Source organism: Pogona vitticeps, chromosome 2, assembly GCF_051106095.1.
Source record: "Pogona vitticeps strain Pit_001003342236 chromosome 2, PviZW2.1, whole genome shotgun sequence".
In the NCBI taxonomy this organism is placed as follows: Eukaryota; Metazoa; Chordata; class Lepidosauria; order Squamata; family Agamidae; genus Pogona; species Pogona vitticeps.
Window position 1 is genome coordinate 27,417,635 of NC_135784.1, and position 282,886 is coordinate 27,700,520.

A 282,886-nucleotide genomic window follows, 5' to 3' on the forward strand; every position below is an offset into this window, starting at 1 on the left:
AATGATGGACTATGATAATTTATGCAAAATTAACCACTCTGTTCCCTAGCTCTGGAAGGAAAATGGGATATATAAATACATATAGGCATATTTCTCATTTCCAGAGCTTGGAAGTTTCTTATTGCAGTAGTCCCCAACTTTTTTGGAACCGCAGACCGTTTGGGAGGTGGGCTCCATGCGCGGGGGCACCCCCACACTCGCGAATGGGTGTGTTGCACAAGTGTGCAAGTGTGTTACCCCCTGCGCATACACATGAATGCAACACACTCTCCCATGAGCACGACATGCCAAGTGGGCGTCCGTGCAGGGTGTGTGTGTGAAGATCTGTCTCCACAGCCCAGTCCTGGGTAGCCCACGGACCGGCACCGGGCCGCAGACTGGGGGTTGGGGACCCCTTTCTAACTGGACTACGAAATCCTACAACCAGCACAGTACTGGCCATGTTAGGTTGGGCGATTCTGGGAAAAATACTCTGAAATTCTTTGTTACAACAAGTTTTGCTTATTTATACGTTGACACAGGATTTACAGGCCATCCATAAGCAGATATTTGTCAGAGAGGTAATATGTTACTCGTTTTGAGATTTACATTTTTTTTTCAAAGCCGGTCTCACCTGCACATTTCCCATGTTAAACTATGCTCCATTTTCTACACTACGGGGAAAGGCTTGGTCCATTCATAATACATCTCATCCACATGGGTTCTCTCATGACTGATGAGAGCAGACGTCGAAGGAAAACAGTCCCCACACATTAAACAGGTATAAGGCTTATCCTCCGTGCAGGTCCTCTGGTGTCTTGCAAGGTCTGTACCGCGAATGAAGCACTTCTGGCATTTCAAGCATCTGTGGGTTCTCTCTGTTGGGTGAATCCTCTTGTGTTTGGCTAAAGGCAAGGCATCTGCAAAACACTTCCCACACAGCAAACATTTGTAGGGTTTCTCTCCCGTGTGGACTCTCTGATGTCTCATAAAATGCGATTTATCCGCAAAACGTTTCCCACACTCCAAGCAGTCGTAGGTCCGATCTCCCGTGTGAACCCTCCGATGTTTGGAAAATGATGAAGGTTCAGAAAAAGTCTTCCCACACGCCAAGCATTTGTAGGGTCTCTCTCCTGTGTGGACGCGCATGTGTTTAGCCAACGTTGAGGAATCCCCATAACACTTCCCGCATTCCAAGCATTGATACGGTTTCTCCCCAGTGTGGACTCTCTCGTGTATAGCAAAAGCTGAGGAATCCGCAAAACATTTCCCACAATGGAAACATTTATACGGTTTCTCTCCCGAGTGGACTCTCTCATGCCGTGTGACATGTGCTTTTGCTGCAAAGCATTTCCCACACTTCAAGCATTGGTAGGGTTTCTCTCTGGTGTGGACTCTCTGGTGTCTCACAAAGTTGGACCTGTTCGCAAGACACTTCCCACACTCCAGGCACTTAAAAGGTTTCTTTTCTGCATGGACCTTTCGGTGTCTCAGAAAAGGTAGTTTCCGAGGGAAACACTTCCCACACTCCAAGCATTTATAAATGGTCTCTGATGTATGAACTCTCTGGTGTCTTGCAAAGGTTGAGGGATCTGCAAAACATTTCTCACACACCAAGCATTTGTAGGGTCTTTCTCCTGTGTGAACCCTCCTGTGTATTGCAAAGGATGTGGCGTAAGCGAAACATTTCCCACACTCCAAGCATCTATAGGGTTTCTCTCCTGTGTGGACCCTCTGGTGCTTCATGAAGATGGAAGGCTGAGCAAAGCTCTTTCCACAATCCAAACATTTGTAGAGTTTTAGTCCTGTGTGGGTTTTCTGGTGGTCTCGGAGAGACGATTGCTGACGAAAGTGTTTCCCACAGTCCAAGCATTTATGGCGCTTCTGTCCTGTATGGATAGACTGATGGTCCATGAGAGATGACTTCTGACTGAAACATCTCCCACACTCATAGCACTTATATGGGAGCGTCCCAGTGTGGAATCTCAGATGAACCATCAGATGTGATTTCCAAGCAAAACACTTCCCGCATTCCAAGCATTTACAGGGTTTCTCCCCTGTGTGGATCCTCCTATGGCTCATGAGATTGGATTTAGTCGTGCAACGCTTCCCACACTCTAAACACTTGTATGGCTTCTCTCCTGTGTGAACTCTCTGGTGGATCACAAATTTAGACTGCTGAGCAAAGCATTTCCCACATTCCAAGCATCTATAGGACTTCTTTTCTGCATGGACTCTCTGGTGGTTCATGAGATGAGATTTTTGAGTAAACCATCGTTCACACTGCAAGCACTGAAACGGCTCCTCTCTGGTGCAGACTGCCTGGCAGTTGGGAGGACTTGGTCTTTTTGCAAGATGCCCCTCTGAGATTATGATTAAGTGTTGTTTCCTGCATCCATCTTTGGGAGAAAAAAGCAAACAGAGGAGAAGAAAAAGATACTTCAGAGAATGACAAAGAAAACAAACCCAGGAAGGAGCCTCAAAGGGAAAACCAAGTTGTTAAGACTTTGGCAATAGATTATGTATGTATGTATGTATGTATGTATGTATGTATGTATGTATGTATGTATGTATGTATGTATGTATGTATGTATGTATGTATGTATGTACGTACGTACGTACAGTGATGCCTCGCATAGCGAGGTTAATCCGTTCCGGGTTAACCTTCGCTATGTGAAAACTTTGCTAAGCGGAAAGTAAAAAGCCATTGGAACGCATTAAACATCATTTAATGCGTTCCAAATTGGCTGAAAACTCACCGTTTAGCGAAGTTTCCTGGGTCCGGCAGCCATTTTTGCGCCCTCGGTAAGTGAGGGGAGGGCGCGAAAATGCTGCGCGCGGCCATTTCGGGCGTCCAACGGCCATTTTGGAGCCGCCGAACAGCTGATTTTCGGGCGTCACAAAGCGAAGATCAGTAAGCGAAACGCTTACCGATCTTCGCTATGCGAGTTTCACCCATTGGGGCCGACCCTATGCCTCCGCATTAGCGATCCCAGAAAAGGGATTGCTATGCGGATTCGTCGTTATACGGTGCGCTCGTTAAGTGAGGCACCACTGTATGTATGTATGTATGTATGTATGTATGTATGTATGTATGTATGTATGTATGTATGTATGTATGTATGTATGTATGCATGCATGTATGTATGTATGCATGCATGCATGCACGCACGTATATATTTCATTAGCTTTATAAATCACCCCATTAGTGCAATGCACTATTCTGGGAGGTTCACAAGTAAAATAACAAAGCAATAACACGTGTGAGACTATAAAAACATAAAACCATCAGAACAGCAATGATACGAAGGCACTTTATAAGAGTGAAAGCGGAGATGCAGCATCAGGCAGAGTTGTTATGGAAGGCGTTCTAGAAGAACAGTATTTTAAGCTGCCTTCTGAAGGTTAGCAGGGAGGGGGCCAGGCACAGCTCCACAGGCAGCTGCTTACACAGAGTCGGTGCCACTGCAAAAAAGGCCCGGCTCCTTGCAGAAGACCTCTGGGCCTCCCATGGAGTGCCGACACAGAGGAGCATAGCCAGGAAGGCTCTGGTGGATTTGGGGCAGAGGACATTGTGGAGAGACACTCCGACAAGTAGCGTGGTCCCAAACCATGAACGGCTTTGTACATGAGCATCAAAACCAGGAACCTAATCCAGGACAAAACAGGTAACCAATGAAGCTGAGCCAAAACTTGGGAGTGACGTGATCAAATCTGCTCACACCAGCCACCAGTCTGGCTGCTGCATTCTGGACCCACTGTAAGTACTGAGACTTTCTATCAACATCTGCCTCTCTCATTTCCACAGCTTTGAGAAGTTACTTATTTGGAATACAATTCCCAGAATCCCACAGCCAGGACAAGCACTGACCCTGTTGGCTGAGAAATTCTAGGAATAATGGCTATGCTCATCTCATTCCCTTCCCCTGCCCCCGAACTCACTGCAAAATGTAAACGCAACCTTCTTATGAGCTAAGTGTTTTACTGTGATGATGACTTGAAAGACACAACTCTGCAGCCAAGGTTGCATTCTGGAGGAGAGGAGAGAGTTATGGATGTTGGAAGGCAGTGAAATTTCTAAATCATAGTGAAAGAAATTGGTGAACATATGGAACGGAAGCAAGCCATGGTTTTGTTAATAGCAAAGGGCTGGCAGGGGAAAGAAAATATGATGCTCTATCAGGAGAATCTATCTGTGAAGATTCTCAGTCATCCAGGTGAGGTTATCTGGAAGCTGAGTCATGGCAACTGGACTTCTCATTAGGTTGAAAGATTTCATGACTCATCCAAGTAGCTTCAGACTGAAGCAGCTATTTGGATGAGTCACAAAATGTTTCAACCTAGTAAGAAGTCCAGTTGCCATGACTCAGCTTCCAGATACAGTGGTACCTCGACTTACAAATTTAATCCATATTGGAATTAAGTTCATACATTGAAAAGTTCATACGTCGAGGCAAACTTTTCCACTAGAATGCATTGAAAACCATTTAATCCATATCTGCTGTTTTCCGTTTGTTGAGGTCGAGGCGCTGTTCATAGGTAGAGGCACTAGTTCCCATAGGAACTAATGCAAAGCCGGTTAATCCGTATCTACCACTAGGGGGTTAATTTTTTTATTTTTTTCCTCTTTTGACCTAAGGTGAACTTAGGTCAAAAAAAGGGCAGGAAAGTTTTTTTTCCTTTTTTTCGGTTCGTAAGTCGAGGCCCCGTTCACAAGTCGAAGCAACTTTTTGTGACCGGAGCCGTTCATAACTCTTTCGTTCACAAGTAGGGATGTTCTTAAGTCGAGGTTCCACTGTATCTCAGGAGAAATAAGATCTGACAGGTAACAATGGATCACCAAGATGGAGATGATTATTTTCAAATAAGCAAAATGAAAGTGATGCAGGGGAAAAACAGCCAAGGAACACGGCTTTAAATGGGTAAATGAGAACAGAGAAAAATAAAGAAAAATTCAAAGACAACAGAGCTGAGGTTGAAAGACAGAAAATGAAAGTGAAAAAGAGTCGAGGAGGGGGGGGAGTACAATTACAAGGTCCCTTACATGGGGCAGCAGGCATGAACTTTAGCCACCTTTAGAATTCTTATTGAGAAAGGAGATAAACATCTTGGAATGAACAAATATTAAATGAAGATCAGCAGGCCAGGCCAATGCTTTGCATAAAATAAGATGCTGCCGCATAACACACTCCAGAATCCTTTGTAGTAGTCAGGTGCTGGATGATTAGCATGTATAGATGTTTCAAAATAGGAGTCTATGCGAAACGGATTCCCTCAAAGGTCCAAAAATCACTAAGCTCAGGTGGATCCACACAAACAAGGCTAAGAAATGTAAAATCTGCAGGACAGCCCTTCCTTCTGGCATTTGAAGGAAGTGACAGAACCCTAAGAAGGGAGGCCTCATTTCAGGAGAACCGGGATCAGAATTTCAAGAAATCAGCCCCATCCTCACCTGCGCTGGAGTGCTCCCTTTCATCCAAGACCTCAGAATTTGGTACCCAGGGTTCCTCCCCTTGTTCCATCCGGGAGAGAAACTGAGGCTTGAGGACAGGAATTCCTTGGCCAGGGAAAAAAAGAAAAGAAAATGTGGAATTTTAAGATGTTGTTGTTACCATGGTCTGCCTCACAACTTGTTTTGGTTTGGGAAGCCGAAGGCAACTCCCCACTCCATCACAGACAGCTTGCTGGGAGTCACCTCCCTGCTCCATGAAAAGGGCAGTCTTGCTACCATTCGATTCTAGAGGGAGAGCCTCTCAATAAACTACCCTTCCCATGGAGCAGTGAGGTGACTAATAACAAGTGGATGGAAGTAATCAAGATCTTCAGTGAATGGATATTAATTTGTTGTTTTGTCGTTAAGTCGTGTCTGACTTTTTGTGACCTCGTGGACCAGAGCACGCCAGGCCCTCCTGTCTTCCGCTGCCTCCCGGAGTTCGGTCAAATTCATGTTGGTCGCTTCGATGACACTGTCCAGCCATTTCATCCTCTGTCGTCCCCTTCTCCTCTTGCCTTCACTTTTTCCCAACATCAGTGTCTTTTTGAGGGAGTCTTCTCTTCTTATGAGATGGCCAAAGTACTGGAGCCTCAGCTTCAGGACCTGTCCTTCCAGTGAGCACTCAGGGTTCATTTCCTTCAGAATGGATAGGTTTGTTCTCTTTGCCAGTCCAGGGGGCTCTCAAGAGCCTCCTCCAGCACCACAATTCAAAAGCATCAGATATAATATTATATCTGCAGATATAATAATGATGAGTTCTTACTGAGAAGCAGCAATAGTCAGAATATTATCAATATTTCCAGGCTATTAGGAAATGAGAAACTGGTCAGCATCCTATGGATTTATTTATTTATTTGATTTATACCCCGCCCATCTGGCCTATAAGACCACTCTAGGCAGCTATATGTATGTAATGCTTACATACATAAGCATTATATAGATAAGCATTATGTTACATACTACCAAGACATACGTAAATCACGTACGTCTTGGTAGTAAACTGCTATTGCTAATGAGACACTGGTTGTACTTCTGGGCCCATCCTCGGTTGTGCGGTTGGGTACACAACAAGGAATACAGCCAGCACCTCACTCACAAGCATCCATTTGCTAAGACTTACACAGTTTCCTGTACTCAAGCTTAAGCTGGCTGCAGAATTCTGGCCACTGATGCCCCTTACCCAAGGAGACCACATTGCCATAATTCTCCACCATGACCTCCCGGTACAAGGCCCTTTGCTCTGGGTCCAGCAGAGTCCACTGGTTCTCCGTGAAATAGACGGCCACATCTTCAAAAGTCACAAGGTCCTGCAAGAAAAGAGAGATCTTATCGGAAGCTCCACAGGGGTAGGAACTGTTTCTAAAGCTCAGTCGTAGCTGGAGAACATTAAACTGTCCGATCAGAGGAAAAGACACTTTTTTTTTTTTACAATTTCTAGCTGAAAGAAAGGAGGAGAGTGGCGCTTTTTGTTTTCTGGCTGTTTCCAGCTCCTTGCTTTCCCTCTCTTCACATCAATGATCCCTCCCCATCTGCTTCCAGAGGCTCTCCTTACCTGTCCTGGCTCTACTGCAGCCCCTTGCCTTCCCCTGAAAGGAAAATACAATTGCAGTAGTGACTTGGATGCCATTCTTCCCAGTCTGGAATCAAGGATAAAAGCAAAGGGTGAGTATTTCTGAATACATACAGGTTTTCAATATTACACCCTCAAAACACAAGGTACTGAAAACAGGACTCCATACAAAGGGAAGAAGAGGCTAACCTCTCCACAGTCTTGGCAATTAGGAATAAGAAACCTGCCTTATGGCAAGTGGGAACCTTGTTTTGTGTATCTTCCATACATAGCATGTGACCTATTTGATGTTGCAAATGGCAGTGACTTGCCGAGAAAACCAGAACTGCCACAACCTTTCTCCCCAATAATGGTAGCTTCCTACTCAAAGAGCATCTTCCCTCTGGGGAAGGACCTAAAGGAGACATTCCCCCCCCCCCACAACTCGACATGGAATTGGGTGTTCTTCCTTTGCCTATATTGGTACACCCTGCAAATTATCTGGTTTCCATTAGTCTTCCCCAGTTTGGTGCTCCCCAACTCTCATCATGCCCTGGACAGCATGGCTCTGAAGGCTGGGGACGATGGGAGTTTTAGTCCCACACACCAGACGGAAATCAGGATGCGGAAGGCTGCTTTAAAAGCCACCCTGGTGATGCAGTGGAAATTTTTAAAAAGCAGGCTATACTTAGTGGGTTAATCTATTTATTTATTTATTTTATTTAATGTATATGCCGCCCACACTACCCAAAGGTCTCTGGACGAGTATGCCCCATGTTCAAATAATGATATCACACCCAGACATGTTATCATCACAGTATAGTCTGTGGCTCAATGTATTAAAAAGGGAGAAAGGGTATAGAGGACGGACATTTAATGGCTGCTCATATTAGGGCTCCTTTTCTTAACATTAGTAATAATGAGTCTTTTTTTTCCCTACAAAGACAAATCAGGTTTTAAAAAAACTCTTCCCAACTTCTTGGCATTTCAAACATTCATACCGGGTTTTTCTTCTACCTTTTCTCCTCCTTCTTTGACTCCCTTCTCCAAAATATATATTAAAAAGGAGGCATAGAGCGGGAGGGCAGCCTTAAGCAAACGCATGAAAAGCCAAATTCTAGGAAATCCCCCCCCTTTTTAAATTCCAGAGAACATTGTTGACCCTGCACTTACCTGCATGTGCCAATGGCGGAGGGGGTTTAACAGCTGCCCCAGGAAGCAGCTTCTTTCTCCACCAAGTCCCGAACTAGCCACCGCTGCCTCTGGACTGCTGCACTAAAGCTACGCCCACGATCTTTTTTTTTTTGGTTCAGCCAATCACGCAGCTCCGTGGCGGCCCGTCTTCCCCATTTCAGCCAATCAAACTTGGGGATGGTCCAGACCAGGTACAGAAAGCCCCAAGGGTTGTTGGGAAATGTAGTTCCGTCCTTTCCCAGCTTTCTCCCTAGGCGTCTTGCTTTACGAGGTTTTATATGAGACGCGAGGTCGTTTCTTCTGATGACCCCCCCCCCTCTCTCTCTCTGGACAGCCGACTGGTTGCATTAAAAGGAGGGGGGGGTTTGGAAAGGACCATTTTGATCCATCGCAGGGGGGACGCGACGTTTCCCGGAATTATGGTACATAGAGAAGGTTAGGAAAAGATGGACTTTGTAGATGAGGGGCAGGTAAAGGGCGCAGGACCGAATGAAGGTGAATTGCAATGGCGGTGGCGCCTTCCTTATTTGGACTCGCTTATCTGTAGATCCCTTCATCTGCGAGGGATCGATCCCAGGTCCCCTCGCCAGCAGATCCTGGAAAACTACGATTATAGCGAATTCTGCTTTAATAGGGAACACTACACATAGATAGCATAGTCTCTGCCTCCCGCCAGTGGCCAGCAATGGTAATCACATGGTGGAATTCATCTCTCTAAGCAAACATTATACAGTACTACTGTACACAGCATAGTTTCTGGCTCTCTCTCGTGGCCAATTCTGGGAACTTCGTCTTTAGAAATATATATTTCTAGGATTTTTCTTTTAACGGAGACTGGCGAAACGTCAGGAAGAACAACCTTCAGAACTCGGACAAAGAACCCAAAAAAACCCACAACAACCATCGTTCTCGTGTACTATTTATCAGTCCCAATATCACCATGTTTGCCTTTCAGGTTTTACTTCCATTTGCCTCTACGCATCTCTGCAAGAGTGGATTTTCAACACTTCAGATCGAAACAATGGCAAGAAAGAGACTGAAGTTTGAGAATGACACGAGGTTGGCTTGAGGTTGGCTTTGATAAATACTCATCCACAAATTTTGCACCTAGTTGCCCACATGCAAGTACAGCCATCACATTACCCATTAGCTTAGAATGCTAGTCTGAAAAAATCTATTTTAATGTTTTCTTTACTTCACTAAAAATGCTTTTTATGTAACTGTGTCGCGGTGTGTGTGTGTGCTGGTGGTGTTTATTATAAAAGGGGACCACAACTTCAAAAAAAGGTTGGAAAACACTGGATTGTACTTACTGATGCACATAAATTTTTGTTTTGGACTACAACTCCTTGGATTTTGTAGGTAGGCTTGTCAGTGCCTGTGCTGACTGGGTTGTCATGGGGGTTCTGATCCAAAAACACAAATCTGCACATCATTAATAGATATACTGTACATTGATCAGCCGTAACATTAAAACTACCTGCCTAATATCATGTACAAGGTCCCCCCCCCTTGTGGTGCCAGAACACCATCCAATGCACTCCGATGCATGAACTTGCACTGGAAGTGTCACAAATAGACTACTGTAATGCTTTTTACATGGGCTTCCCTTGGGGCTGATGCGGAAGCTGCAGTAGGTCCAGAATATGGAGGGATTCCAAATGAGAGACTGGGTCTCAGGATGTAAAAAAAGACGTGATAAACTTTGTTGTTTAAAAAGCTCAGCATGTTTTGGCGAACGGCCTTCTTCGGGAACTTAACATCGAAATAGAAATATATTATTAGTCTCTAAACAGCAAGATTTCTTGCCCTTACTTTAGTCCTGCCCCGACTGTCTTGCTGTCCTTGACTTAGCTTCCAGGTGTGTATGAATGCATACCACTCTTCTGGGGGATTTGTTCTTGTGATTACCAGTCGGAGCTGACAAACTTTTACAACTGTGATATGTACCAAAAATGTTGCTATCAATCCATATGGGAAGATCATGTTGTGTGCCTCTTATACTATATTATTGGCAGTTCTCCCTTGCTTGCTGTTTATAGACTAATTTATTTCTATTTTTATGTCAAGCTCCTGAAGAAGGCCACTTGCTGAAATGGATCGACCTTTTTTTAACAAGGATAATGTTTATCACGTCTTTTTTTTTTAACATCCTGAGACCCAGTCACTCCATTGGAATTCTGCCACTGGTAGAGATATCAATTCCCTGTTTTCTGCTTTATCCAGAATATGCTGGCCAGGTTAGTGGGTACAGTTGGTAGACACCAACATGGGTAGAGTTGGTAGATACCAATGTATCTCCTCAACTGTGGCCGCATTGCACTGGTTGCCTGTTTGCTTCCACACTGACTTCAAGGTGATGGTTCTAACATATGAAGTCCTAAACAGTTTGGGACCTCGGTACCTTCCGGCAAGAACTGCCCATCCTACTCATTCATCCCAGGCGGGATGTCTAAGAGAGACCCAAAGAGACAAGACTAGGACTCGGAACTTCTCAGTGGTTACACCTAGACTCTGGAATCAACTACTTCCAGACGTCTGCCTTGCCCCCTCACTGATAACTTTTAAGAAATCATTAACAACCCACTTGTTTAGCCAGGCATTTCTATCAATGGAAACACACGGAAAAGTTCAGCCACTGAATCTATCGTGCAGTCCTTTAAAACATCTAATGGTTAATTATGTAATAGTTTAATTATAGCTTTTATTTTATGATGTTTCTATGTTGATTTTATTTTACCTGTAGTCTTGCCTTATTGTTTGATTATGTTGTGAACCACCCACAGTAGCCTTGGCTAGACGGGTGGTATATAAATAAAAGAAAATGAAATAAAAATTAGAACAAAATATTCCACCAAAGGTGCAACTTCTTTTCACTGTCACAGTTTATCAGTGTTACAGCAGTTATGCCTCTCCTACCATTTAGTGATAAGGTAAAGGTAAAGGTTCCCCTTGACAATTTTTGTCCAGTCGTGTTCGACTCTAGGGGGCGGTGCTCATCCCCGTTTCCAAGTCATAGAGCCAGCGTTTTGTCCGAAGACAATATTCCGTGGTCACATGGCCAGTGCGACTTAGACACGGAACGCTGTTACCTTCCCACCGAGGTGGTCCCTATTTATCTACTTGCATTTGCATGCTTTCGAACCGCTAGGTTGGCGGGAGCTGGGACAAGCGACGGGCGCTCACTCCGTCACGTGGATTTGATCTTACGACTGCTTGGTCTTCTGACCCTGCAGCATAGGCTTCTGCGGTTTAGCCCGCAGCGCCACCACGTCCCCCCCATTTAGTGATAACAGTTTGAAATAGTGGAGGATTCCACTTGACATCTTCATATCATGATCACTCAATTTATCTGCTGATCAGGAGCAAACTCATCAGTTCCTTGATTCTGCGCCTACGCCCACCTACATAAGCTACTCTTCGGCATGTTGAACCCCAGGGATTTAGCCTAGTCAGTTTAAAATTATGTCCATAAGACAGTGTGGGGTTTTCCAGCTGAGGTTTTTGTTCCACCCTTCCTCTGAATCATCCACAGACTTCTACAGGAAATTCAAGTGACAGCTTTTCCATCTGTAACTCTCCTAGGCTCTTCCATTCCTTATCCTATCTTCAGAAAGCATGTTTAAGAAAGAAAAAAAACTCAATAGCTGCATGATGCCTTTTGGATATGATTGACTGATTGATTAAGGGTGTTCTGCTATTAAAGATCTGCAGTAATAAAACCACCACACCCTCCTTTTCAATTGTCCAACTGAAAGTACAAAATGTGTAACAGCAAACCTCCACTTTCCATCAGTTTATTGGCTTCTGTTAATATCTGTGTCTTGTAAAAACATTTACACTTAACACTCCACGTCTATGGATTTGTCCCTTGTAGTAGTATTATTTCTAAAAAGAAGGGAGTGAGGGGGGAGCACCATGGGTCATCTGTCTGAAACAGAGTGCATTGCTGTTATTATGTGCCATCAAGTCATGTCTGACCTAGGGTGATCCTATAAATTAATGACTTTGAGAAGATCCTACAATTAACAGCATTGCTTGGGTTTTGAAACCTCAAGGCTGTGACTTCCTTTATTAAGCTAGTCCATCGATATGTTAGCATCTTAAAAAGCAGAGACATCACCTTGCCAACAAAAGTCCGCATAGCCAAAGCTATGGTTTTCCCTGTAGTGATATACGGAAGTGAGTGCTGGACCATAAAGAAGCTGAGGCTCCAATACTGTGGCCATCTCATGAGAAGAGAAGACTCCCTGGAAAAGACCCTGATATTGGGAAAGTGTGAAGGCAAGAGGAGAAGGGGACGACAGAGGATGAGATGGTTGGACAGTGTCACCGAAGCGACCAACATGAATTTGACCCAACTCTGGGAGGCAGTGGAAGACAGGAGAGCCTGGCGTGCTCTGGTCCATGGGGTCACGAAGAGCCGGACATGACTAAACGACTAAACAACAACAACATCCATATGTTTAATGGGTCTCTTTTCCTACTGAGTTCAACTTTTTTTAAATTACTGCTGTATTTTATTACTCCACGAGGTTGATATAACACTATCTCAGACTTAGAGATTCTGTGAGGTGTAATTCCTGTTTTTCACTCCTGTAAGTTAAGCAGTTGCAAACAGAAGAGCCAAACAGAGCCAGTTTATAAATAAAATTGGTTTGAGGTATTTATTGGAATAGGCTATGATTCCAGAAATGTTGGAAATATAGAAGTGCATTGATAAAAGGTATAAATTAAACCTGGTAGAGTGGGATGTGGGGGGGGGAAGATGTATAGAAACAAGCAAGCTGATGCAAGGTGACCAAAACAATAGTCATATACAAGACATTGTAATGTGAGACGATACACAGAATAAGAGTGATACAGTGGGGTCTTGACTTGAGAACTTAATCCGTATTGGAAGGCGGTTCTCAAGTCAAAAAGTTCGCAGGTCGAATCTGCATTTCCCATAGGAATGCATTGAAAACCATTTGATCTGTGTCTGCTCTTTTCCGTCCTTAGAAACTAATGGGAAGCTGCTATTCCGCCTTCGACCCCTAGAGGGGGATATTTTGTTTCTTTTTTTCTTAGGTCAAGAAAGGTTCAGGGAAGGCAGGGAAAATACAGTCCAGGCAGTACCAGGCAGTCCGAAGACTGTCTCCCAATCCACTCTCTAAACGCTGAGAGGAGTGAGGAAGCAGACAGGCACCCTTTTCACTGGCCAACAGTTAACTGAAAGTTCACATTTTGCACTTTCCCTGCCTCCCACGTGGGCTTTTTCAGTTTTTTTAGTTCGTAACTCAAATCTAAGTACGTAAGTCAAGTCAATATTTTCCTATAAGAGCGGTTTGTAAGTCAAAATGTTCGTAACTCAGGCCGTTCGTAAGTCAAGACCCCACTGTAGAAACTTGAGCAGGAATAATTTAAAAACCAACAATGAATGGCTATCTTGGCTTCCCCTAATACTTCTCTCAGCCCATCTAGTTCAACATTCAGAAATCTGCAGCTGTCAACCCAACATAAAAATTACAGTCCTCTGGCAAACATGGGGGGGGGGGGAATGTAAAAATATCCCATAACAGTTGGAATAAGGTCAAATACAGCCCAGACAGACAATGCATACCAATTGTAAAATACCAAAGAAAACACAGTGCTCTGAACGAAAAACTGTAGAAAAGACTTGTAAAGAGATCATTATGTATGTTCCACCAGGCAGGAGGATCCTGGGGCCTGCCAGGTCCAGCATGCGTAGGGGGAGAACAGTTGACACATTGCACAGAAGTTGCTTGTCATAAATCTGAGGTGACGAACCATTTGTCTCTCTTCCAGGCACCTCTCATGCATATGATCCCTGGTGCTTGTGTTTCCCACAGACAGGAGGAAAGGATGAATTATTTAGCTTAGTACAATTTACCGTGTTTTTCTATGTATAAGACGCCCCCTCCCCACTTTTCTAATCCAAAATTAAGAAATCTAAGTGGGGCTTAGCCAGTGTAGGGGGAAAGGGATCAAAGCGCTGCAGGATCGCTTTGATCCCTGCTTTCCCCTCCACTTGTTTTTGTTCTCTCTTCAGCTTACTTCCATGTATAATACGACCCTCAATTTTTAATCTAAAGATTTTAGACAAAAGTATAGTCTTATACAGGGAAAATACGGTAAATGTTGTATTAAAGAAGAGGCCCATGGTTCCCAGACTGCGGGAAGGATGCACTCTTGTTTTTCCCCCAACTGTTTTATAGCTAAGCACCGTATTTTTTCCACGTATCAGATACTTTTTCCTAAAATATTTAAGAGTAAAAATTGAGGGTCGTCTTATACACGGAAATAAGGTGGGGAAGGGATCAAAGGGCTGCAGGATCGCAGCCCTTTGATCATGCAGCCCTTTCATGGCTGCTTTACCTGAAGTAGGAACGAAGTAGACGACCCCCACTTTTCTTATTTGGGGTTGGAAAGTGGGGGTCATCTTATACATTGGGTCGCCTTATACATAGAAAAATATGGTATGTAAGAAAAGCCCAACTGGATCAGACTGACGCCATGGCTAGTCCAGCATGCTGCTGTCACTGCAGCCAACCAAGTACCTGTGGAAAGTCCACGAGGAGGACATGAGGGCTCTCTACCTCCTGAACTCCCCAACTGTTCTCATTTGTTGGAAGGCAGAGCTGTCTACACCATCCAACATGCCCTCAGCACTCTCCATGAGCTTTGCTGCTGCTTCAAATGTGATGGAAGGTTCAGTCTCATTGTCACTGGGAAGTAAGATTCAGCTGCTGGTCTCGTCATCTCATCCTTTGTTTCAGGCAGAAGCATGCCTTGGGCAGAGCCTGCTGGAAGCAGCACACACTCTCCAAAAAAAGAAAGAAAGAAAGAAAGAAAGAAAGAAAGAAAGAAAGAAAGAAAGAAAGAAAGAAAGAAAGAAAGAAAGAAAGAAAGAAAGAAAGAAAGAAGGTATTTTTGCCAACCACCAGCCATCCCTCTCATAGTTCAGTCCCAAGAGTCCTGTTCTTTTGTCCATATCCCAACGTCATTAAGGTTCCTGCACGGGAAAGTATTTCTATATTGTATCTCCTGGTGCCAACAGGCATTTCCTCAGTATGCCTGGGTCCAACTATGACCAGATTAATCAGTTTGAGTAAATTGTGAGATTATGTAACCAAGATCCTCATGTTTCTCTTGTTTTGTTCCAGGACAACAAGCTGGTAAAAATGTTCACCCACCATCCAGTAGAACAGCTGCCTTTCTGAGAAAGTATTCATCTTACACACCTAGCTTGTGGTTCCTCTTCAGTGGCTGTGCCTAGTGTACAACATGCTCTTTCTTATCCCACAAAATCAGCAGAGTCTATATTCAAAGATAATGAAAGAAGAGGCTTTTTGTAACAGGCGGTACATGTCTCTTTATATTCCAAGGGCTGCCACCCTGTTCTGTCGTAAGATGTTGCCACAGTAGTTTCTCTGCAGGTTGACTTTTGTTGAAGAAGAGAGCATTGACATGACAACACTGACAATCCTAGCATGTAGGCAGTGCATCAAGAATGGTGCATTAAGCAAACTGGGGAAGCCGTCCCCCGCTTTGGATACACATTTGAAGCCAATAAGCATAAATGTCTGAAGCTTGAACAAAGTAACCAGTACAGAAAAACACTTCTCTCCATGATTTGTTCAATCACTTTGTGATTTTTTTTCCTGACATGTTCCAAATATTCTCAAGCGTCCTACTCTAAAGCAATTCTGTTGTTTTGGAGACGGGTCCCTTGTCCATCAATGCCTTCGCTGGAAGCCATTCATAAAAAGTTTAGTCCTAACTGGCTCTTGAATCGGATGCAGAGTGTTGATTCTTCATTAAAAGATTCCCTTAGAAACGCTGGGCTGTGAGTCTGTTGCGTATCAACTTCGGATGAAAAAAACAAAAACAAAGAATCAGTTTTCAAAATTACTCAGGAGGTGGTATTACTCTCAGGAAACTAATTCAGGTGACAGCAGAAAGCCAGGGAAAAATGTTGAGATGCTCCCCTAACAGTGGAAAACCTATCATAGCTTGTGTCATAGAGAGAGGCTATGTCAGCTCATTCTATGCGAGGAAATTTCCATGTGGGAGCATGTTCACAAATACGAATCTCAGGAGCAGCCTGAACTTTTATCACTAGAGCAGCACAAGATATAGGATGGAGCATGCATTTCCTAAGCAAGTTATCTTTTCAAATAAGGAAGAAAGTTAGAACTGAATACCTACTTCCTGGTGACAAATCTTCTTCAGCAAGTGTTTTTAAATCCTCACAAATAAAAAGCCTCTGAGAAATAGTTCGGTTACTTAAAGCTTCTTTTTAAAATCACTCATATTAATAAGCATTCCCAAAAATGTGAACATGCACCACAAAATGTTTGATTAAAGCTCCATATTTTTAATCAGGAGAAGAAAAGATCTGTGTAGAAGGTAAAATGCAAAGTTGCATAGACATGCTGTGTGAAAGCCTTACTTTTTATTTTAGCTGCAAAAGATATTTGTTGGGAGAATTTTATATATTTATTTATTTAGTCTTGTTTATAAACCACTTCTCCCCATAAGAGGACTCAAGGTGGCTCATAAAGTTAAAACAAGTAAAATTCATTCATTCATTAGGCATCCTTCAGTCTTGAAAGACTAATTAAAACACAATAAATAGCATATTAAGAAACAAACTATCACCAAAATTAAAATATTTGAAGTAATTAAAAGCATTAACTTTACAAACAGAAACTGAAAAGCTAATAAAAAACCAGCATCCAGGGACTCAATTTAAAAGTTACATATTAAAGTTAAAAGCCTGCCTGAAAAGGTGGGTCTTCAGCTATTGGCAATGTGTGTATACAGTATACATCTGTGGAAGTTAGCAACAGTTACATGCCTCACTTCCCAGCCAAACAAACGCTGTCTGATGCTGGATAAAGGAGAATGTATTAGATTACTAGCAACCCTTTATCTATAGAGATGGGGAAAGACAGATCTCTCAGGTTGATTCAACCACAATCTCCATTTTGGAACATTAACTCCCATCTTGACCCTGTAACATCTGGCTAAGACGATTTTTGGACCTCCCATTTTTCCAGCAGTTCAATGGTTCTCAATCCCGGGTCCCCAAATGTTCTGGGACTAAAGCTCCCAGAGATCTTCACCACTAGCTGTGCTGGTGAGGATTTCTGGGAATTGTAGTCCAAGAATATCTGGGGACCCCCAGACTGGGAACCACTGCCCTAGTTACTCAACTAGGTTTCTGAGATTTTGTGCAAGGTCTGTACGGTCTTTTTCTTTCTCTCTTTTTGTCCATAGTGCTTCACGCAGTGGCTGATGCATTCCTACCACTACCTCTGTCTTTGCTTAATGTGTAGGACACGCCAATGTTTGAGTATTTTTCTGACAGCCCCAGATACCCTCCATTTGTGATTCAAGAGAGTATTTCTCACCTGCATGTTCTTTGATATCAAAATTCCCTACAAACTGGGGAAAGGCTGGGAACATTCATAAAGTTTCTCATCCAGGTGCACTAGCTGGTGTCTGAGGAGAGCTGGTCTTGAAGAAAAACATTCACCACACAGCAAACATTTATGCGGTTTTTCTACTATGTGGACTTTCTGGTGGCTCACAAGATTTGATTTCAGAGAAAAACACTTCGCACAGTCAAAACATTTATATGGTTTTTCCCCTGTGTGGACTCTCCGATGGATCAGGAGACCTAATTTCCAAGCAAAACATTTTCCACACTCCAAACACTTATAGGGCTTCTCTCCTGTATGGACTATCTGGTGGTGTATAAGTTGTGATTTCTGAGCAAAACATTTCTCACACTCTGAGCATTTATGAGGTTTCTCTCCGGTGTGGACTATCTGGTGGTGTGTGAGTTGTGATCTCCAAGCAAAACATTGATTACACACTGAGCACATATAAGGCTTCTCTCCCGTGTGGACTCTTTGATGTGTTACAAAAGCTGAAGAAGTTGTAAAATATTTCCCACAGTCCAAACAAGGATATGGTTTCTCTCCTTTGTGGACTTTCTGGTGCCTTGTTAATGCCGAGGAAGCAGCAAAACATTTCCCACACTCGCAGCATTCATAGGGTCTCTCCCCTGTGTGGATTCTCTGGTGAATAAGAAGCCTGGATTTCCAAGCAAAACATGACCCACACTCAGGGCATTTATATGGTTTATCACCAGAATGAGATTTCTGATGGGTCATGAGCTGGAACTTTTGAGCAAAACACTTTCCACAGTCCAAACATTTGTGAGGTTTCTCTCCTGTGTGAGCTTTCTGGTGGATCATGAGTTGTGATTTCTGAGCAAAACACATCCCACACTGCAAGCATTTGTAACATTTTTCTCGTGTGTGAATTCCCTCGTGGTCTATAAGCGTTGATTTTCGAGAAAAACACTTCCCACACTCCAAGCACTTATAGGGTTTTTCCCCTGTGTGGATTCTCTGGTGGTTCATGAGTGAGGTTTTCTGTGCAAAATATTTCTCACATTCAACACATTTGTAGAATTTCTTTTCTGCCTTGCCTTTCTGGTGGTATACAAGCTGTGACTTCCAAGCAAAACACTTCCCACAGTCCGAGCATTTATGGGGTTTGTCTCCTGTGTGGATTCTCTGGTGGTATACCAGTTGGGACTGCCATGCAAAACACCTCCCACAGTCCAAGCACTTATACGGTCTCTCTCCTGTGTGGAGGTGCTGATGCTTAGCGAGGCCCGATTTCTGGGCAAAATGCCGCCCACACAGGCTACATGTGTGCACTTCCATACATTTGCCTGATGGGATAAAGACATAACAGAAACAACATTTATTTGGGAATGAAAGCTACCTAGCCACCAGGTTAAATTAATAACAATGACGATGACGAGAACAACAATAATATACTGTCAAGTCAATTCTGATTTATGACTACCCTTTTCAGGGTTTTCCAGGGAAAGAATAGAAGTCGTTTCCCATCCCCTTATTCTGGAGGCATCCTGGGACTGTGCAGCTGGCCCAAGGCCACCCAGGCTGGCTTTACTCCCAGGAGGCACAATGGGAGCTGAACTGAACTCCAAACCTCTGGCTCCACAGCAAGAGACCTAAACCACTGAGCTATCCAGCCATCAGGTTGGAGGGGGTTAATTCTCTACATAATGTAAAGAAGGAGCTCATCCATATGCCCTTATATTTTATACCATATATTATAAGTATATTTTATATTTCATGACATAAAATTTCCTATCGTCTCATTCTCTTAGAAATGAGACTCAAGACAGTTTGCAATAAAATACAGTATTCAGTGGTGCCTCGCATAGCAACGTTAATCCGTTCCGGATTAACCCTCGCTATGTGAAAACATCGCTAAACGGAATGTAAAAACCCACTGGAACACATTAAACATTGTTTAATGCGTTCCAATGGGCCCTAAACTTGCCGTTCAGCGAAGTTTCCTCCATAGCGGCAGCCATTTTCGCACCCATTTCGGGGCTTCCGGCGGCCATTTTGGAACCGCCTAACAGCTGATCCACGGGCATCGCAAAGCGAAGATCGGTAAGCGAAACACTTACCGATCGTCGCTATGCGAGTTTTGCCCATTGCGACCGTTGGTATGCCTCCGCATTAGCGATCCCGAAAAAGGGATCGCTATGCGGATTCGTAGTTATACGGTGCGCTTGTTAAGCGAGGCACCACTGTATATATTTATCTAAAAACACCAAGTTTAAAAACACAAAAATACAGTGTATCACCTCATAATACTAATATAAAGCATGTTGTCCTCAGGTAGGCATTCTAAGAGACAATACGATACAGAAAGGGGCAAAAGATGAGGGGAGGCAGAGATTAAAGGTGACAGACATGGGAGAACAGATGCCTTTCCTAGTCCTCAATAAACATGTGCAAGAAGGGAGAGATGTCAGGAACGACCATGGTCTCAAGACACGGGAAAGCAAGATACACTGACTAATCTCCAAAACAGAAGTAGAACAAGGTTTGGCCAACGGGACCCAGAATAGCCAATGAGAAGTCATGGGATATAATATAATAGGACAACGTTTTTTCCTGCTTTCTGTGGGAAGTGACACTGTGGGAAGTGATTGAAAAAAAGGCAAAATGCAAAGAATTATAGAGGAGTCTTTAGGGAGGTGGCTCGCCCTGAGTCTCCTACCTGAGCTGGGGCTCGACTTATTATTTTCCTGAGAATCGGGCACCCATGGGTTTTCTCCTTGTTCCATCTTGTTGATGAGGTCAGGTTTGGCAACAGGAAATCCTACATAGGAAAGAAAATGGGGGAGAATATAAAGAGATGCACTTAAGCTCAAAGGTTGGAAAATTTTACTGTTGGAGAACTCCCAAATTTACCCAAAGACCTAAAAACCAGTCAAAATCTTACAGGAAGGAAACTTGATAATGACTTCTTGATGTTGTTCTATACTGTCGTTGGAAACAACTTATACCAACTCTAATAGGGCTTTCAAGGAAATTGAGATATTTTAGGAATGGTTTGTATGAGTTCCACACACACGCACAGTGAATGCCCCAACGGGCAAACAGGAAATTAAACCCAGGCTTCCTGCATCCTAATCCATCACTCTAACCACCACACCACACTGGGTAGCTAATTGCTACTTAGAGTGTCATGGATCAGCAGAACTACAGTTCAGAGGACATTCTTCAGATCGGGGTAGCAACATCAGCCCTCCAGATGTTTTCCTGCCTAAAGCTCCCACCAGGTCTAGTCAGGATCGCCAACAGGAACAGACTGTGGGAGCTGTTGTCCAAAAACATCTGCAGGGCCACTGTCACCAACACACCTTATACACCACTTATTGTAGGATCCACAACCCCCAAAAGTAACTTTTCCAAGCACCATTTCATAGGATCATAGAATGGCAGAGATGGAAGGGACCTCAAGGGTAATCTTGCTGCTTGTCATGTCCTGCTGGATTACAAAAAAAAAAAGCACTAAAGAAGAAGTTGATAAATTGACTAATTCAATATTTAAAATAGACTAACTCAGCATTAATCATCACCATCATCCTCATGTGCCATCAAGTCAATTCTGACTTAAGGTGACCCTTTTTTCAGGGTTTTCTAGGTGGAGAGTATTTGGAAGTGGTTTACCGTTCCTTTCTTTTGGTGGACGCCTTGGGACTGTGCAACCCTGCCCAAGGCCACACAGGCTGGCTCTTCTCCCAGGAGACACAGTGGAGAACCGAACCCCCAACCTCTGGCTCCACAACCAGATGACATTAAGAGTTTAAACATGCAGCACCAGAAGACGGAAGGTTAAGACATCTTCCACTTACCAAAGGATGAAAGAAGTTCCTCACCCAAAGTAGCCACGTTCTCATAATTCTCCACCATAACCTCCTTGTACAAGGCCCTTTGCTCCGGGTCCAACAGAGTCCACTGGCTCTCGGTGAAATAGACAGCCACATCCTCAAAGGGGATTGGCCTCTGCAGGAAGAGACACACACTGTACCTGTCTCACAGGCTCCATCAGAGACATAGAACACAAAGCGGCCATTTGAGACTGTGTTTTCCCAAAAATAAGACAGGATCTTATATTAATTTTTGCTCCAAAAAACACATTACGGCTTATTTTCAGGGGATTTTTTTTTCATGTACAACCATCTATATTTATTCAAACACAGTCATGTCATCTTCTGGTTGCTGCACAATGGTGGAGGGCGGGGTTTCACTTAATTGGGGCTTATTTGGGGGGTAGGGCTTATATTAAGAGCACCCTGAAAAATCATACTAGGGTTTATTTACAGGTTAGGTCTTATTTTAGGGGAAACAGGGTAGAAAACCTTAGTCTAGGCTGGGGGTCAGCAATTTGTGGCCCTCCAGCTGTTGTCAAACTGTACCTCCCATCATCTCCCATCACTGGCTAGGGCTGATGGGAGTTCAACAACATTTGGACAGCCGCCCACTACCCACCTCTTATCTACACATCCCTGACCTCGCCCACATCCCCGAGTTTGTAAATACCTATCCTCTTGGTATGCAAGCTAATTTTAACCCCAACCAAAGAGCAAAATTAAAATGGAGTCCATACTAAGGGCCATTCCCAGCAAGGTCCTGCCTGAAAAAGCACCCTAGGCCACCCACATTTTTCTAGTTGCGACCTATTTCTCAGTCTCAGACGGTGATGGCCATTTATTATTATTATTATTATTATTATTATTATTATTATTATTATTATTATTATTATTATTGTTGTTGTTGTTGTTGTTGTTGTTGTTGTTGTTGTTGTTGTTAGTATAGTATTATTAGTATTAGTATTAGTATTGTTGTTGTTGTTAACAACAACAACAACAACAATTTATTAATTTATTTGGAGCATGGGCCATCCCCATAGCTCTTGCTATCACGCCTGGCTCACAACCTAGGCCAGATGAAGCCTTTTGTTTTGGATTCAAGTCGAAACCTCGTCATATTCATTAGGATTCTGAATAAACTTAAAGAGGCAATGCTCTGTCTTCCCTACTTGCTTCGGTCTCCTTGCACAGATCCAGATTCTCCTCTCCCCATCTGCAACACCGTCGCCATCTTCAGCCTGACTTGGCTCCCCCGTCAAGTCCTGCCTCTTGCCGGGAGGAGGAAGGTGCAGACTTTGGAGAGAAGGGGACGTCATTCTTCACTCTCTGGAAGCCAAGCAAAAAAGGGGGAGCATTTCAGAAACGGGCACCTTTAGCACCACGTGGTGTGTGTCGTCCCCCCCCCGTCCCCAAACAGAGGGGCCCATCTGTGGCTTTCCTCAGCACGTGCTGTGACGGGACGAAAGGAAGGGGGAAAAGATCAACAATTATGCACAGAGGACCCTGCCTTATCCTAAACCAGAACAGCCCCCCCAAAGGCTTTGCAAAAGTGGCCGTAGCTCTCCAGGGTCTCAGGTGGGGAGGGGGTTCTCTCCAGCCCTACTGCTGCTTCCCAAAGGAGATGACTTCCCGGGCCCATGAGAGATGTAAAGCCAGGTCTCTCAAGGCTTAGCCCAGTTCTCTAGCACATGGTGCCATCCTGCCCACCCCGGTTCCTCACATCTCAGTTATCTGGCCGGAGAGATAACTCAGCCACAGGAGGTAAAGAATGCTGGGAACAGAAAATGGGTTGACCAAGCATCCCTCCAGAATGGACCTACGCGCGCGCGCACACACATATGAGTCAGAGGCAAGAAATGTTTCTTTCCATCTGTAATCCGAGGCTGCTTCCTTTTCCTCTTGGATCATCAGAAGACTGTGGACAGTGTGCGGTGTTCCCAGACCGTGGGAGTTCCTCATTACCAAACAGTTAGTTCCTTGTAACTAATTCTTTTTTCAGTTACTAACATATATAAACTAATTTGCATTCCACCTGTGGGAATACCTTCACTTCTTTTGTGGTGTCACTGTTTATGTTAGTTTCATTAGTTATCAGCGGGGTGGCCTCATTACCCCAGGTAACAGCATCCTGAGGTTCTCTAAAGAAATAAACCATTTTAATTCGTTTTCAGTAACAAGACTGTATGCTAACTAATTACTTCAGAAGCCTTGAACTGTGACTACACTTACTTCCAAAGGCTGTATTTCCTTTCCCCACATTTATAGGTAAGATTCTGGCCATGGGAAATAGGTTGGCTTTCTTCAAACATAAATTCAACTGTTCCTATTGAAATGGCTCTGTTACTTATGGAGTGAAATCAGTAAAGAAACGGGCAACACCTTACAGGCTGAGAGGTTTTAACGTGACGTTTCATAGGCAATAGCTCATGTTTTAGATTTATTCAGATTTCAGATATATATCTAATATACAGGATTGGTGGGAGCCAGTGAGGTTAGCGGGACATTGAATTTAAGAAGAACGTACATACAATTAAGTTCTTAAGGGCCATCCACCGAATGATGCTGCTGCTGAAATACGCAGTTGATATTCTAATTAACACAGGTAATACGATTAAAAAAAAATCAACAGACCTCTATTACTAACTTCCTAATGAATTGTATCCGCGGCTTCCTGGATCTTCCTCGGAAGATTCAAACCGTTTTCTTCGGCACATTTCTGCAGATACCCTAAAAGCAAGTTAGCTTTTGACGCGGAAGACTGACAGGCAGGAAAGCACGGCTGCCAAACCTCAACATTAACCAGGTTTCAATTATACGGCCCTTCCTTTATGAACGTTTAATTTGATGCCCACGGCAATATTTGAAGCACGAAATGGGATGGGGAATCTTAAAAGCAAATCTTAGGAGTTGGGGGGAAGAGAGTGAAATGTCTTCAGGAGATCAACTCATGCCTTGAAGTCCCTGACTGGGATCTGAAATTGTAGGGAAAAATTCCCCCCCCTCAAAAAAAAAATCATTAATTTCCCACATTTAACTACAAAAGGCCTCCCAAACGACGCGAAATGGGGGCTAATGACGTCGCTCCTCTCGCCCTCCCTCCCTCCTTCCTCAACAATGGGAGAGCCTCCATTTCCAAAGGCTGCGCCTTTCCCCCTTTCTCTCTCCCCCCCCTCAAAAAAAGATATTTTTTTAAACAACGCGGTACCACGCGTGTTTACTCGGAAGTAAGCTCCCTTGTGCGCGCCAGGGATGGTGTGTGTGTGTGTGTGTGTGTGTGTACGTACATACACACACACACATATTTTAAAATCCACCCTTCGATGCTTCTCCTTCCACTCCCGCCGGCCCAGGGATAAGTGTGTGTGTGTGTGTGTGTGTGTGTGTGTGTGTGTGTGTGTGTGTGTGTGTGTGTGTGTGTGTGTGTGTGTACATACACACACACACATATTTTAAAATCCACCCTTCAAGGCTTCTCCTTCCACCTCCCGCCGGCCAAATAACCCCCCCCCCTTTATGAAACGCAAAAAGAAATCCAAAGAAGAAGTCGCTCCTCTTCCTCGCAACCTGCAACAGCGGCAGAATAGGATTTGCAAAAGGGACGCAGGCTCCAAATCGACCCCCCTCGGGCGAGAGGAAAACCAGATCCGGGCGAGAGAGAGAGGCCCTCCCCTCCCTCCGTCCCTGCCCTTCCAAATTCACCGGCGCTGCTGCATCCAGAGGCGCTCCTGCCGGCTCTGGTTTGGCGTCCTCGGCTCCCTTCCCGAGCCCTCCTGACGGGGGACCCCCGCTTCCCCTACTTGAGGGGGGGGGGGGGTCCGGCCGCTGCAGGCCCGATCCCCGGCGCCTCGTTGCCTCTGGGTCTTGTTCAGCGGCGGGCCCAGGAGGCTGCGGGGCGGCTTGGGCAGGGAGGCCGCCGCTCGCCCTTGCCCTTCCTTCCTTCGCCTTTCTCACGGGGCTCGCCTCTTCCTTCCTCCCATTTGCGGCTCCCCCCCTCTCGAAAGGACTCCACGGGAGCTGCTGTCAGGCGCGGAATATAGATCATCCGAGAGGACGGGGCTCGCCGGGAAAGACAGCCGTGCGAGGGGGGAAAAGAAGGGAGGCAGCAGGGAAAGAGGAAGGCAGGGCCGGAGATGGATGGACTCAATAAAAGATACCGGGTGGGGGAGCAGATTTTTTTGAGATCCGAGCAGAGCTGTTCCTCATGCACCCTTGGGATGTCCTTAGAGGAAGACTGAAGAAGAAGATGGATTGGCTCAATAAAATAAGCCAGAGCCTTTTAGTTTGCAAGACCTGAGCATAACAATCCTAGAACCTTGTGGAGGTTATCAGCGAAGCACCAAACATGAGATGGATTAACTCAATAAAAGAAGCCACGGCTTTTAGTTTGCAAGACCTGAGCAGGGTCCGCTTCATAATAGGACTTTTTGGAGGCCACTTACTCATGGGGAGGGCAGAAGTCAGAAGCAAGTGAAAAGTACGGAACAGAAGGCACAGGGTCTCTGTACCTCAGAAATGACTTGGGAGCTCAAAAATCAATAACAGGGAGACACCCCTTTTGAGCTGGTTTCTGGGCCCCTCTAAGAAAAAACAGCTAGGAAATAAAACCAGACAGCAAAGCCAAGAGAAATCTTTGTTTTTCGGGGGTGGGGGGTGGGCAGGACATGTTGTGGGAAGCCCACTTTAGCATGGCTAGCTATGCTGGTTGAGGAATTAGGGGAACTGAAATCCACAAAAGTAAAAGAAAGGAAATTAAGAAAAGTAGAATGTAAAAGCTTGACATGGTACTGTAGTAGTGGAAGCTGAAGGACTGTGACACCATCTGCCATCATCCCCTCAGGATTAGGGCAGATATTTACATGACAAGGAATGTTTGTGGGATTTGTGTGTGTGTGTGTTTGTGTGTGTGTGTGTGTGTGTGTGTTTGTACTTTGTCCCATAATGTTGAAGTGCTGAGCAAGGGGGTGTCAGTTTCTGTTTTACCTCAGACAGCAAAAGGTCTGGGTCCAGCCACAAGCTTGTGGGAAACCCAGAAACAGCAAGCAGGTCTCAACCCTCTGCCCTCCCTCAGTGGACATTTCCGTGTATATTTATTTATTTATTTATTTTATTTCTATCCCGCCTATCTGATCATATTAGACCACTCTAGGCGGCTTACAGTAAAAACAACAATGTAATTTTAAAACTTTACAGCAGAAATGTAAATAAAAAAAAAAAATAAAGAACAGAATAAGAAAAAAGATAGTCAAGGGTTTTCTGTTGGGAAGGCCCGCCTATACATCAATGTTTTTAGTTGTTTCTTAAAAATGCCCAGTGAGGGAGCCGCGCGAATCTCAGGGGGCAAGTTGTTCCAAAGGCGAGGAGCCACCGCCGAGAAGGCCCGGATTCTGGTCTTTTCCTTTCGGGCCTCTCTCAGCGTTAGGCTCCTCAGCCTTATCTCCTGGCTCGCGCGAGTGACACGGGTAGATCTAGATGGGAGAAGGCGTTCCGCCAAGTATCGAGGTCCTAAACCGTTTAGGGCTTTGTAAGTAAGCGTTAACACTTTGAAATCAATGCGGAATCGGATGGGCAGCCAATGCAATGCGGCCAGAGTGGGGGAGATATGTTGGTATCTTCTCAGCCCACTGAGTAGTCTGGCCGCCGCATTCTGCACCACCTGTAGTTTCCGCAGCAATCTCAAAGGTAGCCCCACGTAGAGCGCATTACAGTGGTCTAATCTCGAGACTACAAGCGCATGCACCAGAGTGGTGAGAGACCCCACATCAAGGTAGGGCCGCAGCTGGGCTATCCGCCTGAGATGGAAAAAAGCGGAACGGACCACGGACGCCACCTGGGTCTCCATGGTGAGCGCCGGGTCAAGATGGACACCCAAGCTACGGACCCCATCCCTGGCGGGCAGGGTCACCCCCCCAAAAATGAGGGAGTTTCCCATGTCCCCAGGTGTGGGGGCGCCCACCCTCAGTACCTCCGTCTTGTCCGGGTTCAGCCTCAGCCCGTTCTCCTGCATCCATTCCTGTACAGCCTCCAGGCAACGCCGAAGGGACAGAACGGCATCTCCTGCAGTTGGAAAAAAGGAGATGTAGAGCTGTGTGTCATCCGCATATTGATGGCACTGCGCTCCACACCTCCTGATGACCCCTCCCAGCGGCCTCATGTAGATATTAAATAGCATTGGGGAGATGATCGACCCCTGTGGGACCCCACAATTAAGGCACCACGGGGCCGAAACATTCTCCCCAAGCTGTACTCTCTGGGGACGGTCCTCCAAGAAGGAACGGAGCCAAGCAAAGGCCCGGCCACCTATCCCCAACTCGGCGAGCCTCCCCAGGAGGATACCATGGTCAATGGTATCAAAGGCCGCTGAGATATCGAGGAGGACCAACAGAGACACTTTGCCCCTGTCGGCCTCCCTCAATAAGTCATCACACAGGGCGACCAATGCCGTTTCTGTCCCATGGCGCGGCCTGAAGCCCGACTGGAATGGATCCAGGGCATCTGTTTCATCCAGGAACGCCTGGAGCTGATCGGCCACCACCCTCTCGACTACCTTGCTTAAGAAAGAAACATTGGCGACGGGCCTATAGTTGCCAATTTCATCCGCCGCCAAACTGGGTTTCTTTCTTATGGGCCTAATGAGTGTTTCCTTGAGGGCAGAAGGAAATCTACCCTCAAGGAAAGACCCATTAATTATTACAGTAGCCCATTCCGTTGTTGAGGGCCTGGCTGCCTTGATTAGCCAGGCCGGGCAGGGGTCCAAAGAGGAGGTGGTGGCACGACAGCGATCAAGCGTCCTGGCCACAGTGTCGGGCGATACGGGCTGAAAAGAGTCAAAAGACACCGGGCAAGACGGAGCGCTGGACATCCCAACTTGACTCACTGTATTCAAAAAAGGAGCGAGATCCCGGCGGATGGCCTCCACTTTGGATTTAAAAAATGCTGCAAATTGGTCCGGGGTAAGACTAGGGGGAGGCCTATCTCCCGGGCCAACTCCGGATAGGTCACGTACTATACGGAATAGTTCCGCCTGCTGGTTGGATGCCTCACTTATCCGGTTAGCGAGGTAAGTTCTACTGGCAGCCTTTACCTTAGACTGGTAAAGGTTAGTTGCGACCTTAACAGCTATACGATTGAAAACCGTCGGGTCCTTTCTCCATTTGCGCTCCAGCCGTCTCCTGACCCGCTTCGACACCCGAAGATCCTGGTTAAACCAGGGCGCCGGGCGATCTCTGCGGCGGAGAGGGCGTTTAGGTGCGATCGTGTCAACGGCACTAGTCGCGGCGGTGAGCCAGCCGTCAACCAGGGCCTCGACAGGAGCGCCAGCCAGGTCAGCCGTAACCCCTCTCATGGCATCCTGGAATCCAATCGGATCCAGTAGCCTTCGAGGGCGGACCATGACAATAGATCCCTGCTCCCTGCGAGGGGGGAGGGCCATCTTGAGGAAGCATTTTATTAGGTGGTGATCCGACCATGACAAGGGGACCGACTCAAGGTCAGTCACCATCGGTCCACTCTCACTCCCATTGGTGGAAAAAACCAAATCTAATGTATGGCCGCCCACGTGCGTAGGGCCGTTGACATGTTGGGACATGTTCAAGAAGGCCATGGTCTCCAAGAACTCAAGAGCTGGTCCAGCGGGCTCTGCCCCCGCATGCACGTTGAAGTCCCCCAAGACCAATAATCTCTGCTATGGCCTTCCTCGGTCAATGTCCTTTAAATATATGGATTATATGTAGCCCCTGTAATGCCATAGCCAGCATGCTATGCTAGAAACTGGCTTGTAAACTAGCCAAAGCGGATGCGACTGAAAAAGCTACATATTCTTTCTCTGCTTCTCTCTCCACTAGCTTCCAATCGTGTTCGGGAACAATTCAAAGTGTTGCTTCTAACCTATAAAGCCCAAAATGGCTTAGGTCCAAGGTATCTGAAGGACCACTTCTCCCATTATGAGCCTGCCTGGATGCTAAGATCACCAGGAGAGGCCTTTCTCTGTGTCCCACCAACTTCACAAGTGCATTTGGTGGGGACATGTTAGAGGTCATTCTCTGTGGCTGCTCCCAGACTCTGGAACTACCTCCCACTGGAGGCCAGGTAGGCCCCATCTTTCCTGTCCTTCTGCAAGTAGACCAAGACCTTTCTCTTCAGGCAAGCTTTCCCTATGTGATTGACTGTCTGAGTGGGGTTTTTAAATACAGTAGATTGTTGTGCCTTACCACTTTGGACCATCTCATCCTCTGACGTCCCATTCTCCTTTTGCCTTCACACTTTTCCAACATCAGGGTATTTTCCAGAGAGTCTTCTCTTCTCTTGAGATGGCCAAAGTACTGGAGCCTCAGCTTCAGGATCTGTCCTTCCAGTGAGCACTCAGGGTTGATTTCCTTCAGAATGGATAGGTTTGTTCTCTTTGCAGTCCAGGGGACTCTCAAAACTCTCTTCCAGCACCACAATTCAAAAGCATCAATTCTTTGGCAGTCAGCCTTTTTTATGGTCCACCTCTCACTTCCATATATCGCTACTGGAAAAACCATAGCTTTGACTATGCAGACCTTTGTCGGCAAGGTGATTGTCACTGCTTTTTAAGATCCTGTTGAGGTTTGTCATTGCTTTCCTCCCAAGAAGCAGGCATCTTTTAATTTCGTGGCTGCTGTCACTATCTGCAGTGATCATGGAGCCTAAGAAAGTAAAATCTGTCACTGCCTCCATATCTTCCCTTTCTATTTGCCAGGAGGTGATGGGACCAGTGGCCATGATCTTGGTGTGTTTTGTTTTTATGTTGAGCTTCAGACCATTTTTTGCACTCTCCTCTTTGAACCTTTACTTTACAGCCCTATAAATCTGGTGATGTCACATCACCTTTGACTATGGATCATCTAATGATTCAATTGGAAGATTGGGTTCAGTTTAATATCATCACAATAGAGCAGGTTTTGTTAAAGAAAGAAGTACCAATAGTGATGGTTACCTTCTAAAAACTGTGAAAGGCTATGGATAAAACTCAGTAATTCAAAGAGCAATTGGCAACTAATATCTAGAACTGCAACCCTGGGTCTGAATGGGCAACTGTCAAGAGCTAGTCCCGACCTCAAAAGAACTTTCAATTTATATTTAAACAATGTAATATTAGAACCTCAACAATCAGAATACTGTATTCTCCTCTTTCTGTTTTAGCCCAGAAGTCATTCATCCCCCTATACACAGATATGGTTGTTACCACAACTGGTTTCAAAGGTAATGAACATATGCATGTGAATTATACTACAACAAAAGATCGATGAGTTTGATGCACATTCTTATAAGTACACATGGCCCTTAGGTGGGCAAGCAATGGATCTATGGTTCTCTGATGGGGTAATGGGAGCTACCACATGGCTGTCTCCTCATTGAAGGTCTCAAGGATCTTGACATGGTGTTTTTTTGGTTTTACTATAACTAAAACCAGGAGATAGGATTGCTGTGCCCTGAGGGGTATATACAAGTAAAGTACTCCCTTGGCTGATTTATGGAGGGGATGGACTAATTGAAGCTTGACACACAAAAAATTAACCTACTTGAAACCATTGAAAATAATGTTTACAAACCAGTGTTTTGGACTACCCTTCTCTAAGCAAATCAAGTTGTTATAGGAGGGCAAAGACTGTGACTATGGCAATAGTTTTATGACTCTGCAGCTCTGTTGATTTTTTAAAAACTTTTTAATTGCAAGGATTCTGATTTTTTTTTAGAACACATAAAAGCTCATAGCCAAATTACAGGCACAGCTAATTGTGGACAGCAAATGTTAGTTCTTGATCGAATTCCTCAGGGTCTTGAAGACGGGAATCTAGATCAAATTTATGGGTAAATAAAGAACTAGTTGTGAGATTTTTATTTCCAACCAGGTTTAGAGGCAATCCAAAAATCATTGTTCTTCCCAACAGCAAAGTTATTCTGAATCTTAAAGGACAGATCTGATGGTGCTGATCAAGATCACGTTTCACATCTGCCATCTGATTTTGACAAATCTGTTTGAGAGCAGCAGGATTTGCAGTGGCTGTCCAAAACAGAGAAGCTTTGTTGAGATTGTTGTTGTTGTTTAGTCGTGTCCGACTCTTTGTGACCTCATGGACCAGAGCACGCCAGGCCCTCCTGTCTCCCACTGCCTCTCGGAATTGGGTCAAATTCATGTTGGTTGCTTCAGTGACCCTGTCCAACCATCTCATCCTCTGTCGTCCCCTTCTCCTCCTGCCTTCACACTTTGCCAACATCAGTGTCTTTTCTCATGAGATGGCCAAAGTATTGGAGCCTCAGCTTCAGGATCTGTCCTTCCAGTGAGCACTCAGGGTTGGTTTCCTTCAGAATGGATAGGTTTGTTCTCCTTGCAGTCCAGGGGACTCTCAAGATCCTCCCCCAGCACAATTCAAAAGCATCAGTTCTTCAGCGGTCAGCTTTTTTTATGGTCCAGCTGTCACTTCCGTACATCACTACAGGGAAAACCATAACTTTGACTATTTGGACTTTTGCTGGCAAGGTGATGTCTCTGCTTTTTAAGATGCTATTGAGGTTTGTCATCGCTAATGATATAATTTGATAGCCCTAACATAATTTGCTGCATTTTAAAACACACATGCATTTGCTTCTGCTTCTTTATCATTTACCATTTTAGTGTCTCCAAGCCCTCTGTCTATTAATTGATTTTTTAGAAATGTAACAATGTATTTTGGTCTTTTCACAAAAGTATGTCTGGTTGATACAAGATTCCTCTACTGTTTTTATGCTCCACGGCTGTGCAGCTATATTGCCTCTGCTGCATGCAGGGTGCAAAACAATCAACAAGGTTCAGGATCTACATTATCAAGTGAAGCTGAAAATACTTATCTATCAATCAATATGAAACTGAAATGGATTCCTAGGTCCAGCTCAAAAACTACAAGTTGGGATCAGGTTGAGTATGAGACAGTACAATTATGTCCCATAGGACACACTGGGAGGATGACAGAAAAATAAAAATAATTATAACCAAAACCCTGGAAGGGTCTGAAGGACGAATAACCCACCATAAGGTGAAGGGTTTTGCTGATGGGCTTGTTCAGAGAAACTAGTAGCATAGGTAAAGGTAAAGGTTCCCCTTGACATTTAGTCCAGTCGTGTCTGACTCTAGGGCGCGGTGCTCATCCCCGTCTCCAAGCTGTAGAGCCAGCGTTTGTCCATAGGCAGTTTCTGTGGTCACATGGCCAGCACGACTAGACATGGAACGCCATTACCTTCCCACCGTGGTGGTACCTATTTATTTACTTGCGTTTGCATGCTTTCAAACTGCTAGGTTGGCTGGAGCTGGGACAAGTGACGGGAGCTCACTCCGTCCCGTGGATTCTTACGACGGCTGGTCTTCTGACCCTGCAGCCCAGAGGCTTCTGCGGTTTAACCCGCAGCACCACCACGTCCCTCCAGAGGGATGCTGACTGTGTGTGCAAGACATATTTCTGTCAGCAGGGGTCGCTACACAGCAGTTGCCATTGAAAGCAACAGAGCATTGCAAGGATAGTCATAGAATGCAAGCAGAAGCATGAAAAGACAGCATTGGAACATCTGTAAAACTGAGGCAACCTCCTACCACCATGATAATGGATACCTACTGAGACCCTGAAAGGCTAATACAGACCTGGGGTTCAGGAGTTATAACCCTTACTGTACCTTTTGGGAGAGGGGCCAGTGGAAAGCAAGCAGAGCATATGTGGCTGACAGGATTACATGGGGCGGACTTTGGGCTAACTGAAAAATCCCAGAACAAGGTTCAGATTGGCAAACCACGTCTGAGTACTTTATTCCCCAGTTACTCTGGGACAGCAGCCAAGATCAATGTGACAACACATTCATTATTGAAACCTTAAGAGCTGGCAACCCAAGGGAGAGATGTTGGCCACTTTGACAGGGTGCATAAACCCACTCTGGAAGAAACATCATCTTTCTGAAAACGCACTTCCTGCCATCCCTCAGTTTTTCACACAGTCCACATTTTCAAACAATTGCTTTTATTACAAATAAGTCCCCCCCCTCCTTGAAGTGAATTATTCTCCTCCCATCAAAACAATCTGTCCCATTTTCTCCTGAGCAGGTTTGAGGTGGCATGTTATTATTATTATTATTTATTGGACTTTTATACCGCCCCATAGCGCTACAAGCACTCTCCGGGCGGTTTACAATTTTTTAATTATACAGGCTACACATTGCCCCCCCCAGCAAGCTGGGTACTCATTTTACCGACCTCGGAAGGATGGAAGGCTGAGTCAACCTTGAGCCGGCTACCTGGGATTTGAACCCCAGGTCGTGAGCACAGTTTTAGCTGCAGTACAGCGTTTTAACCACTGCGCCACGAGGCTCTTTGTAAATCCAACGTTCTTTGATACCTAAAGGACTTGAGAATGATTTCACTCATTTTTCAAGAATTTAGAAGGTTTCTTGTCAGCACATGCCGCTGCTGTGTTCTGGTTTCTGAGCAAAGCATTTCCCATATTTTTAACACAGATGAGGTTTCCCCTCCTGTGCGGATCTTTTTGTGAATATGGGGACATGACAAGTGACCACTGATTTCCAGGGGCGCGAGGGCGAAGACTTCCATATTTTAATCATTTGTGGGATTTCCCTTATGCGTGGACACTCTGGTGCCTGTTGAGATTTGATTTCTCAGCAAAACATTTCCCACACTCCAAACATTTGTGGGATCGCTCTCCTGTGTGGACATTCTGGTGTCTGTTGAGATTTGATTTAAAAGAAAAAAACTTCCCACACTGGAAGCACTGATAGGGCTTTTTCCCTGTGTGAATCCTCTGGTGGCATTTGAGTTGTCGTTTATCAGAGAAACATTTCCCACAGTCCAAGCACCTATGGGGCTTTTCTCCTGTGTGGATTTTTTGGTGGGCCACGTGTCTCGATTTTTGGGAGAAACATTTCCCACACTCCAAGCACTTGTAAGGCTTCTCTCCAGTATGAGTTCTCCAATGAGACGCAAGTTGAGATTTCCTAGCAAAACGATTCCCACACTCCAAGCATTTATAGGGTCTCTCTCCTCTGTGTACAACTCTCTGGTGTTTAATGAGATCCGATTTCTGAGAAAAACACTTCAGACACTCCAAGCATTTATGAGGTTTTTCTCCTGTGTGAATTCTCCGGTGCGTTGCCAAAGTAGAGGACTGAGCAAAAGATTCCCCACACTCCAAGCATTTGTGGGGTTTCTCACCCGTGTGGATGTTCTGATGCCTCTTGAGATTTGATTTAACAGAAAAACACCTCCCACACTCCAAGCATTGATAGGGTTTTTCTCCTGTGTGGATCACCTTCTGGTGGCTCTTCAGTTGTCCTTTCTGAGAGAAACATTTCCCACACTCCAAACATTTGTGGGGCTTCTCCCCTGTGTGAATCATCTGGTGGATTGTAAGATGACTTTTCTGAGAGAAACATTTCCCACACTCCTGGCATTTGTACGGCTTCTCTCCTGTATGGATTCTCTCGTGAATTGCCAGGCTCACAGAATCTACAAAGGACTTCTCACACCCAAAACATGTATGAGGTTTTTCTCCAGTGTGGATTCTCTCATGGATCATGAGCTTTGCTTTCTGAGAGAAACACTTCTCACACTGCAAGCATTTATAGGGTTTCTCCCCTGTATGGACTCTTTGGTGGCTTATGAGATCTGATTTCCAAGCACAACTTTTCCCACATTCGGCGCATTTATATTGTTTCACTCGACTGCAGAGTCTCTGAATGTTCACAAGATGTGTCTTCACAGCATGAGGCCTCACACACATTAAGGATGTCAATGTTTTCTCTCCTGCATGGAGTAGCTGACGTTTATGATGTCTTGATTTCTGAGACAAACTCCTCCCGCAAACATTACTTGAGTGTTTTTTCTTACATTTACCTGCTGGGATAGACGGTAAAAGGAAACACATTTTATTTAGAGGGTTAGGAAAGAAAGAAACCTGGGAAGCAGAATTCAGCGTGAAACAATCACAAACGCTGTGAAGATAATGACAGAGAATCTTGTGACATCTTAAAGACTCACAAGATTTAAGAAGACATATTAGTCTTTAATGTTCCCACAAGACTCTTTGCGTTTTTACTGCCACAGGCTAACACAGCCACTTCTCCTGTAGTGAACAGTGAAACTGCAGTGAAGAGCAACATTAGTAAATAAAAATGGTAAGTAAACACATTTCCCCTGACTCTCTATTTCATCTACAAGATAAATCTCTCCTGTAAGCTGAAGTACAAACTAACAATAATGGCAATAATTTTTAAATCATATTAAAACTCACTGATTCAATGGATAAAATCCAGCAGTAAGCTGAAGACGTCATGAAAATTTTATTGATTGATTGAATTTTTATATCACCTGATTAGTGTGAAGCACTACTCTGGGCAATTAACAATGCAAATAATATATATGACAAAACAAATATAATTAAGTAAGTCAAATTAATAAAAGACCAAAACACAAACAAAAACCCAACAAGTCAATCAGCATCAAATAGTAGTTGGTGGCAGGTCCTTCTCTGTGTAATTTTCTATTATTATATTTTCACTGGCTTCTGTCTCAAGGGCAAATATAATTTAACGAGCTTTGGGTACTATTTATTTGGAACAGGGACATGTAGATTTTCTGTTCTGCCTCAGGCAAGAAATGTATTAGGTCCATCTTGCATGAAAAGGATTCCCTTCAGAGAAGATACTGAGAAAAGTGTGCCCTCTCAAAGGCAGGGCTTGTGATGAAAACTGAGCCTGAGAAGACCCATGTGGGAAGGGCTACAAAATAGACCACTTGCAGGTGTAGCTCACACAGAGGAAATGGTTCACCAAGCTGTTCCTCTTTGCACTCTTCTAAAGGAAAGTGTGGACATTTTAAAGGAAAAGATATTTTTAAATGGATATAGAAAATTTTCAAGGCAAATTGGGTTAGTGGCCTTACCCAGATCCCTCACCTGGGCGGACCATGGAGTTCTCCATTTGCTCCAAGGCCTGACAATCCGAAACCCACAGCTCTTCCCCTCGTTCCAGCCGGGAGATGAGCTCGGGCTTAGCAACTGGAACTCCTTGTAAGAAATAAATAAATAAATAAGAGGTTATCAAGACAGATGTGATCAAAAAGCCAGAATCGTCCTAACCCTGCCCCACCAAAACAAACAAACAAACCTCTCCAGAAAGTAAGCTGCAAAACTATCTTTCAGGAAAAAGAAATTATAGAGAGGAAGATGCCTTACGCATCCAGCTTAACAGCCTCTTACTCCCATGATGAGAGAATGAAGTCCACAAAAAAATATTCATTTTTAAAATTACTTCCTCAGTTCTTGCCGTGTAGAAAGTCTTTGTCTGAAAGCTTATTATAGAAACAGAGTCACGGAGACAATGAACCAACATTCACAGGATTATATCCTTTAGGAATATAATCCCGAGCAACTCATACAGAAAGCAGGCTCTTTGTAGATGCCACCTGTGAAAGCCATGATAATCTGGCTTTCTAAAATAAACCCTGATGGTGGCCATGCTGCCTAGTGAGAATGGAATGTTGAAGTCCTGCAGAGTTACATGTTGTCCCCAACTGTTGAAGACCCATTTTGATGATCTGCAATGGAATGTAAAAGAAGGGAGGATCAGCAGAACTGAATGCTGGCAATGGGAGATCCAGGCTCAAGTCTCAAAGGAGTTCAAAACCCGCTTGGGTCAAACCTTGCCCAGTCAACTCCTACCCCATTCAGAGGAAAAGACAGGGTAGAATGGTTTTGCTTTAAAAAAACAGAGGACAAGCACATCAAACATTAGACCAGGAATAAAAAAACATTTTCATCCAGTGGACCATTTTTTTTTGGTGGGGGGGCTAAACTTTTTGGAGGTCACATGCCAGAAGTGGCTCCATAAGTCAACCTGATCTAAAGGCTAAAGTGGAAAAGCTTATTCCTTCCAGATGTACAGACCCATTTTTCTACACAGCAGAGAGAGAAAGAACAGACACTAGGTGCCTATTCAAAGCCTAAAGTCCTGGGATAAAATATGTGGTTGATTTTTTGGGGGGGGGGGGGCGGCCACAGCTCAGAAGAAGTGTGTTAACCCTTCCCTTTATTTATTTATTTATTTATTTGATTTATACCCTGCCTATCTGGACCGATGGACCACTCTAGGCGGCTTCCAATATAAAATTAAACAATAAAATACAACAGATACATGGCTAATACAAAACAACTAGAATAAACTAAAAAAAAGGAAAATAAGAAGAAGAAAATCAAGAATTGGCTGGAGGGAAGGTCTGAATAAATAACCATGTTTTTAATTGGGTTTTGAAGATGCCCAGTGTAGGGGCTGCATGAATTCCCGGAGGGAGATTGTTCCAAAGGCGAGGAGCCACCACCGAGAAGGCCCAGTTTCGTATCTTCTCCTTCCGGGCCTCTCTCGGCGTCAGGCTCCTCAGCCTCACCTCCTGACTCGCGCGGGTGATCCGGGTAGACCTTGGTGGAAGTAGGCGTTCCGCCAAGTATCAAGGTCCTAAACCGTTTAGGGCCTTATAAGTAAGCATTAGAACTTTGAAGTTGACGCGGAAACAGATGGGCAGCCAATGCAATGCGGCCAGCATAGGAGAAATATGATGGTGTTTTCTCACTCCAGTAAGGAGTCTGGCTGCAGCATTCTGCACCACCTGAAGTTTCCGCATCTGCCTCAAAGGCAGCCCCACGTAGAGCGCGTTACAGTGGTCTAATCTTGAGATTACGAGCGCATGTTCCAAGGTGGTGAGCGCCCCCGATTCAAGGTAGGGTCGCAGCCGGGCAATCTGCCAGAGATGGAAGAAGGCAGTGCGGACTACCAACGCCACCTGCATTTCCATGGTGAGCGTCGGGTCCAAGTGTATGCCCAAGCTACGAACCCCACTCTTCACAGCCAAGGTGACGCCCCCCAAACGTGAGAGAGTCACCCAAGCCACCTAACGCGGGGGCACCTACCCTCAGAACTTCCGTCTTATCCGGGTTCAGCCTCAGCCCGTTCTCCTGCATCCATTTCAGTACAGCCTCCAGGCAGCACTGAAGGGACAGGACAGCATCACCTGCAGTTGGTGAAAAGGAGATGTAGAGCTGGGTGTCATTGGCGTATTGATGACACGAAGCCCCACACCCCCTGATGACCCCACTCAGCAGTCTCATATAGATGTTAAACAGCATTGGGGAGATGATCGACCCCTGTGGGACCCCACAATTGAGGCTCCATGGGGCCGACACATTCTCCCCAAGCTGCACTCTGTGGGGGCGGTCCTCCAAGAAGGAACGGAGCCAGGCCAGTGCCAGGCCACCGATTCCCAGCTCGGAGAGCCTCCCCAGGAGGATCCCGTGGTCGACGGTATCAAAGGCCGCTGAGATGTCGAGGAGGACCAGCAGAAACACTTTGCCCCTGTCGGCCTCCCTCAACAGGTCATCGTACAGGGCGACCAATGCCATCTCTGTACCATGGCGTGGCCTGAAGCCCGACTGAAATGGATCCAGGGCATCCGTTTCATCCAGGTGAGCTTGGAGCTGATCAGCCACCACCCTCTCGACCACTTTGCTCATGAAAGAAACATTGGCAATGGGCCTATAATTGCCAATTTCGTCCGCCGCCAAACTAGGTTTCTTTCTTATGGGCCTAATGAGTGTTTCCTTGAGGGCAGAAGGAAACCTGCCCTCAAGGAAAGACCCATTTATTATTACAGTGGCCCATTCAGTTGTTATCGGCCTGGCTGCTTTGATTAGCCAGGCTGGGCAAGGGTCTAGGGAGGAGGTGGTGGCTCGACAGCGATCAAGCACCCTGGCTACAGAATCAGGTGAGACAGGCTGAAAGGTGTCAAAAGTTACCGAACAAGACGGAGCGCTGGACATCTCTGCTCGACTCACTGTGTTCAAAAAAGGAGAGAGGTCCCGGCGGATGGCTTCCACTTTAGATTCATGTTGCAATTAGATTGGCATCTACAGTTTATAATAGGCTAAAATTTACTTAAATCTCTTACTTCCAGACCTGAATGGGTAAAGCTGGAAGAAAATGGTTTGCCTCTCATCTCAGAGCTGTACTGTATTCCTTGCTCTTTTATTCCTCCCTGGCAGTAGACAGGGATGGATTTATTTCCTTGATTTATATCCCACCTTCCTTTCAATACAGGAACAAGATGGCATACAACAATTGAAAATACACCTGTAAAATCACAATACATTAAGAGATTATCATTGAAATAGAATTACCATTAAACCAATGATGATGATGAGAGCTGAATGCAGGATTTAGGAGATCTTAGCAAAAGACCGAGAAGAGCTCGAACTCCCATAAGATGTATGCTGGACCAGCACATCCAGTTAGAACTTGTTGTTAGGGTAACAAAAATGTCTTCCTCCTACATGACAAGAGCTGGATGGCTCTTCCATTAACAGTTAAGAACATAAGAAGAGTCCTGCTGGATCAGGCCAAGGGCCCATCTAGTCCAGCTTCCTGTATCTCACAGGGGCCCCACCAGATGCCTCTGGGAGCACGCGAGACCACTAGATCCATGTCTCCTGATACCCCCTCCCTTGCATCTGGCATTTGGAGGTACCTTCCTTCTAAGCCTGGAAATTATATATCCCCATCATGGCTTGTAACCTGCAATGGACTTTTCCTTCAGAAATATGTCCTATCCCCTTTTAAAGGCCTCTAGGCCAGATGCCATCGCCACATCCTGTGGCAAGGAGTTCCACAGACTAACAACACGCTGGGTCAAGAAATATTTTCTTTGGTCTGTTTTCAATCTCCCAACACTCCATTGGAGTGGATGTCCCCTGGTTCTACTATTGTGTGAGAGGGAAAAGAGCTTCCCTCTATCCACTTGATAGAGTTACTGTAGATAGACACCTCAATCAGGTCCCCCTCCCAGGCCCCTTTTCTCTAGACTAAAGAGCCCCAAACACAGTAGCCTTTCCTCGTAAGGGAGGTGCCCCAGCCCAGTCACCATTTTAGTCGCATTTTAGTTCACGCAGAAGGAGAACGTTGTTCTTTCTGCTTGGTCTCCCTTTTGGACATTGCCTCGAGGACCATTCCTTTTTCTCACCTCTCAGCATTAGAGCCAGGAAGGAAGAAAAGTACAAAAAGAAATCAACTGGTGTGATGGCAGGACAGGGCAGGGCAGGGCAAGGCAGGGAGGATGATGATTCTGTCCCCTACGCTCCCCACACCTCTCTGCCCCCTATATGAATAAGTTAGAAACAGGAACGATGCCCACGCCTCTTCTTCCCTCAGAGTAGTTTGCCACAGACTGTGCTGGTAAAGAAAAAAAAAATGAGGCCCATATATCATGGAATATCTTGGGGTTAGGTTGAGAATACGATAATGCAGTGGTTACGAACATTGTGTAACCCAAGTTTTCTTGGACTGCATTTCCCAGAAGCCTTTACTCCCAGCTGTACTGGTCAGGATTCTGGAAGTTGCAGTCCTGCTGTTGTTAAAAGCCCTGGAACAGTGAAAACAACTCCCACAGTTTCTGGGAGTTGTAGCCCAAAACACCTGGGTTATCTACATTTGGGAACCATTGTACTAACAGAAGAAATCAACACATTGGCTTAAATTGTGCCAGACTGGACCGACCCCGAACCAGCTATTGAATGCTGAATCCACATTCATTTAATCCCCCACTGCTTCGATGGGGGCTACTCTAGCTGGGAATACACAATAACATTCTTGCCGTGAATAAGCAGAGGAACCTGTTTAAAAAATGAGCAGCAATGAGCAGGAACGGATATGGAAATTTCTAGCCTCTTACCAAATGTAGAGACAAATTCTTCAGGTAAGGAGGTCACATTCGCGTAATTCTCCACCATGACCTTTTTATACAAGTCCTTTTGCTCTGGGTCCAGCAAAGCCCCCTGGCTCTCCGTGAAATAGACGGCCACGTCTTCAAAGGCCACAAGCCCCTGAAACAACAGAGACCCCCCCTTCTCAGTTTCCACAGTGCCTCTAAAGCAGTAGTTCCCCATCCTGGCTCCCCAGATATTCTTGGACTACAACTCCCAGAAATCCTGGCCAGCACAGCCCACGGTGAAGGCTTCTGGGATATTTAATTCAAGAACATCTGGGGACCCACACTTGGGAACCACTGTGAGGTTCAGATGCAGAGGGAAAATACAAAGGAAACTCGCCCAGGTCAACATGGACTTCCCTACTTCTACAGAGTTCTGCTGATCTGCCCTCTTCTAGGTCTTTGGCTTGCAGTCAAATATTTATCAAACAATACCCAAAAAATAATCACAGAGCCCTAAATGATGAACATTAAGCCACATTTCAGGATTATGCTTTCAAAATGCAAGTGTGGTGATCAGAGAACAGAAGGTTTACTCCATGTGTGTTGAAGTCTAGCAAACTGGATGGTATTTATTGAAGTAACTTTCTCTTTGGTATGATCAGTTCCTCTTTACAGTGGGGGTGGGTGTTCAACACATATGATCTTCCTGATACAGGATAATTTGTCATGTGCTGCTTGTCCAGATTACTTCTGCAACCACCTTCTATTAGGAGCCCCATAGACAGGCAAATTTTCTCTGTGATACGCAACACTTTGTGAATCATAGGGTGTTGATGACATTTTACATTTTTGAAATACAAAAAATGTCAGCCATGGCCACTTATGTATTTTGTACCTGCATCCGGCAGGCAGGCTCCTTTACAGAATGCGCCTCTGCCACAAGTTCAGGTGAAGGCTATGAGAAAATTTATTAGACTATTCAAGGCATACATGACTCACTGATTTGAGAGAGAAATACCACAGTGAAACTTCTTGAGTATTTGATGCTGAGGATCAGCGAAAAAGGGGGAGGGTGGACTTTCAGTCTGGAGAAGATAGTGCTGGTTTAAACCAATAACGCCCTAAACGACTTCGGTCCAAGCTATGTAAAGGACTGTGTTTAGGGGCCTGCCCTAGGGATTTTCGGGGGGGGGGAAACTTTCACTCAATCCCACCACCTTCACAGGTGTGCTTGGTGGGGACACAGGATAGGTCCTTCTCTGTTGATGCTCCCAGACTCTGGAACTCCCTCCCACAGGGGGCCAGAGTGGCCCCGTCTTTGTTGTCCTTCTACAAGCAGAAGAATTCTTTCCTCCTTTAAAAATGTATCTGTATACTTACAGTTTTTAGCTTTTAAATATTGTCTTTTGATGATGTAAGCTGCCTTGGGTCCTCTTCAAAGAGAAAGGTGGGGGTAAAAATATTAAAGAAATAAGATAAACCAGGTGGACCTTTGGTTCTGAACCAGCACAGACCTTTCCATGTTTTCTGTGAGAGGGAAATGAAGGAAGAGATGTGTTGGATCCCCTGCTGGTTTCTTTCTCCCAGTACTGGCTTCTCTCTCCCAGTACAGGTAGTGCCCCCTCTGTCTGTCCCTCTCTCCATCTCCTCAATGACTCCCAGAAGATCTCCTACCTGGTCTGGCTCTCCAATCATTTTTTGCTTTGTCCTGGAAAGTGGCCACACTCGTGGTTGAGAGTTGGATGTCATTCTTCACTTCCTGAAGGTAAAGGAGGGAAAAAAACTTTAGAAACAGAAATCTCCACTCTTTCTTTCTGGCTCAAACAGAGCAGTGTTTTTTTTTCCATCTTCATTGACACCCGTCATAACTGGGGGAAAAGAAAGGATGTTATTCTCAAGCATCCCAACAACTACAGCTGGAAACTCAACTGAACAGGTGAGTTGCAAGAGGATAACTCAAATCTGTGAACAGCCACTAATTTAAAAAGTCCCCAAATGAATTCCTAGTTAATTGAATTAGGTTTTCCATCAAGGACAATTAATTAATGGAAAACCTAATTCAATTAACTAGGATTAATTAGCAGCTTTTTACTGCTTACACCAGCATAAATCAAGTGGATTCAATTCATCTTGTCTAGTAAACTGCTTTATGCCAAGTCAGAGAATCAGTTCTACACGTCAGAGCTGTTTTATCATTCAAGTTGGAAATGGACCACCAAGATCTAAAACAGACACCAGAGCTCCTTTAAACTCAAGACGGCTGGGATCAACTGCCTGAAAAACAGGCTTTCTCCTCCTGTTTCGTCAGATGAGGTCCCTATCGCTGCTACTTTCATAAGGGTTTGGGGGGGGGAGGGATTAAACCCTGGAGAGCCACTGCCACTCAAGCAATACTGAGCAAGATGGACCAATGTTTATATTGGAAAGAAGGCAATCACACAAAACCACACAATCACCACGAACAACCGGTAGTGTGTTAGCATCGCAAGCGAATATTATGACTGTGTAGCAGTTTCCAATGAATGGTTCCAGATGTCAGACAGTAAAACACTATGAGAAAATATATATCTGTGGGTCACAAAATTCTAAAGGCTGAGGTGACAATAAACAACCGGCAGGTTTAACAAAATAGTTGAACATTATTTTCGGCTACGTCTTTTGAAGAACACTGTTCCATTTCATTTCAGCTATTCACCAGTTTTCCAAACTGGAGGGGGGGGGAAGGAAAGATTCTTAGAGGAATGCACATTTCATAGTATACTGGGTTGTGCCTTCGGGCCAGCTTCAGACTTTTTTTGGAAGTGCGTCCAGGCAGCTCCTCGTGCGCTCCTTTTAGGGGGAACTTTCCTCCCCATCGCGCCCAACCTGCATCATTCAAAAAAAAAGGGGCAGCAAGCAAGCGATCAAAGGGTAGCAAAAGGGAGGAAAGAGAGGCGCTGCTTTCTCCCGCCGCTCCTGCCCATCATCTCTGGGGTCAGGGAGAGGGCTCTCCGTGGAGGGCCCACAGGCGGGGGTGTGATCCTGGCAGACGTTGCCGTTGCTGGGAAATATTACCATGAAACTCCCGGTCCTTCCAGTTCTGCGACGCCACCCTCCGAGTTTACCTGCACGAGTGGTGGGAGGGAGCCAAAGATACCCCCCCCCCCGAGCAATTTTGCAACTGCTTCAAACATGCTCCCTTTTCCAGGCTGGCCAATCATGCATCCCGATAATAGACATGCTCCCCCACCGTAGCCAATCAGATGAAAAGGTGCTCAAAAGACTCGCGAAACTTCCCAGTCGCTGCTGGGAATTGTAGTCCTTCTGTCTCCCAACCAGAGACGGGGGGGCGGTTTCTTCTCCTCTTTCCATCTTATTCTGCAATGATGCGTTGTGCCACCCTCCTTCAGAAACATTTATCAAATGTATCTGGTGTTTTTCCCTGTCTTCATTGTGCAGCTTTCACATCCACACAGGATAATACAACGTTCATTTGCTATATTCCTCCTTTAGTGTCTAGTTTTCTGGCTGCTGAGCCGGAGGGTGCGGGTTCGATTCCAATCCCCACTTTGACAGGGGCTGGACTCGATGACCCAGAGGGTCCCTTCCAGATCTGCAGTTCTAAGATGATGATGCTGGTTCCAATTCTCCAAATTTTGGCATGATAATTTATATAGTATATAAATCATTCGCAATTTAAATACAATACAAAATTGCAGAACACAGTAATTAACACACATTTTTCATGTAATACAAATGAAGTACATTAACAGTTCAAAGGGCCGTATCAAGACAAACATGTGGAACAAGTTCCTTCTTAAGATCTTTCGAGAAATTTAAAACACACAGCCACTACCAGCTCAGCAATAACTAAAATAGTTAGGCATCCTTCAGTCTCGAAAGACTATGGTAACGTGCTTTGTATGGAGGATAAAAATAATTATTACTTATTAATAAAAACCTATTACTAAAATAATAAGTAAAATTTTATAATAACTTTGCTTCCCACTCCTCCATTTTTAATGTATCTATTTGTTTTCGGCCAGTTGTACCTTCTGTCAACACAGAACCTGGTTCAGCTCTCAACTAAGCTCTCAAAAACGGATATAAACTGACTTGTAGAGTTGGAAGGAGCCCCAAACATAATCAAATTCAACTCACTACCAAAGTAGGAATTGCAAATAAGATGCATAATTTCACAGCTTTGAAAAGTTCCTTTTTTGAACTGGGATTTCCAAAGTCCCCCCCCCCCAGCATGCATGGGTTATGGGTTAATGGCTTTCTAGGTATCTGGTTGCGAAGCCAGATGATGGGAATTTGATTCCCCACGGTGTGTCCTGTGAGTACAGCCAGCCTAGTTGGCCTTGGGCAAACTTCATAGTTCTAGGGGCAGAAGAAGGAAATAGTAAACCACTTCTGAGTACTCTCTACCTACGTAGGAAACTCTGAAAAGTCAAACTGACTTGGTGACACATGACTATTATTATGCATTGTGTGCATAGAAATAATGCAGGTACCTCTGCAAACAGGTTTTTCCAAACTGATTTCAACAGTATTCAAGGTTGCAACATTAAATTGAGAAACTAAGTGGCATCAGTTTGTTCGCTAACCTTGTGGAAAGCAGATTAAAGCACTGCCTGTTACGTCCAGTTCTAGAAGTGCTAGAGTCTCAACTTTCTGTGTACAAATGAAACCTTGGAATCCAAGCCAGATGATAGTCTAAAATTTATGGGAGCTGGGAGGCAGCTGAATAAATCAGTAATATAACAATCCTACTAGCAAGGAGGGATCTTGGTCTTTGTTTCCATATTTTGATACTTCCAGATATTTTGTACTTCCTTCACAGCTGTCCTTCTGAGTCTCAATCTTAGCTGCGGTCTTCACTGAATTAAGGTATGGAAATTTTAACTATTTTAATTTCTTCACTGTCAGCTTTCAAACTGCATAACTATTCTCGTGTGTGTGTGTGTGTGTGTGTGTGTGTGTGTGTGTGTGTGTGTGTGTTTTATTGGCCACCTTTCTCCCAATAAGTGGAGCCAAGGCAGCTCGCAATGTTAGTAATTATGTTATATGTAATTATTAAGCATGTGCTCTCATTTTCATTTGGACTAAATCCCAGAATTCTCTATTCTGGGAGTTCCACCTGTCAGATTGACACCCACATTGTGCTCCTCTGGAGGAGGACTGGGCTAGAAAACCTTGAACCTAGCACAGGGCAGGCTTGGGCCTAGTTCTCTTGGAAAAGGAAGGCACCCAATGGTTGCTGGGAAAGGGGGATTGATGGGACCTGTAGTCCAAAGGAACAGAGGTCTTTAGCACCTTCTTACAGATCAGCAGACAAGAATTTACTGGGAAGCTTGAGGCCCAGCATTTGCCTTTTTCCAGATCAGGTGCAGATCAGTAAGAGACCAGAAAGAAGCTGGAAAGAAGAGAACAAATTGGAATCAGCCTTTTTATGTGGTTTCGTCCTCTGCAGGAAATCTTGTGCTCATCATATGGCAGATCCAGGGTGACATGTGATCAAAGCAGAGTTTGCTACCGTGTTTCCCCAAAAATAAGACAGGATCTTATATTAATTTTTGCTTCAAAAATGGATTAGGGCTTGTTTTCATGAGATTTTTTTTTTTTTTAATGTACAACATCTTCTTCTGGTTGCTGCACAATGGTGGAGGGTGGGGTTTCACTTAACGGGGGGCTTATTTCAGGGGTAGGCTTATATTATGAGCATCCTGAAAAAAATCCTACTAGGGCTTATTTTCAGGTTAGGTCTCATTTTCGGGAAAATGGGGTATCTTGCCAAGAAGGAGCTAAATGGAAACACACTTGCCAGCCGGGGGTGAGGCGCTGTGCCGAAGCAGCAGTGACCAAAGGTCAGTACTGAGATAATTGCATGGAGGAATCACCCATTTCAGCTGAAAATTAAGATACCTGTACAACACAGAACCAGCAGGGAAGAGGGAAGACCCTTTCTGCCTCTGCTGATGTCAATTTCAGCCCTGTGTCATGTGGACACCAGGAAACATATCGCTATCATAGGTTGATGGAAAGCTTAACAAATGCTCAGTGCATCTTGCTTAAACAATATTTTACCATCTAGGCTCTAAACACCAGCTAATTTCATATCCTAACATACTTAAATTTATTCTGTACTCCATTTCTTGTAGTTATCAGTCTTAAAAGATTACAAACAATCCAAATTAATTCCCATAGCATGTTCCCCTCTGCCCAAAAGGACTCAATGCGGCTTACATCATTAAAAAAGACAATATTTGTCTTTTCTTGGCAGAAGGAAACACAAAAGAGTGTGTGGGTTGTAGTTCCTTGTGATCCAGACGTAAACCTAAAAGAGGAAGGATGTATTACTAATCCTGTGGTTGTTTTCAGATGATATATGTGACAACTGAAGAAGGCTTCTTTGCACCAAATTGTGGTAGTGGGGTTGGCCTTGCATCAACAGTTATGTAATTTTGGGGGGAGGGGGAATGCGTACTATTTTTGCTGAAGCGTTAGTCAGAGGAACATCTTCCATTTCCATTCCACAAGCAGAAGACCAGACTTTCAGGAACCACCTTGCCTACAAAGTCTGCTGCTACCTCTCCAGATTCCTTTGAAAACCAGCCTGGAGGAAAGATCAGATGGAGGACGAAGAGGGATACATGGCGATCGATCCAGCGCGAAGAAGTGTCTACACTCTTCCGCCAGCTCCCCAAAAGACAGAAGGTATTGGAAGAAGCAGAATTGTGGTTAGACTAATAAGAGTCAGGAGATACAGTTTCAAAACCCTGCGGCTCAACCATAAAGCTCCACTTGGGCCAGTAATTTTATTTTCTTGCTAATTTAACTCGTAGGCTCATCATGAAAGAGGGGAAGCAACTATAAATGTGCCCTGAGGTGTTTCAGGGAAGAAGGGGCAAGAATGAAACATCGTATATTTGTGCTCTAAACCAGTGGTCCCCAACCTTGGGCCTCCAGATGTTATTGAACTACAACTCCCAGGAGCCTTCGCCACCATCTCTGCTGGCCAGGATTTCTGGGAGTCGAAGTCCAAGAACATCTGGAGGCCCAAGGCTGGGGACCACTGCTCTAAACAACATGCTATGAGATATAGTATGCCAGCAAATGTGCTTGTCTTCCCCCCTCCGGAGAGGATTAGGCCCATTCTCACCCAAGTCCCCCCTCTCTTATCTCCCCCACGCCAAATTCTCTTTCACCACCACCCCTTCTCTCTCCCCCCTTTCTCTCTCCACCCTATTATTCAGCATATTCCAGGGTTGATGCCTCGTCAGTCCTTTCTCCTAACTCCACCTCTCTTCCATGTCTCCACCAAACGCACTTGTGAAGGTGGTGGGGCCCAGAGGAAGGCCAGCAAAAAAGAACAGTGTTATCATTCTCTCTTCTTCTTATTCACTATTTTTCCCTTCATTGCTTTATTTTTTCTATTCACCCAGTATTTGTGGGATAGAAATGTGACTTTCTTGGACTATACGAGTCTCAGAATGTGCCTAGTCAGCGTGGCCAGTCATGAAAGAATCCAGTTATTCAAGTTGGAAAATCAGTAGTTATCTGTGCAAAAATGTTGTGCTAATGGCTTTTACTGTTTTAAAGGTCTGTCTACTACTGTCTACTACTACGGCATCCAGATTGCATTAGTGCAGCTTGTTGAGAGATAACCCACCCAGTAGCATAAGGTTTCTTGGCACCTGTACAAAATTTCATATTTCTAGTTCTTCACATTTCAGTGGTCTTTCTAGGGGTGAACCAACACTCTCCAGTGTCAGGAGATGTTGTGCACAGTCCACAGCACCCACCCAGATTAAAACATTAGAAAAAATAACAGTCTGCAATGGGGCCATGTGTGACAAAGTGGGATAGCACGGGTTTGCGGGTAACCCACAGCAAAGGACGTTCTTCCAGCCTAGGACAGACTCAAATAGTCAAATAAATGTTCTGCTGCGTGGATAAGGTAACACATACATTTAACATTGCCCAGTTTACAATAGGACCCCCTATCTGCGGGATCATTATCCGCTGATCCACTTATCCACTGGCTGAAAATACTAAATTAAAAAACCCCGAAATTTATTGATCTGTATTTCCAGGGTGTATTTAGCAGGACTGCCCACTAAAAGGAGCCAGAGACCATAGCGCTCATTACTTTTGTGTTTTTCGGCATCTGTGGGAAGGGGACCCTCAGAACTGATCCCCCACAGATACTGTGGTCTAACTGTACTCCTTTTGTACTCCAAAGTAAGCAGACATAGAAAAGATCCCTAGCAGAACCTCTGGACATAGATGTGAGAGGCTTAAAGCTCCCCCACGGCAACCCCCCACCCCCGTTTGCCCTTTTTACTAACTGGAGATAAAACACTAAAAGCCTCACATGCTAATTGAAAGGGGATACCCCTTTCAAAGAAAATTCTAGCCCTCAGAGGGCAATAGCTTTTAGGACAGAAACATCTGTTGAGGGGGCACCATTTAAGCTTAGCCTATGCGCACATTGTGGGTTGGTTTCAAATGTGTTCGCCTGGGAGTGTGACAAACAACAAAGCCAAATTTTGCACTGCCTGTTTAACAGCCCCATAAATTTTTGCTATGCCTAATTCACAGCCCCATGGCTTTCCCCCTCCCGTCCTTAGGCGCACAACAAACCTAAGAGGTAGATTAGCCTGAGAGAGGAGAAGTAGATTGGGGTTGCCTGCTACTGTATTTCACAAGCCTAGCCCAACACTCTGACCACTGCACTGCACTACATTGGGCCTGTGTTTGTGTGTGTGTGTGTGTGTGTGTGTGTGTGTGTGTAACTCTATTAAAAGAAATATTGGCTGAACTTTTGAAGCACCTCCATCTTGCAGTTAGAGGTGTTTAGGTCTCTTTGAAATCCCATCAGTCTTGATAAAACTGGGGAATATTGTGTGTATGTGTTGTGTGCTGTCGAGTCGCTTCTGACTTACAGCAACCCTTTTCAAGGTTTTCCAGGTAGATAGTACTCAGAAGTGATTTACCTTTCTCTTCTTCAGCTCTGGGACTGTACAGCTTGCCCAAGGCCACACAGGCAGAGTTTTACCTCAGAAGGCACTGTGAGGCATCAAACTTCCAACCTCGGGCTCCGCAGGCGGAGACCTAAGACTCTGAGGGAAAATAATGTTCTGGAAGAGGGATCCGTTGGCTGGTTGCAACCTTGTTTCTCTGTTCCCACGTGTCTGACTAAAATCTGTTTTCAGTCTGATGTTCAGTACTGTGGTTGTTTCTCCACTACACATTTTGAAGCCGTAATCTTACATAATATAAGAAAAGGCACAGTGTCATGCTGTTAACAGTTCTTGCCTCAGCTCAAGCCACAAGGAAACGTCTGCAATTACACAAGGAGTATATATAGAAAAAAATTTTTGGAGGGGGGGAAGTGTGTCATGTTTGTTATTACATTACAACCATTTGTGGTTTTTTACTATCATAGAATAATAGAATCATGGAATAAGAGAGTTGGAAGGGGCCTATAAAGCCATCGAGTCCAACCCCCTGATCAGTGCAGGAATCCAAATCAAAGCAGATCTGAGAGATAGTTATCCAATTTTCTCTTGAATGCCTCCAGTGTTGGAGCACTCACCACTTCCTGGGGGAATTGCTTCCATTCTTGACCTGTTCTATCAGTTAAGAAGTTTTTCTTGATATTCAGCCTAAATCTGCCTTCCTGTAACTCGAACCCGTTATTACATGTTCTGCACTCTGTGATAACTGAGAACAAACACTTGCCCCTCCTCTCTATGACTGCTTTTCAAGTATTTTCACTAGTTCTGTTTTTCCAGTGTTAATGATTGTTGTGAATTATTATTTTTTGTTTAAAAGTGTGAGGATACTTATTCACTTCTCCTAGCAAGTAATTTCTGCAGTTAGAAAAGACTGGATTGTAGACTAAATTGAATCTGGGCTAATATGAGATCACACCATCTCCTTTCTTTGCAGAACTTCCTCTGCATCCTATCAGATTCAGGTCTTTGTCTTCATCTGTAGTTTTAGGGATGGGCACTTATACATCACCACAAAGGAAGCCATAGATCACCGTAAGGACAAAAGAGGATACATGAATTTGCATAAAGTTGCATGTTTTGGCCAAAATCCTATTGCACTTTGATGCACATATAATAGAATTGCTGTAAATCCTGATGGCAAATAGCCGCAAATTAAGAAGCCAACATGAGCATTTGCTGTGGGGAACAAATATTTGCACAAACTTCCAAATTTATGACAATTATGTTATATTGGAGGGCATAATTCATAGGATTTGGCCATTTATTTTTTGCAAAGATGCAAAATTCGACATGATTTTTCCTACTTAAAACAGAACGGCCACACATTTCATGCAGACAGATGAACTGGAACCAGCTGTGCGATGAACCTGCTGAGTCCAGATATTCACAATGGGTGAGGAATGTCCCGGTTCCTGCTCTTCCTTCCTCTTCCTCTTTACAGTGGACCCTCTACTTAGGGAATTAATCCATATTGGAACAGTGGCTGCAGGTCGAAAAGTCTGTAGGTCGAGTCTCCATTGACCTACAATGCACTGAAAACCGATTAATGCCATAACCGGCCATTTTTGTTCCATTTTGTTTTTTTTCTGGTCTGTAGGTCGATTCTCTAGCTGCAAGTTGAACCTAAATTTTGCAGTCAGAGAAGTCTGTAACTTGAAAAGTCTGTAAGTCGAGCCATCTGTAAATTGAGGGTCCACTGTATAACAGACTTGAACTGGACAGCCCTACAAATGGAGGGCACCTTGTAAAGGGGAAATGCCCTCTGACTTTCCTTAAAATGGAGCCCCGTCCTCCCTAAAAGAATAGTGTGGCCACCCTACAGAATAGTGCCAAACTTTTAAACAAATTGAGCTTGAGCAAGGGTGAAGTCAGACAGCACTGTTTGGTCCACTTTGGGAATGGGCCAATTCATTCTTTTTCTGGTGACTACATGACATACAGAACAGTTGTAAACCAGCCTGACCCTTGTCCTTGTCTACCCACATATTTTGGGGTCTTTGTTGGGGGCTTTCTTTCTTTCTTTCTTTCTTTCTTTCTTTCTTTCTTTCTTTCTTTCTTTCTTTCTTTCTTTCGATCAAGTAAAATTGTTCCATTTTAGTTCAGTTCTGGGATGCATGATCACCAGGAGTAAACCAAAGCAGATTGCTTGCCTGCTATACTTAAGCCACTTCAGGATCAAACCACTTATTAATAAATCAAAAACCTCCTCCTGCTGTCCCATCAAAGGGGAGACCGAAGAGGATACAGAGGATTTTTGGTTTCATTTTGTTTTTAAATATTCCCGTATCACTAAGAGATGAATTGGTTGATCGGTAAGCCAATTTAGTGTTATAGCAGTTACCTAAATAGGTCTCTTGATGTGCCAAGTAACCTTGCTGAAGGCATCATCCTCACAAATCACAGACTCTTCATTCCTTAGTCAGAATATGGGTCAGTTATGGACCTCATTTCACTCACACATTACCAGTTATAGTTTGGAACTTATTTAAGTTGCAACACACTTATTTGTGGTTTGGATTAACTTCTCTTTAAGTTCCTCTTTTTAACATCTGTTAGAATAATTATTTTATGTGGTTAGCTTCCAGACTGCTCCAGCAGTTTCTCAATAGCTTCTCACTCTGAAGCTCAAACTGTCCAAGCCAGAAAAATTATAAGTCCCATGTGTCTGTTATTAATGTATGTCTTGATTAATATGGGTGATTTAAAAAAAACAAAATTCTAACAGAGAACTCCAAAGTGTGCAGAAGTACAAAAAAAATCTGTGAGGAAAGAAAAAGCTATTGGAGGGCAGGGATGTCACGAATAATCTAATGAACCCTAAATATATTTTGTGGCAACAGAGCTGACTGATAGTTAGGGGTGGAGGGGAAAAAATGAAGGGCACAGGAAGTGAGGGGGGAAATGTATCATTCCTGGAATAAGTCAAAGCTAGCTGGAACCCTAAAATAGGATCACTCCACATGGCATCATTTTGCTATAGGTCCTCATGTAGTTTTCATAAACCACAGCTGTGCTTTCACAATTTTAAATGTACCTTTCACAGGTTCGGTTTCAAAAGTCTGGAAAATCGGAGTGACCCTTTTTCTGACAGGAAGCCTTGCTCTGAACGTGGTCCTAATCGTTCTTCTGATCGGTAGGTTTCTACTATGTTCTGCCCTGCTGAAGGGCTGCTACCTTTTCTTCAGCTCCAATGTCTTATGACAAAATATGGCAGGTGAGGCTTTTCCCATTAATTTATCCCCACATCAGGAAAAGTTTTATCAGTTGTATTTCCACAAGCCCAGCTGGCACCAGAGGAGACGGTGGGAGGGGAATAGAAACATCGACTTTACCAGTACTATTATAAAGCCCCATAGTGCTTAAAGCACTCTCTGGTTGGTTTGCAATTTATTTATGCAGGCTACACATTGACACACGCACACCCAGCAAGCTGAGTACTGTACTCCGTTTAACAACTTTGCAAGGATGGAAGGCTGAGTCAGCCTCAAGCCAGCTACCTGAGCCCATCAGAAGCAAACTCAGGCCATGTGCAGGGTCTGAATTGCAGTGCTGCAGCTTAACCACTTATAAAGGATGAATACCTTGTTAAGATGGGGTCTTCTATGAAGAGGCTTGATAGACAGCTAGCTGTAATAATTGTTATCATGGCTTTTTGGAAGCTAAGTTGCTTGGTAATTGGTGACTAAATTTCTCCAGGCCTTGGATGTTTTCTAAAGACACATGTTAAGACCTTTAACAACTCCTGCTAAAGATATGATTACAGTTTCTACTACAGTATCTTGCTTTTCTTATGGGTCAACTAGGAGTCTCCCCAGGCCAAAGCTGAAGGGGAAAGGGCAGTTAGAGGAAGGTATGGCAGTAAACATTGGCATGCAGGATGCAGCTTTAACCATGTGGGGTTATGTTGGACTGCAACCTGGTCAAAGGATGTTAGCCATTTGGGCTCCCAATCATGGGAGAAGTCCATTATGGAGGATTTGTAGGCTAAAACTCAGCTGCTACAGCTCATCTATCTATCTATCTATCTATCTATCTATCTATCTATCTATCTATCTATCTATCTATCTATCTATCTATCTATCTATCTATCTATCTATCTATCTATCTATCTATCTATCTATCTATCTATCTATCTATCTATCTATCTATCTATCTATCTATCTTCAGCACAGAAGTGAGTACACCCCCTCACATTTCATAAATATTTTAGTATATCTTTTCATGGTCTGGGGCTGCATGAGTGCTGCCGGCACTGGGGAGCTACAGTTCATTGAGGGAACCCTGAATGGCAACATGTACGGTGACATACTGAAACAAAGCATGATCCCCTCCCTTTGGAGACTGGGCTGCAGGGCAGTATTCCAACATGATAATGACTCTAAACACACCTCCAAAATGACTGCTGCCGTGCTAAAGAAGCTGAGGGTAAAGGTGATGGACTGGCCAAGCATGTCTCCAGACCTAAACCCTATTGAGCATCTGTGGGGCATCCTGAAATGGAAGGTGGAGGTGCGCAAGGTCTCTAACATCCACCAGGTCTGTGATGTCATGATGAAGGAGTGGAAGAGGACTCCAGTGGCAACCTGTGAAGCTCTGGTGAACTCTATGCCCAAGAGGATTAATGCAGTGTTGGAACATAATGGTAGCCACACAAAATATTGACACTTTGTGCCCAATTTGGACATTGTCACTTAGGGGTGTACTCACTTTTGTTGCCAGCGGTTTAGACATTAATGGCTGTGTTTTGTGTTATTTTGAGGGGATAGCACATTGACACTGTTATACAACCTGTATACTCACTGCTTTATATTGTAGCCAAGTGTCATTTCTTCAGTGTTGTCACATGAAAAGATATACTAAAATATTTATGAAATGTGAGGGGATGTACTTGCTTCTGTGATATACTGTATCTATCTCCTGCCTCCCTTCTCCTAATCTGAACATATTTTGAAAGTTTTTCAGATTGAAAATGTGCAAAATGGTCCCAATGCACCAGCTTCATCCAATTCATGTGAATGGATCCCTGGAAAAACAATAGGTAACTTTAATCTCCTTCGGGTTATCAGAGGGATTGAGTCTAAGGCCTGCAATAGTTTTCTGCTTCACCATTTATGAATAAATCTAATCAAGTCCAATTGCAAAGCAAAGTAGAGGTGCACAGTAGAAAGAAATGGATTGATGGATTGATAATATGTGTGCTGACTTGCTCTCCATAGGAGCTATGTACAGTGCAAATCACTGTGTGTGAGGCATTGGCTCATGTGAGTGACTAGAGGAGATGATCGCTCCACATTACTAGCTACTCTGTCAGGCCCCCAGCTCTGAAAACAAAACTTTCCAGTGCTTCTCAATCTGGGGCCCCCAGATGTTTTTGGATTACAAAAAAAAAAATCCTGGCCATCACAATGAGTGGTGAAGGCTTCTGGAGGTTTAGTCTAAGAACATCTGGGGACCCAAGATTGGGAACCACTGCTTTAGACCCATGACAATATATAGCTTCCTATAGCTATAGAAATAGATAGCTATAGACAGATAGCTATAGATCTATAGCTTTCTGCTTGCCACTGGATTGCAATGCTTATCATCCTCCTTTAGAATGGCTAAGGTTAACTAGGCCAGAGTTTAGGAAGGCTACCCTTTTCCGGACTGCAGTTCTCAGAACAACCCAGCAAATATGACCCATGACGTTCCCCATTACTGGACGGTACAGGCTTTATTCACAGAGTTTCGGAAAAGATAGAATGTGTAAAATTTGTGGCATGAACTTTTATTGTATTTTAGAGCCTGTTAACACCCAAGGGACAAAGTTATATCAAAATCCATCACAAGGCCCATATTTCTATAAGGCCTCAATTAATACCTGTGATGTTTGGATTGGTCCAGATAAAGATATTGACTTCCTTTGTGGTCTGCAGACACTCCACCCTTTCATAAGCATATTTTAGGTGGAAGGTGGCTACTTTGCCAGTCAAGAAAACCCTCCTTCCTCAGGTACAAGATGTGGATGCTGAAGGAAAGCAGCAGACCATTTTCATCATGGGAGGAAAGGGGAGTTAGAAAAAAATATATCCCATGAAGGAATGAATGTTCTCCTTTTCCTTTTGCAGCGCACGTGACGCTGGACCCAGAAACTGCTCATCGGCGTCTCGTGGTGTCTAAGGATGGGAAAACTGTGCACTGGGGAAAAGAGGAGCAAAACCTTCCCAACAACACCGAGAGATTTGATCAGCGTGTTTGGGTGTTGGGCAAACCAGGTTTCAACTCAGGGAGGCACTGCTGGGAAGTCGAATTGAAGGGCAACGGGGAATGGGCTGTCGGGGTTGCCAAGCAATCTCTGAGGAGAAAGGGAGCCGTGGACTTCAGCACCACAGAAGGCCTGTGGGCTGTGGCAGAGTACTCGGGAAAGGGGAACTATATAGCTTTTACGGCCCCACAACATACGCCTCTTTCCCTTGGCAAGAAGCCCCAGAGGATCCGTGTGTTCCTGGACTACTCTGAAAGGCTGGTGGATTTTTTCAATCCTGACACCAAAACAACGATCCACACTTTCTCTTCAGCCAATTTTTCTAGGCAAACCATCCAACCCTGGTTCCGTGTGTGGGAAGGAACTGAACTTGTACTGCGTCCCTAAGAGTGTGGGATTGACACTCTAAATTCCCCCCCCCACAAAGAGAGGCTAAGCAAATATTGGGTGGAAAAATATGTCCCTCTAGATGAGTGCTTCTTAACCTTGGGTCCCCAGATGTTCTTGGAATAAAATTCCCAGAAGCCTTCACAATCCGCTGTACTGGCCAGGATTTCTGGGAGTGGCAGTCCAAGAACATCTGGGGATTCAAGATTGGAAACCACTGAATTAGATAATGGCGGTGGGGGAGCCGGGACTACATAATCACTCACCATTGCTGGCTAAAGAAGGTGGAAGTGGGCCAAAAAAAAGCCACAAGGGTGTACATTTGTCTACACCTTCCTTAGATAGAAGAAGAAGCACTACTCTCCATAATTATGTGAACTACTGAAGCAAGCTGGTGTTTTATGTAATTGGGAATTATGGGCCATTCATGCTGTGTTAATATAAGTATTTAGAGACAACATTTAAAAAATAAAATTACTTTTAAACATAGAATTGCAATGGTCTTCCTGAGAAAAATTCAGATTTATACATGTAGATTTCTTTCAGTCCCATCTAACCTCACCCTGGTAGGTCAATTAAGCTGATGAACCTATGAGGTTTAGTGGCTAAGGCACTGGACTGGAATTCAGGAGTTCTCGGTTGAAACCTTCACTGTCACTAAGTCATCTTTGGTCAGTCACTCTCAGCTGGGCTCACGTCACTGCATGTTGTAGCAGCTGATCTCTTTTTAAACAACCGGAAGCTAAATCATGACCTACTCCCAAATGACTGGAATTACTAATCTCCTTTTAAAGATGCCAGAGCTTGGAAAAATTACATTTGGATTACAACTCTAGTATCCCCACCTGGCATGGCCACCAAACTGTTACAAAGTGTCTGGGAGTTGTAGTCCAAAAAAAGTAACTTTCCAAGGTCAGGAGGAATTCCCAAGCTTCCCCCAGGCCACCATCTGAAAACTACTGATCATGAGGAAATTATCAAAACAAGCCCAGACTGTAGATAGAGAGTTATTCAACAAGAAGAGATGGTCTTTTCCTTGCAAAAATGTCCTTCTCCCACACAGCTTCTTCCGGATACTGGGAGACCGTTTCTCTAGAAGGTTGCCTCGGCTATCCAGCATGGATATTTCAGTGCCGCTAGGCTGTAATGCTGGAAACAAGGCCAGGGGCAACTTGTGGGGCTGTTTTTGGGGAGTAGGGAAAACACTGGATCCGCCCCAAATATTACTTTATAGAAGCTATCCAAGGTGCTGAAACCCAATCCTGCAAAAACAAACAAAAAACCGGGGTGCTGAAACCATGGCCTGGAGTTTGCAAGATGTGAGCAAGTCTGTTAATGGCGAGAACTTTTGAAGGCCAATAATCCATAGAGTTGCTTCTAAGTCAGAAGTGACCTGATGGCACAGAACTAAACCACCCTCACATATTTCGCCTTGCACCAGATATAGCTTGCAATAATATGTTCCTTGCAAAACCCATTTCTGTCTCAGCTACTACGAAGATTGCAATCAAGCTTAAAAAGGAGCAAAGGTGCCTCCGAAGGGGTGGATGATGATGATGTCACCGTTCCTGCGACTAAGAAAGCCTTAGGCTTCGCCCTCGCTAGCCTTAAGCGTTCTAGTTCTCTGCTTCTAAATAACCAAACCAAAAAAAGAAAGCTCCTCAAGAAGGGTTAAAAGGATAGACTTGCCTGCTCCTAGAGGGGCTCCTTAAGAGAAGCAGGGAGGATTGGTTGTAGGAAAAGGCGGGGTCAGGCAGCCGTTCCTTCAGCCAATCCTCGGTCTCTGTGAGAGCAGGTTGTGGTCCTCCCCTGCAATCTCAGCTTCAGTGGCTGAAAGGGAGCTGGTGAGGATCAAAATAGGTTCGTCCGTTCAAAGGAAGGCGGAGGCTGCAACGCGAAACTTCAGGCAGGCGGATTTGGGGGGGGGAGGCACATACCATTTTTTTCCCCGAGGGGGAACATCAATTGAGAATGAGGAGCCCCACTTTCCCCCAGTCCACGGGTGGAACATTCGACTTAAAGAGATATTTCCCTTCCACCGCTCGGAGTCCTTATTCTTATCCCCTCCGTGCAGAAACGCGCGTGGGTTGAGAGGACGGGCATCGGCCGCGTTAGCGATTCGTGTTGGCCGCCTTATGCATTTGTACACATGAGGATGCTGAAACCTTTGTGCTGCGTCCTCGTGCATAGACACGCATGACTTTATAGCAGAAGGAGTGGAAATGCATTCTCTCTCTTCCCCCATGAAGAAGAAAAAGTGCACTCAGATATAAGGAAGCGGTCGACTTTTCGACCTGCCAATTGGTGCGCCTCTGCATCCATCAAATAAAAGTGGGCTGCAAACAGGGTGGATAAAAATCAGTGATTTTTTTTTAAATCGGATTGATTTAAAATAATCATGAGTTAAATAAAAAAATCGATTATTTAAACAATTCATCCCCCCAAAATTCCAAATTTTAAAACTTTGAATCGTGATTTCAATCAAAGCCACCCTGGCGACAAATATCCACGGAAACAGATGACAAATAAAATGTATTAATTTTTAAGAAGCCACAAGATTTTGTTCTTGCTGCAACATAGGTACTAACTTTCTAGCGATGCAGCGGCAAAAAATGATAGGTGGGAAGAGAGGCGAAGGATCAAACCTTTTGAGCCTTTCTAGTTGAAATCGAGACTAAGTGGACACGAACAACAAGGGAGGAAAGAGCTGTTTTTGTCAGAGAGGAAGCGATCACAGAAGATATATAAATAGGTTAAAAGCCCACTGTTTTATCCTTCTTTGTTTTCCTGGAAGGCAGCAGGACATCCTTGACATGTCGAAAGTCTTCTGTGTAGCAGGATGGACCTGTTATGCAGTCAGTTCAGAGAAAGCATGTATCATTGGAGAGAGATACAAGTGAAGGGTTGAATCCTGTCCTGTAACCTCAGCGACTTTGTTGATGTTATTCTCTTCTGGATTGGACTGTAATCCTTCCACAAACAGATGAAAACCTTTCTTCTCCCGCAAGCTTTCCCTCAGTGACTGCCTGAGCATGATGGATTGTTATGCATTACTGCTTTGACTGTGTTTTTAAAAAGTATTGCTTATGTTTTCCATTTCTCAGAGAAATGTACGTTCCTGCGGCATTCACCCTCGTGGCCCATTCTTGTTTCCCCAAAAACAGAGCGCTCACAAGGTACCTCAGCACGCCCTCTGATATGCTGCCACCAGTTGATATCTTTGATCAACGTGGTTCACTTAGAAAAGACGAAGGTCTATCCAGTAATGACGTTTCAACAGAACAAGTTTATTAATTACAGATGGTTTCTGGGATAATTCCTAAGCACGTTTATTTATTTATTTTATTTTATTTATATCCCGCTTATCTGGTCGATTAAGACCACTCTAGGTGGCTAACAACATAAAACAATAAATATATATAAAACAGTATTACATAAAATAAACATAATAGAAGAGGCAAATAGAGGGGGGGGGGAAAGGACATCAGGGATTGACTCTTCAAGATTCCTCAGTTATCAGTATTAACCTTCTCTATTAATGATCACAGGTTACACTCTAACTAATCATTCCTCAGACCCCCAACCTATCTTTCTCCCTTTGATTCCAGACTCAGACTCTGACTGATGGCCTCTCTCCTCTCAGGCTCCACCTTTTAACATCTCTTTCGGCCCCGCCTCTTAACCACATTAACATATAACATGAATAATACATAACTCGCCCGAGTAGACTCTGTCTAGAGGGGTGGGGTATAAATCAAATAATAAATAAAATAAATAAACTTACAATGCATAACTTAGAGTGAATGCTAAGTTCCTTTTTGATACTGTACTTCTGTACAGTACTTAGGTGATTTTCACTTTAAATATTGCCTTTTAAAGATGTACACCATCTTTGTATACTCATTGTTTTGTTACTCAATATTGTATTTTAATGTTGTAATCCACCTTGGGGCCTTTTCTAAGGAGAAAGGCTGGGTAAAAATATTTTAAATAAATAAATAAACAAGAAAGAAAGAAAGAAAAATCATTTCTGGGTGCAGTAGCTTCTGAGGACCTTCCTGAGTATTTCTCTGAAGGATCTGCTGATTCCAGGCCAAAGGGCTCTGCATTGAGAAGTCATGGAGGAAAAGTATACCAATGTGGAATCTTTGGGTAAGCCTGTACCATTCATTGTGTTGTATGGTGGGGCTTTCTTTTTTACATGGAAGTGATAAACGTACAGAGATGTGGGTGTTTTAAAACAAAGCAACAGTAATAGAAACAGAGAATCCACACAGGTGAGAACATAGGGATTTTTTTGTGCAGTCTGCGCATTGTTTTATACAACCTGTTGGAAATAATAATTTTTGTCTAAAGTGTACTCTACACTGCTGGAAAGCTTCCTCTTTTTCCAGCTGCTAGGAGGGGAACAGGAGCACAGACACAGAAGCAAGTTCATTTCTCTGTTGGGCCTTGTTGTGTCAAGCCCGCCATCATTTTTGCATGATAATTTCAGCCCTTTCTCCTCACTCCTTTACTGTTTCTGTTTTGTGTTTCTGGAGGCCTATAAAAGGACGCTTGTACACTTAACCTGTGGTTAAGCCGTTAACAAGTTGGTGAGCGGCTAGCCAATGATTATAATTACAATGTCTAAGATTTCCCAGGTGGAATAGGAAACGGTGTGTTGGAAAGCAACACAGGAAAGAAACAGCAGCAGCAGGACCTGTGAAAACAATCCCCTGCATTGGGGACGTTACACATTCGTTTGTTCAATTAAAATGTCTTCTTATAATTATACAGAAGACATTTTAGTTATACTTCTTATAATTACACAGATGTACCCATCAAAGTCACCCAGAGGGTTTGGCAGCCTAAGTTCCCTCAGGACATAGATACAAAAGGGACTGGTAGTAATGGCGATGGTTATGATTTTTAAGTGCTTTAAAAACAGAGCTTTGAAAAATATTTTTGTTATGTGCTACCAAGTTGGAACCAACTTATAACAACTCTAAGACTTTCAAGGTAAGTGAGATATTTAAGGAGTGTTTTTTCCAGTTCTACTCCCCCACTAAGCTTTGGCTGAGTAGGAAATCAAACCAAGGCTTCTAGAGTCCTCGTTCATCATTTTATCCGCGACACCACACTAGGTAGAACGCCAGTATTGCTTGCAGTCCTGCAAGTATCTCCCTAAAGAAACTGGGATCATAGTTTGACAGCCTTTCTGGAGGATCATAAGCACCTAAGAAGACCTACTCAAGATCTGAAAGAAGGCCTTTGTGGTTGAGGATCTGCTCCCCACAGTGACCAATCAGATGTTTCAGGGAAGCCCAAAAGCAGGACATGGGTGCCATAACCATGTTCAGAGTGATCCAGCCTCTGTTCCTTCCTATAGTAGTAGCTGTTCACTCCTATAAAAGAAGGCTCGATGGACTGAGAACTAAAGAACAACACAGCCAATGGCAGCTGGCCGGAGATTCAAACTGAGATTCTGTCTCAATTTACTTGGGAGCAAATTGTAGGTGTACCAGGTGTTTGGGTCCGGGGGTGTGCGTCTTTTTGAAAGAAAAACACTATGAACTTTGCAGAGATGTGATGTTTTAAATCAGGAACGAAAGCAACCATAGTCGAGCCATAAAGGCTGATCGAATTGGTTGCCATAAAAACAAATGCCACAGAGTACCATTCATGTCAATAGGGACGTGGTGGCGCTGTGGGCTAAACCGCAGAAGCCTGTGCTGGAGGGTCAGAAGACCAAGCAGCCGTAAGATCGAATCCACGTGATGGAGCGAGCGCCCGTCACTTGTCCCAGCTCCCACCAACCTAGCGGTTCGAAAGCATGCAAATGCAAGTAGATAAATAGGGACCACCTCCGTGGGAAGGTAACAGCGTTCCGTGTCTAAGTTGCACTGGCCATGTGACCATGGAAGATTGTCTTCGGACAAAACGCTGGCTCTGTGGCTTGGAAACGGGGATGACCACCGCCCCCTAGAGTTGAACATGAGTGGACAAAACTTGTCAAGGGGAACCTTTACCTTTACCTTTACCATTCATGTCAAGGTGCCAGAAACGGAGTTGATTCAAGAGACATGCAGTCCTGCAAGTATCTCCTTCGTCCAAAATGTGTCAGGAATTAGGGCATTCCTGTCTCTCAAAGGCTTCTTTCTGAGGGGCAAACAGTTTCAGAGGTAAAATCTTTTAATGCCATAAAATAAAATTAAACCTAGGTATAAACACACCAGGCCTGGTGTCCTGTTTGCACCACTTAACCATCTCTACACAGAGCCAGAAAAGAGCAGACATGAGAGAACTGCCTGTGACGTCTGTGGTAAAATACCATCATGTGGAATCCTGAGGTAGATGTGATCGACGTGACTCTCCCAAGGTTGGAACCACTTGTGCAACGGCTTGTCACGGTCATGAATTTACCCAACAGGATATTAGCCATGATCACTCCAAGGCTATGTCCTTCTATAGCGCCTCCTGCTCACGTAGAAGGAAATTCAATTTGCTAAATCAAGGTGATAATGGCCTAAATACTGCTCCTTTCCTCCCAAATTCTCTTTCGAAACTGAGCTGTTACAGTCACAACTCCTTCCTCAAGATTTCCTCACCTGGTTGGTGTTAGTTTTTCAGGATCTTTGGCCGTGTTCTTCAGAACACGACCAAAGAGCCCAAAAAACCCACAACAACCATCAGATCCCGGCCTTAGAGAATACATTTCCTCACCTGCTGGGCTGAACAGACTAGTCTGTTGTTGTGTACGTTAAGTCAACTCCAACATATGGTGGCCCTTTGAAAAGGAGTTCTCCAAATGTCCTCTCCTCAACAGCCCTGCCTAGCTCTTGCATATTCAAGTCTGTGGCTCCCTTTAGGGAGTCAATCCATCTTGTATTTGGTCCTCCTCTTTTCCTGTTGCTTTCAACTTTTCCAAACATCAGTCTGTAGGGATTATATACTCGGTGGGGAAAACATCTTAGTAGAGAAGGGTACTGTGTGCATCACCAAGAAGCTTAGAAGTTTTGTTCATACAATTGTGGGTTACGCCCTTCTCTTTTTTAATTGTTTAGAAGTGGGGACAAGTACCATGATTGCAAATCACAGTTTAGGAAGTTATTCTTTAAATAACGAATAGTCAGAACCTTGTTACTTAATGCTGCAGGTGTAAATCCATCAGTGTCAATCTCACACAGGCATCATTTGCCAATCGGATTCCGGGCACTTTCTTATAATTACAGTTCTGGCTCTACCGCAGGTTGCAATTTTATTTTTTATTGGTTAGATTTATATCCAGCCTTTCTTTCAGTGAACTCATCCCAGCATGACATGGATTCCTCCTCCTTGTTTCATCATCACACTAACCCTGTGAGGTAGATCAAGGCAAAGAGAGTGAAGGGTTGGTTCAAGTTGACCCAGTGAGTGGGATGGCTCAGTGGAAGTTATAAAATGGATCTCCCAAATCCCAGTCTGCTATACTCTTTATTTTATTTTAAATACACAAGTAAAGAGCAATTCTTTAGTTTTAAAAAAACAAATTAATGACAGTTCTGTTGGGAAAAAATGAATTAATTACTAAGAAACACAGTTTGTAACAAGTTACCTCCAGCCTCCAAATGCTAGTCCCGACTTTACTAGAAAGTGTTCTACCCATCATAGGGAGTCAATCACAGGCATGAATGAAAGGCAGAGACCCTTTTGTTGAATGAAAGGTGAGACGCCAATCCCCATTGGCTAGTTTCTTCTAATCAGTTTGCTTGGCTTGCACTTCATTGGTGGGAAGCAGGCAGCGCCTTTTCCTGCTCACTCTTTAAACCTAGTGAAAATCAGAGCAATTGTACCTGCCCGGAGCTGAGTCACTGAGCTTACACAATGCTGTCGGTAAGTTGTCTGTAGCAGGAAGGAGTGGTCTGTGACTACTGAATGTTATTTTTCATTCTTTGGGCTTCTGTGTTAACATAATGACGGGGGGGGGGGGGCGGGGAGCTTGGTTTTAGTTTTAATAGAGGCATGGGATGTAGAATGAAATTTGGATAGTCCCAAAAAATATGTAGCATTTTTTTAAACTTTCAAGCAGGAGGGAAAGCTATATTGTTTTCCTAAAAGTTAGCAATATTATCTTTTATTTGGTTTTACTTTTGTTTTGAGGGGGGGTGGAGGGATGATCTCCCCTCTAAGTAACTTTTTAAACATGGTGTATTTTCTGGAGTTCAGTGAAAGGGTTTTATCTAGAAATACATCCATCTCTGATAATCTAGGAATCTACTCTTTAGCAAATAAAATTACAACAATATAGGAAAGTGAATTTTCTATGTTAGGCCAGTAGTCTATGAAGCCTCAGTATTGTTGATACAATTGGAGCGAGGTGTAGTTTCTTCCATTAATCTTAGACCACCTGACACATGTGGGCTCCCAAAATCTTGCACCTGAGGTATATTCCCTGGAATGGAAACTAAATCAGCACTTTTGGCTTCTAAACTGGTCTGCTGTTTGTAAGGAGTTTGTCAGAGGAAAACTTGTTTTTTATCAAGAAACTGAGGGCTGGTTTACCTTTGCCTCACAAGAAGGTCAGTTCTGAATGCAATTGATTTAGAAATCGTGTTGTCACATGGTATTTGGGTCAGTGAATGCATCCTCTTGGGACAACTTTTAATCTGTTTCTCAACTGTGCTGTGTCTCAGTTAAAGAAGGACTCAGTTGATAGATTTGGAGAGTTTGACAAAGTCACCCTTCTGTGTGGTTAAACCTCATTTAACCTTAACTCTGCCCTGCTACGCTTTTGATAGAGAGGCATGCTTAGGTGACTTTAATGTCTCAAGTGTAAAAAATAGGTTGACTTGTCTTGGAAATGATTGACTTTGAAGCAAGCGGTGCAAAGGGGAGGCGATGTTCCTCCTCTCAAACAGCACCATGTCTTGGGCTGACCTTGTCCAAAACATTTGCTTGGGAGTGTAAAGAATCGTCTGTTTTTCAGACAGGCTTGCCACATGTTTGAGTAACTAGTTACACCTTCTGATTACAAGGAGCCAGACCTGCCGCTGTGTCACAAGCCAAGGCAGTCTTATCAGGGAGTTGAAGAAGGAAAAGGCCATGTGGGTCTTAAGATTGCACAAATCTTAAGGCTTGATTCCTTTACTGAACCACTGAAGAAAATCAGACAAATTGCAAGCTTTCATGGAAGAAATTCCACTTTATCAGCTTGCGAACCCCACCCTTTCATGGATAGTGTAGAAAAAGTATAGATAAGAGTCCCAAAAATGTATGGCAGATGTTCATGGGGAATTCAGACTTAGCATGCAAATATCAGTGTGGGGGGGGGGCAGTCTCGGGCACCATCCCTTGCAGCATGATTGGAAATTTCCATCCTCGGTTTCAGACAAAGGCATTGCTAATTATTTTATGACTGCCCACCCACAACATACCAACACATTGCCTGCTTCTGAAACCCAAAGTTTCTTTTGGGTTGTGGGAGTCAAATGTCACCCCAGGGAGACTTTCACATTCTGAGGAAACTTAACTTTTTTTTGTCCCCCATGAACTTGGAAAAGCTACCTTGGGGGACCTACAGCACCCGGAATTCTGCAATCATCATGGATTCTGGGGGTTGGAGGCTACAATAGTAACTTTCCTAGGCTATTCTGGTTGGTGTGTCTCATCAGTTTTCTTGGCAAGCAAGGTTGGCCCTGCCATAAGGCCAGTGGTTCCCAGCCTGAGTTTAACCACTAGCTCTGCTGGCCAGGATTTCTGGGAGTTGTAGCCCAAGAACATCTGGGGACCCAAGTTTGGGAACTACTGCTTTAGACAGATGCGCAGGCACCAAACAGTAAGAGGGAAAAAGTTGCAGTGACACAAGGGAGAAAAGAAGTTTGTTGTTTGTCACATAATCTGTCTTATGTATATATATATTGATGCCTTTGAATTGTGGTGCTGGAGGAGACTCTTGAGAATCCCCTGGACTGCAAGGAGAACAAACCTATCCATTCTAAACGAAATCAACCCTGAGTGCTCACTGGAAGGACAGATCCTGAAGCTGAGGCTCCACTACTTTGGCCATCTCATGAGAAGAGAAGACTCCCTGGAAAATACCTTGATGCTAGGAAAGTGTGACGGCAAGAAGAGAAGGGGACGACAGAGGATGAGATGGCTGGACACAACTACGGGAGGCGGTGGAGGATAGGAGGGCCTGGTATGCTCTGGTCCATGGGGTCACGAGGAGTCGGACACGACTAAACGACTAGACAAGACTATATATACATATACGTGTGTGTGTGTGTGTGTGTGTGTGTGTGTGTGTGTGTGTGTGTGTGTGTGTACACACACACACACATACACACACACGTATATGTATATGTGTGTATATATATATATATGTATATGTATATATATACACACGTATACGTATATGTATGTGTATATATATGTATATGTATATATATCCATCCCGCCCGCCCATCTAGTAATTCGACTACTCTGTCTTAAAGTGGCCTACTGCCCTCACGTGCAGGGGATGATGATGTTATGCTGAAGTTGCCAGTTTTGCAGTCAGATTTAACTCCCAGTCCAGTCAACAGGAATGAAAGGAGGCAGCAAAATGGCCCTGTGGGCATGCTGCTTAGGACCACCTTGGCCAACTAATGTTCTGTGCTATGATTCAGGATGCTGTCATAGTGGCACGCTAGCAAATATCTGACTCAGACTTGAGGAGGCTTTGGGAAGAACGGTTCCAAAGATCAAAGTGATAGTGGCATTCCTGAAAGATTGTCTCCTTGGTGTTACAAAACCGACCTATCCCCTGCAAGGGGAAACTCAAACAAGGAGAATTATTCTTCCTTTACTCATTAACGACTCAGCGATAACCTGCAACTGACATAATGCAAAATAAATTCCGGGTAGGAGCTAGAATCTCATGTAGGCTCTACAGATTCTCCTACAAATTCATGCTGGCTGAAATCCAGCAGTTAAGTCACAACTAGATTTGGGATATAGTGAGTCGTCATCATCATCTTAGTACAGCAGAGCTGGAAAGAGACCGATGGATCATCAAGTCCAGCCCCTGTCAAGAAGGCTGCATGTAGAGAGGGAAAAGCAACTTTAGCATGACATCATGCTAAAGTTGTCAAAATAAGAACTAAGAATTCTGAAAGGTCCAAGCCAGGGAAGAGAGTATATTGTCTGGGTATGTCCAGATCACATCACCGTTGATGTGATCTGGATATACCCAGTTACCATCCTACAGGACTGAGATGTGTGACCACACAGCACACAAAAGTGGCAAAACAGAAACAGTGGTGTCTTCCCATGGTCCTCCCTTCTTCTTTTAAAAATCTCACCCTCTTGCATACAGACAAAAATGTATCGTGCCTTGAAGCCAAAAGACTGGGTTGATTCCTGATTATAATAATGGCATGGACATTGAAACCCAACAGCGAGGAACTCAGCCTCAACAGTGGGACTACATCCAGTGTGACTGCATCCTTATATTAGGTATATAAACCTGTGGCAAAATAGTTGACTCTCTAAAACAGAGAGAACAACCCACAGAATGTCGCATTAAAATCAACTCTTTGTCTTATAGTCCCACGATAGATTAGATTTTGTTTTGTTTCGTTCTTGTTTATACAAAAGGAACAGTCTTTCACATGGAGTACCCGCTGCTAGCCAAGCTTGGGAACATTTAACCCTGAACTACGACTCCCAGAATCCCCAGGCAGCATGGCCACTAGCCGATGATATAAAAAAGCACAGTTGTCCAAAAAGGAATTAAATTTCCCAAGCTCTGCTGGAGATCACATGTGTTCTAACATTTGTGTTTGCTTTCCTTTCAGCAAATGACATTTCACCATTTATCGGTCAAGCCTGGTGAATGCATCAAAGTGAAAGGGAAAGTGGCACCAGATGCCAAGAGGTTTGTACAAAGGTTATAACTGGGCTTGTCTGTGCCTTGGCAGGGCTTTGAAGTCAGCATAATTCCCCTGGTGTGTGAATTGCTAAATTAGCCTTTTAGTTCTGTACAATGTGATTAACTGTATGGAGTTCCTTGGAGTGGAGGCAAAGGGAGGAACCTTACTTTCACACGCGATTATTTATTTATTTATTTATTTATTTATTTATTTATTTATTTATTTATTTATTTATTTATTTATTTATTTATTTATTTAACCTCGCCCACAACAGTGAAAGAGAACCCCATGAACTCAGCCACATTCTGCTGTGCCAGGATCTCACAGGATAAAGTGACAAAGGAAGCGACAGAGCTGAGCTCAGTTCCATGGGAACTGCAAGGCATTACAAGTCTAGTAGTCTCCCTGCCTGTTATGCTTTCTACTTATTCTGCTCTCGGGATACTATCAGCTGTGGAGTTCCCAGAGAGCTTAGCTCTGCCTAGCCATTTCCTCTGTCTGTCTTGTGTCCCAGAAGAAACATTGGTATTTTTTTTAGCTGAAAGTGATTATAGATCCTGAAAGCACTAGGCTTTTTGGCTAAACCCCCATAAGTTTGGTTGGGAGAATTCCTCCAGACCTCTGGGGGTTGTAGTTCATGAATTCCAGAAATCCCACGGCTACTTATTAACTGGTGACATTACCTCCTCCTCTGTTCCTGCCTCTCCCAACATTACTGCAATCAGGGCAACTGTGTCGCTTGTTCTGCTTTAGTAACCAGGCAGGGAGTTCATGTATACTAATATAGGGAAGATCTAGAGTAGTGGTTCCCAAATTGGGATCTCCAGATGTTCTTGGACTACGACTCCCAGAAGTTTTGGGCAGCACAGCTACTAATAGTGAAGATTTCTGGGACTTTTAGTCCAAGAACGTCTGGGAACCCAAGGTTGGGAACCACCACTCTAGTCCAGAATATGGAAAAACTGCATTTTGGAACAACAACTCCAAGAGCCTGGATTCTTACAAACACATTATGGTGGTGTCTGATACAGTGGGGTCTCTACTTAAGAACGTCCCTACTTAAGAACAATCCAACTTAAGAACAGCTCCATTTGCTAAATTTTGCTTCTACTTGAGAACAGAAATCCAAGATAAGAACAGGAAAAAAAAACCTTTCCTGCTCTTTTTTTAACCTTAGGTCATCTTAGGTTAAAAAAAATTCTCCCCCTAGTGGTAGAGTACGTATTAACCAGCTTTGCATTAGTTCCTATGGGAACTAATGCTTCAATGTACGAATGCACCTCTACATAACAAAAAAACAGCCAGAACGGATTAATTGGTTTTCAGTCCATTCCTATGGGAAATTTTGCTTCAACTTAAGAACGTTTCAACTTAAGAACACCATTCCAAAACGGATTAAGTTCTTAAGCAGATGTTCCACTGTAGTTTCTATGGACAGAAAAGAGCAGATACGGATTAAATGGTTTTCAATGCATTCCTATGGGAAATGCAGATTCAACATAAGAACTTTTCAACTTGAGAACCACCTTCCAATACGGATTAAGTTCTTAAGTAGAGACCCCACTGTACATGTATTTGTCCTTCTGTCCAATGTGTCCCTTCTTTTGTTAGCTTTGCTCTCAACTTGGGCCAGGATGGGTCAGATCTGATCCTTCACTTCAACCCTCGCTTTGATAGTCTCGGAGATGCCAGGACCATTGTGTGCAACTCCAGGGAAGGTGGAGAGTGGGGTTCGGAGCTTCGCGAGCCAGAGTTTCCTTTTCAAGAAGGAGAAGACACCAAGGTGAGGAGCAGAGGCTTGAGCACAGAAGGACACGCTATAATCTTTTCAGGATTTGGGGAGAGGGCTCTTCAGCAAGGAATCCTTATCATCCTCTTTGAATATGAAACATTTGTTGTTGTTTGCCATCATTGTTTTTGACTTATGGTGACCCTGTGGCCTAATGACCTCCAGTGGACCTATCATCATCAGTCTTGCTCAGGTCTTTCAAACTAGTGGCCATTTTTTAAAAATTAATCATCTGTTCCATTTTAGACCTTCGTCTTTTCCTTCTGCTTCCACTTTTCCTAGCAGTATTGTCTTCTCCAGTGATTCTTGCTTTTTAGTTATATCTCCCAAGCATGACAGCTTCAGTACAGCCATTTTTAGTTTATATTAAATGTTCAAGCTTGATTGGAGCTAGAATCTATCTGTTTACATTTCTGGCAGTCCATCATATCTAAAGCTCTAATCCAGCACCACATTTCACATCAATCTGTTTTTTTTCCCCAATTAACTTTCTTAACTGTCCAGTTTTCACACCTGTACACAGTAACTGGGAATACTCAATTACTTCAGCTTAGCTTCCAATGACACAGGCCTAGGCTCAAGAATGTTTTTGAAGTTTTTTCATAGCTGCCCTTAATCATCTTCTGACGTGTTGACTGCCATCTGCCTTTTGATTGGTGCTTGAACCGGTATGTGGAAAATAATGAAGAATTTACTCTATTAACTCTTGCTAGTGCTGGGCAGAAGAAGGCAATGGTAAACTAGTTCCGAATACCTTATACCTTAGAAATTCTATGACGAGGCAATCCAAACATGGACAAATAAGGCATGAAAACTACAGTTGGAGATCTGTGGGTACATCTGAGGCAAAACTGCATGTAGGAAGAAGCATAAGGGGTGATTAAGGTTCCTCTCTCCTTCCAAATTAAATCAATCAATCAACTAAATTAATTAATAACAAAATTTAATCGCCAGAATTCTGCTGTTGGAACACTTAATGTTTATCCTCATGGTCACAGATCTGCGGGTTAACAATTCAAAACAGTAGTGTTTCTGGTTGAGCAAAGGGTTAGTGGATTCCTCCTTGTGCCACAGAAGAGAACAGAGGAACCATACATGGAATAGATTGTGCATGAAACTGATTCTTTCTGAGCAATGGGATTCTTGTGAGTTACAGTATTCTCTGGGCGGTGGGATTAACTGAACTGTAGCCCTTCGGCAAACATCATGAAACTCCTTGGTCTCCCCGTGCCAGATCTGTGTCTACTTTGATGTGGATCAAGTGACAGTGAAGATAAATGGAGACCACGAGATCAAATTCCCCAACCGGCTAGGGCGGGACTCTGCAGAATATTTCTCGGTGGAAGGAGACTTCACCATTAAATCTGTCAAGTTTGACTGAAACAACAGTTGTATTCTTCCTCTCTTTTTTGGTATATCTGTCCTACAAGGAAAAACTGAATAAATGAAAAACTGTTACTTGACCACTGTTCCTGTCCTGTTTCCAGTCTCTACAGATTCTGGTTGAAATATACAGGTCATGTTGGATGACTATTGGTCAGATAGATCAGTGGTTCTTAACCTTTGTTACTCAGGTGTTTTTGAACTGCAACTCCCAGAAACCCCAGCCAGCAGAGCTGATGGTGAAGGCTTCTGGGAGTTGCAGTCCAAAAACATCTGAGTAACAAAGGTTAAGAACCAGTGAGATAGATGGTATAGAAATTAATTTAATTTTAATTAATTATTTCATTAAGATTCTTTGTTCTATCCTTCCCTGAATTTGAACAAACACCTTGTCTGGTGAAACTGATGTCACACGGAACCAGCCAAAATTTGAGCAAAGTGTGGCAAAGTTATTCAAACACAAGCACTGAATTAAAAAGCATTTTAAATATAACAAAAGAAAAAAAGAGCCCAAAAAAACTTTCTGTTCTCTCTGGAAATATAGAACAAATGTAGCTGGAAATTGGGGGAGGAGGACTATGGATATCATCCCAGCTTTATTTTGATCAGAGGCTTCTGGGTTTGTTTGTTTGTTCCTTTTTGTTTTGTCCAGCTATAATAGCGCAGACTTCCACTTGTGCATAGGTTTCTCCTTTCACGTGTCTATACTCAAAAGCTTACAGATTTGGGGTGGAGAAAATAGGACTATGAGAGAAGTGTCCTTCCCCCTCCCCCATTCATCCATGTAGGATGCTCCTGTGATGGGTTTTAACTCACTGAACATAACAGCTGAACAAGCTTCAAAAGGCCAGCCTTATTTTATCCTACCATCCTGTTGCTGGCCAGCAGATGAATCCTATTTTTTTCTGTGTATAAGACCCCTCCTTTCTAACCCAGAGTTTCTTTCTTCTCAAGAAATTGGAGGGGGAAGGCAGGGATCAAAGCGCTTTGATTCCTGCTTCCCCCTCCACTTTCTTACAAAGAAAGTGCTTTCCCGCTCCACTTTCTTTGCAAGAAAGTGGAGGGGGGAAGCAGTAATCATTCATCAAAGCAATTCCTGCTTTCCCCCTCCACTTTCATTCAAAGAAAGTAGAGGGGGAAAAGCACTTTCCTTGCTAGAAAGTGAAGGGGGAAAGCAGGAATCAAAGTGCTTTGATCCCGCCCTTATTTCAGTGTATAAGATGACCCTAAATTTTTAATCTAAATATTTTAGATAAAAGTATATATGGAAAATACGGTATACTTAAAAGACAAAAGTTGATCACATGCTTCTCACGTCTCTTGGAAGAGAGGTGTCCTGGCAGCCAGGTTATTAGGTTTAATTTCCATTTGGATGAGAAACCACTGAAGACTTCAGGGAATTTTGTCATAGGTTGTGGCTTTATTCACAAATCGACATACAGGGTTAAACACAAAGTGCAGGGCCTTCTACGAGAAAGCCAGCCTGCTATTTTATGATGGCTTCCCACAGGTGGAGAATCGGAAGCCCATGGCATTTTATATGAAGACTTAATCTGTGCACTCCTTCCTTTCTTCAAAGGTCTGCTTCCAAATTCAGTATTGTAGGTTCCCCTTTTCTTACACTCTTCCCCACTTCTGATTCAGCCAGGGTTCACTTTGTGTTTCTCAGCTGTACTTTTGTAAACATTATGCATCCAAAGCACTGTGGTGAAGGGGAACTTTTAAATCCCGATGATTTTATTTTCATTCACAATGATTGCTTTCTATCACAATTCTTGCCTCTAGGTGGACAGTTCTACTATTTAAAAGTGGAAATCCCGGTTGGAAAGCACGGAGGCTGTGCTTGTTGTTCTATCCTCACGGAGCTAAAGGCCAGGCTTTTGCCATCTCGTAACCCCCAGATCTGCTTGAATACAACTCCCACTATCCCCAGGCAGCATGGCTGACTGGCTGATGTTGATAAGAGTTGTAATCCAGTAGACCTGAGAGGCACAAAATGGGGGACACTGATTACATGCAGAGGGTCATGGTGGAGGAAAAGGGGATGATGGAGGTGGATGTGTTGCCCTCCAGATTCAACAATTCAGCCTTGTGCCCCAGTACACCCAGAAAAAGGGGCAGATTTTCTCTCCAGAAAAAGAGGTGGATGAGAAAGTGGCCAGCAACTCCTTTGTATCTGCATCAAAGAATGCCACATGAGCTTTGTCATAGTCCAGGCATACCTGGATCTTCTTGGGTTCCTGCCTCAAGCTTAGAAGGGTCCGTTCAGGAGAAGTAAACATTGTGAGGCGATAGGGGGCCAATGGGGTCCTCGGTGAGTCAAGGAGATCTTTCCCCAGCGCCCAGATGCCTCCCTCTGGATTCAGGTTGACCTTTCCTTTCCTTGGGACAGACTCTTTAGCCACCCCCACTGCCCACATCCCCCACTTTGCCGCCCTTTTCTCTTCCACCTCCCATTTTTCTTCATTGGGACTTAGCCCCATCCTTTTCTTCCTCCTGACCGACTCTGGCCTGGCCTTCGCAGCCAAAGGCCCTTCCATCTCCTCCACACCCACCAGCCACCAGTGCCTTCCAGAGGTGAAGCTCTCCTGGCCCAGCAAAAAGGGCTCCCAGTCAAATCTCTCTGGGTGGTCGGGCCGTTCTTGCTTTCTGCTCTCCCATCTCACACTCTTGAGGTCATTAGACAGCCGGAGGTTGGGATGGGCTGTTTTTTGATCCAGAGTCACATTCACTGCACAACAGAGAGAGAGAGAGAGAGAAATGGCAGAAGAGTTGATGTGTCAAACAAATGAAGGCACAAGTTTAGATTCTGGAGAGGCAACTCAGAAGTTTTCCTTTCTCTAGAGGTTCTGCTTTAACCTCCTCAAAAGGTCCAGGTCCAGCTGTGAGGAGGAAAGGCCCCTCCCTTAATTTAAAAAAAGAGAGAGCAGAATATTGTAATACTTGAAAGATTAAACGTTTTTATTACAAGTGTGAGCTTTAATAGATCAAAATCTACTTCTTTGACACAAATAGAACAATTAAGTCTTTAAAATGCTACATTATTTGGCATTTTATTTTCTTTTTTTCCCTCTTTCCATTTCCCAAGGCTGAGACAGACTAACATGGCAACATTGCTGGAAATTCCTTCAGTCAGAAGCAGCTTGAGGAGAATACACGACAGCATGTAAAATGGAGAAAAGGGTTCCTGTACATTTAATAGTGGTGTGGAAAACTAGCAAGTATAAATGTATTTACACTTTCTGAGCAAATTTCAGCAAGCGTCATCTGCGTCAGTTACATTATTATTTTGTAATAATGTACAAAAGTACATTATTATAATGTACAAAAGTACATTATTATTAGAGGTACAGGTGATCTGTCGTGTAGTTCACAGTCGAGATTTGTTTCTCCATGAAGTGGGATGAGTCTTGAAACACACCCAAATTGCGGACCTGGTCCTGCAGAGGGAGTGTAACCCCATCCAGTCCAGGCAATGAACCACCTAACCGTTCAGGATCCCCACCCAACAATTAAGATCTTGCCAGGATTCAATTCCAGCCTGTTAGCCCTCGCCCAATCCATAACTGAGGCAGTGCTCCAGGGACCATACAGCTTCCACCAGCAAAGATGTAGACTGAGCTGTGTGTCAGCATATTGATGAGAGCAAACTCCAGAGGACTTCCCCTGTGACCTCAAATAGATGTTAAACAACATTGGAGAGATGCTCGAACCCTGTGGGACCCCACATTGGACTACCCTCAGAATTGAAACAGCATCCCCAAGCTATACCATCTGGATTTGACCCTCAAAAAGGACTGGGGCCAGCATAGTGCTAAGCCCCCAATCCCCAGACTTTATAGCCTGTCAAGGAGGAAATAGTGGTCAACAGTATCAACGCTGCTAAGAGATCTAGGTTTACTAACATCCTTTCTCTCTCCATTCCTGGGAATTTACCTTTCTGCCATGTTTGTTCCAGGATTGAAAGAGGGCACTCTCTCTTGACCTCTTCATGTTGGCATAGCTGTGGCATGAGTTTGACTGTGGCTGCCAACATGATGCAACAATGGATGGATTTAATCGTATGAAGGGTGTTTGGGTCAGATGAAAAGGATCACTCAGATCAGATCAGGCTTTCTGGGGATGTTGGTAGTATTACGTGCTTCTGGAAAAAAGGAGAAATTATGAGATCATACATTCACAAATGAATCCCACTTTTCCCCCCTCTGCCCTAAAAGATGCAGTGGCTGAAATCTAGTAGTAACTCATAGCTAAAATAGGCCTACTAAATCTACAGAATTACTGGAGGTTTACTCATCAGATCCCTATTGATTCAATGGGCTTTCTCTGGTTCTGACTTGCTACTGGATTTCAGCCATCAGAAAGTGAAAAACCAAGAGTTTTGTGGCACCGTAAAAAAGTAAAGGTTCCCCTTGACAATTTTTTTTGTCCAGTCGTGTCCGACTCTAGGGGGCGGCACTCATCCCGCTCTTCAAGCCATAGAGCCAGCGTTTGTCCGAAGATAATCTTTCCATGGTCACATGGCCAGTGTGATTTAGACACGGAATGCTGTTTACCTTCCCACCGAGATGGTACCTATTTATCTACTCGCATTTGCATGCTTTCGAACCGCTAGGTTGGCGGGAGCTGGGACAAGCGACAGGCGCTCACTCCGTCGCGTGGATTTGATCTTACAACTGCTTGGTCTTCTGACCCTGCAGCACAGGCTTCTGCGGTTTAGCCCACAGCGCCACCACGCACCTTAAATACCAACAAATTTTATTTGGCTTGTGTGTTTACAGATCACAGCTTGCTTCTTCAAGTGTAAGATGTGTTCTTATTCAAGACTCCTCCCAATCTCCTTATACTGGTTTTTAAAGCTTTATAGGGCCAGGGAGAGGAGTTCAGGAGAGCAGTTTGTTCGCTTGTTGAATTTGTATATCACTTGGCTTAGCAAACCACGACTCTGAGCGGTTTATAGATACAGTATAAATATGACAGATAATGACAGAATTATAATATAAATAAATGCATGTAAATAAATTGAAACCATCAGCTACAAGAACAACAGACGATGGCTACATAAAAATACCAATAAAAATAAAAAAAATCTAAGAGAATTAGAAGTTAAAAAGATTTAAGAACCACTAGATGTTATTAGTAAGAGCTGTTAAGAGTCATGAGTAGTTCACAGAAAGAATGGTACCAGAGGCCTCTCCGAACAGTTCAGCCTTCACTAGCGTCCTAAAGATTTTGATGGAGTGGGGCCTGGCATACCTCTGGTGGAAGTCCGTTCCACAAGGACTGGGCCATAACAAAAACCACAAATTTTAATAGTTTAGGAGAGACAGGCCTGTTTGTATTAAGAAAGCTTGTGCACAAGCAGCTGGTCATTGCTTAGGCTCGCCCTTTGAACAGTGCACACTCGCTCCATGTATCTGCAATTCAGAAAAAACAGGTATCCATCAGGTCCATGTCTTAGGTATAAGTGTACACTGGACAAAGGGCCCGTGGACATGGGGAGTGGAGTGGCCTATAGATAGATGGCCTGGAGGAAATCTTTGGTTTGTTTCACACGCTGCTTGATTGCCCGTTTCATGTCGTCAAAAAGGGCGGGGAATTCTTCCCAGCCTGGCCTTTGGCATGATGATATGAAGAAAAAGAGAAAGAGAAAGAAGAAAAGAAACAAAAAGAAAAAAAGAGGGGGGGGAGAAAGGCAGATACATGATTTCCGTGGCAACAAGGGTCTGGCTGAGCGGGAAGACAATGGAGCAATATGGACAGGCTACAAGGTTGGATACTTCCAATGGCTCCAGGCCCAGAGTATAACCCTGATAAGATGCTATGGTCACATCATGTGCTGCAGGACAAAGGGATGATTTATTTTCTGTGAATGAAGAAAAGTGGTGCAATGGACTTTCTCTCCCAGCTTGCCATTTACTGACACAGAACTGAATGTTAGGGGTGAAGGTAAGGAGGACAACTGGAATGCTGGAAAATTAGAGGCATATGTGGAGCAAAAAACAATTGTTGCCTGGGTCTCAGTCATATTCTTTCGCACTCACATCCATGCTCACATGCAGATGCTTCTCAGTCCACTTTTTTTCACTTAATTTTTACCTTAGTAGATTCTGGCTACTCTGGGGCCTTGGCTGGTTTTGATTCTGAGAGAAGCTTGCTTCAGTTCAGTTTTTACAAAACTATTCTTTCTGAGAGATTCTACACACACATGCCACATAAACAAACTTACAGTGATTTTCTTTTTAGTTTTCTGAATCAATTCTCCTGCACATTCCCTTGAATCTTCAAGAACCTGCTCCTTGGAATAGGTAGCTATATATGTCATTCCTTCTCAGTCTTTAGAGCAAACAAATGGCTTCAGCTAGAAGGCTGGTGGATGGTTAGAAGTGAATATAGAGTTTTATAACTGTGGCTAATTCTGCATAACTGTAATTCCACCTGATTCTTTAATACAGGTTTCCTGCTTTACACTTTTCATTTCATCATTGTATTGAGATAGAAATTCATTGATTTCCCTTTGATTTTTTTTAAAAAATATTGTGTCTTCATTTCATGGATCTTATTTCCTGTTTGTCTGCGGTGATTTAAATATATCTTCAAATTAATTACACCCATGGATAGCTTCAGAGGATCCCTGATTATACCTTTTGCCCACTGAGGCAAACAAAGGACCTCATTTTCAATGAGTGCCAAATAAAACCCATTAAAGCAAAACAAAGCAAAGCTTGCTGCTCATACATTATAGTACAGCCCCATAGCAAAGCTTCTCCGGGCAGTTTAAATTTAATTATGCAAGCTACACATTCTCCACCCCACCCCTAGTGAGCTGGATGTGCAATCTACCTACTTTGGAAAGATGGAAGGCTGAGTGAACCTCAAGCCGGCTACCTGGGATTGAACCTGGGTTGTGAGCAGAGTTTTGATACGGTACTGCAGTTTAACCACTATGCCACAAGGCTCCTATTATCCTTTAAGGTGCCACAGGACTCTGTTGTTTTGCTACAGCAGAATAAGAAATGGAAGCCAAAATTCCTTTACACCAGAGGATGGTCCACTGGTGTCCTATTTTGCAAACCCCAGCCACCCTGGAAGCCACTGTGTCTTCCCCCACCAAATTATTCACATTTAGTCAAAGTCCCCTTACCTTTCTGCTATATTTTGATGGCCCCCTCAGGACTCTTTGAGTCTCCAAACAACCCCCTGAAGGGTTTTTCTTTTTACATTTGGCCCCTAGAAGGCAGAAGAAAGCTTCTTCCTAAGCATGTCTTAGATTCTTTTAGTTAATAAAAGCCCATTGTAACAAACATTCCAAAATATACACACACATAAAGGTAAATTTGCATTTTAGCTTTTTTCCACCATGCTTTCCTTTTTCAAAGTGTCTCCCTCTTGGGAGTTACAGCCCGGGGCTGCCCCAGCAAATCCAAAAAACTGGCTCTTAGCTCTTCTTGAGATCAACCACCCCTGCTTAGCTCAGGGATATCTCCCATATGTGGGCAAACATGGAGGATGGACTGAGGCCACATCTTGTTCCAATGTTGCATGCCATGCTGACACACACACCCCCGGCATCCTTATTTAGTCGACAGTAGACATCTTAAAAAGGGGAAATCTACACACGAGCAACTGTCCACGGCAACTACTTAACTGAACAGCTTGTTCTGAAACTTTTCCCCCATTCCCCATTAATCCTAAAAGGCGCATGAGACGCCTTTCGAAATCTAGCTGGTGTTTTCTGCTAGGGCACCAACGGGCAATTTAGCAGCCTCCAGATATTTTGGATTACAGCTCCATCATTCCTGATTCTTGGAGGTACTGTTTAGAGCTTGTAAGAATTGCAATCCAAAACATCCAGATGGCACCGGCGTAAGGGATGGCAAAATAAGAATACAGTCCTCCATCTCCTCCAGAAGAGTAACAATAAAGAGAACTCACCAGTCTTTATGTGTCTGTGTTGCTGAAGTCGGTTAAAGCCTCAAGTTCCACTGCTTTGGGCTCAGTGTTTGTCAGAGTGGCACAAGCTGCTCCTTTTCCAGTTACACTTTCTCTTCTGAAAGCACCAGCCTTTTATAGATGGGAGGGTGATGTCATCTGGAGATTGTATCCATAAAAACCGTTGGGATAGCTCAGTGGTTTAGGTCAGAGGTTGGGAGTTCAGTTCCCCACTGTGACTCCACGATCCATAGGGTCCCTACCAGCTCTGCAGTTCTAAGATTATTAAATTGAGATCCATACTGAATTACTCCAGGGTCTTCCTGGTGGTAACTTTTTGGTGAGGAAGAAAAAAAGGTATTCTTGAAGACTTTTACGGACGGGAGCTGATGGTTGTAGGTTTTTCGGGCTGTTTGACCGTGTTCTGGAGGTTTTTCTTCCTAATGTTTCGCCAGTCTCTGTGGCCAGCATCTTCAGAGGACTCCTGTCCTCTGAAGATGCCAGCCACAGAGACACGGCCTGAAAAAAAACCTACTACAACAACAAAAGGCCTAGCTTGGGCAAATAGTTGTAGTTTCATAGAAATAACTTGGGAGTAAACAGGTCAGTTCATGGAACTGAAACCTGTTCCAAAAAAGCTCAGAGAAGATACCTTTTCAACATATGATTTATATCAGTGGTCCCCAACCTTTTAGGGACTGTGGACCGGTTGGGTATGTGTGGGTCCGTGTGCACAGGCAATCCTGCGCTCGCAGGTGCGCGTGTCACGCTAATGGGTTGGCGTGTTGCGCTTGTGGAGGGGTGTGTCATGCTTGTGGGTGGGTGAACGCGACACACCCCTCTGTGAATGCAAAATGCACACTGTGTGTGTAGGAGGGGGGTGGAGATCTGTCTCCGTGGCCCAGTTCCAGGAAGCCCACGGACCAGCACCAGGTGAATTCCCCCCCCCCATTGGAATGCATTGAACTGTAGCTGTCAAACCTACAGTTCAATGCATTGCAATGGGGGGGGGGAATTCACCAAAAATTAACGAAGACTCAGAAGAAAGCCAAATTAAGTTTGCAAAGGTTTTACAAGGTGCACTAACAATTCCAAGCATTTAAAACAGTTTTTGAACATTTTAAGACACACTTAAAATAGCGAAAACGGACATCGCTAAGTGAAACAGGGGGACCTAAAATGTCATCGCTAAGCGAAGCAAGGTCCCGAACATCGCTACGTGAAATTTCCCCATAGGAACCATCGCTAAACGGAGCGCAAGATCGCTCCAAAAACCTCATCACTAAGCGAATACATCGTCAAACGAGGCAATCGCTAAGCGAGGCACCACTGTATCTGTCTCTAATTTGATAACATCTCCCCAAGTACCTGTCAGGGACATTTTCTTTTCCATACTTTTATTACAATGCCACACTAGGAACATGTGAATTTTTATCTGGGGTATTCCTAAACCACTAGCTTTATTGCCATTAACTTGCGGTTTCCCTGTTCTAAGCACAGCTAACAAGGGACTTTTCAGAGGAATAAAAATCAATTCTGTTCCCATACAGCTGTTATCAGCAAGACATTTCTGGTAATAGTTTAAAAAGAAAGTCTACGTAAGCCTGTTCAATCTAGTCCTGCCTTCTAGGGAGGCATGAAATGAATCTTTTGTCCAGACCACCCTTCAAACTACTTGGGGGTCATTCATTTAAAAATATTTTCTTTCAAATCTCTTTCTGGAAGTGCCTAGAAACTTCAACGTGGTGAGATTTCATTTCAGGAGAGGAAACTTCTCTAAAATGAACTTGCGAGAGAGAAAGGGAAAGTCAAAAGGATATAATTCCCTCCCCCAGTATGCTTGTTGACTGCTTAAGGGTGATAACAACACGCTCCACTAAAATGTGTATCACTGGTAGGCCTTGAAAATGTTGTTTTGAGGACGGCCACTCCCCAACTTCTGCAAACCAGCTGGTTGTAGTGCAAAGAACCCCATTAAAGATCAAGTATGGATGGAACTTTTGGAGAAAAGGCAAAAACAAAGTTATTGGCTGCTTGTGTGTTTGTGTGCATGGGTGGGAAATGTTGGTTGGTTAATGAATTACATAGTTAATAATTGTTTAGAACTCCAAAAAGGATTCTCTCTGAACTAGGAGAACAGCCTTTAGAATGGCAAATGAGATTCACTGTAACTGTAAAAAAATATGTGTATTGGTGGGGGAAAAACCTCCTGGCTTCAGAGAGAGAAAGAAAATTGTGATCTGACTTGAAAACCATTTGAAAAAGAGAGATCTGGGGGCTGTGATAGCTGGCTCCATGAAAATATTGATCTAGTGTGCAAGCTGCTTTCTCCTCCAATGGGCCTGCTTCTCATATATAAACATAACTCTAACTTTAATATCCCACTCTGAAAGGCCAAGGAAGAAATTATTTAACAAGGGTTGCAACACATAGAAGGCGACCTACAATCCCCCAGAAAACGCTTTACAATCCCCCTTGGGGGTCCAGGTTGGGAAACACTGGTTCATCCTTAGGCTTGGTGCACAAATTTTGTGTTTCTCATATACGATTAGACAAGACAATGTTGATGTACAGATCTTGTGTCCCTTAAGAGATAGGACCCTACATTCCTATCGGTTCAGAGAGAAAAAAATGACAACCACTTTTTCTCTAATTGTTGATAAAAACAGCAGCAGAATGTGATTATTTGCAGCTACCTTTTAAGAGGTATGCAGGATCTGTCAGAAAAGCGATTTTTGAATGCATACATTAATAGGCTGAGAAAGAATATATTCCCAATTATTCCAGGAGTATTCTAGGCTCAGCTAAATTGAAGCTTTCTACTTGTGACTTCCACCTTTGACTTTTCTTACCTCCATCTGTAAAATACAAAAACGTAAATAACCTATAGCTATGCAAACGGACTTTAAAAATGTAAGGTAAAAGTTCCCTCCCCTTGACATTTAGTCCAGTCGTGTCTGACTCTAGGGTGTGGTGCTCATCCCCGTCTCCAAGCCATAGAGCCAGCATTTGTCCAAAAACAGTTTCCGTGGTCACGTGGCCGGTGCGACTAGACACAGAACGCCGTTACCTTCCCACCGTGGTGGTACCTATTTATCTTCTTGCATTTTCACATGCTTTCGAACTGCTCGGTTGGCAGGTTTAAAAAAGTAAACCAGCTGATAAAAATAAATATATGACTTGAGTGGTTTATTTCTTTCTCATGATTCCTGTCCTGCCAGAGGTTGGATGCTGTCGTGACCAGACGTACTTCCATTGCAGCAGCTATAACAAAGTTGTGTTCCATCCACTTTCCCAAGTTCGTAGCTTATTTAACAGCTTCATATATTGGTTCTGGAACAAGTCTTTCCAAAAGTGCCTTCACAGGATCGCTGAAAGGTTTCCATCAACGTGGAAAGACCTGGTTCACTGCGTTCCCCCAAGAAACACTTCAGTATACAGTATAGCCTATCCCACCCAACGTGCTATAATTCAAGATGGACAGCTATGAAACGTCCAGAGATATCACCCGCCATATCTTCCACCACCTGAGACCTCTAAAGAAACTGGCTGTTTTAATAGGGTAAGGAGCTCATGCATGCTGTTATGTCTGAGCACGTCAAAGACTTGATTTGCTCCCCAACTTTAGAAGAACACTCTGAGGGGGAGTCTGTCCCCTCACAACCAGCCCCCTTCAATTAGACCGATGGGGCAGATCAGAGGCCAAAAATGGGATGACTGGGAACCAACTACTTCGCAAATTTTCTCTAATATACTGTACACACACAAGTGTGTGCCTATGAGAAAGGGGGGGGGGAAAGAAAGAGAGAGAGAGTCTCACCTACATGGGGTTAACCAGAGATTGTGGTCCACTGATCATAATGGATTTTTCGGGGGGAGGGTGAAATGACGTTTTATAAAAGAAAGGTGTCAGAAACGGTGGGTAGTGGACTGCAACTCTCCTCATCCCCCACCTGTGTTCGCTTTGGCTCAGGCTGATGGAAAGCCAATGTGTTCTCCACCTCATTGTCAGAATGGCCCTCCCTGATGGAAGTTGGTTTTCTTTGCTGTTTTAGCACCTGCAGAGAGAAAATCCTGGGGATGACGGGAGGTGGCTCTGCCTAGAAGAACTGGCCGGTACAGCATAAAGAGAAAGCTACTTTAAGTACGCTGTGATTTCCCGCCTAGTGCATGCAGGTATCCTTGGGCTTCAGACTTGTCTATCTGCAAAAGCCACCAAGCTTCCACACTTCTGGAAGGGCCCTCTTCCAAAGCTTCCCGCTTTCCCCAACTTCCTTCTCCCTTAGCCCGGTCTACCTTTCACTGTCATGAAATCTTAACAAAGACACTTTGTCATCTGTTACCCGAGATTACACATCACCCTTGGAAGAGGGTGAGTCCCATGGCTAGGCTTCCGAGAGCCGCTTTTTGGTGCCGCACTGGCATTGCTGGTAGGGTATGAAGGTGGCACTTCTTGGAGCGAGCCACTCCTTGCGCCCGGAGTGGAATTGAGGGGAAAATCTTTGTGAGTGGCCGAATGCAAGGGGGGTCTAGCTTGGTTCCCGGTGCTGGCTTGCTGCTGGCCGGCGATGGCATCCGTCAGCTTGTTTAAGCCATTCACGATGCCCTGCAACATATCGCAGTTGGCACGCATCGCCTCCAGGCACTGCCTCCTCTCCTCTCGGCTGTCTGCGGCGTCTCGCTCAAATGCCGTCAGAAACCTGGCCAGTACAACTCTGTCCCGCGCCATCTCCTCCTCCTCTTTTTGGGAGTCCTCTCGGGCCTGCTCCATGAAGAGCTGAAACATGCTCTCTGCCCTTTCCCTCTTCTTTTTGTTCCTAATCAAGGAGAGTCGAGTGGTGGGAGGCTCGGGTTCCTTTGAAGGGACAGCAGGAGGTTCTGCAGAATAAAAACACTTATTTAGAGAAACACAGGAGACTAAGGTCATTTTTGTTGGAGTTCTTTCAGTCTTATACATTCTTTTTAATCAGCTTCGCTGGAAGGGACTGTTCTGGCCTGGGGGTGACTGTCAATCAATCCAGCAGCAACCAATTGTTTCTTCCCTCCCTCTGATTTCAGGGAGAGCCCCGCGTCTCTGCTGAAGTGTCTTTTCCCCTCTCTTTTAATCTGTTATGCTATAATGCTATAATCGGAAGATGTGTCCAGTGTGCCGTGCTTAGGTCAAACTTTAATGGATGAGTTTCAATTGTTGAGACCCGAGGATGTGGACAGGGTGCTTGGATCTGTCCGTTCTACCACCACGCCGCTCGACCCTTGCCCATCTTGGCTAATTGGAAGATCTGCCAGGGGGGTTCGCACTTGGGTCCAGGAGGCCGTGAACGCCTCTCTGAGAGAGGGAGTGGTCCCTACCGCCTTGAAAGAGGCGGTAATTCGACCACTCCTTAAAAAGCCTAACCTGGACCCAAGGCTGGTGGTCAACTACCGACCAGTGGCGAACCTCCCTTATTTGGGCAAGGTGTTGGAGCGGGTTGTGGCCGAGCAACTCCAGGCACTGCTGGATGAAACGGATTTTCTGGATCCATTTCAATCGGGTTTCAGGCCGGGTTTTAGTACAGAGACAGCCTTGGTCGCCCTGTATGATGACCTTTGCCAGGAGAGAGACAGGGGGAGTGTGACCCTGTTGATACTCCTGGACCTCTCAGCGGCTTTCAACACCATCGACCATGGTGTCCTTCTGGATAGGCTGGCTGGGTTAGGAGTTGGGGGCACTGTTTTACGGTGGTTCCGCTCCTTCCTAGCTGACCGTATCCAGAGGGTGGTGCTGGGGGACAGTTGCTCTGCCCCATGGCATTTATGTCATGGGGTTCCTCAGGGCTCGATACTGTCCCCCATGCTGTTTAACATCTACATGAAACCGCTGGGAGAGGTCATCAGGAGGTTTGGGCTGAGGAGTCAGCAATATGCTGACGACACTCAGCTCTACCTCTCGTTTTCCACCAATCCAGGTGAGGCGGTTTCTGTGCTGAACTCATGTCTGAACCTGATAATGGACTCGATGAGGGTTAATAAATTGAAACTCAATCCAGACAAGACGGAAGTGCTGTTAGTGGGTGCTTCGCCGGACAGGTTGGAGGGCCACTTCCCTGTCCTGAATGGGGTTACACTCCCCCTAAGGGACAGGGTCCGCAGCTTGGGGGTGCTCCTGGACCCCAGTCTAACACTGGAAGCCCAGGTGGACTCGGTGGCCAGGGGCGCCTTCCTCCAGCTGCGGAAACTATACCAGCTACGGCCCTACCTGGACGAGCGGAGTCTCATGACAGTTACACATGCACTGGTAACATCTCGTATTGATTATTGCAATGCGCTCTACGTGGGGCTGCCTTTGAAGACGGTCCGGCGACTGCAACTGGTCCAGAATCGAGCTGCGCGGCTGGTGAGTGGTGGGGCCGCCAGAGAGCACATCAAGCCGATTCTGTATAATTTACACTGGTTACCAGTTGCTGTCCGGGCCCAATTCAAAGTGCTTGTTTTGACATATAAAGCCCTAAACGGCTTGGGCCCTGGATACTTGAAGGACCGCCTCCTTCCATATGAGCCTACCAGGCTGTTAAGATCTAGCCAGGGGGCCCTTTTGAAAGAGCCATCCCTCAAGGAGGTAAGAGGGATGGCTTGTAGACAAAGGGCCTTCTCGGCAGCTGCCCCCAGACTATGGAACGCCCTCCCAACTGAAATTCGCCTGGCGCCGACATTGATGATATTTCGGCGCCAGGTCAAAACCTTCCTGTTCCAGAAGGCTTTTAATTGAAATAACATTAACTGTGGGTCTTAATGATGGCAATTTTAATTGTATTTTTAATTGTATTTTAATTGTATTTTAACTGTATTTTAATCATTTTATTTTATTGCATTGAATTTTAATTGTTGTAAGCCGCCCAGAGACCTTTGGGTAGAGTGGGCGGCATATAAATTGAATAAATAAATAAATAAATAAATAATGCAGTTTTCAGGAGACTGCTGGAAGCTGGCTGTGAGTCTGCTGAGGTCTATTATTCTAAGCAGTCATTTTTGTCTAGTATACCGATTTTGATCTGTTTAACGGTGAGTAAATGAAACCTTTTATTCTTTCTCTTACCAATGTCTGAGAGTGAGTTCTTGAGCCAGTACGTGCCAATTTACAAGGGTGATCTGCTCTGGGGAGACTTGAAGCTACTTTTCTGCACTTCTACTGCACAGCTACTCAAAATTCAAAACTCTGCAACACATTTTTCAAAATATTTTCAAAAAAAATTTCCCCAAAAGGTTTTAAAAACTTTTCCAAACATTTTTCAATTTTTTTCAATGCACGTGCATTGACACAAATTCTGCTCCAAAAATATTCTACATTCTAAAAGTGTACAACTCTTACTAGAGACTGAACTTTCTAGAACTTCCAGGGCACAGAATTCACCTTGAATCCTCCCCCCCGGCAACATTCTGGGAAACCAGAAAGCAAAAGAGATGCCTGCCTACCTCTATTTTCTGTTTCTCATAGGCTTTGGTTGGGAAGAAGGGGGGAATGCCCCTCAGTTCCACTGCTTCCAGGGATTTGCCCCAGTGCTCCATGGGAAGGGTAGTCCAGTGAGTGGCTTCTCCTAGAAAGTCTAATGAGTAGCAAGATTACCCTTTGCAAGGAACAGTGAGGCAGCTTCAAGGAAACTGTGAGACACAGGTGGTGTTCTCTTCTTCCCACCTAAAGTATCCGGGGAAGCTGAAAAAGGAGTTAGGAAGGTTTCCCTTTTGGCTTCTGTTTTTCTCCACCTAGTCCTAGAATTCTGCCTGGGAGACTCTAAGCAAATTCCAGGACTGGAAATCCTAAAAACAGAGAAGTCACAGCCCTAAACCTTAGTACAGTACAGTTTTCCTACTGTAGAAGAATGGTTTTTATATCTTCGGTGTCAGTATTACAGGCTAGCTGTGTGATGGAATAAGCTGAAACACAAAGCTATGTCTATCAAAGTGATGAGGAAGATGCTACCCTTAATTGAATTATTATTCCAGCCATAGAACTAACACCCGGAGTGGGGAAGAGCCAGGACTACCCAGCAGAATTTGGGAACAGCATGCTACAAACAGGATATTACCTCTAGCATATACAGGCGTACGTCAGTTTACGAACGCCTCGGCTAACGTAATTTTTGGTTTACGAAAGGAAATCCATTGAAAATAATGCCTCAGTTTACGTTTTTCCTGGGTGTTTTTTTTTTTTCAGTTTGCGAAGGATGTTTCCCCACGATGCATTGCGCCTGGAGGTTTATAGCGCTGCTCCTGTTCCTATCTGTGTTCCGGTTTACGAATTTTTCGCAGTACGTAATGTCCCGGAAAACACATTAATTTCATAAACTGAGTGTAATCAACAATGTCACAATCAAGTGAAAAATAGGTTGTTCACCCACAACACCTACCGACAGTATCTGGGGGAACATGAGCTCCAGGGCTGAGTCGGGGTCTCTGCAAATCCAGCTCTCTTCCTAAGACATAGATCAGGAAGGAAACAAAGCAGAGGACTTTGAACAGATAAAACTTATAAGACACTAAAATGGGCAGGCAGCAGATAGCTCAGTGGTTTAGGGATCTAGCTGCAGAGCCAGAGTTTGAGAGCCCAATTCCCCCACGGTGTCTCCTCAGGGAAGAGCTAGCCTGGGTGGTCTTGGGCAAGCTGCACAGTTCCAACCCCCCCCCCAAGTACAAGGGAATATGCCACTTCTGAGAACTCTCTAGATGCAAAACCCTGAAACAGTCGCCGTAAGTCAAAATTTGACTTGATGGTACATGATTATTATTAAAATGTAGCCAAACAGCTACATTTGCAAAAAAAGAAAGGTATTTAACGGTGCAGCTGATAAGATAAAGCCACATGGCAAAGCATGCATCAGCACATATGGAAGAATCTACAGCAGCACATACGAGAATCAGGCCAGTGGACACACAGAACACTGTGCTTTGTCAAGAAGTCACAGGGCCAAGCAAAATCCCAGTTCAATTGAACAGCCGGCGACCCAGCTCTTACCACTGCCTCCATTGCTCTCTTCCTCCTCAGTTTGTGTAAAATTCCCCACATTTAGCAGTTCTTCCTCGTTGCCAAGAACAGCCACCGTTCCGTCTGCCACGTTGTCTGAAGAACAAAACAAGCACATGACCACATGCCTGTAGCCACCCTTAGAATTGGCACTTTGGTGGCTTGTTTTCATGCCTACCATCATTTCCCACGACCCACCCTTACAACAAGGCCTTACAAATAGCAGAGAAGGGAAACAAAATGCAAGGGAGATAGGGAAAATTGAATGCAAACTTCCAAAGAATAGCAAGGAGAGACAAGCCGGCCTTCTTAAACGAACAGTGCAAAGAAAAATAGGAAAATAATAGAAAGGGAAAAACCAGAGATCTCTTCAGGAAAAATGGAGATATTAAAGGAACATTTTGTGCAAAAATGGACATGATAAAGGACAAAAATAGTAGGGACCTTATGGAAGCAGGAGACATCAAGAAGAGGAGGCAATCCCAAATAAGGGCAGTGCCAAAGAATGCTCCAACTACCGTACAATTGCACTCATTTCACACGCTACCAAGGTTATGCTCAAAAACCTACAAGGTAAGCTTCAGCAGTATGTGGACCGAGAACTCACAGAACTACAAGCTGGATTTTGAAGGGGCAAAGGAACTAGAGACCAATTTGCTAACATACGCTGGATTACGGACAAAGCCAGAGAGTTCCAGAAAAACATCTACTTCTGCTTCATTGACTATGCAATGTCGACCACAGCAAACTATGGCAAGTTCTTAAAAAAATGGGAGTGCCTGACCACCTTATCTACCTCCTGAGAAATCTATACAGTGGGGTCTCGACTTACAAACTTAATCCGTATTGGAAGGCAGTTTGTAAGTCGAAAAGTTCGTAGGTCGAATCTGCATTTCCCACAGGAATGCATTGAAAACCATTTAATCCGTATCTGCTCGTTTCCGTCCATAGAAACTAATGGGAAGCTGCTATTCCGCTTTCTGCCACTAGAGGGGGATATATTTTTTGTTTTTTTGTTTTTTTCTTAGGTCAAGAAAAGTTCAGGAAAGGAGGGGGGAGGCAGGGAACAGTTTTAAAAGCACTTTTGAAATCTTTTTTTTTCAACGAAGCCAATTTTAAAGCATGTTTTAAAGCATGTTGTGTTAATTGACCCAGGCTTTGCAAGCCAGAATGCCTCTCTCACTTTTTCCCCCCCTTTTCGGTTCGTCCCGTGTGTTTTTTTTGGTTTGTAACTTGAATCTAAGTGTGCAAGTCGAGTCAATATTTTTCTTTCAGAGTGGTTTGTAAGTCGAAATGTTTGTAACTAGAGCCGTTTGTAAGTCGAGGATTGACTGTATGTGGGACAGGAAGCAACGGTTAGAGCTGGATATGGAACAACTGATTGGTTCAAAATTGGGAAAGGGGTACGGCAAGATTGTATATTGTCCGCTGCTTATTTAATTCATATGCAGAATACATTGTGTGAAAGTCTGGACTGGATGAATCCCAATCCGGAATTAAGATTGTGGGAAGAAATATCAACAACCTCAGATATGCAGATGATACCATGAGGTTGAAAGAGGAGAGAACAAAAAATGGTCTGAAGATGAACATAAAAAAAACTAAGATCATGGCCACTGGTCCCATCACCTCCTGGCAAATAGAAGGGGAAGAAATGGAGGCAGTGGCAGATTTTACCTTCTTGGGCTCCATGATCACTGCAGATGGTGAAAGCAGCCACGAACTTAAAAGACACCTGCTTCTTGGGAGGAAAGCGATGACAAACATCGGCAGCATCTTAAAAAGCAGAGACATCACCTTGTCGACAAAGGTCCACATAGTCAAAGCTATGGTTTTTCCTGTAGTGATGTATGGAAGTGAGAGCTGGACCATAAAGAAGGCTGATTGCCAAAGAATTGATGCTTTTGAATTGTGGTCCTGGAGGAAACGCTTGAGAATCCTCTGGACTGCAAGGAGAACAAACCTATCCATTCTGAAGGAAATCTGTCTTGAGTGCTCACTGGAAGGACAGATCCTCAAGCTGAGGCTCCGATACTTTGGCCATCTCATGAGAAGACTCCCTGGAAAAGACCCTGATGTTGGGAAAGTGTGAAGGAAAGAGGAGAAGGGGACGACCGAGGATGAGATGGCTGGACAGGGTCTGCGAAGCAACCAACATGAATTTGACACAACTCCAGGAGGCAGTGGAAGACAGGAGGTGTGCTCTGGTCCATGGGGTCACAAAGTGTCGGACATAGCTTAACGACTAAACAGCAACAAATAAATACAATATTGAAGAAATATAGACTGAATGAGGTTTGTATATAAGTCACATAATGAACCTATTCGGGAAGGCTTTCACGGCCGGGATCTAATGGTTGTTGTGGGTTTTTCGGGCTCTTTGGCTGTGTTCTGAAGGTTGTTCTTCCTAATGTTTCGCCAGTCTCTGTGGCCGGCTGTCCTCTGAATATGCCGGCCACAGAGACTGGCGAAATGTTAGGAAGAACCACCTTCAGAACACGGCCAAAGAGCCCGAAAACCCCACAACAACCACATAATAAACCTTATAACATGGTGCGTGAGGAATTGTTTCCAGACTGTGAGGCTGTTCAAATCTGCAGGGGGGGGGGGGCAGCAGGTCACAGAGAATGGTTGATCTAAATCTAGCTAGTAGTTCCAACTGAAATAAGCTCACTACACCAGCTTCCCAAGGGAGTCAACACTTATGTATATTCCATAGGCTCGAAAGCTTTTCGTTGGGGCTATCATGTGATTTGGACGATCAAACATGCATGAGAAAAGAAATCTGCTCGGTCAACTCTCTCTTCTCATGAAGGTAACTTACCCATGCTTTCCTTTTTGAGATAGTCTCCAATGTTAATTATGTTTAGATCCCCAGGAGAGAACTGCTCCTCCATAACTGGGGGATCTGGTACAGCTTCTTGCTGTGGGCCCTGTTTGAAATTCAGGCTTCGTGAAACCCGCTTGGTTCTGACGCTGGCATCTCCACGAAGGATGCGGTGCAGTTGCCTGTAGAAAGGGCAAGTCACCTTATTGCTCCCTGCCCTGGAATTGTGACCAATCACACGCTTATACTCCAGCCGCATGACTTTGGTCTTGGAACGGCACTCTACGGCAGTACGATGGTGGCCTCGGGTGGTCATCTCCTGGGCAATGTACTAAAAAAAAATCAATATTCCGGTGGCTGCTTCGGAGCTGGTCCTGGATCTTCTGCTCTCCCCAGATATCCAGTAGATCCAAGGTCTCCTTGTGTCGCCATGAAACGCCACGGCCCTTGCGGCCGTTGATGGTTCCTGTCCCTCCACTTTCAGTCATCTGTTAAAGTAGAGTCAAAAAAGGGATCAATAACCAAATGAAATGGATTGAAATCACAATTTAAATTTTAAAAATCATTTTGATGTAAATCTGCCAAAAGAAATCTGATTTAAATTTAAATCAAATCCACTCTGATGCAAATCCAATAATATACAGTAGGAGGATCCCCCATATCTACGGGATTGGTATCCATGGTTTCACTTATCTGCAGCCTGAAAATATTTAAAATACTAAAAGAAAAAATATATATATTATTTCCGTGATGGAGTTACCAGAACAGGCTACTAGAAGGAACCTATGTATAGGGTTTGCTATTATCCTCGGTTTTTGGCATCCACGGGGGGGGGGGGGGGGCTTGGAACTGATGCCCTGTGGATATGGGGGGTCTTGCTGTATTTTCTTTAAAAATGTTTCTGGTGATTACGGTCTCTGGACAAGAAGTGACAGAAGTTTGGCCATGATGTCACAGCAGAGTCAGCATGACTCAAATGATAGGAGGTGTGAGAAAGAGTTTAGTTCTCACTACTGCAACACCTTATGCATTTAAACATGATGTTGCAGATTTGGGAGAGAGTGGGCTTGTAAAGACATCCATGAATAAGGCACTAGAGGTGTATTTTCCCTCTCAACAGAAATGTGTGTTTCGTTCTATTTCTATCCCTGATGCAAAGACCTATTTGAGAATAGAAGAGGTATGAGAATAAAAACAAAAAGCCATAGCAAGCATTTTTTAATAGTCATAGAATCATATTATAGAATCGTTGTAGGGTTGGAAGGGACCTTGTAGGTCTTCTAGTCCAACTCCCTGCCCATATCATCATACCATCCCAGACAGATGGCTGTCTAATCTTTTCCTGAAAACCTTCAGGAAATTCCTCTTAATTTCCAGGTTAGATCTCCCTCTGACAAGTTTCCACCCATTGGTTCTTGTCCTACCCTCAGGCGCAGTGGAGAATGAATGGATGCCCTCTTCCCTGTGGCAACCCTTCAGATATTGGAAGACAGCTATCATGTCTCCCCTCAATCTTCTCTATGTTAAGCTAAAAATACCTAGGTTCAAGAGATTCTGGAAGCTAAAATACAGAACATCTGAAGAACAAAAATTTGAGAATCCATGTGGAGTATGGAGTCAGATGTCCAGGCCAACAGCTCTCTCTCTCTCTCTGTAGGTTGAACCCAACGATAACTAATACCTTTTAGAAGCTCTTTTGAACAATTCTTAGATGGTGATCACACACATTCTTCAAATCTTTGCATGGAGTGCCTCCAACAGATTGCCTTGAAAAGGCTGCCCTTGGATACATTACTTTGCTCAACAGAAATATTTTGGATACTTAAATTGAACAAGTCAGGTTTCCAGCCCATATGGACTTTTGGCTCTCCAGATGTTTTGGTCTACAAATCTCAATTCCAGTCAATGCTGAGTACGTCTAATGGGAGTGATACACAGAAATATATAGTAACATTCTCCTTCTTGGTGTCAACAGTTGATTTAGTCATATATAATTGGGTGGTGATGAGAACGGTTGGCATTCTAAATAGCAGCCTTTCCCGTTAGGTGCCTTGCAGATGTTGGACTACAACTTCTGTAAAGAAGATTTGGAGAATACTATCAAGTTATGTTCTGGAAATGGTTCTTCTAAATGCAGATCATGCAATCAGAAGCTCCTACCTTACTCTCTTGGGATGTCTCATCCACAGGAAATTCGCCATCAGCCCGATGCTCCCCGGATTTCTCATATCCCAAGGCAACAGGATCTTCCTCTTCCTTGCACACAGTTTTCTCTTCTGCTCTTTCTTCTTCCTCCAGTTTGACAATGTTAATGTTTGCCAGTGGCCGGTTTGGCTTGAAGTTCCTTTCTTGAACTACTCCTTTGCAGTGAGGGCAGGAAACCTCTGTATCAGAGTCAGGCCAGTACTGGGTGAGGCAGGCTTGACAGAAGCAGTGCCCATAGCCTTCAAGAATCACCAGGTCTGTGAAATATTCTAAGCAGATGGAACAGATCACTTCACCAGAGATCTCCTCATTGGCAGTTCCAGATACCATGGGGGCTTCTCCCTGAAGCAGAACTGGTACAAACTTGATTTTTAAAAACTCCCCAGTTTCAAAAAGCAAGGTGGTGTTTCTTTTCTAGAACTGCCCCGGCATAAGGTAGGACCTACGACGAGCTGGAATCAAAAGCATGAGAAAAATCAGAGCCAAACTAATTGTGACACCACTCTCAAAGTTAACAACCACCTGAGTGTGTGTTTTCAGGACAGCGGTTCCACACAATACCTTAATCAGCGTTTATAGGAATCCAGGCTTTAAAGAGAAGAAATGCCAGGGGTAAGGCACAGATGTGGATCTAGACACTGGCAGGAGGGTGGTTGCAGTAACTCTACAAGCCCCGAAGTGCCGTGGTTAAATTGCAGTACTGCAGCCCAAACTCTGTTCACGACCCAGATTCAACCCCAGGTTGCTGACTCAAGGTCGACTCCAGCTTTCATCCTTCTGAGGTTGGTAAATTAAGTACCCAGCTTGTGGGGGGGTGGGGGTGGCGGCAAAGTATAGTCTCCATAATTAAATTGAAAATTGCCCAGAAAGTACTTTAAGCACTATGGGGCAGCATATGAGCAAGATGCTTTCCTTCACCCCCCAATCCAGACCCACGTGTTAGTTAGCGAGAGAGAGAGAGAGAGAGAGAGAGAGAGAGAAGCAGCTGTGTCAATGATGTCACATTTAGTTTGGTTCTAAATGAGCAATTACAAGGTCCTGTTTGCACCTGTTTTTAAATTCAAAAGTGTGCACCTGCAACAACCTATTTTGTTTGGTGAGAGCTGGCTCGTCTGAATGTTCTGCTACTTATTTAATGTAGGATTTTTAAACTAGCCAATAGGCAGATTTCACTCTATGCTAAGAATATATATCATATATTCCATATACAGTGGGGTCTCTACTTAAGAACTTAATCCGTATTGGAAGGTGGTTCTCAAGTTGAAAAGTTCTTATGTTGAATCTGCATTTCCCATAGGAATGTATTGAAAACCATTTAATCCGTATCTGCTCTTTTCCGTCCATAGAAACTACTGTATACCATATATACCATATATACCATTTTAAAATAACAACTAGGGTAAAACTAGTTGAGGAGACGGGGACGACCGAGGATGAGATGGCTGGACAGTGTCTGCGAAGCAACCAACATGAACCTGACACAACTCCGGGAGGCAGTAGAAGACAGGAGGGCCTGGCGTGCTCTGGTCCATGGGGTCACGAAGAGTCGGACACGACTAAACGACTAAACACACACACAAAACTAGCAGCATTTTAAAAAATATATATTAAAACCAGTGCCAGAATAAAAGTGGCCCAGAAGATTAAAAGTTCCAAAAAGTGCTCAATTGAGGTGGTCTAGTCCACTGGTTCTTAACCTTGGGTTACTCAGGTGTTTTTGGACTGCAACTCCCAGAACCCTTCACCACCAGATGTCCTCACTGGGGTTTCTGGGAGTTGCAGTTCAAAAGCATCTGAGTAACAAAGGTTAAGAACCACTGGTCTAGTGCAGTGGTTCTTAACCTTTGTTACTCGGATGTTTTTGAACTGCAACTCCCAGAAACCCCAGCCAGCACAGTTGGTGGTGAAGGCTTCTGGGAGTTGCAGTCCAAAACTCCTGAGTAACCCAAGGTGGTCTAGTGCACCTCTTTAGAAAAGACATTTCAGATAGGGTACCCTTTCCAGCTCTGCCGTGCTCGGCTTTGAGCGACACTGACCAGAAATGTATACAAGATAACAGTACATAGAGGCACTTGCTTTTCCTTTGAAAGAAAGTCACCTATTGGCATTATCTGTATTGACTCGCACATATGTAAGTTGAGTAAAGGAAGAGGTACATCATAAACACTCCCAAGAAACAAGCAGGTTTCTTGTAGGGTGGCAACGCTTCTAGATGCCACTTTCTTCAGAGGCTTCCCACTTTTCTTTCTTATAGCCGCTGTTTGTTGTGGTTGCGCCTTCAGTCTCATAAGACACACACCCCCCTCCATTTTCATGTGGCTACTTTGCCTTCTGTATTAATTCCTATGTTTCACCAGGATACCAAGTTACTGATGTCACTTAATTCCTGTCAAGCTGCCAGGATAGTTCAGTGGTTTAGGTCTCTGGCTCTGGAGCCAGAGGTTGGGAGTTTGATTCCCCCACTGGGCCTCTTATGAGTGGAGCCGGCAAGCCACACAGTCCTAGGATGCCCCCCCCCCCGAAGAAGGGAATAATAAGCCCCTTCTGAGTATTCTCTATCCTGAGAATAGATCAAAATTTACACAATTATTATTAATTCCTGTTTGCACTAGTAACTAACCTTACACAGGCATAGACAAAGTGGTCCTAGACTGCACCTTCCATTATCCCCAGTCAGTATAACCACTGGTGAGGGATAGTGTGAGTTGGACTCCCAACAACATCTGGACAGCCCTCCAGTTGCCCACCTTGGTCAACAGAGAGCACAGAATGTTATAGTTTTAGAGCATTCAAGCCACTTTGATTGCCTCAATCTAAGTGTGTGTTTATGTTGTCTATTGCTTTTTACAAACACACACCTACCTCTTGCAGCTGCTAATTGTGACCAATTGATGAGGTGCCAGGATATAGCTCATCTGCACAGTGTGTGACCAGGCATGCCAAGATATGCCCCTCCAACCTCAATTATCTGTGACAAATTACCCAAACCTTAAGTGCACCCCAATAAGATTCTAACCTATATTATATATTTACACACCCTGGTTGCTCTCCAGATGTTGTTGGGGTCCAACTCACATTATCTCTCACCAGTGATTCTCTGTTCTCCTTGGTTTCATTTCGTTTTGTCAAAACAGCTCTCAGTCTTCCAAACAAGCTGTTTGCCTGTTACATCCCCAATGAAGAACTTTTTTGTCAGAGCTAGTAAGGTAATCTTCAGTCCCGCCGATTCCATTAAATGCCCCTTCCCCACTTGTCCAATCCTCCTCTTCCAGACCCTTGCCGACAGCAATATCAAGCCCTGCATACATCCTGGAAAATCAGTGACACCCCTTCGTGCTCCAGTTAGACTTTTTCCCAAGTGGAATTTGACAGCTTTTAAAAACCAAAGCAGAACCCTGCACTCTGTGAATTTACCAGCATGCGCAAATCATCTTTCCTTTTCAGTCACCACCAAATATCCAAAGTCCCACAGACTTCACTTTCCAATGGAAGTGGCAACATGGTTCCCTTCCAGCTGTTTTCGACCAGAACAGGGTGTGCAGTGAAACGGGCCTTTTCAAAACACAAAAAGAGCAACTTTCACTCTCTTCTGTGGGAGATGCAGAAATGTCACATGCAGAACATTTTGGGGATCCTGTTAAACCCCGTTAGCTAATATTGGGCAGCGGGAGGAATCTAAAAATGCACAACAAACACCCTTAAACAACACCCACAACCCCCATAAGTCTCAGCCTGTACAGTCAAGTATCAGGCATTATGGCACCTGTTGCTCAAAACATCTGGAAGGCATCAGAGTGCCTATTCTTAAAGACAGCTAGCAAGGACATGAACAGGAGTGGGGCATTTGTGTGTGTGTCTGTGTGTGCACGCGTGCATGCTTGAGCCCACGCAAAGGTTCTTAAAAGTTTCCTTCTGCTTAAATGAGCCCCTAAGTGAGTCCAATCATATTGAAGTTAAAAAGGATACTTTCAGAAATGGAGCGAGATGGCGGCAGTTTGGTTCCCAGTGCAGAACTTGGACGTCTCAGGCTGGAATCCTCAGAAATTTCCTCTTAGCAAAGAGTCCAAGCCCTGGAGAAATTTTAGTCTCTTGCAGGAAAAAAAACGCACACACACACAGAGAAAGCAAAGAACAGTCTTGGGCGGACCTGCTAGGGTAATCTGACAGAAGTTAGGTTCCTCCCTTACTCCCAGGAAAGTGGGTCTGGGATCGCAGCCGAAATCCAGGCAGCCCACTGGAGGCTCTACTCACCTCCTCCTTCACAAAACCAAGCCTAGGGGAAGCCTCGAGAAAAACAAAACACATGCTTTGCTTGCTTGTTGCCTGCCTGGCTTTGCAGCCAGAAAGCGTTTTATGGCGGAGCTGCCTCCAGACGAGGCCTTTTTAAAAAATTGTGCCACCGTCCTGTCTCATGCAGGCAGGCCATTCTCGACAGCCGGGGCCCTGATCGGCGCCATCTTCCCGTTTGCAAGGGCCCCCTCCTCCCGTGGAGTTCCCCCCCCCCAAGGCTTCCTCCTCCGTCCCTCTTTCCTCACCCCCCCGCAAAGAAAACAAACAAAAAAATGCGTTCAGGAAAAAGAAAAAACGCAACAACTCCGCGATGCCTTCGAGTTTATAACGCCAGATGCTTCCGATCTGTAACGGAGAGTTAAATAGCCTCTCACCTCTCTCTCTCTCTCCCCTCCCGAAACCCAGATCTCTTGCGCACACATAAGGCCCGCTCTTCCGCAAGACAAAGGACGCTTCCAGACAGCGGGCGCCCCTTCGCGCAACCCAGTGCGAGGCCATTGCGCCTTAAGGACGCGTCCACATGCACACGCTCCTTCCTGGTACCCGGGCCAAGGCGATGGCGCGGCCATTGTGACTTTGCCTCCTTAACACATGTTGTGTTTTTAAAGTACAGTATTACTATTTTTTTTCGGAATGGAAAATGATGGAAGGCGCGCAGGGTGGGGGGGAATCAAGAAAAAACGGGAGCGTCACTAATGGGAAGCGGAGGAGTCTGCTATTGCGCGCCCCCCCTCCCCAAAAGCCAAAATCCGCGATCGAAACAGACGATCGCAGGGACTTTTTCTTTTTTTGGAGAAATTCTTTAACATGGGGGGGAATGTATGGGGAGGGAGGGAAGACGGAAACAGCGAGGGAAAACAGCAGGAGGAGCGCGCACGGAAAGCGATGGTATCTGCACACGCAAGCTCACACGTGTGAACGAGACCTGGGATCGCAACAAAAGCCTCAACCAGGAAACTTCCCCCGATCTTCTTTTCTTGTTTCGAACGAAATAAAAGGCAGAAGAAAACAGGGAACGAGACCAAGCGGACTCAGTGGAAGAGAAAGGCAGCGATAATACGCTTCTCTCGTGTACCAGGCGGGACGATTTCACGATTAACGTCTTTTCTGGAAGCAGCCACATATAAAAGAGGGAGGCTGGCTGGCTGGCTGGCACCCTCCCTCCTACAACATTAACACCCCCGTCCAAAAAATAAATTAATTAATTAAAAAGCGGGAGAAAAGCGAATAGAAAATATTAAAATGATAAAGCCACCAAAAAAAATGTCCCTTGCGTCCCGTCACAAATAAACACCGCGCGGTGTGGGGGACAGGGGTTCAAAGGCAGAAAAGGAAAATGTAACTTATCGCACACTAACTTCTTTCCTGTTTGACCATAAACAAACAAATAAATAAACAAACCAGCGTGGGAGCGATACCCCACTCCACTTCCGGAGATATTAAACCAGTACCTGCTCAATGAGTGGTGTGTAGGCAGGATGGCTTGCGATCTAGCCCCTTGATGACCAGCTGGGGCTTCCGCTGGGGCTACACTAGAACAATCATCAAAGGGAAATCGCACGTGAGTCGCGCTAAACATTCGGAAGCGCCTTGCCCGTGATTGGTCAGGACGCCTCCCGTTGGCTCTCTCCGCAACGTTCCAAAAGCTTCCCCGCCCAATCAGGAAGGGGAGAAGGTTTAATACATTTCCCTTTTCTTTTCCAAATACTATACTATATTGGCCTGCGGGAGGCAAAAAAAAGCTTTGGCAGTTTCACGGGAGTGGCCGAACGTGTGGATCGGAGATGGGGGGAGCGGCGGCATTCTCAAGTCTGGAGTTCTCCTCCCTAGACATTTTTTTTCCTTAGTTCACGTTGGCAAGATTTGGTGCGGTGAATCCCTGCTTAAGTGTTTGTTTGTTTTTGAAAGTGCGATCTATTTTAACTTTCACTCGAGCGATCCTTCCGCTGGTTCCTTCTGGTTTCCGCAAATCTTGAGATTTTTCTGCAAATCTTGATCAATGGTGATCATGCTTCGAGTCCATGCTGCGCAGCGTTTATCCGGTTTTCTCGCGAGTAAGCTTGCCCGGCTGACTCCCGAGGAAGGAGGTCTGCATCGGGAGGAAAAATGGAGCGAAGGCTGGAAGGGCAGAAGAGAGGTACTCACTTCCCCCGTCTCTTCTGCTGAGGCTACCTTGCCTCGTGGGGAACAATCCATGGAGTCAACGTAGCTCCCTTCCGTGTTTTTTTCTCGCGGCCGTCATTCAGGGGACTGGGGTGATCGACGTAAATGGCATGACTTTGAACAGCAAACTCCTGCAAGCTACGAAGTTAACGTAGACATGATCTGTTGTCACACAACTGATTGCATAACAAATAATGCCTACGATGATTTCTTAACTTGCAGCATTCACTGCCAAATGTTACAGTGGTGCCTCGTTTAGCGAGTGCACCGTATAGCGATGTTTCCGTATAGCGATCCCTTTTTCGGGATCGCTATACGGAAACGTACCCGATCTTCGCAATGGGGAAAACCCGCATTGCGAAGATCGGGTATTGCGGCGGCCATTTAGCGAGGGCGCGAAAATGGCTGCCGGCAAGGGGAATCCTCGCTGAACGGGTAAGTAAGCAAGGTATTGGAAGTTTAATGCGTTTCAATACCTTTTCCCTACCCGTTTAGCAACGATTCCGCATAGCGAGGGTTAATCCGGAACGGATTAACCTCGCTATGCGGGGCACCACTGTACTTCGTTTGAGTTTCAGCAGAAACTGGATTTTGGAACAAAATAAATGTATAGTGACTTCCAGTGTGCCAAAGCAAGCGATCCAAAGCGATGTGGCTGTGTTAATCCTGGAGAATGCAGTGAAATCCAAAACTTACAGGCAGTCGATTCCTTCCTTTGGAGGAAGTGAATTTCCACAAGTAGATGCAGAACTTTTAATACTCCAGGACTCCTCAGTCTAGGGTCATTCAAAAATCATAGTGCAAGACAAGGGGAAGAAGTGTGCAAACCCCAGAATTTGGCCGAGGGTGTATAAAAATCAACAACTGTTTTAAATCTACTGTAATTGTTTTAAGTCAAACTTAAGCTGATTTCAATCATGATTTGAATTTTAAAATTAAATCAAGATGATTTTTTAAAAAAATTAGATTGTGCTTTGGCCAGAAGTTGTAGCCATGAGCTCTAAAATTAAATTTTTGCCATTAAGGTTTCACTTCAAGGATAATGCTGTAGCTTCTTCCAAACATTGTCCATGACTTTTCCCCTCTCACCTTTCCAATTATATCCTTTCAGAGTAACAGGAGGAAAAACACCATAATTCACACGTCTTCCCTCAAGATTTGCAGACACCAGAGAAATGACCCCCTCCCCCCTCAGACTCTACTATGTTTGGCATTTCTTCAAAGGCTGATAACATTTTGTACACTGACAGAGCTTTTCTCCCATTTATGAGAGGCCTTTCCTCTCTTATAGTGTTATGTCCAGCTTAAAGCTTAAAACAGAAAATGGACTTTTTGTAGAAACACAGGAATTTAATTCTGGCATCATCCTAATGAGACTTCAAAGTATTCCAGTACATGGTTTTATTTAAATCCAGATCTATCCTGCTCATAGTTCAATGGATTAGGCATCCGGCTGTGGAGCCAGAGGCTGAGAGTTCGATTCTCCATTGTGCCTCTTGGGAGTAGAACCAGCCTGTGTGGCCCTGGGCAAGCTGCACAGTCCCGGGGCGCCCCCAGAAGAAGGGAACACTAAACCACTTCTGAGAATTCCCTACCTGGAAAAAACTGAAAAAGACACCATAAATCAGAATTCATTTGATGGCACATGGTTATTACCTCCTTGATGATCCATAGGGGTCACTTCCAGTTCTAAGGTGGTGGTGGTAATGATTAAATTATCCTGCTCATATATGAGCCAGTGTTTGCCTGTGTGTATGTGTGTGCCCATGCATATGTCCTGATTTCTAAGGGAGAGATATGGTGGATTTCTAGTTGTTGTTTATAAAATAAGAGAAGCTGGAAACCCACAGCTAGACCATAAAACCTTTGGTTTAAAAATGCCAATGAAGGAGATTCTGTTACTTATCTCATTGTCAATCTGACTATGGAGCTGCAGAAAACAAGCTTCATCTTCTATGTTACAGGTTTTAAAACAGTTGGAGATGGTTGTCCTATCGCCTATTGGCCAGCTGTTTTCAGGCTGGACCAGGCTTTGAAGCTCCCTCTCTCTCTTGCTGCTGCTGCATATACTGTTCACTCATCTTCAGCTGCTGATCTACTAAGAACGAAAATATGGTGGCAGGTTAAAGAGTAACCGCTTTATTTCAGTGCAAGCTTTGTTTGTGGATACAGTCTACAGTGCATAATAGTTAAGCCACAAAATTAGTCCTCACATCCGCATCTTTGGAATACTAGATACAGTGGTGCCTCACTTAACGATGACAATTGGTTCCCAAAAAATCGCTGTTAAGCTATTTCATCGCTAAGCGAAACACGGTTTCCCGTAGAAATGCATTGAAAACCAGATAATCCGTTCCAATGGGAACGGATTGCCATCCTTAAGCGAAAATCGCCATATGAAACATCGCTAAGCGAAACATGGTTCCCCAATTGAAATGCATTGAAACCTATTCAATGCATCTCAATGGGGGGAAAATTACAACAAATTTAAAAAGAGTCGTAACAAAGTCAAATTAGTTTAACAATGGGTTTATTAAGTGCACTTATGATTTCAAGCATTCGAAAGGTTTTTTAACATTTTTAAACATTTAAAAAACAGCCAACATGAGGCTGTCAAAACCATCGTTAAGCGAAACAGGGGGACCCAAACTGTCATCGCTATGTGAAGCATGGTCCCAAACATTGCCATGCGAAAATCGCCCACAGGAACCATCATTAAACACAGCACAAGATCGCTCCAAAAGTCATCGCTAAGCGATTTCATCGTTAAACGAAGCAATCGCTAAGTGAGGCACCACTGTATTTATCCTCCAGGAGTACCCTACAGGCCTTGGAACTCCTTGAGGGTTTCCCAGCTCTCTGCAGCAAATCTGAGGCTGCAAAAGGCTGGTAAACCCTTTCCTTGTGGGAAATTCTGTTGGTGGAGTATCTTCTGTTGGATTCTGTCCCATTGGTCCATAAGGATTCTGGATACAGGAGCATATCCTTTTGTGCTAAAAAGAAGCTATTTATTACTCGGCAGAAATGACGGCAGCTGAATTGTAACAGATCTAAAGGGTGCAAGGTTGAGGAAGGTTGCAGAAATCCACCAGAAAGCTTCCATGGAATATTTTCAGTGAGGCTCTGGAAATTAGTCTTGTCCACTGCAAGTGGGCAACATTTAAAGGAGGCCATATATCAATAGAAGAAATTGGACTTTCCTCCTGGCATGTGTTTGTTCTACACGTTTCTTTCTTAGAAGTCAAACAAGAAATACTCTCAGTGCATCCATAAGAGTGAAGTGGCTTTCCTTGATCTTGTTGCTTGTCCAACTATGAGCACTGCCAACTGCTCTGAGCGTAGGGTGATGGGCACCTTCTCCCCAGTGTGGATATCCATGGGTTCCAGGCTGGAAGGCTAAGAAAACTCCAACTTTATTGGGAGTGAAGCAGGAGTTACAAACTCAGTTCCTTCTCCAACCTTCTCCCCCTGAATGCTATCTTCGGAGGTGGGGGGGGCCTCAACTTCTCTTCACTTGCCCCCTTTGTAATCCCAGTCTCAAACTGACACACACACACACCCTGCTCATGCCAATACTTTTTCTTATCGAGACTTCCTGGCCTACGAAGAGCTGTTGCATTCTGTTCAAGACAGCGAGCAGCCTACGGAAACATAGGGACCTGATCTACACCATCACCTTCATATGCAAATAAAGGGCACCGATCCTCCCCTAGTTTTAGGGCAGGGAAGGCACCTTGAGAAACCCAGTGGCCAATTTTGGTGCCATCAGGGGTCACACCAGGTCTGAAAAGGTGCAGAAATCCTGAAAAACCCAAACTGAATGTTGCTGGAAGGCCACTTCTTTCATTTTTGTAGATCTCTCTCTCTCTGTGCAAGTTTTGAAGTGTTAGTAGTTGGGAGGACCCTGTTGTAGTGCAAAACCACCTCTCCGGGATGAATTCTTTCAGAGTTTTTGGTGGGGGAGCATCCAGGGACTTAAAAGACAGCCTTGGGGTGGGGTGGGGGCTGTGTATGCAGCTCATGGGCCCCACTTTGCTCACTCCTTTCCTAAGACAGTGGAAGCACTGGAGGTTTTCATCAAGTCTCAGCAGGTTAACTGAACACCCCACCCCATCCAAAAATAGGGATAAACCTTCTCCCCATCAAATGAGGCTGAAGGGAAAGTAAAAATCAAGTGATCTGTATCAGCATCGAAAAATTCCACACGGCCATCTTCATAGTCCAGACTTACTCGGATCTTCCTGAGCTCCTGTCTCAAGGTCAAGGGAGTGGGTTCGGGGGAAGCAAAAGCCGAGAGCTGACAAGATGTGAAGGGATAACTTGTCTTCCCTATAGCCCAGATGCCTTCATTAGGACTGGGGCTGATTCTTCCCTTCCTCAGGCTGGACTTCCTTGTGATGCCCACGGCCCACATGATCCATCCTCTCTCCTCTACCTCCACTTCTGGGTCCACCCGAACCTCCCACCATCGTCTTCCTGAGCAAAATCCCTCGCAGCCCAACACGCACGGCATGACATCAAACCTCTCAGGGTTGTCAGGCAGGTTTTGACGTACGATTTCCCATCTCGCCTTCTTCTGATTCTCAGACAAAATAAGCCGGGGATTTGCTGTTTTGGGATCCAGAGTCACTTTCACTGAAGGAGAAACACACAAATATTTATTTATTTATTTATTTATTTATTTATTTATTTATTTATTTATTTATTTATTTATTTATTTATTTATAATTAATTAATTAATTAATTAATTAATTAATTAATTAATAGGGTTGAGTCCAGTTGGAGCAGATGATTGCAAAATGTTGCCAAACCAGAAATAATGCAGTTTTTAAATTTTTTAAATTTTACAAATTTAAAAAGTTTAACCCTACATGTAGGCAGCTGCCTCTTCAGCCCTATATACACCATTTTGCAACAAGCTCTGCATCCAGTTTTTTTTATTCCATGCAGATAGCCTTCATGCTGATTGATTTAAGCTCCTTTTCCTTGTTCTTCAAACCCTTTCTCTAACACTCCCCCATCACAAAAAAAAAGATTCAAAGAAATCACCCATCTCCTTTAGTCTTGGGAGGTAATTACCTTTGTTCAGTGCTTCATTCAGAGACTCTGTGATGGGGGGAAAAGAATGGATTATTTTAGAATCAAGTCATGGTACATATTTTAGAAGTCGCTACTTCACTGGGTCTCCGTAAGTTGGATAGCACATAACAGCAACAATGTTGCATACAAAGCTAAATTGTGCTACATGCGAGCTATCAATACCCAATGTAAATACTTATAAATACTTAAATGAAAAGTGAATGATTTTAGAATAAATAATGGACACTGGCTGCAGCTAAGCAGGAAAGAGGAAATTGGAACAAGGAGATTTCCTGTTGAAACTTTTTTTAAGTCTTATTGCTAGCTTGGCCAAAAGATACACATTAGAGATGGGCGGGTTCGGGCTGGGTTGTTGGGCTTTTCTTTTTGGATGAACAGATGTTTGGTGGTTCCCAGCCCCACCTCCTCTTGAGGGTGACCACCCAGCGGATGAGGCTGGGGAAGTAAGCGCACCCTCTCCAAGTGGGCGTCTGCCAGAGGACGGGACTGGGAATCACCAAACACCTACTTGTCCAAAGGATGAACCGATGGTTCGTGCCCACCTCTACTACACATGAATGTACGGCTAAAGAGAGGCAAGAAAACATACCACTATCTCCATCTCTCATTGACATGTTCACCCGCAGAAACAGCTGGCCTTCTCCGACGTGCGAACTTTCAGATACGTTAGACTACAACACACACACACCCCAAGCCAACAACCTGAGATGTGTCAGCTCAATAAGGCTGATGCCTGAGCATTTTCCCAAGAGCCTCTACAGAAATTCTTAGAGCAATAAAGTAAACATCAGAAGCATGTGTTCATCACAGCCAGCATTTAGGAAGGGAAGGGATCAGCCCCAGTCCTAACGAAGGCATCTGGGCTGTAGGGAAATTATCCATCCACATCTTGTCAGCTCTTAACTTTTGCCTTCCCTGAATCCACTCCCTTGACCTTGAGACAGGAGCGAGGAAGATCCAAGTAATCCTGGACTATGAAGCTGGCTGTGTTTTTTTTTTAATGCTGATAACTTACTGGCGCTTGATAAACAGTAAAAGAATTATATTGGAAACTTATGTTGCTTGTTAAAAAACACACACACAATTCCTGTAAATCAGAATCTGGGATGTTGCTACCATGATGACAAATATTATTTTGACTCTCGGTGTTCACACTTGCTAGGCTAGTAGGTTACATTGGGTATAAGTTGCTTGTCTCTTATTTTATTTGGTAAGCAAAATGTTATGGGTCTAGTTGCCGGGGGACTAACTTGCTCAAATACCAAGTATTTTTCCTCACTTGTTTCATTCATGCTTGGTTGTCAGCCACGAAAGAGGTTCTTTTGGAAGGCAATGCTGTTATACAGTGACTTTGCTTCCTGATTTGGTGGGAGAGCTGGCTGATCGTTTTGCAGAGACTTTGGGTAAACTGCTGTTCGACTCTCATTTTAAATAATATAACATACATTTTCAGGGTTGCTTCTTCTACATCCCCCTTAATTAGTTCAGCACTCTATACATACAACATTTCACACCTTGACTAGTGTTGTAGTTCAAAGGAACTGGGAGGCACCAGGCTGAAGAAGGCTACCACAGAGAAGCACAGTATCTTGAAGAAAGAGGTGAAAATTGGTCCTAAGTAGCATACATCCTCTCTGACCAGATAGTTCAGCGAGTTAAGTATCTGGGTTGTGGTGCCAGAGATTGGGAGTTCAATTCCCCACTGTGTCTTTCGGGAGTAAAGCTACACAATCCTAGAGCACCCCCAGAAGAAGAAAGGTATTATAAACCCCTTCTGATCACTGTCTACTTTAAAAACAAAACAAAACCGGAAAGGGTTTCTATAAGACAGAATTGAATTGGTGGCACACAATTATTATTATTATTAACTGTGTAGTAAAAAAAAAACTTCCTCAGGAAGATTCTTCTCCAGTACCTTTGCATTTTTTCATGGCCTTCATTACAACAACATTTGTCTGAACGCAGTCTCTGATCTTCTCTTCCAGTTCTGGAGAATCCTCCACCAGCTGTCTCACTTGCCTTTTCCCTTCATATCTATAAAGTAGAAAACTAAAACTGAGGAAGGGTTAACAAAAATTGACCCACCTCCAACACTGCAGTCCTGAAACAGCAGAATCACCCCCTTATTTTAAAGAAGATCCTTGCCTGAATATCTACTTAGTCTGCCACCTCAAGCATGTATCTTTTTGGGCTTTGTCTTCTCTAGACCAACCTTTGGTAGTGTAGCTCCATGAAAAAGAGGGCACCCCCCAAAAAACTTTAATTAATGTATATAAGGAGCAATGTCTCCTTTGCGTGACAAGCTATACCTGCTGAAAGTTGCAAATGGCTTGGAACCTAAGATATTTAAGGAGCACCTGTCCTCTTATAGACCTGCCTGATCATTAAGATATGCAGGGGGATCCCTGCTATGGGTCCCACCATTGAGAGTAGTACATTATGTGAAGATATGAGGTAGGACTTTCTCAGCAGTAACACCCCCATTATGGAATGCCCTCCCTTAGACCAGTGATACCAACCTTGGGTCCCCAGAGCTTCTTGAATTACGACTTCCAGAAATCCTGGCCAGCATAACTACTGGTGAAGGCTTCTAGAGGTTTTAGTCCAAGAACATCTGGAGATCCCAGGTTTGGGAATCACTAAATTAGAAGCTTGGCTGGTGCCAAGACCATGTCTATTTTGGCACTGGGTTAAAACTTAGGATTTCATGCCTCAGTTGTCAGTATTTTGGTCTATATAATCTCAATAAATTGTTTTAGAAGTTTTAATTATTGCAAAGGATTTAAACTAAGTTTTTTCAACTTTTCTGATCTATTATCCACACTGTTGCCAGTTTTAGGAAAGAAATAGAGTTTTGTTGCTTATGAAGAAGTGTTTGACTACCTGTTTTCTCCCCTTCCCATTGTAAGATCTAAACGTAAATTATTTCGTCTTTCAGTAGTTCCCTTCTTGCTCTTTGAGAGAAAAGAAGAGACATACAGTCATGTGAAAACTACACTCTCTTTGAATTCTATGGTTTTACATATCAGGACTAGAGATGGGGGTATTCATATAAAAATACAGTGGTGCCTCGCAAGACGAGCGCTCCATTTTACGACGAAATCGCATTACGACGAAGTTTTTGCGATCGCAAAAGCGATCGCAAAACAATGTTTCCTATGGGGGAATTTTACTTTGCGATGATCGGTTCCCTGCTTCGGGAACCGATTCTTGCAAAACGATGATTTTCGGCCAGCTGATCAGCGGTTTCAAAATGGCCACCGGGTTAAAAAATTGGCTCCCCGCTGTTTTCTGGGATGGATTCCTCGCTGCACAGGCAGCGAAAATGGCCGCGCTATGGAGGATCTTCGCTGGACGGTGAGTTTCAAGCCCGTAGGAACACATTAATCAGTCTTTAATGCGTTTCTATGGGCTTTTCAATTTCGCTTTACGATGTTTTCATTCTACAGCAATTTTGCTGGAACGAATTAACATCGTAATGCGAGGCACCACTGTACCCCCACACAGATGGTGATAATGAGGGTTCGGCCCCCTGAGGCCAGACTGTCCACTCACAATTCTGCCATTGCTACTGGCTTCTCGGTGCCTTCCTATCACTCTGAAGGTCACATTTGGCGAGCCAATCCTGGCAGGAGGCGGGACAACAGGCCTCCCTACCAGATCAAAGAGTGGCTCACCAATTGCGAGCTCTGGAGTGATAGGAAGGCACCGTGGAGCCAGTAGCAGCGGCAGAATTGTGAGTGGACGGTCTGGTCCCAGGGGGCCGGACCCTCATTATCGTCACCTGTGTGAGGCTATTTTAAGAGCCAACTGAAGACCTGGCCCTTTAGGCAAGCCTTCCCCCATTTCACTTCCTGATTTTTATTTTTCCTTCCACTGTCTGTACTGATTTCTATCTTTCCATCTTGAATGTTACCAATATTGCTGTTTAAATTGTTCCTTTTAATTATGGTTTTATGCTATTTTATTGTAAATAGATGTAGTCTAAATGGGCAGGATATTAAATAAATAAATAAATAAATAAATAAATAAATAAATAAATAAATAAATAAATATTCATATACAAATACAAATAGCCCCCATCTCTAATCAGGACATTAAAAAATCGTCTAGTCCTTAGCAGGTCTAAAAATTAGGTAAATACAATCTGTCCCCTGTCCAGCTCCCTGATTTTGCTGGGTTCAGGGCTGCCTCTTTGCCTTGGCCTGCTGGACCAGTGTCTCTTCAAAATCTAGTCTGAACACTCAGATGTCAAGGTTTCCCATCTGTTCAGGTCCATTCCTAAGCCCTTCAGATCCCGCTTACAGATATCCTTGCGGCTATTTCCCTGCAGTAATTCTCCAGACAGGAGATCTTTCGGAATCCGACCGTCAGCCATTGTCACAACATGCCCAAGCCAATGTAGACATCACTGTTTCAGTAATGTATACATGCTAAAAATTCCAGCTCATTCTAGGACTACTCTATCGGGAACTTTGTCCTGCCAGGTGATACCAAAAATCCGTCGGAGACAACGCATATGGAACGTGTTCAGCTTCCTCTCCTGCCGTGCACAAAGGGTCCAGGACTCACTGCAGTACAGGAGTGTGCTCAGGACACAGGCTCTATAGACCTGTATCTTGGTGTATGCCGTCAGCTTCTTATTGAGTCATACATACTCTCTTTGTGAGTCTAGAGAACATGGTAACTGCTTTGCCAATGTGTTTATCCAGCCGGACAGCTAGCGAGACAGTGTCAGAGATTGTTGAGCCAAGGTACACAAAGTCATGAAGAACATCCAATTCTTGTGTGGAGATGGTAATAGAGGGAGGTCAGTCCATGCCCCGACCCATGACTTGTGCTTTCTTCAGGCAGATTGTTAATCCAGGCCTTGCTAAAGCAATTCATTCTGTGTTGAAGCTTCGTATTAAAGAAGGTATTGGTGACACAAAGACCATAATAACAGCAAAACTCCAGCAAGCGTTGGCCATTTTTGTTCATCTTCCCAATGCCAAACTGGCCTAGAGAAGTGGGCCAAGAATAGTGATCAGCACCAACTCTAGCGTTAAAGTGTCCGTGAATGAACAGTAGCTCTCTCTTGAGGATTTTTTTGATAGTAGCTGCCAGATCGTCATAGTTTGTCTTTGACTTCCTTTGTGGATGACAGTATTGGTGTATATGTGCACTGATGAGGGTGACCGGTCCCACTGATGAGTGGAGCTGCAGACAGGATTCTTTCACTCCCCACAGTAGGTGGAACAATGGATCTCAGCAGAGTATTTCGGACCGCAAAGCCAACACCATGTTCCCTGGTCTCATTCAATGGTTTTCCCTGCCAGAAGAATGAGAAGTTTTTTTCTTTGACAGATCCTGAGTCTGGCAATCTCATCTCTTGCTGTATCGTGCACGTTGTCTATTTCCTGCAGGTCATCAGAAAAGCCAGGGGTCATTGTCCGAACATTCCAGATGCCCAGCTTTAAGGCAGAAGTTTTCTTATGGTTGTTGCATGGTGCAGGATTATCAATCTGCTTGTTGGGTTTCACCTAAACCCCACGCACCCCGTGAGGTTAACAGACCATGGTGAGGTAGCACCTTACTGGCTGGGGACTGCCCAGCTTAAGGCAAGTGGTAGCTACCAAGTGAGGTGCAATGACCTCTCCCACCATCGGAAGTAGTCCCTGGTGTCATGCTCTACGCCAATCGAGCAGAGTTATAACCAGTAACTGCTACTTCCCATGTTGTTTCAATGCTGTATGCGAACCTGGAGTGTTCTCTCCAGAGCACAAAGCCAAGGTGAAATAATATGGAGGATAGGCTGTTACCCAAGCAGCAAATCCCCCCTCTCCACATTGCTGAAATGGTCCAGTGGAAAGGTAAGAGCCAATACAACTGGTTCCAGCAATGTCGCAGGAGTTGGCAGAACGACACATGCTGCCTCCGGGACTCCAGCTCCGGATTTTGCCTCAAGGTTAACTCCTGAAGCCTTTTCCATCAATGGATATAGCCACAAGGCAGTGGAGGTTTGAAATCAGAGTTTTTCTTCTCTTAGATGGGCTGCCTTCCAAGGCTGACGAGCCCCACCTACCCGGCCTGCTCTTTAATAGTGCGGAAATTGTTTTCCAAGATGACCACCAACTAACAGAGCATTTCTACACAGTCACCTCATTGGCAAAAAAACAAACATGCCACTGGTGTTCCAAGTGCAACAGGTCCTGCACTCTCCATCTCGACTGATTGGTCAGTGAATTAAAAAAGAGAAGAAGTCTGATCCTACCCCTAAATCAGGTGTATGCAATGCTATTTGGTTTTCCTATTTACCAGATTAGAGTCAAAAATAGAATCAGAGAATTTCTGCTCGCACTCATTTAAAGCCAGAAGCCCGCCCCCTCAGACCACGAGGTCAGGGAGAACAAAGGTCAGCCTAGAAGAAAATATCTCACCAAATAAAATGTCATCCCAGCTTCTTCTTCAGGAAAAGGGGTGGGTCTCTAAACCAAAGGCATTCAAGAGACAATTGGACCACCATCTGTCAGATCTGCTTTGATTTGGATTCTTGCCTTGAGCAGGGGGTTGGACCCCATGGCCTTAGAGGCCCCTTTCAGGTCCATTTTATGATTCTATGGCAGATATTAAGCGAAGGAAAAAGAGTTGACTACGTACCTGGACAAAGTGCTTCTAATGTCCTGAAAGAAAGATAAAAACAAGATGTCTCAGCCACACAGCCCAATGACATATCTCAGTTCTTCTGTGTGGTGCAGCTAAGTGGCTCCCTCCTGCCTAAAGTGGGATTGTCAAGGTTGGGAAATTAGTATGGATAAGGTGCTAAAATAATTAGGGAGAATGTAAAAAAAATGCAATCTTGGAAATACATACTGTGCTTGAAAACTGAGGTTTGACTTACTAAAAGTCAACTGAAAAAAAATCAGCCAGCTCTCCAGCCCACTTTGAAAGCAAGGTCAATGTAAAATAACATTGCCTTGCAAAAGATTGACTCATGGAAGGTGAAGATTAAAACCTGGAATGGATTCACTGCACCTGTGGAGCTGGAGTCACTACTGATCACCATTGCCATCTTGGGCTTCTACAACAGAGACACAGAGAAAAAGAGAGACAGGGCAGAAAAGGTATAGGATGATGGCAATGGATGAAAAAAGAAGGGGGGAAGAAGAAAGGAGGATGGGTTGCTGCAATGTGAGCCATGGGAGGGCTGAAAAGGTAGAGGGAACCCCTTCAAATCATCCCCTTTCTATTCTGAAAGAATTGTCAGTCCCAAGGACCTGCAAAGCAACTTTGGCTAATATCTCACCTGCAGAAATTTACTTAGTGGCTGCTGGCATTTCTCTTCCATCTCAGTGATTTGGCCACCCAGATGGGAAATATCCTCTGAGAGTCTGAGAATATTTTCTTCTTTCCTCTTCTTGAACTCAATCAGGAGATCTCTCAGCTGAGTCAGGAGGAGGTGCTCTTTCTCCTCCAGGAACGTGCGCTGTTGTTCAAAGGTAATCTTGACCATACCTGCCAATGATTTAAAGCGTGCCTGGAGTGGGAAAACGCAACAAAAGTGGGGATGGGAATGCAAAGGTGAGATATTGGCTGAAGTCCAGTAGCAAATCACAACTAGAGTAGACCCACTGAATCAATGGAACTCACATTATGTGCTTGGAGAATGTCGAGCCCTAGCTATTCTTCAGGCAGAGCTTCTCTCTCACGACTAGTTCATACATGGAGAAATGCCGCTGGATGTTTTTTAGTATGACTTGCCAGTCCCTGGAAATGTGTTGCTAACTGGGAGGACCACCTCCCTTCAAAACCAAAGGACTTCAGCAGACACAAGAACAGGCTCACCCATGTAAGGGATACCACTCTGTAGTGGCTCATTCACATATCTGAGGGGTCCTCCACATAGGTCAAACATTCCTGCAAGAGTACCAGGTTTTACACGGTTTGGGTGTTTTTCCTGCCCTCCAGATGATAGATGGCTCAATCTGGTACATCCAGTGACTGTTCCCCTGCCTTTTTTGTCTCTGCTGAAGCAATGATTTATCTGGCTCCAGGGTTTGTTCCAGGTTGTACAGTTTAGTACTATGGTGCTTTCAAGCAAAGTTCATTGCTGGCAGAGAGGCTCCTTGCTTTCAAACAGCTCAGGAAATAGAAATTAAATTAAATTACTGTGATTAGGGTCTTCATGTTTTGGTGATGGTTCCCTCATTTTGGCGGGAATAAGAGACGGAGGCGATTTTAAAAATTCAACTGATTCAACTTTATTAACTCCAACATCCAAATTAACTAGATCAAATGAGTCCAAGCAACTTAGTTCTGGTAAAGTGTTCTAACTTATAACTTTAGTCCCGGGAGTTAACACTTCACTCCTCACATTGGGGCTGGACCAAATCACTCTCGGTCCGTCATTCTTCTCAGTGGGGTACTCCTGACCGTGCAAACTGTCCCACAACAAGGGTGTCTCGCCCAGTCCCCTTCTAGAGGTGGAATGTTGTAAGAGGGACTGGGACGAATCGCTCTCCTCCCCCCACCTTGGTTGCAGGGGTAGACCACTACGGTCTTCTCTGCCTTATGTGGCTCCGGATCGGGTAGCAATCCCCCTCCAGTATTTAAATTGGGGAAGTATTTCAAGAGATTACCGACCTTAGCCCAGGCTTCTTCCTCTCTCTCGGTCTGTATAGCACAATCTCTTGTCTCTCCCTTCTGTTGTTCCGTTTGAATACTAAATTCCCATGTAACATCTCCCTCTTTTATTACCTCCTCCCATACTATCAAATCACGCTCCTCCCCTTTCTCCTCCCCTTGATCTCCTGACAAGCACACCTCCATAGCCCTTCTTTCTGTCATCACTTCTTCTCCTATATCTATAAGTATCCCTTCTATGCATCTGTACACTTCCTCCTGCACATTTTGGATTGAAGACAGCTCACTAACATACTCTCTCTCACACGCCCCCCATGATGAGTGGGCCGTCCTCTCTTCAGTTTCCGCACCCTTGTCTCCCTGTCAGGAAAAATAATCTGCGTTAGCGTGTGCACTCCCCTTCTTATTTTTCACTTTAAAGGTATATGGTTGGAGGCTCAAATACCAATGTGTTAGCCTAGGGTTAGTATCCTTCATCCTATTTGACCATGGCAAAGGCGCATGATTGGTAACAAGAGTGAAAGGAGCTCCTAGCAAGTAATACCTAAGGGTTAGCATTGCCCACTTGGCTGCTAAGGCTTCCTTCTCTCTGGCTGCATATTTCCATTCTCTATTATTCAGTTTCTTACTTAAATACATCACAGGATACTCCACCTCGCCTTTCTTTTGAGACAGTACAGCTCCTATTCCCCTATCTGAAGCGTGTGTCTGTACAATAAAAGTTAGGTTAAAGTCGGGAGCATATCTACTGGGTAATTCGGCTAATATCCCTTTCAATTTCTCAAATGCTTCTTGTTCAGTCGCACACCACAATATTCTATTAGTCTTCTTTTTCTTGCCTCGTGGCGCAGTGCTTAAAACGCTGTACTGCAGCTAAAACTGTGCTCACGACCTGGGGTTCAAATCCCAGGTAGCCGGCTCAAGGTTGACTCAGCCTTCCATCCTTCCGAGGTCGGTAAAATGAGTACCCAGCTTGCTGGGGGGGCAATGTGTAGCCTTTATAATTAAAATTGTAAACCGCCCGGAGAGTGCTTGTAGCGCTATGGGGCGGTATATAAATCCAATAAATAAATAAATAAATAAATATTAGTCAAATCTGTTAAAGGTGCCGCTATCTCCGTGAAATTGGGTACAAACTGGTGGTAGTAGCCTGCCAATCCTAGAAATTGTTGTACGTCTTGCTTAGTCTGAGGGACTGCCTGCCTAGTTGCTTTATCTACCTTCTCTGATATGGGTTGTATTTTTCCTTTTTCCACTTGGAAACCTAAGGGCTGTGTGATAGTTCTGTTACCCCTAATTCCAACATTTCCTCAACTTCTTTATTTATGGTCTATTTTAAGTGGTGAGGCAATTTCTACCTCCAGATCTCACTACTACCTGTAGAGGTGTTTTGATAGGATGCTCAATTAATGTGGTATAGTCTGGGGATCCTGAGAAGACATGCTGAAATTCTTGTTCTAACTCCCTCACTTGTTGTTATCCTTCGTCTAATTCCTCGTCAAGGATAAGCTCAAGATTTTTCTGCAAGCAACCTGTGGCCTCCGGGCCAAAGTTCTCTTCTCCTACCTCTCCCAATAGGGCTTCCATTTCTTTCCATTCTTTCAGCAGATTTACATGGAAGATCCCCTTTTTCTTGTTTCTATCTGGCACCGCTATCTCATAGCCCTACCACTCTCTCACACACAATTACATTTTTAAAAGTTGTGAAAATGAAGTTCTAACACATTAGTAGAAACATATAATGAGAGGCAATTATCTCAGCGCAACCTGGATACCAGAAGCAGTAAGCCCTACCTTAATCCGCACCAAATCACAAACAAACAGAAACTGCAGCTGGAATTATTTTGCCATTTGAAAGACCCCGAAATCATCACGTAATTATTGTGCTCATCAAGTAATGTCTGGAATTTCATTGGGGGTTTACACTTGCAGGAGAGAAATCATGTCAAACTTGTTGGCAGATTGCTGCTCATTAACAAGATTCTGTTTGCATTCCTAGCCTTGTGATTGGGCACACGCCCATGAATGCAACCAGCGCCTTGTTGATGAGTGGCAACTGGCCAGCAAGACTTACCTATTTTATTTTATGTGGGCATAAACCAGCAACAGGATTCTGATTGATAAATTTACATGTGGCAATCAGTCCATTATATTGTTAAGGAATACCGTATTTTTCCATGTATAGGATGATACTTTTATCTAAAATCTTTAGACTAAAAAATTGAGGGTCATCTTATACACGGAAGGGGGGGGAAGGAATCAAAGGAATTGGAGGGGTAAAACAGTGATGAAAGGGCTTCAAGATCAAAGGGTTGCAACCCTGCAGCCCTTTCATCACTGCTTTACCCCTCCTCTTCCGCAGTCCTTTGTTCCTGCTTTCATGGGGCTTAGAAAGTGAAGGGAGGAAGCAGCGAACAAATTTTCTTATTTGGGGCTGGAAAAGTGGGGGTCATCTTATACATCGGGTCATCTAATAAATGGAAAAACATAGTATGTTTCATTATATTGCTAAGGAAGTCATTCTGCAGTTCTAATAGAAAGATCAATAGTATGTGTGTCTGGAAGAGTCTACCAGCCAGGTCTCATCAACATATAGATGTACTTGGACATTCTCAACCTTTCAGACTACAACTCCCAGAACTTCCCAGCCAGCCTGGACACTGGCCATATTGTCCAAAGCATTCTGGGAGCGTATCTACAATACGTAACAGTGAAACACACCTACCAGATACATCTGGCACTTCTGCTCTTCAGCCAGCTTTTCATCCACAAGTTTCTTTCTCTCTTTTTCCAGAGATTTTTGGTGGATCTTCACTACTTCCTGTGTTAAAAGAAACAAAATAGAAAAGCAGGAAAGGACAAGGATTTAGCCTTTTTAGGGCTTCTGATAAGCAGAATTGTTTTCTGTAGAAAATCATCCCTGATCTGATGGCGAGATAGGCCACCGTGTTCCTGAGGGGCCTTTCCATTTCTTACTGGGGAAAATCAAACACAACCCAAAATCTGAAGCACAAAGCAAGCTCCCCTACAGGCAGCCAGGTGATTTATTCTCTTACTAGCATCAGGTCTTGCCTTGTCTAACTGGCAGCAGCTGTCCAGGATAACATACATTTTCTTTCACCGGTTATCCATAGTCTTTCTAACTAGAGAAACTGGGACATTCCACATGTATAGCAGGGGTGGCACTCGAGTTGGGCATTTCCCTTATCAGCAGACTTGGGCCTTAATAAACCATGCATTCCCATGAAAAAGATTGAGTTTGTGGAGCAGGTGTGTCTGTCTATCTATTCCACTTTTCTTCCCATAAGGAACCTAAGGCAGCTCACAACTAAAGCTATAAAATGAACAAGAGTTTTAAAAAATACTGTACCATCTATCTATCTATCTATCTATCTATCTATCTATCTATCTATCTATCTATCTATCTATCTGTCTGTCTGTCTGTCTGTCTGTCTATACTTTGATCCTTAAAAGGGGCCCAAGGTAGCTTACATTTATATACTGTGTGTGTGTTTGTGTGTGTGTATTATTTATATTACACTTACACACACATTATACATCTATATAAACATCATATTAAGAACAAGTAAACATCTATTCAAATGAAAAGCCACTGTTAAAAAAAACAATTTTTAAAACATTTACATTTTAAAGGTTTTTCCTGCCTGTTTATGCTTGCCCTCTGGGGCGCGATCTCACATTCACACGTGCCTACCTTGTAGGTTTCTGCCGCCTCCTCGGCAGGGACCACCTCGTGTGTTCGGTGCTCCTTGGACCGGTCGCACACCACGCAGATGGGGGCTCCATCGTCCTTGCAGTAGAGTTTGAGGGGCTCCTGGTGCCTGAGGCAGACTCCTCTCTCCACGTCGGCTTCCCTCCTCTCCTGGAGTCTCTTGACCAGCCCTGCCAGATTCCCCAGCTGTCGGTTGGCCCTGAAGCTCTCGGTCGAAACCCGTCGCCTGCAGTAAGGGCAGCAGCCCTCCGCCTCGTCCCAGCATCCGGTGAGGCAGGCTCGGCAGAAATTGTGCCCGCACTCCACAAGAATGACTGGATCTTGGAAAGAGGACAGGCAGATGGGACATGTGATTTCATCACAGAACTCCTCGACCAGACCCTCAGCCGCCATCACGGTGTCTCCTTCTCTTCTTGCCTTCCTTCCAATTTTAGTTTCGTTTCTTCCTGACCTGCTTCTGACTCCAAAGAGACTCCTAACGGCCATCAGCAGCATGACGCTCTGAAGGGGACAAACGGGGCTTGGCTTTTTTGGAAACATCAGCATAACTTTGTTGTCGTTGGTATGCTGCCTTCCCTCCAGTCAACACTTGATTCTTTCTTCTCATTTTTCCTTTAGTTATTTTTTTACTCTCTTTTCTTGCTTTTACATCCTCATTTGAAGATTTATGTAACTACACTATGTGTTTTTATTAATTGTCTATGTTATATTGGAAGCCGCCTCAGAGTGGTCGAATAGACCAGATGGGCGGAATAAAAATCAAATAAACAAACAAACAAACAAACAAACAAACGCACACATACATACATACATACATACATACATACATACATACATACATACATACATACATACATACATACATACATACATACATACATAAAAATATGAGCATCAAGATAAAACTGAGCTTCATCTGGCAGCCGCATGCATGAGGGCTCTCCGAGAAGTCCTATCTTCAACAACTCTGCTCCTCTCTTGTAGATTCAAGCCTGTGGCTTCCTTTCAAGAGCCAGTCCACCTCATATGTTGGTCTTCTTTTTCTGCGGCTTTCCACCTTTCCTGATAATATTATTGTCTTTTCCAGAGAACCCTGTGTTCTCCTTAAGTGCCCAAAGTAGGACAACCTCAGCTTCAACATTTTTGCCTCCAGAGATAGTTCAGGCTTGATTTGCTCTCGAACCCATTTGTTCATCACCAGGGTATCCACAAAGCTCTCCTCCAGCAGCATCTTTCAGATGGATTAACTTTTTTCCTGTCAGCTTTCTTTGCTCCCCAGCTTTCACACCTATACAAGGGGACTGGGGATATGAACAGCATAACTAGCCGATGTCAAAGTGTGTGTGTGTGTGTGTGTGTGTGTGTGTGTGTGTGTGTGTGTGTGTGTGTGTGTGTGTGTGTGTGTGTGTGTGTGTGTGTGTGTGTGTGTGTGTGTGTACAAATGTTGGATTATTGCAAGAGGCATTTTAAATATAACACAAAAGCCAGGTTGAAATTCTTTAGTTTCCTAGGTTAGTTGGAGTACTTTTATATATAAGGTACTTCAGCTAACCCAGGAAACTAAAGAATTCCATTTATATCAGGCGTCTCAAACTCAATTTACTTGAGGGCCCCTGGAGGCAGAGTCTGGGCGAGGCTGGGCCGCATCAGATTTTCCGCCAGGCGGAGCAAGAGCCCGAGGAAGCCGCCCATGAGTTTCCTTAGCCCAGCTGGGGCTCCGAGGAGGAGGAGGAGGGGCGCGCGAGCCCTCGTTGCCAGCCATGACCTCCTCTGGCTCTTCTTCACTACCACCAGCAGCAGCAGGACGAAGAAGCGGAGAAGGGACAGAGCGCCTGCGACTGCCTAGCCAGAGTGGGGTGGGGTGGAGGGCATGACATAAAATTTAAAAAATCCCTCACAGAATCGCCTTGCCAAAGAAGAAAAGCCCCCACTGGTACCCGCAAAATTAAACAGAACGGGGCGGGGGCCACACAGGTGTGCGCACATGCACAAAAACACAAAAACACACACACGGAGGTCTGGCAACCTTCTTCTGAGGGCCCCCCTAAAAAAAAAAGGCACACTCAGGAGCAGCAGCTACCCCCACCACAACAGAGGAGCAAACTTTGCGAGGCGAGCCCAGGCAGCCTCCAGAGCCAAGGCGGCTGAAGCAGGAGGAAGAGGAGGAGGAAGAGGAAGCACCGCCGGGTGCTGAAGCGACCACTGGCTGGGCTGGTGGTGCCAAGAGAGAAAAAGGGCCAGAGAGTCGCTTCCCTGGAAGAGGCGTCGGCGGTGGCAGCTGCTATTGGTGGCTTGGAGGCACTCTTTGAGGACTGGCCGGAAGCGAGCTCCGCTCTCAGGCATCGTTCAGTGGCGGCTTGGGCACTCAGGGAAAAGGGCCAGCAGTGCGCCTCACTTGCCGGCTCTCCCCCAAGACAGCGCCTCTTGCACCCTCCATCTGGAACTGCAGCCTGCCAGCTGGCAGACAGGAGGGCCGGCTGGCAGGCTGTAGTTCCAGATGGAGGGTGCAAGAGGCGCTGTCTTGGGAGACATCCAGTGAGTGAGGTAAGGGTTTTTTGACTCTTGACACCAGAAGGCGGGTGGGCGCTTTGGGGGGGCAGGCAAGGCGGGGGCCACAAACTATCATCTGGAGGGCCGTAAATGGCCCCGGGGCCACGTTTGAGACCCCTTGGCTAAAGTATTGCAAGAAAATATAACATGCAGATTTAGCTTTCAGAAAGTGCACGAGCAATCTCTGGCCAAAAATCTAGTAACAAATCTAGCCCAGGAAAATTAACTCTGTGTAAAAATCACAAGAGAAACCTGATGAGGGAAGTTTAGATTCTCCCCGGAAAAGTAAATTAACCCACCGTAAAAAGCAGAACCTCTCTCAGAATTCTGGCAAAAAGGGTAAAGTAAGGCCTTAAGGCTCCAGAACAGTCAAAATCTGCAAAAAAGTAACATTAACAGGAGAAAAGTGAGTGGGGAAAATCCACATAGCCTCCAGCAAACAAGCTCCCAACTTTTCCTGCAATAAAAATAGAGATGGTTCTCTGTGTTTCTAATTTCCCCATTCTCACACCATGACCTTAGCCCTTTGATTGGTTTTATTTGCATGAAGACATAACTGGAGGCTAAAATTATTTTTGTAATTATTACCGTTAAACCAAGTTTAGCAGGGCAGCCGAGAGCTCATCTCCTGGGAAGAGCAGATTCTGCTGCCCTGGATCTCCCAAGAAGCAGCCCGAGAAGGGATGTCTTTGAGTGACCTTGTTAGATCATTTTTGGATGCTGGACACGCGAGCCATGCCTTTAGATGGTAAAATATATTATTTCAACATTTGCTCTCCCGCCCTCCTTGTTCTTCAAAGCCCTTCTGCTCTTTCCCCTGTGCTGAGGTGCAGTAGGACTCTTTTGCACAAATCCTGGCAGCACAGAAGTTATTTTGAATGTCACCGTGCTCTGCCACACGGAAAGGCCACCTGTGTTTCTGCAACAGTCTTTGCGAACTGGTGACAAAGAAGAGGAAAACTTGAAAGCCTCGTTATCACCCCATCCCTTTGTTAAAGCAAGGAGGGGCCCCTCATTTAAGGTAATCTCCTTGTTCTGGCTCTGAAGAGGATCCCCCAAGGTGGCACTACCTCTGATTTGCTTTAACCTAACATTTCGAAAGTATGCAAATGCAAGTAGATAAATAGGCACCACCTTGGTGGGAAGGTAACAGCATTCCGTGTCTATTCGCACTGGCCACGTGACCACGGAAACTGTCTTCAGATAAACCCTGGCTCTACGGCTTGGAGACAGGGATGAACATCACACCCTAGAGTCGAACACGACTAGACTAAACGCCAAGGGGAACCTTTAACTTTACTAATGCCACTGCCCCTCATGAATAGCTACATAATCCTATGCATGCTTATGGTGCCTATTAAGCAGAGGTCCATCCGCTTAGTCCCTGCAGTTAGGACATATCCAGCAGGTCCCAGCAGCATCTGGCCAGATCACTTGAGATTAAAGGAACTCTTTGGCTCTTCTTTGTCTCAGCTGGGAGCCAGCCTGGGAGCTGAAATAAAGTTTCTGCTTTGTTTTTCTTTTTTGAAGGGTAGGGGACAAGTGAGTTAGTCAGAAAAATAAAGCCCGTGAAGCAGACAGGGAAGTCAGATCATTCTTCTCTTCCTGTTTCCGTTGAATCCAGGAGCTCTTCATTTGTGGGTGATATGTTTTAAAGGACAAATACAGTCGTGCCTAGCTTAACGATTGCCCCACATTACGACGAATCCACTTTATGACGATCTTTTTGCGATCACAGTTGTGATCGCAAAACGATGGTCTAAATCACTGGTTCTTAATCTTGGGTTACTCAGGAGTTTTGGACTGCAACTCCCAGAAGCCTTCACCACCAGCTGTGCTGCCTGGGGTTTCTGGGAGTTGCAGTTCAAAAACATCAGAGTAACAAAGGTTAAGAACCACTGGTCTAAATGGGGGAATTTCGCTTAGCGATGATCGGTTCCCTGCTTCAGGAACCAATTTTCGCTTTACGACGATCAAAAACAGCTGATCATCGGGTGTTCAAAATGGCCACGGGGTGCTTAAAATGGCTCCCCGCTGTGCTTAGGGAAGGATTCCTTGCTATACAGGCAGCAAAAATGGCCGCCCTATGGAGGATCTTTGCTGGACGGTGAGTTATTCAACCCATTGGAACGCATTGAACAGTTTTCAGTGCGTTTCAATGGGAGTTTTATTTTCACTTTACGATGTTTTCGCTTAACGACGATTTTCCTGGAACGGATTATCATCGCTAAGCGAGGCACCACTGTACTTTCTCAAAAGGCTACAGTTACTTCACTACCATTTCCAGAAAGCAGCGGAGAATAGGAACTGCTTAGTATTTCCTCCCCTTCTTTTTAAAAAGGAAATGGCTTTACTTATAAAGAACATCCAGGGAACTTCACTTCCTCCTTCAGCTTGATTGTGTACTTTCTCTGTAGCTTACCTCTCATCTTCTCATGGCACTCAGAGTGTCTATACAAGAGCCTGGGGATGTTACTTTTAAGACTCTAACAACCAGAATCCCTGGTGAGCCATAGGAGTTGTTATCACCTGAAAAACTCGTTTGTTGGTCTCCTGTTTCTTACATAGAACTTATGACTGAATTTTATCTTTGTGTTTAAGATGTTTCTCTCTCTCTCTCTCTCTCTCTCTCTCTCTTATGAAGCTTTACACATCCATCTGTGAATAAGCATCCATCTGTAGAATAAACTATACAAGTTGACTTGTATAGGAATGCATTGTTAACCAGGAGCATAAGAGTAAACATGGCAATATAGGTGCTTATCGTGACTGCCTCCAACTCTCCTCTCACATAAGGAGAATCCAAACGTACAGGTAGATAAAACAGTATATGTCAGCAAATAAGGAGCAGGTCTTGGGTAAAGCTAATGGCCCTTAATTGCCTGCTCAAAACTGAACTACAGTATTTTGCATTAACACAAAGATAGCTTGCAACATTATACAGTTTCTAGGAAGATCTGCTTCTTTCCCAGCTGTTGTGAGGATCACAGCTAAGCTGAAGGGGAACGTGGAAGACTGATGGTAAATAATGTCCTATCCCATGCTACCCAGAGAGTCATCTGGCTTTAACCCCGTGAGTCCACTACACTCCAAATGAAATGTGTGTGATTTGTGTTACATGTTGTTGTATTGGAGTTCGCTGGAACTTCCAAGCCCCTGATTCATTCAAACCACAAACAGCTAGCTTTCAGTGATAATTCATCTTCTTCAGGCTGTGTACCAAGTTCTTTCAGGGATTTCAGAAAGCTACATACGTTTATTAACATCTGTATCCATCTCAAGAACCTAACTAGCCCCAACAATGGCCATGAGACTTTGGAACTTTAATGAAAGTACATGATTTTCTGAACTCCCTGCAAGAACATGATGCACAGCCTGAAGAAGATGAATTATCATTGAAAGCTAGCAGTTTGTGATTTGTTTGATTTGTTTTTTTCAGTGTTCTAATAAAGGTATCGCCTGTATTGATTTGGACACCACACAATCCTTTTAATTTTTTTTTCTAAACATCCCCCACTCCATGTTTCTGACTGGGCAACCGATGCACACGTGACTCCCCCTATCATTAGACAGACAGTCACGGGCATCCACCAAAGCAGAGACAGGCAAACACTTCCCCCTTCAGCAACACTGGGGGCTGAGCTTTGCCCATCTCTCTGTGACCTCAGCACAAGTGGATGATGCGTGAGCTTCCTCTTATGATGTAACTATGGTTCTGTAGCCATAGGAGAGGAAGACAGGCCTGTCCATGAGTCATGAGGAGGCTAGCTGCCCAAGGCCACAGATTTTGACTCTCATGAGAGGGCAGCAAGTAGTTATTTAATTCTGGTTTATTTCTGTTAACTGCCTGGAAGAGGAAAGGTATTTGGGGTGGAGGAGGAGGCTGTGAATGTCTTCCGTCTTCTTCCACCACAACTTGGCTTTAGATTCCATCCATCCTGGGGGTGGCAGTTGTTGCTCTGCTTCAGACTGAAAAATCGCTTGGACTGCAATCGCTTGGAGAGGCAGAAGAAGAGAAGAAGCTGGCTGAGAGGAAGGACAATGTGAGGAAAGACGAGAAGAGTGGAATGGAGAAAGAGGACAGAGACGGCCAGGGAGAAAGTGGCAGAGAAGACACGCCAATGAGAGAAACGTGAACTCAGAGGGCAGCTGCAGAAAGATTTAAGATAAGGATTCGAGAAAAGCATGTCTCGTAACTGGGGTCGTCCTTTCCGGTCAACTGGGAGGGCCTGGTTTGGCGCATCACAGATAGAAGCGTAGCCATGGCTTCTGAGCGCCGAAAGTTCCAGAGCTCAACTGTTTTAACAGTTGTCTTTGCTAGAGGCCAGAAGGGAAGGAAAAAAAAACACCCTGATATATATATATTCCCTTCCCCATAAGGGAAGAAAATATATTTTTTTTCTTCCCTTCTGGTCTCCACCACAACCGTTCCCACTCTGAGTTTCCTTTTCTTTCAGATTAGGGAAACAGAAAACAATTGGGAAAACATAGAGAAGACTAGAAGATTAGGAAGTCTCCCAGGCAAATATATTTGGTGCTCCTAGAAAGATCTCAAATGGAAAGATACAACCTAGCGCTATGGAAAAAAAATATTGACCTACAAAGATTTTACATCCTAAACCGTTAAGGGATTCAGAGCACATTTCTAGCTTTGTAACATCACAAGCTTTCTGCCTTTAAAGTCTAAAAACAAATCATCCGGTGCGGATGAAACCCAGCTTCTTTTAGTTCTGATTATTTTAGTGAAGTTTAATTTTCTGACACAACCAAGATCAGATCAGCAACATCTGAGCATCTTCATTTGTTCCCTAGGTAGAAGTAATGCTCTTACTTGTCAAAAAACTGGTTTCACTGTTGTGACAAGGCACTTGCTGTAATAATAACCTGAGATGTCAGTTTTATTGTTAATTAAAAAGTTTCCACTGATGTCATAAGGAGGTGAGCAGCTGAAGGAAGGAGGAAGCTAAAGTGGAAGAAAAACAGATTTCCATCTGGGAAGAGGAAACAGAAGAGGAAGGAGTCCACAGGAAGAAAAGAAAGTGCAGGATGAGAGGGGAGAGCGAAACTCCAAATGTGGAAAATGAGAGTGAGGGCGGAATTGTGAATATCAAGACGCCAACAGAAATGTTGGAGAAAGAAGTCAAGTCAATGGAAAGGAAGCAATTATACGGTATTGCTTTGACCAACTGTTTCCTTCAAGCAGTTTGGCCAAGAATGGAGTCAGAAGGTGAGATCCAGCATGCCAGCGAACCAAGCAACTCACTCAATATTCTAATGTAAATCAGTATATTTGGAGGCCTTTTGCAAGGCAAAACCCACCCGCCCTTCCAGATCTTTGGAGTTGCATTATGCATTTGGCCAGTGCGTCTTCTGACACTGGTATTAGGACTCCCGAGGTAAGTAAGAAATCAGCCGTGCTCCATTGCCTGGCTCTTGCAAAAAGAGGCCCGAAGAACTGGCCACCCCAGGGAAAGCCAGAAAGGGTAGGCGAACCTACTGTGAAGCTACCAGGTCAGGCTTGCTTGTCGATCTGCCTAATGGGGAGATGGGCTCTTGTGGGATGCCAGCCTTATTGACTTGGTGCCATCCTGAACTGCATGAAAGGTATGTCGGGTTGCAGGAGGTGGGATGGATCTGCCCAGCACAGGTAAGTAGTTCCCCTCTGAGAACCGGTGAATATAAGCAAGCAGCGCGGCTTTATTCAGGTATGGCAAGACTCTATCGTCCAGGTTGGTCCAGAGGTAAGTATTCCTCAGTTTCGCGCAGTACGACTCCATCCTGTTTATTTGCTCATCATCAGCCACGCAGGAGATGGTCCAACCACCACATCGAGTCAAGGCAGATGAGGACAAGGATGATCCAAGTTCAAACTCAGTGCAAAGATTGATTTCCAGAATCTTGCAGATGACTCCCTAGCAGGTAAAAGAAAAAACACTTGGACTCCCTAAAATGCATTTGCAACCTCACTTTTTCTAGCTCTCGTAAATATTGGATAATAATTATGTGTATGTGATGGATCAATTGTTACAGAATGTGTGAAGTTTTGAGGTTTTGAGGTCAATCAAAGGCATCTGCAACTTTTTCTCCCTGGTACTAAAATGCTTGCAGAATAAATTGTAACCTTTCTCAGACTCTAACCAAGAAAGGTCCGTACGTTGTTCTACAAGCCCGTATCAGATTGGGAATGAAATGGGAAAGGTTAACATCACCAGATATGAGATCTGGAGGGAAAAAAATCCCATAAACACAGAATATTGAGCTGGTACATTTTAGTCAATGGCTGCACCAGAAGCACCAAAACCACAAACACCGAATCATGGCTTTTATTCCAGTTCTAATGATGAAAATGCTGCAGGCAGGCAATCTACCAAGAGGAGTGAAGAGCCTCACGTCACTCAGACTAAAAAACATCTTAAAAGCCCCTGAAGATATTCTTAGGTGCCTCTTCCCTGTTGCAAATTTCTCGTTCTCCTTTCCTTTTGCAAGCATGAACTGACCACCAGTATCCTTGTTTAATTTGTTAAACCTATTTTGCTCAGAATATGAAGACTTCCTTCAACCCATGTTCTTCATAAAGAATGAAGATTTGAAGGACACAGCTGGCCAGAAAATAAACAAGTGGCTCTAGAATCCAGCCTTCCTAAGTCTCTTTCGTTCACTCCCTCGGCCACATTGACAGTGAACTAATTTTTCTATGGAACAAGAAAGCAATGACCTCTGGTGAGGACTAGGAAGCATCTTCCAGTCATCAAGGACTGGAATTGAAGAGGAGCTTCCCGTCTGCAACTCTTCTGGCATCAACTGCTCTGCTGCAGTTTGGTGGGCGAAGATGAAAGAGAGAAGTGGGGATGCTCAGAAAGGCAACGTAAGCAAAGGTGATCACCTCCCAGCTACATCTTCTCTGCAAAGAAGAGAGAGAATAATTTCTGGATCATAGTTTTCCTTTCTTGTCTAATGAAAAGCAACAATGGATCTATTCAGTTCTTCATCTGGAACATGTTGGGTGTGCAATGAACGTGCGGCAAGGAGAACCTCTGGTATTCATTGATATTCATGAATATCACTACAATTGGATGTCTTTGGTCACTTTGGGGAGCACTGCTTCAAGATGCAGGATCAGCCTCTCGTTTAGTGGCGCCTGCAGGTGGCCCAGTTGAATTGACTTTGTCCTGGAGAAAGATTTATACTGCTACACAGGTGAGTATTCTGTAAATCCACAGGTATCTGATATATAGGTGAGTATTTTTGCGTGTCAGATCCTGATCAGGAAGCCTGACTGCTCCAGGAGTCCTACAGAGATTTATAGACCTCCCGCGCAAAGAACAGAAATCTTTCTACATGTTTCATTTCTGAAAAGCCTCCAGGTTCCATAATTCTGAAAAAGCAAGTCTCAAGTATATTGAAGACGGTGCCACAGTTGTATACTTGTGCATTTTATTGACCCATTTTTTCCTGAATATTGACTATATTATTAAGGTGAGTATTTCTTCAGTCAGGGACGTGGTGGCACTGCAGATAAAACCGCAGAAGCCTCTGTGCTGCAAGGTCAGAAGACCCGCTGTTGTAAAATCGAACCCATGCGACGGAGGGAGCTCCCATCACTTGTCCCAGCTCCTGCAAACCTAGCCATTCGAAAGTATGCAAAAATGTGAATCAATAAATAGGGACCACCATGTCTGGAAGGTCACGGCGTTCCATGCCTAGTCATGCTGGCCATGTGACCATGGCAACGGTCTATGGACAAATGCTGGCTCTATGGCTTGGAGATGGGGATGAGCACCACCCCTTAGAGTCGGATTCGACTGGACTAAAGATCAAGGGGAACCTTTTTACCTTTATCTTATTTCTTCATTCAAAGGGATAACTGTATCCCTTCTTCCAGCTGCTGTGCTTTCCAGCAACTGTGTGTGATGCTTCGTGACATCAAAGGAGCGTGGGCAGATGATACAGTGGTACCTCAACTTATGAACTTAATCCATATTGAAACACCGTTCGTATGTCGAAAAGTATGTCGAATCAAACTTTGCCATAGGAATGCACTGAAAACCATTTAATGCATTCAGTCTGTTTTTCGTCGAGGCACTGTTCGTAGGTGGAGGCTTTAGTTCCTGTGGGAACTAATGCAAACCCGGTTAATCCATACTCTACCACTAGAGGGAGAATATTTTTTTCTTCTTTCGACCTATGATGAACTTAGGTCAAAAAAAGGGCAGGAAAGTTTTTTTCTGGGTTTCTTTCCTTCGTAAGTTGAGGCTTTGTGTGCAAGTTGAAGCAACTTTTTTCGACTGGGGACATTCGTAACTAGAATTGTTCGCAAGTGGAGCCGTTCGTAACTCTAGACATTCGCAAGTGGAGACTTCGTAAGTTGAGGTACCACTATACCCGAAAGCTTCTTGCTATGGTATTAGAGCAAACTGAAACTGTCCGGAAACGATCCAGAATAACGATCATTGTGCCCTGAACTGCACAATCGTGAAATGAACCTCATGTCACTGGTACTTCGCAACAAGTTCCTAAAGGTGTGTCAATCATGTTCCAGATATTATCTTGAAAGAGACCAACACTGGGTAAGTAATTTCCATGAATTCCAAAGACGTGGCAATGAGGGTGCCTTTGGAATGCTACACAGGTGAGTATTCTTTAACCCACAGAAATCTGAAATATAGGTGAGTATCCTTAGGTGTCAGATCCTGATCAGGAAGCCTGACTGCTCCAGGAGTCCTAGAGAGATTTATAGACCTCCCACGCAAAGAACAGAAGTCTTTCTACAAGTTTCATTTCTGCAAAGTCTCTAGGTTCCATAATTCAAAAACATCATGTCTCAAGTATATTGAAGACTCCAATCGTTTGCAAGTGGAGACGTACATAACTCAAATCATTCACAAAAGGGGACGGTCTTAACTGGAATTGTTCTCAAGTGAAGACGTTCTTAACTAATCGTTTGCAGTTGGAGACGTTTGCAACTACAATCGTTGGCAAGTGGAGGCATTCGTAACTCCAATCGTTCTCAAGTGGAGACGTTCATAACTCGAATCGATCGCAAGTAGAGACATTCATAACTCGCATCGTTCGCAAGTGGAGACGTTCATAACTCGAATCGTTCGCAAGTGGTGACATTCGTACCTTCAATCGTTCGCAAGCGGAGACTTTTGTAACTCGAATCGTTCACAAGCGGAGACGTTCATAACTCGAAGCGATCGCAAGCGGAGACATTCGTAACTCGCATTGTTCGCAAGTGGAGACGTTCACAACTCGAATAATTCGCAAGTGGTCACATTCGTAAGTTCAATCGTTCGCAAGCGAAGACTTTTGTAACTCGAATTGTTCACAAGCGGAGACGTTCATAGCTCGAATCAATCGCAAGTGGAGAAATTCGTAACTCGCATCGTTCGCAAGTGGAGACGTTCATAACTCGAATCGATCGCAAGTAGAGACATTCATAACTCACATCATTCGCAAGTGGAGACGTTCATAACTCAAATAGTTCGCAAGTGGTCACATTCGTAAGTTCAATCGTTCGCAAGCGGAGACTTTTGTATCTCGAATCGTTTACAAGCGGAGACGTTCGTAACTTGAGACGTTCGCAAATGGAGACGTTCGTAACTGAAATTGTTCGCAAGTGGAGACGTTCGCAACTCAAATCGTTCGCACGTGGAGACGTTTGTAACTCAAATCGTTCGCACGTGGAGATGTTCGTAACTCGAGACGTTCGCAAGTGGAGACTTCGTCAATTGAGGTACCACTATACCCGAAAGCTTCTTGCTATGGTATTAGAGCAAGCTGAAACTGTCCGGAAACGATCGAGAATACCGATCATTTAGCACGAATGCCCTGAACTGTACAACTGTGAAATGAACCTCATGTCACTGGTACTTCGCAACAAGTTCCTAAAGGTGTGTCAATCATGTTCCAGATATTATCTTGAAAGAGACCAACACTAAGTAATTTCCATGAATTCCAAAGACGTGGCAATGAGGGTGCCTTTGGAATGTCCCTTTGGAAGAGGTAAAAGCACGGCATAAGTAAATTCGCCCTCTTGCTCCAGAGTCACCTGTAAAGGAACATCACACAAGACAGTCTCAGGGGCTTTTGTTGTGCACCCAAAGGAGCCCCACCCCAAGGATATCTGAAGAGGAGTTTGTTTTCCTGAGCGGGATCTTTGTTTCGGTGTCATTCTCCTTTAGGCCGAGTAACCTGAGAGATGCAGCGTGGAAAAGTCTCGCATTTCTCCCTAGTTTCATTGTAGGGTTTGCAGAGGGAGATGAGGGACAGAAGAGTGGAGGCTGTGGGAGAGGAAGAGGAAAAGTCATCGTTTACAGGAAGGATGTTCACAGATTTCCCTCAGACATCTTGTTAGTCCTCTTATTTCTGGATCATTGTTTTCCTTTTTGGCTTTGCCTGGTGAAAGGCAACAATGGATCTATTCAGTTCTACATCTGGAGCGTGTTGGGTGTGCAATGAACGTGCGGCAAGGAGAACCGCTGGCATTCTTCAAGATTTATGAATGTCGGTACAATTAGATGTCTTTTGTCATTGTGGGGAGCACTGCTTCAAGATGCAGGATCAGCCTCTCCTTCAGTGGTGCCCGCAGGTGGCCCAGTTGAACTGACTTTGTCCTGGAGTAAGATTTATACTGCTACACAGGTGAGTATACTTTAACCCACAGAAATCTGAAATATAGGTGAGTATCCTTAGGTGTCAGATCCTGATCAGGAAGCCTGACTGCTCCAGGAGTCCTAGAGAGATTTATAGACCTCCAACGCAAAGAAAAGAAGTCTTTCTACAAGTTTCATTTCTGCAAAGTCTCTAGGTTCCATAATTCAAAAACATCATGTCTCAAGTATATTGAAGACTCCAATCGTTCGCAAGTGGAGACGTACATAACTCAAATCATTCACAAAAGGGGACGGTCTTAACTGGAATTGTTCTCAAGTGAAGACGTTCTTAACTAATCGTTTGCAGTTGGAGACGTTTGCAACTACAATCGTTGGCAAGTGGAGGCATTCGTAACTCCAATCGTTCTCAAGTGGAGACGTTCATAACTCGAATCGATCGCAAGTAGAGACATTCATAACTCGCATCGTTCGCAAGTGGAGACGTTCACAGCTCGAATCGATCGCAAGTGGAGAAATTCGTAACTCGCATCGTTCGCAAGTGGAGACGTTCACAACTCGAATCGATCGCAAGTAGAGACATTCATAACTCACATCGTTCGCAAGTGGAGACATTCATAACTCGAATCGTTCGCAAGTGGTGACATTCGTATCTTCAATCGTTCGCAAGCGGAGACTTTTGTAACTCGAATCGTTCACAAGCGGAGACGTTCATAACTCGAATCGATCGCAAGCGGAGACATTCGTAACTCGCATTGTTCGCAAGTGGAGACGTTCACAACTCGAATAATTCGCAAGTGGTCACATTCGTAAGTTCAATCGTTCGCAAGCGAAGACTTTTGTAACTCGAATTGTTCACAAGCGGAGACGTTCATAGCTCGAATCGATCGCAAGTGGAGAAATTCGTAACTCGCATCGTTCGCAAGTGGAGACGTTCACAACTCGAATAATTCGCAAGTGGTCACATTCGTAAGTTCAATCGTTCGCAAGCGAAGACTTTTGTAACTCGAATTGTTCACAAGTGGAGACGTTCATAGCTCGAATCGATCGCAAGTGGAGAAATTCGTAACTCGCATCGTTCGCAAGTGGAGACGTTCATAACTCGAATCGATCGCAAGTAGAGACATTCATAACTCACATCATTCGCAAGTGGAGACGTTCATAACTTGAATAGTTCGCAAGTGGTCACATTCGTAAGTTCAATCGTTCGCAAGCGGAGACTTTTGTATCTCGAATCGTTTACAAGCGGAGACGTTCGTAACTTGAGACGTTCGCAAATGGAGACGTTCGTAACTGAAATTGTTCGCAAGTGGAGACGTTCGCAACTCAAATCGTTCGCACGTGGAGACGTTTGTAACTCAAATCGTTCGCACGTGGAGATGTTCGTAACTCGAGACGTTCGCAAGTGGAGACTTCGTCAATTGAGGTACCACTATACCCGAAAGCTTCTTGCTATGGTATTAGAGCAAGCTGAAACTGTCCGGAAACGATCGAGAATACCGATCATTTAGCACGAATGCCCTGAACTGTACAACTGTGAAATGAACCTCATGTCACTGGTACTTCGCAACAAGTTCCTAAAGGTGTGTCAATCATGTTCCAGATATTATCTTGAAAGAGACCAACACTGGGTAAGTAATTTCCATGAATTCCAAAGACGTGGCAATGAGGGTGCCTTTGGAATGTCCCTTTGGAAGAGGTAAAAGCACGGCATAAGTAAATTCGCCCTCTTGCTCCAGAGTCACCTGTAAAGGAACATCACACAAGACAGTCTCAGGGGCTTTTGTTGTGCACCCAAAGGAGCCCCACCCCAAGGATATCTGAAGAGGAGTTTGTTTTCCTGAGCGGGATCTTTGTTTCGGTGTCATTCTCCTTTAGGCCGAGTAACCTGAGAGATGCAGCGTGGAAAAGTCTCGCATTCTCCCTAGTTTCATTGTAGGGTTTGCAGAGGGAGATGAGGGACAGAAGAGTGGAGGCTGCAGGAGAGGAAGAGGAAAAGTCATCATTTACAGGAAGGATGTTCACAGATTTCCCTCAGACATCTTGTTAGTCCTCTTATTTCTGGATCATTGTTTTCCTTTTTGGCTTTGCCTGGTGAAAGGCAACAATGGATCTATTCAGTTCTACATCTGGAGCGTGTTGGGTGTGCAATGAACGTGCGGCAAGGAGAACCGCTGGCATTCTTCAAGATTTATGAATGTCGGTACAATTGCATGTCTTTTGTTATAGTGGGGAGCACTGATTCAAGATGCAGGATCAGCCTCTCCTTCAGTGGTGCCCGCAGGTGGCCCAGTTGAACTGACTTTGTCCTGGAGTAAGATTTATACTGCTACACAGGTGAGTATTCTTTAACCCACAGAAATCTGAAATATAGGTGAGTATCTTTAGGTGTCAGATCCTGATCAGGAAGCCTGACTGCTCCAGGAGTCATAGAGAGATTTATAGACCTCCCACGCAAAGACCAGAAGTCTTTCTACAAGTTTCATTTCTGCAAAGTCTCTAGGTTCCATAATTCAAAAACATCATGTCTCAAGTATATTGAAGACTCCAATCGTTCGCAAGTGGAGACGTACATAACTCAAATCATTCACAAAAGGGGACGGTCGTAACTGGTTTAACTCAAGTAAGTACCATCTGACTGGGAGGCTCTGGCGCTTGCTGGTATGCCCAGGGTAACACTGATCGCCAGTTTTGGGGTCGGGAAGGAATTTTCCTCCAGGGCCAATTGGCCCGAGGTCCTGGAGGTTTTTCGCCTTCCCCTGGGCATCCAGCAGGCGTCATACAAATTTGACTGTGGGATCATTTCAACTAATGTTGTAATCGAAACATACTTGGGAACTAACCAGGAAAATAAGGACTGTACTCAAAATGGTCACTAATTATAAACGTGAAACATCTACCCTTTTTAAATTAAAAAAACATGCCATACTCCAGAAATCAGGAAGTAATACATTTCATAAAATAATATACTTCAGAAATCAAGAAGCCTGACTGCTTGGACAAAATGCGGCTCGTTGCCAAAGAGGAAATAATAGGAGTCGGGTATTTGCTTACATGGTTTTTACGCTGCACACATAATTACGAGGGTCAGCTAAAGGGTCTTCCCTGTTGACTCAAGACTTAATAACATACGGTGGCATTTCTTTTTAAAAAGCAAAAAGCTAAAACAGCTGCAGAGTTTTCTCTTTCAAGTGACTTATTTTTTCCCCCTACAATGACCTTTGTCTTCATTGCATTCGACTTCTTCCAGCGTAAAACCTGTTTCTCCGTTCATCCAGGAGGTATTCTGAGTTACTATCTTTTATCCCCTTGTTTCACTGTTGCTTTCTCTGCCTCCTCATTTTGCATCACCACTGGTTTCCAAGTCATGCTTCGCCAGTGGGAAGAAGTGGAAACCAGAAGGTGTGAAATCAAGGTTGTTGAGAGCAAGGCTCGGGTTTGGGCTGCGTTTAAAGTGGGATTTGGGTTTAAATTATGGGTTTGGGGCTCAGTGAAGGTTAACATTATCTTTGGGGTTAGGGTAAGGTTTAGAATTGGGCAGACACGTGCTTGGGTTATGTGGTGATCAATGTGAAGCATGCCGTTCATCAATGCTTCGTCATCAACACACATATAACCACAAGCGGCTTTCGTTGACCAAGCAGATATAATCGTGTTCTGCTCTGAAAAGCTCATTAACCACACATTCGTTTGTACAGGTGGACACCCTTCGCAGTTTCGCATTGGCTACCAATCGAATTTTCATTGCAGCATTGAGCCACAGTCATGCATGTGCACTGGGCAGGAAGGGGATGATGTGCAATAATACTACATCGATATTGCAGAACATCAAACATTTGGACAGTCAAACAGGGAAAGCTTTTCAACGGATTCTCATGATTGTTGGACCTATATGCTTGTTCACCTCTGTAGTTACAGCACCAATGAAAATGTTGAGTAGAAGGTGGGAGAAAGGTGTTTGCTTCCCTGTGGCCCTTGCTGGCATGCCCAGGGTAGCGCTGATTGCCATTTTGGGGTCGGGAAGGAATTTTCCTCCAGGGCTGATTGGCTGGGAGACCCTGGAGTTTTTTTGCCTTCCTCTGGGCATCCAGCACGCGTCACACCTTAAGCCCCTTGGGATACCTTAAATAAATGTTATATTAAAATGAGCTGAAATTTGAAATTAAGGAAAGAAAATATGGTCTTATTGGAAAACCAATAAAAGCCACAAATTTGGAAACAGAGATTGTGTCTTTCTCGCTTTTTAAAATTGTTACAATAAGTGTTTGGTTGATTGAAAAAAAAACCCTAGGGAAGGTCAGCAGATCAATGAAAGCATCGTTTCTACCCTTTCCCACCTCCTGAATTTTGAGGACCTGCAAGGTGTGGAGTTTGTACCCATTAAGTCATCCGTCTATAGAGGAAAGAGCAGGGCTTGGAAAAGTTACTTCCCCAGAGAACAGCTCCCCAAATCCATGGTGGCCATACTGGCTGATGTGATGTGAAAGTTTTAGCCCAGAACGTTTCCAGGTTTTGCATTTTTCACCGTTATAAGTGAAACAGCCCGTTCTTGGCCTATTCTGCTAAGGGCTTACAAGACATTCTGGGGCAGCATTTTCCCAGCTCAGGCACCAGAAGGTAGGATGATGGAATCAAACACTACCAACCATCTATGTCCAGACACAAAAGATACAGGCAGTCCCAGGGCTCTCCCCAGAAGATGGGGATGGGAAACCACACCTGAGTCTTCTCTACCTGGAAAACCCTGGAAAAGGTCACCCTAGGTCAGAACTGATTTGATGGCACACAACTATTATATATTAGTACCAAAACCTCAGGCTTGCCTCTGGAACAGAAGTAAGAGATAGAGACCTTTAGTAGAACCTCCTCCCTCTCCTCCGTTAGCTTCCTAGTGACTAGAGATTAGGATTAATATTTATTTCAGGAATCTGGTGCCTTTCCCCCAGACCTGGGACCTCAGGTAGCTTAGAAGAGAGTTAAGAACAACAGTCAATTACAAAGGCATTACAATCATCAACATTAAAAACAATGTTTGCCGTTTCTATTAAAATGCAATTAAGCCCCCAGGGTTGGTTTGTCCTTAAAAGAAGAGAAATCCAATCCTCGGCTGCAGTTTTATGGTTGGAGGCTGGCCAATGGCCAGCAGGAATATAAGGTCATTGCCTGCCGCTGGACGGAGTGTCATGTTAGCTTTTTTTATCCAGATGCTTCAGAATTTCTCCTTTGGACACCAGTCCATCACCCACGTCTTTCTCAGACGTCCCCAATTGGTGCCTAAGGTGGTTTCACTTCCTCCGTCCACGGCTTTGAACCATGCAAGTCAATCTGTTTCAAGCAAAAGGCAGCCTCCACACGGTTTTCTTTTGTTTTTGCTCCGCTTGGCTTTTTGCCTCCTGTTCCCAGGACCCTTCCTTAGCCAGGATCCTTTTCAATACTTAAGCACACCCAATTTCCTTTGCAGGAGCTGGTTCGGCAACCCAACAGAGTGCCCGTCCAGCTTTTTAACTTCTCTAATGAAAGTGCTGCGCACCCCCCTTCCTGTTCACTCAGCAATTTCTCAATTTTGGAAGGGGCAGCCGTGTGGGTCTGTGCGGGCCTCTCAGGCAAAATCCAAAGGAACTAAAACAAAACAAGACAAAACCGTGGTGGCAGCTTAAAGACTAACGGTTATATTTTAATGTGAGCTTTCGCGGACATGCCCACTTCATCAGACATGCAAAAAACGCACTGAGATGTTGGCTGAAATGTGTGTCACCCATTTCCATATGTCTGACATTGTGGATGTGCCTGGTGATGATTATTGTCTCTCCTCCTCCGTGGGATGTATCTATTGGACACTCCAGAAACGATTGTGTTCTCCAGAAGTACTTCTTTCTGTTTCACGGAGAGATGGTTGCATTGAAGTGGTTTTGCAGGGACAGGATCCCACCCAATGCTCCTCCTCAACCTCTGTGGCTTGGAGAAGACTGATCTTGGAAATTCTGGAGCACTGATGCAACTTGACCTGTCTGTGGAGATCAGCCGGGAGGGGAGGGGACAAGCTAAGGGCACTCTCGGGACAGCCTGCAATGCCTTTGCTTCAACAACTGTTTGCAAGGCCATCAGGAACGAATAAAGAACTCGACCACTTCTTCTCATGTAGGGCAGGGAGGAATTTGGTTCTTCGTGGCCATGGATTCCTTTCAAACGTCATGGAAAGCTCGAGAAGGATTACCTGCCAAAGAAAAGGGCCAAAGCAAAATGGGTATTTGATTCAAAATGCTAAATCCAACAGAAGAGACCCATTAAAACAAATGGGATTTCTTAGTCACATCCTGAGTAAGACACTGATTTCAGGAGGCTGGCTCTAGTTGAGACTCACATTGGATTGAGGAACCTGGGGTAGCTCAGTGGGTTGGAGCGCCTGAGGGCCAGGAGTTCAAATCCCGACCTGGAGTGTGTGAGGATGATGGGGTTACATGCTTTTTCACCCATTTAGTAAGTTGCACTGTCCCAGAGCACTACCAGAAGGAAGAGTTGGTAACACCCCCCCCCCCCGGAACTTTATACTTTCCACAAACCAGTTATCATCTACTTGGTAGCACATCGGTATTATGATGAGATTTGGCCAGGATGAATTCTCAACATTTCTGTTTTCAGCTGCCCATTTTTCTGTGAAGTTTCTGGAGGATTAAAAAAACCCTCAATTTGTTAGTCTTTGGGTTCAAAGAATTATATAGTTATATACATAGTTACGGCAGCTAGAATTTTATATGCTAAAAATTGGAAAAGATCAACGGTACCGAAACAAGAAGATCTTATTGAAAAGATACGGGAAATAGCCGAAATGGACATTTTATCAGAAGTTATGAAGGACTATCCCTTGCAAAAGGCAACAGAAATATGGGATCTATTTAACAAGTGGACAGAATCAACAGGCAGCTTGTGAACAGTACATATTGAAAGGAGAACTGAATCTAGAAGGCAGAAAAGAGTAAATAGAATAATTCAAAATCTTGATATGGCAATAGGTACAGAATGGATGAAAGTATGTTATTGTCTCCCCTCTTCCTCATCAATCCCAATTCCCTTTTCCTTTTTGTTATCCCTTATAAAAAAAAATACAAAAAAAAATTGTTAGTCTTTGGGGGGGGGGGAGGGGGATCTTAGTGGCCCAATAAAAGAAAAATAAAAGGAGTTAGTTAAAGCATTACCAACTGTGCTTTTAAAATTTTTCTCATGGCTCACGTGGCTAAGCTGCTTTCTTAAACCTAGAATTATGGCTTCTAGGAGGCCTCTTAAGGCCATCCAGTCCAACTCCCTGCACGATGCAGGAATCCAGACTAAAGCAGATCTGACTGAGGGTGGGCCGATTTTCTCTTGATGGCCTCCAGAGTTGGAGAAACACATCACCTCCAGAGGTCATGGATTCCATTGATTAAACCTGCCCTCCAACACAATGATCAACCTTGTTGTGGGATGGGTAATTAACGTCAGAAGTAATTACACCCTTCCTAAGAACCACTGTATGTACATCTGGGCATGTGTAGATTATTTATGCAGGTGGGTTTCCCAGCGAGGTGGCCAATTGCACAAGGAAACAGGGCTCCTCTGCTGCATTCCAAACTGTTCAAAAGAGCAAGTGCAGCCTCATATAAAAAGGATGCTTCTGCACCTCATCACAGAAACCTCATCCGTCGGAATCCCCTTTTCCACCCAATGGCTTTGTGGCGCAGGAGCCCTGCACCCGGATTCATGTGGCCCCAGGCACAAAGCACAGGAGCACGGCTGAGGGTAGCGATTGGAGGAGCGGCAGCCCCTGATGTGTTAATTATGTGGTGTAAGACAGCTCCTTCCCCCCCCCACCTCAAAAAACCTCCTGCTTCCTGCTGGGTAACTTATCTATAGGGTTGTTCTGTACCAGCTTATAGTCACCCTAATAGGGATTTCAAGGTAAGCATATTTAAGGAATGGTTTTACCAGTTCCACACTCCCAGTGAGCTTCCATGGCTGAGCAGAGATTCGAACCCAGACCTCCTCCATCATTGTTTCCCCTAGTACACCACACTGGGTATCCTGTCTATAGTGTAGTACTGTACAATACTAGTGATGAGTTCAAGGGGTAGACTATCTCTTGGGGCAGATTCGGTTCAGTCCTGGTGTTGTACTAGAAGCACTAACAAAACCGACTGAGCTTATCACACATCGCACGAAGGTGAGATTCACCAGAAAAGTTATTAAGGCTGGGAAAATTTAAGACAGTAGGAAAAGAGGAAGGCAGAATGCATGATGGCTTGACTCAATGAAAGAAGCCATGGATTTGTGTTTGCAAGAGCTGAGCAAGGCTATTAACAGGACACTTGGGAGGGAATTAATTCATAGGATCTTCATAAGTCAGAAATGACCTGGTGGCACATAACAACAGATAACAAGGATGTAGAGGGCATCCTTCCATCCATTTTTCATTAACATGTGTTCCTGAAAAAAGTATGACACCAATACTTAGGCTAATACATTTGTTCCTCAGCAAACAGAAGGTCTGCCTCTTCTCTTTTTTTAAGCATTTAATATCTAAAAATAAAACCTAAAAGGATTAACTACTGGACAGGAATGGTCTAATTTCCAAGTTATTGCAACACTAAAAATTTGCTAGGCCTTAGCCAGTGTGTTTTTACAGTTTTGGTGCATTTTGTGTCATCATAACTTATAAAAAAGAAAAGCACTGTATTCTTCAGGTCAGATAAGATTACTTTTCAGTTAGCTTTCCGAAAGCAGCTGCCGATTCTGAATATGCTATTTAAAGCCAAGCAGGGCAAATATTTCTTAGACCTCTGTGTGCTGGTGTTCGTTTTTATACTTTCTCCAATATTTGTGTTGATAATTCCTGCCGGCAACCCTCTAAATGCACATCCCACCATGATTAATAGAGCAATAAAGTTGTACAACCCAAGACTTTTCTAATAACTTTCCATGCCCGTTTTATTTTGTGGCCATGCTGCCTGGGGGGACTCAGAGAGGGGACACACCTCTCATTTAAATAAAGAACTGATTTCTCATCTTCTGCCTAGGTGAGGGTCATCCTGTTCCACTTCAGCAGTCTGCATCTGTGTTGGGACTACAGCTCTCATTATCTTCATTGATCACCTTGCTAGTTAGGGATAATGGAAACTGTAGCAGAACAAAGGGAAAAGGAATGGGGAAAATCTAGTCTCCTCTCAATGTTATGGAGAACAGCTCCCATAATCCTATGCAACCAACCAAACTGGGCGGGTTTTGGGGAATTTAAAACATTCTGAGATTCCATACCCCCAAAGCTGGGACAGGCTAATGCAGACCCTTGTTAATGACTGGTAAGCACTACCTTTATATTTCTGGATGGCCTCCTCTAGAGCAGAATTTCTTCGACTGCAAATCTTGAGTGTCTCCTCCAGCCCAGAAAGTTCCGCCAGCTGCATCCCTGGTTTTTGCTCACATCTAAAAATGGGGGAAAGGTCATGCTTTAAAAATTGAATAAAGAACTCCATGAAATCCAGCATAGTATACTGGAAAGTGCTGGGTTTAGGAAGACTCAAAACACCTGGATTCAAATCCCTGCTTTGTCATAAAAACTCAGTGGGAACTCATGACAAAGCATTCCTTGGACATCTCACATACCTCCAACAACCCTGTTACGGTGGCCATCATTTGGAAGTGGCTAGATGGGCATGTAACAAACAGAAAGAACTCCATAAAATGGTGAAGTAGTTGCATTTACTCAAGAGTAAATCTCATCACACAAAAAGAGGGGTGCCTAGGACTGGCATTTTGAGGCTCAGGGTTTTCCTAACCAAAATGGAAGTATTGCTTTGATCAATTCCACTCCCGGCTTGGTGAATAAATCATCATACATCCTATTTAAGAGCGCAGGCAATGAGCAGCTTCCAGCAATCTTGGGGAAATCATATGTGACCCAGGATCTTGGAAGGCTTCTCTCCACTAAAAATTACCAGTTATACCCTCTAGGGTAGTGGTCCCCAACCTTGGGCCTCCAGATGTTCTTGGACTACAACTCCCAGAAGCCTTCACCACCACCTTTGCTGGCTACATCTTGCTGGAGAAAGTGAAATGGACTTCAGGTAGAAGATTCCAAGCCATACCTTTGCTTCTCTCCCCTTGTCTTTCCAGGTAATTCTAGTCTTTGGGAGCAACAGTCCCACTGTTCAGTGCAAGATAGGAATGACTACAATTCCCAGAAATCCTGGCCAGCAGCGCTAGTGGTGAAAGCTTCTGGGAGTTTTAGTCCAATGACATCTGGAGACCCAAGCTTGAGACTCACTGCTTTACGCCATCAACTGTAGAAAAATGTGTTTGAGCCTAATGGTTCTCAGAGCTGGATTTTTTGCAGAAACAGGTGTGTGTGTGTGTGTAGTTAAGGTTTACATTAAAACTCTTTACTAAGGAGGTGAACGAAACAAAGAAATAATGAAATGAAATATGGGAATGGAGAAAGAGCCACATACCTATCCAGTGTGTTTTTGATGTCCTGAAAGAGAAAGGAAGAGAGAGATGGGTTCAGCTACTGGATTTATTTGTCCTTTCCTCATCTAAGAAATCCTGTTTTCTTCGTGGAGAATAAAGCTATCAATGGCCAACACCCATTATGGTTGCCTTGTATCTCCAGTATCACAGGCAATGGAATAGATGGTAGACAACATGAGCTGGTTTTGGTCACAGTGCTATTACCCTTGCGTCTTGCTTGTGGGTTTCCCAAAGGTACTTCAATGGTCATTGTGGAAACAGAACACCAGAGCAATGCTCTTACATTAGATTCAAAAGAACTCTCTTTTTACCCGAGCTACGAGGCAAGAAGTCTTCCTCTTAACAACAACAACGTGCCATCCAGTCAATTCTAACTTGCGGTGATCCATTTCAGAGATTTCCAAGTAGAGAACACTAAGAAGTGGGTTTGCCCTTCCCTTCTTCCGGGGAGTGAGTGAGTGTGTGTGTGTACCCTGAGATTGTGCAGCTTGTCCAAGGCTACACAGGCTGGCCCTTCTCCCAGGAGGCACAGTGGGGAATTGGACTCCAATCCTCTGGCTCCATAATAAGATACCTAAACCACTGAGCAAATCCTCCTCCTCCTTACCTGCAGGAATTCACTTGTGGGCTGCTGGCACTTCTCCTCTATCTTGGAAATCAGCTTATCAAGGCTAGCAAACGCTGTAGAGAGCCTGGTGACATTTTCCTGTTGCTTTTCCTCAAATTTCCCCTTCAGATCTTCCAGGCAGGCCAACCAATAAGATGACTTCTCATCAAGGAATGTCTGCATCTTCTCAAAAGTCAATATGATTTTCTTCTCCTCTTCTAATTGTTTCTGTGGGAAGAGGGGGCAGAAATCACACAGAGACATCTCTCCAGGAAAGGGTCTCCACATGAAGTCACAACCTGGCAATATGATCCTGACACAAAGGTCACCAGTGGAGGTGGGATGAAATGTCATCTCAGGATATTATCATCATCAACAACATGTAAACAGAGCCCAAATGATAAGAATTTGCATTTACTTTGCCAATGGACATTCTCATCAATATGCTACGACACAGAGGTGGTTGGTCCAATAACCAGGGAAGGATTTAATAGCAATGTTTATGAAGGGTTGAGAGTTGAGTACAAAATTTTGGAAGACATTTTAAAGAGAAACAGTTTCTCAACCGAAACACCTCATTCTCAAAACACAAAGAATTCAGGAGAACTCCAGTACCATGATTTAAAATGGTTCTGTTTAAAAAAACAAAAGCAATGATGCATGTATCATGGGTTAATACAAATGAACCTTCCCTTGACTTATGCCTTCAGCACTACAGTGCCCATAATTCTCAGCTCACAATATGCTTGCAACATCCAGTACTCTAGCCAAGGATAATGAGAACTATAACCTAATAACTTCTGAAGGCACCAACGTGGGGATGGTTGAGTTAAATCCATATTTATTAATGGAGTGGATTATAAAAGTGTATCCATCTGTGGAAAAATGGCTATCAGAGGTGCACCTCCTCAAACAGAAGAAGATTGAACAAGTTTCCCAGAATGAAGTCAGCTTATCAAAAAGGTTAGGAAAGTAACATATTTTTTCTGTGTATAAGATGATACTTTTCTCTAAAATATTTAGATTTAAGATGAAAATTGAGGTTCATCTTATACACAGAAGTAAGGGGGGGAGGGATCAAAGCACTTGCTCTCCCCCTCCACTTTCTTTGCAAAAATTGGAGGGGGAAAGAAAGAATCAAAGCGCTTTGATAGTTGCTTTCCCCCTTCTTTTGCTAAGCCCCGGGATTAGGAAGTACCATGGAAAGCAGTGATCAAAATTTCTAATTTGTAGTTAGAAAAGTAGTGGTCGTTTTATACATCAGGGGATCTTATACACAGAAAAATACAGTAATCAATACAGTGGTGCCTCACACAACGATGTTAATTGGTTCCAAAAAAATCAACGTTGTGTGAAACATCGTTCTGTGAAACACCATTTCTCATAGGAATGCATTGAAAACCCGTTAATCCGTTCCAATTGGAATGGATTGCCATCGCTGAGTGAAAATCCCCATAGGAAACATCGCTGTGTGAAACAATGTTTCCTTCATTGGAATGTATTGAAGCCGACTCAATACATTCCAATGGCTTTGCGAAGTCCTTTTTCGCTCCTGTAAAAGTGTCTTACAATGTTTGGAAGCTGTTTTAAATGATTGCAATGGTTAGACCACCTCCTGAAACCTATGCAAACTGATTTTGGTGTTGTTCTGACACTTCGTTAATTTATGATGATTTTTTGAATTTTCTCCATTGGAAACCATTGGATGGTCTGTCTAATGGTTTCCAATGGAAAAAACAAAAAATCATCATAAATTAACGAAGTGTCAGAACAACACCAAAATCAGTTTGCATAGGTTTCAGGAGGTGGTCTAACCATTGCAATCATTTAAAACAGCTTCCAAACATTGTAAGACACTTTTACAGGAGCGAAAAGGGAGATCGTTGTGTGAAAATCCCCCATAGGAAACATTGCTGTGTGAGGCAGCAAATTTGACAGAAAAAGGCATCGTTGTGTGAATTCATCGTTGTGTGAGGCACTCGTTGTGCGAGGCACCACTGTATTGTTAATGTACCAACATTAATTTTTTTTTTAGCAAATGCCATGTTTTATTGAGAGGGAAAGCACATTGGAGAAGCTTGAATGGGGTGTTTCAATGAAGAAGAGACGCGTTACTTCCAGAGTGGATTACTGTAATGTGCTCCATGTGAGGCTGCCTACTGAAACTTCAGTGGTCCCAAAATGCGGCGACCAGGCTGTTAACTGGGGCTGGACATACGGATCACACAACTGTCGGTACAGCAATTCCGCTGGTTGCTGATCCATTCCCGCGCAGAATTCAAAGTGATGGTTGTAACCTAGAAAGCTTTCAATGGTCTGGGTCCCAGTTGTCTCATGGACCACATCTCCCTTTATGAGTCTGCTCGAGTGTTAAAATCATCAGGAGAGGCCTTTCTCTCAATCTCTCCACCTTCACTGGTGCGTTTGGTGGGGACATGGGAGAGGAGAGGGCCTTCTCCGTTGCTACTCCCAGACTCTGGAACTCCCCCCCACAGGAATTCAGACTGGTCCCGTCTTTGCTGTCCTTCTGTGAGCAGACAAAGTCCTTTCACTTCAGGCAGAATATTGTACAATTTGGCATGCTTTGACTACATGCTTTTCATGAAACACTCACCAGAGAGGTCTGGCTTCTCTTTTGCTCAGCCAAATCCTGAACAACCAGCTTTGCTCTTTCTTCCTTCACGACCTTCACCCATGCTTGGATTTTCTCCTGCAAGTAGGAGCAAGAATGTTGCTTCATGAGGGTTCATTTTACCTGACACCCATCAGCTATTTCCCTTCACACTCATATCCACCTTGATATCGAAGGGGACACTGCACGGCTCTTCCTAACGGGACATCCTCCAGATGGTCTGGCCTCCAACGACCATCGTCCCCAGCCAGGTTTGGCTTTCCCTGCTTTAAATGTCTGTAAATCTCTTCCCCTATTTCTGTCTTTCATCTGCTGCAAAAGAGGGAGCAAGATGGAGAAATAAGACACAGAGGGGAAAAACTCTCTTGTGTTTGTAGGTGTGTACATGCACACCAGCACATCTTTGGGATTCTGGGGCCATTTTTCAATCACAGGGATTGCACCACCTTCCTACATGCTTTCAAAAGCACTTTGTCGTTTTTTTTTGGGGGGGGGAATGGGGTTTTGAGCCAAAATAAAAGAAACTGGAGGATCTGGGGCCTTTGATGCCTTGTTTTAGAGGTGAACTGTTCCCCCTGGAAGCCCCCAAAGGCCAAACTTATTTGGTGGGTGGAGTTCAGAATCTTGGATCACTCCTGTGAAGTTCAGAAGAAAATCCGAAATGGATTTAACCATGCATATGAAATTGGAGACATCAGCCCCCGTGATGATGTTTGTCCCCTCCAGCTGTAAAGCACGAGTCAGGAATCTTTGGGCTTCCACTTGGCTTGGACGGCAATTCTTGCCCATCGCCACACTGGCCGAGGATCTGAGAACTGACCTCTAAAACATCTGGAGAGACCCAAGCTCTCTGCTCCATCTTGGGCTGGAATACAGAGAAAACAGGACGTAATGCTGGGAAATGGTTCCTGCCTGTCACTACCTGGAATTGTATCCTACCTTACATTTTTGAGAAGCCTCCTCCACAGGAAGCACACTGTGATCTTGGTGCATTTCGGAGGAGTGGCAGACGTCACAAATGGGGGCGAGATCATTCTGGCAAAAGAGTTTCAGGGGCTCCTGGTGCTTCTCACACATGGCCTTCTCCCCTTGTGCCTGTCTTCTCACCAAAAGTTTCTGCACCACTCCCACAACACCTGCCAGTTGTCGGTTGGGCCTGAATTTCTTTTCCAGGACAGTTTGTCTACACTGAGGACAAGAAGCCTCTGTGCCCAAATTTTCCCAACACCTGGTGAGGCAAGTTTGGCAAAAATTGTGGCCACAGTTTATAACCACGGGATCCTTGAAATATTCCAGGCAGATGGAGAAAGTGGCTTCTTCACGGAACTGCTTGATCAGCTCCATTCTTTCCATGGCTGTCTTTTCCTGAAAAGAAAGTGAACATGGTTTCTTTTTCCAGCTTCAATCTATGACGAGAGCTTACATTTATGAATTCAAGAAAAGTGAGCTATCGTTCAACTGGGAGATGTTCGATGTTAACGAAGTAGTGGCTCAACATACTTTCGCAAGGTGAAAATTGTCTATCCCAAAATAAATTACTTCAGCTTTCTGGGACTGACAAATCCTTTGTTAGAAAGAACCCCTTTCATTAAAGGTCCCTGTTCATATTTAGTTTATGCACATAAATCTGGTTAATTTATTTTAGCTATTTTTTTAAAAAGTCAAGCATCTGTTTATAGTTTATAGAAATTTAAGGTTCACTTTTTAATACCAAGTAATTTAAATTTTGTTTCTTTCTTCAGACATTAAATTGGCCTATATTCTTCAAGCAACGAGCTTTATCTCTCCACCTGAGGTAAATAAATCTGTGTTATGACTAGTTCTCTGACTCCAACCTTGGAACCCAATAACAAACTTTGTGTCACATATTTTTTAACATTTCTTCCAATTCATTAATATAGAGGTTTGGTAGATTACTTTGGTGTTTATACATTTTCATTCATTTGTTTCATAAACATTTCTATGAAGGTTTGTAAAGGCCTTACAAAAGCGTTTCTGAATATCAAAGAAAAGAAAGCATTTGTAGTGAATCCTGGCTTATTATTGGAATCATTTATGCCACCATATTTTTTGTATCAACTTGGTTATTACCCAAATTACATAGAACTTACACAGCACGGAGTAATGGCGGTGCCCCAAAGCACCTCAGGTGATAGCAGGGACTGGCTTCCCCTCATCAGCCTATGAGGGCGAGGGTTTGATAGGGCCAGCATAACCAGGGAACTTTAAATATCTTTGTCAAAGAAGGTACGCATCCCTCAGCCTGGGGCTGGGGAAATAGCAACTATCAAATCACACAAAGACTTTCATGATCTCTGATTGCCTCTGCAACTTCAAAACTGCAAAAAGGTCTGGATGCCCTCCGGCAGGCACAGACTCACCTTCACCTATTTGGCCAAAGAGAAAAACTGCAGACCTCCACATGTTGCTGGCAGAGCAAATCCTAACAGCCCTGGGCAGTGATGAAGGATTATGGGATTTGCTGCCCAGTAACATAAAAAACAACTAAGATCATGGCCACATCACTTCCTGGCAAATAGAAGAGGAAGATATGGAGGCAGTGACAGATTTTATTTTCTTGGGCTTCATGATCACTGTAGATGTTGACAGTAGCCACGAAATTAAAAGATGCCCACTTCTTGGGAGGAAAGCGACAACAAACCTAGACAGCATCTTAAAAAGCAGAGACATCACCTTGCTGATAAAGGTCCGCATAGTCAAAGCCATGGTTTTTCCAGCAGCAATGTATGGAAGTGAGAGCTGGACCATAAAGACGGCTGACCGCCGAAGAATTGATGCTTTTGAATTGTGGTGCTGAAGGAGGCCCTTGAGAGTCCCCTGGACTCCAAAGAGATCAAACGTATCCATTCTGAAGGAAATCAACCCCGAGTGCTCACTGGAAGGACAGATCCTGAAGCTGAGGCCCCATTACTTTGGCCATCTCATGAGAAGAGAAGACTCCCTGGAAAAGACCCTGATGTTGGGAAAGTGTGAAGGCAAGAGGAGAAGGGGACGACAGAGGACGAGATGGTTGGACAGTGTCACCAAAGCGACCAACATGAATTTGACCAAACTTTGGGACACAGTGGAAGACAGGAGGGCCTGGCGTGTTCTGGTCCACGGGGTCACAGAGTCAGACACGACTTAACAACTAAACAACAACAAGATCTGGAAGGTCACAGTTGTCAAGCTGTCTCAGCTGGCAGGCAAGATCACAACATATGAAGGAGAGTTGTGAACTGCACAGCTTGCCTTATCATATCATAAACCTCACACCTGCTCCCCACAGTTGTGGCTGCTTTTGAGGTAAAGCCTTTGGGGAAACAATATAGGGATTTATTTTTTCCTCTAAAGCCTTTTTGTTTTTCCCCATCAAACCAGAAAAAAAGGCTTTCTTTCAAAATGATGAATACATTGTTTCAGACAATGTATTCATAATTTACTTTCATAAAATGTGTTCTACAAACTATGGGAGATATGCTTATGTAACACTCCGTACAGTATCGGATCACATAATTCTGGTGCATGAGGAAAACCAACTTCTAGACTGCAAACTGAGATTACAACTTTCAAGGGCCAGAACAAGATGGAATTTCTGTCTCGCCACCTCCACCTTTTTCTTCCTCAGTTTTTAAATGAGAATTAATACTTTGTGTCTTCTTGAAACTGAAAGAGAATACCAAAGGAAACAGAATTTTCTTTCACAGACCAACAAAGGGATGGCAGGGGGACCCACACACGATCCTTGTACAGTGGGGTCTTGACTTACGAACGGCTCGACATACGAACGTTTCGACTTACGAACCGCTCTCATAGGAATATATGGACTCAACTTATGAACTTAGATTCGAGTTACGAACTCTTTTTCCCTTTTTTAAAAACTAAGTCATCTTAGGTTAAAAGGAAAAAAGAAAAAAATATCCCCCTCTAGTGGCAGAAGGCGGAATAGCAGCTTCCCATTAGTTTCTATGGACGAAAAGAGCAGATACGGATTAAATGGTTTTCAATGCATTCCTATGGGAAATGAAGATTCGACTTACGAACTTTTCGACCTGAGAACTGCCTTCCAATACGGATTAAGTTCGTAAGTTGAGACCCCACTGTACAAGCTCCAAAGGCAGAGTTTGCATTCTGTTTGACGTCTAATGGAGGAATTGCCTGCCTATCCCTGCCTTTGGGAAATTTTGCTTGTTTGACTATTATTAATGGTTCCTTCTACTTTTATTTTTTGCCTAATCCTCATAAACTGTAGCAAAACCAAAGAGGGTTTCTTAAGAGTTTAAGATATACATATGCACTCCTCACAGAATAGTAACAGAAAGGGATAAACAGCAAAACAAGCAACACGAGGCTTTTAATATCAGTTATAAAAAATAACAAGGAGTTGGTTTTCAAACATTGTAATGAGTAACTGTTAGCTTTTAAAAGTAACTTTCCATGTTTTGTCTGTAATACACATTCATTTGTGGAAAACTGGACACTGCCTTAACACAGTTAGGGAGTGTTCTAAGCATCATTACGTCAGAAGACAGCAGCCATGTGTCACGATGGTCAGGTCCCACATCCACTACCCTTTTGCCCCTGAGTGTGTGCATGTGAGAGAGATCCTGGCAGGGTTTAAGGTTGCTGGCTATACAACCTGCCTGAAAACCAGCCCTTCAGGGCAGGACTGCCACCAACATACCTAACACTGAACCTCTTCCTCAGTAGGTAGTTGAGGGGCTGAATTTAGTATAGATTTGAGTCAATAACGAAGCCTTGACATGGAGAAGATTTTTATATTTACTTTTAAAAAGAGTTCAAAATAGAAAAATCCAAAAGTCAACACGACACAAGTTGGGAAAAGAAGATCAGAACAAGAAAGCTAATATCCCTATCTAATGTTTACATACTAGCTTACCAACCTACATAGCATACACAGAGTGTGTTGCATTGGAATGACAGGACAGGACAACAAATGAGCACAGCATCCTTCTTTGAAGTAATCTAAGTGAATAGCCCCTTATATACATTAAAACCCCATTCCATACTCTCTACACTGACAAGCCACCAGAGTCTCACCCTTCTTTGAAGATTTGGAAAGGCAGTCACAGTTTCTCACCCCTTCCCAAAACCCCAAAACAAGTCTTCTGCTTAGCACCCAGACAGACTGGCCTTGAGATGGCTTCTCTCATGAGACAAGATGCAGGTGCTCACTATCTTGCTACTGAATCTAACACCAAAGCAAAGAGCCATTTCCCCTCAGGCCTGAATCAAGATGGATCCCGTATCCCACACTCCACTGCATCTCAGCTGCTTGACAACTTGTGAAAAAAAATTAGTCAAGCTTTGATGGTAAACAGACACTCATTAAAAAGGCTCTGGATGATTTCCAGGGAGTGCCTCAAATCACACAATCAAGCCTCAGAACAGAAAAATTTAAACATGAACAATCAAAACAACTGAACTGATATAAATTGAACATCATCCTCCAGAGGACCACCTATTCCTTGTGCATGTTTACCCTGATAACTTACTTCTCAATTAACTGAGGTACTTTTCCTAGACAATGAATATGTGCTAATTCCAACACAAGATCTGTATGTTTTGGATGGTAAATGGTACCAACATTCCATGTATAGTGATGTTTTAATTTCTGAATTATCTCCCAAGCTTTCCCAGCAACAAAATTAATTTATATGTCTATCCTGCACTCACTCACTAGTGAATCCACACACACAAACACATATATTTTGGATTTTAACAAGGTTAAAATCTGGACAAGCAGATTATGATAAATGTTGACTATTTTCAGATGTGTCTTATACAGTATTTGTCTATATCAATGGCTAAATAAATGCTATGATAAATAGCTCCTATGGTAGTAGAATTATTTTGTGCCAGTTATGTCAGGGACAGCTTGAACAGATAAGCAGTCTTAAGGGATCTCGCCTCCCACATCTGATCTTTTAAAATTTAATGCAGGTTTGATGGATCATTTCTGGGAGGGCTCAACACTCAACATTCTGAGTCTATTAATTTACACCTTATCATTTTAGAGGGAAGAGTCAGTGCACTATTTTAGCCTAGTCGTAGGGGAGCCATTATTGCCCTGCAAGAGACGAGATTGCCAGACATGGGATATGTCAAAGAAAAAAACTTCTCATTCTTCTGGCAGGGAAAACCATTATTTTTCAGACTACAACACCCATAATCCCCAAATAGCATCCTCTTGCTGGCTTAGAATTCTGGGAGTTGTTGTCTGAAAAAAAGTAAAATTTCAAAACTCTGCAGACTGGATTTTCTTCAAAATAGGCTTAGCACAGCTATCTCCTCCCCCCCCCCCCACGAGAGATGCAGGTTCAGGTCTCCCGCAAGCAACAAACACTGGGTGACTGTGGCAATCATTTCCTCCCAGCCTGACCCACTGCACAAGGGAGCTGTAAGAATAAGTTGAAGAAGAGGCACGATATAGGTCGCCCACTCCACGGGGTTGGAGGAAATACTATTAATCAAACTGGATTACTTGTCAATAAAGAGGAGAAAAGAACTTTATAACCTATTGAATCCCAGTTCGAATCTCAAGACGAAAAATCCACAGATCCCACTGCAGAGAGAGACTAATCACCACCACGAGGAAGTATTTACCTTGCTCAGTGTCGACCAAGAGCCCCCTATTCCCAAAGCCAGACTGCTCTCAACTGAAGATGGAGACAATTGATGAAAAAGTTGGCAGCACTCCGGCAATAGAAACTTGCACCTGGCAATAAAAGCCTGCACCGGGTTGGTCAGAGCGGCCCAGACAGACTTCCTGAACATTCCGAAGGCTCAGGTCCTCCAATGAGAGGCGAGAGAACAGCTCGCCGCCTACTTGCCTGGTCAGTGGAGAAAGGTAGAGATTCAACCGGAGAAGAGCCGTAGTTGTTCTGCTTCTCTATTAATTAATGCCTTTCACCTGGTCATCTTTTTAACAAAAAGCAGTCACGGGGGGACCTGATCCAGATGGGGACGTGGGTTCAACCTGGCCCTGCACCGTTTTCTAGTTGAAAATCAAGTTCTCTTATACACGCAAATATATACACAGCGAATGCAGCTGACAGGTTTTTTTTGGGGGGGGGAGGAAATCTAGGGCCCTGCAACCTTGCCCCCGCCTCGCTCCGCGATAGTGGCCGTGGATTTGACCAAACAGGTCTTGGTTCGGTAATTGGGCTGGTTTGGGAATGCTAATACTGCGCGGTTTGCTGTAGCGTTCATTTTTCCCTGCGTGTGTGTGATTTCCCGACCCTATTTTAATTTTTCTATACAGTACTTGGAAATATACATCGCCCTTTTCTGCAACAGTACCGTATAATGCTTGTGATACCCCGTGGAACGTAGTGCACAAAATGACAGGTCTGAGTTCGAATCCCTACACACAACCATGGAAAGCCGCCTAGAGTGGTCTAATACGATCAGATAGGCGGGATAGAAATAAAATAAATAATAAATATAAAATAAATAAACCCAAACTCGCCGGGGTGGGGTGTCGCTAGTAAAACCCACCCTTGGGAGCCTCATGAGGGTCGCTGTCAATCAGTTCTGATTTGAGGGCACATTTAACACAATGCTTGTGGTTAAAGACATGTTGTCAGGTCGTTCAGAGGCTTGGCTAATTTGGTCACCCCTACCCCCTCCCCTCCCATTCCAGGCTCATCAGCACTGACAAATTGTAATGTTAAGCTAAAACTAGCCCATACTGCCTCCGCCCCTTCTGTTTATCCAAGAGTAACCAGATAAAAAAGCAGACAAGGTTCTTGTACCTTTCATACTTGTATAGAAACACACATTCTGAACTGCTGATAACATAGATGGTGGCTGTTAAGTTAGCTCTGCATTGCTCTTGCTCTCAAGAGTTAGCAGTTTTCTCAGAGCTCTTGAGACAACAGCTTTAGCATGGTGTTGTTATTTAGTCATTAAGTTGTGTCTGACTCTTTGTGATCCCATGGACCAGAGCACGCCAGGCCCGCCTGTCTTCCACTGCCTCCCGGAGTTGGATCAAATTCATGTTGGTTGCTTCGATGACACTGTCCATCCATCTCGTCCTCTGTCGTCCCCTTCTCCTCTTGCCTTCACACTTTCCCCAAATCAGGGTCTTTTCCAGGGAGTCTACTCTTCTCATCAGATGGCCAAAGCACTGGGGCCTCAGCTTCAGGATCTGTCCTTCCAGTGAGCACGCAGGGTTGATTTCCTTCAGAATGGATAGGTTTGTTCTCCTTGCAGTCCAGGGGACTCTCAAGAGTCTCCTCCAGCGCCACAATTCAAAAGCATCAGTTCCTGGTAGCAGAACCAAATTTCTTCAAATAATAATTTAATCATAGTAATCTTAGAACTGCAGAGCTGGAAGGGCCCCTATGAGTCATCGAGTCCAGCCCGTGTCAAAGAGGCACAACTGGGGACTGGAATCGAATTCCCAATCTTTGGCTCCACAGTCAGAGACCTAAACCACCGAGCTATCCAGCAGTTCAATAGGTGTCTAGCACCTGGAGAGCAGCAGCGCCCACCCCGTTTTATTTCTGTAGTAATGGTGGGGATGTGAATTAAGCCATTCTAAAATCTGAAACTGTACATTTTTCAAGGGAGGTCTTAGTTCCCGTTTTAATTCGGAGGGTCACATACCCCCATTGTCAGATATCTGAAGAATGTATCCACTCCTATGCCCCCACCTGTTTTTTTCCCTTTAAAAACCAGGTTTTAAATTGAAAAAAGGCCACTCGTATCTTCGAGTGACCAAAATAAATATAAGTTAAACGCTTTATAAGCTGTATGTCTATATTAATGGCCCCCATGTTTTCCTGGACAGTACAAAGGGATTATGGGCCCAATTTCTAGTCCCAAATTTGATCACTCTACTTTTCTCCCATTGACTCCTACCTCTCACTTCTCACTTCTCTTGTAGAGTTTGCAGTTTGAAATAGGGCTTTTAGCTGCTCTTATAGTTTTATTACTTCATACCCCTTTAACTCCATAACAGGAAATAATATTTGTTTTAAAATAAATAACATTCTAATGGGCTTTCACTTGTAGGATCAAATTGATTCTTAATTATCTCCGGGGGCAAAAAATGTTGAAACTGAGGTTGTCCTGTTTGGGGCACATCATGAAAAGGCAGGATTCTCTGGAAAAGACAGTATTTCTGGGAAAGGTGGAAGGCAGCAGGAAAAGAGGAAGACCAAATGGGAGATGCATTGACTCCCTAAAGGAAAGCACAGGCTTGAGCTTGCAAGCGCTGAGCAGGACTGTTGAGGAGATTTTGAAGATCGCTGATTCATGAGTTGGGGATGATGGTGACAGCACATAACAAGAAGAATAAGTTTGAAACCTTTGGTAGGGACATGGGAGAGGGCCTTCTCTATCACTGCATCCAGACTCTGGAACTCCCTCCCACTGGAGGCCAGACTGGCTCAATCTTTGCTGTTCTTCTGCAAGTGGACAAAGACCTTTTTCTTCAGACAGGCTTTCCCTTAGTGATTGGCTGTCCGAGAAGGGTTTTTAAATGGAGTGTTGTGCGTTGTTGTTGTAAATGGGTTTTTGGTGTTGATTTTGTTCACACTTTTTATGTGAACAATACATAGTGTGTATTTGCTTGATTCTTTTAAAAATATTTGTATACACTTGCTGTATTTAGCTTTTAAATAGTGTTTTTTAATGATGTAAGCCACCTTGGGTCCTTTTAAAGGAGAAAGGCAGGGTAAACATATTCTAAACAAACAAACAATCAAATAGTGAGTGCCTGTGCCAAGCTGGCACGGCTATGTAGAAACAAGAAGAAAAGTAACAGCAGTAATATCTCTTTCTCTCTCTTTTTGCAGGAGAGGTAGGCAAGATTCGAGAGCTTGGGGATCAAGTCAAGCCCCTGTCCCCATTAAAGGCCAAACCAGGCACAGAAATGGCAAAAGTACCCATAATAAAAGCAATCTTGGTAATCCACCAATGTCTGGAGGGCCAAAGGTTGCCCAACCCTGCTATATGTCAACGCTGGGGGGGGGGGGGGGAAGGGAACAACACAAACAAGGTAGTGACACAAAACTATTTCCAAATTAAACTTTATTTTCCCACTTAAAAGCAAGCATGCACCATTTGAGATGCACAGACACAGCAGAAGCAAATACACCTGCAAAAAAAGAAGCCTTAAAATACACTTTCCTAGATTTAAAAAATGTGTCAAACCATTAAAAACAAGAGTGGATTTTTCATATAGGAAATCCATCTCTTTTGCTTGTGTAACAACTCCAGGGGCAGCCCAATTCTTCCTCATCTCATTTCATTTCAAAACATTGAGAAGGTATTTTTCCAAATCCAGCAGGGCTGACTGGGGGGATTCTGAGAATGACATTTTGTGGTTTTTTAAATAAATAAATATATATATATATTTCATTTAGCACTTCAGACTAAATCCCCATTCCCTCACTTGAAGAAAGGGCCGGATGGTCTCTCCAGAAAATGATCCTGCCTGGAAAGTGAAGATCAGGTTGCTGGTATCGGCATCCAAAAAATCCACCTGACCTCCCTCATAATCCAAGATGATGATGATCCTAATAGGTTCTGCCTTCACCATCAGAGGAGTTGGGTCAGGTGAGGTTAAGGCCACAATTTCGTGAGACGAACGCGTGTCCTGGAAGGACTTCCTCAAGGCCCAGAAGCCTTCCTCGGGATTAAACTGCAGAGATCCTTTCCTCTTGACCGAGTCCCTCACGACCCCCACAGCCCAGCTTCCTACCCCTGATACCTCCACCACCCACCAATTTATTCCTGAGGTAAATTTTTCACATCCCAGCACACAGGTTTCCCAGTCAAATCTTTCAGGGTTGTTTGGCATACTTCTTTTCTTCCATTCCCTCCTCTTCTTCTTTGATTCCCAGGTGACCATCTTCAGGTCTTCAGAAAGAACCAGGTAGGGATGGGCTGTGTCTTGATCCAGAGTTATGCTCACTTACAGGACAGAGAGAAAGCAAAATGGTTGGATGAGCACAGGGAAAGGGTCAGGGTCAAGTAACACAGTAAGGGAACTGAGTATTTCGTCTTATTATCTTTTCTTATATACAGTGGTGCCTCGCTTAATGAGCACCCTGTTTAACGATGAATCCGCATAAGCAATCACATTGTGATGTTTTATATGGCCAAACATCGCTTTGCGATGATCGGTAAGCATTTTGCTTACCGATTTTCACTTAACAATGTTTAAAAAACAGCTGATCGGCGGTTCCAAAATGGCCGCCAGAAAAAAATGGCCACCCACAGCGTTTTCACGCCCTTTCCTTGCTTATCGGGCAGCGTAAATGGCGGCCGGATGGAGGATTTCCACATAGCGGTGAGTTTTTTCCCCATAGGAACGCATTAAACCATTTTAATGTGTTCCTATGGGTTTTTTTGCCCCGCATAGCAACGAATCCGGATAGTGATGATTTTTTCGACACGGATTATCGTCGCTATGCGGGCACCACTGTACTCCAAAACTCCATGCCTGAGCAATCAGACATGCAAATGAGGCCCACATTTACCTCCTGGTGACCAATCCCAATGTAACCAAAACAAGGGTCAGTACTATGGGTTTTTGAAGCACTTTATATATATTAGCTCTGTAATCTTTTCCCCATTTCTGTAGAGACAACTGGTTTAACCCTATAGTGGGGACAAAAGGGGCTACTGGAGGGCAAAGAGTGTGTCACACTCTTTCCCACAATACCGCCACACTGTGCACTGCTCACGCTTCAGTCTCCGTATCTTCGTTTCTCAACTATGGGTCCATTCCGTCTTACTTCCAAAGAGCACAAAATGACTTGCATAGATTTTCCCCTACTTTATTCTCAAAACAACCTCATAAGGTGAGCCAGGCTGAAAGACAGCCCGTTAGTCTATAGCCACCCAGGCCAATGTCACCGTTTCAATGAGGACCAGAATCTAGATCCTCCGAATTCCAAATCTACACTGACCACTGCACCCATACCTCCTCTCCTCAATTTCCAGACCCCTAAAAGTTTCCTCATGTCCCTTTCTGTCAAATACTTACCTTTGTTTGCAGTTGGTTTCAGATTCTCTGTTAGAGGAATAAAAAGGTGACAAATTTAAGAGTCAGACCATAGTCAAGAACAAAACAAAACAAAACAAAAGCCTGTCACATCGTATGCATCCTGACGACGAGTGTTTAAATAAGGATATTAAATTAACTTGATTAATTCTGTCAATACAATCAAGTATTTGCTGGTATTATTTAACTCAGAAGATCTCCAGCAGGTCTCAGAAAACCATCTGGATCCATGTACCTCCAAGGTGGTCTAGGCTTATCTGGTTTTTAGTCCTTCAAGAGGAGTTAAGAGATTAATTTGTTCCGCTAAATTTCATGTGTTTTGAATACCCCTTCTATTCTTTTTATCTATTTTTTCCAGTTTTAATTACAGTGGTGCCTCGCTAGACAGTTACCCCACATGACAGTTTTTTCGCTAGACATTGACTTTTTGCGATCGCTATAGCAATTTGCGAAACAGTGATTCCTATGGGGGAATTTCGCTGGACAATGTTTGGTCCCTGCTTCGCAAACCGATTTTCGCTAAACAACGATTTTGACAGCTCCTTCTGCGTTTGCAAAACGGGTGTTTTCGGGACCTAAGCTTCGCAAGACAGCTATTTAAACAGCTGATTGGCGGTTTGCAAAGCGGCTTTCCTATGGCCGATATTCGCTAGACAACGACGATTCTTCCCCATTGGAACACATTAAACAGGTTTCAATGCATTCCAATAGGGAAATGCTTTTCGCTGGACAATGATTTCGCTAAACAGCGATTTTAGTGGAACGGATTATCGTCGTCTAGCGAGGCACCACTGTATATTGTTGTAAAGCTTTTTTCCTACCCCAAAAGCACTATCAAAATGCATTCATAAATTGGACCTGATTGCAACATAATTTTTTTAAAAAATTATTTTCGTAGAATCATAAATCTTAGAACAGTGATGTTGGAAGGGGCCTACAAGGCCATCAAGTCCAGCCCCCTGCTTAGTGCAGGAATACAATGAAAGCATATCTGCCAGGTGATTATCTAAGTTTTTCTTGAATGCCTCAAAAGTGTTGGAGCACTCACCAACTCTCAAGGTATCTGATTCCCCTGTCTTACTGCTCTAACAGGAAGTTTTCCCTGATAGTCAGCTGAAATCTGGCTTTCTTTAACTTGAGCCCATTGTTGCATATCCTGCACTCTGGGATGATCAAGAATAGATCTTGCACCTCCTCTGTAGGACAGCCTTTCAAATGTTTGAAATTTGGACATCATCTTTCTCTTTAAAAAGGACCCAAGGTGGCTTACATCATTAAAAGACAATATTGAAGCTAAAACCAATACTAAAATACCAGACCAAAAAATGGTAAATAAAAGCAGCACCAAAAACAAGTGCAAAGCAGTAAGGCACAACAAATATATAATGCATTCTGCTATAGCTAACACACACACTTAAGTTCACAGTATGTAGATTTGTGAAATCTTATGTGTAATATCTCAGATATTCAGTCCCATCAAATTCAGTGGGTCTTGCACTCCCAGAATAGTGCATGCATTTAATGTTAAGAAATCCTGAATGAATTGAGGGAGGTTGGAGAACAAGTTCCCAGCATCAACATACAGTGGTGCCTCGCATAGCGATCGCTCTGTTTAGCGACAAAATTGCTTTGCGATGGACTTTTTGCCATCGCAAAAGCGATCACTTTGTGATTGTCCCTATGGGCTATTTTTGCTTTGCGATGATCGCAGGGAAGCGATCATCGCAAAGCCTCCATTTTCGGCCAGCTGATCGGCGGTTTCAAAATGGCCGCCGGGGAAAAACATGGCCGGCCGCTGTGTTTTTGCATGGATTCCTCGCTTTAGAGGCACCGAAAATGGCGGCGCTATGGAGGATCTTTGCTTAAAGGTGAGTTTTAAGCCCATAGGAACGCATTAATCGTGTTTTAATGCGTTTCTGTGGGCTTTTTTATTTCGCTTAGCGATGTTATCTCTTAGCAGCGATTTTTTCGGCACGAATTAACATTGCTAAGCGAGGCACCACTGTACAAGACTTCTCTTGTAACTGAACCCAAGCACCGTCTCTGATCCAAATTCTTGTTTTTCAGCCACAAGGAATTACCTGGCTTCACAGCTTCTGGCAACTTGCAGGGGTTCAGAGTTTTCTCCAGATACTCTGTAAAAGACAGGAGGGGAAGATGACTCTCAGACCACCTTACACCGATATACTGTAAGTAAGATGTCCTTCCGTGATTATCATACTCATATATGAAACAATTCTAATTTTCACCAGCACTTAAGTTTAACAGCAAATTGCACCAAACCATAATTTACAATGTTAAAAGTCCGTGTTAAAAGGAAGAACATGACAGAGAATGAGGGAATTGGGATACAGGAAGGAAAAAAAAATCCATATTCCTCCTATCCTTCTATGAAGGTTTTCCCCCCTAACTGGGACAGAGACCCTGGAGGGAATAAGGGTGTTGTGCTGACTGATTTACATGAGGGACTGTCAAATGAGCAGTCTGTAGATTACCTTTTGACTGTATTTGCCTCAATGCTCTCCCAAAATGTAATTAAAAAAAAAAGAATAAAACTAGGAGAAGCAAGCTCCAAGATGCTACAAGTTCTCCTATAAATAAATAAGCAGAAATCCCACGCACAGCCCCAGGGTGCCCTCAGAAGAAGCCAATGGTTAACCACTTCTGTGTGTTCTCTACCTAGAAAATTGCCGAAAGGGTCACCCTAAGTCAGAGTTGACTTGACAGCACATCATGAGGATGATGTTCAGGCGACCAAGCACGAAACAAAGCAAACTAAGCTAGTTTGCAAACAACATGAGACATGAAGAGCTCCTATTGTGATAATCGGATGATTTCACCACTTAATGGATTTACCACTTTCAACGACTGGCATACGCCGACATCCCATTTGTGAGGAACTGCAGAGAATAGTCCATTTCACATGGGGTTCCTCTTTCCCTAATGTTTGCCTGAGGAGAAATCCACAAATCCCTTGGGCAGGCATAACGGCCTGTTGCTTCCAATGGGGAAATCTCTGGTGTGGGTAACTGCAAGCTAACACAGAGTGCTCCACTACAGGGTAGTTATGCTCTACGCTTAAGAAGAGGACTCAGTGAATGGGTTGATCCTGATGCAGCATCTGGTGGAAAGACAGGTGACTGGGTGGTTGTTTCACATTAGGAAGAGGGAAGATGAGCATATGGTCCAGCTGGGATCTTTGCTCATTCACCACATATGGAATAGTACTAAACATACCGTATGTTACTTAACGAAACCATTTAAATGCTACATTTCAGCTATCAAAATGAAAGCTAGTAAAAACGGAGCCTTCTTACTGCTTGCACATTTCTGAAGTTCTTATTGCTCGTGGTGTTGGTTAAGGAAGGCATTTAGACTTAGCACTGGATGAATCAGGCCCACTGGCGAACTCTAAGGATAATTGCCTTATGTGTAAAGGCCTCTCTCTCTACTGAATGTGAAAGCATGGGGGTGAGAAGGGGAGGGAGAAGAGGCTGCTTCCATCTTTTCTCCTTCCTACTCTTAGCAGCAGGAGGGTTCTAGTCCCCCCCTTCCCTTGAAGCTTGCTATTTAGCATGCTCTGTTGTGATTGGTCATCAGAAGGTAAACACAGACTTCATTTGCAAGCAGGACTACTCAATCACAAAACTCTACCAGAATCACATATTTGAAATGCTAGTAGGTTTCTCCCTTCTAAGAACAAGACAGGGTGCATATACAGCATAGCAGAGACCTGGATCCATGGTCCTGCTTTTCCCCCAATACCTTTATAATCATCCACAGCCTTTTGTAATTCAGAGGTTTTCAAAAAAGAAAATCTGATTCTTTCTTCCAAGTTGGCAGAAAGGTCCACTTTAAACGTTACTAAGTTCTTCTCGTACCTAGAAAAGAATATGGTTACATTTGATGGCAGAAGAAACAGAATGTCATTCATTTTCTTGTTAATTCTGCAATATGAAATAGCAGCCTGGGCTCCAAAACTGAATAACTATTTAAGAACCGGTGCTCTTTTCCGTCACCTTGAAGTTTGCAATCTTTTACATAAATGGCTCCTAATTCAGTCTGTTTCACCTCGGATGGATGGAAAAGGTGGGAAAATTCCGGTCTGGTCCAAAACATTTTGCTACATGAGGAAGAGAAGCAAATCACACACACTCACCCTGAAGATACTGTACGCTCTACCGAAGGGAACTAATTTGCTTTGATACACGAGACTGAATAATTGGAAGCATCTCTCCCCATCAGGAGTATTAAAATATAAAATTAAGGAATTAACTTCTGTCCTTTCATGACACCCCAAATCTGCTTCCAGAAACAGCCTTGTCTAATGGCCAGAGGAGCCACTGTAGATGGCCTCCACCTAGTGAGTGGAATGAAACTTAATGGATTAGATTTTTTTAAGGGAGGAACTGCAGAGATCTGCATCAAGCTTAAGACTGAGATTCTTTACTGTGGGAGACAACTGGGTGTCCACCAGTCTGCAGTAATTCCTTCGCTGCTCTTTGTTGGAACAAGAAAGAGGCAATTTTTTAAAAAAAAACATGAGGAGCGCTGGTGGAGTACAAAGCAGTCTGTGGAACTCCTTGCCACGGGATGTGGTGATGGCACCTGGCCTAGAGGCCTTGAAAAGGGGATTGGACAGATTTCTGAAGAAGTCCATCGCAGGTTGCAAGTCATGATGGGAATGTATAATCTCCAGTCTTAAAAGGAAAGTACCTCAAAATGCCAAATGCAGGGGAAGGGGATCAGGAGACAGAGATCTAGTTGTCTCATGTGCTCCCAGAGGGATCTGGTGGGGCCCCCGTGAGATACAGGGAGCTGGACTAGATGGGCCTTTGGGTTGACCCATCAGGGCTCTTGTTATGTTCTTATGGACTCCTTGCTTAATGGAAGGACATATACAAGGTATTCAGAAACTTCCAGTTTCTATTAAATGTCTTCAGATAACTCAGGCTAATGAAAAGCTCCGGGCAAGCAAGGGGGAATTGCTTTCAACCACAGGACACACCCTGGACAACTAGCCTTTCTCCATCTGTCATGGCCGCAGTCTGACTAGCGGAAAAAAGCCCCACTTGATCTCTGTAAATATATTCAACAAGAGCCTAGAAACTTTACTTTTTCTGGATCACAGTTCCCAGAATCCCCTAGCGAGCATGTTACAAAACGTAGTATTTCCAAGCTCCAGATACAACTATAACTAGATGTGGCTTAATTTTTAAGTGGGTTTGACGTCCATAGCAAGAAAGGCCAGACAGAGTGGGAGAGGGAGGGAAAAGGGGAGAGACCCAAATCTCAATTGCGAGGGGAAACCACCGTGCGAGTCGCAAGCAGTGTCACATTTATCATGCTAAACTTGTCGTGTGTTTTCAAAAGTTTTCCCAGTTGTCCCAAAATATTTCCACCCAAAGAGAAAGGAAAACAGAAATGGGAACAACCATATACCTGTTCAAAGCTTGCCTGGTTTCCTGAAAGAGAGAAACAGGTCTTAGCTACAGAATTAATGTCTGGCTTCTTCTCTTCCTGTCAGAAAATCCGTTTTCCTAATCATCTCGTAGAACTGCAGAGCTGGAAGGGACCCTATGGATCATCCAGTCCAACCCCCGTCAAGAAGGCACAGTTGGGGGATCAAATCCCCAGCCCCCTAAACCACAGAGCTATCAGACCGTCCTCCCTTTCTTGTCTGTAGAAAGCAAGCTGTTCTTCCCAAAATCAGGTCCTCTCAAAAGTTGTCTTTTTAGAGGTGCCCAAATTTTTGTTTTTGGATGGCCGCTCCCAGAATTCTGCGGCCTGGGGGAATTCTGAGAGCTGATAGTCCAAAAACAGACATCGGCAGGCATAGCTTGGAATTTTAATTCAGTCTCACCTCTAGCAATTCATTAGTTGGCGACTGGGATGCCTCTATCTCTGTCATCAGCTTTTCCATCTCTGCCATGTGCTGACTGAGTCGGAAAACGTCTTCAGAGATCCCCACGATGTTTTCCTCTGCCTTCTTCTCCATCTCTTTCTTGATCTCTTGGAGGTTAGCAAGCCAGCACTGCCTCTTCTCCTCCAGAAGCATCTGCATGCTGTCAAAAGCGAAGTTGACTTTCTCCTCCTTCAGCGCCAACAGTTTCTATCGAGAATATACAGAGAAATTAAAGGAAGAATGGAAGTAGAAAGGAGGTAGTACCCAGAGAAGATAGTTACAAATCAGTGCAATTCAAATAGTGTTTGTTCCTACAAACACAGAACAGATATATCATTGATATCATCATCACCATCATCTTAGACCTGCAGAGCTGGAAGGGACCCAATGGATCATCAAGTCCAGCCCCTGTCAAGAAGGTCCACTGGGGAATCAATCTTGTAACCTCTGGCTCCACAGCCAGATGCCTAAACCAACGACTGAGCTATCCACCTACTCTGGATATGTTTTTACTAGAGTTTAGAAATTTTACTTTTTAAAGCCATTATTCTTTGAACTCCATCAATCAACATGGCCATTGGCCACAGTGGCTGAGAATATGGGGATTCATTATGTTTTAACTCACTAAACGTATCCCGCGAAGATAGCTGTCGCAATGCAACTTATATTATTTTTTTGAGGTAGAGAGTTATGTGCTTTTTGCTATGAAGGCAAACTGCATTTGACAATCAGCATTTCTGAAAACATTACTTTTTTGAACTACAGTTCCCAGAATCCACCAGCTACTATAGCCATGGAGCACAGGAGTTGTAGTCTACAAAGCAGGTTTCCTAATGTAACTCTCCATAGAAGAACAAACATGTGCGCTGTGAGCTGTCTTGTGCTTTAAGCTGTAACAATGAATGGGTGTCTGTGTGTTCTGTGCCACCAAGTCAGAACTGACTTACAGTGACTCTAATAGGGTTTTCAAGGTAAGCGAGATATTTAAGGAGTGGGTTTTACCAGTGCCGCTCCCCCAGTGATTTTCGATGGCCATTGGGATTTGAACCCTGTTCTCCAGTCCATTGCTCTATCCCCTACACCAGTGGCCCCTGACCTTGGGCCTCCAGATGTTCTTGGACTTCAACTCCCATAAATCCTGCTTCTGGGAGTTGTTGTCCAAGAACATCTGGAGGCCCAAAGTTGGGGATCACTGCCATACACCACATTGAGAATCTATAACAATGAATACTGACCCAATATTCCTGCCTTTGCAGTTCTTCAGACGCTTTATGAGCCTCCAGAGCCTCTTTCTGTTTCTTCAGAAATTTCATGTATATAATGATTTCCTCCTGCAAAAATGAAGAAAAAGGGTGTATTTTCCCCATTATGAGACCTATCTAGTAATGTTGTTCAGATATTACTTTGCAAAAATCATATGTGAGAGTGTAGTTCTGTCAAATTGCTAAGAGGTACCCCACTTTCCATTTAATCCTTTAGAGAGAAAAAAATCAGCTAGGTCTCCTGCAACTTTGCTTTCCACCCCCTTCTTTCCCTTCTCAAAATATACTGTATTGGGAATGAATACAGAGGACAGAATCCTGCTGGGATAGGCGTTTGTGAGAGTCCAATCAGGTAGGCATTTCATGGCATTTTGCAAGTTTTCCATCTCACACCCAGTCTTGTTCTGAGGGCACACTCTCTTGTGCAAGACATAGCTCATAAGAAGTGAAAACCATCCGCACGACTCTCCTCCCACGTGTGGTATGCTACAACATGATTCTGGCCTAAGCATTAACACACTCCTCAATTGCAAGCTGTAATGAAGAATTTTAATTGCAACTTGCAACTTCTGTGTCATCCACTGCAAATCCTAGAGACCTCAATGAGCCAGTCTGTTAAGGCTCCTGGGTTATAAACAGGACAAAGTCAGAGATTTCTGCACCTAAACTTTATCAGGATAACTGTACAAAAACTTCCAAAGAGAAGACTTATTATGTGCTTATAGGAAGGCTATTTCCTATACCATTCCACCATGGGGGCATCGTCCCACCTTATACTCTTGAGAAACCTCTTCTATAGGAAGCACAATGTGCTGTCGGTGCTCCTTAGATCGGTCGCACACCACACAGATGGCGGCATTGTCATCCTTGCAGAAAAATTTCAGGGGCTCCTGGTGCTTTTGGCAGACTCCCCTCGTCCTTGCCACTGTTTCAGACACCCGGAGTTTTTTGACAAGCTGTACGATGTTTGCCAGCTGCCGGTTTGGCTTGAAGTTCCTTTGTGGGACCGGCTCTCCGCACTCAGGGCAGGAAACGCCTGCGCTGGACTTCCCGGAGACCTTGGTGAGGCAGGCTTGGCAGAAATTGTGCCCACAGTCAATCGTAACGGGCTCGTTGAAGGGCTCCAGGCAGATGTTGCACGTTGTTTCTTGACAGAACTCCTGAAGGAAGCCGCCGGCTGCCATGGATGTTCTTTCCTTGAAGTAAAAAGACAACTCCAGTTAAGAAGAATAGTGCCAGATTAGAACGAGGCCTACCCAGAGCGTGGTGGACTATGAACACTCAGATTTTTCTCAGCCTGCATAGCTGGCGGGATGTGCCTATGTGTTCTGTGGGACACTGCAGTCCCAAAATCCCATCTCCCTAGGGCCCCAATAGGCTCCCCCAATAGGCTCCAAGGGCCGACACCCCCTCCTTCAAGACATCAGTCTCTGGCATTTTATGGAGATTCCCCCCTACCTCAGGCTAACGTGATTCTTTTTAAGATTTAGGTATTGCCAGAAAATGCTTGAGCTGAGAAATATTCTGACACTTTTGGCCCTATCCATCACTGGGATGCAGGGTCTGCCCCTCCAAATTTTTCTGGAATTCAGTTTGGCGCTTGAGCTCCAAGAAAAAGATCTTTCACCCCTTGCCACAGAGTTTGACTGTGAGCTAACCAAGATGAGTGGCATGCACCGACACAAATGTACACACATCTAACCAAGATGTGAAGCATAGTTGTTGCTGGCACTTACCCATTACAGTTTAAAACACTCAAAAGCTGTGGTTCGGAAGAAACATTTTTAAAAAAAGTTGGACAAAAACAAAATCCTCACCCCACCCTTGGATGGCAGCTTTTTGTCTCCTCCTTATATATATATATGAACAAATTTGAAGGCAAATGTCTCATCCCCACATAAGAATGAAAGCACTTAATGTTAGGAGAAAGAGGTGCCGTTTCTTACTTTTCCCTATGGATCAAGATTTTTTTGGGGGGGGGGAATGTCAAGACAATCTGCACATGCTCAAGAAGGCTTCCCTGCCATTACTTAAGGATACTACTAGATTTACAGGTGAAAACAAAATAAAAAGTTTTTTAAAAGACAAAAACATGGTGGCACCTTAGAGACTAACTTTTTTGTTGTTGTTGTTGTGAGCGTTCCTAGGCAAGTCCACTTCATCAGACATGAAGAGCAGACTTCCAATACTATGAAAACATGATGCTGGGACTTTCGACACAAATGAAGCAGAGCAGAGTCATACTTCTATCAGCTGAAGCACTCCCTACATTTAGAGTAATTAATATTATTTTAGGAGGGGAGGGATCTTCAGGCCCCTTCCTCCTTTGCTATCCATTTCCAGCCTTGAGTTTAGCCAATGACCCTTGTTACCTGGGCTTATTTCTGCAAGAGAAAACTCAACGCGTCCAAACAAGGGTCTCCTATGATCTCTTCCCTTCCCATCCCTTTAACGTTGTAATTTGCCCAGCGCTGCCAACACTAAAAATTTAAATAAAATGCAGGTCCAGTGCCATACCTGTTCACCACCGCTGATGATGGAAGAGGGCTTCAAGGACCACCACTAACACCTGTGCCCCCCCTCCTCGAGGGGCTAGAAAATGCTCTGCCCTGATTAGTTAAAACCGGAGATGTGCCCTCCTTCCCAGGTTCTAAAAGCTTGCTTCCTCCAATCAGGAGAAGAATAGGAGAGGTGTGGGTGGAGCAATCAGGAGCCCTTCTGCTTGTCTTCTTTAAGAAGGGCGGGGAGGGAAGAAGTAAACAGCTGAGGGCCAAGTTATATGGATATATAGCTTAGTTGGTACCACCTCCACCGTGTCTTTTGGGAGAGGAGTCAAGTGAGCTCAGCCAGAAGATGTATGGGGGGGGGGCAAGGGGTTACATGTGGTTGTGGGCAACCTGGACAAGTGGCCCCAGAGTGCCAGAGGGAGAGTCTGGTCACTCACTCGATCTGTAGTACAGCAGAGGAGAAAAAATCAATTCCAGATTATTAATTGAATAAACACGTGTGTGCCTGCATGAGCACAGCCGCCGTTGAAAATGGAAGCCGTCCTTCTGTATTCTGGGAACCTGCCATTATAATTTAGCTTTTGATACTGTATAAGCCTGCTCCTTTAGGAGGAAAGACCCGTAGGTAAACCATTCTTCAAAATCTGTTTTCCAAAAATCAAGGTCATTTTGAGTTCCCGGTATGCCTTGGACTGATGAGACTGCCCATCAAATCTCCTTAAAGAGATTTCAGATGCTTTTCATCTGAAGGAATCAAACTTTTGTGCTTCCCCTGATGAATAAAGTTTCCTTTGTTGCTCTTGTTTTTGAAGAATGTTTATAAGAAGTGTGTAACCTGATGGGTTTTGGAGTATGTGGGGTCTCCCTACCTATGTTTTCTCAGTGCACAGAATAAAAAGAATTTTTCCAAATTGTGCTTTCCTTTTTCCTCTCAGAAAAATTTACCCAGTACCTGAGAGTAAATAGAGTTGCAATGTAAATATCTGTCATGGGGCGTCAAGTTGCTTCCTATATGGTGACCCTGACAGGAGTTTTATGGTATCTGAGATCTTCATGGACTGGTTTGACCATCATCATACATACACACACACACCCTTGAGTTTCCATGGCCAAGCAAGGATATGTTGGTCTTGAGTCAGTCTGACACTCTTATTTCCTACAGTACACTGATTGCAAATGCACATGTAAACATTTGTCATTCATTGTTAACCAGCAAATACCCAGAATGTAGATGGGGAAAAGTTGCATCCTTTGATATAACCAGCATGTGGTGGATCTTTTTTTGCACAAAAGCAGCAATAACCACACCCCCATCTAGATAAGAAACAGAGGAAGGGATATTTAACACCTCACCCATGTGAAGAGGATTCAAACAGCCACTGCATGGTGGTGGACCCATTTAGCAAAGAAGTTGGGTTGTGCGCCAGATCTGAATTGACCCCTCTCTCTGCCCCACAGCTTTGGGATGGTGGTTAGCAAAGGGATGCAGCCATTTGAAATATGTTCTTTTTGAAAATGTGCCTAATTTGTATCCATAGTGTAGGCCTTTTCTCTAGGCCTGAGGGTCCTCTTTGCAACTTTAGTGTATGATGGGGGTGGCGTGGGGTGGCAGAGATTTCCTGAGATCCTGGAATGCTTCAACAGGGATAGGTGAGCTCCGATGAAAAATACCCCCCATGTTTTGCACCAGTTTATTTATTTATTATTAAAGAATAATCATTAAAAAACCTAACATAAAATGTATATACATACACAATACAACTAGAATTCCCTATCTTCACCTTCAGGACTAGGTTAACCAAAAATATTTTATTATTTTTCACCCCACTCCAAAATACATAGTTTTGCACCAGTTTAAAGACTTGCAAGTTTTATTTAACACAAGGTTTTGTGGAATTCAGTTTTATCTGATGAAATGGGCTGTAGACCACAAACTCTTAATGGCAAACAAATATTTTCAGTCTATTAAGGTCAAGCAAGAATTTGGTCTTCATTGGTATTCTTTAAATTAATTTATATTTTCTAAGCAGTGTCAGGGACCTGGCATGTTCAAGTACATATACATTGAGCATGGTCATTCATAGAATGGCTTCTATGGTTGAAAAAAAAAAGAATGGATTACTTCCACTTTAAAATGGTCTCTGGCTCCCTCTATTGGCCAGTTCTGGTAACTTCATTTTTCAGTATCTATGTATACAGTATTTCTAGCATTTTTCTTTTAATATCTTTAATATCTTCAGACTGTGAATAGGTGAATCAGTGGAAACTGATCCTGCCCATACAGGGGTCCTACCCTGTAAGTTTTAAGATACCACCATTAAAAAAGAACTTTACTCTGTGTAGTCTATTGACTATGCCATGCAGTTTTCTTTAAACGTATTTTTATTTTATTGTAGGTGTTTTTCTTTTTACCACCTGCCCAATTTGAAATTAACATTTCAAAGGACTAAAAAACTTGCATGCTGTTTATGACCCTTGAGTTTGCCTGGGCAAGATGTTCCTTTAATGCAGATTTTGGAGTCTTTGAGAACATATTTAAAGGAGGCTTAAAAATAGAATGCCCTTATTGTTGGGAAAGGAAATGGTGAAATGGACTAAATACCAAATGTACAACCCCACCCCACCTCCATTAGAGCAATGATAATCACTTTTCCCTGAAAAGTTGTTGATTCCCAGGGAAAACTGCATTTTTAAATATCCGTGATCAATCTGATTGGGAATGATTAAAAGGAAAAGCAGGATCAAGAACTGAGCTCCCTGGGATATTAATGCTCTGATCCCAGATCAGAAGATAAACAGAAAAAAAGGCATGATAGCAAAAAAGATTTTCCAAATAGATTATATTCCCATTATTCTGTTAACTTTTGCTCTGAGAGGGAGCCTTTAAACACTCTGAACTCTAGCCTATCATTGTACTTTTTCACAGACACAGAAATATTACTTCAAGGTACAGTAACCAAAGGGTCCCTTTAGGCTGTCTTTGCTTTATATATATGGAAACTGTAAGTTTTCATAGAAAAGGATCAGAGTTGAAAAGTCCTGTATGCCAATCATAATTTTTTTTCACTAGGTTCTCATTTGGTCCCATAGAAAATCTTGAGGATTACCTCCTTTTATGGGTGGAGAAGAGGGTTCTCCTCACGAGTCAGCATTTCAGATTGTACTCCCACCCCCTTGTGTAGAAAAAGGGTCGGATTATTTCCCCAGAGAAAGACCCTAAATTAAAACTGCTGATGCTTTCGTCCGTGTCTGCATCAAGAAACTCCACTAGGCCCTCTTCATAGCTTAGCTTTACACGGATCTTCTGAAGCACCTTTTCCAAAGTCAAAGTGGAGGGCTCGGCCCTAAAGACTGAGATTTGGCAAGGTGAGGGTAAGTCCTCACATGCCTTCCCTATAGCCCAGATTCCCTCGTTTGGGTTTAGACGGAAATACTCCTTCCTTTTGACAGAATGCTTCGCAACCCCAACGGCCCAGGCTGGTTCTCCGCTTAGGTCTCCCTCCATTCCTCCGCCGAGAATCTCCACTTCCCAGCAATGTTTTCCTGAGGTAAATATCTCACGGCCCAGCACACAAGGCTGCTTCTTAAATCTCTCTGGGTTGTAAGGAAGGTCCTGAGCTACGCGGTCCCATCTCAAGTTTTTCAGACCTTCTGAGATGAAGAGCCGAGGATGGGCTGTGTCCCGATCCAGCGTCACACTCACTGCAGGACAGAGAGAGGGGAAAAAAACGATGAGAGAAAAAAAACGAAGGACAGGAAGAATCAAACACTAGGAAAGGAAGAGTTAACTCTCAGGTTCTCCTTTCTCTGGGCTCTGCTCAAGAAGCCCAGAAAAAACACAAAAGGGCCCAAACCAGATAAGAACGTGTATAAATGTGCTTGTGGTTTGGTTAAAAAATGGTGAGAGAAATTTCACTTTTTATTCTAAACTAGTGGGTTCCCAGCCTTGGGTAACCCAGGTGTTTGTGGACTGCAATTCCCAGAAGCCTTCCCCACCAGCTGTGCTAGCTGAGGTTTCCGAGAGTTGCAGTTCAAGAAGAACCTGGGTTACCCAAGGTTGTACCTTTCTCCTGCCTTACTCCGCTGTGTTCTCCTCTGTTAGAATTCCAGTTAGCAGCCAGACACTCATAAGGAAAGGGGTGAATGGCTGTGGGTGGGTGGGTGGGGGCTCAAAGCAGCAAAGGACGTAGAATTTAAGACAGGAGAAAGAGTGGGGCTTTGTGCCACTTCCCCACTCCCTTTACATCAGTGGTCCTCAGCCTTGGGCCTCCAGATGTTCCTGGACTTCAACTCCCAGAAATCCTGGCCAGAAGAGGTGGTGGTAAAGGCTTCTGGGAGTTGTAGTCCAAGAACATCTGGAGGCCCAATGTTGGGGACCACTGCTTTACATCACAAGATAACCTTCTGACTCCTTTGTTGGCATCTGAAACCCTTCTCCTGCCATCTCACTCCAAATCCAACTTTCAAGCAAAAGGGTAGAGACGACACTGGCTGAAGAAGGCAGCGGAGACCACCACTGCCTTCCTTTTGAATGCCCACATTTCCAGTAATGGGCCTTAACCCTAACAGTTGTACGTAAGGTGGGACAACACCCACAGGGCACCCCCATAACTGAGATGCACCTTACTGCTTGCACCTTGTGGGAAAGAATAAAAAAGAAATCAGCTGCTAAAAACTGAGTTCCTTTTAATATTTTCATCACAGTGCTGCATTTGATTTTGTACTGTCACTGGCTACCCTAAGCTCTAATTGTAGCGGAAAGGAGGGATGTGAACGTAACCAACAACAACAAAAACCTGAATTCCCATCAGAAAGCTGAGACCTTTGATTTCCCTAATATTCCTCCATGTAATAAATGAAGGTTAACTGCTGTTCAAAATTGATGTGGTTTAAGCATTTACCTTGGTTCAGAGCTTTCTTCTCAGAATCTGTAACAGGAAGGAAAGAGGTGACAAATTTAAAGAGAGACTATAGCTAAAACCAGACATAAATGGACAATCCTATCATACAAAGTGTGTCAGTAAGATGAGCGCTTAAGAGAACATTGAATGGATGTATTATTTGGTAGTGAGGACTTTGAGTAATGGAAGAGACTTCTGCCCGACCCACCAGATCTTCACAGGCCAGTCTCTTCCATGTAGTTACTCCGGGAGAGGGTCAATGGAGTGGGATCATAATTCAAGCACCATTTCCTGGCAAAAAAATTAATTTTGTAAATTAATTAAGTAAAATTAATTTACTTAATTTTCTTCTTCCCATCTTGAACTATTGTTTTCATTGTATATTACTGTAAAACTGTGACTATATATTAACTGGTTTTTATCTTGCCTGTTGTGAGCTGCCCAGAGTAGACAATGTCTAGATGGGCAGCATATAAGTGAAATAAATAAATGAATAAATAAAAAACAAATAAACAAAAAACAAAAACACCCCGTTTCTCTTCCAGTCCTAGAAAACTACCTGTGTTGAACGTTTGCTCCCAACTGGCTGTGTTCAGAGCTTGCTCCAGGGACTCTGTCGTATAAAGGAAAAGACAGAAAAGATTACTCAGAAAGACCACCATAATAACAAATAAGATCATTCCATGAATAATAAACTCCACATTCTTTTTGGATCCCATCAGGAGTGTCTCTTTAAGTGTGGCATCTTTGATAACATACTGAAGAGAGTTGGGGCTCAAATCCTGATCATGGAGATAGGTATATAATTTTCTTAAGCTTTTCATTAGAGATGCACATTCAGGCAAAGGACCATAAATAAATAAATTATTATTATTATTATTATTATTATTATTATTATTATTATTATTATTATTATTATTATTATTATTATTATTATTATTATTATTATTATTAATAATAATAATAATAATAATAATAATAATAATAATAATAATAATAATAATAATAATAATAATAATAATAATAATAATAATAATAATAATAATAATAATAATAATAATTTATTGTTATTGTTGTTGTTGTTGTTGTTGTTGTTACAGGCTAACTTTCAGAAAAGCAAAGAAACCAGCACTGGCTGTTTATAACACCATCTTTGGACTGCTCCTTTCTTGCTATCTGTGCATGTTCTGGACACTTGCCCATTTGCCTTGTGACAAAAGCCAGTTCCTTTTCAAAAGAAAGGAACTCGGGTGATCTTATTAGCAACTAGCCTTGAACAAGAGCAGTGGTTCTCAACCTTGGGTCCCCAGATGTTTTTGCATTAAAATTCCTAGATGCCCTCACCACTCACTGTGCTGGCCAGGATTTTGAGGAGTTGTAGTCCAAGAACATCTGGGGATCCAAGCGAGGGAACCATGGAATTAGAGCGCCACCACTGAGCAGTCTCCATTCTGCTTCCCCTTCTTTCAGCTTACTTTGACAGTCCTCCATAACCCTGGTGAAACTGGAATTTTTCTCTAAGTAAGCTCTGAACTTGTCTTCCAAACTGGGGTCCACCACATGCTCCATGGGATTTTTCTCATACCTGCAAGGGAATAAGGTCAAGTTTAATAAACAGTAACAGAACAACATTTTTCAGGAAGCTTCGTAGCTAGGCATGGGACTTTTAGGATTTTTGGTCTAGAGCCCCAGACATCTGCATGAAGTCTCGCAACTAGACTTCTTGGGGACTGTGGGAACTGTAAGGCATTAAAGGACTAGGAGTTATTGGAGATACACCCCTGTACAGAGCATACTGGGTGGGGAGACTACCGGCCCCTAATGCCTTGCAAGTTCAGAGGAGGGCAACCAGGATCATCAGGGAGCTGGAAACCAAGCCCTATGAGGAAAGACTGGGTATGTTTAGCCTTGAGGAAAGATTACTTGAAAGGCTGTCATACAGAGGAGGGTGTAGGATCTGTTTTCAATCATTCCTAAGTGCAGGACACATAATAATGGGATCATGTTACAGGAAGCAAAGTTTCAGCTGAATATCAGAAAAAAATTCCTAACTGTTACAGCAGTACAATAACAGAAGCAATTATTTTGACAAGTGGCAAGTGCTCCAAAGTTGGAAACATTCAAGAGAAAATCAGGCGACCCTCTGCTAGAGATATTTTAATTGCTACTCCTGTATCGAGCGGGGAATTGGACTTTATGGCCTTCTAGGGCCCTCCCAGCTCCATCTTTCTCTGATTCTATCTAGAGTGGCATGGGTAGCCAGATGGGCGGTATAAAAATGAATGGATAAATAAAATAATAAATAAATCTCTCCATGATTCTATGGATTCTATCCCATGCAGAAGCTGGAAGGGTAAAAGAATTTGAAGGCCTGGTTTCAACTGGAGTATACAGTGAATAACCCAACGGATGTGAACCTCCCGTCAAGAAAGGGCACCATTTATTTTCAATTCAGTGGGATCAAAGCTTTTCCACCAAAAGAGCCAGAGAAACATCAGATGATGGAAAGAGCCATATACGTACCTGCTTAAGGTACTTCTGATATCCTGAAAGAGAGAGAGAAAGGGAGCTCAAAACCTGAATAAAAGCGGTTTGTTTTACAGTATTCTAAGGTAGTCATCCTGAATCCTTTGCCCTCTTTAGAAAACAAAGAGAGGCTTCTAGGACCACACCTTCTTAATTCCAGGGAACAGGCCCTGGGTCTTAAGTCCCACCTGGAGGTAGACGCTGGGTGGCTGCTGGCACTTCTCCTCCAGTTCTGCGATCCGCTGACTGAGTTGGGAAATCTTTTCAGAGATTTTGGAGAGGTTTTCTCGACTCCTCTGTTCCATCTCTTTCTTCAGCTCTCTCAGCTGTTTGAGCTGAAACTGCTTCTTAGCCTCAAGAAACTTCTGTAAATCCTCAAAGATAGAGGCAATCTTGTCCTTCTCCCGTTTTAAGTGATTCTGGGGGCGGGTGGACAAAACCAAACACACACACACACACACATCAAAATTAACAGAGGGGTAGCAATCCAGCATGATAAATGGGTGAGCAGCCTATGACTACAGGAGCCACATTAGGGGTACCTCTAAGGTGACATGTAGACCTATTGCCTTTTTGAAAGTGTCATTTGATTATATCACCCCAACTTGCACTGGTTACCGGTCTGCATCCACACCAGGTTCAAGGTCCAGGCGCTGACTTATAAAAACCCTAAATGGTTTCGGCCCTCACTACTTGTCCGAATATCATCTTTTAACTTCTGCTGCCCGCCTTACTTGATCTTCTCTATTTTCACGCCTATGAGCGTTGACATCAAGAGAAAGCCAGAAGACTTTAACAAGAAATAGCTTTCTTGGCATTGGCCCCAAATGCCTTGCCGCAGGAAATAGGCCCTTTGGGCCTTTGAAAAGCTCCTAAAAAGGGAACTTTTTAGAGAAGCCTTAGTTAAGGGAGTGTTTTTTAAAAATTAAATTAAAACACAAGAAATTATACATTAAAAAACAATTAAGACTATAATACTAACTGAAAAACATTGAATGATTAAAAACATTTAAAGCAGAGACATAAGCTAGCAAGCAAGCAAGTTTATACTTAAGTAATACAGTGGGACAGCTTGCTTGTGTCTATACTCAGTTACTATCCTGTTATGCTGTTGTAGTGAGATGCACTCTGTGCGTGCTCTGCAGCTATGTTATCCTCTGTGCTAGAATGGCAATATTAGGTACAGCTAGCTTTGTTGTTTTCTTGTGAGCATTTCTTCTCCTCCCCCTCATCTCCCTTGTTTGATTTATGCCTTTCTGACTTTTTTTTTGGCTTGTGGGAACTTTAATCTGTTTTTGGCCACCCCACAGGCAGTGGATAATTGAAACCGTGGGTACTGATCTGGCGGATAAAGCAGTCCTACAGTATATATGAATGTCAGACATGAAAGGATGAACTTGCGTGATTGAACCAGGTTCCAGAACAACACAAATGCATCTCAAAACCGAAGAAAGAATTTGCTTCAATACGGCAGGGCACAGAGAAGCCACAGGGTTGACAGCACCATTCGGAACAAATACCTACCAGATGCTCCTCCATTTCCTGCTGTTTTGTCAATTTCTGGTGCTCACGCTTCTCCTTCTCCTTCTTCAGAAATTTCAAATGGCTTCTGATTTTTTCCTGTGGAAACAGAAATTGATTTTTCCCCCCTGTCTTGGGATTTCTGTCCTTCCGAAGCCTGTCAATGGTTTGCTAAAGTAATCCTTGTCTGATCTAACCACGAAGGGCTGGTGACATATTTTTAGGCCTTCCTCTTTTATTCTGAAGCCTGCCTCTATGTTTCTTCTCCATTTTCGCTGCTAAAGCTTCTGCCTGTTTGGGAATAAATACCGAGAAGCTGAAATACAATGTGGAACTTTTCCGAGAGGAGCCCGTCTCTCAGGTGGCTACGGGTGTAAAGAGCAGGAGGACAGGAGGAGAACATTGTTTTCTATCACCAGGAGGACATTAGCAGCTTCTGGTATTGAAATGTTGAAAAGTAATTATTTTACTTTTGAGAATAAGAAAAGTAAAATGTAGCTACATTTGTAACTGTGGGGAAAGGTCCACAATAATGTCTCCACTTTAACTTTACTTTTGTTTTTACTTTTTTTAAAAAAATTACAACATACACATAAAATACATAAACCAAAATACAAATCAACTGTGTCCCCCACCACCCTAACACTTTAACCTTACTTTTAACACATTCTATGTCCCGCTCGCTATTGAAATCTCTCCTTCATTTAATTTACATTCCGGAACCAATGTGGTGTAAATAAAAGACCCTAGGAGACCTGGGTTCAAATCCCAACTCAGTTGCAGAAGCTCACTGAGGGAAATGGCCCTGCTAATAACCACTTCTTGAAGGCCATTTGAAGGCACAGGATAATACCAAGCATCTCAACTTCCTGGTTGTTTCTGGGCCTTTTTTTTTCCTTGCCCTTTTGCAAATTTAGCGAGAGCATGAAACTCTTTTAATCCTCTGGAGTGAGAGGAAGGCACAGCCTTAAGTGAAGTGGTGCTTAATCCACAAAAGCTCGTTTATGGTCTGATTATTTTTTTAGTAGTCCATAAAGGGATCTATCGCCTATTTTTAAGTTTGGACTTTATTTGGAATTCAGATGATTCAACAAAATGGAGAGTGAGAGAGACACAGCTAGAGGGCTGAAGAAACTGCCTGTCCAAAAACAGGCCACCATTTTTAGCTTGATACTTTTTTATTTAGCCGCCCAGAGTAGTCAATTGACTAGATGGGTGGGGTATAAATTCAATAAATAAATAAATAATTTAAAAAAAATATCTCCACACACGTGCGCCGCCATAGGTCCCTTTGAAGGAGAAAGGTGGGATAAAAAAACCTTTTTAAAGAAATAAATGACATTAAAAAGTATCGAAACCACGAAAAACAGAAGCTCAAACGTGCCACAGAACTCTTCCCCAAAGAATGCAAAATACTTCTTGCGTCCACCCTGGCGATCTCCCCATCCTACCTTATACTCCTGAGCAACCTCTTCGATGGGGAAGACGGTGTGCTCCCGGTGCTCCTTGGACCGGTCGCACACCACGCAGATGGGGTTCTCGTCGTCCTTGCAGAACAATTTCTGGGGCTCCCGGTGCCTGGCGCACACCCGCCACTCGCCTTCCCCCGGCTCGCCCTCCTGGAAGCGCTTGGCGATCGCCACGATATTGGCCAAGGTCCGGTTGGGCCTCAAGCTCCCGGCCCCGACGGTCTCTCTGCACTGGGGGCACTTCGCCTCGCCGCCGCCGCCGGCTTCCTCCCCGCAGCACTGGGTGATGCAGGCGTGACAGAAATTGTGCCCGCAATCGGTGGTCACCGGGTCTGCCAAGTACTCCAGGCAGATGGGACATGTAGTTTCATCATGGAGCGAAGCCATCTCTCTTTTTTTTCTTTCTCTCTTTCTTTTTCTTTCTCTCTCTTTTTCTTTCTCTCTCTCTTTTTCTTTTCTTTCTTTCTCTCTCTCTCTCTCTCTTTCTGGATAGCCGGAGAATAACGACCGGACGGTGTCGTTGCTCTCTTTCGACACAGCCTGGGCGTTCCCTTTTTTTAAGGAACTTCCTCGAAAGCAGGCGTGTCTTTACGCGGGTGAAACAAAAGATCGGCGTAAACAGCTGGCATCTGCCCCAAGAGGCCCTCCGATAAACAACAATACCTTTTTCTCCTTTTCAAATGAGGCAGAAAGGAACGAGCGAGATTCAGGGAAGAGGCAGATCATGGCATTCTTATCAGCTGAGAGAAAACTTTTCTTTCTGTTTTTTAAATAGGAGGGCTAAATGCTGTTTGTTATGCCGTCAAGTCGTGCGGCAAACCTATGAATTAGTGTGATCCGCCAAAAAAAGTGTGATCTTTTAACAGCCCTGCCACGGGCTTCCTTTATAAATCAATCCGACGGACATTCCAACTTCCGCTTTTCCTGCTGTTTCTCCCCTCTCCCAGCAGTCTTGTCTTTTCCAGTGAGTCACACTTTTTTTCACAGGGTGAATCAAGTACGACAAGCCTCAGTTTAGTCATTTCTGCTTCTGGAGAGAGAGCAGGGCTGATCTGATCTGGAACTCGACTGGTTTGTCTTTGGAGAACTGGATATATACAGGATAGTGTTAAATTTTTTTTTATTTTATTTTATTTTATTTTATTTTATTTATTTATTTATTTATTTATTTATTTATTTATTTGATTTTTACCCCGCACCTCTAGACAACGTCTACTTGGGGCAGCTTACATAGATTAAAACACATTGAGATAACATAGATAAAAATACAATTATTTTTAATTCTAAAAAACACATTTCCAAGATGGCAAGACTCAAAAAGAGGGGGGGGGGGAAGAAAAAAGAAAAACAATCTTAATTGACTGGAGGGAGGGCCTGTTAATGTTATCAGCACTTCGAATGCCCTGTACTAATAATGCCCACTGCCATCTTGGAAGCAGTTGGTTGGCTTGTAACACAGGGAGCATCTTGACTTTGACAGCCGAGGGGATAAGGCTGGTGGAATACACCACGTGAATGGAAGAGGTCCTGATTCCTAGGTTGTACACTATATGGTTTGCAAACTTGAGTAACGCCGGTGTTCTTGGACTGCACCTCCCAGAAACCCCAACCAATACAACTGGTGGGGATTGCTGTCCAAGAAAACCGGTTACCCAAGTTTGGAAACCACTGCTAGGGGGAGACAGCTCAAGTACTGTATATGATTTCCACAAGTTGTGTCTCACAAAGGATGGAACTGGGCTTTTGTCCATGAATGTTTTTGTGCTCATTTAAGACCAGAATCTTATGCCAAGAAGACTGGATACAGAACAACCTCGGTGCAAATGTTATCACTGTCATGGGACTTGTGCAAGGATGTATCCAGGACCTGCTTGTGCAAGGGCAAACTGGCTGGTAGGAATTAGACTCTCTGCTTGTGCAAGAACGCTGCTTATGCAAGTGGGAGAACCAAATTTACCACCCTGGCATGGCTTTGTGCTCCACTGGTGATGAACCGGATGCTACCCTTAATCTTTGTGTGTGTGTGTGTGTGTGTGTGTGTGTGTGTGTGTGTGTGTGTGCGTGCGTGCGCGTACTGTCAAGTCAGAACTGATTTACAACGACCCTAATAGAGCTTTCAAGGTGAAATACTTAAGGAGTGTTTTACCCGTTACATTCCCCCTGTGTATTCATTTCAATACACAGAAATGAATAACAAGTCAATAAAGAAAAACGAAACACCCTTTGTTTCCTGTTTTCTGCATCTACCAAAGTCCAGTGGTTATCCACCTTGGATCCCCAGATGTTCTTGGACTGCAATTCCCAGAAATCCTGGCCTAGGACAACGAGTGGCGAAGGCTTCTGGGATATTTAGTTCAAGAACACCTGGGGACCCAAGGTTCAAAATCACTTCTCTTGACTGAGAATATTTTCCCCCCTGAAAATATTAGATGCAGGGAGCATAGAGATTATGCTTTTACATATCACGTGATGGAACTGCATCTGTGCTGCTCGTATCTGAGGAGAAAAGTTAATAAAAAATAAAATAAAATGCTATCTACCTACCTATTATACCTCTGAGTCGGTATTAGTTACCCCAAAACACACCTGAAAGACTTTGGCTTCCTGCATCCTCTTATCACCTGGTTCTCTCCATCCATTTGCTGCTCAACATATAACCATTTCACTTTGCTTGGCAAAAATGTTTTTTCGTTCAGGAGGCTACTCTCCCAGAAGCCGTTCCAGTCGCAAAGTTTTATATAAAGACATCTCCTTGAGGGAGGACATTTTGCTTAACTCGCTTCTGCAGAGGTGGAGGTGGAGGGTTGGAAGGGCTGTTGAGGCTGAACCTAGAAGGAGTCTCATTTTCTCAGCAAACAGGTAGGTAGCTGCCTTGTCTTGTGCCAGGTGAGTTTTGGGAAGTTTGCCTTTCTTTCCGACATGCTTCCCTTCCTGGGGAAGGGTGGCCATGTGAAAGCAAGACTGGACTTCTGTACATTTAGGAGCTGCATGTAAAAGGGAGTTTCAGCAGGTGAACCTTCAAAGACAAGCAAGACCCGCTGATATTCCCACTGTGTATTTTTCCTTCATGTAGACGTTCCCTGCTATGGTGGGAATGGAAAAAGCTCAAAAGAAATCTGAAGCCAGTGAGCCTCAGTTCCCATGACCAGGTTTCAGCTGCATTGGCCAAGCTCTTAAATTCAGTCTATAGCTATCAAATGGAGCTATTGTTTACTTTGTTTTCACTACCTTAGATTAACTGCTACAGTATACTATCCTGAATGCGCGTCTGAATTCCTACGCTTAAATCTTGGATAATAGTAAAAATCATGTGTCATCAAGGCAATTCTGACTTACGGTGACCCTTTCCAGGGTTTTTTTTTTAAGGCAGTGACTACTCAGGAGTAATTTCCCCTTCCCTTCTTCTGGGGGGCACCTGGGGACTGTACAGCTTGCCCAAGGCCAACCAGGTTGGCTTTACTTGCAGGAGGTACAGAGGGGAATCAAACTTCCAACCATACCTAAACCTGCAAGCACAAAATACTGGGATCTCCAGGTTGGGCCAGGAAGGAATTCTGCTTAAACTCAGGAGAGATTCTGCTCTCCTGAGTTTTTGATAGTACTGGCCTGGATAGGCCATCAGCCTCAGTCAGTAGAAGGCTGCTCTTTGTTGTATGTCCTGCATTTCTCATCATTTCATTGTTGGTTGTTGCCTTAGGGTCTCCATGCCTAAGAGAAAGAGTGTCCACTCACTGGAGAGGCTGTGCCTGGATAATGTGGTGAGGAATATAGAGCGTGTCTGGGTCAAGGATTACACTTCGGACAACTACCTGCATCTGTATCCTTGCCGCTACACTGTGGGACCTTTCAGTGTTTTGGGTGAGAGGCGCATGGGTACTAGGGGTGGTCTTGTTCGCTTCTTCCTTCTGCCTTGAACAGTTTGGGGGGAAAATACTGTACCCTAGTCCCTACCACAAATTTGAATTTTATGCATCTGTTTCGGAAAGCTTCATGGGAGGGAAGGCTCTTTCTTGAAATAGTTTATTCTGTACAGTTACCTGGGCAGGTATGTAGAACTGTTTGCCACCAAACCTTTAGGCCAATGCTTCCCAACCTTGGGTCCCTAGATGTTCTTAGGCTGAAACTCCCAGATATCTTGGCCAGCACAGCTAGCGATGAAGGCATCTGGGCATTTTAATCCAAGAACATCGGGGGGACCCACAGTAGGGAACCATTGCTCCAGGCCCTCACCGTTTTACAATATCTCTTTTTTTTAAAGCCAAAAAAGCAGGGTGGGGTGGGGCAAGAACTGAATACTTGCGACTCCTGATTAAAAACCCATTGTACTAGCAGGATCCTTTGAAGGTTCATTGCCACACATGGTCTTTCCTCTTGGGAGTTGTCAGGACACTCCGCCTCTTCTTTCCCACATTACAGAAAGCAGTTGGGGTGAAGGGAGAGGAAGAAAGGGGGTAATTCTGGGACTGTGCAGCTTGCCCAAGGCCACACAGGCTGGCTCTATTCACAGGAGGTATAGTGATAGAGTAATTAATTAATTAATTAATTAATTAATTAATTAATTAATTAATTAATTTACTGCTTATCTAGTCAGGCTACTCTGGGCAGTTCACAGCATCATCATCATCATCATCATCATCACATCAGTACAAGTATAAAATAAGTACCATAGTTAAAACAATACAAGTAATAGAGATTTCTTGCCTTCATGCAACCTTAAAATCTCCACCCCTTCAAAGACGGGATGAAGTGTAGGGCTGCATAGGTGGCAGGAAGCAAAAAAAGTCCTCCTTAAGAAAGGCTCAGAATCTGCCCCTCGGTGATCCTTAGTTTGTGTGGCAGAGTGAGGCCACGAAGGGACAGGAGCAACTTTAACTGGTGAATTCAGCCCTTTGAAACTTGGAATGATTACCTGAGCATACTTTCTCCTTCGTAAAGGAATTACACCTGCATGTCTTTCTTCAAAAGTACAAATGCTTCTGTTTACTATAGAAATAAACACGAGAGAAGAAAGGGGATAGCTGTAGCTAACAAAGTCAGAGATATCAAGTGTCATGGCTGCCCCTTCAGAAAACAAAGACAAAAATCTGTTCTCCTCAGAAGACGAGACGGAGATGTGGGAAGGAAGGGAGTGACATCAGTGGCCAGAAGACTAGCAATCTAAAGTTGAAAGAAGGCCAGAAAAAAAATCCAGGAAGCCTTGGGAATTGTCCTCTTCATGCAAAAACATGCATGTCCCTGAGTGCAAGCTGAACGGTACCCAATCAATGCATCCCTCAGCCTCCTGCAGTGGATACAGTGGTCCTAAACAACCTGATGTCCTCCAGGGTCTTTAGGGTTTCAACTCTCTTCAGCCTCTTCCTGCATGGCCAAGAGGCAGGTTCATGGGGAAATGTTGCCCAGAGGGGGAGGCTGGGTTAGAGTCTCTGCATCTGTGTTTCCAAAGAGTTCCTACCTTGCCCTTGGGCCAGTCATTTTGACCCAACTTAGCCTGATGTAGTGGGTACTTATGATAATTATATGGTGAATCTGAGGGGTGGGAATCACATACCCCCTGTTGTGCTCTTTGGAGGAAAGGTGTAATGTACTAGCTAATGTCTAGTCAAAAATCTTGCTTCTCTCCATTCCCTGTCATTGCCTTCCTTCTGTGTGGGGTGAATGGATGCCTAAAGCAAACCCCCAAGACCAAGCAAAATACAGTATGTTAACACTGGACTATTTTCTCCCCTCCCCTAGCTGGCCCCCTCCTCCAGAAACTGATCCAGTTAATGGGGGAAAGAAAACTCTTGACCTCTTCCCTGCTGCATTCACTGCTTTTGCCACAACTGAAAGAGCTCAACCTGAACATGTGCCCAAACCTGGTCAGTGAGCATATCGCCCACATTATTGCAGTGCGCTGCAAGGTAAGGATCAAGAGTCATGTGAAGTGGACTTTTGATCAGAAAAGCTCACTAATCTATGAATCTTTTAAGATGCCACGTGACTCCTCATTGCTTAGACTGACAGTGTCTTTATTTACTGCTGGGTGGGGGAAAAACGTTGGCCCTCCTGCTTTGTTTGCAACTCCCCTTAACTCCATTTCACATGACTAGTAGTAGGGAGTTCTGGGAGTTATCCGTAGTTCAGAATTTGAAAGATGAAAGGTTAGAAGAGGTAGCCGTGTCAGTTTATGGGAGAGTATCAGGCAAAAACAAAAGAAAAGGGGGAAAATGTGGTGGCACTTTAAAGACTGTTATATCTGAATATGGGCTTTTATGGATCAAATCTGCTTCCTCAGACATAAGAGTGAGATTACATGGCAAATTTATAAATGTATTAAAATCTGCCATGCAATCTCATACGTCTGAGGAAGTGGATTTGATACACAAAAGCTCACATTAAAATATAACAGTTAGTCTTTAAGGTACCATAACATTTTTGTCTTATCTCTCTCTCTCTCTCTCTCTCTCTTTTAATTTTGATTTTGCCTGATATGTAAGATGAAAAATCCTCCAACTCTGCAATAACTGGCTACAGATTCTGCCCCACTATTTTGTAATTCAATGTTTTATTCAAGGTACAAAAAGCTATTGATGAATAACCATTGCCATTTAACTCTGGGTGCGATCAGACAGTGAGAAAGGGGTCCGACTATGCTGGAAAGGATCATTCCACTGGGGCCGATTTCCCTTAAAGTCACTCTTCTGCCTCTAGAAGACTTGATCCAACCCAGCTAGACACAGAACAGGATCATATTGGTCTGCAATCTCCCACGTATTGTCTGATCACTGGAAAATAGCTTGCATTGTACTGTACCACCGTCCTAAAATGCACGCTGTTTCTCCACCTGATTGCACTCGTTGTCTTTGACAGCTTCTGCAAACAAGTCAGATCCCATGCCTTTGTGCCCACAGGGCAATCGGCCCTTTAAGAAGTCAAGCGGTGGTCCCTTAATGTCCCTTTCCCTGGCTAGAGATGTAAAATGGACAGCACATCCCATCCATGCATGACTTACAGACAGACACAAAGCAAACTGGTATTTGCTCACTGATTTCTCTGTCTCCTGATGCAGAATTTGTCCTCACTGGATCTCCGTGGCTGTAACCGGATCCCTGCAAGTGCTCTGGCCGACCTGGTGAAAAGCTTGCCCCGTCTCATAAAATTAGCCCTGGCGGAGACACAGTGCGATACCCAAGTGTTGTCAAGGGTGGGCTCCTGTTGCTTCCGGCTTCGTGAGCTGGACATCAGTGCCTGTGAAAGAGTGACCCCGGATTCCCTTCTTCATCTTGCCTATGACCCCACTGCGAGGTCCTTCCGCTGCTCAGCATTACAGATCCTTGAGGTATGTGGTCTGGAGTCCCACTCTGTCAGGCCAGACGTGCTTTGTGCCCTGGTTTTTGTGCTTCTGGCACTGCCCAACCTGAAGTTCTTGATTCACGATTCTCTGGCGAAGGCAGTGTGTTTGATCTACCGCCAGCAGTTTGACGGGGCCTGGGTGGTCCCTGGATTTCCCTCCCTCAGAGAGCTGGCAAGGCGCAGGATGCCCACCTCCACAAATGAAGGGAGTTCTAGACTCACGCTGGCCCTCAGGGAAATATACGGAGTGAATGAGACCTCCTGGCCGATGGCCTGTGCTGTGTGTCCACATTTGGAAGCAGCTTCTTTTGTTATAACACGAAGCTTTGATTTGGGCCAAAGCTGCCTGTCGTGGCGCCATCTTGTCCGTCTGACTATCAACTGCAGTGAAAGGCGGGACCTGAGGGATCTTTTACCAGTGACAGCCAGTCTTGGGGCCCAGCTTCAAACCCTCTCCTTTGATGGATTCTCCTTGGAAGATGGATTATCTTTCCACACACTGCTGACTCACTGCCAAAATCTTCAGAATTTTAGGGCATTTTTGGTCTCTGCAGAGAGTGGTAGCCATGGGTGGGTGCCAAAGAATGAGGCCTCAGACTGGTGCTTCAGCCTCCCTCCCCTCAATTTCCCTCATTTGTGTGACTTTTCCCTGATGTATTCCTCTCAGCACAACAGGGCAATGGAACAAAATCTTATATCCTTGCTTAGACATTCTCCATGTCTGGAAATCTTGGATCTCCTCTGTTTACCATTCTCTGTGGATGAAGTGTTCCGGAAAGTGCTGGCACCCCCTGGAACTCCCCTGCGACAACTCAGTGAGCTCTCACTAATTCAAGATGAAGTGTCCATTCACACTGTCAACTTGCTGTTGTCATCAGAAAATAACCTGAGATACCTCAGGCTGGACACATGCTCGGGCATCTCCCAGATGGAGTACAAAGAGGTTGTACAGAGAGTCAACAGGGAGGGTCTTGATGTGCATATTGTGTGGGAATGAAAAGCCCTCTCCTCCAGCCTAGAATAGCAAGTCCACTTCTGCTGGGATCAAGACATGTTGTGTGTGTGTTTTAATAAATGTTGGTTTAGATAATATAAATAGTGTCTCTGAATTATATCAATGAAAAGTAGAAAATACTTGAGGGAATCCATACAAATGATGGCCAAGCACGTGTGTTGAACCAGAGAGAAGTAACTACATCCAGGGCCTGCTAGCTACTGTGCTCTACATGGCCTCACTCTGGGACTACAGCACAAAAAGAACCTTCTAGGTTTAGACCAGTAGTTCCCAAGCCTGGGTCCCCAGATGTTCTTGGACCGCAATTCCCAGAAATCCTGGCCAGCACACGGAGTGGTGAAGACCTCTGGGAGTTTTAGTCCAGGAACATCAGAGGACCCATGGTTATTAACAAGGTTGTGTTTAGCTTACCACCCTGTTTCAACTCATGGTCCAATCAGATGTCCTCTTGAGCCTCCAAGGGACATTAACCCCTGTTCTTCCCAGGTGTCTAGTACTTAGAATCAGAGTGCCTCTGAATGTGGTGGTATTATAAACACAAGATGGCTTGTAGCCAACTGGCAAGTTTATTCCCTATGAATTTACCTAATCCCTTTTTCAAGCCACTGAAAGCGTTGGCCGTATACAAAGTAAATGAACTAGATCCAGATTTAGCCACACAAACATTTCCTTCCTTCCTTCCTTCCTTCCTTCCTTCCTTCCTTCCTTCCTTCCTTCCTTCCTTCCTACCTACCTACCTACCTACCTACCTACCTACCTACCTACCTACCTACCTACCTACCTACCTACCTACCTACCTACCTACCTACCTACCTACCTACCTATTATATAAGCATTTCTTCAGATCCTTTTGATTAAAATGGGGACATCTTCTAACAGTACCATACTGTTGCCAGGAATAGATTCATTCTCTGCCATGATCCCCTGAAGTTTTGGGTCTGAGTCAGTAGCAGATAATACCATCATTTCATGCCACAAAGCAAGTCCTGGTGCGTTGACCTTGGCTCTATTCAGTGCTGAAGATTAGAGAGACAAGGGCCATAGAAATATCCCTGTTAGGCAGAAGAAAGGTTTGAGAGGTTGGACTTCTTCCTGTCCAAGAAGAGGATCTGAATTATCCTACAGTTCCTGTTCTCTCGGAAACTGCAGGATTGTTGTTTAAATGCAGGAATTTGATCAATACTGTTAAATTAAGATTCTGAATCTAGAATTTTTTAAAAATGCAACTTTTTAAAAAATAAGCTGATATTTTAATTTTCTTGCAGTATGAAATATAAATGGAAATGAATTAATAGAGCCATGCAGATTTCAGTTCTTGCACTACAACTGCCAGAATTCCTCAGGCAGCATGGCCACTGGGAGACATTGTCCAAAAAGGACAATCGTACACAGCTCTACACTAGACTCCCAGTGGGAGGGATGGAGTGGGACTCTGGAAACCAGGGTTCAAATCCCTACTTAGTTGTAGAAACTCACTGGGGGAGTGGAACTAGTAAAACCACTCCTTAAACTTTTTTTTCATTTGCTTTGAAAACCTTACTAAGGTCCACTATAAATTGGTTCCAACTTGATGGCACAGAACATAAACACATACTATAAGGAATAACCACAGTAATCTATTTTAATTCAGAGCTATTTCAGTATTTATCAAGATCTTCATGGATATGAAGAAACGTGGAATAGTAATTTATGACCTATTAGGGTTTTTTTTTTTAAATCTGACCTCTTCTTTTTCATGCCCTCACCCTGTTATCATGAATCAGTAGTTTTTCTGGGAGGAAGGTAATTTTTGGCTTCAAATTTTGAATCGTGCTAATCTATAAGCAAATATAAAGGACGTAGGCAAAGGGTTCTAATTTTTGTAGAGCCTTTAAAAAGCAATGCATTCTGGCCTACTACTCCCAGACTCTTATCAGCTTCTGCGAGTCCTAATCCAGTAAACACTTACTGTTTCTATACATTTTACCAGTTCTTCATGAATTAGGATTACAACTTCCAAAATTCCTCAAATATATTTGTAATCTTGGATTTCAACCCCCAGAATCTCCCAGAAGCATAGCTGTCTAGGGAATTCGGGGAGTTGCAGTCCAAAAACCACAAATCTGCATGCCCATAGCACAAGCATTTCACACAGAGGCTCCTGTCCCCTTTCCTACTCTGGTAAATCATCATCTTAGAACTGCAAGGGACTCTATGGATCATCAAATCCAACACGTCAAGGAGGCACAGTTGGGATTTGAACTCCCAACCTCCAGCTCCACAGCCATAGACCTAAACCACTGGGCCATCCAGCACTTCTAAATACCACTACCAAATACATTAGTCTGCAATTCTATAAAGTTGCTTTTTGCTAGTGTTTTTAACCACTGGTTCTTAACCTTGGGTTACTCAGGAGTTTTGGACTGCAACTCCCAGAAGCCTTCACCACCAGCTATCCTGACTGGGGTTTCTGGGAGTTGCAGTTTGAAAGCATCCGAGTAAAAAAGGTTAAGAACCACTGCTTTTAACTATTGACCTGAAATGTTCAATTTTTTAAAAAAAGTATGCATTTGTATTTAAATGCAAGTTTTATCATTTCAGCTAGTGACATGTTTTTATTGCAATTTGTTATTTATTATAATTATTATTTATATGTGATTTATAATTATGTGTGTTATGTGATTTATAATTATGCCTTGATTGGTTGTGAACCGTCCAGATATGTTGGTACTAATGAATTGTGGTGCTGGAGGAGGCTCTTGAGAATCCCCTGGATTGCAAGGAGAACAAACCTATCAGTTCTAAAGGAAATCAACCCTGAGTGCTCACTGGAAGGACAGATCCTGAAGCTGAGGCTCCAGTACTTTGGCCATCTCATGAGAAGAGAAGACTCCTTGGAAAAGACCCTGATACTGGGAAAGTGTGAAGGCAAGAGGAGAAGGGGACGACCGAGGATGAGATGGCTGGACAGTGTCTGCGAAGCAACCAACATGAATTTGACACAACTCCAGGAGGCAGTGGAAGATAGGAGGGCCTGGCGTGCTCTGGTCCATGGGGTCACGAAGAGTCGGACACGACTAAACGACTAAACACAATGGGGCAATCTAAAACTCAAAATAATATGTTGGCAAAAGAAAAGCGATAGAAAAGCAAAATAATGTGGCATTTTAAAGACTAACTCATGTATATCAGTGTACATTTTCATAAATGAAAACCCGCTTCCAGTGAAGTGAATTTTGACCCACAGACGCTCGCAAAGAAAGACATTTGGTAGTCTCCAAAAGTGGCACAGTGTTTTGCTGCTTCTTGCCTTCCACCCATCCCTTTAATTTTGCCATTTGATTCCCAGTGTGGTGTAATGGGTAGTGTTCTAAGGCTCAGGGAGATCAGGGTTCAAATCCCCACTCTCCCATGGAAGGTCACTGGGGAAGTCGAACGGATAAAACTACTAATTAAATATCTCATTTACTTTCAAAACTCTCTTAGGGTCTCTATAACTCGGTTCCGCCTTGAACACACAGAACATACACATCTTCTGATGTGCTGTAACCACGCATGTAGCCAAGAGCAGCGAATTCCCTGGAAAAAGGCGGCTTCAGTAGCTTCCCTTTTGGTTCCTAAACTATAGCGTGAGATAATTTGCTTTTTAGTAATACGCAAGCGGGGGGGGGGAAGCAGAAACCTAAAAAACCAGCCTCCACCCGCCCCTTCAGACAGCCCTGAAATTTCTGCAAGGCTGAGTCTTTTCGGGAACCGGAAAAGAAATCTCTCCCGATAATTGGGCAGAGCTTGTAGCGGGGGAGGGCTGTCTGGCTGACTTGGCCAATCACAAACCTGAGAGGTCCTGTGACGCACGAGTTGCTTTGCTTTCATTTTGTCTCTCGCGGAGCCGGCCTGAATTGCAAAAAGCTTGCATTGATTAGAAATGGCCCTGAAGCAATGCTTTTTTTAAAGCAAAGGCGAAAAGTAGCACGCAGGCTTAAACGCCCTTCTTTTTCATTGACGTGCCAGAAGCGAGGGGAAGTATTTTGAGATCTTGACTAATTCGGATCTGTCTAAGTATCTCTAAATAGCTCTTTTCCTGAGGCGGTGGTGTGAAGAATACGGCATTCATTAATTCCTTTGGAAATCAAATGAAGACTTTGCATTTGCTCAATCAGACTATCTCATGTTTCTTGAGATAAGATCTTTGTTTTGTCGAGCTGAAACAATTGCAACACAATCCCTTCAGATACTCTGGTAGACTAAGAAATGTTTTGCTGCATCTCACAACGGAGCCTTCTCAGCGACTTGAGTGGAACACCCAAATATTGTCAGTTTGTCCCATTTGAGCTCTGCCTCTCTGCCTCTTATCTCCAGCTGGTCTGTGATCCTATTGCAAAATCCCTTGACTGCCCAACATTACAGGGATTCTATGCCGATGGTCTGGAACCCAGGAACAACAGTAAAAAAACATGCATTTTGCCCTGATCCTTCCCTTGATAGCATTGACAAGCTTAAAATTACTAACCCTGAAGTGTAATTGTTTTTCGAAGAGGTGGCCATGTTAGTCTGTGCAAGCATATCAGGCAGGAAACAAACAAAAACTAAAATTAAATGGTTGTTCTGGGTTTTAATTAAAAATGTGGCTCCTTAAAGACTAACCACCTTATTTTAATGTGAGTTATGAGTCCACTTCCTCAGTCATAAGAGTGAAACTACATGGCAATTATTTATACTGTAATTGGCCTCAAGATAAAGAGACACAAGCTGCCACATTAGCTCACACAATTTGTAACTTGTGTGTCTTTATCTTGATGTCATGTACTGTATAAATGACTGCCATGTACATAGTTTCACCCTTATGTTAGAGGAAGTGGACTTGATCCACAGATACATTAAAATAGAACAGTTAGTTTTTAAGGTGCAACAACATTTTTGTCTTCTTTATCTTTTGTTTTAGGTGCGCCCCCCCATTCTGATGATATCCTTCCAGAGTCAGTGTGTCTGATTCACAATCAGCGGTGTATCAGTGCCTAGCTGACATTTTGAGTTTCTCTCTTTGGAGGAGCTGGCATGGTGCAGGATATCCATCCATCCAAAGGTGTGGTGGGACCCATCTTCAGTCCCTCTCCACTGATGTCTTCATCATTTAAAATATGCTTTTCCTTTCTCATATGAGCCATTCTCCTTCTTAAATTCAGGGCTTTTTACCTTCTCCCCGGGTGGTGTTGCTGGGACTGGCACCTAAACATTGAGCCCACCTTACAAATTATTTCCCTTTCTGAATTTTCCCTATTGACCTCAGACACGGAGAGCCCTCTGCTTTCCCAGTAAGCAGTGACGTTGAGGGTCATCCTGGTTTCCCTCGAAATTGTGAGTATTCAGTCTGCCTTTCTCCTTGGATGGAATCTTTAAAAAGGTGCTGGACCCCTCTAGAAATGCCATGGTATCCTTCCATGGACTGTTGCTGCAGAAGCAATTCACATCTTCCAACAGCTGATTAGCTCAGAAGATCAGCAGAGTTACCCAAGGTTGGACAGATGCCAGAGCATCCATGGGACAGATTATGAGGATCTCTGATGGAGAGTCAGGAGTGTAGCTTTGAGCTGGATATTGGAGCAAGTCAGAAATATAGACTACAGAGGCTAACATGGTAGTTTGTTATGGGCGTTTGTATGTGTGCTAATAAAGCTTGGTTTCCATAATGCAAGTTCTGCTTCTAAGCTACTCTGAATCCAAGTGTAGGGCGATTAGTGAACCCTTTGCAAATGTTGTTCCTGTGTTTGGGAGGGAAGGGTATTGGACTACTACATATTTAGCATATTATTTACAAGATTTTACAAGATATTTTAGCTGCGCCATTACCAATAGTAACCATTACCAATGGTAATTACTGACAGTATGTCCTACTCCTCCATTTCCTCAAATGCCACATAGTATAAAAATGGATTCAAGCAGACCAAACACAAGGCCCATCTTGTTATGAATCTTAATTCCCACAGAGAGTGTCCCTGATGCTTCTGGGACAGGAGGCCAGTGGTCTTCTCCCAGTGCTGCTACCCAGCAACTCCTAATCAGAAGGATTTAGCTTTGAGGCAACATGTCATTTACATGATAAGTAGCCACCCACAGCCTGGTCCTCCATAAACCTGCCTATGTGGTCAGTAGCCCTTCCCATAATCTGGAGCAGAAGCACTGTGTTATGAGTTCTGCTGAGAAATGCTTCCTTTTGTTGACCTTTTTGCCACTTGGTTTAATTGGGAGGCATAAGTTTTGATTGGTGTGAAGGGAGTTTGATTTCTCTGCTTTCTCCATATGAGACATATCTGTATGTATTCTATTTCTTCCCCTCTTGCCCTCAGTCATCTCTTTTCTAAATTATGAATTTCTGTTCTTTTACACTTGTATTTGAATCATGGTATACCAGGCAAAGATTCTATGTAGACACAATATACAGAAATCTGAACCAGAGTTAGTTGATATACACTTAATTGTTCTAGCCTAAACAGAAAGGTATCGTTTCTAGCGCTAGAGCCTGGAATGTAGAAGAGATCAGTTTCTGCCACTTGATAAGCACTGCTCAGTCATAATGCCATCAGGGGTTCATTTAAATGAGAACCAAGGTTCAAGGGATCAGTGAAGAACTTGCCTAAACCAACAGTCTAATGTAAGAGTTATTGAATTTCAAATCAATGAAATTCTTTCTCTCCCTTTAATAATGTATCCTTTTTTGTTTCTTGACTCCACTCTCTGAAGATGCTATATATTTAGGGGTTATAGCATCTGGGTTCATCAGTGCTTGTAGAGTGGAGTGCTTAATCTTTTCATTATTCAATTGTATTGTAATTAACTTATGGTTTAATTGTTTTTAATGTTTAACTTATTATGTTTTTTAATTCTATTATTTTTTTATTTTGTGAGCCACCTTGAATCCCCTTATTGGAAGAAAGATGGCCTATAAAGCAAGCATACAGACAAGCAAGCAAGAAAACGAACCAACCCTCTCTGTTACCACTTTGTTCATCTGTTCAATGAGGAATCTGAAAAAGAGAGGTCCCTGTTTGGGTGTAGCAAGAACCCTTGAAAATCTGGCTTCTTGCTCACAGGTAGAGCCTACACATGTGCAACCCCCTCCTCTTCAAATGTGTCATTTTGATGATGGGGTGCTGGTTTATCTGCTGCCCTCTAAACGTGTTGTCCAATCCAGAGACTATGATACCAGAAAAGGGCTGTTCTCATAGTTCAATGATTGCCAACCTTAAATCCCTAGATCTGCTTGGACTAAAACTTCCAGAAGTCTTCACCACTATCTGTCCTGGCCAGGATTTCTGGGTGCTGTAGTCCAAAAACATCTGTGGACTGCCTCAAGATTGAGAACCAATTGCCTGCCCTTGCTGCTGTTCTTTTCCCATTATTAGGGAAATGGTAGCCCAAAGAACTTTCTCTTGAGATGATGTCTCCTCTCCTGATTTCTCTTTGTTTCCGTCTCACTTCCTCTGCTTTCTCTTCTTTGATATTTTACACTCTCAGCATCCGGCCTCTTTGCAGCCACCATTCTCCAGCGATAGTTTCTACAACACTCCCCTCTTCCCAAGATTCAGTTTCCCTTATCACAGTTCTTCGGTACCAAATATTTCCTATATTTCCAATGGTTTAGTCGTGGTCAAAGGAAAAAAAAAAACGAGCTGAAACCTCCCTCTGCAAAATGTCACTTGAATCACCACTATGGCCCTTTAGACCAGTTATGATCAGTCAGCAAAACATGCAGACGGAACAAAATAAAAATAAAAATTATGAGCAGTGGGATTAAGTTGGCTGATGGGTCAGTAAATTAGACATCTGGCTGTGGAACCAGAGAGGCTGGGAGTTGGATTCCCCCACTGGGTCTCCCGGGAGTGGAGACAGCCTGGGGGGCCTTGGGCAAATTGTGCCCCCCCCCCCAGAAGAAAGGAAAGGGTAAACCCCTTCTATGTACTCTCTGCCTAGAAACTTTGAAAAGACTCACCATAAGTCAGAACCAACCTGATGGCACAGGATTATTACTGTGAGCCATGGACAGTTTATGTTACAAAGTGACATGAACTAGACCAATAATTAGCACAGAGCTTATTTTTAAGAGGGAAGGATATATCTAATAAAAAGGGAAAAGCATTCAGAATGTAGATCAAGTCGAGGAGACTGACTTTAAAAAAAACCCTTGCTTATATGATGGAAACAAACAAGCTGTTGTACTTTTATTTCCTGGGGCATCCTTAATGCCATTTGGGCTTTGACCCATCCCTTTTTCTGATGGACCATGGAAAAAGAAACCACTGCAGTTGCTAATCCTTTTTTCTTTCTTTATAACTTTTTAATTAGCACATTCTTGCATGTGTGAAAGGCTTTTTGTTAGTTAGCTTAAGACCTTCTAAAATTAGTAACAATTTTAGAAGTAATAACTGTAGTAACAATTGTATGGGTTTTAAGATAGGGCTGTGCATTTTTCTCCATTGAAGCAGTAATCAGAGACATTCAGAGACCAAGGTCTGAAACAATGGCTTTCTCAGAGCAAAAAGCAGTTAAATTCTGACAGCCTTTCCCACCCATGGTCAAAACTATTGACATGCATGTTTTCCAGAAGGGATAGGATCATATCAGGTTTAACCTATCACAATGAAGATGATAATTTCTTCTTAGCTTCTGATTCTTTTTCTCCACCTGGATCAGATCAGGCAGCCTGGGGCAGTCCTTCCTGCATGTGTTCAAAAGGGGATCTTCTGTGTCTTCATTCGCATGTCTTGAGGTGGTGGTGGTGGAGAAATAGGGAAAGGACTGAAGGGGTGTGTGTGAGAGGGCTAGTCAAAGGGAAGCTGTCCAAAAACCTAGAAGAAGTGGACTTGCCATAGAGCGCTGATGGCCTTCAAAAATGTGATGTCATTGTCTTAACAGTGTGTTTGTTTCAATAATCTGTTCTAAATGCCTATAAAATAATTCAGTGATTTAAAAGCCTGATGCTTGAAGATGAGAGTTAAAACTCTCTAAGGTTGGCTTCCCATCCATAAAGCTAGGAGACTGAAAGTAAAGCCCAGTGCTTAACAGTCTGCGATGTCTTATTTAGTCCATAAGCATGTTCTGTACCATCAGCTTATCACAACCATAACAGAGTTTTCAAGCAAAAACATGGGCACATGGAGATTACCTATGATTCAGAAACAGGTCTGATGGCTTGTGGATCCATGCTAAAGATCTATGTCTTTGCATCGTCTTATATTGCTGTGCATCATAGCAGCTGTGGGTTTTTTGGTCTATCACCATAGGTCTGATCTATGTAGGATTTGACAATGGCTTATAGGAGATCTGATGTAAAACTTTCATGGATTAATAAGGATCTGTGCCTCAGACCCATGTGTTTGCATCTAGGCAGTGCTATAAAGGTAACAGATTATGATTTTTAAAAAATATACAATTAAATTTGTGGGCCTGGGTGTGTTTTGTGACTTTGGTATGATGTGGAGTTGATCAGATATAAACATGTAGAAAATTTGGATTTATGTTTTTGCACTGTTGTGGTATAAAGTAGGAGTTCTGAGTCTCCCCCTCCCCTCCCCTCTGTTTGCGAATATGTACGTGATCTGTGAATCAACTGTGAATTTAGAAGAGGTCTCATGTAAAAACCCATGCTTTAGCTACCTCGGTGGCTTCCAACAACACCAGATCCTTTCTTAGTTCTTCCCGTCCAGGAGTTGGACCCTCATGAAATGCCTGAATGGATGGAGGGGTTCGGTGCCATCCTTTGTAAAAACAACAAAGCACACAAAGTCAAGAGGACCCATCTTTTATTTTAATGGACTGAAGTTCTCTCAGACCTACGTAAGAACACTGGAAAGGGGGCCCACCGAGCGCCGCCAAACGATCTCTCTCTCGGGCTGCATTTGATCCCCACCACAAGGTCTGGTCCCGCTGGTTTTTTGCACGTGTGCACGTTGATCGCCCGGCTTTTGCAAGGCGCGCCAGGCAGGTCACGAGGAACCCTCGGGGTGTGTTGGTGTGTCTCTCTGCGCTTTCTCCCCGGGGACACTTTCTGGCCACCGGACCTCAGTCCCCCGCCCCTCCCTTGCCCCACAAAGCAATAAAGGGGCGGGAACAGAGGTCCCTACACAGAGTTTTCCTTTGGAGCCCTCGTAGGGAGTTTGCCTTTTACTAGTTCTCACCTGGTCGGGTGAAGGTTGATCGCTTCTCCAGGAACTAGAAAAGGGTCGTTCTCTCTTCGTTTGCGTCTTTTTGGCTGGGTGAGTTCCCTTTCTTGCCTTGCGTAGAGGAATATAGAAGCTGCCGCCTGCATAAAATGTGATTTTTGTTGTTCCTCGTGGGGAAGATTTATACTGCGCTGGCGCTTATCCTTGCAGCTGGCCAGGGAATGAAAAACGGGAAGGGAGGCAGTGCGGGGACAGAGGAGGATCTCCTAGAGAGGTGCAGTTGGCCGCTTAGGTTTTTTTCCTCCCTGTCTTCTTCGGGAGTAATCTAGCCACCCACGGATCCCTTTCGGGGTGGGGAAGCGGGTTAGCAATAAAATTAATGAATGAATAATAAATCCGTGTAAACCGAACAGTTTCAGGTGAGCATTGTGGTGAGCTGATTTGAACCTATACTTTTGAGTAGGTAGTGAGAAAAGACGAGACACGTGTGTGACTGCATTGGGTTTGCCTAGAATTTGCATTTCATGCTCTCAGTCGTCTTAATTTAATTCTTGTGAGTAGCTACCATGTTGTATGATGTTCCTCACAGGCCCTAAGTCTGTAGAGAATTTAGAGTGTGTATGTATGAGAGAGAGACAGAGAGCGAGATGGGGCTAATTTGGGTCCTTCTGTTTGGAGAAAAGCTGCTTATAAAAACAAATATCCCATAAAGAGGAATGTTTCACTGCTTAGAATTGGCTTCCCATCTTAAGTAATTTCATTTTTTTATCCTTGAGGATAGACCGATATTAGTTGCATTCTACTGTGTTTAGGTCTTGAGGATACATTAATTGACATTTTAAGTTCTCTTCCCTACTGATATAATTTTGTCCTCCATCTTAGCCTTTCCTGGGACATTTTACTGGGTCTTCACTTGGTGCCAAAATCCTCAGCCAACTCTGCTTGATGTTGAGGAAGCTGCATCGGAAAGGTCTCAGGATGGGGGGAAGTATATAATAAAACGAAAGGACAGAGTTTGCCTCTCCTCCTTATCAGCTCTCCCCCTGCGCTGATCAGGAGGAGATAAAAATTAAAAGGGGGTGCGATGGGAGGTGAACCAGCTTCTGTGTGAAAATGTAACCCCAACATCCAGAAATTTCCCCCGGTTCCTTCAAGGTGGCTTGTTAAATGTAGAGACTTGCTAATGGTCCATAGTGGTGAGGTTATTGACTGAGGCTAGGCAGGAAGGGGTCTGAAATATTGTCACTTAAGCCTCAAAGCCCAATGTGGGTCAGTTATTACTGCTTCTCTGCCTCGTCTTTGGGCCAGTCTTTGTTTTAAGTCAGTGGTTCCCAATCTCGGGCGACTCAAGTGTTCTTGGACTACGGCTGCCAGAAATCCTCGCCAGCACAGTTGGTGGTGAAGGCTTCCGGGTGTCCAAGAACATCTCGGTTCCCCAAAGTTGAGAGCCACTGCGTGGATTAATCTAACCAAGAGGGTTCTTGAAAGGTAAAAAGATGGGAGTGGAGACGATGTTGTCTGTGGAATATTTGAAGGAAGGATAAGACGTAAATCTGGCAAATGGCAAATATGAATCACTTGTGTTTTATTGCATCAAGGAAGACAAGTATTGGACAAGTATTTTGTCTGTGCTAAAAGAAAAGTAGGAAGTCCTGTATTTGTTGATATTGCAAGAGATGAATGAATAAGGGACTGGGTGTGATTTATATGGAATGTATAAGTTTTCTGTTTGTACACTTCTAAAAAAATTACTTTTCCTAAGCAAAATTAAAACAAAATGCAAAATCTACAGGTCGGACAGTCTCTTTATTGAGACCAAATGTAACTCCTCAGATGTATGTGAGTTTTTGAGTTCTCCAGACATCTTTTGTGGTTGGGGGGGGGGGAAGGAATGGAAGCAGGCCAGAAGTGTAAAAAAGTGAATAGATGTTCATAGCCAGGGGTTAAACTTAGTTTGAAAAGGGGGAATTCAGCCTGGTTGAATCACTGATAGGTATGCAGGCAGGTACTACATGGTTTGCTAGAAAGAAGACAAAATGGTTGGCTCCTTGTTTCAAGAAATGCAAGGTTGATGGCAGTTCAGATCATCTGCCTCTTGTTAAAGGCAAATCATAACAGGTTTCTGAGAGGGCATGCAAGAAGGGGGAAAATCAAGTGATAGAATTCTAAATTATTTCTGTTTAATAAGATAAGTGTGGTGTAGTGCTGGACTTAAAGCAGATCTTCTAAGCTCACAATTTTCATTTCTTGGCTGATCTGTTAGGCTTGTGGTTTGGTTTAGTCATCAGCTTTGTCTGATACATCTGTTAAGGGCTGTCTGATGAGGGCACGGGGAGGGGGAAACTGCCTCTGTGATCCTGAACTCTATGGAAGAAGGACTGCATAAAAATGATATGGGTTCTGACAGCTCATAAGAAAGAAAACAGATGCATCCTAGGAGCCTCAAGGATAAGTCGGGAAGAGTAGATTGTACAGCTAGATTTAACAGGAAAGGGTCTGTCAATATGTATGTGAGAGACAGCCCTGTTGGGGAGCCCAAGATTACAAGTTTAAAAGGTTGTTTTGAAGACTGTGAGTTGGGAGACAGACCCTCTCTTAGCTATCCACTCATCCTCTTTATATGCTAGCTTGCCTTTTTCTGTGTATTCTGCTGGCATAGAAAATCATGTGGCTTTCTGATTGCTGTGAACCTTTCTGTTATGCAGTATTCCTTTCTGGCTATTAAATATCTGGTGTCTTCACGATTCTGCTTTTGAGTAGCTGTTCTCTTTACCCCAACAGTTTCAGTGAGCAACAACACTGCGGGCAGGAATCCAAGCATTCAAAAAAAAAAAAAAAAATTGTGTGGTTCTGCACCCCTCTGAAGGCTCTCTGTGTAGGTGTACAGCCGTATTGCCTGACAGATCTTCCGTAGCCAGTCACTTCAAATACCAAGGTAAGTTTAAATTGAAGCAGGAGGTTTCAATCTTCTTTCCTGTACCATGGAACCCTTGATCGATACAGCACATGGTTCTAGAACTTGGCTATCTGTCTGCCCTTGGACCAGATATTAGCCAGGTGGAACTGGGGCAGGACCTTCCCAGAGGGTCTTCCAAAACAGTTTTCAGAACAAGAGAGTTTCTGCAGCCTTGCCTACCTATATTTTCCAGTGCCTGCCCTTGTTTCTTCTCCTTTGTCCCCTTCTAAGCAGCATCTGGGGCCTGCTTCATGCTTGGCATTTCCTACCGTTATGCCCAAAGGGTATCCCTCCAGTATCCTCCCATTAAAAAAAATCCCTCTTAGCTCAGAAGTGACCTCTGGGAGCAATCTTGCAATGTTTTGTGATCCCATCACCCTTTGGCCCCCGCATCCCAGATTTAATTTCTAAAAAAATATTTTTCGCTCATCACCAAGGGGGTGTTTTCAATTTTTAAAAAAATAATCCAATTTTTTGATGGAAAACTTTTCTAGCACGGAGGAGTGGGAATCAGAGCGGTGCTGCTAACTCCAGGGATGAGCCTCTTGACGTTACCAAGCACCTCTGTTATGGGAAAAGCTTCTGACAAGTTCTTCTAGAGCAGTGTTCCTCAACTTTGTGCCTCCAGATGTACTTGGGCTAACACTCTCAGAAGCCTTCACCACCAGCTGTGCTGGCCAGGATTTCTGGGAGTTGCAGTCACATGAACATCTGGGGACCCGAGGTTGGGAGCCAGTGTGAAGAAGAAAGTAGGAGTCCCAATCCCCTTATCAAGGCTTGGTCAAATTTCTCTTTTGTTACGAAATGCCCTGGTTTGAACAATACCATATTGAAACATTATCTGTGTCAATGCCCTTCTTTCCCCCCCCCCCCCCCACGGTATGTTTGTGTGCTTGAGCACATGCATGCATGTATTGCACAGAGATGCTGGTGAAAATTGGGAACCTAATTTGGAACAGAGACGATGAAGGCTACAGTCAAAAGTTTAAATCAGAAAAATGTAAAACGAGGCCTTGCTTTTTAGATGATCAGCTCAACCTCTGAAGACAAGGAAAAGTACAGGAAACTTAACTCTGAACAATCCCATTCAGTGGAGTCAGCACTAATGTAGATGGTGTAGTCCACTGGTTCTTAACCTTGGGTTACTCAGGAGTTTTGGACTGCAACTCCCAGAAGCCTTCACCACCAACTGTGCTGGCTGGGGTTTCTGGGAGTTGCAGTTCAAAAGCATCCGAGTAACAAAGGTTAAGAACCACTGGTGTAGTCAACGAGACATGAATACATCCCAGGCAAAGAGCTGGTGATGGCGGAAAATCCCATCAAGAAATTGTCGTGCCTTTAATCAACTCAAATTGATTAGAAACAAAGCACCCCCTGCTAGATCTCAACCCTTGCCCAGTGGAACTCCTGGGCCATTCCGTTGCTTGGTGATGAAAGGATTAGCCAGGTGTGCAAGATTTATGGTTAGGTCAAAATCGGTTGAGAAAGACATGGAGGCCTAATTATTTTAGCAAATCAAGTCGGGAGTCCAATAAAAAGATATGGGATGGCCATGTCTTTCATTCCCCTTCAGGCCTATGTGCTGTTTCCATCTCCTTAAGCTGCCTTCTTAACCTGACTTGGTGATATAAACCAGCACCAACTTTTAGATGGCTTCACTGAAGGTCTTATATCTTCCAGTAAGAAGACCTAATTTTTTAATTTCTTTAGTACCCAGTATCCTAAATTCCTGATTCCAATCGAAGGCCTTGTGGATTTTGCTTCCTTTCAGTCAGGAGCTCCACACAACATTTCTGAAGCAAGCATATCTGTCTGTTATTTATACAGTTCTCCTACAATTTGTGCTATTTCCCCCATCAGAACTGTTGTGTATATTATAAAACGTGTGTTCAATCAAAATTTCATTTTGAACACTTGTGTGAACATGATTTACTCTGCCCAATCTATGTCAAGATGCACTGTTACCATGGTGCAAGGATCCCTTACATGTGTGTCTCTGAACATGCATGAGTTCAGATTGATGCCCCGGGAACATACCGAGTGTCCGTCCTCTGTGAATGAAATGAAGCTTTCTCTATTGAGGAATGTAAGAAGAACCAGGATGCATCAACCCATGAGCCAGTCTGGTTTAAAACTATGTTCACACAATGGCCAACCAGTGGTTCCCCATGTATTGTAAAGTATTTCTAGTACTATATTTTTCTGTGTATAAGACTATACTTTTGTCTAAATTCTTTAGACTAAAAATTTAGAGTCATACATGGAAGTAAGCTGAGGAGAGAACAAAAAAAAGTGGAGGGGAAAGCAGGGATCAAAACAATTCTGCAGTGCTTTTATCCCTTTCCCCCTACACTTGCTAAGCCCCACTTAGATTTCTTAATTTTGGATTAGAAAAGTGGGGGGGGGGGCGTCTTATACATGGAAAAATACAGTACTCTGCTCATCCTTTTATTTCCAGGAGTATCATGCCTGAAAAGAGGTTGGTTTCCTCACTGGAGAGACTCTGCTTGGAGCATGTGGCTAAGAATCTGGACCAGGTCTGGGACAAAGATTTAATGGACAACCACCTTGGTAAGTACCACTGCCCCCTCTGCATGCTGATGGGAAGGATATAACTGGCACGTGCCTTTGCCTCACTGGCCCTCATCAACATTCAGTCACAACCACAGCTTGCTGTTGTTGCATTGAGTTACAGCAGTCTGCAGCAAGAGGGGAGCGCTTCATTAGAGTGCTTATTCCTTCTGTTTGCGGGCTGCTTGCTTCATTCATTCATTCAACTTGTGTACTGTACAGTGGTACCTCGCTAGACGATGACCCCGCTGTACGACGAATCTGCAGGACGGTGACTTTTTTGCAATCGCTATAGCGATTGCAAAATGATGTTTCCTATGGGGAATTTTCACTTAACATCAATTTCCATGCTTCGCGAACCGTTTGTTCGCAAGACAACGATGTTTTCCGGCTCTGCAAAATAGCTACCCTGTGTTTTCCGGACCCATGCTTTGCAGGGCAGCCATTTTAACAGCTGATAGGTGCTCGGACAATGGCTTCCCCTATGGGTGATCTTCGCTGGACAATGAGGTAATTTCCCCATTGGAACGCATTAAATGGGTTTCAGTGCATTCCAATGGGGAAACTGTTTTCGTTGGACGATGTTTTCGCTTAACAGCGATTTCAGGGGAACGGATTATCATCGTGGTGTGGAGCACCACTGTATATGTATGTGTATATTTAAAATATTTTTACTCTGCTAAAGTGGCTTACATCATTAAAAAGGCAATATATTAAAGCTAAAAAACAGTTAAGTATAGAAATATTAAAACAATTAAATATATTTACAGTGGTAAATAAAATTAATATTAAAAATACATTTTAAAGCCACAAGGCACGATCATCTATTTAGAATGGCTTTCCAGAGCCAGCCTGTGTGGCCTCGGGCAAGCTGCACAGTCCCAGGGCGCCCCCAGAAGAAGGGGATGGGAAATCACTTTGCTACCTGGGAAACCCTGAAAACGGTCCCCATAAGTCAGAATAGTCTTGATGGCACACGGTAGGGGCAGGCGATCTCCACAGGTCTGGGGGAGGGGCACATATGCTCCTCCTGGGACCTTGGGGGAGGGCATTTCTGCTACTCTCAACACAAAATGCTTTAATACAAATTTAAAAAATTGAAGTGTGGAAGGTTCCGAGGTGTGAGGAGCCCCTCAAAATGTAGCAGAATTACTCCCCATACCTAATACAGGGTATGTGCGTATTTGCGCTCCAAGAGAATATGTACCGTTCACTGTTGTAAACCAAATAAGAGAAGGCCCTGGTGACCCCCCCCCCCAACCTTCTGGATAGAATGCCTAAGTAAGGCTACCATACCATTCCAGCTATGCCAAGGTAATGCCAAATATTGTGTTAATCTTTGGTCCTCTTCTCTTTGCCCAGCTGAGTCCTTTGTCCCATGGCTGATCTACATAAGATGGGAGGCCAAAACCCTCACCTCTGCCGTGCTGGACACTCTCCTGGTGCACCATTTGAGGACACTGAAACTGAGTTTTTGCCCAGAGCTGGTTGATCAGGCCCTTATCCAGACCATCGCAGTGCGCTGCAAGGTAAGGGGTGTGCGCGCGTGTGGATTAGAGACCACAAAACAATCCCTAGATGGAGAAAGCAGACCAGCAAGTGCAACATCAGACTCACTGTTTGCTAATAAGCTCTTGGGGCAGACTAGTGAGGGGACTTGAGTGTGGCTTGAATTAAAAATAAAGCTTCCTCTTATGACACAGGAGCTAAAATGGTTCAGGCAGGGATCTACAGAGCAGATCGAGCTATTAAGTCTCCCATAGTAGATCACCCCTTAATTTGTTTACCGTAGTTTACCTCAACTGGCACTTATTGTCCAAATTGTTCACTCGGAAACTTGCATAATGAGGAAGAATAGTGTTTCAGTTTACTCACAGTTCTTATATAAAAATAAACGTTGGGTAAAAAAATTAATATGTAGAACTTAACTGGTTTACTAGCTCCATGACTGGCAAACTGATGGGTTATTTAACTCAGTGGTCCCCAACTTTGGGCCTCCAGATGTTCTTGGACTTCAACTCCCAGAAATCCTGGCCAGCAGAGGTGGTGGTGAAGGCTTCTGGGAGTTGTAGTCCAAGAACCTCTGGAGGCCCAAGGTTGGGGACCACTGATATAACTCACTGACAGAACACTTCACTCTTGTCTACAGACTCCATTACTAACTTAACTGAACCCTGACTGGGGAAAAAAGGCAGAAAAAAGAGCATCTGAGGGAGAGAAGGAACAATGGGTTGCTACGGAATTGACTTGACAGCAGCTGCAGCTCCCTCCCAGCCCATGTTCCCTTCTAAGCTGCGCGCGCTGGCCCAGAGCTCCTTTGCAGTTCCACACAGGCAGCCATTGGCGGGCTTGTTTACTTCCCCTTTCAAAGGAAGCTCCGCATGTAGGTGACGATATATCTAATAGAAGCAAAGGATACTTCTCTTGGCAAACGTGGTGGCAGGGGAAATGTTGGTGTAGGAACAGCATACAGAAGGATGAGGATCCGTGGGCTGTTCCCTTGCTGAGGCATTGGGGAGCTGCCACATCAGAAGAAGCCTTGGATTCGCTCAGTCTCTTTCTCTCTCTCTTTTCTTGTCTCCTGAGGTAGAAGCTGACCTTGTTGGATCTCTTTGACTGCAGTAATGTTCCTGCAGAAAGTCTGGCGCAACTGGTGAAATGCCTGCCGTGTCTCAGGCAGCTGGACCTCTCCATGACCCAGTGCGACACCCAAGTGTTGTCGGCGGTGGCCTCTTCCTGCCAGTACCTTCGTGAACTGGCTATCGTCGAATGCAGCAAACTCACCCCAGATTCCCTCCTCTATCTGGCCTATGACCCCCTCGTTGGCTCCTTCAGGGCCCTGGAATTGCAGAGGCTCATGGCTGAAGGACTGGAGCACGATGTGAACCGACAAGAACAGGTCTGGGTTCTGGCCTTTGTGGTGCTGGCTTTGCCGAGCCTCAAGTTCCTGGTTCATGACCTCCTCACAGAGGCCGTGTCCCTGATCCACAGCCAGCAATTTGACGCGGCCCAGATGCCTCCTGGGTTTCCTTCCTTAAAGGAACTGGTACGGAGCAGAGTGACCACCCCTGCAAACGATGGGAGTTTCAGACCCACCTTGGCCCTCCAGTACATGGATAATGTGAACCAGTTTAACCTGACTGATGTCTGTGCCCTGTGCCCAGACTTGGTGCGGGTGGCCATGGACCCAGGAGACAGCCCCATGTGGGCCCAACGGGTCTTGTCCTACCGCTGCCTCTCCCATCTCACGATCAGCTGCAGGAAAGAGAAGGACCTGATGGAGCTTTTGCCAGTGACAACCAGCCTTGGAGCCCAGCTTCTGTACCTCTCCATTAGTGGTTTCTCCTTTATAGATCCGTTCTCTTTCCATAACCTTCTGAGGCATTGTGGGAATCTCCAGAAATTCAGGGCCTCTTTCCTCTCTCCAGAGAAGGATGAGGAGGGCGGGCAGTCAGTTGATGAAGCTATGGATTGGGACTTCGGCCTCTTCCCTCTCGAGTTCCTTCAGCTTTCTGACTTCTCCTTGGAGCATTCTGACAAGGGGAATCCTCTGCCTTTTCGCCATGCGAGGGTGTTGAGGGAATGTTTAGTATCCGTGATGAAACATTCCCCCTTGCTACGAAGCTTGGATCTGGTCCACTTGCCTTTCTCCTTGGATGATGTTTTTCAGGAGGTGCTGATGTGCCCTGCCCTACTCCACCTCTCTACGCTCATGTTCGATAATGCCCAGGTGTCCATGTGCACCATTGACCTCTTGTTGTCTTCAAAGAATCACCTTTTTTACATCTACTTGTACAGATGCCCAGACATTGACATGGCGGAATACAATAAGGTCCTCCACAAAATTGAGAGGGAGGGTTTTAATGTACAGATTCACTTAGACTGAAAATTCAGCTATTCTGAATTTGGTAGCTACACTTACTGTATGTTATAGTCAAGGTGTGCTTTGTCTTCTTTTTAAATAAAAGTTCAGCCAAGATGCTGTATTTTTTAAAAAATAAAATGGGTAGATAACAAAAGCGCACCTCTGATTGTATTTGTCTTCAGCATGGAAAGAATTGTCGCTCTTGAATTGGCCTTCTCAGCTACACTAGATGCTGTTCCAAGTCCTCCATACAGAGCACGTCACCATAGTCTCTAGAGATGGAAGGAAGCCTACACCTCTGATCTAAATTGAGATAAGAGTGCTAAGAAAGTAGACGCTTAGCCAAAAGTTTATCCAGAGACAAGCAAATAGGGGGCTGGGCTTTCTGTGTATTCTTCCTCTATATCGGTGGTTCACAACTTTGGGTCCCCAGATGTTCTTGAAATAAATTCTCGGAAGCCTTCACCACTAATTCTGCTGGCCAAGATTGCTGCGAGTTGTAGTCCAAGAACATCTGGAAGCCCAAGGTTGGGAACCACTGCTCTATACATTGAGTCTGAGTCTAAAAGAAGCTATAGTGCCTTGTACCAGCCAGCTATCTCATCTATCATAGGGTTCTACTGTGCAGCCTTGCTGATGTCCAGCAGGAAGCTGACAAATTGGACATGAGTGGAATTTCCATCTCTGATAGCTGCTCCACATTCATTGGTATTCATTCAGAGAACTGATGCCTGTGAATTGGTAGTGACAGAGGTCCACCATGGCAACAAACCCTTCTTTGTATGAATCAGTGGTTCACAACCTTGGATTCCCAGATGTTCTTGGACTGCAACTCCCAGAAGCTCTTGCCACCACAGCTGGTGGTCAAGGCTTCTATCTGGGGACTCAAGATTGGGAACTGCTGGTCTACATCCATATTAAAATTGTCTGACTCTTACAAAATGGCCATTACTTGTTTGTTGTCGTTTAGTCGTGTCCGACTCTTCGTGACCCCATGGACCAGAGCAGGCCAGGCCCTCCTCTCTTCCACTGCCTCCCGGAGTTGTGTCAAATTCATGTTGGTTGCTTCGCAGACACTCTCCAGCCATCTCGTCCTCTGTCGTCCCCTTCTCCTCTTGCCTTCACACTTTCCCAACATCAGGGGCTTTTCCAGGGAGTCTTCTCATGAGATGGCCAGAGGATTGGAGTGTCCTTCCAGTGAGCACTCAGGGTTGATTTCCTTCAAAATAGATAGGTTTGTTCTTGCAGTCCAGGGGACTCTCTAGAGTTTCCTCCAGAACCACAGTTCACAGCAGCATTACCCGTACTGAGATACGAACTTAGCAGACTGGTTCTAGAATGGGGAAAGGGATGGTGGAAGTAAACTTACTCACCACCTCCTCTGTGCTGAAGTTCAGCTTCTTGGAAATTGCTACTCAGTGGGCTGGCAGCTTCTGAATTGCAGGAAGTCTGGAACAAAATGAGAATCTCTGAGTATCAGACTGAAGTTAAATTAATCCAGATTTTTTTGGTTTTGTTTCTGGAAGCCTGGTTCTTTCTTTTTTCTGTCCTGAATCTTGGACCAAATTTCAGGTTTCTTGTCTGAGACAATGAACAGTGAAACATGTTGATGGATCAGCTGCAAGGTGAATAAAAATCAATGATTTTTTTTAAAAAAATCAATTAAAAAAAAACCACCACAATTTAAATCAGGACTTAAATGTTGAAAATGATGTTTAAAGTTTGAATCTTTTTTTTTTAAATCCTATTTTTAAAATTTACATTGTGATTTCAGTCAAATCCACCCTGGGACTCAGCTTCTTCCACCACACCTTACGGCAGAATCATCATCATCTTTAAACTGGAGAACTCTCCCTGTGAAAGGGGCACAGTGGGGAACTGAATTTCTCTACCTAAGCCACTGAGCTGTCCAGCAGTTCAGAATGGTAGCTGAGGAGCACAGAGCAAGCTATGCGCCTCGTGCACTACAGTCCTCTAGTAGCTGTCCATGGTACCTCGGCCAATGCTGCTGGAGGCATTTCTGCCTCCCTTCTGCCAGACTCTTCCCCCGGTCCCTGGATCGACTGGGAATTGCTGCTGGATCATACACTCTCGGCCAAATATCGGATGAAGCATTTCAGAATCAGTACTTGAGTCACAATTTAGGTGCTGAACTGCCCTGTGGATTTTCTTCAGTCCTTGAGGGGAAACTTGTAGGAGCAGAGCTGAAGTTATGACTGAAACAAAGAGACAACACCGGTCAATATCTGACTCTGAACCCATATTTCTTTATCATTTTAGGGTGTTTTTTTTCACCTCCTTATTCCTTACGTTGTTCCACTGTAAAAGCTAGGATTTTGTGGACAAGAGCAGCACGGAGACGAAAACACTGGAAGGGTGGCCCCTCAGTTTTGTTCTGCCCTGATGGCTGTCAAGGTGCTTTGCATTGTGGAACATTCCCTGGGAGGAAATCTGGATCTGCTTCTGGAGAAAAGCAGAGGGCCTTGTGGCACTTTAAGGACTGATGTCACGTTCATCCAAGTGTCCTCAGCCAGACTTGGTACGACAAGAAACCAGAGTCTTGAGAAATGGCAAGATTTATTGCTTAGATGGGAGGTTTCTTTTATGTTCCTTTTTTTTTTTAACATACTGGACTTGGGTTCTATCCCATTCTGGACTGGTGTTTTATAACGCAAGAGGAACCGAAGATCATTGAACTAGTACCAGTTGTTGTATTCCAGTCTTCAACTTTTGCTAACGGGCACGCTTCTGTTTCTGCAGCAACAAAGATGAGATCAAAAATATTGTGGTTCCTTTTAAGGCCAACCCAATTTATTTCAGGGAAGCTTTTGTGGCTTACAAAACTAGTTTAGACACAGACATAGCTGAAGAAGTGGATTGTGCTCCACGGAAGCTCCTGTTTTTTAATTACTTTTGTCAGTCATAAATGTGCCACAATACTTTTTGAAATGAATTTAACAAAAGCGTGCCCTCGTTAAAAAGAAGTCAGTTACAGAAAACAGTAGAGAAGGGAATCTCTCGATGTTCTTTGTTCAAAGGATAGCCTAAGGGGTATCACATTCACCCATGACATGTTCAGTACGTAAACTGGAACAAAAACCTATTATGTGCTCACTGGTCACCTTTTTGTTTAAAGGGACGCGGTGGCGCTGTGGGCTAAATCGCAGAAGCCTGTGCTGCAGGGTCAGAAGACCAAGCAGTCGTAAGATCGAATCCACGTGACGGAGTGAGCTCCCGTCGCATGTCCCAGCTCCCGCCAACCTAGCGGTTCGAAAGCATGCAAATGCAAGTAGATAAATAGGGACCACTTCGGTGGGAAGGTAACAGCGTTCCGTGTCTAAGTCGCACTGGCCATGTGACCACGGAAGATTGTCTTCGGATAAACGCTGGCTCTACGGCTTGGAAACGGGGATGAGCACCGCCCCCTAGAGTCGAACACGACTGGACAAAAAATTGTCAAGGGGAACCTTTACCTTTACCCACTCTTCTGTTGCCTAATCTATCTATGGTACATTGTGAGGAACACAACGAGATGCCTGTAGAGAACCTGGTGAATCTGAGAAAGATTTGCTGTACGTCATAAAACTGGATTTCATGCCTTTATCTTGCGGGCTGGGACAGAATACCATTCTCTTTTTTTCATGCCAAAATGGCTCCTTAGAGCTCTGAGATCAGGCATTATAACCTGACAATGTCTGAATGAACATATTTCTGCCATTCTGTGAATGTTGCCTATATGTATCTGCCTGTGTGAATCACATTTACCTTGATTCTGTCACCTCTCCGTCCACTCTGTCTTCTGCTCCACCAAACATACAGTACTGGGGACCAACTGCACTGGGAAACAGCACCCCCCCCAACTTGCCTGCTTTTTTGCTGCTCTGCCTTGTTATAGACTTGCCACTCTATATTCCTGTTCAGAAGAAAGTGCAACCGTCCAGAATGGTAGCATTTACAGAAGGGGGTGGATTTTAAATCATGGTTTTCTGTTTCTTCTTGTTCTGTATCTAAAATAATAAGTGAGGTTTGCCCTGAGGTAAGATCTACGATTGATAAACTGTAATATCCAGGTGGTGCTGGATGGATACAGTGGTGCCTTGCTTGACGAGGATAATCCGTGCCGTTGAAATAGCTGTTAAGCGAAATCCTCGTCAAGCGAAATTTAAAAGCCCATTAGAATGCATTAGAAACCGGCTGATACATTCTAATGGGGGAAATACCTCATTGTAAAGCAAAGATCCTCCATAGGGCGGCCATTTTCCGGTACCTGTCTTGTGAAAAATGCCTCCTAAAAACAGCGGGGGGGGCATTTTGAGAGCTGACGGCCATTTTGAAAACCACCAATCAGCCGTTGAAAAAACATCATTTAGCGAAAAATCGGTTCCCGAAACAGGGAACCGATCATCGCTAAGCAAAAAACCCCATTCAAACATCATTTTGCGATTGCTTTTGCGATTGCAAAAACATCGTGAAGCGGATTCATCATTAAAACGGGGTAATCGTCAAGTGGGGCACGATTGTATTTGGTTGCAAGTTCAATTCCCCATTGTGCATCCCAGAAGAACCAGCCTGTGTGGCCTTGAGCAAGTTGCTCAGTCCCAGGGCATCTCCAGAAGAAGGGAACCATAAACTACCTCCACCTCTGAGCACTCTCTACCTAGAAAACCTGGAAAAAGTCTCAATGGGTCAGAATTAACTGTACAGCACAACATTGGGACTGTTTTTTCAAAATGAAAACAAATCCAAAAAACCTTCATACAGAAGTTTGAAGACTGGGTGAGGCTAAGACAGAACTTATTTTCTCCAGGCACCTTACTGGGCTTCCTACATATCGGATGTTGGACTAGTGAACTGGGAAGCATTTGATAGTCTTTGTCAGTTCGGGAAGCACCGCCAGCTCTGAACATGTTACCATCGTAAATGAACACAGATCCATGGCAAGGATGTTGGACGATATTTGGGGGCTCAGGCCCGGTCTCTGCCCAACACCCCGTTTCCTGGAGGAAATGGCCTGTCCTTCCAGATTAAGACAGTGTCTGTGGTGGACATTTTGTGTTGGCGACTGTGACAGCTTCTCAAGGTTCACAGATAATCACCACGGACTCAGAACATTTGGAGACACTGGCGCTACATCCTCCCAGTCCGGTCACCTCATCAAAATGGTGGGCAGGTATTTCTGAAAGCAGCAGTAGAGAGACTGAATGCACCCACCCATACTATGAAACGCATGTAGGCCAGCGGCAGGGAAAGCCGCCCTCCATTTAATTTGGACTACAGCTTCCACCTTGGCCACGCAGGTCTGGTTGCTGGGTAGGAACTCCAAAACAATGGAAGGAACCAAATTCCCCACCAGTGGCAGAAACTTTGGGACAGTGCTGTAGCAAATCCAGGATCCAGTTCTCCATGTCCCACTGACTATACTATCCAGCCCTGAAGCCACCACGAAACATTATCTGATCTGTGCTTGGGAATGCCCAGCGAAGCAGCACTTTCCCCTGCATCCTTACTTCAGCAGATAAATAGTTCAGAGGCATGTTATGTAATCCAAAATTTTATTAAAAATACAAATAGAGATAACATTTAGTTTAGGCCTCGGCAGAAATGGACCTGCCATTCCAGGCCAGAGGGGAGGGGGGGTGTCTTCATTTCCAGCTGACGTGCACATCAAGGCGCTTCTCGCTGACTTTCCGAAGGAGCTCACTGTATTCTGTCTCAGAGATATTTAAACATGTATCCAATTCAAGGCACGCCAGCTCATTCTTAGAGGACAGAAGCAGGCCTATCGTAGGAGAGGACACCTCCGCTTCAACCAGCGAAAGCTTACAGAGGTGTAGCAGGCTAGTTCCAGGAGGCGCCAGCACCGTCTGAAACACGTCATCCAGGGAGAAAGGCAGGCTGGCCAAACATAAGCTTTCCAGGTTCGGGGAATGCCTCAGCAGGGAAATTAAGCATTGTCTTAACAGGACAGCGTGCTTCAAAGGCAAGGCATTCTCCACGTCAGAGTGGATCAGGGTAAGGTTGTTAAGCTGAGGGAGTGAATGGTCAGGCAGGCTCGAAGGGTCCCAGCAGATGGCCTCCGTGTTTGGTTGCAGGGCACAACCGTCTCTCCTGGGAGAATGGAAGGACACCCAAAATTCCTGGAGATTCGGGCAGTGGCTCAGCAGGGTTTGAAAAGAGGACTCGTCCTCCAAGGAGAATCCATCCAATGCCAAGAACTGAAGCTGAGGCCCAAGGCTTTGGGTCACCGCCAGAAGCTCCCTTAGGTCCTGCACCTCCATGCAGCTGACAGTCAGGCGGACAAGATGGCGCCAAGGCAACAAGCATGGATTAAAAGCAAGGTTCTCTGTCAGGGCTACGCAGATTTCTGACAAGGATGGGCAAACGGCGTTGATCTTCGGCACGGAGGAAACGGGCACGTAATAGATTTGCGTGAGAGCCAGGATGAGTTGGGAACGGCCTTTACTTGAGTAGGCAGACCTTCTGCACTCTGCCAGCTTCTCCAAGGAGGGAAATCTAGGGGGAATCCGAGCACCCTCAAATTGCTGGTCATAGATCAGACATACAGCCTCAGCCACAGAATCATGAACCACACATTTAAGGCTGGGTAGTGCCAGTAGCATAAAGACAAGGGCCCAGACCAGGTCTTCTCCATTAGTGGCAGGATCCAGCCCTTCCATATACAGTCTTTTTAACCCTGGGCAGCACAGAGAGTTTGTGTCAGAGTCATAGGCCAAGTGTAGGAAGGAATCCGGGGACAGTCTTCCGCAACCACTGATATTAAGTTCACGAAGCCGCCAGCAGCAGGAGCGAATGGTTGACAAGACTGACGTGTCACACTGGGTGTTTGAGATATCCAGCTTGAGGAGGCATGGCAAACCTCCTAGGAGGTTGGCCAGAGCATCTGCAGGGATATGGCTGCAGCCATGGAGAACCAGGGAGGACAGATTCTGCTCTCGGAAAAACAGAAAGAGGGTAAGTTCCTGAATGGGTGTCTCACCAATGGAAGCATTTACACAACCAACATTCATGGAAAAGAAGAAACTCTTGAGAGATACAGAGATGGGTTAAAAGAGGGCTTAAGTATGAAATCAAGGGAAGAGCTAGAAGAAGAAGGTACAATACTTGATTGGTGGACAAAAATACAAATAGATTCCAGATATACAAGAGATAAAGCAGTAGGCATATGTAGGGAACGGACACAATGGATAAGATACCCTGTTTCCCCGTAAATAAGACAGGGTCTTATATTAATTTTTGTTCCAAAAAACGCAGTAGGGCTTATTTTCAGGGGATGTTTTATTTTATTTTTTTCATGTACAACCATATACATTTATTCAAATACAGTCAGGCTGCTGCACAAGGATGGAAGGTGGGGTTTCACTTAACTGGGGCTTATTTTTGGGGTAGGGCTTATATTACGAGCATCCTGCAAAATCATACTAGGGCTTATTTTCTGGTTAGGTCTTATTTTAGGGGAAACAGGGTACTTCTAAATATAAAGGAAAAACTGATTAAAATGCTGTATCATTATCTACTAGAATTAAAAACGTAAGATGAAATAGTTACATAAGATAGGATAAAATGGCCCCAAACTGTGGGCCAGAATATTAATTTAAAGTCATGGTCACAAGTATGGGAAGGTAATATTATGCTAAGAAAAGCAATTAATTACAAAGAAAAGAGGTATAAGATGTTCTACAGATGGTATATGACATCTGAAAAATTATTGAAAATATATCAAAGTACCTCCAACAAATGTTGGAAATGCAAATCAAAATAAGGTAGCTTCTCTCCTATGTGGTGGACTTGTGGAAAGCTAAGCGCTTTTGGAAACTAGTCCATGAGTTATTACAAAAAATGTTATCCTCTATAATTCCATATGAACCTAAACTGTTTGTTAAATATAATACCAGACTCAATAGAAGAAGAAAAAAAGATATTTGATCAGACATGTAACTACAGCAGCAAGAATTTTATATGCCTAAATACTGGAAAAAAGAGGAGACTCCAACAACCCAGGAGTTAATAGAAAAAATTCTTGAAGCAGCAGAGATGGATATTTTAACTGAAGTATTAAAAGACAAAGAAATTGATGAGGCTAGAAAAAAGTGGGAACCTTTGTATAACTGGATGAGAGATGAAAATATGAAAGAGTGAACATTATGAGAAAGAAAATATAAGATATAATTTTAGATTTTAAAGGCTTAGAAAAAAGGGCAAGACAAGTGTGAAGTAAGATTAGTGAGAAACATATTGATAAATGTAATAATATATATACTTTTCTCTATCACATTCTATATTTTTTATTTGCCCCAATACCCTGATCCAAATTCCCTTCCCTATGATCTTCCCTTACCCAATGGAAAATGAATTAAAAGAAAAACAGAAAGAAGGTCATTGAACAAATGCAAGTCTTAGCCGAGTTTGCAATAAGGATATCATATGGAGTACAGTGTGTGCTCCCTGTCACCTGTCTCCTGCCTAGGAAAAGGAGCTTCCATTCTGTGTAGTTTTCATATGTATAAACATTTGTCCTATAACCTCTTCTGTAACTGGTAGGAAGCAGTATCTTTGGTCTGCTGGCAAAAGTTGAACTATGTGGGTGTGAGGCAGCACTTCCTGACTCTTTTGCCTATATTTGCATATAAATCACCACCTCAGAAACACAGTGGGGCAGAATCCAGACCCAGGATGTGAAAATGTCAGCCAAAGAAACCCTTCTAACCAGCAACATGAAGTAGCATTTTAAAACTCGTAGACTTGTGGCATAGGCGAACATCCTTTTGCATTGAACAAAAGAGCAATCACGTAAGCATTCCCTGCACTCTGCCAGGCATGAGTTGCAAGACTGGTTGTGTGAGCAGTTGTGCGATTAGTCATGCGTCAGAGCATCTGTGCAATGGTTTCCAACTTTGGGCCCCCACATGTTCTTGGACTACAACTCCCAGAAAGCACAGCTAGTGGTGAAGGCTTCTAGGAATTTTCATCCAAGAACATGAAGGCCTTAAGAATGGACCTCAACAGATAGGAAACCTTGATACCTGAGCATTCAGCCTGGAGGCAGGCAGTGCATCACGGCCTCTCCCAATTTGAAGAGACCCTTGTCCAGCAGGCTGAGGCAAAAAGGCAGTCAGGAAAGCAGAAAAATCAGGGAGCTGGACAGGGGACTGATTGTATTTGTCTTCAGCATGGAAGGGATTGTCACTCTCGAATTGGCCCTCTCAGCCACACTAGATGCTGTTCCAAGTCCTCCATACAGAGCATGTTACCATAGTCTCTCGAGAATGAAGGATGCCTACAAATGGGGACCCAAGGTTGGGAACCACTGCGCCATACAATTTCCCTTATTTTCTTAATAGAATGTTATTTGCCCTCAAGTTGTGTCTGACTTATGGTGACCCTAGCAGAGTTTTCTAGTTATGTGCATTGCCATCCCCAGTGAAACAAGCAATGATTTAAACCCAGGTAGCCTGAATCCCAGATATCTCAGGGAGTTAGGTTTCTGTCTGCAGAGTCAAAGGTTTGAGTCTCCACTGTGCATCTCAGGAGAAGGACCAGCCCGTGTAGCCTTGGGCAAGCTGCACAGCCCCAGGATGCTCCCAGAAGAAGGGAAGAGTAAATTCCTGCTATGTAATCTTCTTGGAAAACCCTGGAAAGGGTCAGCACAAGACAGAATCAACTTAATAGCAGACATTTATCTTAACCCGATGCCTAGTTTGTCACTCTGTCTACTACACCCCACTGAGCAGGAAAGTAGCCATAATTTTTTGTGGCTGGAGTCAGTGCTGTAGCCAGTAATTTTGAGTTGGGGCAATTTCAGCATAATGAGGGTGGGCAGTTCGTTAAATGAAGAACTTGGCGAGATGGTGTACTATCTTGGCGAGAAAGGCCCAGGACATGTCTAATGCAGAAGGCCAAATTATCTCTCCCCACCACCCCGTGACCCTGGCGTTCCAGTCTTACAAAGGTCCAAATCTCAGCTGAAATGTTCCAGGTGAGAGATACCTTAAGGACCTATGAATTCCTCGCTGGATCCTGCCAAAGGATTCATCTACTCCAGTGGGTCCCGACCTTGGGTAATCCAGGTGTTCTTGGACTGCAGTTCCTAGAAGCCTTCACTGCCAGCTGTATTGGCCTGGGGTTTCTGGGAGTTGCAGTCCAAGAACACCTGGGTTATCCAAGGTTGGGAACCGCTGGTTTAGTCCAGTCTTCTATTTCCCAATAGGCCACTTGACAATTGCCCCATAACATATAAATGTTATTTTAAAAAAAACACACTACAAGTCCCAGAATCCCTCAGCTCCCACTCTGCAGAAAGAATGTCCACAAGGTGTCCCCCTTCTGTTCACTTCCTCCATCCATCGCCTGCTTACCTTGCAGCGCACGGATATGATGTGGACAGTCGTTCTGCTGACCAGGTTTGGGCAGCTGCTCAGGTCTAACTCTGTCAGCTGAGGCTGAAGTAGCGAGCACAGCAGGGGGGAGGTCAGGCGCTGATCATCTTCCAGCAATTGGATTAGCTCCTGGAGAAGGGCATCAGCTAGGCAAAGAGAGAAGGTGCATCCTTGTTTTTTTTTAATTTTTCAAAGACACGGATACATTATAGATTATTTAGCATACAGTTCTACCTCCTCAGGTATCCAATAGAACTGGGGTGGGAGAAAATATGGCTGTGCAGATCTTGTGGTGCTGCAACCCCTTCTGTCCTCCTTATTAGCTAAAGCTCATGGGAAATGCCCTCAAGCAACATCAGAAGGGCCGCACCTTCCCATGCATTCTGGAATTGAACTTTAAGAGATGGGGCCTTTCTGTTCTCATCTCTTCCTAGACACACAAGCAGAATGCAAATCTGAACTTCAAGGGAGCATGAAGATGATGTAACCAAGCCTCTGATGGACAAGCACCTCGGATTGTGCCATGGGCACACTAAGAGCAAAAAAAATGGTAAACGTTTATATACTGTGTATATACTGCCCTATAAGACTCTAAGCACTCTTTGAGCAGTTTACAATTTAATTCGCCAGGCTACACATTGCCCCCTCCTGCCCTTGAGCTGAGAACTCATTTCACCAACCTCAGAAGGACAGAAGACAGAGTCAACCTCGAGCTGGCTACCTGAGACCATCAGGATGGAACACGGGTCGTTAGCAGAAGCTTGACTGCAGTCCTGCAGTTTAACCACTGCTCCATGGTGCTACCGTTGAATCACACAGAGCTGTGTGTGTTTGTGGGTGTACAAAGCTTAGATTTTGATGCAGGCATATTTATTTATTCCAGGTACTTTCCAATTGCACCATGTTCTTGTGAAATAGGACAAGAGGAATAGACTTCACCCTCATGCAAGGACTCTGATTGGCTCTGCAGTTCTCACCTACAATTTTTCAGAAATTAACACATTTTTGCTGTATTTATATCTCCCATTTCAAATCCCACATGGCACAGTACTGTCTACTAGCCCCGCCTGGCTAGCTGTTGCCCACAACAACTACCTGCTTAGATCTGCACCATAACTCTTTCCAAGTGACCTACCGCAAAAGGATTATCTATCCCCTTATGCTACTTGGAGGCTGATAGGTGCCTTTTATTTATTTATTTGATTTATATCCCGCCCATCTGGTATATTCTACCACTCTGGGCAGCTTCCAACAAAGCACATATACATTAAATAAGACAAAAGCATTATAACTTAATCAATAACAAAAAACAGTGCAAAAATATAAAATAATAAATAGCAAGAAAGAAGAAGAGTTAAGTACTGACAGGGGGGAAGGCCTGGATGTACATCCATGTTTTTAGTTGCAAACCAGGCCCCTGATTTTTTTTTTTTTTTAGTGGGTGGGGAGTGTTTGGGGAATTTTATGTGTGTGCATGTGTCTGGTCTCTGGATGTCTGTGAATTTCATTGTATGGGTATACAGTACTGTGTATGTACTTACAATGACAATAAATAAATAAATAAATAAATAAATAAATAAATAAATAAATAAATAAATAAATAAATAAATAAATAAATAAATAAAATTAAAATAAAATAAAATAAAAATAAAGTAAAATAAAATAAAATGAAATGAAATAAATGAAGGCTCTGGGCCAGTGGATCCCAACCTTGAGTCAGTCCCCAGATGACAGATAGATAAATAAAATTTTATTACAGTCACAAGACCAGCCACAAATAAAACATCTAAAATATTGTTCTTGGACTAAAACTCCCAGAAGCCTTCACTACTAGCTCTGGTGGCCAAGATTTCTGGGTGTGGCGGTCCAAGAGCACCTGGGGACCCCAGGTTGGGAAGCACTGCTCTACACCTCACCCAAGATGCCTTTCAGTGGGAGATGCCATTGTTGGAGTACAGGCAGGCCTGTCTGTGTGTGTGCTCTGCAGTCAGCCTCTTCTCAGCCTCCCTCTTGTCCCAAGACTCTCACCCAGCACACTGAAGGGACCCACAGTGTAGCGGCAATGATTCCCTTCCAAGTAACTGTCCGTGGTATAATCCTTGACCCAGAAGCACTCCATATGCTCAGCCACATTCTTCAAGCACAGTTTTTGCAGGGATTCAACAGTCTTTTTCTTTGGCATGGAGTTCCTGGAGTTGGAAGCATGAAAGACGAAGGGCGGCGAATCGAAAGGTGGCCGTGAATCTCTAGAAGCAAACAACAAAGGCTCAAGACAAAAGAAAATCGAGATGTGCTAGATGCCCACATAGATACTATTCCAGAACAGAAATTCTTCCAATATCACACATTTATTACTTCCTTGGTGGCAGGAACAGGTTCCTACACAACCTGGAATTTTGAGATTAGGTAGCTGGAGTCGTCCTCATGAAGGTGACCAGCATAGCGAATACTAGCTGAGGCACAGCACTTGCAGATCCATGATCCAAGAGGTACCACAACTTCTATTTATTAATTCTATAGTTTAATAAATATAATAGAATCATTGTAGGGTTGGAAGGGACCTTGGAGGTCTTCTAGTCCAACCCCCTGCCCAAGGCAGGAGACCTCCTACCATCCCGGACCTCGTACCATCCCGGACACAGATGGCTGTCCAATCTTTTCTTGAAAACCTCCAGCGATGGGGCATCCATAACATGGGGAGGCAGGCTGTTCCACTGCTTAATGGTTCTCACCAACAGGAAATTCCTCCTTATTTCCAGGTTGGGTCTCCCTCTGACGATTTTCCACCCATTGGTTCTTGTCCTCCCGTCAGGCGCAATGGGGAGTAAATTGATGCCCTCTTCCCTGTGGCAACCCTTCAGATATTGGAAGACAGCTATCATGTCTCATATGTGAGTATGCATAATGGTAGTAGTCATCCAAAGAACCAGGGAATTTGGTCTCTGAGCTGGGTGCGGGTATTAGAATGGCTTTCCCCCTTTTTAAATTCAAGCAGTGATCCCATTATGCCACTTAAAAAAGATCCTATAGAGATTTGCAAAAACTATATATGACAAATATGACTGGCCCAGTTTTTAATCATCTATGCTCTAAATGCACAGACTAATCAACTTGAAAAAAAACACCACACACCATAAAATCCTGTTTGCTGTGCAAAAGCTTGCCAACTCCTTGGGGAAAAACCTTCTGCAGCTGCCCCTTTAATACAGTAGTAACTTAACTTGTAGCCATTAGCAGGTGCCAATGGCTAGTTCTGCCCTAGGAAAGCCTCCTGGGCAAACCCAAACTGCTGGTTCCTGTTTGTTGCATGGGACAATCCCTAAAAAGACTCATTTGTAGGCATTACCCTACCTATTTTTCAACCCTAACAAGCAAACATATACGTACAACATCTACATATGCATGCACACACACAAAAAATTCGTTCTAAGATCATAATTTGTCCAGGTTTTAGTTTCTACCTACAACAACCCTGTGCGGTAGATTAGGATAGAAGGTAATTCTGTCACAACGTCAACCATGGTTAGCTTCATGGTTGAGTACAGACATGAATCTAGCCACTGTGTTCCAAATCTAGGGACACACACACACTCTTGTCTCATAAAGATATGGTTAACAATGGCTCAAAGTGAACATAGAATGAAGCAAGGAAGCAGAACCTACACTAGACATATTACAGATGGAGGGCACTGCCTGTGCATTTTGGTTTGAGAAGCAGTTCTTGCCGCCTTAGAATGTCAATGTATTAAATGTTTAAACACCCAAACCTATCTATAATACAAAAATGCCCTCAGAGAAACCAAGCTTAAGGGCCACGATGTCTTTTTTTTTGCTTTTGTTTGAGGCATCTGGTTGAAATCCTTGCAGACTTACCGTTACAACTCTGAAAACGACAAGATTATTATTATATATGTTATCTGCACAACCCCTGAGTGAACCAGATGACGCAAGTTGCCCAGGTGTCTCGTGTGAACAGAGACCACCCTACTGAGGGGGAACTAGCTCAATTAACAGCAGGCTTGACAGAGGTGACAAAGGGGATCCAGAAGCCCCCCCCTCCCCAGGCAGCCCTGCTAGAACTAGGTAATTAGCCAGACCCTCCTTCCAATCAATCCATTACACAGAGATGTTAAACCAATGGGTTTTTAGTGGATTGTTTTCTTGCAGCTCCTCTTTGGTAGCATTTCTTTTGTAAGCCACTTTGGGTTTTTATTTTAAAGCACAATAAAGGTTCTCTAAAATACAAAACTTGGACTTGGCGACAGAATACAGGATCATGGCAGATCTGGTAAGAAGGATTTTCTGCTTTGGCAATGTTAAACCTGATGGCCCTTCCAGTTTTGTTGTTATGCACCCATCAAGTCGTCCTGGACTCTTAGGGGTGACCCCATGAATGAGCGGATCTCCAAAATGTCTTCTCCTCAACGGCCCTGCTCAGCTCTTGCAAACTCAAGCCTGTGGCTTCCTTTGGGGAATCAGTCCATCTCACAGTTGGCCCTCCTCTTCTCCTGCTGCCTTCCTCCTTTCCCAACATGTCTTTTCCAGAGACTCCTGCCTCCTCATGATCGACCCAAAGCAGGACAGCTCAAAGGAGCTCTCGTTTAACTAGATAGGCTAATAGGTTTGTTTCCACCTGTGTATGCAGAAGAGGTCAGGGCCCAGGATAGAAAGGGATGGTGGTGGTGATGGTGGAGGAGGTCCCTGGTTTACTGAGAGTTCCTCTCTTTGAGCCGCTTCTCCCCTTCCCGAGCGCTTTCTTCGGCTGGGCGCCTTCCCACGTCCACTTTGCACCAGCGCGCCAAAAGCTGAGGATATTCACACACACCCCCAGGAGGGGTACATGACCTCTCCGTGGGCAGGCACTGCATGTCTTCTCTTGCCCCCCCTCCTCATTCGCCTCGCCTATCTCGGCCCCCTCTCCACTCCCGCAGCGGCTGCCAACGAGGCTCGCCCACCCGCCCCTCCGGGAATGCCAAAGCGCGCAACGGGGGGGGGAGCGCAACAGGCGCGCATCCTCCGCGGAGGCAGACCCAGTACCTCTGGGAAGCAGAGCGCGCCTTTGGCACGAGAGAACCCGAATTGACCCCTAGGAAATGGTGGGTGGGTAGATGGATGGGCGCCGCCAGGCCCCCTCCTCGCCCTCTCCTCTGGCCTCGCATCCTACCTCCTTCAGGTGGATTCGGGCTCCCGGGACGGCTGCGCGCTTCTGCTGCTGGTGGTGGAGAGAGAGAAAGAGGGTTTCCTGCTTTCATGGAGTTGCCTTTATACGGGCGCCTGCCTTTGGAAAAGGCGGGAGATCCCTTGTGGCGGATCGGGGCCGACAACGTCCGAGGAGCTCGCTAGGAGAGAGAAAGGTTTCCTCTCTGGGTATGGCTGATAACCTGGACGCAGCCAGAGCGGGTCCGGTGGTGAGAAATTTGGGAAACCCGATGGGGCGCACCCCATGTTTTCCATCATGTGGGACGACCCTGGAGGCGATCAAAAGGCTCCTGTTTCCCCTGCACAGGTGGAGATGCTCTTCACACAATTCCTTATCGAGTAGTTACTCTAGGAAAAGCAAGGCCACCCAGAGGCCTATGATACTTTTAAGGCCAACGCCCTTTTTTAATTGCCATAAACTCTCCTCGTCTGTGTCCCACTTTCCCCAAGCAATCTGCTACCGCCCATGAAAGCTGAAGTCACTGAAACCCGGTTGGTCTTAAAGGTGTCCCTTTAAGGCTGTTTGTTGTTTCTGCTGACCCAGTCACTTCCTTAAAAAACATCTCGGAAATCAGAGTTAGAAACAAAAAAAGACTTGTTTACACTTTGGTGGGGAAGAGAAAACTCTAGATCTACCAGTCCTCTGCCAAAACAAACAAACAAACAAACAAACAAACAAACAAACAAACACCACTGGGATTAAATTACTGGTTACATCATCACAGAATACTTAATCAATCGCTGATGAAACCCCCCTGCAGGATCAAACTGAAGCCCTATGCAGTCCTATAAACAAGCTGAATAGCTCAGTGGCTTTGGAGCCAGAGGTTCGGAGTTTGATTCCCCAGAAGGCTTCCTGGGAGAAGAGCCAGCCTGGGTGGCCTTGGGCCAGCTGCCTACTCCCAGGGAATCCCCAGAAGGAGGGAATACATTTCTGGGTATTCCAAATATTCTCTACCTGGAAACCCCTGAAAAAGATCATAAGTCATAATGGCACATGATGATTATGATCATAATGACACAGTCATGTATTCTAGTCACACTGTGGTTAACCAGAAGCTCCAATGGGAAGCACATTAACAAGACACTGGTAATAAGAGCACACCCCTCAAGTTGATCAGCATGGGATATTCAGAGACATACTGCTTCTGACATCAGTTACAATACAGTAGATAGCTGGCACATAACTATCTGCCATTGATATCCGCTATGTGCTGTCAACTTGTTCCCACCTTCTAGCAACACTGTGAATTGATGGCATCTGAAAGGTCCTTTCGTTAACTTTATCCTCCATGAATTTGTCTAATTGCTGTAAGCGGTTAGAGCAAATTGAAAATCAATTTGAGCTTAGTGCTGGCCGTGAGTGTCAGAATACAGTTCTTGCTACAGCAAGACTTTGGAGTGGATTCTGGACCTAGAACAGCTTCTGCTCTTCTTTCAAACCAACGAGGAGAAGGTAGCAGATGTAGGATTATTGGTGGTTTGATAAAGGCTAAATGCTGGCTTGTGTCCCTTAGATCTGGCCGGATCTGAACAGTGAAAAGAGCACCTATGAACTCTTTCCCCTAGCTCAATGGGGGGGGGGTCCACCCAGATGTTCTTGGACTCCTAGAAGCCTTCATCACCAGCTGTGGTAGAACTGCAGTCCAAGAACACCTGGGTTACCCAAGGTTGGGAACCGCTGCCATAGCTGGAAGAAAGGCACATTGAATTCTAAGACGGAAGCCTTCGAATACAGGTAGGTTTGGACTGGATACCCAGACTTACTCATCACTGCCTATCCTGTTGATGTAGTGTCTCAGCCGCACACAGTTGGATTAATCCTGAAGACCTTGATATTCTGGTTAGCGTAGTAAGTTGCAACTAGATTAGGCCCCTTGAATCAATGGATCTATGGCAGGGCCAATTCACCAAGTCCCTACAGATTCAGTGGGCTTCTCTCTAGTTGCAAATTACTGTGTAGAACAACCCGATTTTAGCTTCTGCCTTCTGGATCAGAGGAGTTTCCCTTTTATGGGTAGAGGATGGGAGAGGCTCGCACACCATGGGTGCGTCTGATTGGCTACTGTAGGAAATGGGATGTTGGCTCCAATGCACCCTTGGTCTGACTTAGCTGGACTTCATTTTCATGCCATAGCACTGAAAAGTGGCAGATATACAGTATAGGAAAGGAGTAGGTCATGAGCTGGCTGGATAGCTCATTGAGTTGGAGCATCTGGTTGCAGTGCTGAGGATCAGGAGTTCTTCCCCCCCCCCCACACTCTTTTTTTTCTGAGAAAAAAACCAACCTGTGTAGCCTTGGGCAAGCTGCATAGTCCCAGGGCACTCCTAGAAGACAGGAACTAGTGTAAACCATTTCTGAGAGCTCTATACTCAGAGAACCCTGGAAAGGATCCCCATCAGCCACTTGATTCCAACTTGACCCCTCCAGGCTCACATTTCTTCCCTGTCATCTCACTCTTCCTGCACTCTAATCTCAGTGTAATTCAGAAGCAAAGTTTGCAGTGTGTGAATGAAGCTTTATTGAAACATACGCAATCAGCTTTGGCCGCAGCACAACGGACGGACCTGTTAGCCTCTTTTGTTTTTCAGTCCCACACGATGTTCAATTCAAAGCACTCCCTGCTCACTCTCTGAAGGAGTGCATCATAGTCGGACGCATGGATGTTCGGACAGCCACTCAACTTGAGGTGGGCCAGCTGATTGTCTGCGGACAACAGCAAGTGGATTGTGGAAGGGGACACTTCATTGTCGATCAGCGAGAGCTCGTGGAGGTTCAGTAGGGCCGTGCCAGGCAGTTCCAGCACTTTTTCAAAGACGGCATCCAGGGAGAAAGGCACGCTGACCAAAGTCACGTCTTCCAAGCACGGGGAATGTTTGAGCAGGGAAACAAGGATGGACCTCAGTATCTCTGCTTGCTGGGCAGTCATAGGGGTATCGATGTCCGAAGGCAGCAAGTAAAAGCCATAAAGCTGAGGCAGTTCGTAAGGAGTAACTCTGAGATCCCAGCCTATGGCCTCCATGTTGGGTTGCCTGCCACGAGAACGCCTCCTGAAGGGGAGGAACGAAGCGCTGAATAACATGAGGTTCCTGCAGTGGCTCAGCAGAGTCCGGAAAGATAACTCTTCCTCAAAGAAGAAGCCCTGAATGGAGAGGGTTTCAAGCTGGGCTCCAAGGCTTGCCGTCAGTGGCAAAAGGTCACGCAGGTCTCTGCGTTCTGTACAGATGAGAGTCAAGTGGGCAAGATGGCGGCAGGACAGGAAGTTCAGGGCAAATCTGGACGGGTCTTCTAGAAACACAGTCACGTCTTGCAAATAGGGGCACGCCGTACTAATTACCGGCAAGGAGGACTCGTTGAAATCGTACATTTCTGTGAGGGCCCAAGTAAGTCTGGTATTCCCTTCGTTCATGTGGGTGGATTTTCTGGACCGCACCAGTTCTTGCAGGGAGGGAAACCCAGAAGGCACCGGGACGCTGTTAAACTGTCCGCTGTGGATCAGACGCACGGCTTCTGCAAGGAGACCGTTGGCCAACACTCTCAAGAGAGGCAGGGCCAGAAGCAGGAAAGCCAGGGCCCCAATCAGGTCACCAGGGGTCCTGGCTTCCATCTTCCATAGCTTGAGCCCTTCTAATTTGGGGCAGCAGAAGGAGCCTGCTGTGAGATCGTAAGCAAGGTAGAAGAGATCATCGGGCGCCAGTCTCTCGCAGGCAGTGATGTCCAACTGACGGAGGTGTCGGCAGCAGGAACCCACAGCCGACAATACCTCTGTGTTGCATTGAGTCTCCGAGAGGTTCAGTTCTTTAAGACACGGCAAAACTTTCATGAGGTCGACCAGAGCATTGGCAGGTATCTGATGGCATTTCTGGAGATCTAACGAAGACAGATTCTACCTCAGGAAAGAGAAAGAGAGGCAATGAGTTGTCAAGGGGTGAAATTTGATACACAGAGAGTGTTAAAACAATTAAGGCGGGTGTAGAAAAAGCAGCCCTGGAAATGTGGTCTCTTAAAAATGAGGCGTAGCTGTTTTTTTCAATACACATTGAAACAATGAGCTTTCCACTAAGCCTGGAAGGAAGGTCATTGTATGATGACACAGCTTTGTAAAGGGATTACTTTCATGCCTGGCAGTAGAATTGTAGGAGAGAATCGAAAATGTATGGAAATAATTATTTTGTCATTGGTAAAATGTTGCAATGTGTTAATAGGACCTGAAATACCATTTGCAAGACCTGTAACTTGCACTATTAGTGGTTACTGGGCTCTGGTTTTATAGCCCAGCGGGACCCGCATATCTGCAGATGCTGAAATACGTGGATTATAGCGAACATGATTTTAATGGCGATCCCTATACATATAGTTCTCTAGCAAATGCTACACATAGCATGGTCTCTGGCTCCCACTAGTGGTCAGTTCTGGTAACTTCATCTTTAGAAATATATATTTCTAGGATTTTTCTTTTAATATTTTCAGACCGTAGATAAGTGAATCAGCAGATACTGATCCCATGGACATGGGGGTCCTACTGTACTTTGGTGTGTACCAGATTCTTTATTTTGCAAGCCTTTATTCCTACAAACTTTCCAAAATGTTAGTTCTAATAAGGATGAGTTGTGATATATATTTTTCTTCCTGTCCACATTCTTCACACCATGCATTATTTTACCCTCCTCTAAGCACTATCCATTTAGCCCCCAAGGAATCTTTGTCCAAGTGTGTTCCCCCCCCGCCTCTCCTTGTCTTACCTTGCAGCGTACTGCAATGGCCTGAACAACAGTCTCATTGACCAGAGTTGAGCAGATGCTCAACTGCAGCTTGCGCAGCTGTGGTACGAAAAAGGTGTCCAGCACAGCAGGGGTCAGGAGATGCTCCTCCCCCATTAACAGGAAGAGCTCCTGGAGAAGGCCATCAGCTGGATGGGAGAAAGTTTGCAGATGTTAGCTTGAATGAACCGGGGTGGTAAACCAGCCTCCCTCAAGTATTTTCTTCAGATGTTTTCAGCCAAGAGCCAATAGGGGTGTGTGTGAGAGAGCAGAACCCTATTTTACACCAAGATCAATTTTAATATTTATATATAATATATAAATTAAAATTGATCTTGGTGTAAAATAGGGTTCTGCTCTCTCTGTCTTTGTCTCTCTCTCTCTCACACACATATATACTATATTAATTTTACGTTAATTTTATATATATTTTTTAAAATATAAGATATAATACAGTGGTGCCCCACATAGCGAGTGCCCTGTTTAACGATGAATCCGCATAGCAACACGTTTTTGCGATCGCAAAAGTGATTGCATTGCAACATTCTCAATACCCAAAAATTGCATTGCGATGATCGGTAAGCGTTTCGCTTACCGATCTTCGCATTGTGATGTTTTAAAAACAGCTGATCGGCGGTTCCAAAATGGCCGCCCATAGCGTTTTCACATACCGGGCAGCGAAAATGGCGGCCGTATGGAGGATTTCCGCATAGCGGTGAGTTTTTCCCTCATAGGAACGCATTAAACGTGTTTTAATGCGTTCCTATGGGGTTTTTAGTCCCACATAGTGACGAATCCAGATAGCGACGATTTTTTCAGAACAGATTATTGTCGCTATGCGGGGCACCACTGTATATAAAACCACAAAATAGTCACATAGCACCAAACTCTTCATAGTAAGCATATCCAACGGTGTTACTAGCTAATGTATCTTTCTATAAATCAGGATGACTAGGCGTTGCTAAGACCATTTATGATCATGCCAATATTGAATGAAAGGGAGACAGATTTTATAAAACAAGACTGTACTAGAATTCTGGAACCTCAGCGGTGAGTGGGCAGTGAGCTTTTCCATCAACACCAATTTCCATACCCTAGATTCCCAAGCACTCAATTTTACTCAGAGAGCAAAACTAGCCCGAGGTCACTCAGGGAGCTTCATGGCTGAGCCGGCTTTTGAATCCCGTTGCTCCGGTTTTAAACCCATCTGCTCCAGGACAGCAAGTTTGTTCCACATTCACAAATGACAGAAACAGTTGTCAATTACATGTGGTTCTCTTCCCCAATTGGATCTTAATCTACAAGTCTGAGATTCGAGGCCTTAGAAATTCTGTAGTAGAGAAGCCAGTTTCCACAGTCAGTTGCACAAAGCAAGTTCTTTCACCAGGAATTCCTGCCTCCCCACGACCACTTGGCTTTCCTGGTGAAAGGCAAGTGTCGGTCCTGACCTATAAAGCCCTCTGTGGTTTGGGCCCTTGCTTCTTGTTGGAGCATCTGTCCTTAAAAACGTCCACCCACCGCCACCTGATTCTCTCAGGTCATGCTACTTCAGGTTGCCACTCCCAAGAGAGAGGCCAAGAAGTCATCAGCTAGAAAAAAGGCCTTCCTAGTCATGGCTCTATCCTTCTGGAATGGACTCCTGGAGGAGCTGCTGCTCCTGGCCTCCTCCTCCTCCTCCTCCATGCTACGTTAAGAGAAGATCTTTCCATTGGCTTCAGTAAAGGCTGCGGCCCTTTAAGAGGATGCTCAAAATAAGGCACTTTAATGAAGCCAATGAAAGGATCCTCTCATAATGTAGCATGGGCTCACTTGGTTCTCCTTTGAAGCTTGCCTTATTTGCATATACGTGGTGTTTGTCTCTTAGTATCTTATTTAAGATTTATTTTATGTTTGTTTCACTTCAGATGTAAACCACCTAGAGCAGTGTTTATCACTAACCAGTGCAGAGTAGACCATGTCTAGATGAGCGGCATATAAATGCAATAAATGCAATAAATGAATGAATGAATGAATGAATGAATAAATAAATAAATAAATAAATAAATATACAAGTTAATTAATGAATCATTAATAGTGCTAGATGCAAACTTTGGGTTACCTGTGAGCTTTGTTGGCTGTCAAGGAGAGGATAAACAAGCATGTGCCTCAACAGAAGCTTGTGATGCACCTCCTGGCAAGGAATGGGCACTACGAGGCACGACCTTCTATTTTCCACTAAACCATCCAGTTGATGGCTGCTGATGTTGGCTGGGATGTTTTTATTTACAATTTATTTATTTATAATATTTTTAGCCGCACCATTACCAGTGGCTTCTGGGCAGCGTACAACATTAAAACTTAAAAACATTTAAAAAGACAATATAAAATATCATATATTAAATATTTTTTTATTGTAATGGTCAATTTTTGGGGTCTGCTCTGTGGATCCTCACTCAATTGAGATGCCCCTGGCATGCTTTTCTGTCACTCTGCCCTCCTCCCACCTTGTGTGCCTCTCATCCAGCATAAGGACCCCCCCCCCCCGTTATACTTGCACAGGTAGTTCTCCCTGTAATCTCGGAACCAGACGCGCTCCATCGTCCTAGCCACGTTCTCCAGGCACAGCCTTTGCAAGGTAGAGATGTTCTTTCTCTTGGGCATGGAGCGCCTGGAGTCAAAACTACAGAAGACGTTTGAGAGAAGAGTGAGGAACAGACCATGTTCTTTCATGCACGGTGGACAGAAAATGAAAGCTCGGCTAAGGGAAGGTAAATCTTTTCATTTCAGGATAAACCTTTCCCTTTAAGTGTTGCTGGTTGGATAGTTCAGTGAGTTAGGTTTCTGACTGAATTGCTAGAGGTTGAGAGTTCGATTCCCCAGGTTGCCTCCTGTGAGTCCAACCAGCCTGTGTGAGCTGCACAGTCCCAGGGCAACCCCAGAAGAAAGGAATGGAAAACAGCTTCTGAGTAATGATCTACCTGAAAACCCTGAAAAGGGTCACCCTAAGTCAGAACCAACTTGACGACACACAATTATTACTGTATTTTTCTGTGTATAAGACCGCCTCCCACTTTTCTAATCCAAAATTAAGAAATCTAAGTGGATCTTAGCAAGTGTAGGGGGAAAGGGATAAAAGTGCTGCAGAATCGCTTTGATCCCTGCTTTCCCCTCCACTTGTTTTTGTTCTCTCCCCTGCTTACTTCTGTGTATAAGGCGACCCTCAATTTTTAGTCTAAATATTTTAGACAAAAGTATAGTCTTATACATGGAAAATACAGTATTATTATTATTTAATAAGATGTTCTGGAGCCCTCTGGGACTCTCCGTCTCCCCTTGGTGTCCTGTCTCACCAAAACTCAGATGTTCTGGATAATCGGGCAGCTTCTTTCCAGCTCCAGCTGCAAAAGATAATCCGCCTTTTCATGGAGCTGGGATGATGCATCGGAGACATGGCAACAGCCCTCCTTTCATTTCGGCACAGTTACCCCCTGCAAGCACTTGGGTTGCATAGCTTCCCATCTCCTTGGAAGCCAAGGGTGGGGGAACAGCATCCCAGATCTCCACCGTTTCATTTGATTTTTTTTTGCCCCTCGGGGTATCAGCTGTCCCTTGCTTTTCCCTGCCTGAGATCCTGGGCTGCCCAAAGCAAGTGGCCTATCAGCTGGGTGATGAGCACCCAACACGACTGTTCTTGTCCTGTGCCATCCAATCAGAACGAACCGACACAGCTTTCAAGGCAAGTGAAATATTTAAGGAGTGATTTGACCCCTTCCACACCCTCCCCCGCCCAGTGAGTTTCCATGGCTGAGCAGGGATTGGAACCCTTGTCTCCAGTGAGTGTCTTAGGCAATCCCTCTAGATCCCCTGCTCCATTCTGGGTTTCTGAATACGGCCAAAGAGTGAAGCAGCCCAGTGAGTGGCCAGAGAGGACTCTCATGCAAAGGTCCAGCACCTCGGGGCAGTCCGACTTCTGCGGTGGGCAGCTGTTTTTACATCTAGATACTCGTCTGACACTGTGTATGCTGAAGGCCAGGGTTGCTTGGCCTTGGCTGAAGCAAGGAAGCCATCCACCCCCACCCCCCATCCCCGCATAACTTGGATGTGAAAGCACTATTCAGAAGTAGGCGCAACTTTCCCAAACTCAGGGAAGCAATGGGAGGGGGGGGAATCAAGACTCACCACTGTCCACTGCCTGCCTGCTGAGGTGAGAGGAGGCTTTCCAGATGTGGTGGGAAAGTCTCACCCCCTCCCTCTCTCTGGCTTGGGCTCTTTTGCCTACTTCCCTGCGAGTGCACCTTCACACCTGTGCAGGATCGCCAGAGGTGCTGGGCGGGGGGGGAGAGGGGCAAGGCCCCTCCCTCCCCAGTGATCTTTCTAGGGCTCCTTTGGCACGGGCCGGCAGTCAAGGACCTTGTTAGGGGTGGAGAAGAAGGCATGCCTCTTCTTAGGGCAGCTGCAGCGGCTGAAGGGCATGGAAGAGACGCCGCAGGAAAAAAGTGTTGTACGTCTGGATTGCAAAGGAGATCTACACTAGATTCCCCTTCTGTTGCAGACCAAGACGGATCCCCCCTAGCTCTGGTCCGTTTACACTTGGCCAAAGTTTGGGCCAAGAATTGCCAAAGGCATTATCAGTGGATGCTCAACAACTGGGTCAAGGGAGGGATGGGGGGGTGGGCTACTGCCTTCTTTGGCTTGCTGTTAGCCAACTTCTTCATTTATTCCCTGGGAATTTGAGTTCTGGCTGAAATCCTGTTGCTTGGGGTAATTAGAGTAGGCCCATTTGAATCAATGGAACTTAAGGAAGGAGGGCCTTGCCTCACCTCAGTCCCCACTGATCCAATGGGCCGGTTCTAGTTGTGTCATGCTACACTAAACAACAGGATTTCGGCCGGCGGGACCCTCCACGGCCCTGCAAAGTAGGTCACCCTCCTGACTGACAGCTGAGGATAGAGGGGACTGTACTCCACCTCTCCTGTGGTGTAATCACGCGGCTGTGTCTTACCTTGCAGTTCCGTGCACTTAGTTATGTCTTATGTATATCACGGGGTGGGCACTTTAGAGGAGCCCTTGAAGGAGGTTACCTGCCCACAAACCCCAGCCCTCCAAGCACTAAGCTGAGTCTTAGTTTGCAACCCAATTCATTCATTCATTCATTCATTCATTCATTCATTCATTCATTCATTCATTCATTCATTCACTCACTCACTCACTTACTTACTTACTTACTTACTTACTTACTTACTTACTTACTTACTTACTTACTTACTTACTTACTTACTTACTTACTTACTTCTTGTTAATGGGAGAGCAGTTCACAACAAATGATCCTTAGATCATTTGGTGATGAGGACAAGAACTCAGACCCTGCAAACCACAGCCCAGTGTGCCAGTTATATGACTCTCTGCCTTACAGTGCAGTCCTGTGTGTCTATTTATGTCTGACATGCGTTCATTAAGAGTGTGCTTCACGACAACCTTGCAAGGTAGACCACCTGCCCTTGGTGGTTGAGGGGTGGAGATTACAGTCCAGACCTTGTCTATCCCAAACTTGTCTCCTAACCACAAGACCAGTTTTGCCACTAATACAGCCGGCTGTGACTTTTGGGAAGTTGAAGTTGAGGATGTGAGTGGAGTGGCCAACATTTTCCCAAACCTATCCTGGAAGGCTTTCACGGCTGGGATCCGATGGTTGTTGTGGGTTTTCCAGCCAAACAGCCCGGAAAACCCACAACAACCATTTCCCCAACCTGCCTGTCCATTAATGGGGTTCTCCCTCCCTCTCTCTCTCCTCTCTAGCTTCTCCTCCTCTGACATGTCTAGTGAGCCTGCTTGTTCAGTATTGGGTGCCCATAATAGCTGCCAACAATATCGAGGCAGTGAAGTATTTTAATGCTAGAAAATTTACCAGAACAGGGGTCCTGGTAAAATCTGAGATCTCCTGCCATCAAACAGCAGCAGGGAAAAAAAAGGAGACAGAACAGATGCAGTGTCTGGAGGACCCCCTTGGCCAATTGTGGGGAAGCCTCAGTTAATCAGGTGAACACAGAAAAAAAAAAATAGAATATAGGGTATGATATGTTGAACGGGCAGATATGGTTTAGACAGGGCTAGGAAAGGCTTTATGAACCGATGGGCCAGTGAACATAATAGATAGGGCTTGGTTAGGAATGTGACAAGCAAAGCTTGAGGTCAGGGAAATTTGACCAGCCAGCACAATCTCAGATATTTTCCACTGGATGGGGAACAGGTGCAAAAAAATGGGCTAAGGATATCTTTGAAAGTATTGTACCAATAAAAGTGTATATGCTTTTTAGCAGCAACCAGATTTTGAATAAGCAGTCTAAGCAGCCTGTACGGAGTCCATATTGATCCAGTGGATCTGAGAATCTTTTATTAAATGAGTGCCGTACTTTGAAGAAGAGTAACCACAAACCTTCATCATGTGACTGTTCTGAATGTAAAGTTTTGTTTATTTCAAGAGGCTATCTGAGTTCACATTGATAACCAGATCAGTGGTTAAGTGGTTTGTTTAATGTTTCCTATGATGCCTTCAGCATTTATGCTGCTGAAAAATCTAAATTATGAACCCCCTGCAATGCAGGGGGTATTTATATTTCTGATCGCTTTTGGTCTCAGTGACATTACCACCCTCCTGTCTTCGGTGAGGAGGTATCACAGCAGTAAGGTGGGCATTTCCTGAGTCAGCAGAGAGAAGAACCACAGCTTGTCGAGGAAGAACACAAAGTGACCAATGAACATCAGTGGCAAATGAAAGTAAGAATGGGATACAGTGGTGCCTCGCTTTACGATTGCCCTGCATTATGACAAATCCACTTAATGACGATCTTTCTGCTATCACTTTTGCGATCACAAAACGATGGTCTAAATAGGGTTTTTCCGCTTTGTGATGATTGGTTCCCTGCTTCGGGAACCGATTCTTCGCAAAACAATGTTTTTAGAACAGCTGATGGGCAGTTTCAAAATGGCCACCGGGTAGTTAAAATGGCTCCCCGCTGTGTTTAGGGACAAATTCCTCACTATACAGGCAGCAAAATGGCTGTATGGAGGATCTTCGCTGGACGGTGAGTTTTTACCCCATTGGAACTCATTGAACGGGTTTCAATGCTTTTCAATGGTTTTTTTTTTTCACTTTACGATGTTTTCGCTTAATGGCAATTTTCCTGGAACGGATTATCGTCGTTAAGCGAGGCACCACTGTACCTTTAGTTCTCCAGATATTTTGGACTACAGCTCCAAAAATCTATTAGGACTAGCCTTGCAGGCTGAGCCTTTTTTGAAATCCAAACATCTGGACCAAGCATAAGTAAGTTCATTTTTCAAAGACAGCCCCACAAATGAACTTTGTTCTAAGTGCTGCCTCCGCAGGACTAAAGGTTCCTGACCATCGATGGAGATCTTAGAGCTGTGAGTTAGATGTGCGTGGACTAGACCGTCATGCCAAATGAGAAAGAGAGAAAGAAGCCAGCAGAGATTGGGGACTTGAATCAGGGGACTCCCTGTCAAGTTGGACTTAAGTCACACCACAAACTTGACTTGGAGCTACCCACCCACCCCGCCAATCCAGACTCAACTCATGATTCAGACCCCACCTACCTCTCCCTTTTTTTTCCGGAGGGGTGGGAAACCTTGTTTTTAATAGGGACTCAGATTTGCGACTTGGTACCAAACACTCAGATTTGAGACCCAAAGACTTGCCAACATTCTTGGAAGGAAGCAAGAAAAGAACCTTCGCCAACAAAAGTAAATCCATTCTGCTGTAGCAGTAATCCATCCTATGGTTAGAGTTGGGAACCCTGTACTTCCAGGGAATCAAAAATTTAAACTGAAGTTAAAAATAAAGCAGAAGAAGTGGAAGGAGGCAGAGGGCTCGCACTAGACAACAATAAGAACACTTGGGCTTTTTGATCAAGAAAAGAAAAGCAGTTGAAATTAGAAGGAAACATGACGAAGGTACAAGGAAACAAGTTTATTATACATAAGTTTGGAAATACCTGACAGAGGAAAGCTTCCACCCATAGTACAGAACTTTGGCCATTTAAGGGAACTGCTTTCCACGAGAGAAAAAGGTTAACTCTGCTCAGTTCTGAGGTATTCCCTTCCTTTCTTCAACCCTCCACACGACAGAGTGAAAGTCTTCTTTTAGTATTTCCAAGGATTGGAAAGGGTGTTGTGGGGAAGAGTGCATGAGCAATGTAAAGAGGCCAATGGCCAGAACTAGAGATGGGGGGTAATCCTATACGAATATCCCTCCCCACAGGTGGAGATAATGAGGGTCTGGCCCCATGGGACATAGATTAGGCTGATTAGCTTGATTAGGTATGAAAAGATTTATTGGGACATAGAGAACTGGAATTGTGGGAGGTGCATTAAATAGGCTGATGAAACATATATATATAACTTTGGGTAAATATTATTCAGATAAATGTATCTGTATAGTACACCTGACTTAATAGGTCACACGTGGTCGAAATAAACAGTATGTTAAACCGATTTAAATGTTTGATCTGTATGGTCCATGGGCAAAGCAATCAAATAATCAAAGGAAGATGAAGATCTGTTGCAAGTTAAGTAAAAAGCAATAAGGGAACCGGGGCACCGCGAGGCGGTTGAAAATGGACCTTTTAAGATTTCACGCTTGTAATGGAGAAGGATCTGTTCCTCCTCGCCTCTAGTTCTAGCTCTTTCTCCATCCTTTTGCCGGGGATCCCCGCGAAACATTCACTCCCCTTGAAATAAACCTAGCCTATGGGGGGGGGGAAGGCTCCCGGAGTCTTTCTATAGGGCCCCTCGACAGCCTCGAGGTTGCCTTCTCCTTTAATGGGAGGACGGAGCATCTGGGGGCCCAGGATGGCTCCTTCATGGAGAAAGAGGTCCACTCCCCCCTCAAAGAAAGGGAGGGGGGAAGAAAGAGGGAGGGGGTGGAAAGTCTCCCAGCTGTCCCTGTTGAAGACTCTCTTCAGGGAGGCTTCCGTCGCAACTTAAGACGGAGCGCTTGCTCCTTAGGGGCCCTGAAATTTCACTTGTTCCCAGAGGGGAACCCTGCCCTTCCCTAACCACCACCCCGGGACAGCTCGGAATTAAAGCCCCTGCCCCGAGGGGCCTGGAGGAGCAGATCTCCAAGCTCAGCCCCCTCTTGCCCGCCTTGGGAGGCAGCCAGCCAGCCACGGGAGCACCCCTGGGCTCTCCTCCCGGGTGAGTTTTACAGAGGGTCGTCCCCCCCACCCCACCCCCGACGTTTTCTCCTGGCCTTCCTTCGGAATTAGGCTTGGAAAAGGCGAGGTGGCGCCCAGAGTCAGGAGCAAGAGAAGCGGGGAGAGGTCTGTTCTCCAGGTGTCCCTTGGGCGAGGCCGAAGGGAGGGCAGCCGGTGATGTGCAGAGCCAGAGGGAAAGTATCTTCCTCTCACTCACGGAGACGCTGTGCTTCATCCGTCGTCCCTACCCAGTTCCTCCACTCTACAATTCAGCTGAGGAACAGAAAAATACAACAATGTACCAGGTTTCCTCATTAGAAATTGAATACATCTCTCTCTCTCTCTCTCTCTCTCTCTCTCTCTCTCTCTCTCTCTCTCTCTCTCTCTCTCTCTCTCTCTCTCTCTCTCTCTCACACACACACACACACACACACACACACACACACACACACACACACACACACACACGGGGGGGGGAGGCTGGAGGTTCAGCTGGAGAGCAGTAGCAGTGAAGCTCTGCCTCAGGTAAGGGGGCTGGGCAGGAATGGGCTGGCTGTGGAGAGTCAGATCTTTGGGTGCTTATCTCCATGGTTTAGACATGAGCAACTGTGCTCCACTAAGTTTTTGGAAAGTTGGATGATGCCCCATCTGGCTGCCTGAGGATGCAGGGGCTGCCCCCCCCCAAAGAATCCCAAATGTATTGATTTTTAATATGCACAGACAGAGGTGCACACCTAACTGGTCAGTAGGAGGTTTGGGGTCAGCTGTTCCGCCAAGAGTTGGTTGCCCACTTTGGTAGCCTTAGAAATACAGCGGTGGTGGTACCCAGTGTGGTGCAGAGGATAGAGTGGTGGGCTAGGATTCTGGACACCAGGGTTGGAATCCCTTCTAGGTCACGGAAACTCAATGTGGGGGTGTGGAACTGATCAAAACATTACGCTACAATGATTCTTGGTGGGATACGAATTAGTTAATTGTTTCCAGAGCAAAACACTTTGTAACTGTCTGAATAGAACTGTCCTGTTACTCCGCCTTAGTTTGTGAACCCCAAACTTTACAGTGTTTGAGTGTTTCCTTTCAAAACAAGTTCAAACTTACTTTGATTCACAATTCTCACATTCCACGTTCCAATTTGTGTTGTGTGGCACTGGACTTTCCTTTGGACCTCTGTGCACGTCAGCAACAGGACCTCCTTTAAGCTTTAATCCCATTGCTTCATTCATGGCAGGGCCAGATATACCTGTCTGCGTGCCACTGCTGCTGTTTGTGAAAGATCCTGAGTGAGTGTCTGCTCACTTACCTCTCTCTCTCTCTCTCTCTCTCTCTCTCTCTCTCTCTGTGTGTGTGTGTGTGTGTGTGTGAGTGTGTGTGTGTGAGAGAGTGAGTGAGAGAGAGAGAGAGAGAGAGAGAGAGAGAGAGAGAATATGTTTCTTGGGACTTAAGAATGCGCTTCTGGGCAGGTTGCCTTTGGATCCTTTGAACCTTGCCTTACCTGTGAGGTCTTCTCTCTCTGTTGGACTGTGTAAGAAAACAAGCCGAGATTCTCTGCATGGCTGAGTCCTACATCTTCTGAGGCCTTTCCTAAACTTATGGAAAAAGATCCTGACAAGTCTTTCAAAGGCCCCAGATCCCGGATCCAGTTTTCAGGAGGCCTTGACTGAGTCAGTGTGTTCTCCCCCCCCCCCCCCACAACCATCCTCCTACTTTTTAATACTTCTCCCATATGTCTCTTGGTTTCTGACTCCAGGTACTTCCATGCCCAAGAGAAAGAGCGTCCACTCACTGCAGGAACTATGCCTGGAGAATGTAGCGAGCAATCTGGATCACATCTGGATCAAGGAGCACACGGATTGCCTGGGCAAGTACAGCATCATGCAGGCAATATCCTGGGCGAGAGGTGCCTGACAAAGCAGGAGATGGGAAAGCAGAAAAGCACACCATGGCCGTGTGGCAGTGGGCGGGAGGTGCAGCTCCGTGCGTGGCAAAGCAGCGCTGTAGCTCTATTGCCTCACACCTTGGAAGGCATTGTGTGGGCAGGAGCGGAGGCCGTCAGGTTGGCCATTTGCTCCACAAACAGTGGCCGCGTGTATCTACTTGTGGCTTGTGGATCAGGAGGCCTTCCCCTCCCCGCCACAATCACAAGCTTGACTATTTGTGCTTAGTCACTTGGGGAGAACCTTAAGAACAACCCTTCAGATCGGCAAGCAAACCAGTACAGTGGTGGTTGTAGGTTTTTCGGGCTGTTTGGCCGTGTTCCGAAAAACCTACAACCACCATCGGATCCCGGCCATGAAAGCCTTTGATAATACAAACCAGTAACAGGTTTTGTGAGGTACAGGGCAGGTGAGCAGCGGTGGAGGTGGATTAAAAATACCGTGGCCTCTCTCTCTCTCTCTCTTTGGTTGGCAGAAAATTTGACTATGAACGAATAAATAAATAAATGCCGCTGTGGGAAGAGGTCACATGTTGAATGATAAGAAATATGGACGAGAGCTTCAGAAATGTTTGGGGTCTCCCATCTAGGCCCCAGTTGGATGCATGAGGCTGGAACTGGTCCCTCTTTTCCTAAGGCACTTCATACGCTTCAAAGGTGCCGTCCTGCCTGAATAGGGAGGAAATTAGGATTTTCAAAGACCTGCCCCCCAAACTGGCTTTTCAACTATCAGCTCCATATGAGTTCTTAGCTAAGAATATTTTTCGATACAGCTGGTGATCTGGGGTATTTCTGTTGAGTCTTGTGCAGAGTTTGCTTATTTGTGTGTGCGTTTATTTAATAAATACTACGGCTACTCTGGGCAGTTTACAAGAGCATCAACAACCTAAACTGAAGTTCAATAAGAAACAGCAAGTAAACCAGTGAGCAAACAAACCCCAACTGAAATTAAATCTGTACGAAGATACAAGATAGTGACAGACCAAATAATCAACCAAAAATAATAATAATTATGGGTCACTTTCCTCTCCTTCATGCCCCTTGGTGGTCAACAAAAGTTCAAGTTTACATTCTGCGTTTTTGGCTAGAAAGAGATACTTCTTCAAAAAGTTTATTACATTCCAGGGAGTGGGAAATGCATTGCCTTCTAGAGTATGTGGCATCTCCCATCATCTCTCAGCCAGTGGTGAGAGATGATGTGATCTGCAGCTCAACAACATCTGGAGGGCCACAGAGACCTCTGGGTAGTGTGGGCGGCATATAAATTGAATAAATAAATAAATGTCTCCACTCCTTCTTGTGGGCCCTTACTATGCAGGCAGATGTTTATTGCATAATATGCAGGGTACTTAAGAGTTCTGTTTATTTTTTAAATCCAAAAGGCGTAGAGATTTTCAGCAACTATTTGTACCAGCAGGCCTTTCCAAATGCCAACAGGACAGAGATTGAGGGTGCATTCACACGGGGAAATAGGTGTTTGCACACTTGTGGTATAGTGCAATCTGTTCCCCAGCCATCGCACAATGTGCTCCAGCCTGACCCCAATCCATGCCGACGCTGAACCATTTCAGTCCACCTATAAGGCTACTGCTTCTTGGGGCTCGGCTGGAGTGATCCCCCAACATACAGAAGGCGAGCGCTCCTTGCAACATCACTTCTTCCAGTGTGAACAGACGTGGGCCTTTGCAGCTGTCGCTTGTCTTCTGCCTTGGGATTGCCATTTTGCTCCCTTCGGCTCCTCCCCACATTTCAGGAATCCTCTGAGGTGGGGCTGAGACAGGAGCCGGTTCTCCACTCCCACCCCGATGGAAAAGTGGTCGGAAAGCCGCGAGGAACGGGAAGACCTCTTGCTTTCAAATTGCCACTTTTACCCCCCAGTTTTTTCCTACAAAGAAACAGTCAAGTCAGGAGTGAGGGGAAGAGTTCTGCAGAGCATGTACAGACAGCCCTCTCCCTGGGTCCAGGATTAGCTTCGAGGCTGCCTGCAATTCATTCTTAGTTTTGCAGAGTGCAGCCCGTCCCATGGGCTACACGGTTACAGCGGTCTTCCCCAGCCTGGTGTTTTGGACCCAGTCCGTGGAAGATGCCTTCTGGTCATTTCATGGCAAGTTCTCAACCGGATGCTTTCTCCACCCACCCAGCCGGCTTCCTGGTTCAGGAGCTGCTCCAGTTCCTGGGAAATAGGAAGCTCCTGACCTCTGACCTGCTGTGCTCACTCCTTGTGCCACAGCTGAAAACGCTGGACTGGAGCATCTGCCCAGAGCTGGTCACCAGGGCTGTGGTGACCACCGTGCCCTGCAAGGTGAGCTGGAGGTGGGAGATGACACGGCCATGGGTCATCTGGGAAGTGCTGTCCTGAAGAACGTGGTTCATCTCTTGCTCTTTCCTCTCCTACGTTGTCTCTCCTTCCTCCAAAGATCTCAACCTTGGCTCTCTGGATCAGTATCTAGACACCACACTTATTATTTATCGATTTTGCATCACCCCGTAAGTTTCCTTTCTCCTGGTGAAGGGACCTAAGGTGGATCTGGTTGTGACTTTACTACTGGACTTCAGCCATTTGTGCTGCCTCATGACCCACAACGTTCACATTTTTTTGCTAACAAACAAACAACACGATGCGTGTAACATAGGGGTGGGCAATTAATTTGTATAGGGGGGGCACATGAAAAATCTGAACTGTGTTCAGGGGCCGAGCCAACTTTACTTAAAAATGAAATGAAACAGTGATGTTATGATTGTTTTTATTTTAAACTCGTTAATCTTCACAAATACTAAAGAGGTGTTTTTTTTTGCGGTATGTTAAAGATAAGCAACTGATCAACTTTAGACAAAAAGCTATAGTTTTGATGTTCAAAACTGTCCGTGGGCCAGACAGGAGCGGCCCGCAGGCCATAGGTGGCCCTCGGGCCGCACTTTGCCCAGGTCTGGTGTAACAGAAGTGCCCTTAGGGCAAATGATGATTAAATAAAATAGTACACAAGGGGGACAGTCTGCTAATTTCCCCCCCCCCCCTGAGCTAGAGAAGTGCTGCTGCATAGCATTTGCCCATTACTCACATGCAGACCAAAGTACAGTGGTGCCTCGCTTAATGTCATTAATTCATTCCAGCGAAATCGCTGTAGAGCAAAAACGTAAAGCGAAAATAAGAAACCCATTGAAACACATTAAAACCCAGTTAATGCGTTCCAATGGGCTAAAAACCTACCGTCCAGCGAAGATCCTCTGTACGGTGGCCATTTTCAGTGCCTGTATAGTGAGGAATCTGTCCCTAAGCACAGCGGGGAGCCATTTTGAGCACCCGGCGGCCATTTTAAAAACCCGACGATCAGTCGTAATGTGAAGAATCGGTTCACGAAGCAGGGAACCGATTTTCGCAAAGCGAAAAAACCCCATTTAAAACATTGTTTTGCGACTGCAATTGCGATCGCAAAAAGATCGTTGTAAAGCGGACTTGTCGTAATGCAGGGCAATTGTTAAGCAGGGCACAACTGTACTGTAAAGCAAAGTGCTCAAAGCAGTCTCTGAGCGATTTGCCAATTCAATTATGCAGGCTACATACTGTTCCCGCGCCAGCCAGTTAGGTACTCAATTTACCAAACTCGGTAAGAGATGGAAAGCTGAGTTAGTCCTGAGCCAGATACCTGAACCTGTTGGATTTGAACTTGGGTCAGGAGCAGAGTCTTGACTGCAGTACTGCAGTTGAACAACTGTGCCACAAGTCTCCTTATAACGCTTGCATTTTCTGACTGATGTTCTTTCTGTCTCCTGTGGCAGAATCTCTCCTCGCTAATTCTCCAGGACTGCACCCAGATCCCTGCAGATGCTCTTCTGGACCTGGTCAAAGCTTTGCCCCATCTCATCAAACTAAACCTTTCGGCCACCCAGTGCAACACCCAAGTCTTGTCAGCCGCGACCTCCTCCTGCCGGCAGCTTCGTGAACTGGATATCTCCGGCTGCCAGCGGCTGTCCCCTTACTCCCTCCTCCATCTGGCCTACAACCCCAAGACAGGCTCTTTTTGCTGCTCGGGATTACAAATCCTTGTGATGGAGCCCTTGAATCCCAGAATCGATGCGGAAGAGCTGGTGTGGGCCCTGGTTTTCCTGCTGCTGGCCTTGCCCAGCCTGAAGTGCTTGGTCCACGAGCAAGTCACCGAGGCCGTGTGCCTCATCTACCACCAGCTCTTTGACGGCGTGCAGGTCCCTCCTGTTTTCCCCTCCCTGGCGGTGCTGGCAAGGCGCAGGATGCCCGCCTTCCCCAGCAAAGGGCCCCCTGGATTTGTGCTGGCTCTCAAAAGCATACACGATTTGAGCGAATCCTCCTGGCCTATGGTCCGGGCGGTCTGCCCGTACGTAAGAAACGTCTCTGTGACTCTGACTGGCATGCCTCCCCTGGGCGAAAGCTTCTTGTCCGCGTGCCACATCGTCCACTTGACCGTCGGCTGCCGGGAGGAAAGAGACATGCGGGAGGTTCTGTTCCTGACCCAAAGCCTCCAGGCTCAGCTCGAATGCCTCTCCGTCAGTAACTTTGCCTTTGAGGACGAGTGGACTTTCCACGTCCTCCTGAGCCATTGCGTGAACCTCCAGAAACTGACCATCCGCTTCCTCTCCCCAGTGACGTCCCGCTACGGCAGAAGGACCAACGTGGAGCCACTGAACTGGGACTTCGCTCTGCCTCCCCACCCGTTCCCTTACCTGTGTGACGTCTGCCTGGTGCACTCGGACATAGAGAACCACCTGCCTTCCGAGCATGCCAGGTTGCTGAAGGATTGCCTTGAATCCCTGCTCAGGCATTCCCCTTGCCTAGAAATCTTAGAACTGGTCTCCCTGCCTTTCCCCCTGGATGAAGTGTTCGAGAAGCTGCTTCGGCCCCCCGGCAGAGCCCTGGCCCAGCTCCGCAGGCTCTCCCTGGTGGAGGACGACATCTCCCTTCACGCCATCCACCTGCTCTTGTCCTCCGAGAATCAGCTGAGCTACCTCAACGTGGACACCTGCCCTAAGATTGACGAGAGGGAGTACCAGGAGCTCTGCCAGAGAGTTGGCAAGGAGGGGCTTGACGTGGAGATTCTGTGGGCATAAAAAAAGGGGGGTCCCTTCTACCCTGGAAACAACAGCTCTACTTTTGCCAGGGCCAAGATGTGATTTTAAATAAAGTTTGTATGAGCAGTCCAGGTTGGCTTCTGAAGTACGCTGGTAAAATAGGATGCTCAGGCTCTCCCTGTTAACCAGGACTCTCTCTCTCTCTTTATGTGTGTATGTGTGTGTGTGTATTTCAGGAGACAGAAAGGCAAGTTTACGCTGGGCTGGCTAGCTACAGTGGTGCCTCACTTTGACGACGTTAATTCATTCCAGTGAAATCGCTATAGAGCGAAAACGTCGTAAAGCAAAATAAAAAAGCCCATTGAAATCCATTGAAAACTGTCCAATGGGCTGAAAACTCACCGTCCAGCAAAGATCCTCCATAGGGGCGGCCATTTTCCATGCCTGTGCAGCGAGGAATCCGTCCCTAAGCACAGCGGGGGGCATTTTCTTCAGCCGGTGGCCATTTTGAAATCTGATGATCAGCTGTTTTTGATCGTCGTAAAGCGAAAATCGGTTCCCGAAGCAGGGAACCGATCATCGCAAAGTGGAAAAACTCCATTCAAACCATCGTTCTGCAATCGTAAAAACCTCACCATCGTCATTAAACGGGGTAATCGTAAAACGGGGCATGACTTACTTCCTACTCTGGTGCCCCTAACACCATAATGCTATAGGCGAGCGGTTCTCAACCTTGGTTCCCTTGATGTTCTTGGACTACAACTCCCAGAAATCCTGGCCAGCACAGCTGGTGGTGAAGGCTTCTGGGAGTTGTAGTCCAAGAACATCTGAGGGCCCAAGGCTGGGAAACCCTGGTCTCCTCCAAGAGGAGCTTCTGAGAATGGGGATGACCTGATTCAGGAGGATGCTCACCTTTTCTACCACCACCTGCCCTGGGGCGATTTGCTGCCTTTGCCACCTTCTCCTTGGTAGTGGGGAGGGGGAAATGTGCCCATCTCCTTTGAGGGTGGCGGGTGATCCCCCCGGTCCTTCACCTAGTCAGCTATGTTAGTACGAACCTCAAAAACCTCCAGTCTACCCCAAATCTTAAACTGAAGCTTCGTACACTCTTGTTCCACAAATCCTGAATTTTGTACCCTTGTGAATTATCCAGCGTCAGGCTTTCTGTGAAGGCCTATCAGTCAGGTACCTCACAAATAGGACATGAGTAAAATAGTCTTCTCCTGCCCATGTTCCCCCAGTAACTGGAAGTCATTGAGAGCAGGCCTTCAAGAGCTATTTTTAAAAAGTAAGCATCCCAACCCAAATAAGAGTAAAGTGATGCCTCACTTGACAATGATAATCCATTCCAGAGAAATCGCTGTAGAGCAAAATCGTCGTCAAGCTAAATAAAAAACCCCATTGAAATGCATTGAAAACCGATCAATGCATTCCAATGGGGGAAATACCTGCTCGTCCAGTGAAGATCCTCCATAGGGTGGCCATTTTCTGCTCCCTGTAAAGTGAGCAATCAGTCCTAAAACACAGCGGGGAGCCATTTTGTGACCCACTGATCAGCTGTTCCATAACAATCGTTAAGCGAAGAATCGGTTCCCGAAGCAGGGAACCGATCATCGTAAAGCGGATTTTCCCCATAGACACATCATTTTGCGATCACAATAACAATTGCAAGTTTTGCGAACCAGTGCTCTTCTTTTAAGACCAACAAATTTGTTTCAGTTTATTATTTACAGCCCTCAAAATTATTTCAATTTATGAACAATTTATTATCTTTAGATTTGTTTAAAAGGAACCCTTTAGTTTCCCATTTATCAAATAGAAATAACATAGGTACTTCTAGGTACTTCTCTGAAGGCAAAAAAAATCTGAATGCTGGAAATTAAATTCCTTGGGCTATTTAGGTGGGTTTCAAAATACACATATTTAAAATAAATACATACATAAAAATAAAATAACATGAAAAAGATTTGCAGGATTAACACAGGAATGGCATAATGAATCCACACCTCCCTGTTATTGGTTTTTACAGACTTATGTGCTGTATTTAAATGTAAGTTAATGCACAATAATGTCTGTATTACTCAGGCATAATTCTTAACAGAGCTATGAAGGGTGATTTTAGAGCAGTGGTTCTTAACCTTTTTGAAAGAAACGCCCCCTTGAGCCATTGAGGAAGTTATCATCGCCCCCTTCCCTGCGGTGATGATATCTTTTTATTTATTTATTTATTTATTTATTTATTTATTTATTTATTTATTTATTTATTTATTTAAGACACTTAAATGCAATGACCCCTGAAAACAAAATTCAATTCCAAGAAAATGAAATGCCCCCAAAAAGTAACATTTAATGATTTAGTTGCAAGCAAATTTTAAGACGCAAAAAGAAATATAAAAAGGGCATAAAAACAAACCGCAATGTAGGAACTAAAAATTTCAAGACGAAAACTCTGAAACTAAATTAAGATTGGAGGAAAATATATATTCATGTACACTGTAAAAAGGCTGCAGCCATCTTCACAGGTTTGGCTTGCTCCAGCGCCCCCCTACCGTCCCCCTTCTGCTCCAGAGCCCCCACACCGCCCCTTTTCGTTCCACCGCCCCCCTGAAAAATGAAATCGCCCCCTGGGGGGCATTATCGCCCACGTTAAGAACCACTGTTTTAGACAATTCTAGAATTCGATTTAATCTCATTTGAAATGTGAGTTGGAGAAGAGGCTCCAACACTTGAGGTATTCAAGAGAAAATTGGAAAACCATCTGTCAGATCTGATTTGATTTGGATTCTTGCACTGAGCAGGGGGTTGGACTCAATGACCTTATAGGCTCCTTGTCACTCAGTTATTCCATGATTCTAAGAGTTTTAATGATATGGACTGGGTGATAGACCAAATCAAGCTTCAATGCTTTCTAGCACCTCAAATCACTATGTTCTACTTTGGTCATATAATGTAAAGACAAGATGCACTGGAAAGAAAATCATGCTGGGAAACACTGAGATGGTTTGACTCAGTAATGGAAACCGCAGGCTTTAGTTTGTAAGACATGAGCAAGGGTGTAAAAGATAGCTTCTCTTGGTATTCATTCATTCATTGAGTTGCCATGAGCTGGAAATAACTTCATGGCATATAACAGCAACTCGTGATCCATCTTGGGTCCATTAATTGGGAGAAGGTTGGCAAACAAATGGAAAAAATAAATAAATCACATTATAACCGTAGCATGTGTGGAGTGAATTTGGCTGTTTTCTCATCTGATACAATTTTAAAGAAAACGCTCTCAGCTGAAGCTATTATTTTGATAACACTCCAGGGAAGCATGATAATCAAACCCTAATCATCAAAACAGAAATTCAAACAGCAATTTTGCCAAAAATGGTGTCAGCTGTATGAGCTGTACTAAGTAATATAACTCTAGGTTTGGTGAGTGCTGTGATGGGGGACACTGAGAGACAAATATCTCCTGCAAGTGGATGTTGATCTGCTACTAACATTTTTAAAGAGACATTACACAGATTGATGGAGGAGATGGCTCTCAAAGTACCCACTTCGTTAAAATGAAAAATAAAAAGATAGACTAGGGCTGCTTGGTCGTGGAAACTAGGACTCAGGAGATCTGGGTTCAAATTCCTGCTTGGTCATGGTAGTGGCGGAAGTGGTAAAATCACTTCTTAAAAATCTAACTTGTCTTGAAACCCCTATTAGGGTCACCGTTAAGTTGGGTCTGACTTGACAGCACATAACGACTGAATCTAAGAAGAGGCGTACCGAATCAGTGGGGATTTGGTGAATCAACTCCTCGATCAGTTCTGTTGGTTCAAACAGGTCTATACTAGTTCTTACTATTATTAGTAATAAATAAGAGGTTTTCAGTCATTATGTGTCATCAAGTAAGAGGTTGCAACTAGAACAGGCCTATTTGAATCAAGAAAACTTATGTTGATTCTCTGATTCAAGGGGCCTAACTCTGCTGTGACTTATTACACTAAATCATAGGATTTCAGCCATTAGGACATAACATGACTATCAATGGCTACTAGTTATAAGAGCTACATATTTCCTTTTGCCTGGCAGGCAATATAGCACTAAACACCAGTTCCTGGCAAATGGAAGCAGGTGCATCTTAATGGGGAGGTTTTCCTCCTAGACTCCCTGTCCCTCAAAGTTAGTAAAAAACAAACAAACCCAAAACCAGTGATAGCTCTTCATCTAAACTCCACTCAGAGCTAATTCTTTGATACACTAACAAAAACAGCACAAACATGAGGGCAGACCTTAAAGAACATTGTCTTTTCATAAGACAAACGTTAAAAGTTAGCAGGGAGAGGAAAAGAGAGTTGTAAAAGCACTTCTCTCCATACTGTTCTCTTAACATTTTGATGACAATTTCCATGGTTTTGGTTCATGAGACAACACCCCCCCCCAAAGGGGTTTTATTGTCTGTTTCTTGTCGTTGTCCTGTGCCATCCAGTTGTACCCGGACTTATAGCAGCTGCATCATGTCTTTCAAGGTAAATGAGATATTTAAGTAGTTTTACCAGCTCAGCAAGTTTCCATGGCTGAAAGGGGATTCGAACTCGGGCCTCCCAAGTCCTAGTTCATCACTTTATCCACACAACAGTGGTTATCCAGTTTTGTTTTTAGTGACATTCATTGGATACTTTCACCATTACTGTTTATGCAATAAAGGGATTCCCCACTGTGGTGTAGTCAGTGGATAAAGGGATGGAGAGGGCTCCGGAAAACAGGGTTCAAACCTCCACTTGCCCACAGAAACCCACTGGGCCAGTGTGGAACTGGTAAAAACCACTCCTTATGTTGAAAGCCTTATTGGGGTTGCTATAACTGGGTTCCAACTTGGATGTCACAGAACATACACACATTTGTGCAATAATTAAATGTTAAGTGGGCAGCTCTGGGTAAGGTGTGCCTTTGCTTTAGGAGACAACCTTTCCCAAAACACACTAAAGAAAGCTGTGGGAAAGCACAGAAACCTAAAGGAGTGGTTGTAGGATTTCCAACTGCCCCTGAGTTTCCATGGCTGAGTGAGGATTTGAACCCACATCTCCAACATAAATAACCATATACAGTATAAAATATAACAAAGTTTAAACATCCTAGAGCAAAGGCACATCTTGCCCAGTACTGGCAACTTAATTATTTATTCAAGAAGCAACAAATAACGATTTGTCGCTTTCCCTACAACAGTACAGTGGACCCTCGACTTACAGACGGCTAGACTTACAGACTTTTCGAGTTACAGACTTCTCTGGCTGCAAAATTTAGATTTGACTTGCAGCCAGAGAATCGACTTACAGACCAGAAAAAAACCAAAATGGAATAAAAATAGAATAAATCCCAGGTAGCCGGCTCAAGGTTGACTCAGCCTTCCATCCTTCCGAGGTCGGTAAAATGAGTACCCAGTTTGCTGGGGGGGGCAATGTGTAGCCTTTATAATTAAAATTGTAAACCGCCCGGAGAGTGCTTGTAGCGCTATGGGGCGGTATATAAGTCCAATAAATAAATAAATAAATAAATAAATAAAAACCATTGGTTACGGGATTAATCGGTTTTCAGTGCATTGTAGGTCAATGGAGATTCGACTTACAGACTTTTCGACTTGCAGCCACCATTCCAATACGGATTAATTCCTTAAGTAGAGGGTCCACTGTATTTGGCGTAAAATCAAAACAAAATAAAACCTGCTAGTCCTTAAGGGGCTTCACGGTTTCAGCTTCTGTATTGTCACGCCTGGACTTTTCCCCTTGCTAGAATTGGCTGCAAGGTGGGAAAACACCAGCGCTGTCTTTTATTATTTTGTGGTTGGTTTCCAAATGTAAGTTGATAACAATTATATGATTGGGTGCTTGTGTTTTTTTAAATATTAATATATAAACCGCCCGGGGCTGTGGCTTTTCAACTGGATGGGGCGACATAAAAATGAATGAATGAATGAACCTAACAAGCGATGCTCGTTCTTCCCACGAGAAGAGAAGGATGCAAAAGACCCCGGTTTTTTTGGAGGTGTGTCTCCCTCCCTCCTTTCAGCCCCGATCCCCGGCAGGTGCGCATCCTCCTCCGCCTCCCGTTGCACCTGCTGGCCCCAAAGACCTCCGCGCCTCGCGCCCAGAGCGCGCGCACCTTCCCCGCGGGCACCGCCATAAATACAAACAGCCCTCCAGGGAAGGGGCCGTCATTGGACGGACGGACGGACCGACGCCTTACTGCGCAAGTGCGAGGCCGGCCAGGTGTGGGTTAAGAAGGCGGCGGCGGCGGGAAAAATACGGCCACGAGCAAGGGCGCTTTGGAGCGGAGCAAGGGGTGGCTGGTTTCTTCAGCAGGCAGCGCGGCTTCTGTGCTTTTCTCGCCCCCTCGCGAGGGGAATTGCTATTCTGACCGTGAGTTTTCTTCTGAGGAGGGCCAGGGTGTTTGTTTGTTTCTCGTTTTGCAAGGCACCAGGTGGTGCTTGAGAAGACCCAGCAGCAGCAGCGGGGAAGGTTTGGGCTGCTGTCTCCCCCCTGCAATGGTACATAGGCAGCTCTTGTACTGTAGGTCCTTTAGCTTGACTGGCGTCCCTGTATATAAGGGGAGCCTGTGTTGCAGAGTTTTGAATTTTTGGATAAATTCTTCCAGCTGCCCAGCAGAATTGCAGGGATTCACAGAACAGAATAGCTTCACAGTCCCCAGTGTAGACCACCCCTTTCTCTTTAACTGGCACCTATTTATTTATTTATTTTACTAGATTTATACCCTGCCCACCTAGAGCAACGGTCTACTCTGGGCAGCCTTACAAATTTTAAAAACAGTTTTAAAAAACTGTATTGAGACTTAGTCTGAATACAGGAGGAGTCACTTGTCCAAAGTCTGAAAAAATAAAAATAAAATAAAGAAAAATCCAAGAAATATATTTTTTAAAATGAAGATTTTATTTATTTATTAGAAATACTGTATTTTTATCCTGCCTTTACTCTTAAAAGGACCCTAGAGTACCAGAACTGGATACTAGAGGGAGCCAGAGACCATGTATAAAGTGCACTGGAGAAATATATTTCCATGTCATTACCAAAACTGACCACTAGAGAGGTTGATACCCCAGCCCACAAAGGCCCCTTCTAGCCAACCTTGCTAAAGGCAGCATACAAGGTTGCGGAAACTCCCAACAGTCCACAGGTGGACCTGTGTGGAGATAACTCATTTGTGGGACGTGCACCCTGTAGAAGTAAACACAGCTTTGTTTTATGTGGTGTCAAGTTGCTTCTGATTTATGGTGATCAAATGGATGATCTCCAAATGGTTCTTTTATTAATAGCCAAAGTCAGGTTTTGCAGACTTAAGGGGATGACTTCACTCCATCCCATATTTGGTCTTCCTCTCTCTATTTTTTGTGATCGCATTGCGATGTTTTGAATGGGAAAACATCGCATTGCGATGATCGGTAAGTGTTTTGCTTACCGATCTTCGCATTGCGATGTTTTTAGAACAGCTGATCAACGGTTCCAAAATGGTCGCAGGGTGCCCAAAATGGCTGCCACAAGCAATTTCGCGCGGTGTGCTCGCTTACCGAGGCGGCGAAAATGGCGGCGCTATGGAGGATCTTCGCTGAACTGCGAGTTTTCACCCCATAGGAACGCATTAAACGAAGTTTAATGCGTTCCCATGGGGTTTTTAGTTCTGTTTAGCGATGTTTCTGGATAGCGACGATTAATCCGGAACAGATTAACGTCGCTATGCGGGGCACCACTGTATTTAGTTTGCCTCCTATTCTGGGTTGCTTCCAGAATGGTGATTTCCCCCCCCCCCCCAAATTTCCACTAGAACCGTGGTTCCTAATCTTGGATAAACCCAGGTGTTGTTGGACTGCCATTCCCAGAAGCCTTCACTGCCAGCTGTGCTGGATGGGGTTTCTGGGAGTTGCAGTCCAAGAATGCCTGGGTTACCCAGGTTGGAAACCACTGCACTAGAAGTAGATGCTATAGAGGTTTTTGTGTACCACTCCTATCTAATCCTGTGAAAGGGATACCTTTGCTTGGTTTGGCTTTCTCCGAATATAGCCTCTTGGACCATTCTGTTCCAATGTTGGAAAGGTCTCAATTCTGAAATACTGTTCTTCGTCCTGAAATATTAAACATTGCGTCCCAGTGTTCTGGGTGCTACTTCCTGTTCAAAAAGGGAAGCAAACCTGTTATCTTCTGCTTTTCTACAGGTTCATTCTTTTTCACAGTCTTCTTGTGCCTGTGACACCCAAGCATTTCATGCCTAAGAAAAAGACCGTAGACTCGCTGGAACGTTTGTGTTTGGAGTATGTGGCTGACACTATGGAGGACATCTGGGCCAGGGATTACACAGACAGCTACCTGGATGACGGTCGTTCTCCTGATGCCCTGGGACCTTTCATTGTGCTGCGTGAGAGGCAAAAAGTGGGAACAGGGGTGGTGTGAAAATATTAATATTTTTAAAATTAATTAAATTAGAAACATGTATTTTCATGGTGTATTTACCAGACGTGATCACTAGAGGGAACCAGAGACCATGCTCTAATATGCTTCCTGTTGAAGAATAAATACTGTAGTTTGGTCTCAGGCTCCCTCTAGTGGTCCATTCTGATAGTACAAGGAGAAAATACATATTTTTGGATTTTTTTCTTTTACCATGCTGTATGTAATTATTTTTTTTTCCATGCTGTATGCTATTACTTTGGGAGGGGGGCTTGGAACCAATCCCCTGTGGATATGGGGGTCCTGCTGTACATTTTGCTGAAAGAAAGACTGTGTTCTTAGTCTTTTTATCTTGGAAACCTATAAGGAGTACAAAGAAAATCCAGAGGGCACTGTAGAGGCCACTGTAACATTTCCCCCCCACAAAGGTTGAATGTCTTCCTTCTTTGCCTTTTCACAAGAATATGTTACAGTCCAGAGAGGAAGACACCTGGGGTTTAAGCAAACTTGCACCCCAAAACAGCCCTTTGCTCACCAGCTCTATGTCATGCAAGAGTAGAATGGCAGCAGGTGGGGGAATCATGTGACTGGTTCTTCCTTTTCCCCTTGAAAGCCTATAAAGTCCAGCTGTATGGACTGGAACTGTTACCGGTTTTCAGTCATTTTGTGTTTACTGGCCAAGGTCAAGTGCAGGCAAGATACTCAAAGCCCACCTGGCTATCTCTAGGTTAGTCATCCCTACTGGTTATTTTAGATACAGGGTTGCCATGCTTACATAGCACTGACAGTATTGCAGAACAGGTGGGCCTAATAGAAAAAAAAGCATCCTTCCTCTCCATCATACTCATGCCTCCATCTCTAGCAGTTTCACAACTGGAGTGGGTGCAGAGAGGGCAAGGTGGGGGAGAACGGTGTCCTTCGTTCAACCCCCAACGATCCTCATCTTTTCCTGTGGGGCAAGATCAGAGTGAAGAGAACACTCTCTCCCAAATTATACCTTCCAATCTCCCTACTTTCAGGAGAAAAGGGCTATGCAAAAGGAGAATAGGTAGAGTTGTATCTTCCTCTCGAGCCCAGAATTGCTCTAGAGCAGTGGTTCCTGACCTTGGAAACCCCCCCCCAGATGTTCTTGGCCTAAAACTCCCAGAAGCCTTCACCACTAGCTCTGTTGGCCTGGATTTCTGGGAGTTGTAGTCCAAGAGCATCTGGGTTAGCCAAGGTTGAGAACCACTTGCCTTAGACGCTTTCCATGGCTGAGCCTTGATATGGGGTGGACATCATGGCAGTTGCTGTTTGGCATACAGGTTAAAGTGGTAACTCAAGCTAATGTTATCACTTTTCTGCCCAGTTAAGAGTAAAGAATGCTGGGGTCTGTAATAGACCCGTGACTCTTCCCCCTCTTTGCCGTTGGATTTTGGCTTCCAGGTTTTCCCTGCTACTAATCCATGGCATGTAAATCCCTTGTGTACCTTCTTTCTACGCAGCTGACCTCCTTCTGCAGGAACTCTTCCAGTTAGTGAAAAACAAGGAGCCCTTGACCTCGGCTGTTTTGCGCTTGTTCCTTGTACCACAGCTGAAGAAGTTGGACTTGAGTTCTTGCACACATCAGGTCAGCGAGTCCTTTGCCCAGACCATCGCAGCGCGCTGCAAGGTAAGAAGGGATGGGTACGGATTTTCTTTTGGGAAAGTCCTGCCTACAAGATAGGATTCCCATCCTTCTCTTTCCATGCCTACGTGAAGCTCCCCTTTTCCTGCTTTGCATCATATGAGCCTCTCGTTTAGCACATATCCGGGCTCAAAGAAAAGGCATCAGATTGGTCTTACCAAAAAGAAAATGGGATGCTTCATTAAGGAGAAAGATTATTAACAACAATATGTAACCACATATAAAGATGCAGCAAATCTCTGACTGTAGAATAACAAGGAGCTATGCAGAACACACAGACTGTAATACCTGAGGCTGTGCTTAGCTCGTGCCATTACTGCCTGCCTCTTTACCAGAACACCACCTGTAGTTTCCTTCCGGTAAACCATTGGGGGGTGGAGGAAGGGAAGACCAAACAATGGAGCCTAGGTTAGGCATCCTTCAGTCTTGAAGGTAACGTGCTCTATATGGAGGACTTGGAACAGCATCTAGTGTGGCTGAGAAGGCCAATTCAGGAGTGACAGTCCCTTCCACACTGAGGACAAATACAATCTGTTCCCTGTCCAGCTCTCCTGGCAGCCTGTTGGACTTGGCTACGAGCAGCTCAAAGAACTTGCAAGTTGTACTCACTAGGACAGGCTTTGTATGCTGCTAGAGCTCTCCTTTTATCCTCAATGGCTGGCATCAACTCCTCCGAATGGGCTTCGCACCAGTCTGCCGTCTTTTTGGCCTTCTTGCCAAATGTTGACAGTGCGGTGTTATACACATCATTTTTGAAATATTCCCATCGATTTGGTGCTTTTGCTTCAGCTGGGCCTGGAAGGATTTTCCTCGAGCAGTCTGGCAAATTTCTCCACTTTTCTTTGATCATGAGTCTTGCTGATGTCAATATGTGGTCTTCCTTCCTTTTTCGTCTCTTTGTTCACAATTTTACTCTGCTACACACCAAGGAGTGATCAGTATCGCAACCAGCACTCTGGTAACTGCATGTGATCGTAATACTAGGAAGGCTAGAACATCTAGTGAGGATCAAATCGAGCTGATCCCAGTGCTTGGATCTTGGATGTGTCCAGGAAACTCTGTGTTGAAGCTTCGTATTAAAGAACGTGTTTCTGACACAAAGACCATAATAACAGCAAAACTCCAGCAAGCGTTGGCCATTTTCGTTCATCTTCCCAATGCCAAAACGGCCTAGACAAGTGGGCCAAGAATTGTGATCAGCACCAACTCTAGCATTAAAGTCTCCAAGAATTAACAGTGGCGCTCTCTCAGGGACTTTTTTGATAGTAGCTGCCAGATCGTCGTAGAATTTGTCTTTCACTTCCATTGTGGATGACAGCATTGGTGCATATGCACTGATGAGGGTGACCAGTCCTGCTGATGAGGGTGACCAGTCCTGATGAGTGGAGCTGCAGAGACAGGATTCTTTCACTCCCCACAGTAGGTGGAACAATGGATCTCAGCAGAGTATTTCTGACTGCAAAGCCAACACCATATTCCCTGGTCTCATTCAGTGGTTTTCCCTGCCAGAAGAATGAGAGAAGTTTTTTTCTTTGTCAGATCCCGAGCCTGGCAATCTCATCTCTTGCAAGGCAACAATGTCCATCTGCAGTCTACTCAAACAATGGAGAAAGAGAAGCAAAAGAGCACAATTGCCAGAGAATAAATGTCAGTTGTCCAGGTTAGAAACCAGGCAGACAGGAAGCAGTGGGGGCAAGTATTTTCCCGTTTCACAGCTGAGATATGGAATAAATGAGTGCATGCATGGAGTAGGGGGTGAGTGAATGGTTTCCATCTGTGTTGATACAGATGTGAACACTTGCTTGCTTCTTTGTGTACGTGTGCACATGCAGACAGGTACATGTATGAATATCCAGTGTTGCTCCACGTGCATCCAACATTGATAATGTCTTCTGTTCCACCAGCCACCAAGGGTGTTCTCTGGCACTGTGTGCAGGGCAAATGCTTCTTTAAAAGAGCAGTGCAGAAGAGGAAGGAACCATGGATATCCACAAAAAAACACCACAAAGTAGTAGTTATGGGACCATGTCACTTTCAATGCATGAAGTGTGTACTCACTCTAATAAATTATTATTATTTATTTAATTTATATCCCGCCTATCTGGTCAGTTATGACCACTCTTGTATTTTTCCACTGACTTCCTTTCTCTCTCTTTTTTTTTCCTTCTGAGACAGAAACTGTCCACACTAGATCTCTACAGATGCAACGAGGTCCCTGCCGAGACTCTGATCCACCTGGTGAAAGAGTTGCCATCCATCGTAAAACTAGGCCTCTCGGAAACCCAGTGCAACACCCAAGTTCTGGTGGCCATACGCTCCTGCTGCTCACAGCTTCGTGACTTGGACATCTCGGGCTGCGCTAACCTGTCTCTCGATTCTGTCCTTCATCTGGTCTATGACCCCACCGGGGGCTCCTTGTGCTGCCAGTCCTTGCAGGTCCTCGAGGCTGGTCCCTCGAGCTTGGCCGTTAACATGGAAGACTGCGTTTGGATCCTCGTCTTTGTGCTGCTGGCTTTGCCCAAACTGGAGCTGTTGTTTCACTTCTTTGTGGCTGAGGCGGTGTGCCTGATCCACAGCCAGCAGTTCGACAGCAGCCAGATTCTCCCTGGCTTTCCCTCCCTGGAGAAGCTGGCGTGGTGGCGCAGGACGTTGGACCTCCCGCGTGAGGAGAGCGCCAGGCTCACCCTGCGCCTCAGGGAAGTGCAGCATATTGAAGAGCCCTCCCTGCCTCTAGTCTGCGCTGTGTGCCCCCACTTGGAGGAAGTCTCTGTGATCATAAGAGGGAGGCCTGGATGGAGCCAAAGTTTTTCCTCCTGCGGCTCCATCTCTCGGCTGAGCCTCTATGCTAGGGAGTGCGAGGACTTGAGGGCGCTCCTGCCTGTGCTGGAAAGCCTGGGCCCCCAGCTTCGATCCCTCTACATCAGTGGCTTCTGCTTTATAGACCGGTTCTCATTCCACGTTCTGCTGAGGCACTGTGTGAATCTGCAGAAACTGTCCATTTACTTCTGCTCTCCCTTGGTGTACAGTCATGGGGAGGGGCAGCCAGACTTCGCAGCCTTGGACTGGGACTTCAGACTCCCTCCCCTTCAGTTCCCTTGGCTTCATGAGTTTTCCCTGACCTATGCAGACACGGAGAACCCCTTGCCTTTTCCCCACGTCCTGTTGCTCAGGCATAGCCTTCAGTGGCTGCTCACCCACTCCCCGTACCTCGACAGCCTGAATTTGTCCCACTTGCCCTTTGACCTGGACCAGCTCTTCTACAATGTCCTGGTGCCACCCAGCACGGCCCTGCTGCACCTCAGCAGGGTGACGCTGGAGGAGGTCTACGCCTCCCTGACCTCCGTGCACTTGCTGTTGATTTCGCAGAACGAGCTGAGCTACCTCAAGCTGCTCTTGTGCTCGGAGATCCACCAGATGGAATATGAAAGGATTCTTGACCGAGTCGACGCGGAGGGCTTTGATCTGGAAGTTGAGTGGGGCTGAAAAGTTCCCCCTGGGCCCCCCCACCCCCACCCCCACCCCCACCCCAACCTTGGAATGACAGATCCGCGTGTGCCAGGGTTTCAAGAGGATGGCACTTGGTTTTTAATAAAGTCTGTTTTTTTAAAAAAACAAATTGAAGCTTTGCTTCTGAACTATTCTGAATGCTGGAAAATTAGGATGGATGTTCCTTGTGATCTTTTGAAAGGTTTTCTAAGCAAGTGTGTGTTGGGTTTGTTAGGGAGACACGTTTGCACCTTGGGCTTGCTAGCTGGCGCAAGCTTTCCTGTTTCCTGAAGTGCAAAGCGCTGCTATTCTGCCCCCTTTGCCACTGTACCTACGAACCCAGTCCTGCAATATTCACCAGGAAGGGAAGAAGCGGGAGAGAAAGAGACAGCAATAGAGACCCCTTTCTCTCTAGACCCTCCTTCCTCCATAGTCTGTCTTAGCTCTTAGAACTGCAGAGCTGACAGGAACCCTTTGGATCATCGAGTCCAGCCCCTATTAAGGAGGTGCAGTGAGGAATCAAACTCCCAACCTCTGACTCGGCAGCCAGATGCCTAAACCACTGAGCTGTCCAGCAGTTGATTGGTGATCACACCTTAGCCAAGGGTCACGGTGTCTCGTTTCTATCTGAAGGGTGTCCAAAGATTGGTAAATAATAATAAGCAACATCTTAGAACTGTAGCACTGGAAGGGACCCTATGGATCCTCAAAAAGATTTTATAATAAAGCATTTCATTAAAATAAGCCAGGGCCTTTTAGTGTGTAGAACCTGAAAAGCAGAGATGAGTTTTATTCTTTTCTTTCCTAGACTGCAAATGCCAATAATTCTTTATTCTGGGAGTTCTGCCTAACTTAACAGACTTCTCTCTGTGATGTACCTGGGCGAATGGCCTGAAGTGAAATCCTTTGAGGCTTAGCTCACCCTCCACTGCCAGTTTCCTGTTCAGAAAGAAAACTCCTTAGCTAGCACCAGGGCAGGTCCAGGAAGCAGTGAGTGAGCCAAGATGGCAGAGGCAAGAGCAGAGCACGAAAAATTTGCTTTTGGGAGTGTGTAAGGACTTACAGAATCCTCCAGGCTGCTTGCCCAGTGGGGAATTCTGGAAACCATCATCCAAAAAAAAAAAAAGATTCTAAGTTTCTGGCAAAGAGACAACATTGTTTTCTACTTTTAGGGTTATGAAACATCTCCGAATACAATATTTCAGATTTATATCCCAACCCACCTGGCGAAAGACAAAGTCAGTCTCTTCCCCCAGAGATTGCTAATTTCTCCCTACTATTAAAGCTCATCCACAATGAGCTCTTGGGTTCTCATAATGCCAGCACCGAGGAGGGCAACTTGCATTGGCCATTTGCCCTACAGGTTATGTTCAATGAGGCACAGACGAATTTCAGTTAAAACCTAGGAGACTGCACGACAAAAACTCATCATGGGGAAACCCATTGTGGAATTGTCTTCCTTTCATCCATCCATCCATCCATCCATAGCATGAATGTACTGCTAAGGTGCATATGTGTGTTTAAATTAAAAATATGTACCAGAATATTCCGATATAGTACAGAAAATCGGCCATACCTTACTTTACTTGTTCCCCCTCTTCACTCTCGTTTGTTTCTTAACTTTTTTTCTCCTCAACCATTGGCTGTAGAAAGATCTCAGTGCTGCTTTATGCCACTGACCTGGTTTTGCTATCCCTGAACAAAACTGGCCTTAAAAGAATGCTATCTAAATTTGGGCAGCTCTGAAAAGAGGAACGGCGAACCATCAACTACACTAAGACAAAGTTCATGGTCTATGGGAAGAGAGCCCCTGAACATAATTGGTCATTGGATGGGCATGTCATTGAACAGGGACAGTCCTATAAATATCTGGCCATCCACTTTTTGTGAGAAACTCTCTTGGAAACAACATCTAAATGCCACTATATTATTGAGCTCCAGATTGATAGGACAACTAAAAAGATTTTTTTATAGTAGAGGCAGCCAACTGATAAATCCTGCATTCAAGATGTCACAAATGCTTTATGGGGCAGAATTATGGGGAGAAGCAGCTAAGCCAAATTTGGAAATTTTGCAGAATAAATTCATGAGGCTGATACTGGGGCTCCCTCCGAGAATTCCCTCGACTCATTTCAGAGCTGAGTTAGGCCTTCCCTCAATTGCCGCTGAAGTTGACCTGGCCTATTTTAGATACTGGCAAAGACTGAACAACTTTGAGGACCTCTCCTTGATAAAGTGCTGCTGGCTAGAACAACTACAGTTTGGTGGAGGGGCACAACAGTGCTACCAAAAACTAAAAGCCTACAGCCTCCCACTGGAAAAAATTCTTCAGTCTAGGCTCCCAGGACCTTAGAAACTGGATTCTCGATTTTGATGCCAGTCAGGACAGGGCTATTATTGTCAGGTCCCGTTTTTCCACCTGGTACACCCAACATCAGTTGAATCATGCAAAACCAAGTTACTTTGAGGGTCACTGACTTTTCCTCAGATCCGCAGAGCGTTCAGAGAACTTCGATTTGGGCAGATGACCACAACATGTATTGAAGGGAGGTATAAAGGAATCTTAGCGGAGAGGCAGAAATGTGTCTATGGCTGCAATCAGAGTGAGGACGAAACTCACTACTTATTACTTTGTCCTCTCTGAAAATCCCAGATACTTGTCTCCCATTATTCAGCTGTATCCCAACTGTACTTCAATGGAAATAATAGTAAGGCTACCTACTGATACACAATTGTATATTTATTTATTTAATTTATACCCCGCCTATCTGGCCCACCGGACCACTCTAGGCGGCTTCCAAATATAAAATCAAATAATAAAACATAGACAAATACATAATAATCAAACAAGAACAGCAGTAAAAATGAAAAGGAAAAGTAAGAAAAAATCAAGAGTTGGCTGGAGGGAAGGCCTGAATAAACAGCCATGTTTTTAATTGGGTTTTAAAGGTGCCCAGCGTGGGGGCCGCATGAATCGCCGGAGGGAGATTGTTCCAGAGGCGAGAAGCCACCGCCGAGAAGGCCCAGTTTCGTGTCTTCTCCTTCCGGGCCTCTCTCGGTGTCAGGCTCCTCAGCCTCACCTCCTGACCAAGGTATTACGTACTCTGTTGTACAATTTGCTCTGGCAGCTAAGAAGCTGAGGCTTCGATTTGTTAGGGTTCATAATATTACATAAATGTTGAATATAGTGACTTTTATATTATACACTTTTATATTATACACTATGCCACCATTCCCAGAACGGGTTTATTGACCCCTGGAGCATCCTTTTGTTTTAACCGTTTTTATGTAAGTCTGCCTTTATAAAGGCCTATGGCCAGAAACAATAAAGGTACAATGTGTGTGTAACAAGAAAGGAGAGGTCACCCCGCTGAGTGGATTCGAACTGCCGACCTTTTGATCAACAGCTCAGTGGCTCAGCAGTTTAACCCGCAGTGTCACCTGCATCTTCGTATTGCAGGTAATGAACTTTTTAAAGATATATTTCTTGCCATTCTATGAATCTCTGAATTCTGTCACATGTATTCTTACAGTAAGTACAATGGCCACAAGGAGGGTGACCCGTGGGAAGGGAGGAATCAGGCAAAGTGTTAGAGATTTGCGTTGGTAATCTGTCTCTGAACTCGCTCTTAATTAACATATCTCCTGAGGTTTCTGGGAGCTGCAGTCCAAGAAGGCCTGGGTTATCCAAGGTTGGGAACCACTGGTCTAACAAGACTGGGAGGAACCTTCCACTCCATGCCACTGGGTCAAATCTGAGACCCTCAACTATGACTGGAGTCTACAGCCCTCCATGCGAAGAACGGGGAAGAACAAGGAGCCCTCCATTTGACTAAGAGGGAGGATGCTCTCACCAGTCTTATGTAGACTGTTCATCATTTAATTTATCTCAAGTAGAGGACATCATGATGTCAATGTGCAGCAAAAAAAGAGAGAAAACTTTTATCTGTGTGCTTTAAGGTTTTCTTCTTCTTCGCCGTTTGATTCTAACACTGGCTGTGCAGAGAAAGCGAAAATGTCTTGCTTGAAAAACAAAACAAAATGGGAAAGTGTCTGGGTTCTAGACTTCACCTCACAGCTGCAAAGAAAGTGCCAGAATATTCCATCCTTTTAGGATAAGGAAAGTGATTGCAATGGGATTCCCTTCATGTTTTCAATATCTCATTCTGACTCCTGAATTAAGCCAGAAATAGGGACGGATGGCTTCCCCAGCAAAGGAATCAGACGTGAAAATGAAGATCAAGTAATCTGTGTCGGTGTAAAAAAATTCTATGAGTCCCTCATCATAGTCCAGGAATATCTTGATCTTTCTTATCTCGTACCTGATGACCAAAGGGGTCCATCCAGAGAAGTACAAGCCCAGAACTGGCATGATGAAAAGGTCTCATGCATTGCCTTTCCCACAGCCCAGATTCCCTCACTGGGATATTGATAAATCGCCCCCTTCCTCATGACAGACTCTCGTGCAACCCCCACAGTCCACAGTGCTTCTAAAGTGGTCATGGTGGACCACGTCTCCCATATTCTCCCCTCAATCTCCACTTCCCAGCACTGTTTTCCTGATATAAATCATTCATGGCCCAGCACGGCCCGCATCGTGTCAAATCTCTCAGGGTTGTCGGGCAAGTTCAATCTTGGGCCTTTCCACTCCACGCCCTTCAGGTCTTCCGACAGAACGAGATCAGGATGGGCTGTTTGTGGATCTAAAGTCACATTCACTGCAGGACAGAGAGAGCAAGAAAGAGAAGGGTGAGTTGTCAACCAAGGATCAACAAGTGCTGAATAACGTGCTTTTAAAAACAAAAGGTCCGTTCCAGTCACTCCTTCTCCTCGGTTGTATCATCAACCCTGATTTATAGTGGTTAAAGCGATTTCTGTAATTCCCCATAATGTGCAGGCCATATATATGACTATGAGGTGGCAAAAAAGGACAATGCTATTTTAGGCTGCGTTATCAGAAGTACTGTATAACCTCCAAATCGCTTGAAGTACTGGTCCCCCCTCTATTTGGCACTGGTTAGGTCTCAGACAGACAACCTCTCACACGGAATACATCATAGGATTCCTTCCTGAGCTCCTGAAGGGAAATAATATATCACTTAGGAAGACAGGGTTTAGGTATCTAGCCCTGGAGGCAGCGGTTGTGAATTCGATTCCCTGCTGTGCCTCCTGTGAGTAGAGGCAGCCTTGGGTAAGCTGCACAGACCGAGAAATACTCTCAGAAGAAGGGAAGGGTAAACCACTTCTGAGTATTCTTCACCTGGAAAACCCTGTAAAGGGTCACCATGAGTCAGAATTGACTTGATGGCACATGATTATTATTATTATCAGTAGGATGTGTCCCCCTTTAGAATATTGCTTAAAGTTCAATTTGACCCTTGGGCAAAAAAAAAGGTTTGTCATCTTCCTTGCTTCAACTGGAAATACTAGGAACTGAACCCGTCTTTTTTTTGCCATGCAATACTCCTAACTCTGCCACCAACCTGCAGGCCCTAAAAGATATCAGAAAGCAGAGACTTTATATTAGTGTTGAAGCAAGTATCATTTCTGAGGGGGGGGGGTTATCTTAGATCTGATCTTCGAGGATTATTTAATCCAGTGTTTCTTAACCTTTTTGAAAGAAATGCCCCCTTGAGCCATTGAGGAAGTTATCATCACCCCCCTCCCTTATAGCTGTCTGGGTAGCTCAGTGCGTTGGAGGGAGGGCATTATCCTCCCTGATGGCAATTTTTAGAGTACTGTATTTTTAATTGTATTTTAAGTGTTTTATCTTTATACAGTCGTCCTCGTTTAGTCCTTTAGTCGTGTCCGACTCTTCGTGACCCCCTGGACCAGAGCACGCCAGGCCCTCCTAACTTCCACTGCCTCCCGTAGTTGTGTCAAATTCATTCTGGTAGCTTTGCAGACACTGTTCAGCCATCTCTTTATACAGTATCTTCTGTTATATTTAAATTGTTGTAAGCCGCCCAGAGACCTTTGGCTAGTGTGGGTGGCATATAAGTTAAATACATAAAATTATATAAATAAATAAAAATGGCAACTCTGCGGTGAGTGGAGACATCTAGTATTTCGAAGGACCTGGTGTGGCTTCTTGACCTTTGAAGCTACCGATTCCTGCTCCAAAACGACAAACTCAGTTTCCTCACTTCATGCTGATATTTCGGTTACAGGAGGGATAGGAAACTCATGTGAGCCCAGAAAAGAGGAAATCATTTTTCTCCCTGCTGAAGTTTTAGTCCAGAAAATGATTATTGCTGCTGAATCAAAGCATCCCCAAAAGACAGAGAAGTAAGCGAGTTCTCCTTTCGTTTCAAAGCCAGGGGTTGATGTCGGACGAGATTTGCAGTGCTTTTGCCATTCACTCAGTCCCCAAACTCTTTGGGGAAAGGGAGGCGTTAGGGCATAGATGTGAGTGGGTTGAGGCACTGCCCCTGGAAACGCTGGAATAAAGTGCCCCCTCTCGTGCTCACCCACCAACTGTCCCCGGATAGTGGGGCCACGTCACTGAAACAATTTATTTATGCAGGATAGCCGTGGAGACTTTTATTTTAAGAATCTGCCTTGAGCTCTCAGGAAAGTGCCTTATTTATTCTAGCTAGTAGGAATAATCAGTACAGTTGGACCCCCTATCTGCGGGATCAGTATCCACTGATTCACTTATCCACTGGCTGAAAATCCTAAAGCCCCCCCCCCAAATATCTATTTACAGTGGTGCCTCGCTTAATGATTGCCCCGCATTACAATGAATCCACTTTACGACGATCTTTTTGCGATGCATTGGGGTGGGCTTTGAACCGATCCCCATGGTTACTGTGGGCATTCTGTACAGCAATCTGCAAAATCCATACACAGCCGCTGCAGTAAAGAAAGTTCTGAAGTATCCAAGATGCATAGATAGCTATATAGGAAACACACACAGGGCTATCAAAGAGGAATTTAAATTGGTGTTTCTTTTATCTTTATGTAGGGTTTCCTTGTTATGAAATGTCCCAAAATAAAATATATTCCCTGAGCATCTCCTTATCTCCCTAAGAGAACAATCAGTTCCCACCAGGAAGATGCCCGAGTGTGTTGTTTACTGATGCCTTTTGTTGTTGGATGCCTGCCTTGATGATGTGTCTTTGTGCTTCAAAAGGAATGACCATTTATCCCATGAAATATTGGGCTCTACTGCAAGGGAGGAAATAGACTGGCTGTACCTACTAGAATGGCTGTATTCTTATTTATGTGGTTACATCTCAATAGTTACAATGAGGAAGGACATCTTCAAAGGTATGATGTGGGTTGCACAAATTGTGCGAACTACCTGAACCTGGGAGGACTGTTCTTTATTTAAGGATTTGAATCATGAGATGAGTTTCTGGCATTTTTCTTAACAATCAATCAATGATTACTTGTTGGAGTGTAAACAAACACACACACAAGCACAAACTGCTTTCTGTGTATAAGTTTGCTCTGTTTTTCAGTGGGAAAAGTCACAAGAGACATTTAGCATAAATAACGGAGACTTTGGGGAGGAGGAAAAAGAGCATTATTGTCCTGTCATCGACCGGAAGTGAGATTTCTTGCAGGACTTGAAAATTCCCCACAGAGATCAATTCAACTTTTGTGATAGTGAAAACAGAGAGAAAGGAGCAATTGAGTCAGCGTTCTTTCCAACCCACATGCTAAGCAGCGCAACAAGATGCTTTCAGAAAACAATCCAAAATCCAGATCCCAGAATGTGTCCAGACGCAACAAAAAGGACCCTGTGGATTTGAATGCTCCTTTATTATTTGTCTGTAGAATTATAAATCAGGCTTTATGAAAGGAGATGGTTCTGGTGGTTAATCACAGGTTGAAACCAGAAATATCTTGTCATGGTCTTTTAGCATTACAGAGATCAGTTGCGCAGCACAGAGTAGGATATATAGAGCCATTTACTTCCTGTACATTGCATCTTTCAACAGCATCCAAAGCTGTAACAACATTTCTTTCTATATCTCTGGCTGGAAAAGAGAACAGAATTAATGGAGCTGCATTTTAACTGGAAAGCACATGTTGAACATTGCAAAAAAACAAAAACAAAACAACAACCCAAAACCAGGGACTGCTATTTATACACCAGCTGGCTACTAGTTACAGTAATGTTTTTGGTGGAAATGAACATGTCTGTGTCTTTTCTCCCATTGGTTTGGCCTGCCATTAAAATAACCCTCTTTAAAAATTTTTTAAAAATAAGCTACAACAATTCAAGCACTAAATTAATTGACAGTAACTAAACAATGGCTGTGCTCTGCTAATATACTGATAAACCATTTCAGTGCTATGTAGGGGTTTTTAAGGACTATGAAGCAATATACATTATGCAGCGGAAGCATGGAATCTATGTAAAGTATCATCCCTGTATACAGAGGATCAATATCTGGTGATTCACTTACTCATAGTTTGAAAATATTAAAAATATTAAAAGAAAAATCCTGGAAATGTATATGTCCAATGATGAAGTTACCAGAACTGGCCACTAAAGGGAGCGTGAGAGAAATATATCTCTGTGTTGTCCCTGCCAGAACGTGTACGTAATTCTCCTCATGCTCTCTGTGATCCTCCTCTCTTGTGGGGCAGGAAGGGAGGGTCGCAGATAGCATATGCCACGGCAAAGACACATAAGTAGATACGACAGGAAATGGAGCCTCACCTCTCTGCAAAAACGAAGCTGAGAGTGTGACTAGATGGTCACGTTATCTCTGACTGGATTGGGGTAAATGTGGACACTTCAAAGTGCAGCATAGCAAGTAGAGTGATCCTTGTATTCACATACAAGGACTGGGTGATTCTGGCATGGAGCATATGGGTCATTGGGTCCAATCCCTGTCAAGGAGGCACAGTGGGGAATTGAACTCCAAGCCTCTTGCTCCGCAGTCAGATGCCTAAACCACTGAGGAGTTCTCTAGGAGTTCTCCATGTCATGGTTGAGATTATGTGGGTTAAAAGCATGTATGAAGATGGGTTATGTAGTTGTGAAGAAATGTAAAATGGATCCATATCGGTTCTGTGTAGGAATGATTTTGTATGAGGGGAATGTTTTTCTTCATGAGCCAATGGGAAAGTTCCTTGTACCCCAGCCATGTCAGGAGACGATAAGGCGTGAAGACACAACATGTTGTCTAGGTCTGGACCGAGACGAGGAATTTCTCCTAGGAACAGAAGGTGGGATGAGAACGGATTTTCCTAATCGCCTATTGGTCAACCTTGAGAGACAAAGAAGAAGGGTGGTGCCAAGAAAGTAGGAAAATGGAGTTTGTGCCGTGTGGACTGTTCCTTAGTCTATAGAGAGGCTTAGGAGCCATTTTGAGTCATTTTTTTTCCTTATGTTATATTGAAGGGAATTGGAATGTAGAACCTCAGAGAGAAGGAGGGGGGGCACACCCTATGCCTTCCCTTAAAGTAGTTTTTAAAATATTTTTAGTTATGTTTTTGTTTAGTGAATGATGCCTAGATTTCTTTGCAACATTCTACAGAAATGTAACTTATGTTTTGCTTATGCAACAAACTGAATATCTATAAAGACTTTATTTTTTTCAATAAAAAATTTATTCTTAAAATCCTTAAGAATGGTCTCTTCAACAGCAGGTCTGCTGAGCCTGCTTCCAGAGAGATTGTAAGGCCACAGAATGCTACAGAGTCCTATCTGCCTGAGCTTTGATAGATCTGGCGACTACAAAGCTCATGTGTGTGTTCTTCTTAAGTGTAAGCAAGTATCTTTTTAGGACAGACTTGTGAGAAGGAATCTGTAATTCTTCCTGGCTTCTACCCAGCTGTAAAGGAGATCCAGACACCCTAATTGCTCTCTATCCGCCCACCAAGCACTCCCCTCAAGGAGGCTGGGTCGTGACACTCCATATCCATTCACCCTCTCCTGTTTCTCCCTGGGGTGTCAAAGCAAATTTATTTGTGTACAGTGGAGTCTCGACGTACGGTCGGCTCCACTTACAGACTTTTCGACCTACGGAATTCTCCGGCCTCAAAGTTTTACTTCGACTTGCAGCTGGAGAATCGATCTACGGACCAGAAGGGGGAGGCGGGGAAAGGTTTTCTCTGCCTCCCCCTTCCGGTCTGTAGGCCGTAGGACGTGCCTCGGGATGCCTTCCAGGACTGCTGCGCCACCATGGAAGGCATCTTGGAGGCCCCCACCGCCGCCGATAGTGCTTTGAAGCCACTTTCGATGGCGGGGGGGGGGGACCTCCGGATGCCTTCCAGAGAAGCCTTGGAAGGCATCCAGAGGTTCCCCACTGCCGCTGCCGCTGCTGGGAGCTGAGCTGCACCTGGCGATCCCAGCCATGGTTGCTCCGAGAGGCCTCCAGCAGCCACGCTGAAGCCCTCGGAGTCCTCCTGCAAGGGCGATGGTGGCGGCGGGGGACCCATGAAAGACTTCAGAAAGGTAAGGTTTTTTTTAAAGTTTTATTTTAATTTTGTATGTGTGTGTGTGTATGTAGGTTTGGGCGGGCTCCGGATTAAATGGGTTTCAATGCATTCCTATGGGGACTGCATTTTTGACCTCCGTACTTTTTGACCTACGGAATCCATTCCCATACGGATTAATTCTATAGGTCGAGACCCCACTGTATAGCTGAATCCATTACAAAAAAAAGTTTGAGTAGAATAAAATATCAAATATAGTGTACAAATAAAACCATCTAAAAAGAACATTATCGTGTGAAACAGTTCAATCCTCAGTTAAAGCATGATCATTATAACTACAGATTTTCCTTCCTAAAACCATTGATCTAAAAGCAATGCCCACTGCCTTTTCAGAAATGTATGGCGCCTAATCCTGCCCTCCCTGGAGTAGGAACTCAGGTGGCTCCTGAGAAAACACCTTGCTACCTCCTTAGGTGTCCCAACCCCCAGCTTCGGTACCTGTGGGTTTATTGGAAGAATTGGATGAACTGTGGGTTTTCTAAAGATGAGAAAAATAAAAGGAACACTTACCATTATAACGCAAGTACAAAAATATTGAGGCACAGACTTCCGTCCTATGAGCAGTGACTGTTTTGATGATGGTTGGGAACCTCACATCAGTCTTGTAGCATCTGAAGCCCACCGCTGAAAGACAAAGGCAAAAATGAGGAATGAATGCTTCATGGCTGGACGTGAGTAGCCACATTTTCTTATCGCATCCACTCGTTTGGAACACTCTCTATGTCTTTCTGGGAGCAGGGACTGGATTCTTGAGCAAAGAATGTTCTTGGCCACTTGTCTTGGCCTTGGGCTCTGGGCCCTCCATCTACATCCCTCACCTTCATGTTAAATCAAACAGCTGCTCATGTTTTACAAGGTAAAGAAAATGAATTGTACATTGATTTAAATTTCCTTTGCTTCATGTAGTCAACCGGGGGGGGGGGGGGAACAAATCAGCCAGTCTAAATCCCACATTATTTCTGGCATTTCTGGTTTTTTTTTCTTGCTAATTCCTTGTGTAGCTATGAGTTGCTTTCTTATGGGCAATTGGCTGATCAGGGTCATTCCCTCAAATGATTCCTGTACCTGGAAGTAAATCCCTTCCTTAGTCATCTAATGTCTACTTCCTCAAAATTTCTCTGAATGGCTCAAAAAGGTCTCAAAAGAAAATAGTATATCAAGAAGAACAACAGTGTGGACGTTCGAGTCTACCCTCTCGAGAAGCCTGCCTGGTTCTGTTTCTAACCAAACCAGCCCTCTTTCTGACTCAGAACCCTCTTCTTCTGAAGAAGACTCACCCTCTGGGCAGAAGAGAAGAAAAGCGAGGAGGAGAAATTTCCTCATCTTCTTAGATTTTGATGGTGAGACTGGTTGGATGAATCTGGTCCAGCTGAATCGAAACCCTCTCCGAAAGAGCCAAGGGAGATGAATTTATTTCAATTCTAAGTGGAGGTCCTTACGGTAAAGAGGAGGAGGAGAAACATCCTTTTACTGGAAACTAACGTGGAGGTGTTGCATAGACTACTTGTCTTTGCTCAAGACACCAAGCTACAGTTCCAATATTTTAAGAACTCATTGTTCAAAGTGTGACCCATGTACTGTTCTGAGGGTGTTAACGGGCACTTTTAATTTTAGGGGAATGAGCACTGAAAGTGCAAAAGAACATTGCCAAGAAGATCTGAAATTCGAATTCAAATAACAAAAGCATATTGGAAATGGTTCAGGAGCCAAAGCTCATGACTTATCTGTCTTTCAAAGCCTTCATCTTGGATGAGAATCAAAACTCAAGGAAGACATTTCTGGAGTCAATATCTGCAAAGGAAAAAAATCGCAAGGATACGTTGTAATATACAGTATATAGGCAGAGGCTACAAGGGTTTGGCCTTCCATTGCTGTTTGTAAACATACCTAGCAAAATTCTGGTAACCGAAGCAAGGAGGGACAAACTCTTGCTGCAAAGGAAGTGGTGCTCCTTTTTTACTCTCTTCTTTCACTCCTTCTAAAGTAAAACCTAACAATCACACCCTCTTCTGAATGTATCTTCCAGCCACCAGGCTAAAGCCAAGGGGTTACATCCCTCAAAACAGTACTGCCTCCCTAAATTGCTTCAGACTGGATTCAAGTTTGGTATTGTTCTAGCAAGAAATAGTAATAATTAGATCTAGTTTTACATTTCTAGTTTTCATTTTTCATTTCTCCTCCTTGCTCTCTATTCAGGAAAATATGAAATGGTTTGTTTGAATCAATGATGTGAGCAGAATTAAGCCTCTTCCTGTTTCCCCAGCTTCCTGTACCAGCCCTGTATAACTTTGTCTGTTCGTGTTTCTGATTAAAACAATTCATTCTTTTCAATCTCCTGAAAAGGACAAAAAGCTGATCCCACAGCTACAAATACTCAACTGCCCCACACACTACACCAGAACACAGACAGAGTTCTAACTCCTGTCCTCTTGTAGCCCCTGCCTATATATTACAACGTGTCCTTGTGATTTCTTTCCTTTGCAGATATTGACTCCAGAAATGTCTTATTTGAGCTTTGATTCTCATCCAAGATGAAGTCTTTGAAAGAAAGAGAAGATGCCAGCCACAGAGACTGGCGAAGCATTAAGAAGAAAAACCTCCAGAACATGGCCAAACAGCCCAAAAAACCCACAATAATCAAACTTCCCAGATTTTCGTGGTTTTGGGAGCATCTGAGGCCCCTCCAAAGAGAACCAGTGGGTTTGGTCCTTCAATTGCTCTGCAGGAGGAAATTAAGCTCATTTTGGAAGGGTGGCATACCCTAGAGCAGATCTGTTGTTTGGGAATATTTCTATAAAATGTATTGAACTCACAACTCACAACTTGTGACACACTTTCCTGTATTTCTAGAAAATTAATTAAGAAAGATCAACTCCACCCTTGGAGGATTCAGGTTCTGGAAAGCAGACGTTTCCACGCCCGGTAATAAGCACACTTTTATTCAGATTAATGCCAGTAGTCATTTGTGATAACACGGATTCCTGAATTCATGATATTTGTTGATGACTAGGTTTCCTGAAATAATAATCCCCAAGGCCACATTAAAACACATGCATATTTTAATTATGGAAATACTTTTCTGCATGGCATAAGAATTTCTTTTTTAACTTTAGCTAAAGAAATGGTAGATGGGAGGGGAGAGTCTGTTTTAAAATATATGTTAAAATAAGTCTCTGCATGATGTAATATTTTGCCGGAGATATTCAATGGACAGGGTTTTTTTTAATTGTGTTAAGGGTTTCTGATGTTCATTTAATTTCTGGATGGCTCAGAAAAGGTGATTGTTTGGGTCATGCTATTAACAAATGTGTTTGTGCGATTTAGTTATTAGGTTATTTATTATATGGTACAGCGAGCTGAATTGTGTGGCCCCAAATCATCAAAGATCCCATACTGTCTGCCTTGCTGACTTTCTTCCCTATGAAAAAACAACAACATCACAGTACACTGAAGGGAAGCTGACTGGATGGCTCAGTGAGTTGGAGCACCTGATTGTGCTGGGAGTTCAATCCCCCCACCATGCCTGGTAGGAGAGGAGCCAGACTGTGTGATCTAGGACAAGTCATACTCTTCTAGAACATCCTCCAGAAGAAGAGAATGGCAAAGTACGTCTGAGTACTCAGTGCAAAGAACCCTCAATGCTAAGGTGAACCCTAAGTTGGAATCCATTTGACAGCATGTGATTATATATATACTAATTACACCAAGGGGGACGTAGAGTACAGAATCCTTTAGTAACCTTCCTTCTCTAATCTACTGTTATTAATCATGTCTTATTTTTGAGGTACATTGGGCTGAAACAAAAGGCTAAAATTATAGGCCCGTCGCCAATGTTTCCTTCCTCAGCAAAGTGGTTGAGAGGGTGGTGGCAGATCAGCTTCATGCGCTCTTGGACGAAACCAGTGTTCTGGACCCATTTCAGTCGGGCTTCAGGCCGCGCTATGGTACAGAGACGGCACTGGTCGCACTGTTGGATGACCTGTTGAGGGAGGCCGATGGGGGCAACATGTCCTTGTTGGTCCTCCTCAACATCTCAGCTGCCTTTGATACCGTCGACCACGGTATCCTCCTGGGGAGGCTCTCTGAGTTGGGATTCAGTGGCCTGGCACTTGCCTGGCTCCACTCCTTCCTGGAGGACCTCCCTCAGAGAGTACAGCTTGGGGAGAGGGTCTCAGCCCCATGGAATCTCAATTGTGGGGTTCCACAGGGGTCGATCATCTCCCCAATGCTGTTTAATATCTATATGAGGCCGCTGGGCGGGGTCATCAGGGGGTGTGGGGCATGGTGTCATCAGTACGCTGATGACACACAGCTCTACATCTCCTTTACACCAACTTCAGTGGATGCCGTCCGGTCCCTCCAGCGCTGCCTGGAGACTGTACTGGAATGGATGCAGTCAAATGGATTGAGGCTGAACCCGGACAAGACGGAGATCTTGAGGGTGGGCGGCCCTTCCATCAGCGGCATAGGTGATTCCCTCTCCTTTGGAGGGACGACCCTTGCCGCAATGAATGAGGTCCGCAGCTTGGGAATACATCTGGACCCGGCGCTTACCATGGAAACCCAGGTGACGTCCGTGGTCTGCTCCACCTATTTTCATCTATGGCGGATTGCCCAGCTGCGACCATATCTTGATTGGGGGGCCCTCACTACTCTAGTCCATGCGCTCGTAATCTCGAGATTAGACCATTGTAACGCACTCTACGTGGGGCTGCTTTTGAGGCTGACGCGGAAACTTCAGATGGTCCATAATGCGGCACCCAGGCTCCTTAGTGGGGTGAGAAAACACCAGCATATCTCCCCCACTCTGGCTGCTTTGCACTGGTTGCCCATCCGTTTCCGCGTTGACTTCAAAGTGCTAATGATCACTTATAAAGCCCTAAACGGTTTGGGACCGCAATATTTGGCAGACCGTCTTCTCCCACCCAGATCTACCCGAATCACCCGACATAGCCAGCAGGGACGGCTGAGGGGTCTGATGCCGAGAGAGGCCCGGAAGGAAAAAACAAGAAACCAGGCCTTCTTGGCAGTGGCCCATTGGCTGTGGAACGCCCTCCCAACAGAAATTCGGCTGGCACCCTCGCTGGGTGTTTTTAAAAGCCAGTTAAAAACTTGGTTATTCAAGCAGGCCTTCCCTCCAGTCAATTAAGTGTTTCTCCTTTTTTCTTGTCTTTGCTATTCCATCTTGGTAATCCTCTCTGTAAATTAATTGTTTTAAATTGAAATTGAAATTGTAATTTTATGATTTTATATATTTTTATACTGTTCTGTTTTATTTTGTAAGCCGCCCCGAGTAGATATGGTCTAGAGGGGCGGGGTAAAAATCAAATAAATAAATAAATAAATAAAAATAAAAGATATGGCACTGGAAGATGATCCCCTGAGGTCAGAAGGCATCCATCATGCTACTGAGGATGAGTGGAGGACAATACAAGTAGCTCCAGAGCTAATGAAGTGGTTGGGCCAAAGTCGAAAGGACGGTCAGCTGCAGACGTGCCTGGAAGTGAAAGGAAAGTCTGATGCTGCAAAGAAAAGTACTCCATAGGAACCTGGAATGTAAGATCTATGAGCATTGGTAAGCTGGATGTGGTCAAACAGGAGAGGGCAAGAATAAACATTGACATCCTGGGTGTCAGTGAACTAAAATGGATGGGAATGGGTGAATTCAATTCAGACAATTACCATATCTACTATTGTGGGCAAGAATCCTGTAGAAGAAATAGAGTAGCCCTCATAGTCAACAAAAGAGTGGGAAAAGCTGTAATGGGATACAATCTCAAAAATGATAGAATGATGTCAATACGAATCCAAGGCAGACCTTTCAACATCACAATAATCCAAGTTTATGCACCAACCACTGATGCTGAAGAGGCTGAAATTGACCCAATTCAATTCTATGAAGATTTACAACACCTTGTAGAACTGAAACTAAAGAAAGACGTTTTTCTCATTCTAGGGGACTGGAATGCTAAAGTAGGGAGTCAAGAGATAAAAGGAACAGCAGGTAAGTTTGGCCTTGGAGTTCAAAACGAAGCAGGGCAAAGGCTAATAGAGTTTTGTCCAGAGAACAAGTTGGTCATCACAAACACTCTTTTCCAACAACACAAGAGGCGACTCTACACATAGACATCACCCTATGGGCAATACCAAAATCAGATTATATATCAGATCTGGATGTCCCGGACAACCCATATAGTGTGGTTGCTGACCTTGAGCCAGATATCCTGGAGAGCATGGTGAGTAACAAGGCCAGTGGAGGTGATGGCATCCCAGTGGAACTATTTAAAATCTTAAAAGATGACGCTTTTAAGGTGCTATACTCAATATACCAGGAAAATTGTAAAACTCAGCAGTGGCCAGAGGATTGGAAAAGATCAGTCTACATCCCAATCCCAAAGAAAGGCAATGCCAAAGAATGCTCCAACTACCGTACAATTGCCCTCATTTCCCACGCTAGCAAGGTTATGCTCAAAATCCTCCAAGGTAGGCTTCAGCAGTATGTGGACCGAGAACTCCCTTTTCCTGAGCTGACCGAAAAAGGAAGGCAGGACTCTCTCCAGCCACATCCCTGCACTCAATTGGGCTGACAGCAAAGAAAGGGGAAAGCAGCTGTCCCTGTGGATACTCCTAGAGCAAAAGAAGCTGGAACTACCTCTGGAGGCAAAAGCTGAGGACCTCCTACTTTGGCCACATTAGGAGAAATCCAAATCCTGTGGGAATCCCTCTTCCCTGTCTTTGAGCAGGGGTCTTTTATGTAGATTTTTTGTGAACTCCAGTTCCTGTTTTAGCACTCGGGGCTCATGCCTCCAAGGAAGCTGCTCACACCATTTTATTTTTGTCAGAAGGAAGAAGTTCCGTGTTAAAAAAAATGTTCCTTTACGGCAGAACAGAACAGGAAGCCTGGCTCATCCCTGATGTCAACAAGGAAGGAGAGTAGTTAATTCTTTAATTTTAGAGTTATCTAGGGTAAGTGGTCAATTACTTTAACTTGAGTAGCTGTCCTGGAGTGCCATCTGGAGGCCACACGTGCTCCTGGCAGTTTCTCAGCCATTTTTCCTCACCATTTGATCCCTTCCTCATTGCCCTTCTCTTAAATGGTAAATTTGGGTGACTGTAAGGATCAGCACTTGTCTTTCAATACTCATAGCCCCCCCCTTCCACATGTTTTCCCCTTGCTGTCCTTTTCCCAGAAAATGCTCAGAAGGGGTTCAACCTTCCCATCTTCTGGAAACACCAAGAGATTGTGCAGCTTAGGCAAAGCCACACAGGTTGGCTCTCCTCGCAGGAGGCACAGAGAGGAATCAAACTCCCAACCTCTGGCTTCGTGAACAGATACCTAAACCATTGAGGTATCCAGCCAGCTTTTTCTGCCCTATAGCTGTCTGGATAGCTCAGTGAGTTGGAGGGAGGGCGTAAGAGGACAAGGGAACTACTGAACCTGGGAGGACTGCTCTTAATTTAAGGATTTGAATCATAAGAAAGGAGAACTTGAGCCAGCGTTCTTTCCACCCCACATGCTAACAAGATACTTTCAGAAAACGATCCAAAATCCAGATCCCAGATGGTGTCCAGATACAACAAAAAGGACCCTGTGGATTTGAATGCTCCTTTATTGATTGTTTGTGGGATTATAAATCAGCCTTCATTAAAGGAAATGGTTCTGGAGGTTAATAACAGGTTGTCATTGCAACCAGAAATCTCTTTTCACAGTCTGTTAGCATTACAGAGATCAGTTGCACAGCACAGAGTAGGACTTGTAATGTTATTCACTTCATATGCATTGCATGTTTCAATATGATCCAAAGGGGTAACAACAATTCTTTCTCCCACTCTGGCTGGAAAAGAGAACAGAATTAATGGAGCTGCATTTTAACTGGAAAGCACCTTTTGAACATTGCAAAAAAAAAAAAAAAAGGACTGCTATTTATACATCAGCTGGTTTGCTAGCTGCAGTAATGTTTTTTGGTCGAAATGAACATGTCTGTGTCTTTTCTCCCATTGGTTTGGCCTGCCATTAAAATAACACTTTTTAATTTTTTAAATTAATTAATTGACACTAAATTAATTGACAGTGACTAAACAAATGCTGAGCTCTGCTAATATACTGATAAAGCATTTCAGTGCTATATAGGTGTTTTAAGGACTATGAAGCAACATACATTACACAATGGAAGCATGGAATTTATGTACAGAAGCATCCCTGTATACGAAGGATCTATATCTGCTGATTCATTTACTCATGGTCTGAAAATATTAAAAATATTAAAAGAAAAATTCTGGTAATTTATATTTCTGTTACCTGAACTGGCCTATAAAGAGAGCACAAGACCATGCTATGTGCGGTGTTTGCTTTAAGCTGTCTTTTACAGCATCCATGGGGTGGGGTTGGGGCCTGGAACGGATTCCTTCTGGTTACAGGGATACTACGTGTATGGCACCTTATCCTGCTCTCCCTGGAGTAGGAACTCAGGTGGCCCCTGAGAAAATACCTTGCTTCCTCATTAGGTGTCCCAACCCCCCCAGCTTGGGTAAGGTAAAGGTAAAGGTTCCCCTTGACAATTTTTGTCCAGTCGTGTCCGACTCTAGGGGGCGGCTCTCATCCCACTCTTCAAGCCATAGAGCCAGCGTTTGTCCGAAGACAATCTTTCCGTGGTCACGTGGCCAGTGTGATTTAGACACGGAACGCTGTTTACCTTCCCACCGAGATGGTACCTATATATCTACTCACATTTTACATGCTTTCGAACCGCTAGGTTGGCGGGAGCTGGGACAAAGCGACGGGTGCTCACTCCATCGCGTGGATTCGAACTTACAACTGCTGGTCTTCTGACCCTGCAGCATAGGCTTCTGCGGTTTAGCCCACAGCGCCACCACGTCCCTCCAGCTTGGGTACCTGTGGGTTTATTGGAAAAATTAGATGAACTGTGAATTTCCGAAAAATGAGGCAAATCAGAAGGAACACTTACCATTAAAGGAGAAAAATATTGATGCACAGACTTCCGTCCCACGAGCAGTGACTGTTTTGATTTTGCCTGGGAGTCTCACATCAACGTTGTAACATTTGAGGCCTGCCGCTGAAAGACAAAGGCGAAAATGAGGAATGAATGCTTCATGGCTGGACGTGAGTAGCCACATCTTCTCATGGCATCCGCTCGTTTGGAGTACTCTCTGTGTCTTTCTGGGAGCAGGGTCTGGATTCTTGAGCGAAGAATGTTCTCGGCCACTTGTCTGGGCCTTGGGTTTTGGGCCCTCCATCTACATCCCTCACCTTCACGTTAAATCAAACAGTTGCTCATGTTCCTTTGCTTCATGTAGTCAAATGGAAGACAACCCCAAAGAAACAAACAGCCAGTCCAAATCCCAGATTATTTCTCACAGTTTTTAATCAATGTGGTCACCCCCTCTCAGAAAGATCACTGAGTCACAGTTTCTGCAAATCTGTTACTTTATCAAAAGAACAGCTGGTGTGCCCATGTTAGCATGTCTCTGCACAGTTCTTGTTTTTCTGCCAGTTCCCCGTGTAGCTATGAGTTGCTTTCTTATGGGCAATTGGCTGGTCAGAGTCACTCCCTCGATGATTCCTGTACCTGGAAGTAAATCCCTTACTTAGTCTGCTAATGCCTAATTCCTCAGAATTTATCTGAATGGCTCAGAAGGTCTCAAAAGAAATCAGTACGTCGATCAAGAACAATGACAGCGTGAATGTCCAAGTCTACCCTCTCTAGAAGCCTGCCTGGTTCTGTTTCAAACCAAACCACCCTCATTCTGACTCAGAACCCTCTTCTTCTGAACAAGACTCACCCTCCGGGCAGAAGAGCAGAAGAAAAGCGAGGAGGAGAACCTTCCTCATCTTCTTAGATTAGTCGGTGAGACTGGTTGGATGAATCTGGTCAAGCTGAATCGAAACCCTCTACAAAAGAGCCAAGGGAAATGAATTTATTTCAATTCTAAGTGGAGGTCCTTATGGTAAATAGGAGGAGAAGATTTTAGGAACCCAATGTCCAAAATGTAACCCATGTACTGTTCAGAGGGTGTTACAGGGACTTTTGATTTTTGGGAAATGAGCACTGAAAGTGCAAAAGAACATTGCCAAGAAGATTTGAAATTCGAATTCAAATAACAAAAGCATGATGGAAATGTTTCAGGAGCCAAAGCTGAAGACTTCTCTGTCTTTCAAAGACTTCATCTTGTATGAGAATCAAAACTCAAATAAGGCATTTCTGGAGTCAATATCTGCAAAGGAAAGAAATTACAAGGACACGTTGCTATATACAGGCAGAGGCTAGAAGGGTTTGGCCTTCCTTACTGTTCGTGAACATACGTAGTGAAATTCTGTAACGAAAGTGAGGAGGGACAAACTATTGCTGCAAAGGAACTGGTGCTCCTTTTTTACTCTCTTCTTTCACTCCTTCTAAAGTAAAACTTAACAATCACACCCTCTTCTGAACGTATCTTCCAGCCAGCAGGCTGAAGCCAAGGGGTTACATCCCTCAAAACAGCACTGTCTCCCTAAATTGCTTCAGACTGGATTTGGTTTTGGTACTTTTCTAGCAAGAAATAGTAATAGTTAGATCTAGTTTTACATTTCTAGTTTTCATTTTTCATTTCTCCTCCTTGCTCTCTATTCATGAGAATATGAAATAGTTTGTTTGATAAAATGATGTGAGCAGAATTAAGACTGTTCCTGTTTCACCACCTTCCTGTACCAGCCCTGCATAACTTTATTCGTGTTTCTGATTAAAACAATTCATTCTTTTCAATCTCGTGAAAAGGACAAAAAGCTGATCCCACAGCTACAAACACTCAACTGCCCCACACACTACACCAGAACACAGACAGAGTTCTAACTCCAGTCCTGTGAAGAGACCACAGAGACTGGCGAAATGTTAAGAAGAAAAACCTCCAGTACACGGCCAAACAGCCTGAAAAACCCCGAATAACCAAACTTCCCAGATGTTTGTGGTTTTGGGAGCCTATGCTGGGAGGTATTCAGGAGCATCTGAAGCCTCTCCAAAGAGAAAGAGTCGGTTTGGTCCTTCAATTGCTCTGTAGGAGGAAATGAAGGACATTTTGGAAGAGTGGCATACCCTAGAGCAGATCTGTTGTTTGGGAATACAGTATTTCTATAAAATGAATTGAACTCACATCTTGTGACACACTTTCATGTATTTCTAAAAAATTAATGAAGAAAGATCAACTCCACCCTTGGAGGATTCAAGTTCTGGAAAGCAGACGTTTCCACGCCCGGTAATAAGCACACTTTTATTCAGATTAATGCCAGTAGTCATTTGTGATAACACGGATTCCTGAATTCATGATATTTGTTGATGACTAGGTTTCCTGAAATAATAATCCCCTAGGCCACATTAAAACACATGCATGTTTAGAGACTTCCGGCTTGACGTCGCGATGAGACAGCAGGAGGAGGGCAGAGCTCTGTACCCTGGGCTGAATTCTGACCCATTTTGGGACACCGTAGGGTGTCGGAACCACCCTGGAGGGGTGGTGAACTGGGGGAGAAAGCCTGTTGATCACGGGGAGCAGCGGCCACCCCGGTTCGATCCAGGAAACTCCCTAATCAGCTAATGGGCAGAAATAAGCAGCTTCGGCTAGCTTCCAAGTCGCTGGCAGCTGTCTGAGAGAAGCAAGGAACAGCACCTGGCATCGCTGTTTTTCCATCAGGTGAGAATCTTTTTACAACTAATTGCCTACGTACCCCTACATATGGAAAAAAAAGAATTGCTATCTTATCTCAGTAACTTTTTAAAGCGGCAGAAAATCTGGTGAGAGGGATAGCTGAAGAAAGTAACTTTTTAAAATTTTACTTTAAGAATATATACAACCTGGCGTTATAAGCTTAAGAGACCTTCCTGCAAATTAAGTGCGGACATTGTTTTGACTATCCAGAGCATTTGGAATGATTCCCAGAAGATGTGACCTTGAATATACTGTTGTTGCTTAAGTCTGAAAAACTGTTTATTTCGTCGTGAGCTTCTGCCTGGAATTAACCCTAAAGTGGACTTTTCAAAAACTGTTCCTTGGGTCGAACTTTACATTTGGTTCAACTTTACATAGCCAAAGTGGAACTCTTGAAATGACTCTGGAAATTTGGAATATCTGTTTATAAGCATCTAGGCAGCAGAAACAGAATGGCACAACAAGGACAATTTTGGAATGAAGTAAAATCTATGCTTCAAAAATATTAACAACCATGAAATCTCATTATCAAGAGGCTAAATTATCTAATCAACATCAGAAGGACTATGGTCCACAAGCAACAGGAAACAACAAGGAAGGAAATGGGAGTATCACAGATGATGTATGCCAAACCAAGCAGCAGCTTGAGAAAGTTAACCTAAGAGAAACATCAGTCTTGGACCAGAGGAGAGTACCAGGGGAAGACAAAAGGAAAAAAAACAGCAAAATTAACCAAAAAAAAAGCCTGGAAGACTCATTGAAGATAGACCAAGTACAAAAGGAGTCAGTGGACATAAATCAGAACTACAAAATGGTTTCAGAGGACATGAAAGATGACAGAATGTTTAGAGATATAGCAGGGAATGAAAAAAGAGGAATTAGAGAGGGAATTACCTAGAAAGATGAAAAAAGGGAAAACAAGAAAGGGCCCCTTAATATTGGAAACATGTTTATATTTATCATCTGGATCTGTAAAAGGGTATATTCTATATATTAAAAGAAGAACTAAATTGAAATAAGGGAGCCCGAATCAGGGTAAAGATGTAATATGGTGATTTTTTATTTTAGGCAAACTAAACTAGATATAAAGCTGGGTCATGGATCTGGAACCATTTTCAATAAGAATGTTATTAGAAGATCCTGAGAACTTTATATAATATGAGAGTAATATTATGATAGTAGTTATATTATATACTAAAATCTGTATATGAATGGTTTGAAAGATGGTTAGAATTTGGAGGGATAATCGGGAAGACACTGAAATGTAAAAAACAAATAATTGCAAGCAAGTATGTAACACGATGTTTGACAAGCACAAACAATGTAGATAGATTGGAAAATTAATAAAAAATGTTTTAAAAAAACACAAAACACATGCATGTTTAAATCATGGAAGTAAATCCTAGGTGGAAAAAAAAGTCCCTGTGCATTTCCCTGTGTCAGCCGTATTCACTGAACAGGGTTTTTTTTTTTAATTGTGTTGTGCTAAGGTCTTCTGATGTTCATGTAATTTCTGGATGGCTCAGTAAAGGTGACCCTGGTGGGTCATGCTATTAACAAATGTGTTTGTGCGATTTAGTTATTAGGTTATTTATTTTATGGTACAGAGAGCTCAATTGTGTGGCCCCAAATCATCAAAGATCCCATGCTGTCTGCCTTGCTGCCTTTCTTCCCTATGAAAAAACAACCACATCACAGTACACTGTGGGAAAGCTGTCTGGATGGCTCAGTGAGCTGGAGGACCTGGTTGTGCTGGGAGTTCAATCCCCCCACTGTGCCTGGTAGGAGAGGAGCCAGCCTCTGTGATCTAGGACAAGTCATACTCTTCTAGAACATCCTCCAGAAGAAGAGAATGGCAAAGTACGTCTGAGTACTCAGTGCAAAGAACCCTCAATGCTAAGGTGAACTCTAAGTTGGAATCCATTGGACAGCATGTGATTATACTGTATATATACTAATTACACCAAGGGGGGCATAGAGTACAGAATCATTTAGTAACCCTCCTTCTCTAATCTACTGGTATTAATCACGTCTTATTTTTGAGGTACCAAGGTACATTGGGCAGAAACAAAAGATATGGCACTGGAAAATGATCCCCTGTGGTCAGAAGGCGTCCATCATGCTACTGAGGAAGAGTGGAGGAAAAGTACAATGTTGAAGCTGAGGACCTCCTACTTTGGCCACATCAGGAGAAACCCAGATCCTGTGGGAATCCCTTTTCCCGGTCTTTGAGCAGGGAGCTTTTATGTAGATTTTTGTGAACTCCAGTTCCTGTTTTAGCACTCGGGGCTCAAGCCTCCAAAGAAGCTGCTTACTCCATTTTTTTTTTGTCAGAAGGAAGAGGTTCCGTGTTAAAAAAAATGTTCCTTTACGGCAGAACAGAACAGGAAGCCTGGCTTATCCCTGATGTCAACAAGGAAGGAGTGTAGTTAATTCTTTAATTTTAGAGTTATCTAGGGTAACTGGTCAATTACTTTAACTTGAGTAGTTGTCCTGGAGTGCCATCTGGAGGCCACACGTGTTCCTGACAGTTTCTCAGCCATTTTTCCTCACCATTTGATCCCTTCCTCATTGCTCTTCTCTTAAATGGTAAATTTGGGTGACTGTAAGGATCAGCACTTGTCTTTCAATACTCATAGCCCCCCCCTTCCACATGTTTTCCCCTTGCTGTCCTTTTCCCAGAAAATGCTCAGAAGGGGTTCAACCTTCCCATCTTCTGGAAACACCAACAGACTGTGCAGCTTAGGCAAAGCCACACAGGTTGACTCTCCTCACAGGAGGCACAGAGGGGAATCGAACTCCCAACCTCTGGCTTCATGAACAGATACCTAAACCATTGATGGATCCAGCCAGCTTTTTTGCCCTATAGCTGTCTGGATAGCTCAGTGAGTTGGAGGGAGGGCGTAAGAAGACAAGGGAACAAAAATGGCAGGTACAGTGGTGCCCTGCATAGCGACGATAATCCGTGCAGCAAAAATCGCTGCAAAGCGATTTCGTCGCTATGCAGATTTAAAAAGCCCATAGGAATGCATTAAAACCCGTTAATGCATTCCTATGGGCAAAAAACTCACCTTTAAGCGAAAATCCTCCATACAGCAGCCATTTTCGCTGCCCAGTAAGGGAGGAATCAGGGCAAAAACACAGCAGGCGGCCATTTTTTTACCTGGTTGCCATTTTGGAACCGCTGATCAACTGTTGGGAAATCATCACTATGTGATGATCGGTATACGAAACAGCGTACCGATAATTGCAAAGCAATTTTTACCATTAAAACCATCGCAAAAACGATTGCAAAAAAATTGTCTGTATGCAGATTTGTCGTTAAATGGGGCGCCCAGACGTCTAGGAGTCCGGAAGGGACCGGTGTGGCTCCTTGACATTTGAAGCTACCCATTCCTTCTCCAAAAACGAGAAACCCAAAGTTTCCTCATTTCATGCTGACATTTCGGTTGTAGAAGGGATAGGAAACTCATGTGAGCCCAGAAAAGAGGAAACCATTTTTGTCTCTGCTGAAGTTTTAGGATGGGGAATAATTATTGCTGCTGAATCAAAGCAGCCCCGGAAGACGTAGGAGTAAGCAAGCTCTCCTTTCGGTTCGAAGCCTGGGGTTGATGTCGGAAGAGATTTGCAATGCATTTCCCATTCCTTCTCATGATATGTCCCAAAATAAAATATGTTCCCTGGGCGGGTTGTGGTTACATCTCAAATGTTACAATGAGGAGGGGCCTCTTCAGAGGTATGGTGTGGGTTGCACAAATTGTGTGAACTACATGAAGAGTCAGACATGACTTAACAACTAAACAACAACAACCTGAACCTGGGAGGACTGCTCTTTATTTAAGGATTTGAATCATGAGATGACTTTCTGGTGTCTCTTCTTAACAATCAACCAATGATTACTTGTTGGAGTGTAAACAAACAAACAAACAAAGCACATTCTGTGTAGAAGTAAAGTCTCTTTTTCAGTAGGAGAAAGTACAATCAATCAATCAATCAATCAAAGATAAAGATTACTTTCTGTTTATAAGTATGCTGTTTTTCTGTGAGATAAGACACAAGAGACATTTAGCATTAATAACAGAGACTTTGAGGAGGAGGAAAAATAGCCTTTTTGTCCTGCCAACTGGAAGTGAAGTTTCTTGTAGGGTTTAAATTTCCCCACAGAGATCGATTCAACTTTTGTGATAGTGAAAATAGAGAGAAAGGAGAAACTGAGTCGGTAATCTTTCCACCCCACATGCTAAGCAGCAGAAGAAGATACTTTCAGAAAATGATCCAAAATCCAGAATGTATCCAGATGCAACAGAAAGAACACTGCAGCTTTGAATGCTTCTTTATTCTTTGACTGTGGAATTATAAACTTGGCTTCATGAAAGGAGATGGTTCTGGAGGTTAATTACAGATTGTCATTGCAACCAGATACATCTTGTCACAGTTTTCTAACATTACAAAGATCAGTTGCACAGCAGACAATAGTATATGTAAGGTTCTTTAGTTCATATGCATTGCAATTTTCAATATGACGCAAAGGTGTACCAACATCATAATTTTTCTCTGTGGATGCAAAAAAGAACAGAATTAATGGAGCTACATTTTGACTGGAAAGTACATGTTGAGCATCGCTAGGGGGAAAACCAGGATGCCTGTGTAAACATCAGCTGGTTACTAGTTGCAGTAACGTTTGGGGTGGAAATGAACATGTCTCTTTTCTCCCATTAAAATGACTCTTTTTTGCTTTAAAAAAAGAAGCTACAGCAGTTCAAGCACTACATTCATTGATGGTAACTAAACAAATGAGATCCTTGCAGGGTGCGGGCGGCATACAGGTCAAATAAAATAAATAAATTATTAAATGTTGTGCTCTGCTAATATACTGAAAACCATTTCAGTGCTATATAGCAGGGGTCCCCAACATTTTTCACTCCGTGGACTGGTTGGGGAAGGAGGGCACCTACCGCACTCATGCGGATGAGCAAATGAGCTTCTCTCTCTCTCTCTCTCAAACAGTGGTGCGGTGCTTGTGTGGGCATGCCCACACTCGTCCACATGCGCAAATGGTGTTGCAGCGCTTGTGCAGGTGCTCACTTGTGTGCATGCACAAAGGGCAGCACGGTGCTCGCACGAGTATGCTGCGGGGGATGCATGCATGTGCAAATCAGCTGTGCGGGGGTGAGTGAGTCAAGAGGTCTGTCTCCGCAGCCCAGTCCAGCTCAGGCCACGGACTGGCATTGGGCTGCGGACCGGGAGTTGGGGACCCCTGCTATATAGGGTTTTTTTAGGGCTGTGAATCAACATATAACATTCAATGGGATCATGAAATCCATATACAGCCAGATTCCCATGTCTTCAGGGTCAATATCCACTGATTCACTTACTCATGGGCTGAAAATATAAAAAATAGTTTTTAAAAAAATCCTAGAAATCTATATTTCTAAAGCTGAAGATACCAGAATTGGCCTTTGGAGGGAACCCGAGACCATGCTATATATAGCGTTTGCTAGAGAGAAATATATTTCTATGGTGTCACTGCCAGAACTGTCCACTAGAGACAGCCAGCGACTATGCCATGTATAGCATTTGCTAATCCGTGGTTTTTAGCATCCTCGGGAGGCGGGGGGCTTAGGAACTGATCCCCTGTGGATACAGGGGCCTTTCTGTATTGCAAACTGTAAGTTGGGTGCTATACTGACACTCTGATATACTGCTAAACCATGTCAGTGCCAAACTATGTCAAAAATTAAACATTCTTTCAAAAGGCAACCTTTTGAGTAATTAGCTCTATCCAACATGAGCACAAAATAAATGGTCAGGTTTCAATGTGGGGAAATCCATCTCTCTAAATCGCGTAATTTCTATCCACCACTCGTGGGCCAGAGAAGGCAGAGGGTGGATCGGAACAAGGTGCCAAAGGGAATGTTAAGG

The 282,886-nt window shown here is 44.3% G+C and overlaps 14 protein-coding genes and 1 long non-coding RNA gene across 28 annotated transcripts; 6 read left to right on the top strand and 9 right to left on the bottom strand.

The window, feature by feature from the left end:
* Positions 1 to 481: 481 nt before the first annotated feature.
* On the bottom strand, positions 482 to 11,950 carry LOC140701277 (uncharacterized). 2 transcript variants are annotated; one of them, XM_072989057.2, is made up of 5 exons: positions 8,196 to 11,950; positions 7,026 to 7,110; positions 6,654 to 6,780; positions 5,432 to 5,536; positions 482 to 2,378 (listed from the first exon to the last, which is right to left on the bottom strand). In XM_072989057.2, the coding sequence occupies exons 2-5, from the start codon at positions 7,098 to 7,100 to the stop codon at positions 649 to 651; spliced, it is 2,037 nt and encodes a 678-aa protein (XP_072845158.2). In that variant the 5' UTR covers positions 7,101 to 7,110; positions 8,196 to 11,950; the 3' UTR covers positions 482 to 648. The 2 variants fall into 2 exon arrangements, with proteins under 2 accessions (XP_072845158.2, XP_078244775.1); XM_078388649.1 differs by having other exon boundaries at positions 6,594 to 6,780.
* A 906-nt stretch (positions 11,951 to 12,856) lies between these two features.
* Positions 12,857 to 45,698, bottom strand: LOC110070253 (uncharacterized). Of its 3 annotated transcripts, XM_078388652.1 has the most exons (8): positions 44,303 to 45,698; positions 42,923 to 43,007; positions 41,270 to 41,420; positions 39,502 to 39,675; positions 36,453 to 36,563; positions 34,554 to 35,395; positions 17,636 to 18,643; positions 12,857 to 16,085 (listed from the first exon to the last, which is right to left on the bottom strand). In XM_078388652.1, exons 2-7 carry the CDS (start codon positions 42,995 to 42,997, stop codon positions 17,663 to 17,665), a joined length of 2,334 nt encoding a protein of 777 aa, XP_078244778.1. In that variant the 5' UTR covers positions 42,998 to 43,007; positions 44,303 to 45,698; the 3' UTR covers positions 12,857 to 16,085; positions 17,636 to 17,662. The 3 variants fall into 3 exon arrangements, with proteins under 3 accessions (XP_078244778.1, XP_078244776.1, XP_078244777.1); XM_078388650.1 differs by lacking the exons at positions 34,554 to 35,395; positions 36,453 to 36,563; positions 39,502 to 39,675; ... (1 more) ...; positions 42,923 to 43,007; positions 44,303 to 45,698 and adding exons at positions 20,346 to 20,447; positions 21,487 to 21,637; positions 22,674 to 22,830; positions 25,204 to 25,942 and having other exon boundaries at positions 17,636 to 18,972; XM_078388651.1 differs by lacking the exons at positions 34,554 to 35,395; positions 36,453 to 36,563; positions 39,502 to 39,675; ... (1 more) ...; positions 42,923 to 43,007; positions 44,303 to 45,698 and adding exons at positions 20,346 to 20,447; positions 21,487 to 21,637; positions 22,674 to 22,830; positions 24,136 to 25,942 and having other exon boundaries at positions 17,636 to 18,972.
* Positions 45,699 to 45,954: 256 nt separating this feature from the next.
* Positions 45,955 to 53,386, top strand: LOC110070254 (uncharacterized). 2 transcript variants are annotated; one of them, XR_013542701.1, is made up of 3 exons: positions 45,955 to 46,120; positions 47,771 to 47,947; positions 53,297 to 53,386. It is a non-coding gene; the product is annotated as an uncharacterized LOC110070254 (long non-coding RNA). The 2 variants fall into 2 exon arrangements; XR_012083381.2 differs by having other exon boundaries at positions 45,985 to 46,120; positions 47,774 to 47,947.
* An 11,200-nt stretch (positions 53,387 to 64,586) lies between these two features.
* Positions 64,587 to 72,009, top strand: LOC110070256 (galectin-1). 2 transcript variants are annotated; one of them, XM_020777924.3, is made up of 4 exons: positions 64,587 to 64,738; positions 68,683 to 68,762; positions 70,369 to 70,540; positions 71,781 to 72,009. In XM_020777924.3, the coding sequence occupies exons 1-4, from the start codon at positions 64,730 to 64,732 to the stop codon at positions 71,925 to 71,927; spliced, it is 408 nt and encodes a 135-aa protein (XP_020633583.3). In that variant the 5' UTR covers positions 64,587 to 64,729; the 3' UTR covers positions 71,928 to 72,009. The 2 variants fall into 2 exon arrangements, with proteins under 2 accessions (XP_020633583.3, XP_072845173.2); XM_072989072.2 differs by having other exon boundaries at positions 70,435 to 70,540.
* A 1,320-nt stretch (positions 72,010 to 73,329) lies between these two features.
* On the bottom strand, positions 73,330 to 99,872 carry LOC110070251 (uncharacterized). Of its 5 annotated transcripts, none has more exons than XM_078388659.1 (9): positions 98,553 to 99,572; positions 93,844 to 94,340; positions 91,681 to 92,171; positions 88,848 to 88,952; positions 88,243 to 88,308; positions 79,865 to 84,739; positions 79,074 to 79,159; positions 75,866 to 76,073; positions 73,330 to 74,660 (listed from the first exon to the last, which is right to left on the bottom strand). In XM_078388659.1, exons 3-6 carry the CDS (start codon positions 91,997 to 91,999, stop codon positions 84,201 to 84,203), a joined length of 1,029 nt encoding a protein of 342 aa, XP_078244785.1. In that variant the 5' UTR covers positions 92,000 to 92,171; positions 93,844 to 94,340; positions 98,553 to 99,572; the 3' UTR covers positions 73,330 to 74,660; positions 75,866 to 76,073; positions 79,074 to 79,159; positions 79,865 to 84,200. The 5 variants fall into 5 exon arrangements, with proteins under 5 accessions (XP_078244785.1, XP_078244784.1, XP_078244783.1 ...); XM_078388658.1 differs by having other exon boundaries at positions 98,140 to 99,572; XM_078388657.1 differs by having other exon boundaries at positions 97,303 to 99,572.
* A 1,798-nt stretch (positions 99,873 to 101,670) lies between these two features.
* Positions 101,671 to 118,585, bottom strand: LOC110070252 (zinc finger protein RFP). 3 transcript variants are annotated; one of them, XM_072989063.2, is made up of 8 exons: positions 117,779 to 118,585; positions 116,789 to 116,884; positions 112,727 to 112,957; positions 112,081 to 112,103; positions 107,357 to 107,475; positions 105,421 to 105,447; positions 104,865 to 104,976; positions 101,671 to 101,946 (listed from the first exon to the last, which is right to left on the bottom strand). In XM_072989063.2, exons 1-8 carry the CDS (start codon positions 118,340 to 118,342, stop codon positions 101,775 to 101,777), a joined length of 1,344 nt encoding a protein of 447 aa, XP_072845164.2. In that variant the 5' UTR covers positions 118,343 to 118,585; the 3' UTR covers positions 101,671 to 101,774. The 3 variants fall into 3 exon arrangements, with proteins under 3 accessions (XP_072845164.2, XP_078244782.1, XP_072845163.2); XM_078388656.1 differs by lacking the exon at positions 101,671 to 101,946 and adding an exon at positions 101,959 to 102,439 and having other exon boundaries at positions 117,779 to 118,580; XM_072989062.2 differs by lacking the exon at positions 101,671 to 101,946 and having other exon boundaries at positions 102,460 to 104,976; positions 117,779 to 118,575.
* Positions 118,586 to 133,622: 15,037 nt separating this feature from the next.
* On the bottom strand, positions 133,623 to 151,400 carry LOC110091249 (E3 ubiquitin-protein ligase TRIM7-like). The gene is made up of 7 exons (XM_078388661.1): positions 151,323 to 151,400; positions 145,635 to 146,060; positions 144,678 to 144,773; positions 142,064 to 142,291; positions 141,438 to 141,460; positions 140,300 to 140,412; positions 133,623 to 137,173 (listed from the first exon to the last, which is right to left on the bottom strand). Exons 2-7 carry the CDS (start codon positions 146,046 to 146,048, stop codon positions 137,142 to 137,144), a joined length of 906 nt encoding a protein of 301 aa, XP_078244787.1. The 5' UTR covers positions 146,049 to 146,060; positions 151,323 to 151,400; the 3' UTR covers positions 133,623 to 137,141.
* Positions 151,401 to 154,740: 3,340 nt separating this feature from the next.
* LOC110091256 (zinc finger protein RFP) lies at positions 154,741 to 166,530 on the bottom strand. The gene is made up of 9 exons (XM_020815314.3): positions 166,423 to 166,530; positions 164,676 to 165,101; positions 163,879 to 163,974; positions 162,602 to 162,850; positions 162,181 to 162,203; positions 160,504 to 160,619; positions 158,820 to 158,873; positions 156,721 to 156,747; positions 154,741 to 155,642 (listed from the first exon to the last, which is right to left on the bottom strand). Exons 2-9 carry the CDS (start codon positions 165,087 to 165,089, stop codon positions 155,089 to 155,091), a joined length of 1,533 nt encoding a protein of 510 aa, XP_020670973.3. The 5' UTR covers positions 165,090 to 165,101; positions 166,423 to 166,530; the 3' UTR covers positions 154,741 to 155,088.
* Positions 166,531 to 168,091: 1,561 nt separating this feature from the next.
* On the bottom strand, positions 168,092 to 178,353 carry LOC110091247 (zinc finger protein RFP). The gene is made up of 8 exons (XM_072989073.2): positions 176,812 to 178,353; positions 175,364 to 175,459; positions 174,028 to 174,258; positions 173,837 to 173,859; positions 172,789 to 172,898; positions 171,873 to 171,926; positions 171,314 to 171,340; positions 168,092 to 170,114 (listed from the first exon to the last, which is right to left on the bottom strand). The coding sequence occupies exons 1-8, from the start codon at positions 177,214 to 177,216 to the stop codon at positions 169,558 to 169,560; spliced, it is 1,503 nt and encodes a 500-aa protein (XP_072845174.2). The 5' UTR covers positions 177,217 to 178,353; the 3' UTR covers positions 168,092 to 169,557.
* Positions 178,354 to 178,430: 77 nt separating this feature from the next.
* On the top strand, positions 178,431 to 187,324 carry LOC110091253 (uncharacterized). The gene is made up of 4 exons (XM_020815306.3): positions 178,431 to 179,688; positions 180,527 to 180,687; positions 182,563 to 182,729; positions 183,878 to 187,324. The coding sequence occupies exons 1-4, from the start codon at positions 179,510 to 179,512 to the stop codon at positions 185,156 to 185,158; spliced, it is 1,788 nt and encodes a 595-aa protein (XP_020670965.3). The 5' UTR covers positions 178,431 to 179,509; the 3' UTR covers positions 185,159 to 187,324.
* A 7,821-nt stretch (positions 187,325 to 195,145) lies between these two features.
* Positions 195,146 to 204,858, top strand: LOC110091254 (uncharacterized). Its single transcript, XM_072989074.2, has 5 exons — positions 195,146 to 195,405; positions 198,094 to 198,247; positions 200,727 to 200,839; positions 202,202 to 202,368; positions 203,430 to 204,858. The coding sequence occupies exons 3-5, from the start codon at positions 200,734 to 200,736 to the stop codon at positions 204,723 to 204,725; spliced, it is 1,569 nt and encodes a 522-aa protein (XP_072845175.2). The 5' UTR covers positions 195,146 to 195,405; positions 198,094 to 198,247; positions 200,727 to 200,733; the 3' UTR covers positions 204,726 to 204,858.
* Positions 204,859 to 210,239: 5,381 nt separating this feature from the next.
* On the bottom strand, positions 210,240 to 217,364 carry LOC144586641 (uncharacterized). The gene is made up of 3 exons (XM_078385180.1): positions 217,127 to 217,364; positions 215,078 to 215,244; positions 210,240 to 211,651 (listed from the first exon to the last, which is right to left on the bottom strand). Exons 1-3 carry the CDS (start codon positions 217,278 to 217,280, stop codon positions 210,347 to 210,349), a joined length of 1,626 nt encoding a protein of 541 aa, XP_078241306.1. The 5' UTR covers positions 217,281 to 217,364; the 3' UTR covers positions 210,240 to 210,346.
* A 5,439-nt stretch (positions 217,365 to 222,803) lies between these two features.
* LOC110091255 (uncharacterized) lies at positions 222,804 to 227,787 on the bottom strand. 2 transcript variants are annotated; one of them, XM_078388662.1, is made up of 3 exons: positions 227,593 to 227,787; positions 225,041 to 225,207; positions 222,804 to 224,184 (listed from the first exon to the last, which is right to left on the bottom strand). In XM_078388662.1, the coding sequence occupies exons 1-3, from the start codon at positions 227,765 to 227,767 to the stop codon at positions 222,886 to 222,888; spliced, it is 1,641 nt and encodes a 546-aa protein (XP_078244788.1). In that variant the 5' UTR covers positions 227,768 to 227,787; the 3' UTR covers positions 222,804 to 222,885. The 2 variants fall into 2 exon arrangements, with proteins under 2 accessions (XP_078244788.1, XP_078244789.1); XM_078388663.1 differs by having other exon boundaries at positions 227,589 to 227,787.
* Positions 227,788 to 233,925: 6,138 nt separating this feature from the next.
* LOC110091244 (uncharacterized) lies at positions 233,926 to 241,362 on the top strand. The gene is made up of 4 exons (XM_078388664.1): positions 233,926 to 234,250; positions 235,997 to 236,107; positions 238,324 to 238,484; positions 239,960 to 241,362. The coding sequence occupies exons 2-4, from the start codon at positions 236,005 to 236,007 to the stop codon at positions 241,259 to 241,261; spliced, it is 1,566 nt and encodes a 521-aa protein (XP_078244790.1). The 5' UTR covers positions 233,926 to 234,250; positions 235,997 to 236,004; the 3' UTR covers positions 241,262 to 241,362.
* A 6,026-nt stretch (positions 241,363 to 247,388) lies between these two features.
* LOC110091245 (uncharacterized) lies at positions 247,389 to 254,936 on the top strand. Of its 2 annotated transcripts, none has more exons than XM_072989079.2 (4): positions 247,389 to 247,617; positions 249,423 to 249,629; positions 251,139 to 251,305; positions 253,496 to 254,936. In XM_072989079.2, exons 2-4 carry the CDS (start codon positions 249,521 to 249,523, stop codon positions 254,801 to 254,803), a joined length of 1,584 nt encoding a protein of 527 aa, XP_072845180.2. In that variant the 5' UTR covers positions 247,389 to 247,617; positions 249,423 to 249,520; the 3' UTR covers positions 254,804 to 254,936. The 2 variants fall into 2 exon arrangements, with proteins under 2 accessions (XP_072845180.2, XP_020670945.3); XM_020815286.3 differs by having other exon boundaries at positions 247,390 to 247,617; positions 249,423 to 249,622.
* Positions 254,937 to 282,886: the final 27,950 nt, after the last annotated feature.

Coding starts and splice junctions, on each gene's coding strand:
- LOC140701277 (XM_072989057.2), bottom strand. CDS start 7,100: ATGGCATCCAAGTCACTACTGCAATTGTATTTTCCTTTCAGGGGAAGG. Junction 5,537..6,653: donor TGGCAATGTGGTCTCCTTGG/GTAAGGGGCATC, acceptor TCCCTGGCCAAG/GAATTCCTGTCCTCAAGCCT. Junction 2,379..5,431: donor AAGGGAGCACTCCAGCGCAG/GTGAGGATGGGG, acceptor TTTCTCCCAAAG/ATGGATGCAGGAAACAACAC.
- LOC110070253 (XM_078388652.1), bottom strand. CDS start 42,997: ATGACATCCAACTCTCAACCACGAGTGTGGCCACTTTCCAGGACAAAG. Junction 35,396..36,452: donor GAACTCCATGGTCCGCCCAG/GTGAGGGATCTG, acceptor CGTCTATCCCAG/CAGGTAAATGTAAGAAAAAA. Junction 18,644..34,553: donor ATCTCATTAAACACCAGAGA/GTTGTACACAGA, acceptor ATGAACCACCAG/AGAATCCACACAGGGGAAAA.
- LOC110070256 (XM_020777924.3), top strand. Junction 68,763..70,368: donor GTGGCACCAGATGCCAAGAG/GTTTGTACAAAG, acceptor TTCTTTTGTTAG/CTTTGCTCTCAACTTGGGCC. Junction 70,541..71,780: donor AAGAAGGAGAAGACACCAAG/GTGAGGAGCAGA, acceptor TCCCCGTGCCAG/ATCTGTGTCTACTTTGATGT.
- LOC110070251 (XM_078388660.1), bottom strand. CDS start 91,999: ATGACCACCCGAGGCCACCATCGTACTGCCGTAGAGTGCCGTTCCAAG. Junction 88,953..91,680: donor TCTCAAAAAGGAAAGCATGG/GTAAGTTACCTT, acceptor TTTGTTCTTCAG/ACAACGTGGCAGACGGAACG. Junction 84,740..88,242: donor TGTTCCCCCAGATACTGTCG/GTAGGTGTTGTG, acceptor TTTATTCTGCAG/AACCTCCTGCTGTCCCTTCA.
- LOC110070252 (XM_072989062.2), bottom strand. CDS start 118,342: ATGCTGATGTTTCCAAAAAAGCCAAGCCCCGTTTGTCCCCTTCAGAGC. Junction 116,885..117,778: donor AGGCGGCAGAAACCTACAAG/GTAGGCACGTGT, acceptor CTTTTAACACAG/GAAGTAGTGAAGATCCACCA. Junction 112,958..116,788: donor AGAAGTGCCAGATGTATCTG/GTAGGTGTGTTT, acceptor TTCCCACTCCAG/GCACGCTTTAAATCATTGGC.
- LOC110091249 (XM_078388661.1), bottom strand. CDS start 146,048: ATGGAAAGAATGGAGCTGATCAAGCAGTTCCGTGAAGAAGCCACTTTC. Junction 141,461..142,063: donor CCACAAGTGAATTCCTGCAG/GTAAGGAGGAGG, acceptor TTTCTCTTTCAG/GACATCAAAAACACACTGGA. Junction 137,174..140,299: donor GGCCATCCAGAAATATAAAG/GTAGTGCTTACC, acceptor TTTCTTTGGCAG/GTAATCCTTCTCGAGCTTTC.
- LOC110091256 (XM_020815314.3), bottom strand. CDS start 165,089: ATGGCAGCCGGCGGCTTCCTTCAGGAGTTCTGTCAAGAAACAACGTGC. Junction 163,975..164,675: donor AGGTTTCTCAAGAGTATAAG/GTGGGACGATGC, acceptor TCATTTTTGCAG/GAGGAAATCATTATATACAT. Junction 155,643..156,720: donor GAAACCAACTGCAAACAAAG/GTAAGTATTTGA, acceptor CTGTCCTGTAAG/TGAGCATAACTCTGGATCAA.
- LOC110091247 (XM_072989073.2), bottom strand. CDS start 177,216: ATGGCTTCGCTCCATGATGAAACTACATGTCCCATCTGCCTGGAGTAC. Junction 175,460..176,811: donor AGGTTGCTCAGGAGTATAAG/GTAGGATGGGGA, acceptor CTGTTTCCACAG/GAAAAAATCAGAAGCCATTT. Junction 171,341..171,872: donor GGAGCAAACGTTCAACACAG/GTAGTTTTCTAG, acceptor TTCCTGTTACAG/ATTCTGAGAAGAAAGCTCTG.
- LOC110091253 (XM_020815306.3), top strand. CDS start 179,510: ATGTTTTTTCGTTCAGGAGGCTACTCTCCCAGAAGCCGTTCCAGTCGC. Junction 180,688..182,562: donor GGGACCTTTCAGTGTTTTGG/GTGAGAGGCGCA, acceptor CCCCTCCCCTAG/CTGGCCCCCTCCTCCAGAAA. Junction 182,730..183,877: donor TTATTGCAGTGCGCTGCAAG/GTAAGGATCAAG, acceptor CTCCTGATGCAG/AATTTGTCCTCACTGGATCT.
- LOC110091254 (XM_072989074.2), top strand. CDS start 200,734: ATGCCTGAAAAGAGGTTGGTTTCCTCACTGGAGAGACTCTGCTTGGAG. Junction 200,840..202,201: donor TTTAATGGACAACCACCTTG/GTAAGTACCACT, acceptor CTCTTTGCCCAG/CTGAGTCCTTTGTCCCATGG. Junction 202,369..203,429: donor CCATCGCAGTGCGCTGCAAG/GTAAGGGGTGTG, acceptor CTCCTGAGGTAG/AAGCTGACCTTGTTGGATCT.
- LOC144586641 (XM_078385180.1), bottom strand. CDS start 217,280: ATGCCAAAGAAAAAGACTGTTGAATCCCTGCAAAAACTGTGCTTGAAG. Junction 215,245..217,126: donor GGGTCCCTTCAGTGTGCTGG/GTGAGAGTCTTG, acceptor CTCTTTGCCTAG/CTGATGCCCTTCTCCAGGAG. Junction 211,652..215,077: donor TCATATCCGTGCGCTGCAAG/GTAAGCAGGCGA, acceptor TTCCGAGAGCAG/AATCTGTCCTCCCTGGTTCT.
- LOC110091255 (XM_078388662.1), bottom strand. CDS start 227,767: ATGAAAGAACATGGTCTGTTCCTCACTCTTCTCTCAAACGTCTTCTGT. Junction 225,208..227,592: donor TTACAGGGAGAACTACCTGT/GCAAGTATAACG, acceptor TCTCCCATCCAG/CTGATGGCCTTCTCCAGGAG. Junction 224,185..225,040: donor CCATTGCAGTACGCTGCAAG/GTAAGACAAGGA, acceptor TTCCTGAGGTAG/AATCTGTCTTCGTTAGATCT.
- LOC110091244 (XM_078388664.1), top strand. CDS start 236,005: ATGCCCAAGAGAAAGAGCGTCCACTCACTGCAGGAACTATGCCTGGAG. Junction 236,108..238,323: donor GGAGCACACGGATTGCCTGG/GCAAGTACAGCA, acceptor CCACCCACCCAG/CCGGCTTCCTGGTTCAGGAG. Junction 238,485..239,959: donor TGACCACCGTGCCCTGCAAG/GTGAGCTGGAGG, acceptor CTCCTGTGGCAG/AATCTCTCCTCGCTAATTCT.
- LOC110091245 (XM_020815286.3), top strand. CDS start 249,472: ATGCCTAAGAAAAAGACCGTAGACTCGCTGGAACGTTTGTGTTTGGAG. Junction 249,623..251,138: donor GGGACCTTTCATTGTGCTGC/GTGAGAGGCAAA, acceptor CTTTCTACGCAG/CTGACCTCCTTCTGCAGGAA. Junction 251,306..253,495: donor CCATCGCAGCGCGCTGCAAG/GTAAGAAGGGAT, acceptor CTTCTGAGACAG/AAACTGTCCACACTAGATCT.